Source organism: Armigeres subalbatus, chromosome 2, assembly GCF_024139115.2.
Source record: "Armigeres subalbatus isolate Guangzhou_Male chromosome 2, GZ_Asu_2, whole genome shotgun sequence".
Lineage (NCBI taxonomy): Eukaryota > Metazoa > Arthropoda > Insecta > Diptera > Culicidae > Armigeres > Armigeres subalbatus.
In genome coordinates, this window is record NC_085140.1 from 25,537,476 (window position 1) to 25,743,968 (window position 206,493).

The following is a 206,493-nucleotide window of genomic DNA, read 5'->3' on the forward strand; positions in this document are numbered from 1 at the left end:
AAATCCAACTCTTGATTAAAACGTTTTAATGTACATTCTATATATATAAAACAAAGTTGGCGTTTGCACGCAAAAAAAAAAGCGTTCCTGAATTCGTGAACCAGCAAAATACACCGGTGATTTATTCATGGATTCGAGACAGTCACGTTTTCCGCAGAACGTTCCGGAAAGAGACTTTATTCCCGAATCCGTGACTGTTGTTCACGGTAATACACCGTGAATTCTAATACGAATTCATAACTTTGTGTGTACGACCGCGCATCACTCAAGAATAGACAACCCATTTGTTGATTTTTATCCTTTTCTTATGTGAAAATGTTAAGATGAAATGGAATACTTTAAAGATCACGCCAATTTTCGTTGAAATGGTTTTCGTACAATTTGCATGATTTTTTTCAATTTTGATCGTCTATTTTATTATATAAAACAAAGTTGGCATTTGTACGACCGCGCATCACCAAGAAAAGACAACTCCAATTTTGCTAATTTATACCCTTTCTTTTTGAAAAAATTGTCAATCGAAATAAAATCTTCCGATGAAATGGTTTGTCGTGCATTTTGTATGATAATTTCAAATCATGTCATCTAAGTTGACATTATCATCAGATAACGGAAAGATCGATTTTTGTTAATTTTTGGTTTGGCTACTAAATTAATTTGAAAAGTGTCATGATAAAATAATGTCAAAAAAAGCAAAAAATTATTTTGAAAAACAGTTTGTTTTTTAGATAAATTGTGTACGCAAAAAAATTTATTAGCAAATTGATCAGTTTTGGGCGAGACAAAGTTCGCCGAGTCAGCTAGTAATTAAATAAAAGAAGGAAATTCCGCAATAAACACAAATAAGCATTACAGATATTCTCTGGAATCAATTATTTCAGCACTTGCCATTCTAATAAAGCATGCCGAAATCCGAAATCCACCAAAGCAGATGCCAATGAAACTCTTTATTATTCGGACTACATAGAGTTTTCTTTATTAAACGAGCAACTTTATCTCAATTCTCCAAACCTAACCCTTATTCCTGGTATCACACTAGAACAAAGACCCTTCGGAATTGGTCAATCGTTGGTAATGGATTAGTCCTTGAAGGAAACTACATGGAAATGTTAATCATTTTTCACTGCTGTTAAACATAATGATTCCAGAACTACTTCTAACGAGCGCGAGTCTTTGATAACCAAAACAAATGTTTTAGATTTTTCCGACGTTTCGACGTCTATTTCGAATTTGCTTTAGGAGAATTCTACAAACGATCTTGTAGAATTTCCCCCTTGAAGAAGTCGATTCGAGTCGCAATAGAGTCGCCTTCAAAAGGAAAAATCAAAAATATTCGTTTTGATTACCCAGTGCTTTCTTTACACTGTTGGGTTTTAGTCGCTTAAGACCTTAACGCTGAAATTGAAGAGTTCCCACGAAAAATTCAAAAAATCAAAGGAAATTCAGGTGGTATTCAAAAAGCTATGACAGTTTAGGCTGACCGAGAAATTAATGAATACCAACAGTGTAGAAAAATATTGGGTGTATCCAAGGCTGCAACGCCGTTAGAAGTATATAGCTCCGATATACCAACAACAGTCGAACATTTTTTATCATCATAACGATCCAGCGCAATACGTAACTGAACGAAGCAATTGATATCAATGAGAACAATAAAAACTTACTTACTTTTTATAAAAAAAACTTACGCGGATACATTCGTGCAGAAAATCGTTGTAACTAAATTTTCAAATGGCTATATCTCAGTGGGTTTTCAACCGATTTTCTCAGTTTTTTCACCAACCTCTTAGCCATCTCTTCTAGTTTCTGGACATTGCAAAATATTGTATCTAGGGGTGTTCAATTTTTCACTAGAGCTGTGGGAGTAAAGCAACGGATTTAGAAAAATGCGATTTTGGAGATATACTTATATTTCATTACCAAAAATGATATCTATTCATATAGTGATGATGGAAATGATAAAATAACAAATAAAAGACATCACCTGGAATATAAGAACACATTTTGAGCATCCCTACTATGCATACGATGATAATTCGGTACCTTTAGGAACCACGTGTAGTAACACGATGTATAAAGCTTCAGAAAATGTTTTCAAGCATGTTGTCTACTGTGAACTTGTTGAAATAAATGTAAACTATATACGAAACATGTGTGATAATAAATTATGATGTTCTAGGATCTCCGAACTGTACTGGAATTTGAATCAAATGGTCTACCGAATCAACCAAGGCTTCCATGATGTCCTCAGCCGCGGTGTCAACCCAATTATGTCCTCCGAGTATTTATCTTTCACTTGCGTCTCAAATCTAGGCATTTGAGATGTTGTAAGATCTTCAAATTGTCCTGAAGTTTGAGTAAAATGGTGTATTGAATCAACGAAGCCATCCATGATGTCCCCAGCCGCGGTATCAACCCAATTATGTCCTCCGAGTATTTATCTTTCACTTGCGTCTCAAATCCAGGCATTTGAGTTGTTGTAAGATCTCCAAATTGTCCTGGAGTTTGAGTAAATTGGTCCATCGAATCAACCAAGGCATCCATGATGTCGTCAGCCGCGGTATCAACCCAATTATGGCCTCCGAGTATTCATCTTTCACTTGCGTCTCAAATCCAGGCATTTGAGTTGTTGTAAGATCTCCAAATTGTCCTGGAGTTTGAGTAAATTGGTCCATCGAATCAACCAAAGCATCCATGATGTCCTCAGCCGCGGTGTCAACCCAATTATGTCCTCCGAGTATTTATCTTTCATTTGCGTCTCAAATCCAGGCATTTGAGATGTTGTAAGATCTCCAAATTGTCCTGGAGTTTGAGTAAAATGGTCTGTCGAATCAACCACGGCTTCAATGATGTCCTCTGCCGTAGTATGAACCCTTGTATGTCCTCCGAGTATTTGTCTTTCATTTGCATCTCAAATCCAGGCATTTGAGATGTTGTTAGATCTCCAAATTGCCCTGGAGTTTGAGTAAAATGGTCTATCGAATCAACCAAGGCATCCATGATGTCGTCAGCCGCGGTATCAACCCAATTATGGCCTCCGAGTATTTATCTTTCACTTGCGTCTCAAATCCAGGCATTTGAGTTGTTGTAAGATCTCCAAATTGTCCTGGAGTTTGAGTAAAATGGTCCATCGAATCAACCAAGGCATCCATGATGTCCTCAGCCGCGGTGTCAACCCAATTATGTCCTCCGAGTATTTATCTTTCATTTGCGTCTCAAATCCAGGCATTTGAGATGTTGTAAGATCTCCAAATTGTCCTGGAGTTTGAGTAAAATTGTCTGTCGAATCAACCACGGCTTCAATGATGTCCTCTGCCGTAGTATGAACCCTTGTATGTCCTCCGAGTATTTGTCTTTCATTTGCATCTCAAATCCAGGCATTTGAGATGTTGTTAGATCTCCAAATTGCCCTGGAGTTTTAGTAAAATGGTCTATCGAATCAACCAAGGCATCCATGATGTCCCCAGCCGCGGTATCAACCCAATTATGTCCTCCGAGTATTTGTCTTTCACTTGCGTCTCAAATCTAGCCATTTGACTTGTTGTAAGATCTCCAAATTGTCCTGGAGTTTGAGTAAAATGGTCTATCGAATCAACCAAGGCTTCCAGCATGTCCTCTGCCGCGGGATCACCCCAATTATGTACTTAGAGTATTTGTCTTTCAATTGCGTCTCAAATCCAGGCATATGAGATGTTGTAGGATCTCCAAGCTTTCTTGCAGTTTGAATCAAATGGTCTAACGAATCAACCAAGGCTTCCACGAAGTCCCCAGCCACGGCATCAACCCAATTATGTCCTTCGAATATTTGTCTTTCACTTGCGTTGCAGTTTCAGGCAATTGAGTTGTTGTAAGATCTCCAAATTGTCCCGGTATGAGTAAAATGGTCTATCGAATCAATCATGGCTTAAATGATGTCCCCAGACGCGGTTTCAACCCGGTTATGTCCTCCGAGTATTTATATTTTACTTGCGTCTCAAATCCAGGCAATTGAGATGTTGTAGGATCTCCAAGTTTTCCTGGAGTTTGAGTAAAATGGTCTACCGAATCAACCAAGGCTTCCATGATGTCCCAAGCCACGATATTAACTCTTTTATGTCCTTCGAGTATTTGTATTTCACTTGCGCCTCAAATTCAGGCAAATGAGATGTTGTAAGATCTTCAAATTGTTCTGGAGTTTGAGTAAAATGGTGTATCGAATCAACCAAGGCTCCAATGATGTCCCCTGCCGCAGTATTAACCCAATTATGTCCCTTCTTATTTATTTTTCACTTGCGTCCAAGGAATGTAATTGTCGCTGAAAAATGCAAAAAGCAAGCGACAAAAGAGAATAGCGATAACTCTTTGTCCCCATCTGCAGAGGATAAAGACATTGTTGCGTTCCATTTTATTTGCAACAAACATGGAGAGGTAATTGTTGTGAACTTTTCAAACTGCGATAACTTGTTAATGTCTTCAAGTTCCTCTTACGTCACAAATCCAGGCATATGAGATGTTGAAAGATCTCCAAATTATCCTGGCGTTTGAGTGAAATGGTCTATCGAATCAACCAAGGCTTCCATGAAGTCTCTAGCTTATTTTTCACTTGCGTCTCAAATCCAGGCAAATGAGATGTTGTAATATCTCCTAAATGTCCTGGAGTTTGTATCAAATAGTCTAGCAAATCAACCAAGGCTTCCATGCTGTTTCCAGCAGCGGTATCAACCCAATAATGTCTTCAAGTTCCTCTTACGTCACAAATCCAGGCATATGAGATGTTGAAAGATATCCAAATTGTCCTGGAGTTTGAAAAAAATGGCCTACCGAATCAATGAATGCTTCCATAATATCCCCAGCCGCAGTTTCAACACAATTATTTCCTCCGAGTATTTGTCTTTCACTTTCGTCACAAATCCAGACATATCATATGTTGGAAGATCTCCAAATTATTCTGGAGTTTAAATCAAATGGTCCACCGAATCATTCAAGGCTTCCATGAAGTCCCCAGCCACGGTATCAACTCAATTACGTCTCCCGAGTATTAGACTTTCTCGTTTGTCACAATAGGCATATGAGATGTTGTAAAATCTCCAAATTGTCCTGAATCAAATGGTCTACCGAATCAACCAAGACTGCCATGATGTCTTCAGCCACGATATCAACGCAATTTAGTGGACATAATTGTTTTTAAATTACTTTCCAAATGAACCACGACTTGCAAATCAACCCTACCTTGAAATATGTCTCCAGAAGATGTTTTTATCAAATCTTCCGAGCCCATGTTTGGTATATAAAAATGCGATGTTATTAGTCCCCCAAATCGCCCTGGATGTGGATCAAGTTGTCTGTCAACCAAATCAACCTCGCCTGGAACTATATCTCCAGCGATGGTATGTATCTAATCATGTCTTCCGAGCTCATGCACACATTTAGTCGAGTCAAGTACGAGACGCTAAAGAAGGCCTCACATATCTGGTAAGTTACAATTAAAAATTGTCCTATGACAAGTGATTACCCAAATCATGCAGCTAGGAATGACAGTGTACCGGAGTGTGAGATTTCTGCTGCCGTGACTGGTCCTACGTAGTACTTAACGTACTCCTCCCAAAACAACACGTTTTACGATGCCTCTCTGAAATGTTTTCGGTTCCCTCATTTTCTCGATTCAAAGGGAAAAAATCCGAAATAAACCAGGTAGTAAGTGATCTCTCCTTTCTTCCGTTTAACCAAAACACCAACATTTTTTGATTGTTTCCCCATTCTCTTCATAACTTTTGAAAGCAATGACCATCGACTAGAGTGTGCCAATTACAGAGGGATCACTTTTCCGAACTCGGCGTACACAATTCTTTAGCGTATTCTGTTTAACAGACTGACACCGCTAGAAGAGTCCTTCGTCAGCGAATACCAGGCAGGTTTTCGTGAGGGTCGATCAACGACGGATCAGATGTTCAGCCTGCGGATGATCATTGATAAATTCCAGGAGTACAACTTGCAGACTTACCAAAGTTCTCGTTGGTGTATCGGGTAACCACCCCCTCCCCCTATTTTTTGGCGATAATGGACATCAATATGCTTGCCTATACGTTCCATTCTAGTGTCTAGTGTCTTCTTCCGTTTACTTCGAGGACACCATTACTAGGACCTGATCGTACCAATTTGATCAATGATGATCGGATTTAACGTGACGTGCCCGAAATTAGACTTCGACTGACAAAGTGATGTTCCTAAAATTGAGGTTTTAGAGTAAAGTTTCATTAAGACAAACATACACTGTCGAATGATTATAATAATAATAATAAGCAATAAACATAATGAGTAAAATAATCAACTCATATGCCTGGATTTGTAATGCAAGTAAAATACCAAAAACTCGGAGTTCATAATTGGTTGGTAGCGCGGCTGGGGACATCATGAAAGCTTTGGTCGATTCGATAGACCATTTGATTCAAACTCATGGACAATTTGGAGATCTTACAACATCTCAATTGCCTAAAACTACGACGCAAGTGAAAGACAAATATTTAGAGGACATTATTGAGTTGATGCCGCGGCTGAGGACTTCATGGAAGCTTTGGTTGATTCGGTAGACCATTTGATTCAAACTTCAAGACAATTTGGAGATTTTACAACATCTCATATGCCTAGATTTAAGACGCAAGTAAAAGACAAATACCCGGAGTACATAATTGGGGTGATACCGCAGCAGAGGACATCATGGATGCCTTGGTTGATTCGATAGATCATTTTGCTCAAACTCCAAGGCAATTTGGAAATCTTACAATATCTCAAATGCCTGGATTTGAGACACAAGTGAAAGATAAATACTCGGAGGATATAATTGAGTTGATACCGTGGCTAGGAGAATCATGAAAGCTTGATTCGATAGACCATTTTACTCATACTCCAGGACCATTTGGAGATCTTTCAACAACTCAAATGCCTGGATTTGAGACGCAGGTGAAAGACAATTACTCGGAGGATATAATTGGGTTTATACTGCGACTGAGGACATCATGGAAGCCTTGGTTGATTCGATAGACCATTTTGCTCAAACTCCAGGGCAATTTGGAGATCTTACAACATCTTAAATACCTGGATTTGAGATGCAAGTGAAAGACAAATACTCGGAGAACATAGTAGGGTTTATACTACGGCAGAAGACATCATAGAAGCCTTAGTTGATTCGATAGACCATTTTACTCAAACTCCAGGACAATTTGGAGATCTTACAACAACTCAAATGCCTGGATTTGTGCCGTAAGTGAAAGATAAATACTCGGAGCACATAATTGGGTTGATACCGCGACTGAGGACATCATGGATGCCTTGGTTGATTCGATAGACCATTTTACTCAAACTCCAGGACAATTTGGAGATCTTACAACAACTCAAATGCCTGGATTTGAGACCCAAGTGAAAGATAAATACTCGGAGGACATAATTGGGTTGATACCGCGGCTGGGGACATCATGGAAGCCTTGGTTGATTCGGTAGACCATTTGATTCAAATTCCAGGACAATTTGGAGATCTTATAGCATCTCATATGTTTGGATTTGAGACGCAAGTGAAAGACAAATACTCGGAGGACATAATTGGGTTGATACTGCAACTGGGGGCATCATGGAAGCCTTGGTTGATTCGGTAGACCATTTGATTCAAATTCCAGTACAGTTCGGAGATCCTAGAACATCATAATTTATTATCACACATGTTTCGTATATAGTTTACATTTATTTCAACAAGTTCACAGTAGACAACATGCTTGAAAACATTTTCTGAAGCTTTATACATCGTGTTACTACACGTGGTTCCTAAAGGTACCGAATTATCATCGTATGCATAGTAGGGATGCTCAAAATGTGTTCTTATGTTCCAGGTGATGTCTTTTATTTGTTATTTTATTATTTCCATCATCACTATATGAATAGATATCATTTTTGGTAATGAAATATAAGCATATCTCCAAAATCGCATTTTTCTAAATCCGTTGTTTTACTCCCACAGCTCTAGTGAAAAATTGAACACCCCTAGAAACAATATTTTGCAATGTCCAGAAACTAGAAGAGATGGCTAAGAGGTTGGTGAAAAAACTGAGAAAATCGGTTGAAAAACCACTGAGATATAGCCATTTGAAAATTTAGTTACAACGATTTTCTGAACGAATGAATCCTAGTGTTTATAAAATATCCAATCAACTACATTTCGTCATAATGAGTTTCCTAATAATCTTTTCTTAAGCCTTTTCCTTAACCTTCCGGTACTCGCTTATAAGCGATTTCACAAAATAATTGTCTACATTTTTTGTAGACATTGGAAACAAAATAGGAGGTAATCACCTTCAGTATAACTTGAACCCGCTTGATATTAATACATAGCTGGAACAAAGTTAATTGCCTACATTATGGATGGAAATCCGTCGTGGTACCGTAACAGATTTCTACCCGTGATGTAGGCAATTACCTTGAAAGTAGATTTTTGTACAGACAAGTTATATCAACGTTTGGTATAATATTGATATGAAGGTATCAACCTCTGTTTTAATTGTGTTACATCTAGAGATATTTTCGATATAATTTTTTTTTTTCAACTAACCAGGCAAATTTATAACACATTTTGTTACAATATTTTTCTGAAATAAATAACTCCCCTTGTTATAATTTTGTTATGCATTATTGATCGGGTAGGCATCGAATAGCACACATGTTACAAAATGATTATAAGAACTTTTAAGTGAAGTTGCTGTATCAATATGTGACTGAATGGTGCTACTTTGCATTAATAAGTTCTGTCCCACTAATTTGCTGTGTGTTTTATTCAATGATATGTGTTGAGGGCTGGCCTGTAATGCAGGTGGATCATTTTCGACGGTTGATTTGCCTTTTTAAATAAAAAGATTTCTATGATTTCAAGTTTAACTTACGACACTGTTTTCTGCTCCGGAATGGATGTTGGAAATTGTCATACAAATGTTGCTAAAAATGTTTGCCAAGTGTCAAGAGAATCTCAACATCTCAAAACTCATGTACGCAACTTATACTCGAGGCAACATTTTGCATGATTCCAATCACCAAAATGACTCACCTTAGTATTTATTGCATTTAAACCTCGATTGATTTTTCGGTAAATGAGTAAAGCGTTGCGATTATGCATGAAAAACTAAAGAGTGGTCCGTTCCTTCAAAATTGCATGCACGTAAGAACTTGCTGAATAAGAGTTTGAATAATTTTACCACTAACAATTGTTGTTGTAGAAAAATTATACTTTTATATGGGATTAATAAGTAGGTTGTGAGTTACAACTTGTTACATAGAATTTATTTTTACTTTAAACAACTATTTTGCAGCAAACTCTACACCATTGTGGGTAACAATGTGTTGTATGCAGTGCAGTGGTAGTATCTTTACTTTAAATATTTTCAATATTCAGAGGTGTAAGTATATGAATGTCTCACAGATAAAATGTTGTAGTGATTTTAAATGTATTTTCCTGCACATATTTGGAGCATGCAAATAAACGCAACATTCTGTCGATCTTATTGTTTTTCATCATAAAAAATTAATTGAAACTGTGCCTGTTTGTAAAATTCAGTCAAATTTAAATGAATATTGTATGTTAATTCGTGTGTGGGGATTTGCTGCGTTGAAATTGAAATTCCAAAACTGTTTTCAGTGGTTGATTGCGGAGAACACTCTCAAAATTGCTAGATTTTGTGCTAGGTTTTGACGCAAATAATGTAATGAACTTTGCAGAGCCGCGTTGAAAGATCATTAAAATTACTGAAAGTTCTTTACGGTCATCTCTAAAGTATCGCTAAAGTATCGGCATCTCTATCGGACCTATTCGGAATAAGAAAAATCTTGCATTTAGAGTGGGTCCGACGATGATTTAGAACCACTACTGGATCTGATTGAATTATTAAAATCCCACCCTCCTAATCCCACATCGGACCTTGTCTAAGCACTTTGTTTTTTTGGTTGGTTGAAAGCCGGAATCGCCATAGGACCAAGGAAATTCAACTCTGGAGTAAGTATTTGGATGGTTTGAAGACACCACTGGACCTAGTTGGGTCAATGAAATTTGACCTTATTGGATCGAATGGATTTGTTGGTTCGTGGATAAAATCACCATCGTTTTTTTTCGGATCAAGGGAAAACTAATTCTGGATTGGGTCTTTTGATGGTTTGGTAGAACTTATGCACATAGTTGGGTCAACAAAATACATCTCTGATGTGGTTTGGTCGATGGTCGAGAACGACAAAGGGAGCAGAAGGGTAAAGAAAAACCCTGATTAATCCACCTAGCGGTGATGGTGCCTTTCTCGTGCATTATAAAAATAATATTTTGGCCATAACTTCCGAGCCCATAGTCCAATCTGGCCATTTTTTAATAGGAAACAATGAGACAGGATTCTGTGTCGAATGCAACCGGTTAAGGATAAGTACCTAAAAAATGAGTGACACTTTTTTGGGTGGGTGCGAACCGACATACGCGCATACACAATACACATACCCACAGACATCACCTCAATTCGTCGAGCTGAGTTGATTGGTATACAGTAATATCCCGATTTTATCACCCCCCGGGTGAATTTTGGGGTGATAAAACAGGGTATGTGACAAAATTGAAAAAAAAAAAAAATTTCCAATTTTTTAATTCATTCCACAACTATGAATCATTTTATGCCTTGGAAAGGCCAAATGCGTGAACGGTACCCGTTTTTTCTTGTCGAAATTGCTTACAGAATATTTCCCTGGTACTCGGAATTTGTTCGTAATAAACTACAGGCGGTGGAAGTTATTTCATGAAAATTAATGTTGTTTGTGGTATTATTTACGAAAATAAAAAGAATGACAATTTTTTTTGGGGTGACAAAATCGGGTCGAAAACGTGATAAAATCGGGGGTAGACAAAATCGGGGTAGACAAAATCGGGGAGTGACAAAATCGGGTCAACATTGTATAACACTTTGGGTCTCCCGGCCTTATATAAAAAAATATTTTTGGAGCGATCATATAGCCTTTACGTATACTTAGTTTACGAGAAAGGCAAAAAAATCCAACTCTTGATTTGGTTAAAACATAATTAAAGAAAAGAAGGAAATTACGCAATAAACACAAATAGGCATGACAGATATTCCCTGCTGGTCATAGGTTCGATTTCCAGCCCCTCCACCAAACCCTCGTCAGTCGCCGGATCCGCAGCCCATACGGTGGCGTTTGGGGTACGCGCCTTACCGTCACGGCTGCCTGATGACGACTGACAACTTGTTCTTCTCGGAGGCATTCCTCCAACGTTACCCGGATAAATGGCAACCAAACAATGCAACGATCATTGGATACACACGACATGGACAAACGGACACAATGGACTCACGATGAGATGGACTGGCAACGACAACAATAATGAATAATGTAAAATCTAAAAATAGATTCTGTGTGGATTCTGTACAGCAGAATACCACAGTAGATCTCGGCACAGTAGCGGTTAAGAAACACAGAGTGCCTACCAAATAAAGAAAGGAAAAAAAAGATATTCTCTGAAATCTATTATTTTCCCATGTACCATTCTAATAAAGCAAATACTTGAGCGTTACTGATATCCACCAAAGCAGATGCCAATGAAACTCTTTATTATTCGGACTACATAGAGTTTTCTTTATTAAACGAGCAACTTTATCTCAATTCTCCACAAACCCCTAACCCTTATTCCTGGTATCACTCATAGAAGCAAAAGACCCTTCGGAATGTGGTCAATCGGTTGGTAATGGATGTAGTCCTTGAAGGAAACTACATGGAAATGCTTAATCATTGTTTCACTGCTGTTAAACATAATGATCCCCAGAACTACTTCTAACGGCGTTGCAGTCTTTGATAACCAAAACAAATGTTTTAGATTTTTCCCGACGTTTCGACGGTATTTCGAGTTTGCTTTAAGCGGAGAATTCTACAAACGATCTTGTAGAATTTCCCCCTTGAAGAAGTCGATTCGAGTCGCAAAAAAAACGTCTTCAAGGGGAAAAATCTAAAACAATGTATCCCGCAAGCAGGCAGACCGAAAGAAATTTCGTTAACGACTCTACGCGAAAAGGTTCTCCTTCTTCTTATTATTAGCGTTACATCCGTGTGGACTGGGACAGAGTCGCCTCGCAGCTTAGTGTTCATTAAGCACTTCCACAGTTATTAACTGCGAGGTTTCTAAGTCAGGTTACCATTTTTGCATTCGTATATCATGAGGCTAACACGATGATACTTTTATGCCCAGGTAAGTCGAGACAATTTCCAATCCGAAAATTGTTCGCGAAAAGGTTATGGAACATTTTTCAGCTCATGCCGGGAAAATAAAGTTTTTATCAGTAAATGATTAATGGTGATTTATAAAGTGAATGCTGGACAATGCTAAGAAAAGGTTTCCGAAGAATACGAACAGTTTCGAACAGCGGTTCTTGTTTACTCGAACAGAGGTTCTTGTTTACAAGCTTTATCCGGAAGTTTCTTGGCGAATTTCGATTCCACAATAAAAAACACTGCCATCTCTGAGCTGAAAATAAGATTATGTTTTACCGAATTCCGTGAATACTTTGTAGAAGTAGGGTTATCCGGTACTTTGAAGAACCGCAACTTTAAAGAATATTAAATTTGAACGAAACAGTGATACGAAAAATTCCAAACAAACAGAGACATTGTTTTGGAAGGTTCAGGTCAGAATTAAAGGCCTAGTATCCAGGCTCTAGTCACAATTACGTTGAGGATAAGGTGGAAAACTCCGATAAGGAATCGTATCTGTCCTTTTCTGTGGTACCTAATGCAACTGGGCAGCTAGCATCAATGTTTGTGTTGAATATATCTCGAATGGTAAGTGAAACAAACGAAAAAATAGCCAACTTGGCTATACTAAGGAAATATCATTAATTGTATTTCAAATTAGGAAGAAAATAACATTTTAAGCTTTTTATTTGCAATAGTAATAAATGAAAAGATGGATTTGTGAGAAAAATGATGCCTGGTATTAGCATCTCCAAGAAATCAAATGTTTTTTGGGTGATTGGAATTAGGAACACGAATGAACGAAATAAGGAACAATGCCATTTCAGATGATTGGAATTCGGACCACATAATTGGTCAATTTTGTGTTCAGTATTGGAGGCTAAATCTATGAATGCAAACCAGTATATTATATTTTCAATTGTATGTAGAAAATGACATTATGTAGTGAAATTGCAGCTTCAATGTACTAAACGGCTATTTTTTAGAGCTTCTAGACATAACGCATTGTCTTAGGTAAACGAAATAAAGGCACAGCATGGAAACAAATCAAATTTCTTTTCATTGGTGGGGTTTTTGAACGGATGAAAATAGGAGCGATGAGATGAAGTGCTGGGCAGTTCCCCTAAAAAAAGAAGAAAAAAAAAAAAGAAAGAAAAAACCTGGTGATGTGTAAGATTCGCGTAAAACTGTCTCGCATCACCGGTTCTAGGCCTGAGCGAACCTTACAGCAGAACATACAGCGACTGTCGGTTTAGTTCGTTTGCTTACAAGCTCGACGAAAGGATCGAAGGACACTCTACTGGTGAAAATTTGAACACATTGTGGCAACAGCTGAGAAAAAAACTCCACCGGCATAAGAAACGGGGCTACGACGAAAAAGTAGGCGAGGTGGTTCGGTTGTGGGCACCGTTCGGTTGTGGGCACCCCCACGTATCTTTTGACGGAAAGCAATTACTGTCATTCTGACACCTGTTATTTATATTCTATCGAAACAAGATATTATGTGCAAAATATCAAACTAGATGACACCTCTACTTTGAAGTATGAACAAAAAATAGTAGTTTGTGCAACTAGTTGCAAAAAGATGAATTTTTCAGCACGAGTTGTACGTTTATCCAACGAGACTTGCCGAGTTGGATAATTACTACGAGTGATGAAAAAATCGAGTTTTACAACGAGTTGCACACGCTATTTTTTGCAATGACGAAAAATGGGCTTTAATATGATAAATCTATACCAAAATTGTACAATCGAATTTACTCCACATGATCATTCATGCCAATAAATTATGTTGCGGCAGAGAACAATAAGATTCCATCTTATCGTGCCAAATTGCATAGCTTGGAAAGCTATGAAGCGATGGATGCAATTGCCTTTGAAAAATTGTGATGTTATGTCTAACAAACCATTTAATTTATTACGAGACACTCAGAGTACACTATTTAAACACTCACCCAAACTAATTCAGCTAAATGTAGTCATGTAACTACTGTCCCAATGTAGGTTTTTCATTATAGCACCCAAATGAGTGCTATAATGAATATTATGCAACCCATTTGAGTTGCATAATGGTCATTAAAGCACCCATTCTGTTGGTATGGAAAAGTAGGCCGTTTTATCACTCAAATGACAACTGTAAACCAATTATTATGATCAGGAATTGCAAAAAAAAAAATTTCTACGTAAAAATCAACACGAAAATTTTGTTTGACCTTTTTCAAAGTGTCAGAAAATGGTGTGATTGAGTTGAAAAAGTGAATTCTAATGCGTATTAATACGGTAAGTCTATTTTGTGGTTCAATAACGATTGCCATCAAAATCTCAGCTCGAAAATCACGAAAAATCACTTTCCTGAAATGCTGCTAAATTCGATTGTGGGCACCTTTATTGGTTCGGTTAAGGGCACCCTTTTTTTATTGACAAATTATTCAATATCACTGAGTTTATCAACAAACATATCAATAAACTTATTTTCATGCTGTTTTTATGCATTTTATTCAAATTATTCAGTCATAATTTATTGTAATAATAAGTTTATTTTTTTAGGCGCGTCTAACCATTGTATATGCGCTTTTTGGAACTAAGCTTTGACCGATTTACACGCAACGAGTTGCATTCGTCGGGGAATTCAGTCTTATTGTTTGCCATTTTGAATTAGACCTTTTAGACATTGCCTTCCGAAGTTGTTGACAAATTATCATTTATTTTCATAGATCATAGATTGAAAAGAAAAACGCGAAATTAAAAAAAAAAGTTTTTCCTGCGAAGTATATAAATGCATGCGATATATGTAAATTGATGGGAAAAGCTAAATCCATCTTCCTAAAGTGCTATTTTTAACTTATCTTAAGTTTTATTATTAATATCTTTATTAATGAGCCGATATCTTTATTCAAAGCCGCATATGATACAATCGATCGGGACCAGCTATGGCAGCTAATGCACGAACACGGTTTTCCGGATAAACTGACACGATTGATCAAAGCGACGATGGATCGGGTGATGTGCGTAGTTCGAGTTTCAGGGGCATTCTCGAGTCCCTTCGAAACCCGCAGAGGGTTACGGCAAGGTGATGGTCTTTCGTGTTTGCTATTCAACATCGCTTTGGAAGGGGTAATACGAAGAGCAGGGATTAACACGAGTGGTACAATTTTCAATAAGTCCGTCCAGCTATTTGGTTTCGCCGACGACATAGATATTATGGCACGTAACTTTGAGAAGATGGAGGAAGCCTACATCAGACTGAAGAGGGAAGCTAAGCGGATCGGACTAGTCATCAACACGTCGAAGACGAAGTACATGGTAGGCAGAGGTTCAAGAGAAGACAATGTGAGCCACACACCGCGAGTTTGCATCGGTGGTGACGAAATCGAGGTGGTAGAAGAATTTGTGTACTTGGGCTCACTGGTGACAGCCGAAAATGACACCAGCAGAGAAATTCGGAGACGCATAGTGGCTGGAAATCGTACGTACTTTGGATTCCGCAAGACGCTCCGATCGAATAGAGTTCGCCGCCGTACCAAACTGACAATCTACAAAACGCTAATTAGACCGGTAGTCCTCTACGGACACGAGACCTGGACGATGCTCGTGGAGGACCAACGCGCACTGGGAGTTTTCGAAAGGAAAGTGCTGCGTACCATCTATGGTGGGGTGCAGATGGCGGACGGTACGTGGAGGAGGCGAATGAACCACGAATTGCATCAGCTGTTGGGAGAACCATCCATCGTTCACACCGCGAAAATCGGACGACTGCGATGGGCCGGGCACGTAGCTAGAATGTCGGACAGTAACCCGGTGAAAATGGTTCTCGACAACGATCCGACGGGCACAAGAAGGCGAGGTGCGCAGCGGGCAAGGTGGATCGATCAGGTGGAAGATGACTTGCGGACCCTCCGTAGACTGCGTGGTTGGCGACGTGTAGCCATGGACCGAGCCGAATGGAGAAGACTCTTATATACCGCACAGGCCACTTCGGCCTTAGTCTGAATAAATAAATAATAATATCTTTATTAATGAGGTTTTCGGCCCTGGACCGGTTCGTCTCGAGGACTTTTCTTAAGTGATTGTTTTCGTTAACCTCTTCAATGCATGAGAAAGGCATCATCACTGCTAGGTGGATTAATCTAGGTTTTTTATTGTTTCATGACAATAAAAACTAATAAAATACTCTTTTTCTTTGAAACTGGGTGGATTTCATTTGTTATTCTTCATTATTAGCCGGATTTTCAAGGGTGCCCACAACCGAACCACAAAACTGAAATGTCCAAAAATTCCAAATTTGCGAAATTGAGAACAAAATGTTTCAAATCGAATTAATCAAACCAATTTCTTTTTTAGCAGTAAGGCTGTACGTCTAGCTTTCCATTGGTATAAAAATGTAGACATAATACCAACTAGAAACAAAGTTATGGACAAAGTTCAAAAAGGTGCCCACAACCGAACCTCCTCCCCTACTCTCAGAGGCAGAGGGAAGCTTTGCCAGAAACGAAGCACGGCAGTTCTACAAAACGATCAACAACAGTCATGATCAATAACAGCTCCGGAATTCTGTAGACCGACTAGGGGTGGCTGCTAGGTGGAAGGAGAACTTTGGTTGAATGGACAATCGGACAGAGAGGACACACGCAAAGCAGGATTGGGGATGATGGACAAGCAGCGGAGCCACCAACTCTAGACGAAGTGAGAAAAGCTGTTCGAGAGCTAAAAAATGGTAAGGCCGCTAGGAAGGACGGAATCCCGGCCGAGGTTCTAAAAGTTGGGAGTGACCGGCTGAACGAAAAAATCCACCAAGTGATTGAAATGATTTGGGAGGGAGAAGAAATGCCTTCAAGCTGGCTTGATGGCCTCATATGTCCTATCTACGAGAAAGGACACATACTCGATTGTACTAAATATCGAGGTATAACACTCCTCAAGGTAATCTCCAGAATTCTGTTTATCAGACTGCGTTCGTTTGCGAAGACCTTTGTCGGCGGATATCAAAGCGGTTTTCGAGAAAGACGAATAACAGCGGACCAGATGTTTACTCTGTGACAAATTCTTGATAAAATCCGGTATAATAACTTGCGGGCTCATCATATGTTTCTAGCTTTCAAGGCAGCGTACGACTCAGTGAAGCGGAACGAACTGTGGCATATTATGCTAGAACATGGCTTTCCGGCAAAGCTTATTAGCCTGACCCGTGCGACGCAGGATGTATCTAAATCAAGCGTCAGAATTCTGACACATCCTATTCGTTCGTGATGTTTGAAAGATTGGAGCAGGCGATGCACTCTCTAATCAGCAACATAGCTCTGGAAGGTGCAATTTGAAGATCTGGTGTGCACATAAATGGAACCATCATCAACAAGTCTTACATGCTCCTCGGTTTTGCGAATGACATCGACATCATTGTTGTAGATGGCAGATCAGTGGTAGAGACTTTCATGCCATTTGAACGGGAGACTTAAAGAACCGGACTGATAATAAACTCTGTCAAAACTAAGTACTTGGTGGCCGGGAGAGAACGTGGCAGTTCAAACGGTGTTGGTCCCGAGATGGAGATGGATGTGATGCAATTTAAGGTTGTCGACGAATTCGTATATCTTGGAGCACTCGTTACAATCGTGACAATCATGTTAGCCGTGAGGTGAAAAGACGTGTTGCGTCTACAAGTAAAACCGTTTATACGGAAAATACTGGGCTCAATACTTGGCGTGGTGGAAAATGGTGAATAGCGCAGACGCATGAATCCAAGGGCCTCGTACCCCTGTCACTGGCAAACAAAGCTCGTGTACTCTGCATCGAAGCTTGAAACCGGTGTTAGGGCGCAATCGGTAATGCGAACATATATATAATTGATTAGTTACTGCAAATAAATTCTGTTTCGAGTCCATATAATCAAGCAGGTATCTCTAGCATACCACATCGTTATATTGCTGCATGATTGAGTGTTTATTTTTGATGAAATATCAAAAACAAAAGTGTGCATAAAAATTCCCTCGCCATAACAAAAAGGTGGTAGAGAATTAAGACTTTTGTTTACAGTTTAGAACCAAATCCAGATGTCGCACATTTTGGGGTAGGGATTCGGTGCTCCGCCTTCTCCCCCTGCATGAATCACGAGTTGCACCAAATGTACAAAAATGCAGACATTGGCAGGCTGATAAAATGCGACTAGACTACAGCGGGTTGGATATGGATATACAGCGGGTTGGATTCCCTTATTGGCCAGAAATAAAAAAAAATCTTGGGACAGCCTGCCTGCTTAAGTTGATCAAACATGGCTGCTAAAAAAACATGTCAAATGATTTTTCACGCAAGTTTATTGCGTTTATCAGTTGAAACAGTGCAGGAATCTAGCGTAGCACTTCTAAAACAGCGGTGATAAATGTTTCCCTACAAAACTATGTGTTATCGCTAAATGATTGTTTTATGTGCGTGATGAGCAAACATTTTATCTCATGCCAATATTACCTCCGGTAACCCTACGAAACATGAAAGACGACCTCATTGTGGAGATTGAAATCAAGTGAAAGAATTGAGTGGAGCCTTTAAACTCTGTTTTTCATTCTATACTAGATTCTATACATGATTTATGCAGTGCACAGATTTTGATGCTGTATTGTTGTTGAGAAATTTATAAAATCCTTAAAGTTCATTTTTCGCCGTCTCCAGTGCGTTTTTTGACACTTTTTCACTTATGTTCACAACCATCCCAAACATAAATGAGACTACAGAAATACATTTAAACGGACCAGACATAAAAGAAGCCTCGTTGGAATGCTCGAATTAACCCAGATTTCAGTTATACAAAGCTCCATATGCAATCCAATATCCGCATCGCGTCCAATCAAGGAAAAAACTTTCCATTCAATAAAATTATCAGTTATCTCCCAAAAGCCCCGAAAAACCAGTCGACATTTCCGCAAAAGTTTTATGACACTTTCATAATGCCCTGCCAGTTCGAAGAATCACAGCATTAAATACAAATTTTTATTGCACTGATACGGGCCGAATCGACCGGATTTCACTGATATCGGCAGACTTTAACTTCTTGCAACCCAGTAGAGGTACGTAACAACGCCACATGCTTCCCAGGCTCCCAATTGCAATCGTGTGTTGCATAATTCCCGAAAATTGTGTTTTGCGGCTTGTCTAACAAAACACCAACCATATTCCCATCGATGCAGCTGGCAGACTGAAGTGCGTTTACGTGACCAAACTGTCCCATCGAGCTGCTAACAGCTCTAACAAGAAGCACCCCGCCGCGGCCGTTGTTGCCGCGCTGGATCATGCTCCGCTTGCTTAACCGGCTGATTTCGATTTAATGGCTTTACGATCACCATTGGCCACCGTCAGGGCGGGCGGGCGCAAATCGACGACGGGTGCAGCTCACACACAACACAATAAATGGGTGGTGTGAAGAAAGATGAAAAAAGTTCCCAAAAAAAAACACAGCAATCACATACGCTGTGGGTCTACATCACTTTTTTTAAACTTATGCGAACGAAAAAAACATATTCCAAAGACTTTCATTTCTGCTGTGTTGGGGTCCCCAGCCGTTGTGAGGCTTGTGAGCCTTCCCGAAACAGCTTGGCGTACACGAAGCTTAAAATCCAATTGCATGCGATTGGTGGGCTCGGAGGTTCGTTAGGGCGTAATAAGTTTCCCCTTGGATAGGGGCGATCGCGAGTGCGCAGTGACCGATAGATGAATGTGCATGATTAATCTGTCGTTTTTAGATAGAAATAGCAAACCTAGATTAAATATTACATAGATAAGATTGAAGAAGTATTCATTAACAGAAATGTAAATGCTGAACTATTTTTTTCACACCTAAGCCAGGATATTTAGTTATAGGTCGCATAGTGCATTATTTCCGAAAAAAAACTAGCGTTTTACATTGAATATTATTAGATTTTCGGCAATTTTTTAATACAAAATTTGATCTTCAATGCCGATTTTGTCCAGTTAAGGTAGAATATCGATTCAATCAAGATATATGTTTTTAGATTTTTCCAAGCTTTTATTGCAAACCTTGTCACTGCATAACAACAGCATCCAAAAAACGAAGCCTAGAGAGCTTAAAGTGGGCTTATGGCACATTGTGGCAAGCGCCTGGGAAGGCAACTCCACACACAGGACCCATTATCTGAATACACACTTTCAGGCATCCGTGGTGCGCCATAGCGCGTTCAAAAATAACAATATATCGACTCGAGTCACACCACAATAGCACACAAACGTCTCGTGCTCTCAAGTGTCTCAACTAGCTGGGGAGCTTCGGAGACTGGGGAATGGCACCGCTCACCACCTCATCCATTCCGTTCGCTACGGTGATGGTGATGAGAGAGAGTGAAGTGGAGGAGAAAATCACCTTTTTACGGCCGCCCCGGACCATTCCACGAAATGCTTTCTGCTAGTTTGGTAAATTGGCCATGCATCGGCACCTTTTCCCCGTTTTGGCTCCCCCGACTCGCCTTGGCTGCCACATTCAATAACACATGAGAAGATGAGGTCCCACCAAGAAGCGATGCAAACGTTTTGTATTCCAATTAGTCGGATCGAAATTTGCGCTAATCAATTGGGTGCGTTCTTTTCTCAACCCAGCGCCTCTGTCTAAGCGATCACACACGTTCCCATCACAGTCAGTGGCTGACTGGCTGTGAACAAAATCCGGTAGTCATCGGTTGTCCATCAGCGATCGTTCTGGCCTGATGACCACCGACTGGTTTGATTTCGATCCCATCGTAAACGTTCGATTGGACTGACTTCCAAAACAACGGTGAAGCAAATGAGCGTTTTCCCACCGTTGTTGTTGCCCTCAATGAGATAAAACCTAAATGAATAAAATGTTTCTTCTTTCTGTAAGGTTAATGATGATGGTCATTTAGATCTAGCAGGGCTTAGCATTCAGTGTCACCCGCTCGGTAATGGTACCATCGGATGCGAGGTGACCACGCTGCCCTCGAAAATGCGCACCAAGAGTTTACCGCCAAAAGTGCGACAACGATGGAGGGCGGGTTGTTTTTGCGTCCTCACTACCAAATGGTCACTCAGGCCGCAGTTAGTTCGATGGCGTCATTGCGTAAAGATAAATGGGGTTTGCTGCCGCGATGAGGAGGCTTAGTAGTTGAACAAAAAACAAACGAAACATTGGAGATCTTGGCGCTAGTTTCGAGACTGTGGGATAAGTGTTTCTATGATGGAGGTTTTGCTCAAAGTGTGAACTCGTTACTTTGCATTTGCTGAATGACGAATGATGTAATAAAACAGAATTTTGACTGTATATTGTGAGTTTTGTACGAAGGTGAACATCCACAATTCAAACATTTTAATATTTCTAATTTACATTTATTTGTTAATATAAGGCCGAACTATTTAGACATCAGAGTATTAAGAAACCAAGCCATTTAATTTAGCTTGATCATATCAGATGATCCATCGAACGTTCTAGTCTGTTCGTTGAATAAGTTCGTATTATAATCAATTCCATTATTGCCAAATAAAAATGATAAAGCCTCAGAAGAGCAAAAAAATAAAACATGTTAAAACGTGCTTGCCAAAACGAACTATTATTAACTATTTGACTGATTACTGTGATTGTATTTTTCAAACGTATCTGTCTTTTAAAAAAGCCCCATCCCAGGACATTCTTAGCAAAGTAACTCCCAACTTATTAACAAAATGCATTTCGATATTACTTGCTTATAGTGATGATTCCCGAACAACATCCCTTCCAACCATCCAACTCCTTGGTATCTGTAAGGACGTCGGTGAGTCGCTGTCCTCTTGTTCAATAGATATCATATCTTCATTTCCTTCCCTTTCCTTGTAACGGAGAAGATGGGCGTGGCCAACAATGGTAGTATTCATGTTTTTTTTCTCGGCCCTCTATGTGGATTGCTATTAACTTCCATATAGCATTCCATAAGCATTTGGAGTAAGGAAGTTAAAGATATAGCGGAACTGTCCCGATCTCCATCTCACTGAACATATATTCACCTCATTGCGAAACGAAGAAGTACAGCACCAATTTTGTTGCTTCTTTTTGTCAATATGCTTTCTCACTGCTGAAAAATAAGAAATAAACCGAATGGCTTTCCATTGCTTTGTTTTTGATGGGATGAGTACCGGAGCCATGAGCTGAATTGCAGTTCCCCTACATGACAACTATCAGTATGCAATCTACGAAATACTCCGTTACTAACGCAACGCAATGCAACGTGAAGATGGCTATTAAGGTTTTGGCCAAAATGGCCGAAAATATCGACCTCTTCGTCGTATTTTTCCGCCAAACGATCATTTTGGCCAAATGATCTATTCAGTCAAACGACTTTTTCGACCGAATAACCAGTTTCCTTCGGTCGTATGTCCTTTTCGGCCAAATTATATTTTCAGCCTAATGGCTCTTTCTGCCAAACGAATCTATACCATTCCGTCGGAAGACATTTTAATCGACATTTAGTCGAAAGGACATTTAGCCGAAATCAAACTTTCAATCCACTGGAAACGTAAAACATTTGGTTGAATGACGTTTGGTCAAAAGGACACTACGTCGAATGGACATTTATTCGATTTAAAATAAAGAATCTCCGTACATTTGGTCGAAAGCGGATTTTTGAATCAATAATTTTTTTGTCGAGTTTCGTCCAACGACGTTCCATCTTCCATCGAATGGACATTTGAAAAAAATAAACTTTTGTCAATAATAGTTATAAACTAAATGGTTTATTGCGGTGTTCCAGAAATTCACATAGTTATGGCTCCAATATTGACCAAAGAATGATGGGTTCATAAAAAAGAATCTATACCATTTCGTCGAAAGACATTTCTTCCAATGACATTTAGTCGAAAGGACATTACGTCGAATGAACAGGTGGTCGAATGGACATTTTGTTGAAAATGAATTTTTATCCCACTAGAGAAGCAGGACATTTGGTCGAAAGGACACAACGTCGAATGGACATGTAGTCGAAAGGACATTTGGTCGAATGGACATTTAGTCGAAAGCGGATTTTCGAATGAATAATCTTGGTGCATGTAGAATGACGTTCCGTCGAATGGATATTTGAAAGGAAGAAACTTTCGTTAATAATAATCCAAAACTAGAAGATTTATTGTGGAGTTTCCGAAGGTCACATATAAATTATTGCTCCAATATTGTCCTAAGAATGATGAGTTCATAAAAAAATAGTAATAGGAAAACGGTAAATATTCCCGACAGGATTAGAATGAACCCCTTTAACCGACTATGATGAATCCAGGGCTGACAATCGTCATTGCACGAAATGCCGCAGTAGCGACGAGTTGCATTGTCTTCATTGCCACTCTACACATCGTCAATGACGCGCACGACGTTGGCTTTCGTCGTGTAACCAAATCGTCCTGACGACATCGAAGAACGAAGACTTCATACCGTTATTCTTCAAGCGGCAGCTGCCATGCAAAGATTTTTACTAATTCTTTGTAATAATGAATTTGAAGCAACGTATGAAAGCGTTATGAATGTTATCGATACATTTATGTTGCCAAATTTCCTACTATTTGATTATTTGAGACGGTATTATGTTTTTAACCAGTCCGTCTATAATGACGTGCAATCAATTGTGTGAAGAAGTGACGACGAAAATCGTCATAACTTTTGGCTGCGCGACTATCGTCGTGGTACGCATGCGGCGCGAAGAAAACGAATAGGTGTTGCGTCGTGCAATGTTATGACGAAGACTAATTTTTTTTCGTTTTCTTCATACGACGAGAATGACTATTGTCAGCCCTGGATGAATCTTTAGATTAAATGTCCATTCGATCGAATGTCCTTTCGACTAAACGTACTTTCGACGAAATGTTAATCAACGAAATGTCCCAAAACTGACCGCAATGAATGATTGGCAAAATAACATTGATATCATTGGTTTTTGAGCCATCGGTACCTAATATTTTGGCTTTTCTGTAGGTTTTAAATTTTTGTAGTCCACCAGGGTCTCCAGAAGGAATCTATACCATTTCGTCGAAAGACATTTCGTCGAATGACACTTGGTCGAATGACATTTGGTCGAAAGGACATTACGTCGAATGGACATTTGGTCGAAGCGACATTTAGTTGAAAATGAATTTTTAACCCAGCAGAGACGTAGGACATTTTGTCGAATGACGTTTGGTCGAAAGTACACTACGTCAAATGGACATTTGGTCGAATTAACATTTAGTCGAAATCAGATTTGAGAAAGAAGAATCTTCGTACATTTGGTCATATGACATTTGGTCGAAAATGGATTTTCGAATCAATAATCTTGGTATCTTGGTCTAATGACGTTCCGTCAAATGGTTATTTGAAAAGAAAAAAAAAGAACTTAAGCCAATAACAATTAAAAAATAAATGATTTATTGCGGTGTTCCTAAAAGTCATATAATTATTGTTCCAATATTGTTCAAAGAATGATGGGATGATAAAAATAATAAATAATACGAAAACGGTGAATATTCCGATATTATTCCCGACAGGATATTGACTTCCGCGAACCCCTTTAACCGACTATATTGAATCTATACCACCTGGTCAAAATAAATGAAGTCGAATGATGTTTCGTCATTAGATATGACGCCGAATAGACATTACTACCGTTACACGCATAACTGTCCCATGTACATCGGAAAATCCAGCAAATATGGGACGAATATGCGTGTGATGGCAGATTAGGTCATATGATCATTTGGTCGAAATTAAGTTTTCGGTCAATATCTAACGAATTATGGTTGAAAGACCATTTTATACTGAACTAATTATTGTATACATATTGAGTGGAAGAAAGAGTATCAATGAAGAGAATAAGAAAACCATTTCCATTCGACCAAATGTCAATCAACGAAATGTTTCAAAGCCGACTACGATGAAGAATTAGCAACAACATAAAATTGATATTATTGGTTTTTGACCATGTGCCGAAATATAGAATAGAGAGTATATATTTTGCTATTTCTGTAGGTTTTCAATTTTCCAATATTCCCCAGGGTCTCCAGAATTTTCTGTTAGCTCAGGTTAAAAATCCTCATTGGCTTCCTTATTTGTTTCTTCGGCTGCTGATTAAAATTTTTCATGATCACTGAATTCCTCCAACCAGTTTATTCATGTATCTTGTGGATTATTTATTAAAATTTAATCAAAAATGTCCTAATGTCCTTTCGACTAAATGTCCATTTGACTGAATTTCCATTCGACCAAATGTCCATTCGACTAAATGTCCCTTCGACCAAATGTCCTTTCGACTAAATAACATTCGACTAAACGTCATTCGACGAACTGTCCCAAAGCCCTCCAGAAGTTTCCATATGGTCAGGAAAAAAAATCCTCATTTGTTACAGTTCTCATCTCTTTCGCTGCTGATTGCTGATTGTTCATTGATTTCCTCCAATCAGTTCATTCATGTATCTGGTTGAATATTTAACAAAATTCAATCAAAAATCCATTGACTATATATTCGTTTTACTAAATTACCTATTACTGACTTATTATTCTGAAATTCTTTTGCAATATTTGACTAAATTTCCATATTACTAAATGCTCATTCGACTAAATGTCCATTCGACCAAATTTCCCTTCAACCAAATGTCATTTGACTGAACTTCATTCGACGAACTGTCCAAAAGCCCACAAAAAAAATGATAGGAAAAGGGTAAATATTTTGTTTCGTCGAAAGACACTTAGGCCGTTACGAATATTTAATTAACATTTTGTCTCCCAAAGGTCAAGAGGGGGGGGGGATAATAAAAAATAATTATTAAAATGAAAAAAATCAAAAAACTCCTCGGATTTGTTAAAGAATGTTTTGAAAATCCTCAAAATTATTCGAATTTTATTTTGTTGCCCCTTCAAAATATTATTTTTTAGCAAAAAAAAATCTGAGGGGGGGAGACAAAATAGTTTTTATATATTAGTATCGGCCTTATTATTATTAATATTGTCTTTATTTACGAGGTCTCCGGCTCTAGAACGGTTCACCTCGAGAACGACACTTGATCGGAAAGACAGTACGTCGAATAGACTTAAGGTCATTTGGCCATTTTCGAAATCAAGCGTTTGGCCAACCATTAACGAATTATGGTTAGAAGCAGTGTTGGTAAAAACTCAAAATCTCAAAACTCATGGATGATTCAAATCAAGCGTGAGTTGAAACGCACCCAACTCAACACCTAAAAACTCATGGATGAGTTGAATCATCCATTTGAATCATCGTAGGTTTTCTTTTGTTCTCCTTCGTTAAAAACAGTGAATTGACGTTTGTCGCATAAAATATTAGACACTCTTTTATGTATAAGCAATAAATTGCCCCCAAATTGATTTCAAATGCGTTTTTAAACCAAAATGATTTTTTGGCAAATGAGTGAAATGATGCGTTTTGGCATGAAAAAATCAAGCGTGATGCATTCCTTTAAAATCGCAGACGATTTCGATCGCACGAGAGCGCTCGTTGATTGAGTTTTATGAGTGATTTTACCAACACTGGTTGGAAGTGAATATTAAATTGAACTAAATACTGTTTGAATAATAATCGAGAAATGAAGTATCCACGAAAAGACTGAGAAAACCTATGCTACACTTTATTTTCGTTTAAATGTCCCTTGTATTCGGCCAAACGTTTTTTGTCTTTCTCGTATACTAAGTATACGTAAAGGATATATGATCAAACAAACTTTTTATAGAAGGCCCGGAGACCCATAGTGTTATATACCGATCGACTCAGCTCGACGAATTGAGGTGATGTCTGTGTGTGTCTGTGCGCACCCACCCAAAAAAGCTGTCACTCATTTTTTAGGTACTTATCCTTAACCGATTTACTCGCAACAAGTTGCATTCGACGCAGGATACTCTACCATTCCTATTGAAAATTGGCTGGATCGGACTATGGGCTCGGAAGTTATGGCCAAAATACCACTTGTTTTTTTATAGGAAAATTAAGTAAAAAAATGTCACTAATTTTCAGGCTTTTATCCTTAACCGATTTACTCGCAACAAGTTGCATTCGACGCAGAGTACTCTCCCATTGTTTCCTATACAAAATACTATTTTTATAATGCACGAGAAAGGCACCATCACCGCAAGGTGGATTAATCAGCGTTTTTTACCAAATTACCAGTTGTCTCTGTGGGATATGACATATTAGTCCTGTCCAATGAGAGCTCGAAATAGATTGCAATCGCTTTCGAGCTCATTTTTGGCGTTCATTCAGCTACTTCAACCAACTTGAAGTTGGTTGTGTTGGCGGCTATTCAGCCGACTCCAACCTACTTCGAGTCGCTTGAAACAGATTGGAAGCTGCAGTCCGAGCAAGTTTGAGCAACTCGAGATAGCTCGTAATTTTGACTCTTCGACTGTTGTCAAATGAATCAAAATTATCAAAACAGAAGCCGCAACTCCGCAAAGGAAGTAAAGTTAGTTTTTTCTTGCATTGATCCCAAGAAACAAAAAAATCCAAATTAATTTTTCTTGTGCTTGGTGAGCGACCATTGAGACCCTAACTTGAAGTAGCTTGACAGCTCTTTGTTGTCAAAAATTCTAGAGTAAGTCCAGGCTACTTCAAGCACGCTCATGCTGAGTCATTAGACAGAGCTATTCAGTGAATCATAATGTATGTATGTTGTTCTGGCAACATGGCAACTGCTTGATGATTCGCAGACTTGATTACTTGTAACCATAAATAACTTGCCTTGTCTAAAGACACTATATACAAAGACGCGAAATCTGATCCCTGAAGAAACAAATCAACCGGCAACTCCGAATGCGCAACACTGCTGATGCTGCATAAACTTTTCAAATTGGTCTATAAGATTTTCATTATACAACAATATTGAATTTGTAACGCGTTTACCAAACCAAATCGGGTTGTGAATTTACGATAAACAAGTGAACTTCATTTTCAATCATTTGTTGCGGTTGATTTGCTCCAAATGATCAAAATAATAATTAAAGCATGTGTATTTGTGATAATTGAAATAGCCCTTCCCAAATGTTACGCGCGATTTTTTGGAATGACAGGTCTCTCGCTCGATTGGAATGACACTGACAGTAAATTTGGAATTCCAATTGGAACATTTCCTGTCTTTGTTTATAGTGTCTTTAGCCTTGTCCTCTTTCGCAATCTAGTAGTCGGCGAGAAAGGCAGTGCAAGGCGATTCTTCCTCAGTGGAAAGCAAGTTCCACATTTTGGCGATCCAGTCATTTTTTCTGCAATCAAAGTGGAAAAATACAAACATCCTGGAGCTGTTAAAATGTATCTGCTGCAGAAAAATCGCCTCGATTGTTTGATAGGCAGTCTAAAATGTGTAAAAAGTGCATCCGCAGAAGGTGGTTTTTATTCTCAATCACGGGAGGTTTGTGCAAAGAGTGCAAGTTTGTTCGTGTTTTGTATTGGACGTAGAACGATCGGAGATCTCGTCCAGACATATTTTCTTCAGTAAGCAGAACGATAGGCCGGTCATCGAAATTTTGTTCTGCTTCGTGCGGTCTTTAATTAAAATTGTTAGTTTTGTTTTCTTCGATCAAACAACACGGCATACCGTTTACCAAACCGAACTCTGCCACCCTGCTCGCGGAAGTGCAGATGACTGGTATTGCTTAGTTTTTAGGTCACCAGTTCTTACACATTGAAGATGGTGTTAGTCTCAAACTTCATCTGTTGATTCTCTGTGTAATAACAGCTGATTTGACAATAACGGAGTAGCAATCGTGGGTGGTCAATCATGCTAATGCTCATGTTCTCACACGTGGAAGGCTAGTGCAAAGCTTTTCAGTTTTGCGGAAACAATGTTGGTTAAGATGAATTATTGGTAAGTGCCGTGGAAACATCAGGAAACCGCATTACAATACTCCTGAACGACACAAATTCAGTGAAACAATCTGACTTTTACTATGTTGCTTGTTTTGCAGTTGTGCCACGCAGATTCGCTACGCAAGTGCCACATCGATAAAAAGGGGTGCGAGCACAGAATGAGCGCAAATGGCATTTTGACAAATTTGCTTGACGATATTGTTTGTTTTTCCGTAGTGCGACGCAGATAGATTTGAGTAGCAGCAACCAAATCGGCCGAATACCATTCGTCCGAAACGGTAAAAAGTCGGTTTGGCAAATAATATCAAATGGCTGAAAGCAACGACGAACTGGTAATTTGGCCGAAAAAGTTATTTGCCTTAACAGATCATTTGGCCGAGGTGTTCATTTGAACGAAATTGTCATTTGGCCGAACCGGTCATATTGCCCAAAATGTCATTTGCTGTCTATGAATCTATGAAAAATGGGTCGATGAGTCCATTTCGGTCGAATGATTTCCGGCCAGGTGGGTTTTCGTTGGTGAGGATGTCCTGCATCCAGGGGTGTCTTGGGAGGAAGCGCCGCAATCGCACTGGCAGAGCCAACCAGGACGAGGATCGGTTTGGAGCAGGGCGTAGTGGTGGCGATGAAAAGGGCTGCAGCCCGTACCAAAAATATCCTACACTGCTTGGGTAGTTTAGATCTTGGGTAGTTCATTAAGGCGAGTTATTGCGTGTTCTCCGGATATGGTTGTTCGGAAGAATTTCCGTGGGAGGTCAAATGAATTTTTTGAGCAGAAATCTAACGAGATATTCTTCCAATTTCGAATTTTAATTCTTCCGAATTTCTACTGATTTTTTTTTTCGAAGGTTTCAAATTTCCACTGGAAGTTTTTGCGAATTACCACTGGAACATCTTTCCAATTGCGACGACGAATTGCTCCACGATTTTACGGGACAGTTTTACAAATATATAATGAAAAATTCTTTCGAATTTATATGGGCAATTCTTTAAAGCCATTTTTCTAAATTTGGTTGGAATCTTTTTCTTATTTCAACAGGATTTTTTTGTATTTGTAATTTCGATCAATACTAATAGGGCTGGTCATGAACTCTTTTAAATCCAAATATCCAGAGGCTGCATTCGAGGCTGCATTGTTACTACTTACATATGGTAATAATTGGAAGATAAGAAAACCCCCTTATGATGATGATGGTGTTCCTAATGATCTACATATATGCAAAGTAGAGTGCCAGTGGTATGAATGGGAAAAAACGGGTAGTGTTCAATAGTTCAATCGGACTTCGTTAAGTGTTTGACCAAAGCGGTGAAAGTTTAACTATTGTGAAACATGAAAAATTTCCAAAGAGGATATACGGGAAAATTTCGGAACAGATTTTTTTTATGCCGTGTGTCTTAGAAATGCATAAAACATCGAGATCGGGTGTTACGCAGATTTTTTTTTAATTACTTTTTGGTACTTAAACATTTTTGGGATTTGGGATTTTTTCTTCGAAATCGATTTTTTTTTGCCAAATGTCTTTCAAAAAATAAGTTTTAGAGATAACATCAGATCTCGACGTTTCATGCATTTCTAGGACAACCAGCATAAAAAATGGATTTCGAAAAAACTTCCCAAAAATTTTCTAACTCTCAAAAAGTCATTGTTGCGGTTAACGTAGATCTAGAGTATACCCGACTCTTACGGCTGATGAAAGATACATCGGTTGGCCTAGGATCAGCTCCATCAACTTTAAAATATATTTATTAGCTGAAGTTAAACTTAAAACTATGAACATTGCATTGACTTACAAATTCGGTAATTAATAGTAGGAAACATTTTGTCCCTATTTCCTATTTTTCCTATTGCACTCGCAGTTCAGTTTCGCTTTTGATCAACTTTAGCTTTTAATACAAAAACCAAAATGATCAAACTACGGCAGAGCTATTATTCGCAACAGCATTTTTGTTTTTCAAAAAGTCAATTTCACGACGTTTTATGGATTTCTAAGACATTTGGAATTAAACACGAAAATTTCTATTTCTAAATTTTCCCTCGCGGCCATTTATTATAATTTTTTTTTTTATTATTTTTTTTTTTTTTGGTTTTTTTTAAATTTTACATTAAGTTCAACACAAAGTCCCTCGCGGCCACCCACCCCCGGGTTTCGCCTTTGAGTGAGAAAACCATTCTTCGAAAGTTTATACCATATGGGGTTTTCAGCCGAAATATGTAAGAAAGTATACCCCGTCATTTTTTCCAGCAAATTGTTTTGAAAATCCCGATCGAGCAAAGTTAATAACGCTAAAATTATATAGCCGTTATCATCAATTTTGCATAGTCATTGTTACAGGACAAACATGGGTTTAAGTAAATCAAACATATATTGATGAAAAAATACGTCAATGGTGAAACAAAGATCACACTGCCAAAAGCGCTTCATACGAGCTCTTAACTGCAAATAGGATGCAAGTGTTTGTTGTATTGTTTAAGTTCAGTATCACTTTTAATAACGTAAGTTCTTCTTTGTCTTATTATTCTTTTAGCATTTCCTGTGGTATTAATTGGAAGCTTTTTTATGTAGATCATTGCGCTAGTATGTATCTTGTGTGGCAAGCATAAGCATACACTATGTCCAGGGAATCGAGAATGTTTCCCACCCGAAGACATCCTAGAACGGACCGAGAATCGAACTCACCATCTCCGAATCGACATCCCTGCCTTTTACTCACAAGGCTGAATTGAGGCTCCTAATGAAGTAAGTATTGTTGATTTTTTATTGTGATAAACAGATTAGCATATTGAGCATTAATTTATTACATAAAGCAATACTTCTTTTCAGCAAAAAATTAAATTGATAAAACCCAGACACGTTTTCAATAAGCATGTTTATTACTGAACACATTTTCTATCATGCAATCCATTTCTTAGTGCTTTCAAAACATCAATTCACTCAAATGAAAATGGCTTTTCAGAACGCCTGCATTAACCTTGGGCGTAAAAGCCGACAAACGATACCTCCCAGATTTGAATGAAATCCATGGGTAGTAAAAAATTAATTACTCACGCGACACAGTCACTTCGCGCAGGCAATAGATTTCATTTTTTTGTCATGAATCATTGCACCAGAGCAAACCAACAGCACCGTCGAGCCTCAATGGTTCAGTAGTTTTACCTTAAAAAAGCCTAAACACAGCTTTTAACTTTTCGCACGACCTGGCCCGGCTGCCCGCTGCTTGCTTTCACGCGACAAAACGCTTCATTTCCAATTCTACGACTGTTTCGTAACTTGGAAACATGCATACCACACCGACCGACCGCTCTGGGGCTAACAACTCATAAATGAGCACCATGTTAATTCCTTAATTGAGTGTATCATTAGATCTACGCCGGTGATAAATTACCTTCCTTGAGCGCTCCGCGGTCATGAGCATGAAATCGCGCAAAAGCCCCCAATGGGCAGGTTCACTTGGGTTTTCGATCAGACTTCACGGTCTGACGGGCGGGTCCCCTTCTATCTAAGTCTCGCTGCCTCCCGCCTCCCACATCGGGACCAGCAGCCACCAGAGCTGCTGGCCGCTCTAAATTAACTGTTATGTGCTCCATCACTCCACACCATACGGAATTTCATAAGCTACCCGATACCGGGAGAAGAACCCACAAATTAGGGTTATCGCTTTTGGGAACGAGCGCTCGTGAAACCTTCCATCATCGACTTTGACCACCACTGATCATTTGTTGAATGCTAATAGAAACCATTAATCGATTTCGGCAGGAACCGGTTTGTTGTCGCTGTTCGTTGATTTTTCGGTGCGCGCTTCGAGTCTAACTCCGAAACCGGCACATCACCATCGCCGACGAACCACGAACATGTCAACAACTAGACATCTAACACGGGTACAGAAACAACAACAAGCAAGGGCGTCTACGTGAGTTGGGGTTCCGCGTTCTCAGGCACCTATGGAATTCATAGGCGGCGTCACAGCAAGATTTCTCGCTTAACTTTTCAAAAGGTCCTAAGTAAATTTTTTTTCATGATTTAATTTGAGTATTGCAATCAACAGAATCACATGAAATACGTTGATTGCAATATTCAGATTAAATCATGAAAAAAATGTTACTTAGGACCTTTAGAAAAGTTAAGCGAGATTTGTTGACAGCCAGTTGAGCGAAATACGACGCTAAATGCAGTTCATGGAAAATAATGGTAAGCAATAATGGAGGCATCTTAATCATGTTCCGCGGAATAAGTTACTGTTGTATTATGCAACTCTGTTTGATATGGTAAGAACATCAACAACAATCATCACGTGAAATCTTTTGGGTGATAAATTCTCATTCAATAATCGTCACATAAATAATGCCAGCTATGTTTTTCCAGCGTATAAGAAGAGATTTCAAAGTAAAGTACGCTGTCTCTAAAATGTACAATACTGCAATATTCTGATCGTCTTAGTATGCAGAATAGATCTCTTGAAGGAGCATTCAAACAATATGCGCTGAAAAACTACACCGTACCTACGTACTAGACATCTAAAATCAACATAAAATTCTCGCTTAACTTTTCAAAAGGACCTAAGTAACATTTTTTTCATGAATTAATTTGAGTACTGCAATCGAAAGCTTTCATGTTTTTATGTTGATTCCACTATTCAAATTAATTCATGAAAAAAATGTTACTTAGGTCCTTTTGAAAAGTTAAGCGAGAATTTAAGATTCAGGTCTCAGAAGTCAATTTCACTTATAAGTGCCAAATACATATTTTCAAACGGTAAGGTTTTATCAATTTCTTGGTCTACTTAAATTTTCACAACATCTCAATTATTTTTCTTTGATTTTTGTGGATTTTTTCGTGGGGTCAATTTAGGTCTGAGGGAAAGGTTTTCCGTTAAAAAGCACGTGGTAGCACTCTCTGAGAGTGTCGCCAAATTTATTTCATCATTATACAGTTAACAATTGCTTCAGAATTTTCCGTAAACGGAGAACAGAAGGAATTGGCACCAATGGAGTGGAAATGTATCACTCATGAAGTGGTTCCGCGAGAGAATAGCAGCAGCACCGACCAATCATGAAATGAGGAGATCAAAATAAAATCTAAAAAGCTCGTTGCTATGAAAAATGATAACAAAACAAATGTTTTTTTTATTATCTTTATTGGGGAGACTTTCAGCCCGAGGCTGGCTCGCCTCCGAAAACAATTGTTATTTCTTATTGTTGATGTGTTTGTTATTGTTCAAAGATGGTCTAGTAGCCTAAAAATTTGAACATATCGATATAAGAAGAGATCCAGGATCCAGAACAAAATATGATCAGAACACATCGAGATAGGGAGGTTATCGAGATGTAGAAAGCCCAAATGTATGTAGATTGAAGGGACCGAAAAAACCATCAACATAGGGAGATATAGGGTCAGTGTACCAATTGTCGCCATACATAAGAACAACTATTTTCAAAAAAAAATAGTAAAAGGCATGTAGGTGGACTTTATATATCAAGCGAAAGGTTTTACTTCCTGCTCCTTAGAACAGCTGTGAAAACCACAATAAAAAATTTTGTTATCCTCAACATTGATTAATCCATAATAGGAACGCATGCACCAGTTGTGGCACTATTTTTAATTTTGGTTCCTTATTTGGCAAATCCCATTGTTTTCTTATGGGACTTGCCAAATTGGGACCACTAGTGCGACAACTGGTGCAAAGGACGTCAAAAATTAAGCAAAATAAATTTTTACAATTATGCTTTGATAAGAAAATTATTTTGAGCTTTTTAGTGGAATGTCTTCACATGTCATAAGACGAGTTAATACAATCCCATTGAATTCCACCACTTAATTGTATCTTGACAGATACGTATTTCGACCTCAACAGTAAGGCCGTCTTCAATGTCTCGTACTTGACTCGACTCGCTTTATCGACTTGCTTTATCGATATGAACTTGGTTTGCGGTGATTTGATTGGTCATGTGGCATATAAAGCACTAGTGCGACAACTGGTGCTATAGCCACAACTGGCACACCTAGCCTATCGAAATATAGAACATCGAGATGTAGAGAGTCGACTGTAGTTTTCGGCCCAGTAGGCAGAAAATATTCTAAGCTGTTTTTCCAAACGATAATATGTCGACCGATTCTATAATTTCGATCTTATGTTTCTCATGCTTGAGGTTTATTGTTCACTATAACTTGTCATACTTATTCAAAAGGACGTATGTGATTTTGTAAACAAAGATTTAAACGTCAATTTGTCCAATCTGAAGGCAATCCCACGCAAACCAACACCACCAACAGGTAGCCGAAGGCTTCCCCTACCTGCATGTGGTGATGGTTTGCGTGGGAGTGCTATCAGATTGGATAAATCGACGATTGAATCTTTGTTTAGAAAATCACATACGTCCTTTTGAATAAGTACCCGAGAAATAACGAAGGGGTTCTGAGGAAAACTCTATTGGGACTCTGAGCAGTATACGCTCGAGATACTGAGCTAAATTCGTTTGAGATTCTAAACAGAATTCTGAATTCTACTATTTTGAACAGAACCTTCATGGGATTCTAAACGGAAACCATTTGAGATTCTGAAAAAAATCTGTTCAGGACTCTGAACAGAATCTATTCTGAATTTTATGCAAAATCAGTTCTTGATCTAAACATTCGACCGGAATCGAGATTCGAAGCAGAACCCTTTCGGAAATCCTTTGAAATTTTGAATAGAGTCCTGGATTCTGTTTGAGATTCTGAACAGAATCCATTTGAAGTCTCAGAACAGAATTTGTTTGCGATTCTGAAAAGAATCCGAATGGTATTCTGAACAGAATTCATTGTTGATGGTGAACGTATTTTCTGGAGGTAGTAATCCAGCAAAATTTCAGTTCAATTTCGCCAAAACCTAACTTATTTTGAAAAATAAAAGTATTTTAATTACAAAGCAATTCAACCTTTAGTTCGTTTAAATCTGCGAATTAATACAAATTTATAACAATTTTTTAACAAATTTATAATGCGATAACATCGAAGTATATTTGCTGTAAGCCTACATAACATCTAAGTATGACGCGAATCTCATGAATCATGATGATAAAACCACAGATAACAGATATTTTGGCTAGAATAGATTTTATCGAACCTTGTTAGAACATTTGAATTGTATACGCTGACTCACTACTGCCAGCTATTCAATTGATTGCAGAAGTATAAACGAACGAAACTGATTACTGCCGTCGAGCGCAGCTAATACGTTTAATAGACGAGACAAATAACACAAATAACACAAATAAGACAAATAAGACAAATAAGACAAATAAGACAAATAAGACAAATAAGACAAATAAGACAAATAATACAAATAAATATTCCCCCGGATATTCCTACAGGAGTTCCTCCGAATATTCCATCAGAAACTCCTCCGTATATTCCTTCACGAACTCATCCGGAAATTCTTTCACGAACTCATCCGGAAGTTCCTTCAGGAAGTCTTCCGAATATTCCACCAGGAGTGCCTTTTGTTACTTCTCCAGGAATTCCTCCAAATATTCTCCAGATATTCGTTCAAATATTCCTATAGGAATTCCTCAAAATATTATCACGGATATTTCTCCAGGAATTCTTCCGGATATTCGTCCAAGCAAACCTACGAATATTCCTCCTTGATTCGACCCTCCTGATGTTCTCCTAGGAATTCCTCCGGATATTCCTCCAGGAATTCCTCTGAATATCCTTCCAGGAATTCCTCTAGATATTCCTTTAGATATTCTCCAGATATTTCTCCAGAAATTCCTTCGATTACTCTTCCAGATATTTATTCGGATATTCCTCCAGAAACTCTTCCGGATTCATCAGGAGGTCTATATTTCTCATGACATTCATCCAGGAATGCCTCCGAATATTCCTCCAGGAATTCCTGCGGATCTTCTTCTTCTTCTTCTTCAATGGCTCTACATTCCAACTGGAACTTGGCCTGCATTTTCAACTTTGTATTCTAACAGCATTTCCTCAGTTATTAATTGAAAACTTTTCTATGCCCACCATTCCATGGGTATGTATCTTGTGTGGCAAGTACAATGGATACACTCCAGGGAGTCGAGAATGTTTCTCACCCGGAAACATCCTAAACCGGAACGAGAATCGAACTCGCCATCTCCTGATTGGCCATCCTGCTCCTTTGCTCGCAAGGCTACTGGAGACCCCCCATATTCCTCCAGGAATTTCTCCGGATATTCCTCCAGGAGTTCTACCTGATTTTCTCTCAGGAATCTATTTGGATATTCCTCCAGAAATTCCTCCGGATAATCCTCCAGAAAAACTTCCGGATATCCTCCAGATATTCCTTCGGTTATTCTACCAGGAATTCCGACGGGTATTCCTCCATGAGAATCTCCTGATATTCTCTCAGAGATTTCTTTAGATATTCCACCAGGTATTCCTCCTAATATTCCTCCAATAATTCGTTTCGATATTCCTCCAGTAATTGCTACGAATATTCCGAATATTTCACAGTGAGAAGTGGGAAATAAGCAGTGAAAAGTGAAAAGTCTCACTTTTCATACCTCATTTCTCACTTTTCTAATGACCTATCCGACCAAATGTGCTATTCGGCCAAATGTCCTATTCGGTCAAATGTCCTATTTGGCCACATTTCCTATTTGGCCAAATGTCCTTTTCGGCAAAATGTCCTTTTCGTTCTAATGTCCTATTCGGTCTAATGTCCTATTCGGCCTAACGACCTATTCGACCAAATGTCCTAATTAGCCAAATGTCCTATTCGACCAAATGTCCTATTCGGCCAAATCTCCTTTCCGGCAAAATGTCCTTTTCGGTCAAATGTCCTATTCGGTGTTATGTCCTATTCGTCTTGACGACCTATTCAAGCAAATGTCCTGATTACCCAAATGACCTCTTCGGATAAATAATCTATTCGGCCAAATGAACTATTCGGAAAAATGTTCTATTTGGACAAATCTCCCTGTCAGCAAAATGTCCTAATTAGCCAAATGACCTCCTCGGCCAAATGTGCTATTCGACCAAATGTCTTATTCGGCCCAATGTCCTGTTCGGCCAAATGTCCTATTCGACCAAATGTCCTATTCGGCAAAAAGTCCAATTCGGACTAATGTTCTATTCGGCTTAATGACATATTCGACCAAATGTCTTAATTAGCCAAATGTCCTATTCGACCAAATGTCCTATTCGGCAAAATGTCCTTTTCGGCCTAATTTCCTATTCGGTGTTATGTCCTATTCGGCCTGACGAGCTATTCAACCAAATGTCCTGATTACCCAAATGACCTCTTCGGATAAATAATCCATTCGGCCAAATGAACTATTCGGAAAAATGTTCTATTTGGACAAATCTACCTGTCAGCAAAATGTCCTAATTAGCCAAATAACCTCCTCGGCCAAATGCCCTATTCGGCCAAATGTGCTATTCGACCAAATGTCCTATTCGGCCAAATGTCCTATTCGACCAAATGTCCAATTCGGTCTAATGTTCTATTCGGCCTAATGACCTATTCGACTAAATGTCTCTATTAGCCAAAAGACCTCTTCGGCTAAATGACCGATTCGGCCAAATCTCGCTTAACTTTTCAAAAGGACCTAAGTAACATTTTTTTCATGAATTAATTTGAATAGCGCAATCAACAGAACAACATGAGTGCTATTGATTGCAGTATTTAAATTAATTCATGATAAAAATGTTACTTAGGTCCCTTTGAAAAGTTAAGCGAGAAATGACCTATTCGGCCAAATGAACTATTCAGCCAAATGTTCTATTTGGTCAAATCTCCCTGTTAGCAAAATGTCCTTTTCGGTCTAATGTCCTATTCGGTCTAATGTCCTATTCGGCCTAATGACCTAATCGATATAATGTCCTAATTAGCCAAATGACCTATTCGGCCAAATGAGCTCTTCGGCCAAATGACTTCTTCTTCTTCTTCGTTAGCATTACATCCCCCACTGGGACATTGCCGCCTCGCAGCTTAGTGTTCATTAAGCACTTCCACAGTTATTAACCGCGAGGTTTCTAAGCCAAGTTACCATTTCTGCATTCGTATATCATGAGGCTAGCACGATCATACTTTTATGCCCAGGGAAGTCGAGACAATTTCCAAGCCGAAAATTATCTAGACCGGCACCGGGAATCGAACCCAGCCACCCTCAGCATGGTCTTGCTTTGTAGCCGCGCATCTTACCGTAGGGCTAAGGAGGGTCCCAAATGACGTATTCGCCAAATAACATATTCAATCAAATGACCTATTCGGCCAAATGACTTTCGACCAGATGGATTTCGGCCTAATGGTTTGTTCGGTCTAATGCCATTCGGCCAAACAACCAGTTTACGTAAAGGCTATATGATCACTCCAAACCAAAATTTTGATAGAAGGCTCGGATACCCATAGTGTTATAATTCAATCGACTCAGCTCGACGAATTGAGGTGATGTCTGTATGTGTGTGTGTGTACAAAATTTTGTAGACACTCTTTTTGCAACTTATCATTGACCGAATTACTCGCGACCACTTCCATTCGACGGGGAATCCTGTCCCATAGTTTGCTATTCAAAATTGTCCAGATCGGACCATGGGATTAGAAGTTATGGCCAAAATACTATTTTTTATGTGCAATACACGCTAAAAAACTCTCACTCATATTTTTTAGAACTTTTTTTTTGCACAAGAAAGGCACCAACACCGCTAGGTGGATTAATCATTCATTTCATTGCGTATTCACTTTACATTTTTTTTTATCTTATTGGTTATTTTGTTTCCTAACGATTTAAACCCTAATCACGTTCTCATATGTTGCAATAAGTAGCAGTTGATTAACCATCTCCTCGCCTAACCCCCCCTTATGTGTTACGTAATAAAATTTACTTTAAAAACATAACTAAATCAAAGCTTTTTCGATGAGTGGCAATGTGTTCTACCTTTTGGAAGTCAAATTGATGGGAACTCACGCCGTCATTATCCAGCTTTATTTATGAGTAGAGCTGTCAATTTTTTTTCATTCTACATGTTTCCGCCAATACAGGGTTGAATGCCAGAAGATCACATACACAAAGCCCTCGAATTAAAAAATTAAAAAACAAAAGTTTTCTTCCAAACAAGGTTTCTATGGAAAGCAATATATTAAACAAATTTGAAAAGACTGCTTGAAGCTTTTACAGAAGATAATGAGCGAGGCGGGCATTCATTAGTTGGGTTCATGTCTCAATATTCATGTATTTATTATAATTAAACAATCCACGTTGAATGAACATGAAGAAAACCTATAATTATTTTTCATAATTTTCCATAGTTTGAAATGCGTCCTAAAACCCAGTTTATTCCAAATTATTTCCAGCGCATACAAGATTTCCATCAAAGGTGAATTCGACACCGCTTACACAGGAAGACCATGACTGTCAGCTACAAATGAAAATGAATCCAGAGAATATTCTCTCTGGAAAATAGAGCCTGGCGTTCGTCAGTTTTGTCTTGCCGAATTTCTCGCTGCATCGTATGCAAGTTCCTTGGTTTCTGAAGTTCGGTTTTCTGTTAGAAAAAAATAATTCTCGTAATAATTGTTCGTGATGAAATTTATTGCTCTCTTTTTAGACGGTATATTTTGACAGCCCGTGATGAAATTTATTTCTCTCTTTTTAGACGGTATGAACGGTCAAAATGACAGCCCTACATATTGGAATATTATGTTATTAACGAAGTGATAAAACGCCAATTCATATATGAATAATGGTGTAATCTGAATAGACTTCAACTGTTTGTTTTTCTCATGAACTATTGGCAGTAAGCAACAGCGACAACTTGATTTTATACGGATTTCAAAATATTCAGCTTTTAATCATGGACCTTATATTCGGTAAGGAGCAGTACACTAAGAGATTTAATGCTATGCAAATTATTTTCTGTAGTTTGAAGCGTCTTCTTTTCATAAGTTTCAGACAAGTTATGAATATCTCAAGTTGTTCCTTCATTTTTTTTATGAATTCTCAAAATTGGCTTCAAGAATTCCTCCAGATATTTTTCCAAGAAATGGGATTTTTTTCTGGGCACACCAATAATTCTAAAAGAAATTTTGCATCAACTGAAATTTTGCATGAGTCCCATTCCTCGATTATTGATAGAATATGAGAACACAAAGTAAAACCATGCTGAAAGTAGCTGTGCTGTGTTCAATTTTTCGTTGGAGCTAGAAATTCATTGGGTTGGATTTTTTCCTGATAAGGCTTGTGCGCGATAAAATCTGGACACCCTTTACACTCATATAACTTTTGAAATACCTTATCAACGAGTGAAATAGTTTGTAGAGTGATGAATATATGTCCATACTTACTGAAAATATATTTCTTGTAACTGTTACAAGTACTTAGTGAATGATTGCGTCGAAGAAATTGGAGATTCGAAAAGCAATTGTGTGCAGCCGCAATAAAAATTTGGGACTCTCAATCCGGAAACTGGTTGAAAACTTTTTGTATTCATGTGAACACTGCTCATAGCGTTTTGAAATTTGTCGATGCTTGTTTGACAATATCTAACACGTCGGAGAGTGGAACAAAAACGGATTTTATGAACCACCAGCTGGAAGCGAAGGAGAAACGTATTCTATTGAGGATACACGATCTTTCGGCACGTATTATTTCTCGGGAAAATCAAATGTCACCAACTTTCATGCATACATCGAAGTATCGACAATAAATGAAGCCATTTGAAGTGAAAACTGTGCCGGATTAAACCAACAACCAACAACCAACCAACAACAGCCTTATTCCTGGACATAAAAAGAACATCGTTTTTATGATATGACATCGAAGCAAGAATGGTAGCTTGGAATAGATAGTTTGCTGTTAATAACTGTGAAAGTGCTAAATGAAAGCTAACCTGCGACTGCGGTCCTTAAGGGGAGTGTAATGCAAACAATGAAGAGAAGAAGACATAATACGTGCAGGACGTCCTTTGAAATGCTGTAGCGATTACCTAGAACTGACTCCAGAAAATATCCAAGGAAATACCCAGAATTCGCCGTCCAGAAAGTCTGGAAGATTTCTCATAGAGGAGTCCTAAGGAATTCATTCAAGAACCCCTGGGAATTTTAGGAATTTTTTTTCTCAGAATCCCTTGAGAACTTTTTATTACTTTTGGAGGAGAAAATTATCAGGATTATTGAGGCAGTAATTTTCCAGAGTTGTCGGAGAAGGAATTTCGTAATTAGAATTCCTTCATAAGGAATTTTCCATAAATGTTTTTATTCTTCGTTACAATGAGTTTTTTAAACGATGCCCAATTCTAGACTTTTTCTTATAATTCTTGCATAAGTGATTATTCTTAAGTTCTGCCTAAAGAATTCCAAAGATTCTATAGAGAAGAATTTATGCAGATTTATAAAAATCAACTAGGAGGAATTCCTCATATTTATGTAGTAATATACCAGAATTCCTGTAGAGATAATTCTGAAAGTTGAGTCTCTAGAATTTAAAAACAACTTTCAACGAATGCAATCATCACAAAAATGTGATTATCTTATTGGTCATCTTCGGAATTTCAAACGATTAGAAGGGAAATCCACGTTTTAAATAGTTTAGAAGAAATCGATAGAAAATTTAAATTTGATTGATTAACTGCTATAAACAACTTTTGCCCTTCCATTCCAACATTCGGACAACCGCCCACAAATATAAAACTCTCAGTTCAGAAAGCGTGCCCGCATTATTAGAAGGTGTCCGCCAAATAACGAAACTGGTAGGAAGGTACCTACCCAAGCACTGACTGGTATGGGGTAGAAGAAACCACTTATGACGCGGCGCGGAATAGATAGACAGCGCTTCGATTTGTATCAACAGCTCGTAAAAAAAACGGTTCGACCCCCGAGGCTAAAAACTGTTTGTCCGACAAACCACCCAACAGCGTCGACCTCGAGTCACGAGCGTTCTGCTGGCTCCGCTGGTTGACTGGCGTCCTAAAAGTAATCAACTTTGGGGCGAATGGGGCGTCGTCGTCGTTGCTTTTCTCTCTCCCATTCGATGATGACGACCACGACGAGGACGGGCGGACGTTCCGAGGCCACGGGCTGGCTTGGGAAAGAAAATAAAAAAAAACTACGAGACGGTTTCGGAATTCTTTTTGATACCGCGAAGAAGTCACAGGTGAATATCTCAACGCGGACATCGAAATGGAATGACGAGGCCACTTTGGCGAATGATGGCGGCGACGACGACGAAGACGGTCGAAGCACTGTTTGATTGACGTTGAATGGATGTTCAAGTCGAAATTATTGAAATCTCGACATCTGTGGCCAGGAGTGATGGTGGAAAGAGAATTTATGTTATAATCTGATAATCGATGGCTCCCGCGCTGTGGCCCGAGAGAAGGGTTCCTTATTATCGGAGCATTTAAATTTTCCGATGGAGCCGGTAGCATGGGGAACAAAATGACAGATCGAGATCGAGCGAACGAGGCACAAATCATGATAAGGAAGGGGAGTCGCTGCTAGCTGATGAGTGTTGAGATTCATAAAACCAGTCAATTCAATCAAAGTGACTGAGGTGACGGAGTGGTGTCACCCCTAATGGGTTGGCAACTTGGTAGTCGATAAGTTAGTGCCTTTAATCCGGTGTTTTGAGTTTGCGTGTCGTGTCACATTTGATTAGGAAATGTTGTAAAAACGTGTAAACCGTAACCAAATGAATCAAATTAGCGTTGTTTTTATGGGACTTTGTATTCGACTATTGGTTCTATTTCGTACCACGGGGGCCGAAATGCGCACAGCACCAAAATCCATCCGCCTCGTGAGATACCAATAATTTAAATAGGGTTTTATTAGGCCTACGGTAATTATTCTATGATAAATTTGTTTTAATTCTGTTCATATACTTGACCGTAAGCTTTTTGGCCATTGGAATGAATAGTAGGCTAAGCACGCTTGTCGTTCACAAGAGCGGCGGGACTGCAGGGGTGATCCGAGACAGGGATTAAACAGTGGTATTCCAGTCAGTTGGTCTGCTTCAATTCAAATATTTAGTTAAGAAATAGGATTTAGATTCTTTGATTCGAAATTGGTCCACGATTCAGTCCTGCTGGCCTCACAGTACATCTTCGTAATGCCAGTAGGGGTTGCATTCTCAATTCAAAGGCATAACATGTGTGCTAACGATTGCCTAAATCTGAGAAATAAAAGTTTCTGTAACAGATAACCGAGTAGAAAAAAAGCAATAACTAACGTCATTCATACCGTAGACAGATTTAAACACGGATTAATCGAGCTCAACTTATCTTCAACTGACCTTGTTCCCCAGAAAGCCCGATTGGAAAACGAATTAAATACATAATTCGACTACTTTCGCTTCTGCATGAAATGATACAAAATGCAATGCGCGGAAACTGCTTTCAATCATCACCTTCGGAGGCTACCTAATGAACCCATTCCGTCATCTTCGCCGTGTGGAACAAGTCTGCCACGGCGCTGATTAGAGAGCATTAGGGCATCATTCAGTGCGCTTAGTTAGACATCGGAGGTGCAGCAGCAAACTCGAATCGGTATCCAACCACTGATTAAACGCACGCTCGCAGACATCGGATTTGGCCTAAGTCGGTGAAGACGACAACGTCGACGTAATTTATTAACACATTGTGTTTTTTTTTCTCGGGGATCGTCTTCCACCATGTAACTTGAGCCCTAATTTGAAGGGGATGCGATCGTGCGCACAATGCATGTGGAGGGTGAAATAAAATGATACACTTTATTGTGCCCCTCTCTACGACACAACAACGCCAAACCAAACGACTGACGGTCGGTGCAGGCAGGACAAGCGCGCAGGTGCTTGATGCGTGTGGCATTTTTTGCCTTTCTATAAGATTGGGTCGCTTCCTTTCCGTTGGTGGTTTCTATTCATTACGCTTGGGCATGGTTCCATCTAAATCTGTACGCATTGACATCTGTCGTGAAAATAACAGGAACACACATTACTTTTAATAATTTTTGTACCTTTCCTTTAATGACAGCTCTCATGGAAATATGACATGAAATACACAATCTCTGTCATCAACTGGCTGACATTCAAACGAATTGAAAAGAAGTTATGACGTTATTTCTGCATTTCGTATTACTGAACTTCTGGTAAATTATTACGTTCAAACTTTATTCTGAACAATCTCAACCGACTATAGCTAAAATGCATCCATCGCAGTATCGCCGTGGTTGATCGTGCAATCGATCGCTTCTTTCTTCCCGCATTAATGAAAGCACTAACCTAGTAAATGAACCCACAGCTGCTCATCGGCGGCGCAGGTTGCGAGTAGGCAAGAAAATCATCCAATCCAGCGCTTTCCTCTTGACGTCGTATTCGTTATCCGTCGCTCGAGAGACCCCAGCCAGAAGACTGTTGCTGCGGGCTTCAGCCAGAGTCTTTGGGGGTAGCGTGCAATTTTTTCCCTCTTTCCATAGGTTATTTTTCGACAGCGCGTTGTTTTACCAATCGAACTTCTTCGAATCTATGTTAATTGCCCTCCGAAGCCATTGGTGGAGATTGTTGTGTAAAACTGTTCTCCCATTAAGCACGGCGTGTACGTTGGCTGAGGGGTTTGTGTAACCCCGAAAATAAAAGGCGCACGGAGAAAGGGAAAATGAGCGGAGAAAAGTGCGCCAACAAAACCGAAAAGATAAGCAAAAATAAGCAAAGACCCGAAGAGGTTGGTTGGGTCTTTGGATGAGCGGGAAACGGCGCGTGATACTCCACATCGTTGACTTCGTGGAAGCGTGTAATTGTTGCATAAATATCGTGTAATTTGAGCGAGGGAATTAGTTTTGGAAGATAAAATTTTCCTCAAATGGACTAATGTTTGCTTTTTGTGTTGTGGGAATTGTGATGTGGCGTGCGTCGGTCGGACCCGAATAATGACACTTTGGTTTTGTAAAAAACGGTTTAAAACTACAACGGGAATGCCTGCCAAACCGATTCTTTCAGTTATACCAATGAAAAAGAACGAACGCAAACAGAAAGGAAAACGATGATTATGCTTTTACTGCTTACAATCACAATCGCTTTCGAACTGAACCAGGGCACAACGAAAATCGAATAATAGCACATCATTCAAATTTGGGAACATAGAGTGGTTTCTCGATTGACAAGCACTTTAGACTGCTATTTTAAATAAGCAAATTAGCATGGATTAAGTAATCATATTTACTACAAGGCTACGTAAAAAAAAATTCAGCAGATTTCGAGGAAGTTGTCCGTTAGGTAAAAGCCCTACAGGATTCATGCGAGATATTTTTACACTTATTGGGTACGATCTTTTGTAGCATATAAATATGTGATAGCAATGTGAAGCTTTCGTCCTAATGCTATATGCTAAATATAATTACAATGCACTGTCATTACGATTACCATCGAATCGTAATGTTTTTGTATGTAAAAAGCATTCGAAATTCAATTTATATCAATATTTTAAAAGTTTGTTGCTTTCAAACATGAAGAATGAAATTTAGGAATTTTTAGTATTTGGTTTTAGTTTAGCTCAGTTTCAGTTTCAGTTCAGTTTCAGTTCAGTTTCAGTTCAGTTTCAGTTCAGTTTCAGTTCAGTTTCAGTTCAGTTTCAGTTCGGTTTCAGTTCGGTTTCAGTTCAGTTTCAGTTCAGTTTCAGTTCAGTTTCAGTTCAGTTTCAGTTCAGTTTCAGTTCAGTTTCAGTTCAGTTTCAGTTCAGTTTCAGTTCAGTTTCAGTTCAGTTTCAGTTCAGTTTCAGTTCAGTTTCAGTTCAGTTTCAGTTCAGTTTCAGTTCAGTTTCAATTCAGTTTCAGTTCAGTTTCAGTTCAGTTTCAGTTCAGTTTCAGTTCAGTTTCAGCTCAGTTTCAGTTCAGTTTCAGTTCAGTTTCAGTTCAGTTTCAGTTCAGTTTCAGTTCAGTTTCAATTCAGTTTCAGTTCAGTTTCAGTTCAGTTTCAGTTCAGTTTCAGTTCAGTTTCAGTTCAGTTTCAGTTCAGTTTCAGTTCAGTTTCAGTTCAGTTTCAGTTCAGTTTCAGTTCAGTTTCAGTTCAGTTTCAGTTCAGTTTCAGTTCAGTTTCAGTTCGGTTTCAGTTCAGTTTCAGTTCAGTTTCAGTTCAGTTTCAGTTCAGTTTCAGTTCAGTTTCAGTTCAGTTTCAGTTCAGTTTCAGTTCAGTTTCAGTTCAGTTTCAGTTCAGTTTCAGTTCAGTTTCAGTTCAGTTTCAGTTCAGTTTCAGTTCAATTTTAAAAAATTCCAAAATTTTAAAACCTTTAAAAATTTTAAAAATTTCAAAAATTTGAAATTTTTCAAAAGTTTGAAATAATTTAAAAATTTTAAAAATTTAAGAAGTATAAAATTTTTTAAAAATTTAAAATATTTAAGAAGTATAGAAAATAAAAAAAAAAACAAAATATTTAAAAAAATTTAAAAATTTAAAAAATTTAAAAAATTTAAAAAATTAAATTAAAAAATTTAAAAAAATTAAAAACCTAAAAAAAATTTAACTGTCAAATAAATTTTAAAAATTTTAAAAATTAATAAAATTTATAAAATTACTGGAATTTGTCAATTTTTTTCAAATTTTTCAGATTTATCAAATCCGTCTAATTTGATAAATTTAACAACTTTGACAAATTTGTCCAATTTGTCAATTTTATCAGAAATTGTCAAATTTGTCAATTTTATCACAAGTTGTCAAATTTGTCCAAATTGTCCTATTGTTTAAAATTTATCAAATTCCACGAGTCCAACAAGTTTTTTTTAATTTTAAAAATCTAAAATTTCTAAAATTTCTAAAATTTCTAAAATTTCTAAAATTTCAAAAATCTTAAAAATTTCAAAAATTTCAAAAGTTTCAAAAATTTAAAAAATTTCAAAAATTTTAAAAATTTCAAAAATTTCAAAAATTTCAAAAATTTCAAAAATTTCAAAAATTTCAAAAATTTCAAAAATTTCTAAAATTCTAAAATTTCTAAAATTTTCTAAAATTTCTAAAATTTCTAAAATTTCTAAAATTTCTTAAATTTAATCTAAAATTCCTAAAATTACTAAAATTTCTAAAATTTCTAAAATTTCTAAAATTTCTAAAATTTCTATAATTTCTATAATTTCTTAAATTTCTAAAATTTCTAAAACTTCTAAAATTTCTAAAATTTCTAAAATTTCTAAAATTTCTAAAATTTCTAAAATTTCTAAAATTTCTAAAATTTCTAAAATTTCTAAAATTTCTAAAATTTCTAAAATTTCTAAAATTTCTAAAATTTCTAAAATTTCTAAAATTTCTCAAATTTCTAAAATTTCTCAAATTTCACAAATTTCTAAAATTTCTTAAATTTCTATAATTTCTAAAATTTCTATAATTTCTTAAATTTCTATAATTTCTTAAATTTCTAAAATTTCTAACATTCTTAAAATTTCAAAAATTTCTAAAAATTTTAAAATTCCTAAAATTTTTAAAATTTCAAAATTTCTAAAATTTCTAAAATTTCTAAAATTTCAAAATTTCTAAAATTTCTAAAATTTCTTAAATTTCTAAAATTTTTAAAATTTAAAATTTCTAAAAATTTTTATTTTTTTTAAATTTTAAATTTTTTAAAAATTTTTAAAATTTCTAAAAATATCAAAATTTCAAAAATTTCTAAAATTTCAAAAATTTCTAAAATTTTTGAAATTTCTATAATTTGTGAAATTTCTAAAAATTTTAAAATTTCTAAAATTTTTATAATTTCTAAAATTTTTAAAATTTCTAAAATTTCTAAAATTTCTAAAATTTCTAAAATTTCTAAAATTTTAAAATTTCTAAAATTTCTAAAATTCTAAAATTTCTAAAATTTCTAAAATTTCTAAAATTTCTAAAATTTCTAAAATTTCTAAAATTTCTAAAATTTCTAAAATTTCTAAAATTTCTAAAATTTCTAAAATTTCTAAAATTTCTAAAATTTCTAAAATTTCTAAAATTTCTAAAATTTCTAAAATTTCTAAAATTTCTAAAATTTCAAAAAATTTATAAAATTTCTAAAATTTCTAAAATTTCTAAAATTTCTAAAATTTCTAAAATTTCTAAAATTTCTAAAATTTCTAAAATTTCTTAAATTTCTAAAATTTCTAAAATTTCTAAAATTTCTAAAATTTCTAAAATTTCTAAAATTTCTAAAATTTCTAAAATTTCTAAAATTTCTAAAATTTCTAAAATTTCTAAAATTTCTAAAATTTCTAAAATTTCTAAAATTTCTAAAATTTCTAAAATTTCTAAAATTTCTAAAATTTCTAGAATTTCTAAAATTTCTAAAATTTCTAAAAAAAATTCTAAAAAAAAATTTCGAAAATTTTTAAAATTTCTAAAATTTCTAAAATTTTTAAAATAGAGGTAATGACGGCTTTGGCAGGTTTTGTTCTATTATTGGCAGGGTTTTTTTTTATGACTGAATATGCTCAAATTTGGCCCAAACATTCTTTGCATATCAAAGAATATTGTGGCCAAATTTCATAAAATTCGGTCGACAAAAACCCCCCTGCCAATAATAGAACAAAACCTGCCAAAGCCGTCTGTTCCCCTATTTAAAATTTCTAGAATTTCTAAAATTTCTAAAATTTCTAAAATTTCTAAAATTTCTAAAATTTCTAAAATTTCTAAAATTTCTAAAATTTCTAAAATTTCTAAAATTTCTAAAATTTCTAAAATTTCTAAAATTTTTAAAATTTCTAAAATTTCTAAAATTTCTAAAATTTCTAAAATTTCTAAAATTTCTAAAATTTCTAAAATTTCTAAAATTTCTAAAATTTCTAAAATTTCTAAAATTTCTAAAATTTCTAAAATTTCTAAAATTTCTAAAATTTCTGAAATTTCCAAAATTTCTAAAATTTCTAAAATTTCTAAAATTTCCAAAATTTCTAAAATTTCCAAAATTTCTAAAATTTCTAAAATTTCTAAAATTTCTAAAATTTCTAAAATTTCTAAAATTTCTAAAATTTCTAAAATTTCTAAAATTTCTAAAATTTCTAAAATTTCTAAAATTTCTAAAATTTCTAAAACTTTTAAAATTTCTAAAATTTTTAAAATTACTAAAATTTCTAAGTCATAAAATTTATAACATTTTTGAATTTTTCAAATTTTTAAAAGTTCTAAAACTTTTAAAATTTCTAAAATACCTATAAATTTTAAATTTCTAAATTCTTAGAATTTTTAAAATTTTATTTTTTTTCTAATTTCCGAAACTTTGCAACTTCTTAAGCTTTCTCAAATTTCTCAAATTCCTCAAATTTCTAAAATTTCTTAAATTTTTGAAACTTTTCAAAATTTTCATTTTTTTTAGATTTATCAAATGTTTCAAATTTCCCCAACTTTTAAAATTTGTCTATTTTTTTAAATTTTTCAAATTCATCAAATTTCTCAGAATTCTCAAATTTATCAATTTTCTCAAATTTCTCAAAGTTATCAAATGTTACATAGTTCATAATATTTTTAAATTTATCATTTTTTTTGTGTTTTTTTCTCAATTATTCGAGAGTTTTAATTTTTCATCTCACAAAGTTTTTATTTTCAAAATTTTCTTTTTTTTTCAAACTTTTAAATAATTTTTGTTCCACTTTTCATACGTTTTTTTATTTGTTGTATTTGGCCAATTTGTTTAATTTGTTTTATTGGTTTACTTCGTTATATTATATTGGTCTGATTAGCCTATTTTGTCTAATTTGTCATATTTGTCTTATAGTCAAACCTCCAAACCAATTATTTTTTCAAATTTTTCAGATTTATCAAATCCGTCTAATTTGATTAATTTAACAACTTTGACAAATTTGTCCAATTTGTCAATTTTATCAGAAGTTGTCAAATTTGTCAATTTTATCACAAGTTGTCAAATTTGTCCAATTTGTCCTATTGTTTAAAATTTATCAAATTCCACGAGTCCAACAAGTTTTTTTTAATTTTAAAAATCAAAAATTTCAAAAATTTCAAAAATTTCAAAAATTTCAAAAATTTCAAAAATTTCAAAAATTTCAAAAATTTCAAAAATTTCAAAAATTTCAAAAATTTCAAAAATTTCAAAAATTTCAAAAATTTCAAAAATTTCAAAAATTTCAAAAATTTCTAAAATTTCTAAAATTTCTAAAATTTTTAAAATTTCTAAAATTTCTAAAATTTCTAAAATTTCTAAAATTTCTAAAATTTCTAAAATTTCTAAAATTTCTAAAATTTCTAAAATTTCTAAAATTTCTAAAATTTCTAAAATTTCTAAAATTTCTAAAATTTCTAAAATTTCTAAAATTTCTAAAATTTCTAAAATTTCTAAAATTTCTAAAATTTTTAAAAAATTTTAAATTTTTAAAATTTTTAAAATTTCTAAAATTTCTAAAATTTCTAAAATTTCTAAAATTTCTAAAATTTCTAAAATTTCTAAAATTTCTAAAATTTCTAAAATTTCTAAAATTTCTAAAATTTCTAAAATTTCTAAAATTTCTAAAATTTCTAAAATTTCTAAAATTTCTAAAATTTCTAAAATTTCTAAAATTTCTAAAATTTCTAATATTTCTAAAATTTCTAAAATTTCTCAAATTTCTAAAATTTCTAAAATTTCTCAAAATTTCTAAAATTTCTAAAATTTCTAAAATTTCTAAAATCTCCAAAATTTCTATAATTTCTAAAATTTCTAAAAAAAAATTTCGAAAATTTTTAAAATTTCTAAAATTTCTAAAATTTTTAAAATAGAGGTAATGACGGCTTTGGCAGGTTTTGTTCTATTATTGGCAGGGTTTTTTTTATGACTGATTATGCTCAAATTTGGCCCAAACATTCTTTGCGTATCAAAGAATATTGTGGCCAAATTTCATAAAATTCGGTCGACAAAAACCCCCCTGCCAATAATAGAACAAAACCTGCCAAAGCCGTCTGTTCCCCTATTTAAAATTTCTAAAATTTCTAAAATTTCTAAAATTTCTAAAATTTCTAAAATTTCTAAAATTTCTAAAATTTCTAAAATTTCTAAAATTTCTTAAATTTCTTAAATTTTTTAAATTTCTAAAATTTTTAAAATTTCTAAAATTTTTAAAATTTCTAAAATTTCTAAAATTTCAAAAATTTCAAAAATTTTAAAAATTTTTTAATTTTTAAAATTTTTAAATTTTTAAAATTTCCAAAATTTCTAAAATTTCTAAAATTTTAAAAATTTCTAAAATTTCTAAAATTTCTAAAATTTCTAAAATTTCTAAAATTTCTAAAATTTCTGAAATTTCCAAAATTTCTAAAATTTCTAAAATTTCTAAAATTTCCAAAATTTCTAAAATTTCCAAAATTTCTAAAATTTCTAAAATTTCTAAAATTTCTAAAATTTCTACAATTTCTAAAATTTCTAAAATTTCTAAAATTTCTAAAATTTCTAAAATTTCTAAAATTTCTAAAATTTCTAAAATTTCTAAAATTTCTAAAATTTCTAAAATTTTTAAAATTTCTAAAATTTCTAAAATTTCTAAAATTACTAAAATTTCTAAGTCATAAAATTTATAACATTTTTGAATTTTTCAAATTTTTAAAATTTCTAAAACTTTTAAAATTTCTAAAATTTTTAAAATTTCTAAAATTTCTAAAATTTCTAAAATTTCTAAAATTTCTAAAATTTCTAAAATTTCTAAAATTTTTAAAATTTCTAAAATTTTTAAAATTTCTAAAATTTCCAAAATTTCTAAAATTTGTTAAATTACTAAAATTTCTAAAAGTCATAAAATTTATAAAATTTTTCAAATTTTTAAAAGTTCTAAAACTTCTAAAATTTTTAAAATACCTAAAAATTTTAAATTTCTAAATTCTTAGAATTTATAATACTTTTTTTTTCTAATTTCCGAAACTTTGCAAACTTCTTAAGCTTTCTCAAATTTCTCAAATTCCTCAAATTTCTAAAATTTTCCTAATTTTTTGAAACTTTTCAAAATTCTCAATTTTTTTAGATTTATCAAATGTTTCAAATTTCTCCAGCTTTTAAAATTTGTCTATTTTTTTAAATTTTTCAAATTCATCAAATTTCTCAGAATTCTCAAATTTATCAATTTTCTCAGAGTTATCAAATGTTACATAGTTTATAATATTTTTAAATTTATCATTTTTTTTTTTTTTTTCCTCAATTATTCGAGAGTTTCAATTTTCCATCGCACAAAGTTTTTATTTTCAAAATTTTCTTTTTTTTTTCAATCTTTTAAATAATTTTTGTTCCACTTTTCATACGTTTTTTTATTTGTTGTATTTGGCCAATTTGTTTAATTTGTTTTATTGGTTTACTTCGTTATATTATATTGGTCTGATTAGCCTATTTTGTCTAATTTGTCATATTTGTCTTATAGTCAAACCTCCATGAGTGGATAAGGGACCATCTACTCGAGATGTGGAATACAAAATTCTTGAGAAGGAAACATCACAGAAGCTCAGAAAATATTATTTAATATGGCAATAATTTGTCTAATTTATCTCATTTCTTGGAACTTTTTTGAAAAGGGCGTAATTTATTCTGACCTGAAAGGTTTTCAAACTTGTTAAATTTGTCATATTTATTGAATTTTTAAACTTGTCTAATTCATCTAATTTGTCTAATTCGTTGAATCAATCTTATCAGTTTTTCTAGAATGATTAGTCTGATTTGTCTAACTTATCTGACTACTAAATTAGTTTTACTCGTATAATTTGTCAAATTCAGAGAAATTATGTTTTATATACTGTTGTTCTATTTATCTGACTTATCAAATAAGTTTTACTTGTCTAATTTGTTTAATATATCTAAATTGTTTAGGTCATCTAATTTGCCAAACTCATCTAATTCGTAAAATTAATCAAATTCGTTTTAATCGTATAATTTGTCCAATTTGACTGATTTGTTAAATTTTCGAAACCTGTCAAATATGCCAAATTATTCTAATTGTCAAACTGGTCATATTAGTCAAAGATTTTAAATTTTAATTTTTCAAATTTGTCAAATTTGTCTTTGGTCTAATTCGTCTATTTTATCAAAATTATCTAATTTCTCTGACTCGTCAAATAAGTTTCACTGGTCTAATTAGTCTATTTTGTTCAAACTATTTGAATTGTTTGTTTTTGATCCGTCAAATATCGTTTTATTCGTCTAATTAGTTCAATTTGTCAAATTTGTTTAATTTGGCAATTGGTCAATCTAATTCATCTGATTCGTGTGATTCGTTTTAATCGTGTTTTGCATCTTATAAGAAAATGTCTAATTTGTATATTTGTCCTATTTATCAAATTTTTTCTGATTTGTTCCATTTGTCTAAATTCTTTGTTGGTTTGTCTCACTTGTCCGATATGTCTTTTTCGTCTGATTTTGCTAATTGGTCTAATTTTTTTAATTTGAATCATTTCTTACGTGTCTGATTTATCTAATTTTACCAATTTGTTGAAATTGTCAATATTATTAAATTTGATGTGGCTAATTTCTTCAATTCGGTTTATTCTCCAGTTTTCGTAGTTTGTGTAAAATATTCGATTTTTCAAAATTTCACAATCGTTTAAAGGGGCATCAATCTTACTAAAAAAGCTGCTGAAGAAGAACAAGGACAACTGTCGACTTTTTTCAATTTTGTTGCATCGCAACAGACGTAATATATCAATATGAACATCGTTGACTGAATAATAATTAAATAAAGTGCCTTCGAAAAAGCGATGTGATGCTACACGCGGTCATGTATAGATTTTGCAAAGTTCGAAGTTCTTTAATTGATATTCTTATCATGGGAATGTGTTATAAGTAGTAAGGCATTCAGGCATTCGAGAATCTTCCGAAGACCATAAAAAACTGCAGACCATAACTTGGGATCCAGAATCGAACTCATCACTTATACAATTGCTCTCGAAGCTAAATCGATGCCCTAATTATTGTTTCTTATGCAATTTGTGTTTCGTTAGAAAATTAACTTACTTAAGGTGTTCAGCATTTGAATTAAAGTATGAGAGAATTAATTTAGTACTTTTTTTTAGAAACATTAGTCAAAACTTCAAGATTTAGGTAAATGTAGCGAAAGGAAATCAATGAAGATCAAAACCATTTTCTGTCATCTTTTTTACCCTAACATATGGGAACATTCTGAACTTTTCCATTGCGCAAGAGTAGAAATTGCATAAAATAGTGACACTTTGTGCAGTTAAGTGTAAACCATTTATTGCCAACTTAAGTTCAAACAATGCAATGCATAAGAAACCAGTTTTACAACGAAGCCTTCCGATCATCGTACCTTTCTTCGCATTTTCATCCAGATTGTTTAGCCATGCGGTGTTAAAGCCATGTCTAGTAGTTTTATGGTCAGGCCGTCGGTGAAACTACTCTCGGTTTCTCAAACCAACCGCCGCGAAAAGTATCACAATGAAGCCGACGATGCGACGCGGCGGCCATAGCACTGTTCGGTGCAATAAAAACATTATTGTCCGTCCATCCATCATTGCTTTTTGCGGTTGTGAAAGTACAAATATCAATCTTCATCAATTGCATCACTCACAAAAAGCATAACCTCCATCAGTATTGACGAACTGATAGTGATATGTTACTGAAAACTAAATATCACAAAAAAATCCCCAGTTCGCAACAACTTTGGAAGCCATTTAAATTTTGCCGCGAGGTGCCAGACATCACGTTTCCTTTTTTATTTTTTCTCACTGCTGTTGTGAGGTGATGCCCATTTTCGAGCTCTTAGGTTACGATTTGCAAATTTGCAAACGAACTACCTTTCAGGAAGCCACCGACCACACCATCTCATCACCAACGGCATCATCGAATGTGACTTTGGTTTGGTGCTGGTTCGGCTAAGAAAATGATCATCTTTACGGGCGGTGGCAGCGGTGGCGGTGGCTGAACAGCAGCCGGAATGTTTTGCCCTCGAGAGTTGGAACCAATAATTCTTTTGCCACTTTGGCATCAGCAGGAGCGAGTGGCTGTGCCTACCCGATCCAATGGGGCTGAACATCGCTCGCTCCATCTCTGTATCCCCTGGGCACACTTGGCGGGCTCGGACTGTTGGATATAGGATCGGATCGAGAACGGCAAACAGTGCGCAGAAGATCCAGGATGAATTATAACTTTTTAAAGTACCACTGAAGAAGTTGTTGCTGATTTTGTTTTGTTTTTCACGGATTCTCAAGAATCTCGCTCGCCTAGGGCAATCGAGTTGAGACTGACTGCCTGCTGTTCGATGGCGGCAAGGTGATTGCGGTTTGGTGAAACAGTGATTCTCAATACCATGTGTGTGTAAAAGTGGACTTATCATTTGGTAGGATCGTCCTCTTTGAAACTGGCTCCTTTCGGGTAAATAGTATTTTCGGGCGTTTGGTTTTTTGGATCGTCTGGTCTATTCAGGCGAATGAAATTCGGACATTTGTGATAGAACCTTAATGTCAGTTATGACATTATATTAACACAGACTAGACTTCAAACAATAGGAATCTTTTCCTATCCTACACATACAACTACTCAGGCATAAATTTTCACATTTTCCAGTTTTCGAAAATGTTAGAGAGAGGTTAACTAACGTAGGATCGAAAATAAGACATGAAGTTAATTCTTCTTCGTATGATTATTCCGTTACAAAGCGGCATGCAACACACTCAATAGACAACCTAAAAATAATAACATTAATAGTAATGATGCATCAAATAGATAATTAAAACCCTGGAATGTGAAAGCCACAAGATATCGACGAATCAATAATGAATATGATGAAAGTCTTAAGAGGAGAGGAAATCTGCAACCTGGGTGAAGCGATACCCAGATAGTGTAAGGCTGAATTCACTAGCCAATTCTCTCCGGTCCGCAATTCTAAAAAACCTAAAGTGCCCATGATCGCATGATCGATTTTTGTAACATTTGCATTTTGGTTGATTTTGTGAGTGCGTGTTGGCTCTTGTTTCCAGACGGCAGAACGATCGCGCAATTTGCCGAGATTTTGTGTTTTGCATTGCGCGGCCGTCAGTGCCTGTTTTTTCGTGTTTCTGTTCTGTAAGCAGATAGTTCACGCGGCCGAGTGAATAATCAATTGGTGCGTGATCGGGCGGACGTGTTTCAGGTAGGATTTAGAACATTCGTAAAATCCGAGGTTTTGGTTCTGATTTTAATGTTCAGTGAATAAGTGTGCGGTTGAACGTATTTTGTATATAATGCGAAACATTTGTAAAATCCAGGTTACTTTGTCCTCTTTTAGGCGGTTCGTAAGTAAATTGATGAATATATTTTATTATTTTTCCAGCATATACTGTTATTGACAAACGCTCCATATTGTCGAATAGAGCTCCCTATTATTCACCTTACCCACTAACACAATTTTTCCTTCCCGAGACATCTATGAAAGTAGTATGGGTTCCCTGCATCTTCACTAGTAGATGTTGAACTAACATTTCTTCCCTTCCTTCTGTGATTGTAAGGACGTGGCCAGGTATACAACTGTTATTGTATAGGAAATATAGGAAAAATTACTAATCCCAAGTACCAAATTACGACAATATACATTAGATTGCTCAATTGAGCATTGTATAGCCACCCACGATTTGTACAATCACATATGCTATGCTATGCTATGCTATTTGCATTTTGGTTGATTTTGTTAATCGTTTGTCAATCGTCCCCCACTAACTCAATCATTTCCAACTTACCACATATAAGCAAGCTAGTAAAGCCTTTTTTGCTGTTGTAGGGTTAGATGCAATAAATTGAGCTTTCAGAACGATTCATAGGCTTATTACAGAATGAACAAAAATGCGAGTGTTACAAATATGCGATCATGGGCAGTAAAGGTCTATATATATATAGATATATCTCAAACAGTATGAGTCGTCTTCTAGATAAGGCGGCATTTTAATAGCGAAACGCCTTCAGCCTTCAATGTCCAACCAAAAAGACAGTCCCTGGGCCGCCATTATCGAGCGCAAAATACTGGACTTTTTCGCTCAAATAAGACTGTTTTTTTTTAAAATCCCCTTTCGTGACGGTTTCAATTGAAACGATTGTAGTTTCACAAGAAATTATTATTATAATATTGAACTTACTTTCCAGAAAGGTTGAGCATTTTCGATATTTATTTAATCACTATCATGAATTCACTTTGAACAAAACGGGCTTGAGGTCGTGGGTTTAATCCCAGGCCCGTTCCATTCATCCTACTTTGTATCTTTCTATATATTCCACATGTTCTAGTAATCGCTAGAGGTTTTACGAATAAAACCTGCAGGAAAATTTTATAAATTATTCCTGGATGAAGATTCTCGGAAGATTTTCAGGAGGAAAAGAATGTTTGAAGAAATTCCTTGAGGTATCAATAATGTATTCCAGGAGGAATTTACGAAGAACAACCTGAAGAGTTTTTGGACAAGAATTCCTAAACGAATTTTTGATGAATTTTTTTAAGGGATTCCTTGAAGAATTATTGAAAAAAATGGACGTTGCAAACATATTCCAATTGGAATTTTCATATAATTTTTTAGATTTCTAAAAGAATTCCTTCACGAACATCTGAAAGAATTCTTTCGGAAATTCTGCCATGAATTTCTCCGAGAATTCCTTCGAAAATCCGGACAGCAGTAAAACAAAACCCTGTTTTGAATCTGGAATTAAAACTTGCCAAAAAATCCCAAAAATATCAGGATTGCAATCGATGTATCATCATACTTCCTCGGACATTCTCAAGAATTCCTTGGGAATTTACTTCAGGAGTTGCTTGGGAAATTACTTTCGTAATCATCTAGGTAATATTTTAAGAACTCATTAAAAAATTCGTTCAGAAAATCCTTCGCAAGGAATTTATTCGGTAAGTCACCCAGAAATTGTTTCAAGCACAAAAACTCCTATAGGAATTATTTTTCTCTCCTCAAGGAACTTCTTCAAAAATCCATCGCAAATGAATCTTGAAATACCTTCATAAATTCTTTAAATTCTTTAAATTCCTAAAAAAAATTTGTCTAAGAATTCTTTTAGAAACCCCTCCGGAATTTCCTTCAGGAATCCCTTTAGCAATACTTTCAGAAATTCTTCGTGGTATTCCATCGGAAAATCCATATCCTCGGCTTCCGTAACTCCGCTGGAATTTCTTTCATGAATTTCCAAACGAATTCCTAAAGGAATAGCCGAAAACCTTGAATTTCTCTGTGTATTCCTCGAAGAATTTCTTCTGAATTTCCTCTTGGGATTCTTTCGGCAAATTCTTTCGAAATTACTTTGGAGATAGATCTAGAATTTCTTCTGGAAATGCAACAAGATGTTCCTTCAAAAATTCCTACAAGAATTTAAAAAAATAAGGATTACTGCAGAATCTCTTCGAAAATTATTTATCGAATTCTTTTAGGAATAAATTCGGAAATTCATTTATAAATTCCATTGGAAATTGCTTTTAAAATTAGGTCGGAATTCCTAAGGAAAATTCTTCGGAAATAACTACGGAAATTGTTTAAAAAAAAACCCTTCTAAAATTCCCTTAGGATAATCCCTTAGGAAATTTCTTCATGATTTCTTTTGGAAATCCAGGAATTTCTGCGGAAATTGGTTTAGGATTTCCTTTCAATTTTTCTTAAGAGATTGGTTCAGTAATTATTCCCGAAATTTAACAATGAAATTCTTCCAGTATTCTTTATGAAATCCCTTCCGAAACTCTAGGAAGAAATTCTTGAAGTTTTTACGAAATTTCGTCTGAACTTCAACTATGAATATTAACGATTTTTTTTAATTCCAGACATTCCTCCGGAAATTTAATTAGAAACTCCATAAGACCTTAGGATACCATTGAGGACATTTTAAAAAAAATCGCTTCAGAAAATCATACAGAAATTATTTTAAGAGTTCTTTCGTAAATTTCATCTGGAAATTCCTTTAATTTTATTTTATAAAATCCTTCCGAAAATTCCTTTAGTTTTTCCTATTTCATATTTTATTAAATTATTGAAAAAAAAATCTTCCAACAAAATTTCCGGAATTGTTCCTGCAAGAATTTCGGAAAAAAAATCATGTGACTTTACTTAAAAAATTTCCAAAGGTTTTCCTGAAGTAAGTTTCTAAGGAATTGTCAGATAATTCCGCGAGAAGTTCTCAAAACAATTACCGAAGAATATCCAAGATATCCCGAAGAAATTTTCGAAAAAAATCGTAAAGGTATTTCCGAAGAAATTTCTAAAAAGAATTCTGAAGGTATCTCTCAAACAATTTCTGTAGATATCCCTGAAGAAAATTTTCAAATGAAAGTCTTCCAAGGTAATTTCTGGGTTAATCTCCGAAGTAATTTCCAGAGGATTTCCTGGAGAATTATCGAAAAAAAATATTAGGAAGAAAGGACAAAGAAATTCTTGGAGAAATTTAAGAATGTCAGAAATGCCTTCAGGAGTTCGTTTACAAATTGCGTTAGGAATTCGTTCGGGCTCCCAATCAAATTCCTGAAGTTATGTCCAGGATTTGTGGATAGGGTTTTAGCTGGAAATAGCGTAGGAATTACCGGAGAAATTCCCGAGGGGATGAATTTTCCGATGGTATCATAAGAAATACCTAGAATAATTTTTGAGTCCAAAGTTTTTGGAAAATTAAATCGGAGGATGCCATTGCATTTTATGGACGATGAAATGCAATGAAAATCTCGTTATATTTGTAACTGTTTGACATTGTTTTTATTCTTTTATCGCTTGACTGATTATCGCCTCCAATTATAGTTCTTACTACTGACGCCAAATTGGAAATGCTGGATTTGCCAATCAATTACGCCAAAAATGATGGATTTTTCATAGTTTTAGCTTAGCTTAGCTTTGACTGACTACACATATCTATGGTTGCTACTCCGTGATTGACCAGAATCAGTGTAAATTGCACAAAGAATCAACTGAATGATTGACTGGGATTGTTCAAGCATTCTCAGTGTGCAAGTTTCAATGACTCTAAAATTCAAATGATCAATAACGGCGCCGGCCACGTCCTTGTAGTCAGGAAGAAGGAAGGAATATTAGTAGGTGGTTTTTGCTATTTGAAGACCGTGTTTACCTCTGCGTCTCCACAAAAACCACAGGAAGGATTATCAGTTAATTGGTAGGCATCATTGGATCTGGATTCACTCTGATAAGCGATACGACCGTGCCATTCTTTATACACAGTGATTTTATCTAGCCATGAATCGGGCGCGAAAAGTAGAACAAACTAACTACCGGCATACCGAGCGCGCAATGCAGAACACAATATTTCGGCCGAACGCGCGATCGTTCTGCTACCCGAAACAAGAGAAATCTCGCACTCTGATGGATTTTTCATAGTTTTATTGCTAAAATAACCGTTATGTTCTTCATTTTTTCCTATTCGGGCGTGTCACTGCGATCAGTTATTAAATCTATTGTAGCATTCCCCGCATCCTTAGTATATAAGTGCATGTCGATTGTCGAATTACTCCATTACTGTGAAGAAGAAATGCAGGATCGGTTTCGATACAGTTTTTGTTTTGATTTCTCAAGAGTATCGTGATAAGGTCCCGGTATTTAGACTCTTCACAGAGAACAATCTCATCAAAGGTGCGCCCCTTATCAATCCTTTCTTAAGAAAACAGAACAGTAATGCTGTTATTTATATATGCATCGGAGCCCTGACCATATCCTTCCCTTACTTCTGTAATATCACCAGTAAAGCTACAAACCCGGGATTTATCTTTATCTACAAAACCATTTCTAGCTAAAGAATTTGTTCAGTAACAAGAATTTGTGTGTGTTCCTTCCACTAACATTGTTCACCAGTTCATGAAGAGTTAGTACGTATTTGAACTCCTAACTCGATTTTTTCTAGCAATCAGTTCAGCCTAGGACGATGGGCAACGAGGTTTTTTAAACTAATTGCTTGAAAAGTCGATTCCGCTGCAAACAGTTTAACCTCAAACGGAGGAAAATCTAGTCTTTCGACCATCTGCAGAGTAAAGATTATTAATTTAGCATCTGCAGAGTAAAGATTTAATTATAATTCAGAGACTGCAATTGTAACGATAGCGAGGACTAAATACTATGAATCCTTATAACCACAACTCATTGCCCTAGCTCAAAAAATGGATTTGGCTCAGGTTCGGTTTGGTAGATCTTATTCCGTAATACACTAGGTAAAAGTGATCTACCAGCGTAACGGATTATGTTAAATGATCCACCGATAAATTCTATAATTGAGAGATCTTTAAAGTTTCACAGAAACCTGCGACTATGAGTTGTGTAAATATTTGAACCATTATAAAAGTAATAAGAAAATATACAAATCATTCATCATTATGTTGAATTGTCACAGCTATCAAACGCATTATTACATATTGCATTCTTACACATTATTACAGGCAATGAAATATACATTATCGCACTTATAGAAGTAAAACACAACTAACATATTAAATTCTTTTTTTTCAAATTATCGTCCTTTCCTGACAAATTTTCCGATTATATCTGTTTACTTTTTGTTTTGCAGGACATGATATAGCAATTGGAAGAAAAAATAAAGGCAAAAATCTTGGAACTTTTTTGGAGTTGGAGTTTTTCCTTGTTTTTGCCAAGCTTAGCCAGCCTTGATCGAAACGATCAAGGATTCCATTACGTTGTAATGATTCCTCAATTTCAAAACGTTTTAATAAGTCCCTTAAGCGTTGCATACGACATTTAGATTCAAAAGGCATACGTATCGCAGATATCGAATACGATACATACTCGCCTGGTTTTCCGGCGAAACTGATTAGTCTGATACGTGCAACGCTGGATGGCTCTAAATCAAGTATTTGGATTGCAAACGAAGTGTCAACCTAGTTTGTGACCTTAGACGGACTGAAGCAGGGTGAAGCACTTTTGAATTAATTATTCAACATTGGACACGAGGGCGCTATTAGGAGATCAGGCGTGCAGAGGAACGGCACTACCATCACACGGTCGCATATGCTCCTAGGCTTTGCGGATAACATCGATTTCATTGGAATCGATCGCAGGGCAGTAGCGGAGGCTTTTGTCTCACTGAAGAGGGAGATGGTGTGGATAGGCTTAACCATTAACTCTACCAAGACAAATTACATGGTGGCAGGTAGAGATAGAGGAAAACCTAGTGCTGTTGGTGCCGAGGTAGTGCTTGATGGGAATGTGTTTGGAGTTGCTAAAGAATTTGTTTACCTTGAAACGCTTGTGACATGTGACAATGACGTCTCCCGTGAAATGAAGAGACGTATTGATGCTGCGAATAGGGCCTTTTACGGATTACGTTACCAGCTTAGGTCCCGCAACATGCAAACGGAAAAGAAATTTGCGCTATACAAAATTCTGATTCTACCAGTGGCCCTATGTGGACATGTAGTAGGGACGTTAAAAGAGGCGGACCGGAGTGCTTTCGGGGCTTTCGAGTGATAAGTGCTGCGTATAATACTCGGAGAGAAATTATAAAATTGTGTGTGGCGCAGAAGCATGAGTTATGGCCTGTATCAAGTATACAAAGAAGAAAATATTGTGAATCGTATAACATACGGCAGACTTCAGTGGTTGCGGCGAAAAAAATATTCAACTAAGAACCGGATAGAGGCCGGCGACTTCGTGGAAGATCATGAACACGCTGGATGCACGCGGTGGTATCGGACCTGGGGACCCTAAACGTTCGGGGAAACTGGAGGAACATCGCCCAAGACCAACGATTATGGAGCTCTACAATACTTCAGGTATAGATGAATCGACGCTGTAGCCAACCATGTATCCAGGTTGGTACATACTCGAATGAGCATAGTTCAAAAATGTATACAACTTTCTGTTTCACACGAGGAGCTACCTAGCCAAAATACGTTATCAATTTACCTCCATATTTTTGAGTTGAAGCAAACAACGCAGTGTATAAACTAAACATAGTTATAGCATTTCTAAAATTCAACAGGGGGTGTTTAACAGATAAACAATTTGATACCTTCATGTTTCATTTTTCCTTGTTCCGTGTTCTTATCACGGGTGCACGGGAGTTTTGATTTATGGATAAAGCAAATCAGATGTTAAAAGAAAATCTGCTGAAACAGCACATATTCTGCTCGTCTTTACAATTTATTGCTAAGCATTTTTTAACCAATGTACATCGCTAAAATTGTTAATATGGTACTGAAATAAAATAAAATGGATTGGTTGGAAATTAAATTTCTAAAGCAATTCAATTTCATTTGAATATTTTAAGATTTTTTAATTTAACTCTATGAAAATAGCTTACTTCCTGTTTGTGATTCAAATGAGCTCGACAGCTCAATTCTCGAAGATTTCGAATACACGCACTTTTTTTCCAGACAGAACGATGTCAATCTTGAAATGATTGGTTCTAGAAAATTGAGTTGTTTAAAGTATCCAACTATCACTTTAAAAATGTTAGTGTAGTTCTGCTTCTGTTAATGTTTTTTTATGATTTAAAACAAAAATTAAATGTAAACAAATGTCATAAAAATATGTAAAAGATAAGACAAAGGGTCTGTTCACAAATCACGTAACGCAAAAATCAGAGTTTTTTTTACCCCCTCCCTCCCCCTCGTAACAAAAAGTAACATTTTTTCGCACCCCCTCCCTCCCCATATAACGCGTAACTGAAAAAAAAATTGAAGCCATTTTTTTTCTCTGAAGCATGTGGGTTTTGGTATTTATTGAATACTGTTAGCATAGGAACGGCACATGATTAAAACAAAAGATATCAAGAATGCAGCTAGTAAAAACGAAAATAGACTTTGTACCCATGGCCATTTAAATTTTAGTTTAGCGGGACTGTTCTGTCGAGAAATACAATATTCGCTTGGTGTTTTTACGCTCTATGTGCTTGATTTTGGTAATGACTAAAACGATAATGATAGACAAATCATTTTTAAATTGGACTGTTGCTAAAATGCAATTGCTTAGAATGAAAACTCTCTAGGTTGCCTCTATTAACTTTGGCTTAGTTTGGAAAATCTAATGATGAAATACCTACCTTACTAATAAAAGCGTCGTTCCATAAAATAATACAATCTGTAGAAATCGTGAATATTCAACGTGAGACAAAAATGCCTCGAAACAACTATTCGAACAAAACTCGCTGTCTTTAAGGATTCCCAAAAAAAAATCAAAATAGCCTGCCCTGATAAAAAGTAAAAAACTACAAAGACTAGCATGGGACAATTATGCGTTGTTTGGTAGTGAAGAAGAAAGGTTGATACTTATTGATTAAGACATGTTATCAATTACTTCAATCGGTGATTTAAAAAAATCTTAAAATGAATTTTAATTCGCGTTATCCGTAACATTTGGTGATACCCACCCCTCCCCCATCTTTTAGTGTAACAAAGCAGTGGCGTAGCCAGAAAATTGGTCTGGGGGGGTTTTCTGAACATTTTTTAATTTCGAGAAGGTTCGAAAAGTTTTTTTCTTCTAAAAATTTTGTCCCTGGGGGGGGGGGGTTTATGTCCAAAACCACCCCCGTGGCTACGCCACTGTAACAAAGTATAACGCAAGTTGGACCTCCCCCTCCCCCCAAAAGCGTTACGTACTTTGTGAACAGACCCAGAACTTATAAAAACGTAGTATTTTTACATTTGTTTAACTGTCCCAACAAAATGTTCTATCTTTTCATATATATAAACACAGCTGATCCCAAAACGAATCGATTAGTGAGGAAATCTTGCAAATCGGTCCATCCGTTCGTGAGTTATATTGCCTCCAAGGAAATGTAAACTCATTTTTATATACAGAGAAGACTAGGCGAGCCTGCCTGATCTCACTCGGGTGTTATTTTTGAACTGTCAATCATTCAATTGATTACAGTGTCGCACTCTAGATCGATTTAAGTTCCTGCTTGATGGCTTTCTCCAGAACTCTAGGAGCCGTTGCATTATGACTACATTTCCCCTTTCCTCATCAAATTGATCAGCTCTTAGTATGTACAAACACAGCTGATCCCAAGAAGATTTCTTCACGGATCGATTCGTGAGGAAATCTTTTAAATTGGTCCAACAGTTCGTGAGTTATAATGCTTCAAAGGAAAAGCAAACTAATTTGCAGAAAATTGAAAATTTGTCTGCGTTAAGCCACCTACTACAAATTAAATTTTGCGGATGAATATTGGATTTCACCTGCATTTCGTTGTGCATTAGATGAAGTATGAAAAATGAATTTGATTCTAACACGCTCTTGAAAAACCCGACGTGGTTAATTCGAAACATCGTGCAAACTGCCATTTCCACCGAGGTTGAATCAAACAGAAGCCGGACATTTTCATAAATAGCAAACATTCTACGCAATATTGTGCGCATATTACATACATAGTTCAAAGATGAATACTATACTTAGTGATAGCAATGGCGATTTAAACGATGGGAATTTAAATGTGAGTAAACAGGCCCATTGTAAATCAGAAAGTGCTTAGGCGTCCGAAGTTTGAATTTGCACGGTATTTTAATACAGTATCTGCATAAAAATTCCAATATTTTATATATTATAAATTGTGAGATTTGTTTTTTGGGTGTATAATTTTAATTGGCATATAGAGGACAATGAAAAGTTCTTTATTTTCATTTTAATGTTTGTATCAGGCCAGAAAAAGAATTGTTTCCCTAACCATTGAATCATATGATTATCCTAAATAAATACAATTTTGTATTGTAACCATCAGATCGAATTGTTTTGGGAAATACTGAGTTAGATTACCATCGTTCATACGAATGTGTGCCCAGGGCGCTAGGCAGGGAGATGTTCTTGAGCACAAACAGCAACGCGTCTGGAATCCTCGACGCTTGAGCGACGAAGAGAAGCCTCCTCAAGGGTATGTGCATTTATAATCTCCGGTGGAGATGGCTTCTTGAACATCGAATAGACGACAATGACGATGATGCGCACCACACCACACAGTAAACAGTCTTCACATGAGGCGCAAAAAAGTACGGTCCGCCTGTTGTTGCGATGGCGTGCAGTCAAACACTTTTCTTCGGGGCACCACCACAGGACGGAGGAAGACACTAGTTTCCGCATAATTTCCCTCCACACGGTGATGTTTCTTTTCTTCTCATTTTGTAATAATAATTATTCGCCATACATAATGGCGCACTCGTTTCTTCGGCACGCACGTTGTCGTTCTTCTCGTCAATAATCATCCCAAATGGAACTGTTTTAACGATGCACAGTGGATTGGAGACCGAAGAAAACCTTGTTTTATTCTAATAATAAGAGATTTCATTATTTTTAAATGAAATGTTTGTAAAACACAGTAATTGAAAACCATTTTTTTTAAATAATATTATATTATTGGAGATTATTGTTAAATTATGTGTGTCAATATGGTGGATACATTTTAATTGTAAGAATTGAAACAATATTGTAATTACTTAAACAATCGATTTTTGAAATACAATATTGATTATATCGAGTTGAACATCGGGAAACCGATGTTTAACAAAAATACTATCTGAATCGTATTCAAACAAATTTTCAGATTTTTCTCGATTCCATAACACTGTGAAACTATTGAAACTTCCTTCTGGGTATTACTTCTTTGAAACATCCGTCAAGAGTAACTTAATTCACATCAGCTTCTTTCCACAACTGTCACACGCACATTTACGTCTGTCAAAGCCCGCCGATGGATCCAGCAACGATCGTACATGCCTTCTTCCGCTTCGAATTCACCCATTCAGCAATCCAAGATGCAACTATTAATCATAATCATCCAAACACCCAACACTCTCCGGCGGCGGTCCGGCCAAGGGAGATAATTTCCCTTCCTTTTTTCCAACTCTCCTCAGCGCGACTACAACACTATTATGAAAAGCAAAATGTGAGCATATATTTATCCGCATAAACAGAAAAGAAAACGCAAAACGAGTTTTCGATTGGAATTTTTCGAATTCATACACAAAAACGACACCGCATCCAAGGAGCATTCGAACGGAATCGAGCAGACACTGACTGCTGCTGCACATACAGCCCCGCTGATCACACTAAGGAACAGCGCGGTTCGCCGCCGCACAACCGAAGACGACGGCGACGACGTTCACAACAAGCGCGACGAGGAGGTTCATGCACTGTTTGGTCGTTGAGCTCACTAACTGCTGCTGCTGTTCACCTGAACAAAACACGGTTTTCCTGAATCGCTTCTATCGACGAGGGAAGCGCACGGACACCGAGCGCAACAGGTAGCGTGGAAACTGAACCGTTCACGATCGCGGTACCAATAGTACTGAAAAGTCGCCTATCGAAACAATCGAAGAGAGTCGCGCGCGGCATGCGTCGCGGCACCACATAAAGCGAATCGAGAGACTCAGGTGGGACCCAGGTGATGGCGATTAAAGCGACCGATGAGGAGGACGGTTTTGGGACCGGCAGCACCAGCCGCAGCGTATGAATGGAGAGATGCTGCTCAGAGTGCGTTCATTCACGATGGTCGGAAATGTTTTGTGAGGTTGAGCGAGAGGGATCACTTGATCGCTTCTCACAGACAAGGAACAAAATGCGCACCGGTTGTGAATCGGTTTTCAGGGCTGTACGCAATGGGTGGACACTCCAGTGCAATTTTTTGAATGTTCAAAAACATCTTCTGAAAACGTTCGACATTCACTGAAAATTAGAAAGCCAATATAAGAGGCCATCCTCTAACTAACGCTTGTTATTATGAAAATGCCGTAGAATGGACCGGGAATCGAACCCAGTATCCTTCATCGTCGTCTTACTTTGTTGTCACCGCCAGGTCTGATAATAGTTCTTTAGATCAAGACCCCATTGCATTCTACAAAACGCGAGTCATTCCCAAAAATCCGATAAATGTGTGCCAGTGCACAGTGTTCGATTTCATCGATTTCACGATCAAAATTGAATAACTTTCAAACTGTTGGTTTTGGATATTTGGTATCTTCTACAAAGTTTTTAGCATAGCATAGCATATGTGATTGTACAAATCGTGGGTGGCTATACAATACTCAATTCAAGCTCCATCCGGAATAAGGGCGAATGGCGCAAGAGAAGATTCTCCCCGTCGACCCCCTCTCCCTTAAACAAAAGTGACAAGCAGCAGATCTCTCTCTGGTTTATCACTTCAGAACGAAAGAAAACAATGCGAACTTGCATTCTGAGGTGATAAATTGCAAAGAAACTCCCTGCCTGTCACTTTCATTCAAATGAGGGGAAGTCGACGAAGAGAACCCTCTCCCGCGACACCCGCCCCCTTACCAGACAGAGCTTGAATTAAGCAATCTACTGTATATTGTCGCAAATTGGTACTTGGGATTAGTACCTTTTCCTATACAGTAGCAGTTGTATACCTGGCCACGTCCTTACAATCACGGAAGGAAGGGAAGGAATGTTAGTTCAACATCTACTAGTGAAGATGCAGGGAACCCATACTACCTTCATAGATGTCTCAGGAAGGAAAATTTGTGTTAGTGGGAAAGGTGAATAATAGGGAGCTCTATTCGACAATATAGAGCGTTTGTCAATAACAGTATATGCTGTAAAAGTAATAAAATATATTCATCAATTTACTTACGAACCGTCCTAAGGAAAAACAAAACACAAAATTTCGGCAAATCGCGCGATCGTTCTGCCGTCCGAAACAAGAGCCAACACGCACTGAACTAATTAACTTTATTACCGGCCGCGCAATGCAAAACACAAAATTTCGGCAAATCGCGCGGTCGTTCTGCCGTCCGAAACAAGAGCCAACACGCACTGAACTAATTAACTTTATTACCGGCCGCGCAATGCAAAACACAAAATTTCGGCAAATCGCGCGATTGTTCTGCCGTCCGAAACAAGAGCCAACACGCACTCGTATCTTCTACAAAGTTTTTAGACACAAAAAGACACATCTTTTGATGTAATGAGTTTGATGATTAATCCACCTAGAAGTGAGATGACAATTTTATTTTCACCAAAAACATAAATAGTGAATTAATTTCTTCAGAAAAAGTGTAGAGTTCGGTCTTATGAGAAACTTTGTAGAACATTCCGAAGCTCTATCTATTAAAGGTATCGAAATATGAGCGTTTTCTGTGGATGACCCCCTAAAAAACAGTTTTTACAATATAACTTTTCCACCCATTTTTTACCTGTTCGTGGTCTTCAACAAAGTCATTCGGGCCATTATTTTGACATTTTGATTACTATAGAGAGTTTCTACCTTTTAAACTAACAAAGTTAATCAAGTTTTTCTAGCTAGATTTCTTCTATAACTGACTTGTGAAGCTCCTTGTAGGCAAGAGTGGGTAGGGTATGTTGCATTCAGAAAAAAGTGTTCAATGTATTGGTGTTCAAAACACTCGATATCACGATCAAAATTAAATAACTTTTAAAAATTTTAAATTAAAGGTTCAGCATTCACTAAGAAGTTGTTAGGCATGAAGAGACGCATCTTTTAAAATGAAAAGTCTAGTTATCAATCCTCCTGGAAGTGAGTTGAAAATTTTCTATTCACCAAAAAATTAGGTACAATGTTAATGTTTTCATTAAAACTGTAAAAAAAATCGTTACGAAATCTTGTTTTTTTAAATTCCTGTCTTTATTTGGTAGGCACTCTGTGTTAATTCACCGCTACTATGCCGAGATCTACTGTGGTATTCTGCAGCCAGAATCTATTTTTATTTTTTCCCATTATTCATTGTTATTGTCGTTGCTTGTCCATCTCACCGTGAGTCTCCATTGTGTCTCTTTGTCCGTGTGGTGAGAAATCCAATGATCGTTGCATTGTTCGGTTGCCATTTATCCGGGTAGAACAGAAGAACAGTTTATCAGTCGTCATCAGGCAACCGTAACGGTAAGGGCGCCCACCAGTACGCCACTGCATAGGCTGCGCATCCGGCGACTCACAAGGGTTTGGTGGAGGGGCTGGGAATCGAACCCATGACCATTCGCTTGTAAGGCGAACGTGTAGCCAGTGAAGTGTATAGCAAAACTTTATCTGATCAAAGTGTTAAGATATGAAGCGTTTTTGCGGAGGACACCTTGAAAACAGTTGTTTGAATATAACTTTTTAAGAAGAAAGTTGTTTAATATGTTGAGATAACAAAAAACACAATTCCTACAGATAGTATCTTTGAAAATAAAAAAAGAAGCGACACATATGCATAGCTCACCGTTTGAATTGCCTTTTTGAGATTAGAAAACCATTATCACTGTACATGCTTTGTAGTTTCATTAACTCAAGACCAATAATGATGACGGCCACGACCTCACAGTCACAAGATCATAAAAATGTAGAAATTTATCTTAAAAAGTTATATTTAAAAACGGTTTTTAAGGTGTCGTCCCCAAAAACTATTCATATCATAACAATTTGATCAGAATCAGATTTGATCGAATCTTTAAACTAAGAAGATTAAAAGTTATTTAACCCGTTTCGGTCTGACCTAGAAATCAAAATTGAAATAACCCGTGTGGGATCATTTTTCGTCCGTTATCATGTCTTTTTGGTACATGATTTGACCATCCTGGGTCCTGGGTCAGGTGCAGTCAAAAACCGATTTATAACGGATTTTTTTTCATCGTATTTCAACATAACTTCTAGACAGACCGCCTCAAAAACGGATGCAAACCATAAAAAAGTAGAAATATGGGGAAAACATTTTTTGGGATCTTTTAGGGCTTCTAAACTACCCTTGAGTTCAGATCTTGATGATCTACATCAGCGGTTCTGAACCTTTTTCTTGAGAGGTACCCGTTGAAACTTTTGCATTAATTCCGAGCCTTTTGAATGGAGGCTTCCGTGCTTCTTGAAAGAAAGCTTCCGAGCCTCTCGAAAGGAGCCTTCCGAGCCTCTTGAAAGGAGGAGGCTTCCGAGCCGCTTCCGAGGATTTTGGGCCTCTTGAAAGGACATTTCAGAGCCTCTTAGCTTTTGAGCCTCTTAGCTCTTAGCTTTTGAGCCTCTTAGAGGGAGGTATTTGAGCCTCTTGAAAGGATGCTTTGGAGTCTCTCGAAAGGGATTTTTGAGCCTTTTGAAAGGAGGCTTCCGAGCCTCTTGAAAAGGAGGATTTTGAGCCTCTTGAAAGGAGTCTTCCGAGCGTCTTGAAATGACGCTTCTGAGCCTCTTAGAAGGAGGCTTTTGAGCCTCTTGAAAGGATGCTTTTGAGCCTCTTGAAATGAGGCTTCCGAGCCTCTTGAAAGGAGCCTTCCGAGCCTCTTGGAAGGAGGCTTCTGAGCCTGGAAGGAGGTTTTTGAGTAGGCTTCTGAGCCTCTTCTAAAGAGGCTTCCGAGCCTCTTGAAAAGATATTGAAAGGAGGCTTCCGAGCCTCTTGAAAGGAGGCTTTTGAGCTTCTAGAAAAGAACTCTTTTGACCTTCCTGAAAGGGAGGCTTCCGAGCCTCTAGAAAGGAGGCTTTTGGGCCCCTTAAAAATGATTTTGAGCTTTTTGAAAGGCGGCTTCCGATCCTCTTGAAAATAGGCCTCCGAGCGTCTTGGAAAGAGGCTTTTCAGCCACTTGAAAGGAGCCTGCCGAGCCTCTTGAAAAAGGCTTCCGAGTCTCCTGAAAGGTGTCTACTGCATCTCTTGAAAGGAGGCTTCTGAAGTGCCCAGGAGGCTTCCGAGCCTCTTGTAAGAAGGCCTTCAAGCTGCTTGGAAGAAGGCTTCCGAGATGCGTAGAAGGATGCTTCTAATCCTGCAACCGAGCATTAGTGAAAAAAAATCATTTTGTTCATTCAACGTTTTGCTCGTTCGATCTTTTGTTCCGCAGCCCTTTATACATTGTGCTGGTTGTGGAAGGCAGAATTCAATTAGGATTTATTGATCGAATTACATATTATTTACAATATAAATTTTTGAAATAAAAATACACAATTATCAAAACTATATCAATGAGTTTTGATTGGAATTGTAATACGTAAGCCATTACGCATTTTTGTCCGAGGTACCCCCTAGGGCCAGCGAAGGTACCCCCAGGTGTACATGTACCTCAGGTTGAGAACCGCTGATCTACATAAATAACAAAGCGTTTTACGGGGCCTCAATTCTAATATTAAGTTGGCAATGGTACTTGAGACATAATTAAACTATTTTTTATGAAATCGCAGTTTTACCAGAACATCAACGATACTCCAAACTATTCTTGAGTTCAGATCTTGGAGGTCTTCAAGACCAACAGAGTGATTGATTGGTTCCTGAGCTTGTGTGTTAAGTGTAGAAACCCCATGGAACATCATTACATCAGTATTTAAAAAAATCAACACTCCCAGAATAGCCATGATACTCCAAACCATTCTTGAGTTCAGATATTGAAGGTCTACAACACCAATAGAGTGATTCATATGGTCCTGAGCTTGTGTGTTAGTTGGAGCAACCCCATGGGACATCATTACACTAGTATATGCAAATCACAATATTCCCAGAGTTCCTGCGGTACTCCAAATCATTCTTGAGTTCAGATATTGGAGGTCTACAGGACCAACAGAGTGATTCATAGGTTTCCAAGCTTGTGTCTAAGTTGATGAAGTCCCATTTGATATCATTACACCAGTATATACATATAAAAACATACCCAGAATACCAACGATACTCCAAACAATTCTTGATTTAAGATATTGGAGGTCTACAGGGCCAACAGAGTGATTCATAGGTTTCCGACCTTGTGTGTCAGTTCATCATTACACCAGTATATACACAATACAATCTTTCCAGAATATTTACGGTACTTCAAGCTATTCCAACTCATAAAACAAGTGGGGACATCAAAGATCTTCTTGTTGATCCATTTGAATATTTGGATCTGAGCTCAAAGACAGTTTGAAGTATCGTCGAAATTCATCGAATTCTGTAATGTGTCTATAATGGTGTAACGAAGTCCTATGGAGCCATTCCAACTCATAAAAATAGTTGAGACATAGAAGATCTTGTTGATCGTTTTGAATATTAAGATCTGTATTCAAGGACAGCTTGGAGTGTCGTAGATATTGAACGAATTCTGTGGTGTGTCTGTAATAATGTTACGAGGTACCGTAGAGCTTTTCCAACTCATAAAACTAGTAGGGACATCGAAGATCTTCATGTTGATCGATTTGAATATTGAGATCTGTACTCAAGAATAGTTTGAAGTGTCGTAGATGTCGAGCGAAGTATGTAGTATGTCTGTAATTGTTTTACAAGGTACCGTGGGGCTATTTCATCTCATAAAAATAGTGGGGACATCGAGGATTTTCTTGTTGACCGATTTGAATATTAGGATCTGAGCTCAAAGACAGTTTGGAGTGTCGTAGAAGTAATGTGTCAATAATGGTGTAATGAAGTCCTATGGAGTTATTCCAACTCACAAAAATAGTTGAGACATAGAAGGTCTTGTTGATCATTTTGAATATCGTTTTGAATATTAGTATCTGTATTCAAGGACAGCTTGGAGTATCGTAGATATTGAACGAATTGTGTGGTGCGTTTGGAGTGTCGTAGATATTGATCGAATTATGTGATGTGTCTGCAATGGTGTTACGAGGTAACTCGGAGCTATTTCAACTCATACAACATCGACAGATCTTCATGTTGATCGATTTGAATATTAAGATCTGTACTCAAGGATAGTTTGGAGTGTCGTAGATGTCGAACGAATTCTGTAAATTGTCCGTAATTGTGTAATGAAGTCCCGTGGAGCTATTCCAACTCATAAAAAAAGTTGAGACATCGAAGATTTTCATGTTGATCGATTTTAATATTAGGATCTTTACTCAAGGACAGTTTGGAGTATCGTAGATATTGAATTAGATCTGTTATATCGCTAGGCAGGCGCAGAATTTTATCATTAAGCATTTCAATTTCAATTATTTAACAAGAATATGGTAAAGTATGGTGTTTATTCCTAAAAACATCAAAATTACAACTCAAGGATAGTTTGGATACTCTAGATCATCGTAGTGCCCGTAACCTGACCTGTGCAATATTTTTCCTAGATTGAGTAGTTAATTTTGAACATTTTTGATGAAGAAAGCAAGGCTCTATCTCTTAAAACTGATTTTTGACAGCTGATTTTCGTCTTGGGTCATATATGACCCACCCGTATTGAATCGGTTAAACCATTGACAAATGTACGAAAATGCCCAGAATGTTGATGCAACCGTAGTCAGCATCAGAAGATAGTTTTGATACAATTAGAGCACCAAACCATGGTTCCGGATGTTCTGGGAACCCGGTTTTCTCAGGGAAACGATCAAATTTCGATTAGCACCGCAACTCATCTTGCGATATATCAAACTTCATGATTTTGAAAGACAATCTCAACAGATGAAATTTTCAGAGATGTTGGACACATTGGCCACGTGCGGTAGAGATCACGGGTGCCTGGTTCCTCATGGAAGAAGAGTTTCGATTAGCTCCGAAAGCCATCTTGCGACAGATCAATCTTCATGACTTTGGAAGATAAGCACAATACATGAATTTTTTTAGAGGTTTTGGACACATTGGCCACGTCCGGGATTGTTCCCGGGAGCCTGGTTCTCTCAGGGAAACGATTAAATTTCGATAAGCGAATGTTGATCGATTTGAATATTAAGATTTTCACTGTCATAAGACGAGTTTAGTACAATCCCATTTAATTTCACCGCGTCGTAGTGGAATTAAATGGAATTGTACTAAACTCGTCTTATGACAGTGAAAACATTCCACTAAAAAGAGCTAAATAATTTTCTTGGTTCATGATTTTGAAAGACAAGCTTTTTAGATAAATTTTTGATAATTTTTGAACACGTTGACCAAGTGTCTGGAAGTGTTCCTTTTTTGACATTTTGATTAGCTCAGGAATCTATTTTGCTACAAATCAAACTTTATGATTTCGAATTATGTAATTTATTATTTCGTAAATATATAGATTTGTCCACTATACCCCACCCATTTTGGCCCTTCATACAGAAGTATGATGATATACAAACAGAAGTATAATTATGATCAAATCATTTTCCAGATATGGCCAGTGCTATCGGCAGGTGCCTTGCTACAATAGTTGGTAGTATCATCATCATCATCATCATCATCATCATCATCATCATCATCATCATCATCATCATCATCATCATCATCATCATCATCATCATCATCATCATCATCATCATCATCATCATCATCATCATCATCATCATCATCATCATCATCATCATCATCATCATCATCATCATCATCATCATCATCATCATCATCATCATCATCATCATCATCATCATCATCATCATCATCATCATCATCATCATCATCATCATCATCATCATCATCATCATCATCATCATCATCATCATCATCATCATCATCATCATCATCATCATCATCATCATCATCATCATCATCATCATCATCATCATCATCATCATCATCATCATCATCATCATCATCATCATCATCATCATCATCATCATCATCATCATCATCATCATCATCATCATCATCATCATCATCATCATCATCATCATCATCGGGTCTCCATTTACCCTTGGGAGAAAAGGCGTAGGATTGCCAATCCGGAGATGGCGAGTTCGATTCTTGGTCCGGTCACTTAGTTGAAAAGCCAGGCCAAGTTCCAGTTGGAATGAAGTGCCATAGAAGAAGACGAAGATACCGATGGATTCAGGTTCCCAGGAACGTTCTCGAACGTGGCAATGCGTCCAAATACTCTCAATAGCTCTGGGTTTGTCTTTCTAAATAATGAATTCTAATGTATAGTAAAATAGGTTCCGTGGTTAAAAAAATCCTCCGATTCCTTGAGAGAAGCAGGCTGCAGGGAACACTCCATATGGCCGATATGGTGTCAAGTTTCAAATTAATATATTTAGCTAGTCTTTCAAAGTCATGGTGTTCGATATGTCGCAAAATGGGTTACGGTGCTAATTGTTATTTGCCTACTTCCCTTAGCGAATCAGATCTCCTTGACTTCCGGATAGGTTCTCAGGGACGTTTTCGAGCGTAGCCAATGTGTCCGAAACCTCTTAAAAACTTATCTATTGAGCTTGTCTTTCAAAATCATGGAGTGATATGTCGCAAGATGGATTTCGGTGATAATCGAAATTTATCTGCTTCCCTGAAGGATCAAGGTTCTTAGGAACACCTCCTAAGCTAATCGACATTTGTCCAGGTGCCCGTGAACACTTCCGAACATGGCCAAAAACTCATCTATTAAGCTTGTCTTCTAAAATCATGGAGTTTGACATGTCGAAAGATAAGTTTCGGTGCTAATCGAAATTTTTCCACATCCGTGAGGAAACCAGGCTACCGGAAACACTTCAGGACGTGGCCAATGTGACCAAAACCTCTTCTATCGAGATTGTCTTCCAAAATCAAAAGGTTTGACATAGTGATGAATTCTTCAAAATGTTGAAAAATCACTCAAATAAAGAATTAAAAAAGGAAGTTTGCCATGTCACAAGATGACTAATCGAAGCTTGTCTGCTTCCCTAAGGAAACCAGACACCGCGTAATAACTTCCGGACGTAGCCAATGTGTCCAAAATCTCTAAAAAAAATCATGTATTGTCTTTCAAAATCATGGAGTTTGATATGTCGCAAGATGCGTTTCGCTGCTAATGTGCTAAACTTCCGGACGTGGCCAATGTGTCAAAAATTTCTTCAAAATCATGAAGTTTGATATGTTGCAAGACTGGTTTTTACACCACTTGAAAAGTGTCCACTACCCCAGAGGACCAGGTTCCCGGAACATCCGCAAGCATGTCCTGGTGATCCAATTGTATCAAAACTTACTTCTGATGCTGGTCAATGATGATTGACCACGTTTGCTTCAACATTCTGGACACTTTCGTTCATTTATCAATGGTTTTAAAAAAATGACCCGTTTTTTACTGCACCTGACCTAGGACCTCCCTTAATAAATCCGGCCGGATTGGCACCATGGTCAAATCAAGTCATGTACCATAAAATAGACATGATGACGCTTCTTTCCTGAAAATTTCATGGCAATCGGACATAAAATAAGCCATACGGATTATTTCAATTTTGATTTCTAGGTCAGAACGAAACAAAAAAAAATTATTGGCCACCACTTTGTATGGAGCCGCCCCATAGTGTATCGGTTGCTTGTTTCGCTACGATGGTGTCTGTGGCGGTCGTAACAGCAACGCGGTGTAGAAATGACTCCTGGGCGCGAGACATTGGTCTTTTTTTTACCCAGAGAAAATGAAACGGTAGGTCAAAAGGCCCGTAACATACATCATTTTGATATCCGTGTTGGGAATGCATGAACGGGATTGGTTGGTTCTGATATATTTACTGGGTAGGACAAGAATTGAAATTTTCAATAGTGTATCCTAAATAATCAAAAGTTTCAATGAAATTGACAAATGACTGGAGAGTTTCCGAGTCGAATGATAAATAAATCTCCAAAATCTATCGAAAGATAAGGGTTCCATTAACGTTCAAAATCTTACATGATTTCGTGACGATTCCCATTTTTTTATTCTGATTTGACACCCAATACCTTCGGGTAAGACCAACATCAACGTCAAACGTTCAATAGGGGATTTGAACTCGAGTACACAGAGTGAGAGTCCGGCATGCTACCTCTCAGCCGTTCTTACTTCTTGGGAAGGGAGTGTTCGAAGTATAACCGGTTAAGCATTTTGTCGACATGCGTATTGCGTAATACCATGAATAATGTTTCTGAAATCATGAATTATAATCACAATTTCATGAACTGACATGATACAAGATTTCATGATTTTTTATTCATGATTGTGAGTATGCATTTGTTTCCGTGTATGCTTCCTCTAAAGTCAATTTAAGTTCTTGTTGAAAGTCTGTAACTTTGAGTTCTGTTTCATGACCAACTGGCATAAAATTAAGAGAGTTTGTAAATCTAGGCGGCAGAACGTGGAATCCTAATTTTCAAAACAGAGTCAATAGGTAACTAAATCGTTATGATAGAATTATATTGTGATATTGGTAAAATAGATTGGAGTGTATAGAAATATATTCAAATAGAGTATGATAGAATTCTTGTAGATGAAATGTGGCACACAGATAATCAAATTTCTGTTCAAATATTTAGTTCCAATATGTATTTCTGTCTATGCAACGTAATTTATCTCTAAATTTCTACCTGCAGTATTTAATTACCATCAAGACTGAGAGGACATATCAATCAGTCTTTACTGTAGACCCAGGTTTTTTTACACGGTTGGATTTCATTAATTTTTCGGTTAACCTGAACTTTCACAGTTTTTTAAATACCCCCTGAATTTTCTTTGATTTTGTGTGATTTTTTTCGTGGGGTTAACCCATTGCTTCATTGACGTTAAAGGACTCAAACGACCAAAACCAAACCGTGTAAAAATAAACCTGGATGTAATTATACTGAAGATGTGAACAAGATGAACACTACACAGATAAAAAATTCAATGATATTTACGCTAAAAATCATGTACATAAATGGAATGTCATTACTAGCGTAATTCCACAAGGGATATAGCCTAAATGTATACAATATTTGACGTGAATCGTCTATATTGCATGCAAGTTGTAAGCAATCTTGTTAGGAAGAGGACCATTTCAACGAAGAATAGCGTACATTTCCGCATGGCAAGTTTTACGTGCTGTTTACTTTTCATTATTTTTTTCTGTGTAGTGTTCAAAAGTTCAATAAGACCAGTACAGGTCAGTTGAAGTGTTCCTGTTCAAAAATAGATGGGAGTATTTTGATTCGCCTAATTCTCGATTTGTGGAACAGTGGTCAATAATTAGCGAACCTCGGTCTTCACTCCTTATGTAGAATTGCTTCAAAGATATGTCTAACAGCCATGATCGCACCTTCTTCATGATTTTAAGATATCGAGAAGGATTTATTTTTTTTATTTACTCGATTACGTATTCATTTACAAAACAGATATCAACTTGCTTCAAGCTTCAACCCTTCCCCTGTGAACCGTTCCGTGTGACCAGATTGCCCGAATGCAATACATTAATCAAGTTTCCTCCAAACTATTCAGCAACACTTCCCCTAATCTCATTCTCACTTCACCATTAGCGAGTGAACCGGAGAACGTGGACATCTCTCTCGTTCCCATGAACTCCTGAATTCCACCGTTGTCCATCGGATCAACCAGATTGCTCTGCTGGCCGCCACCAAACAGCGCTTGGTCCCTCGTGCACATGTTTCTTCGTTCAACTCCATCTGAACACCTTTTAAACTGCCGTCGCTCTCCCTCGGTTTTTATTTTTCATCATTCCCTTTTATTCGAATCCAGTTTTCCCCCGCCGGCCGCTCAACTGACGACAGAGCCTTGTGCGTTCGATTTAAATTATAAACGGACCATAATTGCCTCTGTACGACAGGTACTTTCTTGTGTATGTGAGCAGTGTAGTGGCACCGACTGGCTTGCTGACTGGCTACCGACTGACCTTACTACAGACGAGTGTCGAACGGATGCGCCCGATGGTTCCGTGTTCAATAAAAGCACCCAAAAAACAAAAACAAGGAAATTCCCTGCACTGCTGCACTTGTTAGAAGATTCCGAAAAAAAGGGTGCATGTTTTTCGGCCCTCGCTAGGTATCGGTCGAATGACTCCTATCATGAATAAAATTTTGTAGTAGGGAATCTACAATTGAGTGTAATTAAAGGTTCTAGCTTTATGATTTCTGCCAGAGCGTGGATAACTGCCCACACGAATTCACGGTGGGGGATCGGAATAATTACCGGGCGTGAATAAATTGAATCATTTGGCATCACTGACGAAAACACTCTCTTTCTCACGCCATGCGTTGGTTTCTCTGTTCATCGACATTGGAGCTTGGAGGGGAGCCTGCTTGAATCGATGAAGTTGGGAGAAGGCCCCATCGGCCGAATAGTCATTTTTCGAGCTGTATTGCAACCCACAGCACGATCTACTCCCGATGGAGCGAGGTCGCTCCACTCACTCACCGTCGAGAGAAAGAAGTCTGAGTTTGGATGCACATCGCCGACTGGCTGCTGAAGAAACGAATAATGTTAATTCAATGTTTATCGTAACGGCTTTAATGGCCGAATTAGCCACTTGGACGAGACAGCGCGAGCGGTCGTTCGCCGGCGACTGTTATGAAATTCAAATCAGAACCAAATTGAAACGGCCGGTGCATTATCATATTTTGATAATGCTTTCGCTTCGTTCGAACCGAAGAAGCTCGCCGTTGAAGATTGAATCACAGGCGGGCGAGCAGCGGGGTTGACAGAAGAATAGCCAAATGACTCAAGCGGAGGAACATTCTTGTCGGCAGGTTGTAAATCTTGTCGAATGGCTTCCCATTGTTGGATGCTTGGACTTGGTTGGCTTAAGACCGAGATTGTGCTGCTCCGTGATTCCCGAAGAGGTCATAAAACGATTTGTGCGCCAGTCGATTCCGATGGTGGGTGCTTAACAGATGGAGAATAACCAATTTGGGGAGCGACAAAGTGTGCCCGGAGAATGCTACCGCTGAAAGTGATAAATTGGGTGGGATGGGGTGATGAAATATGGATAACTTCGAGATGTTGTACAGACTTCCGGAAGCAAAATTTTTCGAACTAATGTATTCAGTTTTGAGATGCTCATCTTAATTTAATGGCTCATGATGAACAATGATCACCAACCAACAATAAATCATTTTATATTTGTTATACCATAGAGATGCATGAGAAATGCAATAATGTTCGATCTAACAATGATTTTATTGAAGATTCAGAAATACTTACTTTAATATGCAATTTGTCGAATATTGGCTTTTAGCACGGTGTTGGCATTATCTGTAAAGAAGAAATGATATTTGATTAATATTATTATAATACTAGCTTCATGTATATTTGGTTTTGCACGGTAAATTATGCAATTCAAATGTTCAATGCTGAAGCTTATCGCAGCACGGATAACAAACACACTTATTTTGTTTCCCGCGATCTCAGCAATTTGACAAATTTTACGAAGATTTTTTTATTATTTTTATTGGTCATAGTTTCGTAATTCAAAGTATTCCATAGTCTAGTTAACACATTACGTTTAGTTTAAAATTAAGGTCTCCTACATCAATTCTACTATTATTTTCGTTAATATGACAGATTTACTCACAAAAGGCATTTAAAATTTTAACAGATTGGCACAACCAGATTTCTGTCAAAGTTGCTAAAAGTTAGCAAACAATTTTCCGAAAATCAGCTAAAACAGACGAGTTTTTTTTTCGAAAATCCTTCCAGAAAATCCTTTATAAATTCTTTAGGAAATTCTTCTAGAAATAATTAAGAAAATTCCGCTAGAAATGAAGTTCCTCCTGGAAATGCGTCAAACATACTGGGAAGAAATTCTACGGAATTTCCGAAAGAATTCCTTTAATAACTGCAGAAACTATCCCGGGAAATTTTGTTCGTAGAGTTTCCGTTGGATTTTTCAAAGAGTTTTCAGAGGATTTTCTAATGGAAATTCCAAATAATTTCCTAGATCTTTTTTTGAAGGAATTCTCAATGGAATTTTCAAAACAAAATATCCAAATGAATTCCTGGGGAAAATTCTGAACGAATTCCTGGGATATTACTATGTCTGAAACTCGATTTGTGCAATTGCACAACATGTGAAAGATTTAGTTCCAAAAATGTATTGGAGGGTAACCACTTCCTTCGGTGGGGTATGATCCCACGAAACCAGTGCTTTCTCTGCTAAGCTACGAAGGACCTCTATCATCCTCCGCAGCTCAGAATGCTACTGATGAGATCAAATTTCCAACACCAGGCACAAAGCTGAACTCTCGCAATCTATTTTTAAAACCAACTCTTTCAAACGCATTGTTTTAGTGCAATGTCAACTGAGTAGGATGAAGCATCCACACACAGCTTCATCAGCAATTGCGCTCAACGAAGTAGTACCAGTTTGGTCGTCAGATCCTATCCTGGGAAATGTTCTGGAAGAAGTTCTGAAGAAATCCATGAGGAAAATTTCGAAGGATGAAGAATTACTGGAAGAAACTCCTGAAATAATTGCTGATGAAATTCCTAAAAAAACTGAAGGAATACATAAATTGAATCCCGAAGAAATTCTTGAAAGATTTTCCTAATGAATTTCTGAACTAATTTCGGCAGCAAGAAAAATATTTTTCCATGCACATATTTTGAGCATGCAAATAAACGTAACATTACTGTTCGTTTAAATCTAAATAAATTTAAACCCGAGGCGAGCCAGTCTCGGGCTGAAAGTCTCGATAATAAAGACAAAAAATTAAACTATGCCTGCTTGTAAAATTCATTCAAATTTAATTGAATATAGAATGTTTATCCTTTTGTTTGGGTCAGCTACTATTTTACACGTCGTTAAATATTCAAATTATTTGCAGTGTACTAAACAATTTCTAGACGATAAAATCCAATTAAAATTTCGTAATATTTGAAACAGCCTTACAAATGTTTGGGCGATTTATCGCTTAACTCTGAGGTTCCCAAACTTTTGGATATGCGACCCATCTAGCAGAATCCCATATTGCTTGCGACCCACCAGGCACCAAATGCATTGATCTTGTGAAATTAGATAAAAATGAGCTCGCGTTAGATTGGACAAATTATAATACAGTCAAACCTCCATGAGTCAATGTTCTATGACTCAATATCGACTCATAGAAGCAAAATATGCCGAGAATATGTCATATTAAAAAATATTTTCTGGGTTTCTGTGATGGTCCCTTCAAACAGATATCCAAAGATTTTCTATTCCACATCTCGATATTTCAATATCGACTCACGGAGGTTTGACTGTAAATTGCTTTATATCCCATCGTTGTATTTGTCAAAAATTCGTCATTTTTTTGGATTGAATGTGGATTGCATTTGGATGGAATTTGAATTGAATTTGGGTTGGGTTTGGATTGGATTTGAAATTTATTCAGATTGAATTTGAATTGGATTTCGATTTGATTAGGATTGGATTTGGTTTGGATTTGAATAAGATTTGGATTGGATTTTAAATAGATTTGGATTGGTTTTTGAATAGATTTGGATTTAATTTAGATCGGATTCGAATTGGATTAGGATTGGTTTTGGATTGGATTCGGGGCTTACATTTGGATTGTATAGGACTTTTTTCTACATGCCCAAATATCGTATAACACAAAAAGGACGTTAACCTCGTCAAGTTTGTTGTTCTTTAATCATCCAATCATTAGTTAGATCCTAATTAAAAATATGGAAAAATTTGTGGGACAAAATAGTAACAAAATTATGAATTAAGATTTGTCTTTCGCGACCCACCACTGAACAGCTCACGACCCCCCTGGGGGTCGCGACCCACAGTTTGGGAACCTCTGGCTTAACTGATTAAACCCTCCAATTATAATTCCTACTGTGGATACTAAATAATCAATTAACCGATCATGCCAAAATTACTGATGCCCCACCATTAATTAAAACTAAAAATATGTATAAAACGGACAATTCTCGGACTATATATATTAGATAGGCCTTTTTATTCATCTTTCCCTTTTCCATATTTTTCTTTCTTCCTTGCTGCATTTTCTATATTTCTTCTCCCTTTCTTCCTTTGTTTTTATTCCTACTTTTTTCCCTTCTTACATGTTCTTACTTCCTTTATCTTCTTTGTTCCTTGTTTCTACATTTATCTCCCTTTTTCTGATGACACTTCCACCTATCATCTTCTTAGGATAAAGAATAGGTATACAAAATTTGAATTAAATCGGTTCAGGGATTCAGCAGCTACACTGAACTTTTCATTTTACAAACAATTTCCTAAAAACTAAGAAAAAAATTTGAAAAAAAAATCGCTTGGAAATTCCGAAGAATTTTCCGCAAAATTGAGAAGGATTCCGCAGCAAAATTCAGAAGAAGTTTTAGTGGAAACTCAAACTGCTGCTACATTTTGAAAACTGCTTTTTCAGTTTGAGGCAATGCTAAAGTAAAAATACTTTGAACTGTTTCCTTCATTCTGTTCGCCAAAAAGTATTGTAAATTTTATAACATGTGAAACACTCTACCTCACTCACTTTCACTAGATTTGGATGTTCACAACCAATACGTGCGAAAATTCAACTAAAAAAATAGCTGTAGGGTGCTCGACCATGCGTTCGACGTGCAGGTCAACTTAGAGAACGTGTCAGTATGCTCGTACTGAGGGTCGTGCGTTTGAACCCCACCGATAGAAAGAGACATCGAATTTCCAAAAACATTGTAGGGCGATATACCGACCGATGATCAACGTGCAGACACAAAATTCACGAACCCAGCTACATATGACAAAGCTCAAGTACCCAAAAACGCTAACATTTTTTGACCTTAAAATGTGTCTAGGAAAAACGCACTAAAAAATGACCCACATGCATAAGAAATAAACGGTTTACGCATGGTTGTTTGTTAACCTTATTTGATTTAGCGAAAATCTTACGGTTAGTCTAATATTGAAATTGTGTTAATATTAATTTTTCAGGATCGTACTTGCAAACGATTATACGACTGATTATATGATGGGCCATTTTGCATCATTCTCCCCTAATTGATTTTGCGAGTCGAAACTTCCCATGATGTACCATGCGCCTCCATATACACTCTACCACTCGAGAGTACTCCCACCTTCTCCAAGAGGCCACGATAGCGCTATGATACCGGTGACTGAGTTATGGTGGTTCAAAAAATCAATTTTGCTCCACAACGCTCATTTGATTCTGTATCATGTTCGGAGTGTCCTCCGAAAACTTGTGCTTATTTGAATTAAAACAGATTGAAACAAGCCATTTCAAGTTTGCATGCAAATTAGTATGGGGATATTTATTTTTTCACTAGTTGACCCGGCAGACGTTGTCCTGCATAGTAGGCGAGAATGTGCGTTCCGAACTGTCCATGCAAAGTTCGCATAGGAATCACAATTTTAGTTTTTCACGATTTGCTCAACTTTACTCGTAATTTTCGCATTAGGAAATATCATATAAACCCGTCGGAAACTATAACGAATGTTTCTGCTGAAGAAATGAAAAAAATCCATCCAGCCGTTTTCGAGTTATGCGGATACGAACACAGACCATTTCATTTTTATATATAAGATTATACTGATTGTGGCGCTTCCTCATTCAGCGCAGGTTAATGGAAAACCTACATAGCTAAAAGGAATATTCAAGTGCTTTCACTCAGCCTAAACCGCATCTTAATTAATCGTTCCAATAATTAGTAATCGATTTTAATACAAGTTGCGAATTTTTAGTCATGATCGTCAATTTTCTTTTAGGGCATCACTGAAACGTGCAGTGCAACATAGTAGCCTGAATTTGTTGTGCTATATTTCGCGCCACGAGCAGCAATTCGAAATTCATGTCCTTCTAGTAAATGTTCCGGAAATAAGTTGGGACAAACTTCGAGCTTTTCTCCTCCGGTTGTCCGATGCGTCAAAATCAACTCACAGCTTTGCTGGACTTGTAGATCAGCCGCCAGTCGAAACTCTTCTTATTGTTTTTGATAGTTTAGGGATCCTATTACATTGTGTAGAAATCATTTGCAAAACAAATAAAAGCGGACTGTACTATTTATCTTTGAATAAAAAAGTCAAATCCTGGTGATACGCCACACCTCAGGGGGAGACGAAGCACGTAGAAAATGTTGGAGAAATGAGATTATAATTTGTTTTTGGCGTTGGCGTTGGGCTGCCTTCTTTCAAGAGACTCGGAAGCCTCCTTTCAAGAGGTTCGGAAGCCTCCTTTCAAAAGGTTCGGAAGCCTCCTTTCAAGAGGTTCGGAAGCCTCCTTTCAAGAGGTTCGGAAGCCTCCTTTCAAGAGGTTCGGAAGCCTCCTCTCAAGAGGTTCGGAAGCCTCCTCTCAAGAGGCTCGGAAGCCTCCTCTCAAGAGGCTCGGAAGTCTCTTCTCAAGAGGCTCGGAATCCTCCTCTCAAGAGGCTCGGACGCCTCCTCTCAAGAGGCTCGGAAGCCTCCTCTCAAGAGGCTCAGGCCTCCTCTCAAGAGGCTCGGAAGCCTCCTCTCAAGAGGCTCGGACGCCTCCTCTCAAGAGGCTCGGACGCCTCCTCTCAAGAGGCTCGGACGCCTCCTCTCAAGAGGCTCGGACGCCTCCTCTCAAGAGGCTCGGACGCCTCCTCTCAAGAGGCTCGGACGCCTCCTCTCAAGAGGCTCGGACGCCTCCTCTCAAGAGGCTCGGACGCCTCCTCTCAAGAGGCTCGGATGCCTCCTCTCAAGAGGCTCGGACGCCTCCTCTCAAGAGGCTCGGAAGCCTCCTTTCAAGTGGTTTGGTTGCCTTCTTTCAAGAGGCTCGTAAGCCTGCTTTCAAGAGGCTCGGAAGTCTACTTTCAAGTGGTTCGGAAGTCTACTTTCAAGTGGTTCGGAAGCCTTCTTTCAAGAGGCTCGGCAGCCTCCTTTCAAAAGGGTCGGAAACCTCGCTTCAAGAAGCTCAGAATTCTTCTTTCAATAGGCTTGGAAGCATACTATCAAGAGGCTCAGGAGCGTTCTTTCAAGATGCAATGGAATCTTCCTTTTAAGTAGCTCGAAAACCGCCTTCAAGAGGTTTGGAAGCCTCTCTACAAGCGGCTCAGAAGCCTCTAATAAAGAGGCGCGGAAGCCTACTCTAAAGGGACTCAAAAGCTTCCCTTCAAAGGGCTCGGAATTATGTTTTCAAGAGTGGGTACCTCAAATCATGCAAAAGTTCGAAGGGGTACCTCTCAAGAAAAAGGTTGAGAACCACTGTTTTAGAAGATTCAAATAATGAAATAAACATGTGGATATTAGACAGGCCCAGCTTAGTATGAGGATGAAAAAATGTTGTCGAATTCCACAGGGCACCCCAGAATTGTGTTTTAAGGTGAGAAAATCAATCTGTCAAAATTTCAGCTCAATCGCTTGTTGCATAAGCTGGCGCAATTGATTTGAAGTTTGTATGGGAATTTCAGTCAAAATGTATAGGAAAATACACCTCCGTCACTTATTCGTTCTGGAAATTGGTTCTGATTGCTCGATTGACCTCAGAATTGCAAAAACGGCAGTTGGTATGCTACAGAAAAAATTCACAGTACATTGTGTAATGATTAAATGAGCTTTTATATAGTTTTCGACTGATTTATTAGGAGCTAAATTGTGTATTTTTGAAATTATTTGTCGAATCGCATCAGCCGAAACCTGTATAAAAGTTCATTTAATCATCATACAATGTTCTGTGGAATTGTTCTGTAGCATACCAACTGCCGTTTTTGCAATTCTGAGGTCAATCGAACAATCAGAACCAATTTCCAGATCGAATAAGTGACGGAGGTGTATTTTCCTATACATTTTGGCTGAAATCCCCATACAAACTTCAAATCAAATGCGCCAGCTTATGCAACAAGCGATTGAGCTGAAATTTTCAGAGATTGATTTTCTCACCCAAAGACACAATCCTGGGGGGTGCCCCGTGGAATTAGACAACTTTTTGTTTCCTGGGCCAGTCTAGTGGATATGTAAGAATTTTCCCAATACTGTACAAAAAATCTTTATTGAAATTAGCGTTAGAAATTTTACGGCTTATGCACCGTAAATAAAAATGTTCAACCATCATACTACTTTTTCAGCTGATAAGAATGAGCAGTACTACTTACGTTTTTGTTTTCGCTACAAAAGACATCCTCCACAGATAGAAAAATCCAATGAAATTTACGCCAAAGATCATGCACATAAATGGAACGCCATTATAAGCTTAATTCCACGCGTGATATAGCCTAAATGTATATAATATTTGATGTGAATCGTCAATATTGCTTGCAAGTTGTAAGCAAACTTGTTAGGAAGATGTCCATTTCCGCGTAGAATAGTGTAAATTTTTGCATCTCAAGTTTTACGCGCTGTTTACTTTTCATATTTTTTTTTCTGTGTCTCACATACATTTGTGCCAATAAATCAAGTCTGTTCTATCAGATCTCTGAAGATACCGACGCGGCATATCAACCGGATTTACGGATTATTTAATTCCACCAATTATTTCGATATCTTTGCAGATACGTATTTCGACCACAACTGTGTGGTCGTCTTCAGTGTCTCGTACTTGACTCGACTTGAAGAAAACAATCGCAACTTACACTATTTATACTACGCTAGGTACCTATCCTAATCTTATTCGCCTACTTTATTTACCTACACAGTTAATTACCTTATTGCTTAGGTAGAAACTTGAAGAGCCAAGAACTGCCGTTTCCCTGATCCTTATTCAATAGCGCTGTTTGTTCCTGTCGGTAGATTTCCAAACTCTCAGCTGCATCAAGTTTCCATGGGGAAGAGACATTTCTTAAGATTTTAATATTTGATGCCGTAATTGGGTGATTTTCCTTATACACATGCTCTGCTACCTTAGATCTAAATTCGTAATGTAATCCCTTATCATTTACTCTTTTCGCCTTACTCACTTTCGCCATATGTTCCTTGAACCTTATATCTAATGTTTTTTTTTGTTGTTTGGCTTACGTAGATTTTTTCACATTGCCTGCTTTATTTAACATTTCTACTTTATCCTTCGTTGAACCCAATATAGTTGGTTGCTTCTACTGGAGAATACTAGATCGATGCCGAATTTCCTAAGTCGAGGGCGTAGCTGGTTGGTGATGTATTTATCATATGGGACCGAAACTCTTTTTAGCGGCGCATCAATCGGTGTCAGCGTTGTAAGTCCATTTCGTATAGTCCTCTCCTGGTATCCGTTGATCTTCGCTGCTTCCAAGATGTATTGTAGTTCCTTCGTTTTTCCTTCTTCGTTCAGGGGTATCGTCTGCATCCTGTGGATCATGTGATGAAATGCTGCCATTTTATGTTGGTACGAATGGTTCGATGTATATGGGATGACTCTCATGGTGTTCGTGGGCTTCCTGTAGATTTCGAGGCTCAATGTTGTATTTGCTTCCCTGATGACCAGTAGATCCAAGAAAGGTAGTTTACCTTATTTTTCCTCCTCGAAGGTGAATTTGATGTCCGTATGCACGTTGTTTGTCGCTTCAAAAATCCTGGGTGGATCCTTTCGGTTGATGATGCTGAAAATGTATTCCTCGTCCCGTGCCGTGATACTTTGATGGCGTCTGCCACGATGTTCCTCGCTGTATTTTGATCCTGTTGCTCGATGTTTCGGGAAATCGCTGTCTCTATGTCCACGATGATCTGTTCCACGTCTGATTTCTGTGTGATTGAATACCCCAGTGCTGCTGTGTCGAACGGTTCACGACGAATCCTTCGATGATCTGTACGGTGGGTTTGTCAGTACGCCCTTCTTCTGCTGATTTTGCTCGCAAGCTGTTCAGTTTTTTCCCGTACATTCTTCTGACCTCTTTACCTTCTTTAAAAACAGGTCGAATGATTCCGGGTTATCCTTAGATAACTTGAAATGCATATTGTAGCACTCCAAAGTTACACGTTCTAATTTAGCGTAACGCCTCGTCATCACTTCTTCACACATTGATTGCACGTCATTATAGATGGACTGGTTTAATACATAATGGCGTCTAAAATAAACAAATAGTAAAAACTTTGTTAACATAAATCTATCGATAACATTTATAACGCTTTCATACGTTACCTCAAACTCATTATTACAAAGGATTAATAAAAATCTTCGCATGACAGCTGCCGTTTGAAGAATAACGTTATGAAGTCTTCGTTCTTCGATGTCGTCATGACGATTTGGTCACACGACGAAAGCTAACGTCGTGCGCGTCATTGACGATGTGTGGAGTAGCAATGAAGACACTGCAACTCGTCGCTACTGTGGCATTTCGTGCAATGACGATGACTATTGTCAGCCCTGCCTATTGGCCCTGACGAAAGCGAGAAAACAAAATGGGGACCGGCTGATGATTTTTTATTTCACACAGCACTATGGTCCAGGATTCAGATTTACGCGGAAAGATGCATTTTACGCTAAAACTATATTTTTTAGAAAAAACTGTTGTTCTACAAAATTGTTCGAAATAGTAAGGCCATCGTTATGGTTCTACCAAAAAATAGGGTGGCCCAACATATAAAAATTAGAAAATATTTTTTTTATTTCTCAGAATATTGACATGTTATGTTCTACAAAGTTGTAGCGCAGCTTATTCCAATCAATTTTGCTGAAAAAACTTTTTCTGTAGCTCTTAAGTTGGCTGATTTAGAGCAATTTTACCTAATTGGATTAGGGTGTACCTCAAAAAAACTGTATTTTTGATCTACTTTTTTTGTTTTACATTTCTCAAAAAAGTCGTCTTTAGGTGACTTTTAGAGCTCAAAAAAATGCAACTTTTGATGGGTAAATACGCTCAATATCTTTTTCCGATCAAAAGTTTTAATCGTTTTGCTGTCAAAATTACATTTTTTTCATAAGTTGATATCTCCGGTTAGGGCAAACCAATATGAATATATTACACGGCATCTGAAAGAGAAATTAATATTCTTTATTATGTCAAAAAATTAAGGATATGTTATTTTTTTATCTCAAGTTTCACCAATTTTACTAAAATCATGTTTTTTCAAATAAATTGATATAACTCGACAACGGAAGAAGATACAGACGATATTCTTATAGCAAAACCCCCCTTTTTTCATAAGCCTCAAAATTTTTCAGAAGGTGACATCCGTGAAAAATGAAAAATGAAATGAGCAGATCATAAATATTCTTTTTCGAGGGACACCCTAATCCTGGTAAGTAAAATTACTCTAAACAAGTGAGTTTATATAGCAAAGTTGATGGGAAAAAGCTGCGCTACAACTTTGTAGAACATTTTATGTCAATTTTCCGTAAAATAAAAAAATAAAATTTCACATTTTTATAAAATGGCCCACCCTATTTTCAGTAACTTTATAGTAAAGGCCTAAGTATCCAGAACAACTTTGTAGAACAAATTTTGTTTTCTTAAAAGTATGCTTCAGACCGAAAATGCATCTTTTCTCGTAAATCTTGCAATACGATGATAATGATAAAATTTATAAAAAGTGTTTAAGCTGTAGATTTTTACTTTCCATTTCTAACGAATGTCAACTTCTGAAGACAATTGGGGCTTTTCAACACGCGTGTTTTGTCATAAGAATATCGTCTGTATCTTCTTCCGTTGTCGAGTTATATTAATTTATTTGAAAAAACATGATTTTAGTAAAATTGATAAAACTTGAAATAAAAAAATAACATATCCCCAATTTTTTGACATAATGAAGAATATTAATTTCTCTTTCAAATGCCGTGTAAATATATTTTTTTGGTCTGCCCTAACCGGAGATATCAACTTATGAAAAAAATGTAATTTTGACAGAAAAACGATTATAACTTTTGATCGGAAAAAGATATTGAGCATATTCACCCATCAAAAGTTGCATTTTTTTGAGCTCTAAAAGTCACCTGAAGACGACTTTTTCGAGAAATGTAAAACAAAAAAAGTAGATCAAAAATACAGTTTTTTAAGGTACACCCTAATCCAATTAGGTAAAATTGCTTTAAATCAGCCAACTTAAGAGCTACAGAAAAAGTTTTTTTAGCAAAATTGATTGGAATAAGCTAAGCTACAACATTGTAGAACATAACATGTCAATATTCTGAGAAATAAAAAAAATATTTTCTAATTTTTTTTATATGATGGGCCACCCTATTTTTTGGTAAAACCATAATGATGGCCTTACTATTTCGAACAATTTTGTAGAACAACAGTTTTTTCTGAAAAATATAGTTTTGGCGTAAAATGCATCTTTCCGCGTAAATCTGAATCCTGGACCATAGTGCACAGCAAGGTACATAGGACGTCAATTTTAAAATGCTTATTAAAGCGTTAAAACACATTTTAGCCCAAAATTGTTCACTTTTTACACGAAACGAAAGTTGAATTATTTTGATTAAAAAAACATGTGTAGATGAGGAGCCTAACATGTAGTTTTTCAAAATTCTAACCCTACGTATTTAAAAGTTTTCAACATATCACTGTTAATAACATTTTAAAAGCATTTTAAAATATAGTTCCTATACTTCACCATGTGGAAAAACAGTGATTTCACGCACACGTCCGTCGCCGCTAGATGGCAACAGCGCGGCTGCGTCAAAGCGAATTAGTGTTTCCGCACAAGGCCAACTGAAGACCCCAGAATTACATTTGAGGCCTAGTAATGTTGGAACTGGTTCGCAATCACAGATTGTTACATATTCATCTGGTTTATCAATTATGAGTTTGATGGAACGATTTCGAACTCTTTAATGTTTTTGTTGCGCTTGGTACCTACTCACAAATTAAGCTCTAATTTGATAGGAAACATTCTTTTAAATTGTGTGAAAGCTTCGAGTATAACAGTCTTGACTGTAAAAAAAAACTCTAACTAGTCCACCTAGTCGTGATGAGAGGCACTCGTAAATAAAAGGCGTATTATAAAAGGTTGAAAAGCATATAACTTTAGAGTGATTCAAATTTTGACTTTTTTGCCCCCCTCTGCTTAAACGATTGCATTTGCCAATTATGAGCTAATTTGGAGGTATTATGCAAAATTGTACCCCAGCGCTTCCCATCAAGCTCTAAAAGCATATGAGTACATCGACAACAAACACACTTAACTCATTTCACAGTATTCGGTAAATTTTACCGAAATCTCAACAGCAGAACTGTTCGGTAAATATTTTACAGTTTTTTTTGTAATTTTTTCCATTGTCCACCTGTCAAAATCACCGAAAATCAGTAAATTTATTTACTGAACAGTTCTTCTGTTGAGATTTCGGTAAAATTTTACCGAATTCGGCGATTTATTTTAAGTGTGTAGAAAATTTTACCAGGAAACAGGTCGTCTTTATTGCGAAACGATTTAATGCTTGCAAGAAACATTATTAAGGGAATACTGAATCGTGCGAAATCCAATTTAGCACGTAAAAGAATAACATTAATATAATGATCATTTCTGTTTCCTTTATAATTTTGCTCACAAAAGTCAGATTGCCTCGCAACAGCAACTGACTATCAGCTTAGGATCTATTCTGTAATGGTGATACATTAAATAGATTCAAATAGATTCTGGACTGCTTCACGAAACGATCCTTTACATAAGCACAGGGGAGCGAAAAAGTCAATATTTGAATCACTCTAATATAGCTTCCTCTTTTTATTGGTGTTACGCTCCCCACTGGGACGCCTAGCAGCTTTCCTAAGCACTTCCACACTTATTAACTGCAAGGTTTCTAAGCCTAGTTAACATTTTTGCATTCGTATCATGATTCATGATACTAACACGATTATACTTTTATTGCCCAAGGATGTCGAGAAAATTTCCAACCCGAAAATTTCCTAGACTAAACCGGGAATCGAACCCAGCCACCTTCAGCATGGTTTTGCTTTGTAGCCGCGCATCTTACCACACGGCTAGGGAAGGCCCCTAAAAAGCATATAAGAGAAGTCTAAAATATTATTGATAGCTAGATAGGTCCTAATTTTCAGATTCGTTCATACTCATTGTAAAATTCCACGTCAAACTCAACTTGTTTCGAGCCAATCGAATGAGTAGGGTAGGGACTTAACGTTGGCTCATCACGTAAATAAATAAATAATTCCGCAGAATATTTTATTCACATTATCATGCACTTCTTCAACTGATAAACGCAATAATCCCGCGTGAAATATTACTTTGAATTGGTTTTTAGCAGCCACTTATGGAGGCAGTCTTTTCTAAATGTGCTATTAGTTTTTTCTTCTTATATATAGCATATCTTGATATTTTAATTATATTTCGGTGCAAGTTTTTGGTATTGTTGCCTGTTTCCATATCTTGATTTGTTATTTTTTTCATGTTCATGGCTTCTGCCCGGGTACGAGCTGAATCGGATTCTATTTGAACTTTTACGCTATAGAAATTTGTTCAAAAACTAGATTACAAGTGGAATAATTACCTTTCGGTAAACTTTAATGTACGACAAAGGTAATCGACAAAGATTAAAAAAATCTAGTGCACGAACTTCTCGTTTGGATCAAGTTCATTGTTCCCTTAAGTACCTATACAAATATCTTCTTATCCTAATTCCATCAGACCTTAATTGAATCCACCTCGGGTGAAACCTTTCAACTTAATTGGAACAAAACGTGTTAAATCGAAACCCCAGAACGAAAACAAAACGTGATTCACATGGTTCCGCGCCCGGTGTTGGTTTATTGCCCGCTGCTGCAACGAACATGAAAACCAAGAACAATACGGAATACGGAAGTGAAACGTTAACAACATCAAAACAAATTGGGCGCCGCACCGGTAAACTGCTCCCAGAATAAACTCCCTCGTCGATGGTCACTCTCGTACATAATATATAACACGATTGTTGAAGGTGTGCAAGTGCATGGAACCGACTTAATGTGTCTAAAAATGGTACAAAATTGCAGTTTGAACTTCAAATCATGTGATAACCATTTCACAAAAAAAAAACATTGTATGGGAGATTCGGATGATAAAAATAAAAATAGACTTTTAAAAATTCATTTGTATTCTGCATATTTCTAAAAATAAAAAAGGTACCAAAGTATTTGAACGTTCATTTGTTCGGGATGCTATCCCCATAAAAAAAACTAAAACAAAAAACTTGATAAAAAAGAAAGAAGGTGAACCCAAACCCATCCATCTAGATTTCCGATTAAACGTTGTCCACTGTTCTGTTGGGGTTGTTGTTGATTTTGATGCTTGTATGTAAATAATACCCAGCTGCCCCCTCAGCGGAATTGAATAATTCAGCTCCGTCGCCATAAAACAGTCCGGCCAACAAGCCGGAGTTATGACAAGCTGTCGGCTAAATAAGCACGTTCGCTCAAGTGCCGGTCTTTTCCGTCCGGACTGGGCTATCTTCTTCCTTCCAGGGTGATTTGTATCTGTGGGGGAAGTCGACGGGAGGGATGGTTCGTACATATGTTTAAACACAACATGGAATCATTAAAAACGAGCATGCTTCACGCTTTGGAATGCCAATACCCCCCACACATACACTTCACTGGCCCCACACACCGTCCGGCAAAGTCGCTAGCCGGTATTTACATTTTACAACCACATGGGGTTGTTTTATTGAGGATGATGGTAAACCATTCATTTAGTGACCCTTTCTTCGGTATGAAGGATTCAGGTATGTTTTGAAACTTGTGCCAATTTGCTCGACTCGTTGGCAAACTCTGTTAAGCACAGATGTCACAGGAGTGTGCTCTTTCATAAATAGATAAGACCGTAACAAAAATAGATTGTAATAAATAGAGCAGATAAAACGTTGGTTCTATTTGAGGTGTATTCAATTGTATCATAAACATTATAAATTCTATTCTGAATCGGTATGATATGGTTTTGCCTCAGAATTGAGTAAACTATAGTTTTTTTTTTCAATTGTGTACAACTACATTCTCAACATCGATTAATTCTTTTGATACTCGCGCAGAAAAATAGAGAAAAGGGAGTCAAATCCAACCAAGCTGTTTCTATAACGGAATACACTCGACATCTTATTACTTCCAACTAAATTTAATCCTTCCAATCTCACCATCTCCTTCCGCCGCTCCTTTTCGCCGTATCCCAACTTCCACTGTTTTGGGGTGTCAATTGTGACCTATCAATGTAGCCGTCTCCCCCGCCCACTCTAGCCTTAGCCATGTATTTCTCTTTATCACCTCTCAGCCATCTGCATTCGATTTAAATCCCCCTCCCACGCTGGCAAGCGCTCCCCATTTCGCTAAAGCCCCATTAACCGTGATGACTCAACCGATTCGAGGGTCTTTCTTCTCGTTTTTTTTTGTCTGGTTTATGTTCGATTCAACGCTTCATTCACATTTTGCATGCCCCACTGGTCCATTGGAAATTATTTCGTAATTCCAAGAGCAACATTTCAAAAGGTTTTCAGTCAAAATATGTGTAACAGAAATGGTTTGATATTGATTAAATGTGTATACGTTTTAATTTCACTTCTTTTGAAATCTAGATACTATTTTCTACATTATTAGAAGAAATTCCGCTTAAGCCTTCTTCAAGTCTTGGTCTAGAATGTTTATCTCGATTGTCTCAACCAGCCAAACTCCGTTACTATTTCGTCACGGACCTCAGAGAGATCTTTCCAGTTTTGTGAATGAATCACTATTTTCTTCTATTCTATCGACGAAAGCTCTTCTCAGTTGAAGTCTGGCCGAAACGGCCGCACAACGGCAGAAAGTCTGGTGGGACCGTACGGAAAACCAAAACGGGGGCGGTGGGTGCACATATCTGCTTGATACTGCTTTTGTTTACGCTCCCGTTCGGGAACGGATCTAGATGAGTAACACAAAGTTTGCGGTTTTTGGTTTTACGGTACACATCCGCCGCCGCTGCCGTGCGGTTGTAGGAAATCATCCTCTATTGGAATAATGGCAGAATAGCAACAAAAGTGACTTTTTTAATCCAGTGGTTTGGGGGTGAGCACATCCATTCAGAGCGGAGTTCTCGGGAAGAATTATCGCGATTGAAAACAGTAAAGGAAGAATGGTTATTCATGGGGCCTATGTCACCACTCCAATCCTGCTCACTGCTGGAGCTAGTAGTGTGTGAGTGACGACAACGGCGATGGGTTGGTCGACGAGAGAGGGAGCATAAAACTCGTGGTTTTGCGAAAAGTGTGGATAGCATAGTAGGAAAAACATTCCATGCGACTTTGGTGATAAATTGAAAAGAGGTGAGGGTGCGGCGGAGAACCGTGTTCCCTTTTATTCGGAACAGAGGCTCCCCTATTCTAGAACTGCGAGCATAATAGAAGAAACATGTTTGAAAATTATTCACATTGAATGTAAAACAATTTGTGACATGATGCGCATAGTCAGAAAACGAAATAACATTGATACAAAATCAAGTTTTAGATAAGTTAAGGATACAATAGTCAATAATTATTAGTCATTGCCTATTTACCTTATTACCAATATATTTTTAATATGTTGACATCGTTTTTTGTTAAGTATTAGTGTAACTAATATGTTCGTTATGTGTCGCAATGCAACGATTTATTCGACCTGCTACTAGGGGAGAAAGGCTAATACATTAAGCCAGCTCGGCAAATTTACTTAACTTTCTCATGTCGACAAAAAAAAATCACAGTCACGAGCAATCTTGCACCAAGCCAAACTTCACTGCTACCTATCCCAAATCATTCGTCCAACCGTGTTGATCCCAACATAGCGGCGACAACGTCGTTTCTTGCACCAAGACAGCCGGTGCCACCGACCGACCTACCGACGGGAATCGCAACAAGAACAAAGAACCGAACCTACATAATACTTGATACGATACGAATTTCACCTTCCCGGTCCCGGTCCCTTTCTTGGCCGGCGTATTTACACCCTCTATCGTCATTCTACAACAGAGCGCACATGGGTACCGGTTTTTCGATTCTGCGCGCATTTTTTTTTTCTTCTAATCGTTCTGGCCATAAAAGTTGCCTCATCAGCAGCGCTCTCCTTTAGTTTGGTTTCTTGCAAGATGCCTTCCCCACTGCTCGCTCACCTTGTGCCAGCGCAGCGTTCGGCTGCAGTCGGGGCCGTTCTATCATCGCCGTCATCTGGCTCTGTTGAATATGATGAGGAATTGGGCTTTCCTCCCGCTATTGGGAATGTTCCGTATCTGGGTGCAGCCGATACGGTAGGGTGGGACAGTAAAAGCCGATGTTGAATAATTGCGGTGGGAATAATTTTGATCATGTTTATTTATTTAATCAGTTAAAAAATAAGTAGCCGACTGATACTCTCGGTAGGCTATTTCACTTTGACAAAGGATTTCTCTAAAACAAATAGATTAAGATTGAGTTTGTATTTTTGGCCAAGTTTTCAAATATTTGAATATTTTTTACCACTCTAATACACTAATACGAAAAGTATGGGGAACATGTTCTGTTCATCAACAGAACAAATTCGCTCATTTCAATTCATAACGCGTTTTCGAGTGAGCTGTTCCAACATAGCGTTCTCGAACAGAAGATGTTGTGTGCTCGTTCATGGTGGCTGGAGTGAGTGTGCGGCTACAGAGTTTTGACGAGAGCGAAAGGGAACCGAAGAACCGGCTCTTGTGCTATTTATCCATCCATGCATTTGACTTAGCATCGTTATTGTCGTTAGTTCTAGAAAAATGCAACCCGCTCCAACGACTCGGGTTCTCAGCTTGTTGCTGTGTCATAGACTTAGTGATGTGATATGCTTCTTAACCTTACGGAACTCGAATGGTCCTGGATCACTCACGCAGTCCCGCTTCTGTTGTGAATTGCAAGCGGACTTTTTCGAAGGTGTTACATATTTTTCAACGGAGCAAGCCCCTATAGTTTTAAGCATGACTTTACTTATTGTAGTATTATAGAACAATTAGAAATGTGTTAATTACTGAAATGACTAATAAAAGAAAATCATATTTTCCTTTTATTGTACATTCAGTGTAAAATGGACGACTCTGTCAATGTAATTTAAAAAATATGGCCAAGAAACTTTTTTTTAAGCTTTATTGGCGCGATTTTTTTATCTTAATAAGTTTATCACCTGGCCAAGATACTTATTTTGATACTTATTTATGTTTTTGAAATTCATACCATTTGCTTGCAACAAGTTGCATTCGACGAACAATGAACAATGGCATTGTTCACCAATTAAGTTCACCAATCAGTGAATACTTCAATAGAAAGAAAATACACAGTGTAGTGTTTATCGGGTATGCAGTCCATTGAAAAAGGACAATTAAAAGTATCGAAACGACGGATCAGAATTAAAATAGCGAATTAGCTTCATCTGACTGCATATCCGATACAAACTACACCAATTCAATTACAGCCGATAACACCTCCCCTAAAAGAAAATACAGTTTATTTTATTTTTTTGAATTCAATCCTTGGAACATATTTCACAGTCATTCCTCTTGGCATCCATGAATATTCCAAATTATGAATAGAATAAATCTTATCCGGTAATAGTTTTGCTCAAAAAATATTAAAATTAGCTTATTGATTTTGAAATTCGCATTCGTCAGCACTTTTGAACAAGATAGATTCCATTACCGATTGTTCATTTTGAAGGTAGAGCGAAAAAAATGACACAAAATAGATTTGAGTTTCAAGATTATTTGCAAATTGGCCACTACCCCAAAGGAACCAGGTCTTAGTAGTTCCCGGTGCGTGGCCAATCTGACTATCATCAAATATATTATATTAACAATATGGTTCTCTGTGATATGGTTCACTTCGAGTTTTCCCATACAACGAAATGGCGAACAATTTGCCGGTGATAACAACATCATCTAGCGAGCAAAGAGGAATCTAAACATGTTTTTTTCTAGCTTGTGCTGGAAAACCCTCCTGCCATCTTCCGGTGAGTAGTTATACAGTTGTTCGATGACATTTTACAGTGTGGGGATGTCCATACATTTTTCAATAAATCGATTACCGGAATATCGACTTTGTTAAATGCAAACACTACTGTAAATATTTCGATGAAGCAGTGCAAAGCAGACAAACTACACCTTTGCTTCAAACGTTCAAACTGTGAAAGCCGTTCCGCAAACATTAAAATGATTGTTCCACTGTAAACATTTCTATAATTTCCTCAGCAAGAAATTTGGTTAATGAATCGCCTGCTTTGAGCGTAATTACAGCGGCACACTAGGAGTTAACTTTCTGAAATCAGTATGGCGAAAGGCATCTAAGGTTCGATTTCTCAAAATTAAGCACCTTCATCGAAAAAATATTTGGTAGGCGTAGTAGCGGACACCTTCCTACATAACCGGTACCAAATAGTTTTTCATGAAAAGTTCCTAATATTGAGAAAACCCGCGTCAGATGTCTTTCGCCATACAAATTTCTGGCGGCTAACTCATGCTGGCTATTTGCGCATATACGATAGCGCCTGGATGTGGAAGCGGCGAGTAGAAAATCAGCCACTGCCTATAATTCATTCTTTCTGAATATTATCGATATTATTCCAATGCATCATTCTTCTTCCTCTTCGGTGTCCTACATTCCTACTGGAACTTAACACCTGCGTTTCAACTTATTATGAATTGGAAACTTTTCGCTGTCCACCATTGATTGAATGAATATGTATCTTGAGTGGAAAGCCATGAAGATGACACTCATCCGATTGCGTTTTGTTATGTTGCGCTTATCATAATGAGTATGATTATTTTGTTACATTTAGACATGGAAAGTGAATTGAACAAGTCGCTTGGATTAAACGCGTCCAAACACCTTCGCTCAACTCACTTGAACGGACAGTAAGTTGAACATGTTCAACTCTTGGCAAGTAAATTGCATTCAACTAAGTTGTTCAATTCACTTGCCCTTTCAAAACGTAGCATTACGGGGAGATATTTCGGCTAAACTTAATTACGCCCATTTTTTGTGCTTTCTCGATTTCGTATCCAATATCAGACATTTGTTGGGATTTAACAGATTATTTTTCGATACTTTCGCAAGAAAAACTAATTGAACGTACCCGACCTTGCTCGGGATTAAACTACAATCGCTCTCCACATCGAAGGGACCATCGAGATAGGGAGAGATCGAGGAATGGAAGGAAAATTTAAATTGGTACTAGATCCAACAGCTTGTTGCTATGAAAAACGACAACAAAACAAATATCATTACTTATTGTTGATCTGTATTGTTATCGTCCAAATATGGTCTAGTAGCCTAAAAATTTGAACATATCGACATAAGGAGAGGGAATCCAGAACAAGATACGATTACAACTCATCGGGATAGAAAGATTTAGAAATAGGGAAGTTATCGAGATGTAGAAAGCCAAAATGTATGTAGATTGAAGGGACTACATATAGAATATCGAGATTTACAAAGTCGACTATATTTTGGATTCTTACTGTCAAGTGTTGAGTTCATTCAGCGCCGCACTCTAGATCATTTTTAGCACGATCGTATTGGGTTTCCTTACAACTCGCATCAAAATTGTATTTTCACAATTTCTCAACTTTCTCCTCAAAATTTAGTGATATTTTATAACACAGCTGTCCTCAAGACGAATCGATTAATGAGAAACCCGTACAAATCGGTCAACCCGTTCGTGAGTTATATTGCCTCAAAGGAGATGCAAACTCATTTTTATATAGAGAGATTGTACCACAAACGTAATTATGTTTGAATTGTATTTATATCAGACTCTCATATCGGGCAGTTTGTTCACAAAAGTTCGTTTCTCTCTGTCAAATCAAAAATTTTGCTCTTATTAAACACTTTAATGAACTCTTTGCAATGTAAATATTCTTATTGGGGTAACTAATTTGACCACATTACGACCAAACATTCTGGTTTGATCGAGCTATGAAAGTTGGAGTTGGATCTCCACAACAACTGTAAAGCCGCTTATAAGGTCAATATGCGGTTGACGTTTATAAGCGGCTTTATTACGTTTATAAGCAGCATATTTATGAGAGGCTTAATGATAGCAATAAGATCGACAATAAAACTGAGCAACTAGCTATGGTGATTGCTATTATAAATCCGCTATAAGAATTAAATAAATCCAAGAAGTATGGAAATTGTTACTTGGGATATGCGTCTACAAAGCAACATCATGCTGAAGGTGGCTAGAAATGGATTTACTTCCAGCTAGCGTATGAAAATCTTGAAAAATGATTGCTTTGTTTTGTCTTAGAAATCATATCGCTCCGATGCGTAGTTAAAGATTAGATCAATTGTTTCGTAGATTCAATCAAAAAGCAAATTCATTTTACTACAAATCATGTGGCTCTTTCAAACAGCAGCTTAGTTTTCACCATATTTTTATAACCAATATTAGAACGCCGTTTTCTATGATAGTAAGAGAGAAATTTGGAGAAATAACCATTAGAAACTCTTATTTTCACCAGAATTCATTACCGATGGAGCAATCAATGAGCAAAAACCGCCGCTTTGAAATGAACAGATCGCGCCACCGTAGACATGTTCTGTCAAAAGCACACAAATAGAAATATGCATATACAGTGCCGCCGTTGTTTTGATGCGGTGAGTGCTAAATGAGTTACCTTGATTGATACATTCAAAATTTAGTTCACTTTTCATTTTATAGTCGCATTATTGCAATCACTTTCAATAACATTTAATTATTAGGTCACGCCCGAGGCCAAGCCAAATACCACCAACAGAAAACGCAATTACAAAATCTGGATGATTGGAACCAGGGTAGTTTTGTAAAAGATTTTCAAAAGTTTTGATGTTAAGTCAGAAAAGGGATGAATGTTATGAAAACAAAATTGTCCCACACTTCAGAATAGTGAACCAATAAACGAAAATTATACTCCAAATGCTTTTTCTTCTAAACGACTCTTATTTGCATGATTCTTGGTACAACCATCAGACTTTGAAGTGATCGATGAGCTTCACTTTCATTCATCAATCTAAAGGAAAAAAATATAGATCAACAATGATCAGAACCGTAATTTCAAAAAGCTTTACCAATGATTAAGCTCCGCAGTGGCTTAGCCAGAAAATTGGTCTGGTGGGGGTTTTCTGAACATTTTTTTTTTATTCGAAAAACAAATTTCTTCTAAAAATGTTGTCTCTACGCCACTGATCTCCGCTGATATTGGTAAAACTCAATAAAACAAATGTGTTCCTTACTTTCAAAACTATTCCAAGAAAATAATATAACCTAAAAATTTCCTACACCAACCCGAACATGCTCATCTCACAAGTAGGTGAAATATTTTGATCATATCATCCTTGAAAATGTGATAAAAATCGTCAGGTTTTCAAAAATCCTTAAGTCTTGAATGTCGGAATTCCATCGTTTTTCGAGCTCAAACAATCATTTTGTAAACTCTTATGCATCTACACTGCCAAAAATATCTATATAAGATATATGTGTCGCCGTTATAAATTTTTGCAATAGTTTCACCCTAATATAATCGATATAGAACCACACATAAATTAAATAATTGCTAATTCGAGACCACACATAAAGTTTATTTGGATATATATTTTATTAGTAGTTCGCGTGGAGAATAGTTATGGGTGCGCTGATATACATCATAAGTTAAATCTATGGATTTTTGCCAATAAATATGTGTGGATTTTTAGTAGTGTACACACTTATTCTCGACTCTCTTGTTCGGTAATTTTTTTTTTACGGTTTTGCACCGTAAACCAGAAAAATTAGCGAGAAAATCAGCAATTCCACTGTAAATTAATGATTTTCTGTAATTGTTTTCATAAACTACAGTATAACAGTAATTTTCAGTACTGAGTTTTCGGTAATGCTCGATGTTTACCGGCGCTGCACCATAAGTCAGTAAAAATAATTACTGATTTTTCTTCAAAAAATTATGACAATCAAATCACTTTCCGCGCATTTTCAAGTTTATCGCGACGACTTCATGGCTCTTATTTAATAATAATAATTTGCTCTTCATTGCTTGCGACAAAGACGGAAAAGTTAAATGTGCCAGTGGAACCTGCCAAAATAGCTTACTGCAAAATTTACTCGAAGATGTTTTTGGGAGAAGTTTTTCGTTATTCCAGGACTGCAAATTGGGGCTCAGAACTTAGAACTAATTTGTCCATAACGTGAATGGCTCAGTGATAAAGATGATAACTGCCGAGAACAACACTTGTAAACATAATAGAAAAAGCATTTCTTTACAAAATGTACGTAAAAACCGAGGAATCACAAATTGAAATTTTTGAAAACTATTATAAAAAAATTATAACGCAACTGTTCAATGTCATACATAAAAAAAACATTCATTTCATTGCGATGCGTAGCCCATTTCGCATCGGCAGAAAGGTGCAATGAATTTTTTGAATCGACTTTTGCAAAAAAAAATTCTATCATTTTGGATCATAATTTTAAAAAAACATTTTTTACTGGAAAACTCAGCAAATAAAAAGTAAACAAAAAGTTTACCGAACAACTCAGTAATAACAAGTACTGATTCGATCGGTATTTTTTGACAATTAAGGAGCATTTCGTATTACTGAGTTAGTTACTGAACTAATTACCGACTTTAGTCAGCTGTTCAGTAAAATTTTACCGAGCTCGGCAATCGAAAGTTACTGTGTATATATCTATAAATCTATAAATTGTTAATTTACATTTAAATTCAAAAAGTGTAACAAAACATAAGTAAATTGATCAGGGTCCCTTCCTTGCTGTTAAAAAATACCAGTGAGTTTAACCATTGCCAAGCGGTAATGTTTGCTAGCCAAATGATGAATTCAATAAATTCAACTCCGTAAGTGTGTGTGTATAACGATCGTCATATGTTGGGTAGTTTAATTATAACGTGTATCGAACTTTTTGGACGCGAGTTGGCGCCACATGTGGGGTCGCCAGAATTTTGCGAGAGTGAATCATATTGTTAATATAAATAGTATATTTGATAAAAGTGTTGCAGTCATATGAGCAAACAGCAACATGGTGTGCGAAACAGAGAGCGAGTAGGTACAATGCGAGAAGAATGTAAACTTCCACAGCAACCTCGTATAGCTCTACAACTGCTTCAGCGTGCGTCAATTTCGGCGCACCGGCATGGTCCCGCCGGATACAGTTCAACGAGCTATATCAAATTCATTATACATTTCCACAAAAATATGCCTACCACACTTCTGCTACAACATTTGATTTTCCGTTTGCATTCGATTAAACATAATCGATTAAGTTTGCAAAAAAAAAAACATCAAGCATCCCTATTTTTTTCATGATGACGTTTTGAAGCGTGTGTAAAACGATCGTCATATTTTGGGTAGTTCGATTTACGTGTGTATCGATCCTTTTGGACGCGAGTTGGCGCCACATGTGGTGTCGCCAAAATTTCGTGAGAGTGAATCATATTGTTAATATAGTATATTTGCTATCATCCTTCGAAATGTGCTTATTTTTTTTAAATCATAAAGTTTGTCTTGTTGCAAGATGAGCTTCAAAATCGAACAAAAAATCGAACAACTTCCTCAAAAGAACCAGATCAAAAAGTCATCATTAGTGTGGTCAATTCGAGCAAAATTTTTCGAACTGGACTCAGTGTGCTTATTTTGTAAAATCACAAATCACAATCACAAGTTTAACATGTCGCAAGATTGGTTCAAGATTAAACTTTATTGATTTATTGTACTCCAGTATACTTGTTTAGTAAAATCATGAAGCTTCACATGTCACACGACGGGTGTCATGATTGAACGAAAAGTGGCCACTTCCCTAAGGGAACCAGGGCCTGGAAGAGTCCTGAAGGTGGCCAAGTCGACTGAAAACCGTCAAAACGTCCTCCAGTGTACTTGTTTTGCAAAATCATGAAGCTTGACACGTCGCAAGATGGGTTCCAATATTAAACGAAAAGTGGCCACTTCCCCAAGGGAACCAGGCCCGGCAGTTCCCGCAGGGTGAAGTGAAGTTTGACATGTCGCAAGATGGGTTTTAAAACGAAAAGTTGCCACTTCCCCAAGGGAACCAGAACGGTAGGAGCCCGGAGGTAGGCCAAGTCGGCGAAATGTACACCAGTGTACTTGTTTTGCAAAACCATGAAGCTAGACATGTCGCAAGATGGTTTTCGAACCCGATCTGCAAGTGGCCACTTTTCCGGGATTGAAGTAACCCCAGTACTCCTCCGAATATATCCAAAACCATGGTTATTTCACAAAAATTGACCTCGGCTTGCTAAAACAATAGGAATGTTGTGATTGATTTCAGAAGATTTCTTTAAAATCCGTTTAAAACCAGCTGATCTACATGGTGGTTGAACGTACGTGTAAACCACATTTTTTTTAAATTTTCAAACTATTAAATTTTGATCTTTTTTGTGCTCATAAAATTAGTTACTAGACCAAGTGGTGCTAGTAAAACCCGGAATGGTTACAATAAATCTTCTTCTTTTTATTGACATTGCATCCCCACTGGGACATTGCCGCCTCGCTGCTTAGTGTTCATTAAGCACTTCCACAGTTATTAATCGCGAGGTTTTTAAGCCAAGTTACCATTTTTGCATTCGTGATTCGTATATAATAAGGCTAACACGAAGATACTTTTATGCCCAGGGAAGTCGAGACAATTTCCAAGCCGAAAATTGCCTAAACTGGCACCGGGAATCGAACCCAGCCACCCTCAGCATAGTCTTGCTATATAACACGTTACCGCTAGACTAGGGAGGGCCCCTGAATAAAATAGCTAGATAATAATATTTCCTTTATTTCCTTTCGTAGAAAGATACCATGAATCCAATGGATACCATGGTTTGCCCAGTGAAAGCAAAGATTAATGTGTTTTCTTTTTCAAAATAAAGCATATATCGGGATACGTTTGTTCGGGTTGAGGCAATGGTCGATGCGATCCCTACTTTAAAAATAAGCGCTTGCAAGGACTTAGGAAATGGTGGATGCAATCTCTTCTTTTAAAGTAGCCGCTTGTTCAGGTTAAGGTATGTGGTTGATGTAATATTTTCTTCAAAAGAAGGTGTTTGTCCGGCATAAAGCGATAGTGGATATGATCTTTCCTTTAAAAATAGGCGCTCGCCTGGATTAAGGCAATGGTGAATGTGATCCTTTCTTCAAAAGTATGGTGGATGTGATTTCTTCTTTAAAAATAGGCGCTTTCTTTAATCTTCATTGAAGTGATTTTTCTTATTGGCTAGAGTTTATCACTAATATGCGCTTGCTTAGATTACAGAAATGGTGGATGTGATGCCTTCTTGAAAACCAGACGTTTGCCCGGATTAAGGCAATGGTGGATGTGATTCCTTCTTTCAAAATAGGCGCTTGCTCAATTTACGGCAATATTTGCTATGACGACTTGTGTGCCTAACAGATTCCATTTGATTTTTCTGTGAGACGGTTTTAAACGCAATTTTAGTTACCAAGCGTTTCCCAGCAAAATCAAAGGAGGCAAACAAACTTACCAGCAAGCGCCCTATTGTGGATTAGATCTCTTCATTAAATGAAGGCTTTGGTGGACGTGATCCCTTCTTTAGACGTAGGTGCTTTCCCGGATTAAGGCAATGGTGGATGTGGTTCCTCCTTTAAGCCGTTTCAGCCCGGGCTAAGATTTCAATTTATAGCTGGGTTTCAGAATCAATCAAAAAGTGATCACTTTCCTAAGGCCACCAGGTTCCCAGGGAACCTCCGGAAGTGGCTCATATACACAGATGCTCTGCAAATGTCTTATTATATTTGTGTTGCAAAATCATGAAGTTTGATGTGTCGCAAGCTGGGTTTCAGAACAACTCAAAAGGTGACCACTTCCCCGAGGGCACCAGGTTCCCAGGGAACCCCCGGAAGTGGCCAATGCGCTCATATGTTCTGCAAATGTCTTCTATTGTATCTGCGTTGCAAAATAATGAAGTTTGATGTGTCGCAAGCTGGGTTTTAGAATCAATCAAAAGGTGACCACTTCCCTGGGGGAACCAGGTTCCCGGAACATCTGTAAACGAATTTTGGAGGTCCAAACGTGCAGTTTCCTTTCCCACTATTGTAGAATGATGAATAAAAACGATTGCATCATTATTGAGGGCATTTACTACTAGTTATCTACGATTAAAAGGAAGTTGACCCATTTGACCCAGGGGACCCCCTCGGTAAAACCGTCCCTAAGGACCCAATCTCCAAATCAATACATCTACACAAAAGTATAGGGTTTAATGCATCTTTCCTCCAAATTTGATGCAAATCGGTCGAAAAACACGAAAACGAATAATTTGAAATCGTAGCCCGGGCCGAAACGGGTTAACCGGTAAACCGAAACGTTAATTGAAGCAGACTGATTGAACAAACTGCCACTGAAAATAATTCAATACGCACCTTGAGAAGCGTTCCCTTCGATTTGTATTCCGCTTATGTTATGTAATGTTTTGCAATAAGCAATTAAAACACAGTTACTTCTTGTGCAATTTTGCTGTACCCGAAAAAAAATGGCGGCAGAAACTTCGCGTTTAGTGGGTGGCGATTTGTTTTTGATTTTTGTTGTTTTAATTTCAAAGCCAACTTTCCATTTCAATGCCATAAAAGCTGACTGTCAAGTATCTGAACAGGATAAGATAAATTATTTCTAAATTAATAACCTTCAAACCCTTTAATTTATTGATATCTCATGAGCTGGACGGATTTCGGTGCTGTACGGATTTCGGTCCCACACGGTAGTTCCACAGCAGTTTGAACAGGTTCGAGGACTTACTCACTCACCAACCACCAAACAATCATCACTGAAGGTGAAATTATATTAAAGCTTCAATTCATGGATGCGTTTGAGCTTAAATAACATGTTATTCCAGCGTGCCTTGGCATCAGCCACTAATTCAAATTCATTTCCGAATTCAGAACGGACATAATTTTCCAGAAAATTGTTTTTCACAGGTGATCTTCGGAAAAGAACTATTACGGCTGGTATCATTTTCTTAACCTTCTGTCTGTGCTCAAAAAACCTTACGTTGACCGTGCTCTGGGGTCAAATCGACCCCAAATTGAAATTGTCATAAATTTTTTAATGTTTGGCGGGTACATCGCAGAGAGGAGTTTTAGTGAACAAGGGTACAAAAACAGTAATTTTTCATGAATATTTTAGTTATATCCGAAAATCCTACCCATTTTGAACTGCACCTTTTTAAAAAGGTTATGCAGGAAGGCGTGTGCTTTGTTATGAGGCGTTGATAAGTTCAAAACTTGGCCTCCAGGTGGTGGTATATTTGAATTCATTATTTTAGACTACTCAAGTAATTCCGATATATAGAAATCTCCTCAGTGTAAATATTCTTAAAATGGCGTCTTGATCAAAGGTCGTCTAGTGGGAATGGACTGTCTTGTGACGGAAGTAATAATTGGGAATTTTACTAATTGGCGGATAATTGGCTGATCTTTGGTTGCGCATGTAGACCCAAAAGCCTTAATTCCCGGGTTTTCTTGGATTACCTAAAACATATTCTGTTAACACATTCTATTATTTGCAGCATCACTGGAGCAGGTTGAACAAAAAAAAACTTTTGATGAACTCTACGACAACATTCATGTTTGTCAAAAATGCAACAAACCAAAATACATCAGATCTCACATGGAACAATATTCTCAAATATAACAGCTCACTAGCGCTGCATTTTGGAAGAAGTGCTCATTATATTGAGCTTCGCTTTGTAGTCCTGGACATCCTGAACAATGTTGCCGAATACAGCTTGGGTGTAGGTATGAGGGATCTCAAGCTAAAGCAATATTTCAAACATGCAAGAATATTGCAAGTACACTAGCGCCAACTATTTGTAAATGTCCTAATTATTTATTCCGTCCCATGACAGTCCATTCCTACCAGACGAACTTTGTCACAGACGTCATCTTTAAAAATTTCAAATTTGTGCGATAAGAATATTTACAATGAGGAAAATTCCATATATCGGAATTACTTGAGTAATTTAAAATAATGAATTCAAATATATCACCACCTAGCGATCAAGCTCTAAACTAATCAATGCCTTATGTCAAAGCACACGCCTTCCTGCACAACCTTTTTGAAAAGGTGCAGTTCAAAATGGGTAGGATGTTCAGATATAAGTAAAATAGGCATGAAAAATCACTGCTTTTGTACCCTTTTTACAAAAACCCCTCCCCGCGATGTACCACCCACCTATAGTCAATATTTGGTAACGACCTGAAAGATGATTAAATAATCTTTCGAAACAGCCCCAAAAATTCAAAATTGGTCAAACATTAAGAAATTTATATCAAATTCAATTTGGGGTCAATTTGACCCCAGAGCACAGACAACGTAAGTTTTTTGAAAAAAGTGCACTGTAGCGCATATTTTAAAGATTTTTCAAGAATTTGCACATAGGATACAGATCTTGGCGAGTCTTATCAAACTAAAAAAATTATTAGAATCGATAAGAAAATTATTTTGAGCTTTTTAGTGGAATGTTTTCACCTGTCATAAGACGAGTTTATACAATCCCCTTGAATTCCACCACTTAATTGTATCTTGACAGATACGTATTTCGACCTCAAAAGTAAGGCCGTCTTCAGTCTCTCGTACTTGACTCGACTTGAAGAAGATGATCGCAGCTTACACTATTTATACTATGCGTAGGTATAATAATTTATCTAGGTACTTATCTTACTACGGTGCTTATTTCTACTCGCTTGATGCGCTTAATGCTTAGGTATAAACTTGAAGAGCCAGGAGCTACCATTTCCTTGATCTTTATTCAACAACCGCGTTTGTACCTGTCGGTAGATTTCCAAGCTCTCAGCAACATCAAGTTTCCACGGAGAAGAGACATTTCTTAAAATTTTAATGTTTGATGTCGTAATTGAATGATTTTCCTGATATACATGTTCAGCTACCTTAGACCTAAACTCATAATTTAATCCCTTATCAGTTTCCTTCTTAGCCTTACTTACTTCTGCAATATGTTCTTTGAACCTTACATCTAACGATCTTTTTGTTTGACCTACATATACTTTATCACACTGTGAACAATTAATTTGATAAACCCCGGCCTTATTTAACATTTCTACTCTATCCTTTGTGGAGCCCAACAGTGTCTTCAGTTGATTGCTTCTGCTGGAGAATACTAAATCGATGCCGAATTTCCTCAGTCGATGGCGTAGCTGGTGGGTGATGTGTTGATCATAGGGGACCGATACCCTCTTCAGCGGTTCATCGATCGGTGTCAGTGTTGTCAGTTCGTTTTTCCGTAGGTTCCTCTGCTTCTTGTTGATGATTGCTTGTATTGTTCTTTCCTTGTATCCGTTTATCCTCGCTGTTTCCAAGATGTGTTGTAGCTCCTTCGTTTTTCCTTCTTCGCTCAGGGGAATCGTCTGCATCCTGTGGATCATGTGATGAAAAGCTGCCATTTTGTGCTGATACGAATGATTTGATGTGTATGGGATGACTCTCATGGTGTTGGTGGGCATCCTGTAGATTTCAAAGTCTAATGTTGCATTTGTTCCCTTGATAACCAGTAGATCCAAGAAAGGTAATTTACCTTCCTTTTCCTCCTCGTGGGTGAATTTGATGTCTTTATGCACGTTGTTTATTGCTTCCAAAATCCTGGGTAGATCTTTCCGGTTGATAATGCTGAAAATGTAAATAACGCTTCCTAAAGAAGGTACAGCGGGTCGAAGAGTGTGAAGCAGACAGGAAGAGGAGACTACACAAGAATAAATTGACCATTCTACGAGGGAAATCAGCGACGGAAGGTAGAACGACTAACCCCACAGTACAAATGCTCGAGGGATTCGTTGTTAACCGTTCGACACAGCAGTTTACGGAAGAACAATTAGCACACCTCAACAAGGGGTTAGGATATGCGACAACCCAGAAAGCGGATCTAGAGCAGATAATCGTGGACACTGAGACAGCGATTTCACGAAATGTGGATCAACGGGACCAGAATAGTGTGAGAAACATCGTAGCAGACGCCATCAAAGCAGGACATCATGGGACATCGAACAAAGACGAAAGGAGGATTTTAAAGGAGTTAAAGGAGAAACCAGTTTACTACATGAAGGCGGATAAAGGAAACGCAGTGGTGGTAATGGACAAAGAGGACTACGATGAACAGATGACGACAAAAATCAACGGAGGACCATACAGGCATTTGAGAGTGGACCCACTACCCGGACTAATCCGACTTACGGATAAAACGATAAAGGAATGCAAGACGATCATCGGAGAAGCCCGGGTTAAAATGACGAACCCTGTGTTACCAAGGATCAAAGGACTACCAAAGATGTCAGAAATAGTTTCATCAGTGGGATCCCCTACACAAAACTTGGCCAAGTGGTTAGTCAAGGAGTTCCAGAGTATGCCGAAGCCGTTCCCCAGCAGATCAGTTGTAAACACCCAGGAGTTCACCAAGAGGATATTGGAATCTGGAAACATCGGAGAAGAGGACATTTATTATGATTAGATTATGTATGAACGAGAACTACTTTACATTCCGTGGAAGCTTCTACAAACAAACGAAGGGTGCACCTATGGGAAATCCGCTATCACCGTTTTTGTGCGAAGTATTCATGGCGAATTGGGAGAACAACCTAGAGGAACCCGAGAAATGGTGGAGATACGTGGACGGCATTCTCAGCATTATCAACCGGAAAGATCTACCCAGGATTTCGGAAGCGATAAACAACGTGCATAAAGACATCAAATTCACACACGAGGAGGAAAAGGAAGGTAAATTACCTTACTTGGATCTACTGGTTATCAAGGGAACAAATGCAAATGCATTAGACTTTGGAATCTACAGGAAGCCCACCAACACCATGAGAGTCATCCCATACACATCAAATCATTCGTATCAGCACAAAATGGCAGCTTTTCATCACATGATCCACAGGATGCAGACGATTCCCCTGAGCGAAGAAGGAAAAACGAAGGAGCTACAACACATCTTGGAAACAGCGAGGATAAACGGATACAATGAAAGAACAATACAAGCAATCATCAACAAGAAGCAGAGGAACCTTCGGAAAAACGAACTGACAACACTGACACCGATCGATGAACCGCTGAAGAGGGTATCGGTCCCCTATGATCGACACATCACCCATCAGCTACGCCATCGACTTAGGAAATTCGGCATCGATTTAGTATTCTCCAGCAGAAGCAATCAACTGAAGACACTGTTGGGCTCCACAAAGGATAGAGTAGAAATGTTAAATAAGGCCGGGGTTTATCAAATTAATTGTTCACAGTGTGATAAAGTATATGTAGGTCAAACAAAAAGATCGTTAGATGTAAGGTTCAAAGAACATATTGCAGAAGTAAGTAGGGGGAATTGATAAGGGATTAAATTATGAATTTAGATCTAAGGTAGCTGAACATGTATATCAGGGAAATAATTCAATTACGACATCAAAAATTAAAATTTTAAGTAATATTACTTCCCCGGAAACTTGATGTTGCCGAGAGCTTGGAAATCTACAGACAGGTACAACGAGGTTGTTGAATGAAGATCAAGGAAATGGTAGCTCCTGGCTCTTCAAGTTTATACCTAAGCATTAAGCGCATCAAGCGAGTAGAAATAAGCACCGTAGTAAGATAAGTACCTAGATAAATTATTATACCTACGCATAGTATAAATAGTGTAAGCTGCGATCATCTTCTTCAAGTCGAGTCAAGTACGAGACACTGAAGACGGCCTTCCTTTTGAGGTCGAAATACGTATCTGTCAAGATACAATTAAGTGGTGGAATTCAATGGGATTGTATATATTAGAATCGGTTGAAAACTAAAAAAAATGGCAGCCACTCAAAGTGGCCTGGGGTCATATTGTCCCCAGAGCACAGACAAAAGGTTAATTTCACACATTTCGGGAAAATTCTCGACGAAGTCAACCATGTTCATTGAAGAAAAAAAGTCATTCGCAGTTTGACAAATGGCTTAGAGAATGAAGCAACATGTATGATTAATGACGATGTTGGTCGATTTTTATTGTAGCGTGAACGTCGTCAATGATGCTTACTTGGGCAAAGTTACTCATGCGCGCATTTAATTGTTTTTTTTTTTGACGATAATCTTTACTGCTTGTAATCGAATATTTGTCCTATCTATGCTGGATTTCTTATTTATATGGGACAGATATGCGAATGCAGATATGAATCACGAGTTGCATGAGCTGCTGGGAGAACCATCCATCGTTCATACCGCGAAAATCGGACGACTGCGGTGGGCCGGGCACGTGGTCAGAATGTCGGACAGTAACCCGGTGAAAATGCTTCTCGACAACGATCCGACGGGTACAAGAAGGCGAGATGCGCAGCGGGCAAGGTGGACCGATCAGGTGGAAGATGACTTGCGGACCCTCCACAGACTGCGTGGTTGGCGACGCGACGTGTAGCCATGGACCGAGCCGAATGGATACGATTCTTATATACCACACAGGCCACTTTGGCCTTAGTCTGAATAATTAAATAATAAGATGTGCGATTACAGGCAGTTGAGCTGATACATGTAAGTGAAAATTATTCAAAATTTTTCATACTGACAGCAAAATTTGAAATACCGAAAATACCGGTATTTTCCGTCTCTAATACCGGTATATTCGGTACCCAAAATTGACCGGTAATACCGGTATTACCGGTTAGACCACCCTATGTGTGTTGCACTGCTGAAGGGTGATCTATTTCAAGCGATCTTCAAATGCTCGTTTTCCAAGATCAGCTTTAACATCAGTTTTCTTTTGTACTTACTGACACTCAGAGGTGACATTTGGAGGAAAGTAAATAACCTGACTCAGCTCGTCATCGCTTTGCAGAGGATCGTCTAGATTGTAATGACTGGTACAGGTGTCAAGCACGAGAAATGCCTTTGGTTTCAAGCCTGGCTCGAGAGAAAATGTCCGCAGAGGGAGGGAGAGCTTCACTCCGCTACCAATAAAAACATTTCGCTACTGCCAGAGAGATGGCGATCAGTAGCACCTACTTCGCACGAAAGAATATCCGGAAGCACACTTGGAGTCATCCAAATGGTAAAACTTGCAACCAGATAGACCATGTTCTGTTGAATGGGCGCCATTTCTCGGATGTTATCGATGTGCGGACATTCAGAGATACGAACATTGACTCTGATCACTACCTCGTTGTCAGTAAAATTCGATTACGGTTGTCAACTGTATCGAACGAAAGATAACAACGAACGATGCGTTACAATATCCAGCGATTGTCGGCGGAAGGAGTATCGGCTGAGTACCACCAGAAGCTCGACGAACGGATAAGTGCATCCAAGTCGATCCATGGAGCGGTGAGCTCAACAGCACGAGAAGTGGTAGGAACTGCACAGAATGCGACCCAGGACGAGTTGGTTCGATATTGAGTGTTAGAGAGAGAGACAGACGAGAAGAACGTTGCCAGAAGCCGGATGTTGGTGTTGGTTACTCGATCGAATAGAGAACGGTACAAGAGCAGCCGAAAAACGAACCCACCGCAGGAACAAAAAAGAGTATGAAGAACAAGTGATTAGCGAGGTGCAGAAAAAAATGGAGCAGAATGATAAGCGGAGGTTTTATGAGACTGTCAATGACGTGCGGAGAAAGACAGCGCCATCTCCCGTCATGTCCAACGACCAAGAAGGGAATTTGCTGACAGATAAAACCAAAGTTGCTACCATGTGGAAGCAACACTTAGATACTTTGTTGAATAGTGGAAGTGATGGTGCACTGGTGAACAGAATAAATATTAGTGACGATAGACAAGCTGTGGGTCGCCTACATTAGATGAGGTTAGAAAAGCTATTAAATAGCTGAAAAACAGTAAGACTGCGGGGAAGGATCAACTCCTGGCTGAACTTCTCAAATATGGCAGTGAGCAGCTTTACGAAGTTCCGCATCATATCATTTCGAAAATATGGGAAGACAAGGAATTGCTTGCTAGCTGTTTGGACGATCTTATTTGCCCTCCCTTTAAGAAAGGGCACAGACTAGAGTGCGCCAATAACCGAAGAATAACCCTCCCTAATTCGGCGTACAAAATTATGTCCCGTATTCTGTTCAACAGATTGAGACCGCTTGGAGAGTCCTTCGTCGGCGAATACCAAGCAGGCTTTCGTGAGGGCCGTTAAACGAGAGATCAAATGTTTACCCTGAGACAAATCCTTGATAAATTCCGGGAATACAACTTGCAAACACATCAACTGTTTATTGATTTCAAGGCGGCGTACGATACAGTGAAAAGGAATGAATTATAGCAAATTATGCTTGAACATGTTTTTTCCGGAAAAACTGATACGGCTGATTGGTATAACGTTAGACAGATTGAAATCAAGTGTAAGGGTTGAGGATGAAATATCGACATCATTTGTTACCATAGATGGATAGAAGCAGGGTGATGCACTCTCGAATCTACTGTTTAATAAAGCGCTAGAGGGAGCAATTATGAGAGCTGCACGCAAAAAAAAAGCGTTCATGAATTCGTGAACTAACGTGTTCACGGTGTATTTTTTCATGAACAACAGTCACGGATTCGGGAATACAGTCACTTTTCTGGAACGTTCTGGAAAACGTGACTGGTGTTCCCGAATCCGTGACTGTTGTTCATGAAAAAATACACCGTGAACTCGTTAGTTCACGAATTCATGAACGCTTTTTTTTGCGTGTGGTGTGCAAAGAAGCGGTACCAAGATGAATACACCACTAGGTGTTCCAATCTGCCAAATTCACGATTCAGCCATCTTGGATTTTAGTATGGAAGAGCCAGCCGGTTTGCTTATGTTTTGCACCGAAAATGAATTTTTCACCCCCGCCTTCTTCTCGTCCATAAACTGGGCAGATTGAAACACCTAGCTGTGTATTCATCTTGAGCGGTACCATTATCACAAGATCGCATATGCTCCTGGCATTTGCGGACGATATCGATACTATCGGGATTGATCGCCGTGCAGTGGAAAAAGCTTTTGTACCTTTTAAGAAGAGACAGTGAGGATTGGACTCACGATCAATACCAGCAAAACGAAGTACGTAGTCGCTGGCAATCAACATGGGTTCATTATAATGGTGGTGGTGGTAGTGAAATTGTGCTGGATGGTGAAACATTTGAAGTGGTAGGAGAACATATCTTGGAATATTAGTGACGTGCGATAATGATGTTACCCGCGAGGTGAAAAGGCTTATTGCAGCTGCAAATAGGGCTTATTACGGACTTCGTACCCAGGTTAAGTCCCGTATTTTGCAAAAGGAGGCTGATCGGAGAGCTTTCGGAGTGTTTGAGCGTAAGGTGCTGCGGACAATACTCGGCGGTAAACAGGAGAACGGTATCTGGCAGCGTCGCATGAATCACGAGTTGTACCAGGTGAATAAAGGGCTGGATATTATTAAGCTTATACAACACGGCAGACTACGGTGGGCTGGACACGTTGTTCGTATACCGGAAGAACGTTAAGCGAAGATAATATTTAGTAGAGAACCCGGAAGAGGCCGCAGGCTTCGTGAAGGCCTCGTACACGATGGCTTTTTGCAGTTGAAGAGGACCTGAGGGCGCTATATGTTCAGGACGACTGGAAGCGATTGGCCCATGATCGAGTCCAGTGGAGAAAAATGCTCCATTCGGCGTAGGTTCATCGAAGAGCTGTAGCCCATGAAGTATCAAGTAATTTGAGTTGTGAGTTCCTTAAAAAAGAAGCGATCCTTTATGCTTGTATTAGGATAATCAATATTATTAACATGACTGGCTCAGTTCGCACTGGATAGTACAAACCCGTCTTATGACAGGTGACTAATTACTAAATTGAACTTGAAATATGGTGTTTGCGGGGTTACGTACGTTTTTGTTTTTTTTTTTTTTTCATTTGAAGTTCAAGGGCTACTTCCAATTTCTGAACCAGAAAAATTTTGCACCAAACATGTACACATGACAAGGTAACAACTCATTTCTAAACTCTTTGAATTTAATCATAAATCGTAAAGGTCCCTCACGGTACCTAATACCCATAATATCTATCATAACATTTTAACCACATTTGTTTATTAGAGTATTAACAGTAGAAAATAAAATTTTAAATCTGATTCTATAGTCCAACAATGACAAAGTTTCAAATACTCGTGGCTTGCAATGCCTTTCAGTAATATAATTAATTAGTGCTTTAAGGAAACTTATAATTAAAGCAATATACATACGTGTCTATTAGAACGATGCTCTTTTCGTGTAATTCATAACAGCATTATTCCGCATTTTGGTGAAAACTTTTGTAAGTATGAAATTTAATTTACAACACTGTAGGGAAATATGTATCATACCCTTCTTCCAGCAACGATAAATTCCATTCCGAATTTGCCACCGTGATTACACTTTGCACTGCTGCCACTGTTACTGCTGAAGTGGGCTCTCCTTATTGCTTTGGAAAGGTATCAGCTCTTCGCACAACCCTCCTGCTTTCCCCCAGGGAATAACCAAACAAAGGTCGTCTCAAACGCACCCCAACCGAAATTACAGAGAGCGTCGTCCTCGTTTTCCAAGTCGACGTTTTTGTTATTATTTTTGTTTTCCTAACTTCCTCCTTAAACGGTTCTCACTTTCTTCACCAATATCGACTGCTCCTCAACATGATTTCGTGATGCTGTCTACATAGCCTATATAGCAGCATCATCATCGCCAGCACTAGATCAAACGAATGCGATGAGTAAACAAAACACTGCACTTGATTGGAATTCAAACCGGGCCTTTCGCGGAAGCAGAACACTCGGAGAAACAAATAAACAGAAGCCGATCGTTGCAACAATGAAAACACAGACAAAAATCGAGGTGCAACATGCACTCTAACTTTCACTTACTCAGAGACTGAGTAAAATTGTATTGCCATCTCTTTTTTCCCACAGAAATTTTACTCAGTTTCCGTCAAAAGCGGGACTACTCATAGCTATGAGTAGTCCCGCTTTTGGCGGAAACTGAGTAAAATTTTCGTGAGAAGAAAAGAGAGGGCAATACAATTTTACTCAGTCACTGAGTAAGTGAAAGTTAGCGTGTGTGCGGTCGTCGTATTTTCGAATCACAGGACAGTGCGCTTCCGTCGGAACGCGTTGCTAAGGCTACTGAACTTCATTCCTGCTGTGCTGCACGACGGCTCCATTTCCATTCATCACATCCTTCTTCTCCTGCTTCGCAGTCACCACCAGCATCGTTATCCTCACCGTCATCGTCGTCGACGAGCAAAGGATATCAACCCACGACCTTTCGGAAACACGCGCGCGAGCCGGGCACAAAACGGTAAACCACGTCGATGACTGAAACTGAACTGATTCCCGGCTCGACTATGCTCCTACGAAAGAGCTTCCTATAGCGAGCGATTGCCTGCCGGCTTGCCGATGTGTGTTTACAACAATGAATTCGTTCGGCCGCGGCACTTGCCCTTTAGGCCACTACACACCGCTGAAGAAGGCGGACGGGACGACGGAGTCGTAATACCAGACATGCGCATTATGGTCTCAGGCAGCAGCAGCGGTTGAACCACGCGGTGCCATATTTACCAGAGGGTCACCATCACCTGGGTTTCGGCTTTCTGCCGGTCAGAGTGGGACTGAGAAACGCTGCAAATCACTCATCGGGAACCCCCTCGTTTGCGGACGGAAATGCACTGTGGGAATTTTCTGGACGTCCCGCGTGACTTGCTGATGGCGGAAACATTTATTTCTTTCTTTCTTTGGGAGCAGGTAATATTTACGCTAGTTTTTTTTTCTTATTTCTGTCCATCGTTTTGCTTTTGGATGCGCTCCACATAACACCTCGGCGAAAAAGAAATGTAAATGGTTCATTCAATTGAAGAAATAAAAGGCATAAACTTTCTGCTTTAGAATACCCTTGTTTTAAATACCCTTGGGAAATTCTGCTGAAGTTGCACAACTTTCATGGCTTAATTGTTCAATTCACACAAACTTCATGACCATTTTGACCAATTTGACCAATTTTCCGTATTTGACCAATTTTCAGGATTTTCACAATTTGTTGAAATTTTATATTTTCTTATTCCACGAAATTTATCCGATTTGGCAATTTCCCCGAGTTTTAAATTTTATAAAATTGTTAATTTCTTTGTACCCATTTTTCTGCTTGGGGTGGCCAAAAGTCATATGACCGAAGCCATTTGACCGAATGTCACAGGCCGGACAATACGTTAATCTAGTCAAATTCCATACGGCTGAACTGAGCATTTACCCGAAACGTTTATTACACCGAAAATGTTTTGACTGAAAGTGACACACAGCCGAAAAGCATATCTTGAAATGGTCATTTAGCTTTTGGCTTAGCTCTAGCTTTTACTGACCATACATATCTATCTATGGCTGCTACTCCGTGATTGACCAGAATCAGTGAAATTCCACAAAAAATCAACAGAATGATTGACTGGGATTGTTCAAGCATTCTCAGTGCGCAAGTATCAGTAACTCAAATGACCAATAACGGCGCCGGCCACGTCCTTGTAGTTAGTTAGGAAGATGAAAGGAAAATTAGTAGGTAGTTTTTGATATTTGAAGATTGTGTTTACCTCTGGGTCTCCACAAAACCGGCGGGAAGGATTATCAGTTAGTCGGTAGGCATCGTTGGAATTGGATTCACTCTGATGAGGGATTCGTGACAATTTTTTTTATACGACTATTTTAACTAACTATCACTTGATCATACAAAACAGAACAAAATAGCTACCTGCATACCGAGCAGGAACACTATCAAACGCACATCAATTGATTTACTTCTCGACCGCACAAAGCAAAACGATACCGGATCGTGCGAAGCGTCAAAGAACCGAGCATAAACACTCCTCCCCATGCATGTCCGGTAGCATAATCAAACTGTAGAGGATTGCGCTTTGGACGACCGAAACGACGCGCAGCACTAAAACACGATCCTCTAAATACTAATCCCATACGTCGAACTAGTCATTTGGCCGAAAATACTGTATGACCGAAATAAACAGTTTGCCGATAAAGTCGTTTGGCGGAAATGGTCGTTTGGTGATCGAAAATGCTTTTCGCCCGAACAGGTCATGTTGCAAAAAATCGCTTAGGATAGGTCATTTGGCCGTTTAGCAGAAAGAACCATTTGGCAGAAAACGTCGTTTGTCTGTCAGAAATGTCGATTGGCCGGATTGGTCATATGGCCGAAAAAGTTGTTTGGTAGAACAATAGTGAGAAAGCTGTGAAACTGTTTAAGTGGATAGTCTTCGCGTGTCATAAGTCGAGTTTAATACGATTCTATTTATTTTGATGATGATGATGATGATACTACCATCTATTGTAGCAAGGCACCTGCCGATAGCACTGGCCATATCTGACAAACGATTTGATCATGATTATGCTATTGTTTGTATTTCATCAGACTCCTGTATGAAGGGCCAAAAATGGGTGGGATGGTTCCATAAGCAAAGACGCTTATGCGAATCCACGGGAAGTATAGAGAATCTCCTTCCGGAAGAAAGTTCGTACATGCAATATTATAATCTAGCCTTCGTTTCCCAGATTGACCCAATAGATGGGGAGAAGAGCCCGCCCTTTATCCACGAAATGTTAACAATAGAAAGTTGGCGATTCCACTCTCTCTATCCAAATCGCTTCAATCGGGTGCCCTGATGTTTTTTTTTTATATAATCATATGCGTTTAATATAATTTATCAATATAAACAATGGAATTTTCTCACCAAATTTCTGTCCGCAAAAACTGCACCTCCCTCGTTTGACTTGAATGGGCGAGGTCCTTTCTTGAATATCAGTATGTTTTGAAATGAAATTACTTTCAACGGTATAATTCTTGAATCCTTAAAAGAGGTGATGGGAAAAAAGAAAAGGCAGTATCAAACATAACAAATATGGTATTAGTTTTTAAATACCGAAATGGACCATCATTTCGTACATTGTGAAACATAGCAAATTCACAAATATCGAAGCATCGAATAAAAAACTAAAAACTAATTGAACCATGTTAAAATGTTATCATAGGAGACCATTTAAATGACTCATAAAGCATAGTGCACCTAGAAAAAAATAAGATAAATTCGATAGCAGGTCGATGACACCAAATACAAATAAATGTTTAGATTTTAAAGTCTGTTTAGAGGTCGAGCTTCATGACATAAAAGAGGGGTATGTTGAGAGGTAAAGCATATTCCTACTTGTTGGATTCCATATCTATATCACCTATGTCGAAAAGAATGCAAAAAATAATATTTTTCCGAAAGTCAAATATTCCAAAATAAAAAAAAAACTGCTGATCACTATTGTCTCCAACATCGTTTGGAAAGCCAAAAATGTTTGAACGAGGAAATAAAAAAAAAAAGAAACATGTTAGCAAAGTCATCTTGCAGGAGGATCAGCATTATAGATGAATTTTTAAGATGAATAATAAATAATACAAGCCAATTTTACTCCATTTAATTTACATAATAACCTTTCAATAAGACAGCTGATGCTTATTTTTGGCTAATTCTTAATTTTAAATCTTTTAAAGAAACATATTTCTGCAATAAGTACAATCATATGAATGTTTATTACAGTCAGTTAAAACGACCACCGTTCATCAATTTTGTATATTGAAGTCAACATTTTTATTACACATAAAACATGACATAATGGCAGTTTATTGTTTAATGAAGAATTCCGTTCAAATCGCACTTTAGTTTTTATATCGATTTTAATTTTTGATGTTGTTTGCCTCGTTTTCATGACGGAATAATATTCAAAGTGTACAATAAATCTTAAGTCTATAAATTGGGATTCAATATACATACAGTCAAACCTCCATGAGTCGATGTTCTATGACTCGATATCGACTCATGGAAGCAAATTATGCCATATTAAAACATATTTTCTGGGTTACTGTGATGGTCCCTTCAAACGGCTTTCCAAAGATTTGCTATTCCTCATCTCGATATTTCCATGAGTCGATGGTCCCTTCAATATCGACTCATGGAGGTTTGACTGTATTGACAGATGCCAATCAATACTCATCAGTGTGGAATAGCTCCATCTTTTCATAAATATTGGAACTATAGTTTTGTTTCAACTATTCTCAATCGCATAAAAAAGCAAGATATTCATGCCTTAAAATTATTGACCTTTTCAAGGTTTCATACGAAACTTTCCATTTTTTGAAAATACACTAAGCTACTACTAAACTAGAGTACGAGAAAGGCAAAACAAATATTCAATCTCTTTAAATTTCCCGAATTCCAACAACCAAAATCAATAAATTAAATTTTTATCTGCCCATTAAAACTTCGCTCTCAACAAAAATCCTATTAAACAATTGGTGTGCAAGTAAAGATTGAAATCGGTGGAATAAGAGACCATGAGGAATAAATGTCATTCGTGATTTGTGGAACCTCTGAACCAATAAATGACACAGTTACCGAGAGGTGATAAAGAATATGATAAAAAGTTAATTCTAATGGATACAGAGTATTTGCCGGCAGCAAGGGCTCAATTCCGAACAAACCCCTTAAAATGCAGTAATAGCAATATTTGTATACTCTTCGATGAAAATTATCCATTCTGAATAACGTTCCGTAATAGTAAATTATGGTTTAAGTTTAGTAACTGTATGACCGGATATTTGAAAGATGCTTTCTAAGGAAAGAGAAAAAAATAAATTAAATTATACTTAATAATTTCCATCTCAAGATGTCCAAATTTTGAAGCGGTTGATCTGAATATTTCCTCTGCTCGAGTGTACTGGTTGAAGACGGAACTATCCGCGAAGCCTTCGGTGTCTCCTGTGCAACAAACCCTGATGACTTATTTTGATTACTTCCACTGCATTACTGGTCCGGCTATTGTTGGGGCACGATGGAAGGAGCGAGAGTAAGAACTGGAGGGCTGTGGCAACATACAATGTCGCAGTTGACGACAATGCATCAATCATAGAATTGGTGAATCATATTATATGTTGACGAGGCAGCTTATGGTCTTTCTGCTTTCTTTTTAGAACTGGAGCATTTCGGATATCGGGGTATGGGTTTGTATTTCAATTTAGTATTTTCTTCAGCTCAATAATACGATTCTATTTATTTTGGGCTAAAAGTCTGAAGGCTGAAAAGAGATAATAATAATAATAATAATATTCCATTTAATTCCACCACGTTGTAATCTTTGCATATACGTATTAATTCCGTCTTTAGTGTCTCGTACTTGACTCGATTTGAGTCTTTTTTGTTCCGTTTGCAACATTTGACACGGCACAACATTTGAACGGCACTGAAAAAAAAAAGTTTTTTAGAATAAAATTCATGCCGTTGGAAAAAGGAAGCAGTAAATTAACGTTTTGTGACACACAGGTGAGAACACAATTATCTGATGAATCCATTATGATACATGTTCCTGGACAAAACCCAAAAGAAATTAACATTTCATTAGATATTTATGGATTAAGCGGTTGTACAAGTTGGCGCTTTTATAACTTTATCATGCCGATGAAAAATGTCAAATTAATATTTTTTTTGTTAAATATCTTGGCTGTGCATATGCACAGCATATGTTTCGAAATGGACAAATTGATATGAAATTTGCGAAAAAGAATCCACGTGTCTTGGAGGGACTCGAACCCTCAACCTCCTACTCTCTAGATAGGCGTGATAACCCCTACACAACAAGACCACTTAAAGGTCACGTTTGCGGAAAAGCCATCAGAATCCGAGTACCAACCTCCACCGCGGTTAGCTCTCTTTTTTGCAAATTGAATATCTTTCGGATGCTTGATTTGCCCAATCTCCACATTTGCTTTACTGTTGTATATCCACAGCCAAGCGAGTGCACATTGTTTTATTAAACGAGAGGATCGCACTCCATGCCCCCCAGCAACGGACTGGGCGGGACGGTATAGAATGCGAATTCAATCGCACTCTGCTGTGCCAAAGGCTTGCTTGGCTAAAGCATTTGATGAGTTTGATTGCCTTTACGTAAACGGTCGCGTGTACTCAGACGACTAATGACGGTGAATTAATATATTTGTTCATACACCAAACAAATAATTTATTTATTAAAGATGAGCGTTTGATGCATGACAGATCAAAAATATTCTCGATGATACTGCAATTTTTTATACAAATAAAAAGTTTTTTTTTTAATTATACCAAAATAAAGCGCATCCCTGATAGGGTAAACAATCATTCCCCTGAGAGGCCAAATAGGGTCATGAGAGGGTATCTGAGACAATCATTCCTCTGGGAAGTTTAACAATCATCCCCCTGAGAGAGTATCTGTGAACAAATATTCTCCTGAGAGCGAATCCGAATCCCTGACAGGGTAAACAATCAATCCTCTGAGAGCGAATCCCTGATTGGGTAAATAATCATTTCTCTGAAAAGGAGTCTCTTTCAGGTTGAACAATCCATTTGGCGGAGTGCCACTAGGCCAGACAAACCATTAGGCCAAAACCCATCTGCCCGAAAGTCATTTGGCCGAACGGGTCATACGGCCGAATAGGTTATTTATCCAAACAGATCATTTGGCCGAATAAGTTATTTGGCCGAAGAGGTCATTTGGCTGAACAAGTCAAATAGGTAATTTGACGGCTCACTTCTCACTACTCAATAACCATTTCTCACTACTCACTGCAAAAGTGAGAAATAGAGTGTTAGAAATGATGAATGAAAAGAAAGGCGTATCTCTTCTTACTTCGTCCTTCCCACTTTTCACAGTGAGAATAAAGAAAAGATTAGTGAAAATGATTAGTGAGAAGCCATACGGCCGAATGCCACTAGGCCAAACAAACCATTAGGGCGAAAACCATCTGGCCGAAAGTCATTTGGCCTAACAAATCATGTGGCCAAACCGATTATTTGGCCGAATTTTAGCTGAATAAGCTGAATGTATCTGCAAGTAAGCCCCACCAAAGCGACCGTGTGCCGCTCAAAGCGCACAAGCCCAAATCCAACAGGACGGTCCTCCGACGAGACAGGAAGCGCAGGCCCAATAAGCCGCATGGAAAACCAATAATTACGAACAATATAAGAGATAATGCGAATGGATTTAATCGGCAAAGACCTAGACGACAAATAAAGGATCACGATTGGAAGTTTGGAACATGCAACTGCAATTCACTAGGTTTCGCAGGTTGCGACAGGATGATCTACGATGAATTACATCCCCGCAACTTCTACGTCGTGGCGCTGCAGGAGATTTGCTGGACAGGACAGAAAGTGCGGAAAAGCGGCCATGGAGCGGCTACCTTCTACCAAAGTTGTGGCATCACCAACGAGCTGGGAACCGGCTTCATAGTGCTGGGCAGGGCCGGATTTAGCCGGAAGGGGGCCCCGGGGCCGACAGTATATGGGGTCCCAAAATGTACAAAAAAGGTTGGTTTTGGTACATAAGATTTGGAAGGGCCAGGCCACGGCCCCCAGCCCCCATAAATCTGGCCCTGGTGCTGGGTAGGATGCACCATCGTGTGATTGGGTGGCAGCCAATCAACGCAAGGATGTGTAAGCTGAGGATTAAAGGCCGTTTCTTCAACTATAGCATCATCAACGTGCACTGTCCACACGAAGGGAGACCCGACGACGAGAAAGAAGCGTTCTACTCACAGCTGGAGCAGACATACGATGGATGCCCACTGCGGGATGTCAAAATCGTCATCGGTGACATGGACGCACAGGTAGGAAGGGAGGGAATGTATAGACCGGTCATCGGACCGGATAGTCTGCACACCGTATCGAATGACAACGGCCAACGATGCATAAACTTTGCAACCTCCCGCGGAATGGTAGTCCGAAGCACCTTCTTTCCCCGCAAAAATATCCACAAGGCCACATGGAGATCACCTAACCAAGAAACGGAAAACCAAATCGACCACGTTCTATTCGACGGTAAATTCTTCTCCGTCATCACGAACGTCCGCACTTACGCAGTGCGAATATTGAATCCGACCACTACCTCGTTGCAGTATGCCTGCGCTCAAAACTCTCGACGGTGTACAACACGGATCGAAGTCGGACGCCGCGGCTTAACATTGGGCGGCTACAAGACGGTAGACTAGCCCAAGAATAGGCGCAGCAGCTGGAAGTGCGCACTTCCGGATCAGAGAAACGACTGGTATGAAGGCGAATGTGAGCAGTTAGTAGAAGAGAAGAATGCAGCATAGACGAGATTGCTGCAACACCGCACGAGGGCTAACGAGGCACGATATAAACGGGCACGGAACAGACAAAACTCGATTTTCCGGAGGAAAAAGCGCCAGCAGGAAGATCGAGACCGTGACAAGACGGAGCAACTGTACCGCGCTAATAACACACGAAAATTCTATGAGAAGTTAAACCGTTCACGTAAGGGCCACGTGCCACAGCCTGATATGTGTAGAAACATAAACGGGAACCTTCTTACGAACGAGCGTGAGGTGATCCAAAGGTGGCGGCAGCACTACGAAGAACATCTGAATGGCGATGTGGCAGAGAACGATGGCGGTATGGTGATGGACCTGGAAAAACGCGCGCAGTACATAATTTTACCGGCTCCGGATTTCCAGGAAATCCAGGAGGAGATTGGCCGGCTGAGGAACAACAAAGCCCTGATGTTGACCAACTACCAGGAGAGCTATTTAAAAACGGTGTAGAGGCACTGGCTAGAGCGCTGCACTTGGTCATTACCAAGATTTGGAAGGAAGAAGTTCTGCCGCAGGAGTGGATGGAAGGTGTCGTGTGTTCCATCTACAAAAGGGCAATAAGCTGTATTGTGAACGCCACCTACAAGGTACTCTCCCAAATTTTATGCCGTCGACTTGCACCGATTGCAAGAGAGTTCGTGGGGCAGTACCAGGCGGGAGTTATGGGCGAACGCTCCACCACGGACCATGTGTTCGACATTCGCCAAGTAAGAAATGCCGCGAATACAACGTGCCAACACATCATCGACTTCAAAGCCGCATATGATACAATCGATCGGGACCAGCTAAGGCAGCTAATGCACGAACACGGATTTCCGGATAAACTGACATGGTTGATCAAAGCGACGATGGATCTTATGATGTGCGTAGCTCGAGTTTCAGGGGCATTCTCGAGTCCCTTTGAAACCAGCAGAGGGTTACGGCAAGGTGATGGTCTTTCGTGTCTGTTATTCAACATCACTTTGGAAGGGGTAATACGAAGAGCAGGAATTAGCACAAGTGGTACAATTTTCAATAAGTCCGTCCAGCTATGTGGCTTCGCTGACGACATAGATATTATGACACGTAACTTTGAGAAGATGGAGGAAGCCTACATCAGACTTAAAAGGGAAGCCAAGCGGATCGGACTAGTCATCAACACGTCGAAGACGAAGTACATGATAGGAAGAGGTTCAAGAGAAGACAATGTGAGCCACCCACCGCGAGTTTGCATCGGTGGTGACGAAATCGAAGTGGAAGAAGAATTGGTGTACTTGGACTCACTGGTGACTGCCGAAAATAATACCAGCAGAGAAATTCAGAGACGCATAGTGGCTGGAAATCGTACTTACTTTGGACTCCGCAAGACGCTCCGATCGAATAGAGTTCGCCGCAGTACCAAACTGACAATCTACAAAACGCTCATTAGACCGGTACTCCTCTAAGGACACGAGACCTGGACGATGCTCGTGGAGGACCAACGCGCACTTGGAGTTTTCGAAAGGAAAGTTCTGCGTACAATCTATGGTGGGGTGCTGATGGCGGACGGCTCGTGGAGGAGGCGAATGAACCACGAGTTGCATCAGCTGCAGGGAGAACCATCCATCGTTCACACCGCGAAAATCGAACGACTGCGGTGGGCCGGGCACGTAGCCAGAATGTCGGACAGTAACCCAGTGAAAATGGTTCTCGACAACGATCCGACGGGCACAAGAAGGCGAGGTGCGCAGCGGGCAAGGTGGATCGATCAGGTGGAAGATGACTTTCGGACCCTCCGTAGACTGCATGGTTGGCTACGTGTAGTCATGGGCCGAGCCGAATGGAGAAGAGTTATATATATCGTACAGGCCACTTCGGCCTCACTTGTCACCTCTCACTGTTAAAATTGAGAAAAGCGAAGAAAGAAGAGAGTTGCCTTTCTTCTCAGTGAAAAGTTAGAAATGATGATTGAGAAGTGAGAAGTGAGACGTCAAATGCCCCATTCAGCCAAATGACCCATTAGGCCAAATGACCTATTCGGTCAAATGGCTCATTCGGCCAAATAATCCATTTGGTCTAATGGCCTTTTCAGCCAAACGGAATATTTGGCCAAACAACTTCGCAACTCCTGAGAGTGAATCCCTGATAGGGTTAACAATCATTCCCATTAGAGGCTATCTGAAACATTCATTCCTCTGACAGGGAAATGATTGTTTACTCTATCAAGGAATCACCCTTACGAGAATGATTGTTTCACAGATACCCTCTCAGAGGAATGATTATTTACCCTATAATAATCATTCCCCTGAGAGGGTATCTGTGGAGCAATAATTCTCGTGAGAGTTTACCCTGATAGGGTAAATGATCATTCTCCAGAGAGAAAATCCTTGATAAGGTAAACAATCATTTCCCTGAGAGAGTATCTGTGAAACATTAATTCTTCTGAAAATGATTCCCCTGAGAGAGTATATGAAACTATCATTTGTCTGAGAAGATAAACAAGCATTATCCTGAAAGAGTATTCAATAATTCTCCCGAGGGTGTAAATAAAGAGCAAAAATATGTGAGCAAAGAGTTGCGTAGAGTTTTGCTGATAATTTGTTTTCTATTTTTCATGCAAGATTGATGTTTAAGAGCCTGATAAACTCTATCCATCTATATATCGGGGTCCCCAGTAGGGTTGCCGTTCCGGAGAAAACGTTTTCGATTTTCGGTCCTGTTTAGGATGTTTTTGGGCGGGAAACATTCTAGATTCCCAGGGATTAATGATTTGGACACTTTCTAAGGAGATCGGTTTGAACTTATGTAAAAATTATGTACATATTTTTACTTAAAAACTCTTAGATAAACTGAAAAAAAACTTGATGAGAATATTTGTTTGCCTTTTTTAAATTTGTTGTAAATCTCATAAATGTCATAGTTCCTCATTGAACCGAAACATCAGTACTTCGTGTTAAAAAAACTCACTATAAAACAGTAAAGTGGATTTTATAGTAGAGATCTTAATCACTTTATCAATAGGAATTTTGTGATAATTGAGCTATGCAGTCCAGATAATTGGAAATTGATCATAATGAACACGTTGAACGAACTATTCATTTTTATCACTTTTTCAAGCACCAACCGCGCCCCAACCAACTACAAAGTGCGCTTATTATTTTCGTTTATGTTGTTTCAAATCTTGTATGGAATTGTTCCACCGCTCCGCGATGACTTGCTGTTGGTGTTGCTATTTTTTCACTATTCTACCAATCTTCAAGCAGAAAGGAAACGCAGGCACATATTGGAACACTGCGGAGTTAGGTCAAAGGCGTAGACCGTCGTCGATGCATTTAACATTCCTTCGGAAAAACAACCACAGTCCAGAAATTAAGTTTCATCGAAAGAAGTAAAAAGCGAGGGAATGCTGAGTCCGAAGGCAGCCCTTTTCCATGTGGTAGGTGCTGCGCTGCAAAACGCCCTGCACTCGATCCCTAGTTTCTGTGTTTGTCTGTGCGCGGGGTGGTGATCTGTTCATTCACTTGTGCGGTCATTTTTGCACTTTCCGCGCCGACTTCCATCATTCGAACGCAGGGCTTGGGCCAGCAAGCACGGTGGGAACTTGTAATGGAATGGTTTCTCGGTCGTGCTCAACGGATCAGTTCCAGAATTACCTATTAAGAGCGCGGTGCAGTTCGGAGGTTCGCTGATGGTGAACGGCCGAGGTCTTGGGTGGCATGGGCGACTCACTGTGGAGCTGCCAAGTGGTTTGATATTTGCAGTGAGCTCTTGAATGATTTCCAAGAAGTTGATGATCGTCGAGACCCGGAGTACGTTCTGAGCGCTAACTGGATATCATCAGTCTTTATCTTCTCATACCTATCAATTTGAAGCGGCAGATAAGTGAAAAGGCATATTTACAGTTTACACTAGTTATTCCATGATTGAGCATTTATAGTTGCTCATAGCAATCTAAAATAGTATTTATTATCAAGGATTTAACGATTCTTTGAGTATGAGTCGATTTTACGATTATTTTAGTATGAGTCCAACTCGTTTATTTTTATACTTCTTAAAAGAAAATTTCTTTCTATGAAGGATTTTAGCTTCGAACAGTTTATACGATCGTTCTTATGATAATCGAAAACAAATGCTATACCATGGGCGTGAGGAGCAACAAAAAAGTTTTGCCGGTCATCTAGTTGTGTAATTTGACTAGTTCATGAATTGATGAGTCATGGCGATTATCAACAGTGAGCGAGTCTCCGATGATTTTTTCCTAATCGACACATAATTTTACATTTATATTTATCTTCCTCCATCTCCACGCATCACGGAATTCCCCATCATGCAAACGGAAATAAGTTGTCACGTCCATCAAACAATCATCTTCTTTCATGCGGCCATAATTCCACAGGAGGAGCAAAAAGCGAAGATTTAAACGCACCCCTCGATATGATTACGTATCGTCGGACGCCCCTCGATCTGATAATCGGCGGACAATTTTCGACCACGCAACTGCAATAATGATCCGCACCAAACTATTTAGCCATTTTCCTGTCCGAAATCGACGAGTTCTGAAGAAAATCTCTCCTCTCGGGGCTGGGCTGCCCGAATTTCGGTGGTTACAAAACCCACGCGCTTGTTTTGGGGCCCCTTTCGATCGTGGGACTGGAAACAATTCCATCCACAGAACCGAAATGTGGCCGGTGCGAGTGGAAAGAGAAGAAAAATCCAGGGGTCAAAGCAATTACACTCATTATTATTTTCTCTTACGTGATGGAGAAACGCTACGCAACCCGTCGAATTGGATTGCTGCTGAGCTCCTTTTATCGCGCATGGACGATGACGAAGACGACGCCCGCCGCCACCACGCAGCAGACACGGGGCGGTACCGTTGCAGTGCGCGAAGTGCAATCTTTTCGAGACGGCAGGGCTGGTTCCGACTGAAACTTGAATTATTATGATAAGAAAATTATTTGGAGCTTCTTGATGGAATGTCTTAACTTGTAATAACGCATTACAACTATCCCATTGGAACCCAGCACTTGTTTGTAACTTTACAAATACGTATTTCGACCTGGTGGACAGAAAACTAGCTAGTGAATCAGAACCGTGAAGTGATTGAAAACCAAATACATTATCAAAACAGGGAAATCGGAGTTTATTCTCAATTATCGTTCCTTGGATATGATTGGCAACCCAAGTAACTATTAGCACTATATTACGTCAAACCGGCATATAGGGCAACTATACGGCTATTTAAAAGCCTATAAGCATTAAAATAGCACTATATGACCGATTTGGCGAAATATAGTGCTTATTGTTTACTTGGGAAGTTTAGGTGAGTTTTTGTGAGGACATTATGGAAAAGCTTAATGGATTCTTTCGCCTTATTCGATCAGCGAACGAAAGGTTGTACGCATCCAGTTTACTCTGCGAGAGCAAAGGCACGTGAGCTTGGTCCAACTCAACGTTATCAGTGGAAGGCTCACAGCAGCGTACACTGAATTCAGCTAATTCCACAGCTAGATTTTGGCCTTGATTCACAAGATGAAATTTACACCGATTTCGAGGATCGCTACGACAGTGTTTAAGCCACAGTTCAAGAGATCATTCTTGTTCTCAATCGCCTCGCAACTCACAGTCTGCCAAAGCCAAGCCTGAAGTAATAATCCTGCAGCAACCTTTTAAAGGTCCAATTCCCACGTTCGACGGGAAGTACCCCAAAACTGACCCAAGACCTAATGGAGAATTCATTCCGACAAGGATCCAATCGAACCAGCTACAACTTTATTCGATGCCAAAATGATGATTGAGGGAAATTACCAACAAGCTTGGTAGGGGGATTGAGGGTCGTGGGTTCGAGTCCCATCGAAGGGAAAGTGGTTACCTCCAATACATTTTTCAAATCAATATTTTCCACATTAGGTAGGGGAACTGTTCCGTTTTCCATCTCACTGAACATATATTCATCTCATCGCGAAACAAAGAAATATGGCACCAATTTCGTCGCTTCTTTTTGCTAACATGCGTGCTCACTGCTAAAAAAAATCACAAAAATAATAAACAAACCAAATACCTTTTCATTGCTTTGTTTTTCGTGAGACCAATATCGGAGCTATGAGATGAAGTCCAGGAGCAGTAACCCTACATATTCACATATGAGTTTTCAGAACATTGTAAAGGTTTTGAGTAAACACTACCAGAACCAATGAATTATACTTCACTTGTCATAAGACGAGTTAATACAATCCCATTGAATTCCACCACTTAATTGTATCTTGACAGATACGTATTTCGAAATAATAGTGTAAGCTGCGATCATTTTCTTCAAGTCGAGTCAAGTACGAAACACTGAAGACGGCCTTACTGTTGAGATCGAAATACGTATCTGTCAAGATACAATTAAGTGGTGGAATTCAATGGGATTGTATTAACTCGTCTTATGACAAGTGAAGACATTCCACTAAAAAGCTCAAAATAATTTTCTTATTATAATGAATTATAGTTGAGACTAGCCTACGAGGCCTGCTCAATCTGAGGAAGATGACCATTGAATCATTAAAGGAATTACGTTTCTTGCTGGAAGAAGCAACGGGACATGTGGAGAGCCTATTTTATCTGAAGCTGGAGCTGTAACCTACCGGCGTATCCGAATACATGGTGGTATACCTAATCACCGTTGCTCTCAATAAGGTCACCCGGAAGGCATGGTAATCAACCCTGAAAAGAGGTGATTTACCAAGGTATGACTCGACAATACACTCCCTGAAGTCATGCTGTCAAATTGTGCAGAGTTTCGATTTGTCACAGCTTTCAATTTTGCCGGCATCTAAGATGTAGCCCAGTCCATTACTCAAACTTCTACCAGTTAGCTGCCATAAGTTCAAACCAGGTTTTCGACTTTTCGTTTCGTTGAGCCCAGAGCAAGCGTTTTTCGGGTTCTGGGAGAATCTTTCTCTGAACTTAGTCTTGAAAGATAAACAAAAATCGTGCCTATTACATGACATTTCTATTTCGTTTCAGCACTTTCAGCTCTCATTCATTTTTAACAAGAATTATCGCAGAACAATTATGAAAAATATATGGCCACGGTGGGATTTGAACTCAGAATATTAACAATAATAGCCGTAGGGATGCGCGCACTATATCCACATCACCACGCTATCATCATGTAGGTATTAGGATTTTTTCCACGTAAGCTACTATCGTTTGCATTGGTGGTGACATAAAAAGGCTAGAATATGAAAGAAAAGGAGCAAACCAACTTTTCCCGGCACTCAAAGTGAGCAAAAAATGATTATTGCCCTCCTGTTTTTCTTTCCCGAAAAGCGATTTCTCCCCGAAAATTATCGTGAGGGAACATACTGTGCTCCAGAGATTGAGTGAGCATTAAGAACCATGGTTCCAATCATTACATAGATTTCTGTGAGATTTGTTCTGGTGAACATTTCAACTACCAGTGTTAGATATTGAAACAACTCACGACAGCGCAGCACATCGAGCCAGTTTTTTTTTCCTCGTTTGTCGGGTGAAGATCACTGCGTCCAGATTTTAGGACTATTGTGATACACCCTTTTGCTGTGAAATACGCAAGTTATCTCAGTAACATGTTTGTCACTGAGATACCTTGGTATCGACTGAACTCAAGACCATCTATTATTGATGAATAGAGATCCTGAGTTACAGTATGTGACTCCCCCATTCTGGCGAGACTAGCTTAATGAAGCCAACCACGTCCTTGGGGGATAAGATTCATATGTCAGCAGGCCCTAAAAAGGGCTTTCTGAGAACTTTGAACCTACGTTGAGTGAGTGCACTGCAATAGCAGAGGATGTGTTCTGATGTTTCTCTCTCCTCGTCACAGAAGCGGCAATTTGAGGTTTGGATTGCTCCGATCTTTTGCAGATGGTATCTGCAGGGGCAGTGTCCAGTTATTAGACCGGTGTAGATGTTGAGATCCCTTTTGTTGAGACCTAATAGTTGTTGGGTTTTCTTGGGGTTAATCGTTACGAGCCTTTTGGATTGGCTCGTATGGGGAAGTGCATTCCAGTTTGATGTGATTTGACTGACCATATATTTGTTCAGTTCCATTTCTACAGAGCAGTCTGAGATCCCGCAGAAGGGCTCAGGGCCAATGAATCTTTCATTAGATCCATTCCTGGCTAACTCATCAGCAATCTCGTTTCCTTCTAGACCCGTATGTCCTGGGATCCAATATAGGTAGACTCGATTGCGTATGGATAAGTTTTTCAAAGCCAGAATGCATTCCCACACTAGCTTTGAGTTACAAGTGTAGTTATTAAGCGACTTAAGTGCCGCTTGGCTGTCAGAGAAAATACATATTTTTGTAAATCTATACTTTCTCCTCAGGCATAATAACACGCATTCTAATATTGCATATATTTCCGCCTGAAATACTGTGGGCCACTGTCCTAAGTGGACAGAAATTTTTGTTGTAGGGCCATAGATTCCGGATCCTGTCAGATTATTCATTTTCGAACCATCTGCGAAGAAATTTATAGAGCCTGTTGGAACGCTGGGTCCCCCTCTTTCCCACTCCTGGCGGGAAGGAATGAACACATCGTAAGGTAAGTCATAATTGACTACCGTTTCCATCCAGTCAGAGCCACTTGCAGATACACTCCAGCGGACTCTGACTCAATTTTCTAGGTAAAGGCCACCATTCCAAACAATGCTCATCCAAAAGAACCTGCCAAAAGTATAACAAGAAACATCATTCATCGCTGCATGATAAACTGAAGCCAGACAACACCGAAGTCATTCGACCCTACGACGTTTCTACGCCAATCTGAACGAACACTTCTTCCCTTGTCTCGCCGCCCTCGATTGTGATTCAATCAACCTGTAACCACGACCTGTTCATGCAGCAGAACACCGGAGCAACCATACTGTTGCTAACCGCCGTAGTTCACGCTTTCGATAAACAAAGTTAACCGCATCCCTGTCAAATCCCGAGCAGCACACATATGTCACAAGTCAGTTGCCGTAACTTATATGTAACCAAATTCAGTCACACTTAAGTTGATGCAACCAAGTCAGTTCAAAAGGAGAGTTTGGTCATAGTAGCCGATCGGTTATGTTTCGTGTTTCGTGACGTTTTTTTTATTTCATTTTCAGCTGGTATTTGGCTTATGATTTTCGATTGGATTAAGTGAAAGCGATCATCGGAATACTTTGTTCTGCCTTGTGCGGGTTAATCATTTGGCAAGTTAATCATTTGGCAAATAAAAATCAGGACGCCTATCCTATCGTGTTTAGTTGAACGCAGAACGATCTCGTGATCATCAAAATATTTGATTTTGCTTTGTGCGATCGGTGGTTCAATTAATTAGTGCGCGTTCGATTGTGTTCTTGTTAAACGTTGATTAAACTACACGCTACACACCACATTCCGTTTACCAAAACGAACCCTGCTACACTGCATATCGGATATATCCAACATCCCTGTGATTTCTCGTGGAAGGGCAGATGACTCGTTGGCTTCCATCAAAGCGAGTATCATGTCAACACCTTCCTACCCATTCCTTAATTGACCTGCATTCGGATACGGCCGGCACTCGTATTGCTTAATTTTTGGTCATCAGTTCTTACACTTTGAAGATAATGCTAGTCCCAAACATTATCTATTGGTTCTGTGTAATTACAGCTGACCTGGCAATAACGGAGGAGCAACCGTGGGCGGTCAATCATGTTCATGCTCATGCAACCAAGTCAGTTCAAAACGTGCTATGCTGGGTCATTAGGCCGAATTAGGCCGAATGGCCATTAGGCCGAATGACAAGTAAGAAGTGAGAAGTGAGAAGCGAGAAGCGAGAACTGAGAAATGAGTAAGAAGTTAGAAATGAGATGTAAAATGTGAGAAGCGAGAAATGAGAAGTGAGAAGTGAGAAAGGTTAAGCGAGAAGTGAAAAGTTAATATGAGAAGTAAGAAGTGAAAAGTGAGAAGTGAGAAGTTAGAAATGAGGAATGAAAAGTGAAGATGAGTAAATGAAGAAGGAATAAAGAAAACGAAGCAGGAAAAACGGAAATGATAGAAACTCTAGTAGCACATATGTTCCACATAGGTTACTGCAACGCATATGTGACCAGATTTAATAACAATCAAGTTGCTGTAACCCTTTTTGGCCATTGTGTGCTGCTCAGGAAGAAGGAATAAAGAACAAGGAAAAAGGAAGAAAAAGTAAAGAAGAACGAAGAGAAAGTGTAAAACCCAGATTAATCCACCTAGCGTTGGTGGCGCCTTTCTCGCATTTAGTTAGGACATAAACCTTATATGGGGTTTATATGGTCCTATGTACCATTTTCTTCATAACTTTTAAACGCAATGACCAATCGTTATCAAATTCAATAGTGATCAACAAGGCTTTGTCCCCTGTCGAATAAAACTTGCGAGAAAATCGGTGAAGGATTACTATACGAAAAGTTGTCTAATGTTTTTTATAGCTTTTGTGCACACACATACACACACACATACACACATACATACACACGGACAGACAGACATGTGCTCAGTATATCGAGCTGAGTCGATTGGTATATAACACTATGTGTCTCAGAGGCTTCTATCAAAAATTCGTTATTGAAGTGAAATGATAGCCTTTCGATACAACTTTGTTGTACGAGAAAGGCAAAAAAGGATAAACGATGGTAAAATAAAAAGTAATGAAGAAGTAAAAAGGGAAAAATGTAGAGAGAAAGGAAAAAAAAATATAATGAAGGAAGAAGAAAGGAGAATGAAGAAAAAATTAAAAATGAAAGTGGATTAGAAACCCAGATTAATCCACCTAGCGGCGACGATACCTTTCTCGATTTAAGGCTCCCCCAGACCTAAGCGATTCCATCGCCGCGACTGCGACAACTGGTTGACACGATTCTATCGTTGGATCGCTGCAGGGAATGTTCCATTCACGTTTCCATACCATCGATGACAGAATCGCAGTCGCCAAGCGATAAAATCGCGTCGCTATTGTCTTGTCGCATGTGTTTGGGGGAACCTTCAATCGTTTGATTTAGCCTCAATGTGATACACATAATAAATTGGGTTTTTGTTTTGTAAAAAAAAAGTTCAATTTTGATACACGTAGCTGAGGTGTTTTTATGAAATATTGCGAAAAAAGGTTAGGCTGCCGGTGGCACTTGAACCCACACTATTGCATTAAGTACACTGACGTATTACCAATTATACAACAGCTGCCCTTGCGAGAAGTTGTTTCATTTATTTAGTTTACATCTAAACAGATAACACTGAATCAACAATTTGACGCCACAATACACGGTTCGAGGCCGTAACTCTCCATCCTCGAATGCGCCCCACGCTCACCAAGTCGTTTTGCATCTGGTCTGCCCACCTCGCTCACTGCGCTCAAAGCCGTCTCGTACCTACCGGATCGGAAGCGAACACCATCTTTGCAGAGTTGCTGTCCGGCATTCTTGTAACATGCCCTGCCCATCGTTCCCTTTCGGCTTTAGCTACCTTCTGGACACTGGGCGAGCTCGTGGATCATTCTTCGCCGCCACACACCGTCTTCTTGCACACCGCCTAAGATGGTCCTAAGCACCCGTCTCTCGAATACTCCGAGTGCTTGCAAGTCCTCCTCGAGCATTGTCCATGTTTCATGTCCGTAGAGGATTAAAGGCCTTATCAGCGTCTTGCACATGACGATGCGGTTTTTTCTCGAGTCCGTAGTAGGCCCGACTTCCACAGATGATGCGCCTTCGTATTTCACGACTAACATTGTTATCAGCAAGGATCCGAAGTAGACGAATTCCTCGACCACCTCGAAGGTATCCCCGTCTATCGTAACACTGCTTCCCAGGCGGGCCCTGTCGCGCTCGGTTCCGCCCACAAGCATGTACTTTGTCTTTGACGCATTCACCACCAGCCCAACATTTGTTGCTTTACGTTTCAGGCGGGTGTACAGTTTTGCCACCTTTGCAAATGTTCATTTCATCCGCGAAACAAATAAATTGACTGGATCTGTTGAAAATCGTACCCCGGCTGTTACACCCGGCTCTCCGCATGACACCTTCGCAATGTTGAACAACAGGCACGAAAGTCCATCACCTTGTCTTAGTCCCCGGCGCGATTCGAACGAACTGGAGTGTTCGCCCGAAATCTTCACACAGTTTTGCACACCATCCAGCGTTGCTTTGATCAGTCTGGTAAGCTTCTCAGGGAAGCTGTTCTCGTCCATAATTTTCCTTAGTTTTACCTTGAAATCAACGAACACATGGTGCGTTGGGACTTGGCATTCACGGCATTTTTGAAGGATTTGCCGTACAGTAAAGATCTTTACGAGCGGCCGTCAACGAAGCCGGCTTGATAACTTCCCACGAACTCATTCACTAATAGTGACAGACGTCGGAATATGATCTGGGATATCACTTTGTAGGCGGCATTAAGGATGGTGATCGCTCGAAAGTTCTCACACTCCAGCTTGTCGCCTTTCTTGTAGATGGAGCATACAACCCCTTCCTTCCACTCCTCCGGTAGCTGTTCAGTTTCCCAGATTCTGACTATCAATTTGTACAGGCAAGTGGCTAGCTTTTCTGGGCCCATCTTGATGAGCTCAGCTCTGATACCATCCTTACCAGCTGCTTTATTGGTCTTCAGCTGTTGAATGGCATCCTTAACTTCCCTCAAGATGGGGGCTGGTTGGCTTAAATCGTCCGCTGACCCGACATAGTCATCTCCTCCGCTGCCTTGACTTTCACTGCCTGTACTTTCAGCGCCATTCAAATGTTCCTCGTAGTGCTGCTTCCACCTTTCGATCACCACACGTTCGTCCGTCAAGATGCTCCCATCCTTATCCCGGCACATTTCAGCTCGCGGCACGAAGTCTTTGCGGGATGCGATGAGCTTCTGATAGAACTTGCGTGTATCTTGAGAACGGCACAGCTGTTCCATCCTCGCACTCCGCTTCTTCCAGGCGGCGTTTCTTCTCCTGAAAAAGGCGGGTCTGCTGTCTCCGCTTCCGTCTATAACGTTCCACGTTCTGCCGGGTACCTTGCTGCAGCGCGACCGCCCGCGCTGCGTCCTTCTCCTTCAGAATCTGTCTGCACTCTTCGTCGAACCAATCGTTCCGTCGATTTCGACCCATATACCCGACGTTGTTCTCCGCTGCGTCGTTAATGGCTGCTTTAATTGTACTCCAGCAGTCCTCAAGAGGGGCCCCATAGAGCTCACCCTCTTCCGGCAACGCTGCCTCGAGATGCTGCGCGTATGCAGTGGCGACATCAGGTTGCTTCAGTCGCTCTAGGTCGTACCGCGGCGGTCGTCGGTACCGAACATTGTTGATGACGGATAGTTTTGGGCGCAGTTTAACCATCACCAGATAGTAGTCAGAGTCGATGTTAGCGCCACGATATATCCTGACGTCAATAATGTTGAAGAAATGCCGTCCTTCAATCAGAACGTGGTCGATTTGTGATTCTGTCTGCAGTGGTGATCTCCGGGTGTAGTACCGTTATGGAAGGCTGTGAACGTAGGTGCTGCGAATGGCCATATTCTTGGAGGCAGCGAAATCAATTAGTCGTAGGCCGTTTTCGTTCGTCAGACGGTGAGCGCTGACCATTCCAATATTCGGTTTAAACTCCTCCTTTTTGCCAACCTAACCGTTTAAATCTCATATGATGATTTTGACGTCGTTGCTTGGGCAGGTGTCGTACTCACGTTCCAGCTGCGTGTAGAATGCGTCCTTATCATAATCAGTGCTTCCGGTTGATCTTCAACCTGCACATTCTCTCGTTGATCGGCCACCACCCCATCACGCGCTTTTGCATGTCGCCCATCACTATGAAAGCTGTTCCCAGCTCGTGTTGCCGCAGCTCTGGTAGATTGTATGATTACCTCTAAACGTTCGCACCATTGATCCCTTCCAAAAACCTCCTGCAGCGCTACGATGCCGAATCCACGGCCCTTGAGCACATCGGCGAGTATGCTTGTGCCTCCGATGTAGTTGAGAAATTTGCGGTTCCACGAACCGAGTTTGCAATCGCTAGTCCTTTTTCGTCGTAGTGGTCTTCATCGATTGATCTGGTCCGTACTCTCTTTTTGATTACACGTTGCGTAAGTTTTTTAAAGGCTGGCTTGAAGGGCCTGACGCCAAACCCCCTAAATTTCCATAAGACCATTCCTCCTTATTCCCGGTGGACCATGGTGCACAGTTTCACTTAGAGTCCCTCGCTGGCACTCGGACGATGATCAGTCGCCCCTAACGTGGAGAACAGACGTTGTTGTCAGCCGATCCTGACATGGAGAACAGACGCTCAGTAAGATTTGCACCCCCGGAGAGGAGCAAACCGCCCCCCCCCCCCTTCCCTGTCAGCATACGACCATAGTTCCCACCGCGTAAAGGTAAGATCGGGTAACCACGATCTTCCCTAAGGTTGCTCGTATCCCGGCCAGCACAACGGGGAGGTAGGGATAGGAGTTGCTGGGTAAGAGGCTAAGGACCGCAAGATGGGGTCTAATTTATTCCTTCAGGTACGCGAAGTACCAATGGTACGATTTAAGCAGCATTTGCCGTGCCTAGGTTATGTCGTACAAAGTTATTCATACTCGATCATGATACGCTTCCGTAAATAGTCTCATGCTATTTTCTGGTGATATGAAAAAGCCAGATTAATCCACCTAGCGGTGATGATGCCTTTCTCGTGCATTATAAAATGTATCGATAAAATCCCATTAGAAAGTTCAAAAATCACTTTAGGATAGATCTCATTATTTCCATCAATTTACATGTTTTTGCATTCATTTATATTCGGGTGTCAATGAAAATGAAATTTTGGATTTCAAAAAACGACATTGCCCACAATTTTCATTACCCCAAAATATGACCCCATGAAAAATTTGAATCGGACATGATTTATGGATGCCTGAAATTTATCAAAGCTTTGAAATTTTCACCCATGAAAATTATTCCAAGGGGGTGCCAAAGGAAATGTCGAAAATCGAATTTTTGTTTGTGATGCCAAATGACTTAAAAATGCATGAAACGTCGAGATCTGATGTAATTAAAAAAAAAATTAAAGAAAATCGATTTTTTCTCTTAGAACATTTTTGGGACTAAGAAATGTTTTCAGATGATGAAAATTAAAAAAAAATTCATCATCTGAAAAAAATTCTTGGTCCCAAAAATTTTAATAGCGGACAGCAAACGTTTTTGTAGCTAAAAATATCCCCCTATACAAAATTTTATTCGGACATGATTTAGGTGTGCTCAAAATAAATCAAAATTTAATTTTTATTCTCATAAGGGTGAAATATTTGTTTTTGTTTTTTGATGCCAAAGGACTCAAAATGCATGAAACATTGATAATTATTTTTTTGAAAAAATTCAACTGGTTTGGGACTTCGAAAAAATGTCTAATGGCGAAAACATTTTTTCATCGAATATAGAAACCAAACGTTACGCAAACATTTCCTTAGCCCTAAAATATGGCTCTATGCAAAATTTGAGCTCCATCGGACATGATTTAGGGAAGCTCAAAATCTTGCTATCAAAATTTTGATTTTTTTGTAACTTTGAAAACTTTTGAGATTTACGGAGGTTTATTTTTACTGTACGGGCTTTAAGACATCTAGGAGTGATGATCGACGACCGTTTGAATATCAACACCCATGACGACAATTCCTGAGAGAAGGCGGCTAAGATGTTCACTGCGATTGCAAGTATCAAGCCGAACGTCGGCGGACCGAAAGCCAGCAGTAGGCGTCTTTTGGCGACCGTATCATCCTCAATACTTAGGTGCGGCGTTTCAGCCTGGGGAGCTGCGCTCAAGACGAAACGTAATCGCAGGAAGTTGAATACCATGTTTCGTCTAATGGCCATTCGAGTGGCGAGTGCGTACATAACCATTTCGTCAGAAGCAGTTTGCGTTATCGCTGGGATGATTCCAATCTGCATAACCTTAGCAGAGGATCTCGAGTGCTACCAACGGAGAGGTACCAGAAATGTGAGGGAGACCGTGAGACTGGACTCTATGGTGAAGTGGCAGCAGGAGTGGAACAATGCTGATAGTGGAAGGTGGACCCACCGGCTCATCACCAATGTGTCGATGTGGGTGAACAGGGAGCATGTAGAGGTGAACTTCCACCTCGCTCAGTTCCTAACCGGACACGGTTGTTTCCGCCAATATCTGCACCGGTGTGGTCATGCGTCATCGCCATTCTGCCCGGCGTGTATCAATGTAGAGGAGACTCCAGAGCAAGTGTTATTCGATTGTCCGTGGTTTGCGGAAGCGTGTAGAGGAATGCCTGCCCTCAGGGTGGACAACATCGCAGAGCGAATGTGTCACGATGAAGATACGTGAAATGCGGTAAGCAGAGTCATGCGGCAAATACTGTCAGAGCTGCAGCGTAGAAGGAGAAGGGACCAGCAAATACGCGTCGGCTCGGAGGAAAATCTAGCATACTGAGCAGTCTGAGAAGCCTTCTGCCACCCGGAATCGTCGGACGGACTTCGGCACTCGATCAGCCAACCTGCTGAAGAAAGAAGAAAGAAGAAGGAATTGCTTCGAGTATGTAGGGCACCGCCAGTGTGGACGTCATCCACTACCGGAGCTGTCGGACCACCTCTGCAACCCGAAAACGTAGTCGGCGCAATGCGCGAAAGCGTCCCATGTGATAGCCGCCGGTAATCGGGGTACCATCAGTGCGGAAGTTTCCTTCCCTGGAACTGGTGGACCACCCTCGACGCCGGGGAAGTCAGGAGGATTCGAGTGCGGAAGTTTGTGGCACGACCGCCGAGGGATCGAGGCAACGCAGCAAGTGGATCTCAGCAAGCCAGTCGGCGAACTAGCCTAAGCTAGGGTCCGGAATTTTAGAAGAAGTGCATGAGCGAAGGAATAAAACAACCGAAGGACAACCGAAGGAATAGAAGAATTTTGCCAGCTTCGTGAAATGGAAAAGCTTAATATCACGTCCGATACCCCAGAGATCAATAGTTTTTGGGAAGCGGTAGTAAATTCCGCAAAAACATCTAAAACGTATCGTCGGAAATGTTACTCTCAAATTTGAGAGACTTGTGGCTATCTTAGCAAAGATTGAAGCAGTACTCAATTCAAGAACGATGTTTGTTATTTCCAACAATCTATCCGATCCTCAAGTCATCCGGTACATTACTTGACAGGGCCTCGTTAAAAAAACGTTAATCCAGTCGCCTCGAACGTTGGCAATATTTGCAGCTTATGCGTAAGTAATTCTGGCGAATTTGGATAAAGAACTATCTCACCTTCAAGAAAGCACTGCTTGAAAATTATTCCAAATGTGCAACCCGGTATGATTGTTCTGAACCACGAGGAGAATGAATGAACCGCCTCATTGTTGGAAATTAGGAAGAATTGACGCTGTTTATCCAGGAAAATATACATTAGTGACAGCAGTGGATGTTTTCATTAATGGTGTAGTTTACCGTCGACGGATCACCAAGATATCCATCCCCCTTACTGAAAACTTGAGCCGATAACGTCTGAATCGGAGAGAGTATGTTCCGTCTAGAACGAAAGAGCAAGAACGTTCTAGAATTCCGACGCCGAACTGCCCTAGAGGTCTCTAGAATCCTTTGAAACTATTTGGACGCGACAACTGTATCGACGTGACATCAATGCAACAATCACGCGAATATAATTGACAACAACGTATAGTGAACAAAGTGTAGGTAAGTGAAAGTGAAAGGTGTATAAAGTTATATGGATTCAGTAGTGCAAAGTGGTGTTTTCCTAATTATTCTCAGTGTTACAGTTAACTGACCAACGAAGAAGGGAGGTTCAGAGCTATCCTAGGACGTCTGGATTTTTTGGGCAGGGTTTTCCTCGCATTCATTTGTAATAATCTTGGTCTTTATTTTACATGATGTTTCGCTTATCATTAACACTTATTCTCAAGTTTTGAAGTAGAAAACGAAATACGTAGTCAATGGAAGAATTGTAAAGTCTAACGTTTTCCATAAGACGCTCTAAAATAAGACGCTCTGAATTGTACCAGAAATGAAATAACAGTGGACAAATAATAAGTAAAGGTAATCTACTAAACGAAGCTCTAAACTTGAATTTCTTCCAAAAGGTTTTCTGTGCACATCTACTCCCTTTTCATTTAATTCCCAATTTGTCGTATTAAATTTGTTGAACCGAATATTGGAACGATTCTATCACCATTTGAAATACTTACACACATGGCATAAACGATTCACAATTACCATCTGCTGTTGCTACAAAAACAGTTTCGTGCTTCCAGCCCTGTAGACATAAAAACAAAACGATGCATCGCGATGGCAGGATCGACCGAGGATGGATGGATAAGTGCATTTTTCGACTGCATCTAGTGTAGAAGGAGCTCGGTAATGATGGACGGGGCTTGGCGGTCGATCACGACCTGCGTGCACGCGGGTTGACTGACTGCTTGGTTATGAGCCGATCTGGAAGCTGAGATTTTCTTACTATGGCAGTATGGTGCAGACAACGAAGACGATGACGACGATGATGATGAAGGCAACCGATGATGAAAGATCGTTTTTATCGTGTTTCGCTTGGATCAGTTGGAGGATCTGCAAGTGGGGACATGACGTTGTGTGGTGCAATTATTTGAAGTATTTCGCTACGATTTTATTGCCAACAGTTACCGAGCCTGCCTTTTTTAAGGGCTTCGGGAGTTGAAGATGAGGATCAGTGAAACATAGGTTTTATGGTTTGCCACTGCTAATGAAAGACGGTGAATACAATCGTCATTAGAAGCGGGTCATGTAATAGAGATGCGCTTTTAATTTAACTAGGAATGGGGTGTGACGCGTTACGGCTTGTTACGCATTATGGGGCTATTCAATCAGTTTAATGATGATAGGTAATTTACATAACTGCTTTTTTTTTCATAATTTAATTATTGTCAGAGAAATCTAGGAAAGTTTATTATGTCCGTATTGTATGTAAAAATTGGCTATATTCCAAAACTTCTTCAGAAATCCATTATTCAATATTAATCGGTTGACGCTTAGTAATTAAATGCTATAGAAGTTCTGCAAAAATTTGCAATCTTTTAAGACCAATAATTCTGAAGATCGAGAGGTATTAAATGAAAACGAGATAAGGCAATCTGAGAGTCCTTGAAACTCTAAAAATAGTTGAAACTGAAGTTGAAAAATCTAAAGCTCAAGAGGCCCGCGGTCATATAAACATTATTACTGCTGGAAAACTTAGTTTTTTTTACCACAAATTACCAATATTTGTCCATTTTGAAACAATAAATATTGCTTTTCACAAACTCAGTAAACAATTTGTCGAAAACGTACGACTCTGTAGGAGCTCACGCGAGCTGGAGGCTGAACACACAACCCAACAAAGTTTGGATCCATTCTCATCGTCAAACGGTCCCCTCAAGAAAAGGAAGAACATTATTCCGAAACAGTTACTACCGGACCATCGCCGGCCAAGCCAAAGGCTGTTGTTGTTGTGGTTGGCGGCTGCTATTTTGAATTTTCCAACTCATTGACTGGCGGCGCAGAAGTTGCGTAATGGAATCGGGCCGAAGGCTGTGCAGAGTGCGCATTAATTGCTATTAATTCGACGGCCGGGCATTTGTGCTGCTCGCTTCCCGCTTCTTTGGCTTCGCGGAAGGCCGAACCAAATCAGCGCAGCCAGTGCCCGAAGCGCACATTTGCAATAGAGCGCTAATCCAGCGCACAGCCGAACTTTATTCCGAGACGAGCATCACACCACAATCGATGTTCGATCGCACAATCATCATCGGACGAGGCATTTGTTTTATTTTCCCATCGATGATGATCGACCACCGATTAGATCGAATCTGAAAAACTTCTCGTTAAAAGCCTTCTATTACGAAGTAGATGCCGAAGACGATGATGTTGTTGCTGTTAGACGTTGAGCAATCGCGATCTCGCGATTTAGGGTTGAATTCATTGGCGTTAGTAGGAAAGGGGGCACAGGAGAACAATCAAAAGGATGTAGTACACAAGTACAAAATGTTTGATTACATTAATTGAGGGGCTTAGAAGCAGAGGGGTGTAAGTGAGATTTTGGTCAAAATTGAGGTGACTACAGCAAAAAATGCATTGCTTCTAAACCTTTGCGCCAATATGTCGATATAGTTTGTACGTTGTTCAGAAAAAAATGTGAAAATTCACAGAAAATTAGTAATTTCCATACGATTAGTATTATGTACTCTAATACAATTAGTACGGAGAAGAACTAACTTTTTGTCACTTACACCCCTTTGCGTTTGACCTCCTCAATTGTATTCCAAGGAAAGATAATCATTTTCATTATTCATTTATCTGGCCTAAACTCAGGATGGACCTCGAATTCAATTGACAAGACAAGACTAATTCCCTAACTTCGACGATGTGAGTGTTTTATGAGCGATCCCAATGAATTCCGATTAACTCACATGCGTGTGGGATTCGAGGTCTGGGGTGATTGATGCCGCTGTCGTGATGGGAAAAGTTGTTGGTTCCAATTCACTTTCAATAGGACGACGATTCAATCGCGCGTGATCGCATCTGATTGGATTTATGTGGGTCTATAAAATTCCGAAACAATGAATACTTAAGTGTGAACTCCGATTGAAATGTGGAGAGAATCATCAACAATGTGGACCTGCGCGTTGATCTCACACGTAAACATAAAATCGTCAAAGACAGTGAGTTGACTTGAGGCAAATGTCACAGTGCGAGACGGCAAACAGCGCACACGGATTTCACACAGCAAAAGTTTGACCATGGTGGCCTTCAACTGCTGAAGAAGCTGCTTTAACTGGCAATTGATTGTCTACGTCAAGACCTTTCATATATAACGAGAGTTAGGTGGAATACTCGTTTCATATACTTGAAGGTAACTTCTATTTCAAGTGGTTGAGTCATTATTTGTTACCTTGCTTTGACATGAAGTAAACAATTCGATATTTATGGGCGAGGAATAGTTGCGGTAGTGTAAATTACACATTACTGAAAAAAAACACTAATTAATCCACCTAGCGGTGTGTGCATTATATACATATGATTAAGTTTTTAAAAGATCATCTTGGCTGCGCATATGTACATCACTTGTTTCGAAATGGACAAATTGATATGAAATTTGCGAAAAAACTGAGGGTTCAAGTCCAAAACACGTGAATTCTTTTTCGCAAATTTCACAGGGTCACTGTTCCGATAGTTGTGGGTGCACCTATAGTTGCAGAGTGTTGTAAAATGTCATTTGCATTCGTTTGTATAATTTTCCCAGAACTTTTTCCAAAAGGTAGCTATCAATTCATGTTGTATGACGAACTTATAGCGGTAAAATGGGCCTACAACTTTGTCTAACGAGACTTTGCTGTAAATGTGTAATCTGGGGCGTGGGAGGCAAAATGTCATTCAAATGACATTATGTCAAATGACACGTGACATTTTGGAGAGTTTTCACTCTCCAGCCTTTGATGTTATACTTAGAGCAATGTACCCTTGGACAAAAATATAACCCTACTCAAGCGTTATGAGTACATTCAAAATTATGGAAGAAATTTTGCTTCTAAAGAAAGTTATGAACAAATTAGTCAAATGGCATGCAGATGACATTTTACAAGCCTGGTTGCAGTAGTGTGGTATACGCATAATCTACGAATTTAACGCAGCAACCCGCACTTCATATCGATTTCGTGACACGTCATAACATTGTGCACGAAAAATAGTGCGGGAATTAGGTGAAAATCGGTAAAGTATCTGCAAATTTATTATTTCAAGCTCTTTGCTCTTATAGTTGCGGTAGTGTTCCTAAAGTTGCGAGTTCCGTATGAAAACAATGGGACCCGCAACTATAGGTACACAAGTTAAAAAAAAGCGCAACTATTGGAACAGAGTACCAGTAATTTGAGGATCAATTTTAGAGTATGGTGACGCATTTTGAGGCGGTGCAAGCAGTTTCCATGCAAAGATGATGAGGAAATCTTTCAAATACATGCTACAGGTGAGCGAAATTCCGTATCAATTGAGACTAAGCGTATAAATAGTGTGAGAGTGTGCTTAGTTCCTCCACTATTGGGTCTTTTACCCTACCTATCATACAAATACTATTTAACAAAAAAAAAAAATGATTTTCGTACGGCCGAGTTTCCGAAAAATATGCAATTAATTGCTTTTAACGGATCTTTTTACACAACCGTGTAAAAAACAAATCTAATACAAAATTTTTATATTGTTACTCCGTTTTACATCATTTGACGAGTTATCATATTTTTTTTTACACAGAAAGCAGTGTTTTGGCTGGAATCTCTACGCTCGTAATTCAATCTGGCAAATTGCAATCAATGGGACCATCTCCGTCAAATGTAACTTGTTGCGAGCAAATCGGATAATTCAAAGTTTCAAAAATTGTGTATACGAAATTTTGAACACTTACACACATACATACATACAGACATCGGGGCAGCAGGAACTATGTCCGAAGGCTTGATGACCCCAACCCCTGGTCACTGTGAGTTAGGGAGCCTGTCTTGGATGTGGTCAGGCTGACAATGAGCACTGTTAAACCTTGATAAACCTCTTCAAAATCCACAAGCAGGTCCCATCAAAGCAACCGTGCACCGCTAAAAGCTTCGACAACGGTAACCACGGTGCCCCGGTAGATCGTTATTATAAAATAAAAATATCCATCAAAATCAAGTACACCCGATTCTGTTTATACACGGATTTTTTTTTACAAGGCCTTGTAAAAAATTCCCATACAAATTTTTTGCTAAGTTGCTCCATTTTGCATAATTCGTCAAGAAATCATAAAACTTTTTTTACACGTATTTTCAAATTTTGAACTGAAAACTTTTTTTACACGGAACGCATCCCCCGTGTAAAAAAAAGCTTGATTCTTGTGCTAATTATGCACCTCTGGACAAATTTTGAATGAGCCGCTTGAAGTGTTAGGCGTCAATAAGAAGCAGAGCTTGATGCAATAGATGGTGGTAGGTCATTTAGCTTAAAGTCGTTTGAAATAACGCCGTTAGGCAAAACGGCCGATTGGCATAATGGTAATTTGGCATAATAGTTGTGTAATTCAATTAATCATAATTATTATCGCTTGAACATTATAAGAGAGATATTTTGGATTGTTTTGTTTTGAATTAAAGATTGCATCAAATCACTGCTCGAAGAAACATCTTGGTAGACTGTATAAAATTTTATCTTTTTCAAAGCACATTTTGTCGTGCATAAGTCTAAACAGTCAGATTCCACGTCGACCATCCGAGCGAGACGGTTGTCCGCGTACGGTCTGCTTCTCTTCTGGTTTTTTTTCCTGAAGTACAGGTAGAAGTTTTTTTTTCCGAAAGTGTTTTGAAGCATAGTGCTTGAGTGAAAGTGGTGCTTAGCTGAAGCAGTTAAGTAGCCATTTCGTTGCTTTTGCAAGACAACGCAAAGTTTTGCAGTTTCTTCGGCGTCCATCGCAGGCGCAGGCATCATCGCCCCACGCCGACAGTCATCATCCATCATGCGTCTCCACCAACACAGACGCTGCCGTCCTGCCACCATCCATCCACCCAGTTGCAGTGTTGTCTGCGGCGAGAACACCAACAACAGCGTGGTTCGCTTCGACCGCACCACCGGCGAGTGTCCATCCAGCCATTGTGTGCTGCCAGAAGCGTTAGCCGGCGACACAGCAGTGTGAACGCAAGTATTTACTTGAGCTCCCTCTCATTGTTCCCCTCTCTTCTCCATCTTATTGGAATAGTTTTTTTTCCTTTTTTCTTTAACTCGTCTTCCCCTCTCATTAATTTGTGTGTGTGTGTTTTTTCTGTCCTTGTGATAATTGTTTAGTTTTAAAATTGATTGTGCCTCGCTGCAGCAGCGCATTTCATGTCCGCAATGCGCGAAGGCGAAGTTGGCGGGGATACTTCGTACTCCATGTCAGATGTTTCGTTGCATTCGGGTGTTTCAAACCAAAACGAAATGGACACCAGCAACGCTAAAATTTCCTCTACTAGCCCCCGTCCCAAGTTTTACCCTCACGACTCTAGTGGGCCGTATGTTGTTTGGCAAACGTTTGAATATCAGCCAGATCAGCAAAGATCTGGAAAAGCGATTTTCGTCTGTCACGACCATTGACATGGTTGAGTCCAGTAAGTTTCGCGTCACGGTCAGTGATCGCAAACAGGCCAACGAAATTGCCACCTGCGAGCTTTTCACTCTCGAATATAAAGTCTATTTACCGTCAGCAGTGTGTAAGATCGCGGGGGTGTTGACTGCGACGATTTGAAAAAAGGTTTCGGTCGTTTCAAGAGCGTTTATTTGCCTCCTGTTGCGTAACTGAATTGCAAACAATGGTATTCGTTGTCGCAGAAGGGAGAGAAGCGGATTTATTCCCCGTCTGACTCTTTCTGCGTCACCTTTTCCGGGTCCGCACTGCCTGACTACGTAGTGATTGGCAAACTTTGTCTACCTCTTCGGCTGTATGTACCGAAGGTGATGAACTGTGTTAATTGCAAGCAGCTGGGCCACACCACTCAGTACCGCTGCAAGACGACACCGAAATGTGTCTATTGTAACGAAGGCCCTCCACATGCTCTTGAAGCTTGCCCAACGTACATACAGCAGCGAATCCACCAGAAACGGTCTCTTCAGCAGCGTTCTCGGCGAAGTTACGCCGAAATGTTGAGGAAGGCCGCTTCTCCAGTCGTTTCTGTTACCATCTACCGTCTCTTCCTTTGGACGATCAAGATAGCTCTGACTCCGAGGTTGGAAATGGGGTTCCCTTTGTTTTCAATAGCTCAACGAGGAAGAGAATAAAACAGAGCCAGCGACCCTCGAAAAAGCCTAGAGAACAGCCTCAAAGTGTGCCCCAATCCAACATGGTCAAATTCAAAGCGGGTGAAAATACTCAAAAAACGATCAACTTTTGTGCTTCCACATCAGTATGATCGAGAGTTTCCACCGCTTCCGGGAACATCTAAAATCCCAGATGCCCCAATTTTTGCGATTTCTCAGTCGGAAAGAGAACATAGAGAGCGAGCAGAAGAACCCCCGAGCGCTCCAAAGTTCACACTTTCTGGCATCGTGGAGCTCATCCTCAACTTCTTTGATGCTTCCGACCCCGTGAAGAACATGGTGAAAACTGTTCTTCCTATTCTGACTCCTCTCCTGAAGCAGCTGGCTTCGAAAATGCCCCTCCTCGAGTCATTTGTATACTTCGATGGCTAACTTAGTCAATAAGGGTAACATGATTTCGATTCTACAGTGGAACTAACGAAGTATTCTTCCAAAATTAGATATTTTAAAATTTTTAGTTAACAAATCACAATGCGATGCTTTTGCTTTATGTGAAACTTGGCTAACACCAGATGTGAACCTTCATTTTCCTGATTTCAACATAATCCGCCGCGATCGGGCAATTCGATATGGAGGGGTGCTATTAGGGATCAAAAAACAGCACTCGTTCTATAGAGTCGATCTTGTGCCGATGTCAGGCATCGAAGCTGTCGCATGTCAGGTGACTATTCGAGGAAAAGACCTCTGTATCATCTCGATATATCTTCCTCAAAACACCGCGATATCACGTAGCGATCTCTCGCACATCTGATCGGTTATGCCCGAGCCACGGTTGATCTTAGGAGGCTGGTGGGAACTGTACGACGACAACCGTTCAACAATGATATACGACCTCTGCGACGACTTTAATATGTCAATTTTGAATACAGGAGAAGTTACACGAGTGGCTCCTCCAGCAAGAGATAGCCCTCTAGATCCTTCCATTTGTTCGAGCTCATTATCGTTGGACTGTACTTGGAAGGTGGTCCAAGATCCCCATGGTAGTGATCATTAGCCGATCGAAGTCTCGATTTCCAATGGACGTAATCAATCTGTTTCTATCGAACTCTCATATGACCTCTCGAAGCACATCGTTTGGGGCACATATGCGGAGGCCATCATTGATGGCGTGATGTCGATAGAAGCACTTCCACCGCGATAAGAGTACGAGTTTCTATCCCAGTTGATCCTTGACAGTGCTCTTCAGGCACAAAGCCCGCCAGACAAGAGCTACGTGATGCTTTTGCTGACAATATTTGAATTCTCGCTTGCTCTCCTTTCATGTAACAATTCCGCTCCAGGGATGGAGAGAATCAGGTTCCATTTATTTATTTATCAGATTCACTTTGCTTAAAAACCTCCCAGACGTCGCGAAGCGGCGCTTATTGAGCCTGTTCAACCAGTTACTGGAGTGCAACATTGTTCCGGTTGATTGTAGGCAAGTGAGGGTGATAGCCATCCAGAAGACCGGAAAACCCGCGTCGGATTATAATTCGTATCGCCCCATCGCGATGCTGTCCTGTCTTCGGAAGTTGTTGGAGAAGATGATTTTCTTCCGGCTAGACAAATGGGTTGAATCGAATAGTTTGTTGTCAGATTCACAATTTGGTTTCCGCAGGGGCAAGGGAACGAACGACTGTCGTGCGTTGCTTTCTTCAGAAAGACAGATTACTTTGGCTAAAAAAGAGCAAATGGGCTCCGTTTTTTTTTGGACATTAAGGGGGCTTTTGATTCAGTTTGCGTTGATGTCTTATCCGACAAACTCCACTCGTGTGGACTTTCACCAATTTTAAACAATTATTTGTACAATTTGTTATCAGAGAAGCGTATGAGTTTTTCTCATGGCGACACGGCAACTTCACGAATTAGCAACATGGGTCTCCCCAGGGCTAGTGTTTAATCCCCTTCTTTACAATTTTTACGTCAGAGACATTGATGAATGTCTCATGCCAAATTGCTTGTTACGGCAGCTTGCAAATGATTGTGATATATCCGTTTCGGGGCCAACCGCAGTTGATCTGCAAGGACTGTTCCAAGATACTCTGGACAATTTGTCCACTAGGGCTACGAAGCTGGGAATCGAATGCTCTCCGGAGAAAACTAAGATGGTTGTCTTTTCAAAAAACATAAGCAGGCAAAGTTCCCGCTCCAACTGATGGGTAAGTCAATCACTCATAACACACACTCATAGCAAAAATGCCAAAAACGGATCAACTTCATGCGATCAAGCAGGGACTATGTCCAAGGGCTTGACGATCCCTCCCCAGGCCATCTGCGAGTTGTGGGGCACCAAAGCGACCGTGTGCCGCTCAAAGCACACAAGCCCAAGTCCTGGTGTTAGGTGGGACGCTAAACAGCCCTGACACGACGGCCCTCCGACGAGACAGGAGGTTTGCGCAGGCCCAATAAGTCGCCTGGAAAACCAATAATTACGAACAATATAAGAGATAATGCGACTCGACATAATCGGCAAAGACCTAGGCGACGAATAAAGGATCACGATTGGAAGCTTGGAACATGGAACTGCAAGTCGCTAGGTTTCGCAGGATGCGACAGGATGAGCTACGATGAATTACATCCCCGCAACTTCGACGTCGTGGCGCTGCAGGAGATTTGCTGGACAGGACAGAAAGTGTGGAAAAGCGGGCATCGAGCGGCTACCTTCTACCAAAGCTGTGGCACCACCAACGAGCTGGGAACCGGCTTCATAGTGCTGGGTAAGATGCGTCAACGCGTTATTGGGTGGCAGCCAATCAACGCGAGGATGTGCAAGCTGAGGATTAAAGGCCGTTTCTTCAACTATAGCATCATCAACGTACACTGCCCACACGAAGGGAGACCCGACGACGAGAAAGAAGCGTTTTACGCATAGCTGGAGCAGACATACGATGGATGCCCACTGCGGGACGTTAAAATCGTCATCGGTGACATGAACGCACAGGTAGGAAGGAGGAAATGTATAGACCGGTCATCGGACCGGATAGTCTGCACACCGTATCGAATGACAGTGGTCAACGATGCATAAACTTCGCAGCCTCCCGCGGAATGGTAGTCCGAAGCACCTTCTTTCCCCGCAAAAATATCCACAAGGCCTGGAGATCACCTAACCAAGAAACGGAAAACCAAATCGACCACGTTCTAATCAACGTTAAATTCTTCTCCGACATCACGAACGTCCGCACTTACCGCAGTGCGAATATTGAATCCGACCACTACCTCGTCGCAGTATGCCTGCGCTCAAAACTCTCGACGGTGTACAACACGCGTCGAAGTCGGCTACAAGACGGTAGACTAGCTCAAGAATACGCGCAGCAGCTGGAAGTGGCACTCCCAACGGAAGAGCAGCTATGCGCAGCGTCTCTTGAAGATAGCTGGAGAGATATTCGATCCGCCATTGGTAGCACCGCTACACTTGGCACGTTGCCCCGGATCAGTGAAACGACTGGTATGACGGCGAATGTGAGCAGTTAGTAGAAGAGAAGAATGCAGCATGGGCGAGATTGTTGCAACACCGCACGAGGGCGAACAAGGCACGATATAAACAGGCGCGGAACAGACAAAACTCTATTTTCCGGAGGAAAAGCGTCAGCAGAAAGATCGAGACCGTGAAGAGATGGAGCAACTGTACCGTGTTAATAACACACGAAAGTTTTATGAGAAGTTGAACCGTTCACGTAAGGGGCACGTGCTACATCCTGATATGTGTAAGGACATAAACGGGAACCTTCTAACGAAAGAGCGTGAGGTGATCCAAAAGTGGCGGCAGCACTACGAAGAGCACCTGAATGGCGATGTGGCAGACAAAGATAGCGGTATAGTGATGGACCTGGGAGAACGCCCGCAGGACATAATTTTACCGGCCTCGGATCTCCAGAAAATCCAAGAGGAGATTGGCCGGCTGAAGAACAACAAAGCCCTGGGGTTGGCCAACTACCAGGAGAGCTATATAAACACGGTGGCGAGGCACTGGCTAGAGAGCTGCAGTGGGTCATTACCAAGATTGGGGAGGAGGAAGTTATGCCGCAGGAGTGGATGGAAGGTGTCGTGTCCCATCTACAAAAGGGCAATCACATTGCTGAACGCCGCCTACAAGGTACTCTCCGAAATTTTATGCCGTCGACTAGCACCAATTGTAAGGGAGTTCGTGAGGCAGTACCAGGCGGGTTTTATGGGCGAACGCTCCACCACAGACCAGGTGTTCGCCATTCACCAGGTACTGCAGAAATGCCGCGAATACAACGTGCCCACACATCATCTATTCATCGACTTCAAAGCCGCATATGATACAATCGATCGGGACCAGCTATGGCAGCTAATGCCAATCACGGTTTCCCGGATAAACTGACACGGTTGATCAAGACGACGATGGATCGGGTGATGTGCGTAGTTCGAGTTTCAGGGGCATTCTTGAGTCCCTTCAAAACCCGCAGAGGGTTACGGCAAGGTCTTTCGTGCCTGCTATTCAATATCGCTTTGGAAGGGGTTATACGAAGAGCAGGGATTAACACGAGTGGCACAATTTTCAATAAGTTCGCCCAGCTATTTGGCTTCACCGACGACATAGATATTATGGCACGTAACTTTGAGAAGATGGAGGAAGCCTACATCAGACTGCAGAGGGGAGCCAAGCGGATCGGACTTGTCATTAACACATCGAAGACAAAGTATATGATAGGAAGAGGTTCAAGAGAAGACAATGTGAGCCACCCACCACGAGTTTGCATCGGTGGTGACGAAATCGAGGTGGTAGAAGAATTCGTGTACTTGAGCTCACTGGTGCCCGCCGAAAATGATACCAGCAGAGAAATTCGGAGACGCATAGTGGCTAGAAATCGTACATACTTTGGACTCCGCAAGACGCTCCGATCGAATAGAGTTCGCCGCCGTACCAAACTGACAATCTACAAAACGCCCATAAGACCGGTAGTCCTCTACGGACACGAGACCTGGACGATGCTCGTGGGGGACCAACGCGCACTTGAGTTTTCAAAGGAAAGTGCTGCGTACCATCTATGATGGGGTGCAGATGGCGGACGGTACGTGGAGAGGGCGAATGAACCACGAGTTGCATCAGCTGTTGGGAGAACCATCCATCGTTCACACCGCGAAAATCGGACGACTGCGGTGGGCTGGGCACGTAGCCAGAATGTCGGAAAGTAACCCGGTGAAAATGGTTCTCGACAACGATCCGACGGGCACAAGAAGGCGAGGTGCGCAGCGGGCAAGGTGGATCGATCAAGTGGATGATGACTTGCGAACCCTCCGTAGACTGCGTGGTTGGTGACGTGTAGTCATGGACCGAGCCGAATCTAAGCCGACAGTCTAAGATCCTTGGAGGCTGTTCGTTCAATGAAACCGGTTAAACACTCAGCGTATCTTCTGAATAGGATACGGAAAGCTTTGAGTGCCTTATCACAACGGTCTTACACAATCACCATGGCTTGGGTCCCTTCTCATTGCTTGATCCCGGGAAATGAGAAAGCGGACTCTTTGGCTAAGGTGTGCGCTACGGAAGATGATATTTACGATCGGAAAATCACCTTCGATGAATTTTTCACATTAGTTCATCAGGAAACCTTGAACAGCTGGCAACAGAAATGGACAAATGGGGATTTGGGTAGATGGCTGTATTCAATTCGCCCGCAGGTGTCGAAGCATCCACGGTTCACCGGCCCACCGCAGTCTTCCGATTTTCGCGGTGTAATGGATGGTTCTCCCAACAGCTGATGCAACTCGTGGTTCATTCGCTTCCTCCACGTACCGTCCACCATCTGTACCCCACCATAGATGGCACTGCACGGGCATCGTCCAGGTCTCGTGTCCGTAGAGAACTACCGGTCTAATAAGCGTTTTGTAGATAGTCAGTTTGATACGGCGGCGAACTCTATTCGATCGGAGTGTTTTGCGGAGTCAAAAGTACGCACGACTTCCTGCCATGTTGCGTTTCCGAATTTCACTGCTGGTATCATTTTCGGCAGTCACCAGTGAGCCCAAGTACATGAATTCGTCAATCACTTCGATTTCGTCACATATGCGGCTGTGAAGTCGATAAAAAGATGATTTGTGGGCACGTTGTATTCACGGCATTTCTGCAATACCTGGCGTTACCTGGTCTGTGGTAGAGCGTTCACCCATAAATCCTGCCAGGTACTGCCCCACGAACTCTCTTGCAATCGGCGGCATAAAATTTGGGAGAGTACCTTGTAGGCGGCGTTCAGCAATGTGATTGCGCGGTAGTTGCTACAATCCAGCTTATTGCCCTTTTTGTAGATGGGACACACGACACCTTCCATCCACTCCTCCTCATCTTCCCAAACCTTGGTAATCACCTAGTGCTCTAGCCAGTGCCTCACCACCGTGTTTAAACAGTTCTCCTGGTAGTTGGTCAACTCCTGAGATTCCTGGATTTCCTGGAGACAATAAATTACCTGGACTCCATCATGATCAGACCAGCTGTTCTTGCACAGAGAACCAACAGATGTTTGTTTGGGACTAACACTCATCTTCAATGTACAAGTACTGGTGATCTCATTTGTTAGGTATTACTGGTGCCTGCCACGTCAGAATGCAAGTCAATGTAGGGAAGGGGCAGGAAATGATGATGCAATCACTCGCCCACTGCAAGCCGAATATACCTCTGCACTTGCTACGAGTTCACGAGGAATTTGTTGGAATTTTTGGGTTAGGTTCGAGGGGCAAAGGCTCGTCTTGGTTAACGAGCTGCTACTAATGTGATTGATAGGAGAAAGCAACTGATAGAATTTCTTATTCGATGTAGAAAACGAACTTTTCTTTCATTTCCAATTCTAGCAATTACTACTAGAATGGAAAAAAGCATAGAAATAGAAATGGTATGGAAGTCCATTTTCCAGTTCCAGCGATTGCTATAACAGGAGAAATATATTTACAATGTTATGAAAACTCATATGTGAATATGTACGTTATGTGGAAGATATTGATTTGAAAAATGTATTGAGGTAACCACTTTCCCTTCGATGGGACTCGAACCCATGACCCTACAGTACGCTAGACTGGTGCTTTAACCAACTAAGCTACGAAGGACCTCCGTCGGCCTTCGCAACCTAGCGGCTACTGAACGAGCTCGAGATTCCCAAATTGGACGCATAGTCAAATCACTCGCAATCCATTTATCAAGCCAATACCTCCACATGTGTATTGTACACGTCCACATTAGAGGAGCGTGAGTATTTAGAATGTCTGGCGGCTATACACATTCTTCATCAGCAACGGTACTGATCAAGTGAGGTTGTGTAAGCTATTTGCCAGTCGGTCGTCAAGCTCAGACCCGACCGCATTGCGTAGGCAAGAGCACGCAACTCAAGTTCAGTTCAATCAAAGGTAATTGCCTATTGTTAAAGCACCAGTCTAGCGTACTGTAGGGTCATGGGTTCGAGTCCCATCGAAGGGAAAGTGGTTACTTCCAATACATTTTTCAAATCAATATCTTCCACATAACGTACATATTCACATATGAGTTTTCATAACATTGTAAATTAACGTCCAAGTCGGGTGGTTTAATCCCCGGAAATAGGCAATTACCTTTGATTGAAATGAGAAATATAGATAAAGATACAAAGTAGGAGAATGGAACGGCCCTGGGATTAAACCCACGACTTCCTGCGTATGAGGCAGAAGTAGTAGCCATATGACTACCAAGCCCATTACACTGGTCTTCCTTAAATCGTGCAGATTAAGTACATCCAACATCCATTCGATAATTGAAACGTTATACGGGTATAATGTATTTGAATCATTTGTTTGAGAAACTGCATAAGTCCATTTTACAAAATTTCGAGAAAACAACAAAAAACTGCTTTTGAACAAATTGGCACCAATTCTTTCGATTTCTTCGATATATATCAATAGTTTTTGGCAAAACTGAACACTGTGGGACACTTCCAGTGCGAAAACTGTAAGCAGTACTCCATAATTGCTTTTCAAAGTGCGTTCACATGTGTAGTTTCTCAAACAAACGAAAAAAATTTCCTGCATTCCTAAACAAAGATTTTTTTTCGTGTTTTATGCCACGATACGTATTTTTGGACGAGGATTCAGAATATATAAAAAATCTCATTTTGGCCAAAAATGTTACATATGCAGTTTCTCAAACAAACGGTTCATTTGGATTCACATGCACTGCTCACTTCTTATACACTCATATGCAAGAAAAATATTATCATTTAGACAATTTTGGCAACATTAAATTTTGGCAAAACATTTTATTTTTTATTTTTCAATTTTTAAGATTGCTTCTAAATTGGGTATATCTTGTAATCCTCGTAAGAACTGGTCCAATCCCTAAACGACGTAAAAAAATCGTAAAAAATTCGCGTAAAAAATGCCTGAAAAACACCTCAATTCCCAAATTTGCGTAAAAGAGTGTGTCTAGTGTCACAATGAGTGAAGAAATGTGATGTATCAAGAAAACAAAAAGATGTTAAGGCTCAAGAAACAATTGGACAATGGAAAAAGGTTTCCGATCGAACCACCATCGGCAGTGTGTCATTCTAGTGCAACACCGAACGGCAGCACAAACACTCACTTGAAACACATAGTTGTTGATTGCCAATTTTACTTCCTCCTTAAGATTTTTTTTTAATTGACAGGTCTCATGTTCGATTAAAAAGAATGTAATGATGAGACGCCGAAATCCATAGTGTGTGGCAAACCTGTTTTATTGCACCTTGCGTGTGGCCTCCGCGCAAAGCTGATGTAGGTCAACAAAGTGTCCATGGAGAATGTTTAAATGTTCAAAATATTTATTAAAGTCATCCTACACTCCAGAAACTAATGGTTGAATCGTTTCTATCGAATTCGTTGGAATAGTTCACACTGCGATGATGATGCTATTATACACATCAAAACCCCACTTCCCAAGTCATCAGCCATCAACAGTGCAACACAAAATAAACCGTAAAATGATTTCCTCTCAGCGGGAGTCCTCGCCGTCCCGGAAACAACTGCGTGAATTTTGGAAACGATCTCCCTCCCTCATTAGGGTTACGAAATGATGTTGCCTCAAATTGAAATTGACACCGTTGAAGTCTTAATCGATTAGAAGCACGCCCCGTGAGCCCACCGAAACATACCTGACGCCGAAATTCCAATGGAACTCGTAGCTCCTAACCGCAGGCTTCGATAAGTCCCAGATCAGAAACGGCTGGCTGGTTTCCTCCAATTCGATCGGTTTTTTTTCTCTGCTGTTTCTCTGCCTTTGACTTGCGACTCTCCCTCTGATGATGCCGCTCTAATCCACTGTCAATGACCCGTTCATTAGGCAAAACATCGCCCAACCAATCAACGGATCGCTCCACCGAATGTAATCTATCGGCTCTGCTTTCGCGCGAAGGTTTTTGTTTATAAAATATCGTTTCCCCAATCCCCTCGGGGGGTCACCACTCTCGCTGCCTTTTCACCACCAATCCACTCGGATCCAAACCTTCACTTGCTTGGTAACCCCTCGGAATACCCGAACACAGACAAATACGCCGTAATAACACAAATCAAAGGCCATACATCTCATTCCTATAGCTCTTCCTGTTGTAAAGCTTCGTTGCACTTTTCCACTCTTTCCAGTTGACTTTTCACGCTTATTGGCGATGCACCTTTCTTCCCATAGTTAGCCCCCACAAAGCACAGTCGATCGCCGTTGCTGGAACTCGCGAAACCAAAACCAGAGCACCAACACACATAGCCCGAACGCGTAAGAAATGCACCGCGAAGCAAACACGCTCCCATGCAGTTGCACTGCACTCCCAGAAGTACGCTCTTGGGAACGAGAATGCGGCTCAACACCGACTGCCAGAAAACTCCGCGCGCTTCGATCGTATTTCGATCACTACCAGAGTCCACCGGCGCGCGCGGTACGGCGAGTCTCCTCACTTGATCACCCACTCTGCAAAAAAAAATCCGAAAATAAAAGGGTATCAATAAGCATCAACGTGGAGAGCAAAAGAGAAGAAATGGTTGAGAATCTTGAGCTGTGTGAGTATTTCATATGTTTTCCGTCCGTACACAAGCAGAAACGGGTCGCCTGAGTTCTGCCATCAGACAGTTTCAGCTGGATCAGACCCAGCAGAGCAACATGAGCGAACTCCTTCGCACGTCCTCAACGCCGCCGCTGCTGTTGTTTCGTTGCTCCGCCAACAAGCAGCTTGATTCTCTTCTATGCTTTGCCCGTCAGGTCTGCTGGCTACCGAAGGAAAAGGTTACCACAATTACAATTTTGATATGTCTGGAGTGGAGAGACGTTTGAACGGCAGCAGCAGCAGCACACATTCAAGCGGGTCACCGTACATTCAAGAATTTCTACTCGATTCAACTCAATAACGCCGACCGGGCCGAACCGGACGGTTGTGGTTGATCTTGTGCGGTTTTTCTGCGGTTTGGATATAGGCTTCCTATTGATGAAAATTGGGCAGTGATGCTAGTGGGCATTTTATTTGTTTGTATTGAAGCAAGCAGATCTGATCTTATGTTGTGTCAGCCGCAGGATATGATCCTGAATTGCAAAATAAAATTAAAGGGAAAGTCAAAATTTTCATAAAATAAATAAATTTACTTAAAATACATAGTTGCAAAATTTTCAGTTCACAAAAAAAACAATATAAAAGGCTTTTTAATTGATCGATTTTGGTAGAACTTTCTGTTTAAATCTTGAGCGAAATCTCGCATGGTTTGCCCGGTGAAAATTTTAAGTTATTTTGAGTTTACAGAAATGTAAAATAGAATGCGTGTCATTGAATAATTAAATTAATTAAATAATACTTCAGAATTCTCGAATGGCTACAAAATTTTTCATTCATCCATTAGGAACATTCAAATCCTAAATGAATATTAAAGCATGGATCTAGAATTGTTTTGTGATACGAAATTATACTTTCACGGTAAACCAGTTTTTTTTATCAATTTTCAATAAATATAGCATATTCAACAAATATGCTATAAACCTGGTTTTATTCTCAAAAAGAAAAAAAAACATTTTTTCCGTTTTACACTTACAATATGTAGCTGATTTGCTTTAAGATCACCATGAGGGAGGGGAAGGGGTGGATATAATCCGCAACGAGGTAAAACGCCTTTTAGGTTTTAAATTATATTCATTGTTATTGACATAAACGTAACCTACCTAGGCCTAAGAAATATAAAAGTTTGGTGAAAAATTTCTCAAAATGATAGATAGAAAAGCAGGAAAACCCTAAATTCTTCACATTTGGATGAAACATCAAATATTTTGGCGTGTCACCGCATTGGGTCTAATCTACTGTGTACCTCGCGCCTCCATTAAAATGCTGGTTAGCCTATGACAAGTGTGCTAATATAAGCTGTGCCAATTAGGCATTACACCAATATTTTTTTACACGATTGGTTTTTTTTAATTTCCCGGTAAACCTGATTTTTCACAGTTTTTAAATACCACCTGAATTTTTCCCACCCCGGTAAGGAGAAAACTATTCGTAACACGAAACACACGGTGCATTGAGTGTTCTATACATGTCTTGTTCGTTGTCCCATGCTAGGTATTAAAAGTGTTCAGCCTGTACGAAGTCTGGTCGAAGACGGTGATACTTTTTGTTTTTTTTTCTGTCTGTTTACAGGCTGTGGATTGGGTGCAGATTACAATCGATTATTTCGACCAGCGGAGGCACACTTTCAGTAGGGCAGCGTGTCGTTAGTTTGGTCGTGTTTCTGATTTGACAAGTCAGTAAGATTAATGCTCGATTGAAAAGGTGTGTTAAACTTAATCTTGAATTAAAAAAAAAAACACATCGGGTTGTACGCAAAAGTGAAGTAGGACTACGAGCTATACGAAATGGATGGTATTTGTCATCATAGTTTGTGTCTCTCTATCTGCCTCTCTCTCTATCAACATTGATATTTCACTCTTCCTAAAATCTCAGTATAAGCTCTTTTTTTTCTCATCAAAGATTGGTGGCCCTGATAAGAGCCGTTTGTATAAGTGGGTGCCACCAAAACAGTCCATTTTCGCAATTAACTCTTTCTTTCCATAAAATGTTGGTCCTGAGAAGAACCAATTTTCTTTTCCCAATGTGCCTTTCCAATGACTAACTGCATCGAATCGCTTGTTGGCACCTTGCGTTTAAACTGTCCGACTGCCACTCGATGATTTTTCGCTAATCCTCCACCATATGGAATGAATTTTCAGCATTGCCACTGCTACCCACGCCTTCGTACTGCTGTGTCCGCTCCGCTGCATCAACTTTTGTCGAACCGCTCTTTGCGGAATTCCGATCAAAATAGCTTGCGCGCGCTTGAAAGCAGCTTCCTTATATCTAATGAAGTGGAGAGCACGTTCGGAGAATAACAAATTCTAACAATCTTATAGAATTTTCTCGCAAGAAACTGAATTTAGTTATTAGCTGTTGGTTATCTAAAATGCGTTTTGCTGTGAAGAATAACAACAATTTGATTCAAGACGAAGTTTCTTCATATTTCAAAACATTATCTCTTGGCATCTGCCTGTCCGAGCGACGTTCGCCGATGGGTGGTTGCTGAAGATAGTTTTCACTGAGTTGGCGTCTTCATTGATTTTATACAAAAGCCACCATTTTATACAAAAGAAGGTTGATCCGACTATCCGAAATAATCTTTCTTCAAAGTGCAAAACTCAATCGTGAATAGCAAATTTGATAGCGCGTCGAAGGGAGATGATGCAGTCAATTTGAATGGATGGAATCACTAACAGCTACCAAGCTACCACGCCAAACCCGATGCCACCAAAGCAGTTCATTTTCGCAATTAAACCTTTCTGTTCAGAAAATGCTAGTCCAGAAAAGAACCAATTTTCTTTCCCCAATGCGCCATTCCAACAACTAACTGACACCACAATTTGTGATAAATGTAATGTAATAAAAGCATCGCCACTGGCGGCACGGGATCGCAACAGTGCTATTTTTGTAGTCAACCCTTTCTTCATATAAAATACAGGTTGAAAGATCTGCAGCAACACACCGAGGACCACCACCAATGCGATGGATTTTCGTTGAAATTGTTACCAGCGCTGTGTCCGCTCCGCTGCGATCGCTTTGATGTGTCTGCTCTACGTGAAACCTTGTTCAAACTGAGGATTAGATCCCAACCCGCAAGTGATTGATTTTTGATGTCTGTGCTAGTGATGCATAAACATGATTGGTTGCTTTACCTATTCCCAAACTTTTAATCAATTATCAACAATAAATAGTTAAAAATCAGTATTTTAACGGTCCCCGATTTTTGCAATCGTAAAGTGTACCCCAATATAGAAAATACAGACGTAGTCCTTCGTCAAAAAACTTCATTGCAAATGTTATATACATGATTCTCAAGAGTTGTATTGATTTAATACATTTGATCCAAACCTTATTAATCATCCATTTACAATTTTCACTATGCAACTAATTTCATTTTATGGGTAAACTTTTCTCTATTAGTGAGTAGCATTCTATACATAATATTTAGAGCACGGTATGCAAACACAAGGGACTTGGACATGTACGACACAGAAATTTTCACTGTAAACAATTGACGGCACTGCAATCGCTGCTTGGGACGAAGCAAGCCAACGCTCTACGATTTTGTTTGGCCTTATTTTGCTGCGATAACTGCGATAACGATCTCGTCATTTTTGAACTGACATTAACATCTTTACGAGCTTACCTTGATTCTGTATAGGTACATGATTTAGAGGATCTAACAAAGAAAAATTATTCGCAAGCACTAGTGAATTTCTCGTTCAAGCAACTAATCGAAGGAACAATAAGACAGTCACAATTTAATTATCACATTCTGTCCTAGCAAGTGCGCTGCTTTGCTGTACCTACAAAGCAAAACACGATTCAATAAATTGGATCGTGTTTTGTTACATTATTGAATCGTGTTTACAATAAAGATATTTTTCAGAAAAGAATACAAGATTTGAACACCCAACCGGTGATTGTTAGATTCTTTAACAATTCTGTTTAAGAACCTTCGTTTCTTTGTCAGACGTTTTTTGTAGATATCAACTTTAAGAAGCCTTATGAATACCCCATCCTTGTACTTGTAGGGAGAACTGAAACCTAGACTTCATATACCTTGCAATTTACATTGAATATGGTCTCGAGTCGGCCGATGGTGATAAGTGTGATCAACCAAGACAGAGTGTCGAATCATCACCATTTTTGCCTTTCGCGTATACTAAGTATACGTAAAGGCTATAGGATCACTTCAAAACCGAATTTTTGATAGAAGGCTCGGAGACCCATAGTGTTATATACCAATCGACTCAGCTCGACCAATCGACTCAGGTAATGTCTGTATGTGTGTGTGTGTGTGTGTGTTTTTTTCTTCCTAAGCAATGGAGGGGGAATCTGCTCAACAGACATCCTGGGTTGACCAGGAAGTGCGGGGTTAGGGATCACCGAGGGAGGCAGGACTACATCCCCAACCCACTAAACCGTTTCCATTGCCGCCAAGCCCATAGTCCCTTCGGTACAACCAGAAAGTAGTGCAGTAGTAGTTGTGCTAGTGCACAACGCAGCCTCGAGGTTAGCTGCGTGTCCTTGCAGCACCGAACATCGTAACTGACTTTTTAGAAGAACACCATGGTATCGTGCCAGCGCGTTGCCGGTTTTCCAGGTGGCCTTACCACGCCCTATGTCCTCGGAAGGTGGAAAGGGTCGACTTCGCGCCTGCTTCCCTCTGCACGACTGGTATCAAGAATGATGATGCCGCGTGCTCCCTAAATTGACCTTTCTGCGATAGGGCCTATTCGCCAGCACACAGAGGGACTTGCCGACGCGGTGCCTACGCCTACCCCAGCCTTGACGAGGACCCCTTTCCGTCCTCGCGCCCGGTTGACCGCAACCCGCCCGGTTGACCGACGCCGCGAAAGCGACGATACCATGTTGTTCTTCGCGCGGCCACTTGTTCGATAAAGTTCGATAGTTCGCCTGAACTAGCCATCCTTGAGTCCACGCGCCACCCTCTGTGTAGCTCCGAGACGATTTAGGCGATAGCCGATAAAACGGCGTTCCAGCCAACTTCATCTTTACACATCCTCCGAACTAGGTTGTCCGGGGTAGTGTCCAGACCACATGTGGCAAGCGTTACCTGCACTGTGATTTTGCAGCACGCTTAAACGCCGGGCACATCGAACCCCCCATGGGGTGCTTGCTGTTCACAGCTTTGCTGGAACAAATCAAACAATTGGGAGGGTTCGTGCATCATTGTGCATTATGTTCCTCCAATCCGCAGCATCGGCAGAGATTGCTCCTGTCAGGGCCTTTGCAGTCCCATTGCTTGTGCCCCGGTTCCAGGCACTTGAAGCACACTTCGGGTTGCTCGTATACGCCCACAGGGCATACCGACCATCCCACCTTGACGCTCCCTAACTTAACTACCTTGGAGGTGTCCGCTGCAGATTGCCGAACCAATGCTACCTGCGTCCCTGCCGGACCTTTCCGTAGCCGAACGGCTGCGGTGGGCGTCTCCACTTCACACTGTCGCCGCAGTGCCGTGACGAGCTCTTCGACTTCGGCGATCTCGTCCAGGTCTTTAACCCTTAGATTCACCTCCGTAGTGAGTGCCCTCACCTTGACTGTCTCGCCTAGAACTTCCTCCGCCAACTTCTTGTAGGCGGTGCCCTTTTGCGAGACGCCCCGCTTCAGCTCGAGGATCATCTCGCTCATCCGGGTACGTCTTATTCGACGTACGTCGGCGCCGAGTTCACCGAGCTTGACGTCACTCCTCATCGCCTTCAAAACGTCCGAGTACTTAGCTTCAAACGACGTGATGACTAAGGCATCGCCCCTGGAGCGATTGGCGCCTACCCTAGACTTCTTGCTACTCTCATTCGCCTGGGCCTTCTTTTCGGCCCTTGACGTCTTCGGTTTCCTCTTGTTCTTGACCAGGGTCCAGGAGGCGTCACCCCCCTCTATTTCCCTGGTCTGGTGCGGCTGAGAACTTTCAGCCTGCTGTATCCCCTTACCACCGTCTTTCCTGAGTGGACGGACCTTTCCAGGTCCTTCCTCCCCCGGTTTTGGAGGTACCTGGCCGGGGTTCAGTTTCCCAGCCCCACTACCCTTGTTCGGGGTAGTAACCCTCCGCGTTTTGGAGCGGCCCCCAGGGAGCTCATCCCCTGGAGACTGTTTCCCCCGTTTTTGTGTCTGCTCCGTCCCAAAAAGTCAATTTCCTTGAAATTTTTGTTTTGTTTTAGATAACACCAGATCTCGACGTTTTATGCATTTAAAGCTGTGTATTCAAATGCAAATCCTAATACAAATCATCATTTAAAGCCTTATGTAAATCCCAAACTAAATTTTTATCCAAATCCTAGCGCTAATCCAAATCCTAAACCTACTTCAAATCCTAGCTAAACCTAAGCTAAAGCTAAGCTAAAGCTAAGCTAAAGCTAAGCTAAGCTGTTAAGCTTGTGCTGTTAAAGCTGTTGCTTGAAGCTAAAGCTGTTAAAGCTAAGCTAAAGCTGTTAAAGCTGTTAGCTGTTGGTTAAGCTAAAGTTAAGCTGTGTTCCCAGCCTGGCTAAAGCCCCGGTGTTAAGCTAAAGCTAACCGCCTGTTAAGCTAAAGCTAAGCCCCAGCTAAGCTAAAGGCCCCAGCCTGTTGTGCTCAGCCTAGCTACAAGCTAAAAGCCCCAGCTAAAGCCCCACCAGTCTAAGCTAAACCTGGGCCCCCAGCCCGCCCCAGCCATGGCCCCGGCCCCGGGGCCTGGCCCCCGCCTCCCAGCCCACCAGCCCGGGCCTCAGCTCAGCCACCAGCCTGGGCTCCAGCCCCTGCCCGCCCAGCCCTGGGCTCAGCCTGGGCTCCCAGCGCTCCGCCCAGCCTGCTCCGCCCAGGCTCAGCTGCCTGGGCCTCAGTCCTGGCCCAGCCCTCGGTGCCAGCTCCCAGCCTCCGCCTCAGCCTGGCCCGTCTCAGCCTGCTCAGCCTGCCTCCGTGCGCTCAGCCTGCCCGCCCAGCCCGTCAGCCCGCCTGCCTGCCCGCTCCAGCCTGGGCTCCATGCGCCTGGGCTCACAGCCTGGCCTCAGCCTGCCTGGCTCAGCCACCAGCCTCCAGCCTGCCCAGCCTCCCAGCCTGCCTCAGCCTGGCTCGTGCCTGGCCCTGTCAGCCTGGCTCAGCCTGGGCCTCAGCCTGCCTCGCCTGGCTCCTGCTCAGCTGGCTCAGCCTGGCTCAGCCTGCTCAGCCTGCCTCAAAGCCTGCTCAGCCTGCCTGCAGCCTGCCTGCACCGCCTGGCTCTGCTCAGCCAGCCTGCTCAGCCCTCAGCTCAGCCCAGCTGCTTCAGTGCCGTCAGCTCGGCCACCAGCCCCCAGCCCCAGCCCCCCAGCCCCAGCCTGCCAGCCCCGCCCAGCCCGCCCAAGCCCTGGGCCCAGCCCCAGCTCCTGCCCGCCCAGTCTGCCCCGCCCGCAGCCCGTCCAGCCCCAGCCTCACCTGGCCCTGGCCAGCCCTGCCCAGCCCCGCCCCCAGCTCAGCCCCAAAAGCCCGCCCAGCCCCCAGCCCACCGGCTCAGCCCAGCCCCGGCCTGCCTGCCTGCCGTGCCACCAGCCCTGCCAGGGTCCCCAGCCCGGCCCAGCCCGCTCCCAGCCCAGCCTCAGCCCAGCCCCCAGCCCGTCTCCAAAGCCTGGGCTCCAGCCCGCCCCGCCTGCTCCGCCTGCGCTCTGCCCGTGCCTGGGCTCAGCTGCCGCCAGCCCGTTCAGCCCGGGCCTCCTCAGCCCGCCTCCAGCCCGCTCCAGCCTGCCTGCCAGCCTGGGTCTCAGTGCTCCGTCTCCAGCTCAGTGCCCGCCTGCGCCTGCCTCAGCCTGCCTGCTCCGCCTGCCTCAGCCTCCAGCCTGCCTGCCTGCTCCAGCTGCCCCGGGCCTGGGGCTCAAAGCCTGGCCTCAGCTCACAGCCTGCTCAAACGCTCCAGCCTGCCTCAGCCTCAGCTCCCACTCAGCCCTGCGCCTGCTCCAGCCCGCTCAGCCAGCCTCCAAGCCCGGCCTGCCCAGGTCCGCGCCCCTAGCTCAGCCCAGCCTTGCTTGCCAGCCAGCCCAGCTGGGTCCCAGCCCCGGCTCAGTTGCTTGTGCCTGCCAGCTGCCTTGCCCCCAGCCCCAGCCAGTCTGCCCCAGCTAAAGCCCCGTTTAAAGTTGTTCAGTCTAGCCCCAGTCCTGCTTAAAGCCCGGGTTAAAGTTAAGCCAAAGCCTCAGTTGCCTGAAGCTGTTAAAGCCTGTTGTGCCCCAGCTTCAGCCCCGCTCAGCCAGTTGGGCTCCCAGCCCTGTTGGGGCCCCAGCCTAGCCAGCTGGCCAGCTCCTGCCTTGTGCAAAGCAGCCCTGCCTGGGCTCCGCCTCAGCTAAAGCTGCCTGAAAGCCTAAGCCCAGCTCTGCCTGGGCTCAGCCTGGGCTCAAAGCCGGGGTCAAAGCTGGCCTAGCTGTCAGTTGCAGCTCAAAGCTCTGCCTGCCTGCACCAGCTTCGCTTCAGCTCACCAGCTCCAAAGCTCAAAGCCCTGGCCTGTCTCAGCCTGCTTAAAGCCTGCTCAGCCTGCCTGGGGTCAAAGCTGGCTCAAAGCCTGTTTTCGTCGCTCACCCAGCCAGCCACCAAAGCTTTCAGTGTTGTGCCTTGCTTGTGCTGCTTCAAGCTGGTTAAAGCCTGCTACCAGCTACAGCTGCCTCAAGCTAAAGCTGTTGTGTTGTTAAAGTTAAAGTTGCTTAAAGCTTAAGCCGTTGCTTAAAGCTGTTTAAAATAAGCTAGTTTTGTTAAAGTTTAAGCTAAAGCTATTTAAAGTTTAAAGCTAAGCTAGTTGGCTTAAAGTTGCTTTAAAGCTAAGCTTAAAGCTGTTGCTGGCTAAAGCTAAGTCTAAAGCTGGGTTTAAAGCTAAGTTTTTAAAGTTGCTTGTGTTTCGTTTAAAGCCATAAGTTGTTAAGTTTTCGTTAAAGTTGGTTAAAGCTAAGCCATGTTGCTTTAAAGCTAAGCTAAGTTAAGTTGTTTCAAAGCTGCTTAAAGTTGCTTAAAGCTGTTAAAGCTTAAAGCTAAGCTTGAAAGTTTTGCTGTTAAAGCTAAGCTAAAGCGTTGTCAGCTAAAGCAGTTTAAACTAAAGCTGTTTCAAAAGCTTTTTGCTTAAAGCTAAACCAGTTTTCAAGCTTGTTATGCTAAGCTGGCTTGCGTTTCAGGCTAATCCAGTTGCTATGCCAAAGCTAAGAACAACAGACCCCCCTCTTCCCAAAAGTGCTTACGTAATATGTGTACGGCCCCTTACGAGGGGATCGTACGAGTCTGGCAAACTTATGAACAGCTTGGACACGAGATATCCATCCTCCAGCTTCGCACCGGCCGTTTTGAGTTGCCTTACCAAATCGTTGAACGTCAAAAGGTGGGACCACATCGGTGCTCCCTCGACCTAGTTGTTTTCGCAGAAGCGTTTGACTGGCCACAGACATCTTCGCGAAAACGTGGCTCAAGCTTGACCGCATCTCATTCGCGCTGCCTTTGTCCCGGACGACTTCCAGAACCTTATCCACCAGGAATCCAACGATTAGACTTTTCGCTTTCCGATCTTCATCGCCGAACTTGACCTTGTCCGCTTCCGCTTCTGGCAAATCTTCCGTCAAGGTCCACAGCCTCCCGAGCAAAAATGAATAACTTATTGATAATAAATTCTATTATCCGGTTATCGGACATTTTGATAACTGAATTTGTTGTCATTTTGGCTGAATTAACAGCCAACATAACAAAAATGATACCAGAATTTTGCTCCTCATATAACTAAATGAAAACAAATTAAGTTATCACTGATACCAAGTTGATAACACATTTTGTTATACATATTATTGACTCAAATAACTAACTTAGTTATCAATTAGTTATCACTCATCACTGTTTTATCGACCAAAATAGTTAAATCTTCTTTGCCGACTTCGTTACGCATTGAAAAAAATGTTGGCATTCACTGGGGTTCGAACTCGAATCACGTGATTGTACGGCGACGTCTCTGGGCACTCACCCAATTACGCTTTCTTGTGGAGCAAAAGAAAAGAGCACTACGCTTCCTACAATCTTGTATTTACTGAAGACTATTTATAATCAAATCATGATGCCGTATGACTGGACATAGTGCAAGGCAGAATAACTTATTAATAACAAACTTTATTATCAAATTATATTGATAACTAGAATTGTTATCATTTTGATTGAATTACCACTTAACATAACAAAAATGAAAACCGAATTTAATTCAAAATAGCAAGTCGACAATCAATTAGGATACAGTTCATCGTCCTTTTATTGAACACTTTTTTTCAGTTGTGACCAATTAAATAAATATATAAATACTAGGCAATCATTCCCGATCTTCCTCAGGTTAGTTTTTCTCACTTATTGTCAATCATTAGGTTGCTAGCTGTGCAACACTGTAAATCGATTTAAGTGCTAGGATTTATTCAAACAAAACCAAAATCTTGTATGTCGCAGTGAGTTACATGTTTTCTCAAGGGGCAAGTAACTCTAAACTTTGCGATAGTATTAATCATTGTCCAGCAATAGTATTCGTGGTATTTCTAGTATCCATGATATTCCTCAAACAAAGATACGTGCTAGTTTGGTTGTTATGGCATTTGTCTGTTAGTTTTTGAAACGCAGTGCTCCCCCGTTTTGGGAACATCTGATTTGTAATTTTTACAGATTCTAGAACGACGTAGTTTTTCGCTAATATTTTTAAGTATTTATGCATACTGTCGAAAGTTTGTGTTTTCATATGCATGTTTAAACTCTGATATTTGTAGACAACAGAAATCTCAACTCATTCTTATTTATATGCAGTGAAAGATCAGGAGTCGATTTTCTATGACTCAATATCGACTCAAAAAGCAAATTTTTCAACACTGAAAATTGTTTTATGGATTACTATGATGACAGTACACCTTCTTAATAATCTTCCATTCTACATCTCGATATTTCCATGAGTCGACCGACCCTTAACTATCGTGGAGGTTTGACTGCATATAACGATTTTGCCTGGATTCGTATTTTACGTTCAAACTTAAGTTCAAAACTGTCAATAGTTGAGCATATTGCAGCGCTGCACTTAGATCGACGTCAGTGCGATCATGATTGTTTTCTCCAAATCACACCAGATCGTTGCAATTTCTTGATTATTCGACAGTTAAATTCTTCGCTTCCCCATATATTTGAACACTGCGGATTTCAAGATGAGTTATATTGCCGTAAGTGAATTATATTGCCTCAAACAAACGCATACTCATTTTATATATAGACGTTGTCCTGCAAAGTAGGCGGTTAGTCAAGAGTATGCACCATTCCTGAATGAGCACATACGCCCTTGGATCATATGTTTCGGGAGTTGCAAGTACACGTTAAGTTTTAATTCAACTCCTACATCGTATGGTTCTCAGATACATATATACTTCATTATTCAACGACACCTGAAATGAAAGTAAAGTCAATAAGCATAGTATAAAATAAATAAGAAAACTTGAACTCTTGCGCAAATTCCAGAAAAAAAACGAATCTATAGATATCGTTGGTAACAGGGAAAATCATCGTCTGCTTAGACGAACATTTCAGCTCAGTGTTAAGAAACAGTTCTTGTCACACTTTTATAGTAGCCGCCATTATGGTGAAAATGGGGAGCTGGATCAAGCTTTATCCTAATGTGTGTGGTAAATCTTATAAAAGAAAGATTCGCATTTTTATATGGTAGAGTTTTTACCTCGTGTTAAACAAGTTGGGATGACCATTCACCATAAAATATGTCCATAGGGAAGTTGCTCCCACAAGTTAGTTTATTTGAAAGAATAGAATATTTAGTACGATATTTGAACGACGCGAAAATTTAAAGAAAATGGCAAATTTGTATTGATAATAAAATTTGTTATTATTCAGTTATCAGTTAATCACATGATTGATAACTGAATATCAAAATGATAATAAGGATAACTTAGCATGTTATCAGTTTGATATCATTTCAGTTATCTGCCTTTGCTCGGGATGCCAGCCGAATCCAGGAACATCTTTACGTGAAAACTCCAGTTTTCGAAACCAGGCCCACCGGAACACTGGGGGATTCCTTGCGCATTTTCCTTCGGGGTGCCCATAACCTCTTGTAGGTATCGCTTGATGTAGCAGAGGAACACGGATTTAATGCGGTTAGAACTAGGAATATTGAGAATAACTTAACTTGGTTGGCAACGAACTCGTTTACTAGGTAAATCAACCTACCATACAAATTGCACACTTGTTCATTAATTGAATAAAAAGGATGAGATGAAATTTGCGTGAAAAATTTTAGTCACATCACACACAAATGTGCCTTGCGTCTCCATATGCTTTTATGCTTATACGCTGTTGAGCAGTTTTCAAAATCCCTGCCTATCTTTTTCCTTGGCCTCCTCCCATTTTTGCCTGAAAAATACTCATGGGGACATTCAGATATCGTAATAACTTAGAATTTTAACTTACCTGAACATGACTTAAACGCCGTTAAAGCGATGATCCCCTTCATACTTTGTCCAAATAATCTCGGAATTTTCCTAATCAAACACCAAACGCCAGTAACCAATCAATTTTAGAGGTCGAGAACTACAAATACAGCACATGAGCGAATACAAACTTCAGAATTTGTCGTCCATTGAATTATCACCGTACAATAAAGAACGGATGCGAGAAATGGTTTGTGACGTAGGAACATATGAAACAATAATTTCGCGTCTGTCGGAATTCAAGGCTCTTCCTAAGCAGTTTCATCGCCGCGTTTAGGACAACTAGTCGCAGCGATTCTATAGTTGGGTAGCTGCATTCAATGTTTCATTTATTCTTCCATACCAACGGCGACAGAATCGCAGTCGCCAAGCGATAGAATCGCGTAGCGTGTGTTGGAGGGAACCTTTATGCACAGATAAAATATCAAATATCCCGAAACTTCGGTTATTGGAATACATTTAGTTTCTGAATTCCCATTAAACTTTTCATAAACTCAAGTGCACAATAGGTTCAAGTTGTAACCAGAATACCGTTACCTCCTCGACTAAAAAATAAAATTTGATCAACGCAAGCTTCCCAGCAACACATCCAAGTATCAAACACAACTACCAACACTGTCACTATCACCTTCGTCCAAGGCACATGGGCACTGAGTGCAGATCCGTGATCGATCACACAAGAGCATACTCTTCATAACCTGCATATCCATATCGTACTCCTGCGCTTTTTCGAAACCTTTTTTTTTGCTTTCTCATTATAATCGCCAATACCGTCGTTACTTTGGAACGCTTGATATCATGTTTCTTTTTCTTGAAGGGGGTAGATCATATAATATGGATTAGTTAGATAAGATGTCAAGGAAGTAAATTTAAGTGAAGTTGTTCAACAAGTATAGTTTTATCGTTCAAATTCATTTAAGTTTGTACACTGGTATGTCCGTGATTTCATATCCTTTCGATAAAATAAAGGTTAAAAAATACCAACAAGCCCCCCGTTATATATATGTTATCCCCTTTCCCCTTTTCTCATTACATTTGATGTACTGCCTTTGGATTCTCATGGGCATCCAAGAAATCGGTAGGGGAGTTTTTTTTTGGTTCTGCCAGGCATCAATCATCAACGAACGGTGGCGCGGAACCAATACGCCAAGCGGCGGCAATATGGCCAACGTTCTCTCCTGCAGCTGAACCGTGCCATGATGCCGTTGAATGATTGACCGCCGTTACGATTGTGCACCGATCAAAATGGATAACGGTGCATCGAACAGTCGCCGTCGGTAAGAACATTCCTAAATGCTCGGGTGGGGGAGGTCAAACGGACGGAAGGGGCCTATGTTTGTTTGGATCAGAAGGCAGGAGCTATTTTTGAAGTTTGGTTATACAAACCTCTGCGTCTGGTTCGATAGACTGCTACTGTTGAGAATGCAGTGCTCATGTTCGCTTCAAGTGAAGGTACCTCCAGTACAAGGTGAGGAACTGCATCAGCAGTGAAAGCGTATATAAGTCATGATTTAGAAATAACACTGGAATCAAATGTCTGTCATAAGCATATGTTGCACTGAGATTGAAATCGTTCACAATCAGGTCAGAAAATAACTTATTTAAAAATTTCACGGGTGTTACTTTTTGTATACAGCAAACTTGTTCCCGAAAATACACATTTTGTATCATCTTTATCAGTAAGAAAGCTTTACAAAAAGTCTAACTCCCACAAAAATTCTATAAAATCAGAGGTGAATAGGAAAAAACAAGTTTATGCCGTAAACGGACTTCAAATTCGATTTTTTTTCTGGTCAGACACATTGCAGCATTATTCCACCGTGGTAGCCTCAATTCGATTCGAGTGGTGTTTGTGTTTGTGTGGAGCAATTTCTTGAAAATAAATCATGCGGTTGTGTATGGTGGTGGTATGTTGACTTTATAAACTATAATTAGATTATTAACATGTACACAATCGAACTGGCAGCAACCGAACGGAGCAGAAATTGTTCTTTAATGGCAAACCGGTCAGGTTTCTTGCCAAGGCAAGGATGGATGCTGGTTGACGCGGCGGCACGGTGGTCGGAGGCGCGTTCGGAGCAGCATGAAGTGAGCGAGCCTTGCATCGGTCGACGATCGAGTGAGTGATGTTCAAAGGGGGCAAAACCAACCTCTCGTCGACAAGTATTGCAATTATTCACTCAATGGTCGCGCTTACTCCGCTCGACACTTTTTACCTCACGAACGATCAACGGTGGATCGTTTAGCCAAGCGCGTTATTAAGTGATTTGCCACACTACCGGCAAGCACGCGAACGAACAACAACGGCTGGAATAAGTCGAAGATATTTGTTAATTATTGATTTCATTTGTTTTGGTGGGTTTGTTGAAGCTGTGACTACTGGCCTCTTGACGGAAATGTGTCCGCTTCGTTAACAGCTTTTTATGACACTTAGTGCCGTACCTTCAAGTCGGTGGTGTTTAGCTTTCATAGCAACACAAAAAATAAGAGAAAGTTTCAATTATTTCTCTACCTTTCTGTACTCTATCAGTTGCATTACAATTTAAAATAGTTTTCAAAAGTTTACCTGTCATAAGACGAGTTTAGTACTTATCCATTCAATTCCAATACTTTCGTACTTGAATCGACGAGAAATTCTATAAAAAATGGCAAAAATATAATTCAGAAATAGATCTCGTTAGAGGTCAGTGTCTGATTGGGTGCAGGTTTGAATTCTTTTCCTTGTAACGTTCCATCGATGACTGTTAATGCAGTAAAACGTCCACTAACTCAATTATTTCGTGAGCAATTTCACAGCAGGACAGAGAAACACCGTAGAAAAAGGTCAAATGTATCAGCTGCAATTTCCACCTCAAGTAAATGCCTGCGGGGAAAAAATACCTTCACTACATTGTATCTAGGGATGGACCTCGCGGGGCACTCGGAACGCAATGGAACATGGCTGGGCAACTTTTCACTTTGTTCCAATCGATGCAATCATCATGGCACGTTTTCCAGGTTGCATTCACTAACCAATGCACCGTCACCCAAATGGGCCAAAACTTTGTTTTTGTTTCGCATGTGGCCTTGTACCTTATTTTTGCGAGGAAATGTTCATAGCTTATAGGTGAATGTATAATTTTTACATACTATTTGTATCTTCGTTAGTTTTGTACAGTCAAATATTTGTTAAAGACATCTAAATATGATAAATATGTCTCAACTTCAACTTCAAATATAACTCAATTTCATCTGTTCTGAACAATAGTGCATAAGGGGAACCATGATTTGGGGCTGAAGAAAGACACGGCCCGGTACAGGCAATAACAGGCTCATTATCACACACGCTGTCAACGTCGAAGTCGATTGGGGTTGACCATGAAAAAAGTGGACGGACACGCAATGTCAACCTCGTTTGGCACCAGCAGCCAGCAGTCAGTGGTTGCATTGCATTGCAAACAAGGGCCTGCTGATAATAAGCACCAACGAAGGGAAGCAGCCTGTCGATAGTGTGTGCGCGCGCACAGCAGGAAAAACGCGCAATTTCTGGTCCTGGAATGCAACGCTTCGTTCGGAAGATGCTGGACGATGAAGCGCGCGATGGAGGAAGAGATGTGCGGCGGATCAGGTCGTTATGAACGATGGATGTATGTTCATCGATGGATCACAGCTTGTGCAGCTGCACAAGTAATGGGTGTGTGCGGACTGATAACAGTTATGAGGATTCAATTTAGGACACGTGCGCTTGAACGCAAATTATTGAGCAGTTGGTATGAGAGCAGGAAGTTTCGCGAAATTTTTTGACATGCTTCAATATGATGAAATGAGTGTCGGCGCGTTTCGATATGTGAAAATGTAACAACGTGATGCCGCGACAAATGGACAAGAATTTTATTTAAGAATTTAATTTTAAACATCTTGTATATAGCATTGTACATATGATTTCTGGTTAAAACACAATGAACTAAGTAAGAAACCTGATCAATCCACCTATCGGTAATAGTGCCTATTTTTATTTAGCCAATTTGTAATAAGAAGATCAACCAAAAGGGCCGGAATAGCAGTTTAGATATATAGAATGAGATGCATTTCCATCAACTGACATACATATGTTAGCATTTGATCTATTAAGGCTATTCCTGTTTTTTTTTCCTCGTACCGTACTGTAGGAATGCATTGCGACTGCACGGATGCAGACGACTTCGTGGGCAGAAATCCTATCGACCACAAGGACATCAATGAATTTGCTCTTAAGCTGCGCGGAATTCTCACAGAAGTCGTTAGAGACCCGGTGAAACAGATTCAGCGGGTCGAGCAAATCGAGCGCGAACGAGTGCGAACTAAAGTGGCGACCACTGATAGTTCAATTCCAGAAAGGCCCACATTTCCACCAGAAGACCAGGAGGATAAAAACATAAGAACCCTGTAGGTACTGGCGCAGAAACACTTCATGGTAGTTGATTCGCTATATAAAAAGAACAATAAAAAATCGAACAGACAGGAATCAGTTAATTCAAGAGAAGAATAAAGGCGAAGTTGTTGTTGTTAAGACAAAAAACTACGAGTATGTTGAGGTCTCGAAGACCTAGGGCAGACCTAAAACTCAAGGAGTTAGGATTGGAAGTGCAGAACGTATGTGCATCCTTAATGGGTGAATCATGTTCGTGCTCTAAAAGGGCTCGAAAATCAAGAGCTCTTGCTACAAGAAGCTCAGTGAAGAAGTCTTGGGAAATGAAGTAAAGGTGAAAGTTTCGAGTATGGAAGCATTCGTTCAACGTAAAGATTTGGAACAAATCATAATAGAGGATAATCTATTAGCAGCTCTAACAGAGCAATGCAGACATCGACTGGATGGTTCGGTTTGGAGAACAAATAGCAATGATGAAGCTTTCAGTAGACCAATGAATGTTGGTCGATGAAGCTTCCAACAAGCCAACAAGGTTGAGTACGTATTAGTAATTGACAGTGTGCTTCAGATGTTTCGAGTTAGATCATTTGTCATGGAATTGTGAAGAATCTGATCGAAGCAGTATATGTAGGAGGACCACAAAATGCGAGAATATAAGAACCCAGCAAAATGTCTATTAGTGCAAGTGAGGCTAGCAGCAATCACGTAGCTGGAGGCTCAAAATTTCTGGTTGGCGTCTGCTGTGAAATCGAGGTTTTTTTTATTGAACAAGGGTAAACGGAAATCTGCGTCCAGGCAACTGAAGAGGCAGTGTGGGGATGGGTATGTCATGTAATTCTTACCCGATCCAATAAAAGCAAAACCCTTTCACTAGTCCATATCACCGGCCCGCAATACATCAGGGGGGAACTATCGAGATCGCTCATGATTATGCTAACACACATCATCGACTTCAAGAGTGGTAATCTCACCACTCGTCGATCTCAAGCTATGACAGTAACCTAGCGGTCTCCATCAGTAGCTCACGTAGTAGACGAGCACTCCGACAACAACCACCGCGCATGAACTGCAATGACCTCTACACTTACATACAGAGGTCCCCACAGCTCATCCGCGATGTTTTTTGTCAGTGTGAGCATGGTGGAAGTTAACCTGACCATGCTTCCAATCAACAAAAGTTATAACGCACTTCGCCTCATATGATATGGTGCGATATGCGCTTGCGAATCGTAGATACATCAGCAGTAGACCTGTTCACCATTTTAAAAAGTATTCCAAATTCAAAGTGCCACCCCTCTATTTCAATGAGTATCTTAAATGGAGTCTCCTGGCCAATTTTCAACCAAATCCATGGAGATTAAGAGGTGCATCAAACGAGATTTGTGAGTTTTTAGACTTTTTCATAGAAATGTCGTCTGAATGCATCAATTTAAGGTGGTTATAGAATGAAGCCCGTGGTGAATTTCAAATTCACCACACGTTTATCTACATACATTCCAAAAGCCCAAATCTGGCGTGATAGTTTTCGTACAGTGCCGAAACTCAAATTATGATTGTTCAGCATAACTAAGCAAACGATCTTCCATTATTTCAGCCCCATACGCGTTATGGTTCTTTTATCTCGTGCCCTTGAAACAAATATTGGAAAAGCACGTGGTATACAAAATGGCCGATTTGTGGCTTCATTCTATAATCACCTTAACACCACATATTAGAAGCATTAGTCGTGAATAGATTCTTTAGACTATAATCTACCACTTTGTTATTGATATCAGGATGTTTAGAGGCCTATTCTATGACTTTTTACTAGATTTGGCCTTTGTTTTAGGCTTGTTTTAGCATCCATGGGGGAATGGTCTTGCTTGACTACCCTATTCAAATGTTGAGTATTTCATGAAAACTGTATTATTACATCCCGAAGATTATTTTTCAGTGAAGTATGGACGAAACTTTCGCAACACTCGAAGGAAATAAACGCAATAATTTAATTGAACACATATTGAATATTTATTCTACCACCAGAAACATCTAAAATTATTTTTCTGGTTTTTAGGCATTTTTTCCAGCCAAATCTAGTAAAAAGTCACAGAAGAGGCCCTCTAAACATCCTGATATCAATGACAAAGTGGTAGATTATAGTCTAAAGAATCTATTCACGACTAATGCTTCTAATATGTGGAGTTAAATCGATGCATTCAGACGACATTTCTATGAAAAAGTCTAAAAAATCACAAATCTCGTTTGATGTACCTCTTAATTTTCATGGATTTGTCTGAAAATTGGTCAGGAGACTCCATTTAACATACTCATTAAAATAGAGGGTGGCACTTTAATTCTGAAATACTTTTGAAAATGGTGAACAGATCTAATAAGCAGGTATACTCTGATCAGTTTCGTTACGTAGTATGTACTAGGCTTTTAGTGTTACGGCTCATGCTGGTACGCCATAAAGGATTATAGAGAGTGCTACACCCACTATACACGAGCAGCAGGGACTATGTCTAAGGGCTTAACGACCCCTCCCCACGGCCTCTGCGAGTTAGGGGGCCTGTCTAGGACGTGGTGGGTGAATGGTGAAAACATCAAAGCACGAAAAAGATGTCAAAAACGTTCGAGTTGTGATCAATGTTTCATTAACATTGCAATTCAGTACGTGTTTGACATTTGGAAACAAACAACCAAAGAATACTGCACTTTATGTTTCAAACACTAAACAAAATCATCAAGTTGCATATTTTTTACCATGTAACTTCAATGCGTCTTTCAAAATTGGTTTGTTTGTTCAAATTAAGTTGCAGATAAGTTGAGTGTGTCGTCATGTTTAATTTAGCATAGTTCAACGTTTTGACAACTCACAATTTTTTTTTCCGGTGATGGTGCAATCAAGTAACAGAAACCCCGAGCACAAAACTTCATAATCGTATGGTTTTTATGGTGAGTCAACGTGCAGTCCCTTCGAAGTGTTGAATGGTGCTGTGGTAGAGTGAAGGACTATCAATCACAAGATCCATAAATCGAATCCAGTTTTATATTTTTATTTTATTTTTTTCCGCTGTAGTATTTTGCAACATTATTGAAATTTTACTGCAATCGAAGGATGTTTCCGTAGGCTCCACCTCTTGCGCTTTTTAGATTGCAAGAGAGTTATATTTGATGGCACATACGCAAAGATTGTTTCTTTCCGAATAGTTGCAACACAGTGAAATGTTCAGTAGTGAAACAAGTTGTGCTGCTTGGGGTGTGTTCTATTGTAGCTGCTATGCCTCAAAGGCCATTAGAACGGTTCAACCAGATGATAAGTTGGCTATCGTCTGACCTAGTGGGTTGTAAGCCGGTCGTCATAGCAGGAGATTTTAACGCTTGGGCAGTGGAAAGTGGCAGCCGCTGTACCAATCGAAGGGGTCAAATGTTACTAGAGGCACTAGCGAAGCTCGACGCAGTGCTAGTCAATGATGGGTCCGCTAGCACGTTCAGAAGGAACGGAGTCGAGTCATGGAGTCATGGACGTAACGTTTGTCAGTCCTGGTCTGGCACCAAACCTAGACTGGAGGGTGGACGAGAGTTACACCCATAGTGATCATCTAGCAATTCGCTTTAAGATTAACTATGGCGGGGATCCCTGTCAGGTCAGGGGTGGAGAACCAATCACTTCGACAGCGAAGTTTTCATTGCGGTCCTGGGACTGGAAGCCAACACAGAAGGTCTAAGCGGGGATGCATTGGTAGCTGTCATATCATGCGCGTGTGACGCCACCATGCCGAAGAAAGCCCGGCCGAGAAATGGCAGACGCCCGGTATACTGGTGGAGTCCCGAGATTGCGGCCCTACGATCAACCTGCCTCAAGGCTAGACGAAGGATGCAACGTGCCCGCACAATGGCGGAAACCCGGACATAACCTCAACAAATTTTTCCTTCGTTTAGCGAAACTCATATTTTTTTTATTTTAACTACATACATATATGAACTGATTCCAAAATTTGATGATTGTAGCTTGTAAATTTTATTTTTGGTGAGTTGTTGAATTTAATGCTGTAAAGCATCTCCCGAACAAAGTTGTATGGAAAAAGAAAATTTGGCTAAAGTTTTTTCGGGAACGATTCGGAATGATCTGGTATCATGTATTGAAACCTATTTTTGGTCTACTTTCCGCTGTTGTAATTTGCTCATAGCTGCTCCAAAGCTGAAAATTGACTGTTTAAATGCTAAAATGAGGACACTGTTAATGCTTTAGACCTTAAGGTTTGCGCCTCCAGAAATAGTCGAGTAGCATAGTATACGTTGGCGCCGTGAAGTGTTTCGAGCTACGAAACTGGCCTTTCACAAGGCCATTAAAAGCAGTAAAAGAGCGTGTTTCAACAACCTATGCGAAGGAGATAACGCGAATCCGTGGGGTAACGCCTACAGGATAGTGATGGCCAAGACCAAAGTGATGGTCAAGACCACCCCCGAACAGTCCCCAGATAGGTTGGCGAGAATTATCGAGGCACTTTTCCCGTCCTGAGCCACAAGTCCCTGTCCTCCTGCACCGCAAAGGCAACATGGGTACGGCCAAAATGGCGGCTCCAGAAACAAACGAAGAGTTACTCGCGGTGGCCAAATCCCTGGTAACGCTAACACCAAAGCTCCAGGGCCTGATGGAGTTCCAAACACCGCTCTCAAGGCAGCAATCATAGCGAACCCAAATATGTTCAGGCAAGCTATGCATAAATGCCTAGATGTATGTGGATTTCCCGAAAGATGGGTAAGACAGAAACTGGTGTTGTTGCCGAAGGCCGAAGCCGCCGGGCAACCCTCAAGCAGCACACTTGTCATAAACGAGTTACTATGACCTTCGTACAACCAAATCCAGTCATATATGAGTTGCTGCAACCTAATCGGTCTAAATTGTGCTACTCAGGCCATCGCTACGCGGACCAATTGCAAGTTGCTCGAGAGGATCATCCTCAATAGGCTGACCCCGTTCTCAGAGGGTACGAACGGCCTGTCAAGCAATCAGTTCGGTTTTCGCAAGGGTAAGTCAACGTTGGAGACCGTACAGAGAAGCGTACCTATTACCGCAGGAGTACCGCAAGGTTCAATACTGGGCCCGGTACTATGGAACCGGCGCGCCGAGTAGCAGTCGACAAGCATGACTCACTTGTGATTGGTTAGTTAGAGCGAAAACAGGCTGAGCGCGGGGAAGTGTGCTAGAGCGTGAATCAGATGGTAGGGTGAGCATCCAAGTAAGACTCATTTTGCGTCAGAAAGAGTGTCAGGGTGTGTCAGAGAGAGCACCCAAGTACGCCTCATACGGGATGAGTGCCTGTGGGAGCATGAATGAGCGAGTACATTAAGTACTGCCTATCCCCCAGAAGTAATGCTGGGAGGCAGTTCTTGGGAAAACCAGGATATTAGCAGAGAGAGTATTTCAAGTAACCTTCCGCTACTTGGGTGGGTTTAGGGGGTCGGCCATCTGTCAACCCCACTCCCGGAGTGATAATTATCGAATAACCCTGCTCGCAGAGCAAAATTACTTTTGACAGATATTGAATCATTTTTCATCGATGTCTTATTGGATTTGCTGGGTAGCACCAGCCGTTATTATGAAAGGGTGATTTTTTAATTTTTGAACTGTCACTCACAAAATTTATTCTCCAAATGAGACAGACCTTAAGCCTATATGTATGACTTATTCTTCAAATTTGTCCAAGGCAGATGTTCTAGATTCTCTAAACCAGCGGTTCTTAACCTTTTTCTTGAAAGGTGCCCCCTCTTTGCTGTAAATAAAAATAAGCGTAACTCTTAAGATACATGAAAAATGGCCCTCAAAACTAATGGGGTATATGGCTCTTCACAAAGTTGGATCAAATTTTTATAGTTTCGCGAAACTTTTCAATTTAAATTAAATTATTTTAAATTTAATGTATTCATCGTACAGCTTTGTGCAGAACTTGTATTGGATTGGTCTATTGGAGGCTATTCCTATTGAAAGAAAACTTACAAGCCTTTTGAAAGGGAGCTTCCAACCTACTTGACAGGAGGCTTCCGAGAAGCGTAGAAAGAGGCTCTCAATCCTTTAGCAACGAAGCAACTTCTTCTTCTTCTTATTGGCATTACATCCCCACACTGGGACAAAGCCGCCTCGCCGCTTAGTGTTCATTAAGCACTTCCACAGTTATTAACTGCGAGGTTTCTAAGCCAGGTTACCATTTTTGCATTCGTATATCATGAGGCTAGCACGATGATACTTTTATGCCCAGGGAAGTCGAGATAATTTAAAATCCGAAAATTGCCTAGACCGGCACCGGGAATCGAACCCAGCCACCCTCAGCATGGTCTTGCTTTGTAGTCACGCGTCTTACCGCACGGCTAAGGAGGACCACAGGACCCCGAAGCAACTAAGCTTTTCGAATAAAAAGCCTTTATGTCTCTTAAATGGAACCTTTAGACCTTTAGATTTCAGTGCAGCATCATATTCTTAACACATTATTACATTTTTAGAATTTGAACCATTTGTTTGAGAAACTGCATATGTGACATATTTTGGCCAAATGAGATTTTTATATATTCTGAATCCTTGTCCAAAAATACGTATTCTGGCAAAAAATACGAAAAAAAAATTATTCTTCGGAAGTTGATTAATATGTTTCCATTTGTTTGAGAAACTACATATGTACACGCACTTTGAAGACCAACTACGGAGTACAGCTTGCAGTTTACGAACTAGAAGTGCCCCATGGTGTTAAGTTTTGCCAAAAAAGCTATTGATCTGTATCGTAGAAATCGAGAGACTTGATGCAAATTAGTTCAAAAACAGTTTTCTGTAGTTTTCTCGGATTTGTGTAAAATGGATATATGCAGTTTCTCAAACAAATGATTCATTTTCCATTTTCAACGTTTTATCCTTTTTATTACTTGTCACGCACTGCCCCTATTCGCATAAGAGTCCCATGTCAGTTTTCTTCAACTTGAGAAATATTTCGTTGAATTTTTCAAACTCGTTTTACATGGAGAAATACAAAAAAATCTAATAAATTAATAAAACCTGCAATTTTTCAGAAAATTTGGCATAATATTCTTTATCTGTATGGAACTATTAAATGGACCATAATTATATTTATTTTTTGTGCAAAAGTGTATCAAAATCTGGAATGTGACTGTTATGCGAATAAATAGCAAGATGGGACAACACAAATGGGTTTTGATCTTCAAATTTCTAGAACAAAGCCTATTATTTTATCAGTTTTTCTTAAAGATGGGGTTATTTTAAACTTATTTTGGGCAGAAAATCAAAATCGTCAAAAATCGACATGGGACTCTTATGCGAATCGCGGCAGCGCCACAGCCCTTCGTACACTGTGCTTGTTATGGATGGTATCATTCAGTTGACTTAGATTTCCATTTCCATGACATCGCCATGCATATTAAGTACCAGACAAAGTTTACAAACTTTATCAATAAGTTTTGATAGGAATTGTAAAACATTCGCCATTACATATTTTTGTCCGAGGTACCCCAGGGGTTGGTTGAGGTTGAGAACCGCTGCTCTAGACTGATCAGATCAATTGGACTACCAGGTAAATTACGCCAGGAAACAAACCGAAAGCAACCCAACATGTCCAGGCAAGTCCACAAAGCCGCATAATTTTCGATTCCTATTAGTTTAATGCAGATGTTCTTGGTACAACATGGTCGGGGTTCTGCTAAAGCGCACCAAGCGGCTTATCGACTATCTTGCGATTCTTTTCTCATAAGAAAAACACAAAGCAACATTCTTATCTATTTATCCGCTTATTTGATGAAGAATATCCTTGATTACTGAGTCGAGAAATATTCAATACGGGTTTTTAATGAATTATTGGCAGTTTCGCCGCTGCCAGCTCCCAGGCGCTATCGTATATGCGCAAATAGCCAGTATGAGTTAACCGCCACAAATTTGTTTGGCTAAAGACATCTAACGCGGGTTTTCGCAAAATTAGGAACTTTTTATGGTATAGTATATATTATACGTGATCTATATTATGCGTGATCTCTCTTGTTTCGGACAGCAGAACGATCGCGCGATCGGCCGAATATTGTGTTCTGCATTGCGCGGCCGGTAACAAGAGTAGCCATCGAACAAGTAAGTGCAGTGCGTTTTTTAGCCGTCGGGAAAGAAAAAAAAAACTATCTCTTGCGCATGTCGCACGCGGTCGAAAAAAGCGCGTCCTTCAATAGTAGCCATCGAGCAAGTGAGTACAGAGTGCAGCGCTTCCGTGCGGTCGTGCAAAACGCGAATCTCCTCAGTTTTCATATGCCACCGGGCGTGCATGTTTTAACTTTTAACTCGTATTAGTGTTATTTCCCATCCCATAGATCGCGACGCTTACCAAAGTGAATCCAGATAAATTATCCTTTGTAACTAAAACTATATCTTATCCCAAGACAATCGTGGAGATGCAGAGGTATACTCGGTCTCTAGTAGCAACGAGAGTCGGACTAACAATCCTTCCCTTCCTATATGACCGTAAGGACGTGGCCAGCGCCGTTATTGACTTTAAATATTTGAGCTCCCGAAACGTGTACATTGAGAATGGGTAGCTAATCCCAAGCCCCATTTATTGTGTTCTCTGTACAATTTCAGTTCAGTCAATCACGGATAGCAACTATGAATTGTGCGGTCATAATGCTCATGCTTATGCTCATGCTCATACAGTATATATTATACCAAATATTTTTTCGATGAAGGTGTTTAATTTTGCGGAATCGAACCTAAGATGCCTTTCGCCATACTGATTTCATTAAGTTGACTCCTAGTGTACCGCTGTAAGCACGCTCAAAGTTAATTGCCTATTTCCGGATATTGGACCACCCGACTTAGACATTAATTTACAATGCATTATTAATTAATGCATTACATTACCAATGTTCTGAAACTCAGATGTACATTATGTGGAAGATTTTGATTTGATAAATGTATTGGAGGTAACCACTTTCCTTCGATGGGACTAGAACCCACGACCCTTAGTACGCTATACTGGTGCTTTTAATCAACTAACTACGAAGGACTTCCGGCTAACGAATGAGCCCGAGATTCCCAAATCGGACGCATAGTCAAACTTTGATTGAACTGAACTTGCTCTTGCCTACGCAATGCGGCCGGGTCTGACCTTGACGACTGACTGGCAATTACTTGATCAATGAACCATGAACCTCTACTTGATCAATGCATTTGCTGATGAAGAATGTGTGTAGCCGCCAGATATTAAAAACACGCACACTCACTCGAATGTGAATGTGTACTACACACATGTGGAAGCGTTAGTTTGGGAAATGAATTGGGTTGTTTAGGGGTATACATGTTTTACATATTCTAAATCTGCATAAAAAACTAAGCCTAACCCCAATTTTTCAGAATTTTTGGAGCCCCGGAACTATTTTTAATTTCCATTTTTAATTTATATGGGACTAAAAATTTGTTCTTATGCTGCATGGGCCTACTGTTATTCTATGAATGTTAGTGTCATTCTATCGATTAAAATAGGTTTTTGTTTGCTATACAAAAATGAAAATAAAAGGTCTACAAACAAAATAAAAATATGTTGGAGATCAGAAAAGCATGCTCTTTATGTTAAACTATAAGAAACCTCATATTTTTTTCTGCTAAACAACCCAATTGTGAGTGATTCGACAATGCGTCTGATTCGGGAACCTCAGGCTCATTCAGTAGCCGATGAGTTGCGAAGGCCGACGGAGGTCCCTTGTAGCTTAGTTGGTCAAAAGCAGCAGTCTCGAGTACTGAGGGGTTCGAGTCTCATCGAAGGAAAGTGGTTACCTCCAATATATCAAAATCTTCCACTCAATGTACATATTTACAGCTGAGTTTCAGAACATTGTAAATCAAATCACGTTGTGTTTTGCGTAAAATTGGATGATTTTTCATCGGCGTTTGGTGCTGATTGACAGTACCCCGACCACATATTGCTCAGGAGCTCATAACAATTTATTTACCAGACCAAATATGCCTTGAACCGAAAAAAAAAATCAACTATAAGGACTCGCATGGGTATGCTGGGATGCTTTCAATTATATAGAAGGGAAGATCAATTGATCTCACATCCTAAACAATTTAGAAAATCTAGGAAATCTGAATAAAGCTAATTAAAATTGCAAATCACACGCAAAGCCTTTAGGGACTTGCATTGACATGTTGGTTTACCAGTTGTAGTAGAATTTTCCCTGCAGCTGAAGAATTTTTCCATAAATTTAAACTTTCAAAATGCAGGAGATTGTGTTTTAAAAATCCAGTATTTCAGAAGCGTCAATGTTCCAGTTGGGGGTAGAATGTCAGCATAGAAGAAACCCGTTAGATCTGTTTACCTACATGATGCACAGGAACGACCAAAACGGGATCAAATTCTGTGATCGAAAAAAGCGCAAACCAATTACACAAAAAGTTATTGCGCTAAGTCATGCAGTTTCAAACGATGGACAACTGTAGTCATCGCCAACATCATCGTCTTTCGGCTAATAATGCTCTTCGGCGTTTTTTGAGCCAGCCAAGATGGGCACAGCCTTCCGTAAGACTCGATAGAGCGGGGCTTCTTCATTACGAAGAAAAAAGGGTAAAAAAAAAGTTGGCGCGTCAAATTGTGCTGAGAGGTTCGACGAAAATTGCTGGTGTTATCCATCAATCCCGCACTCCCATTGTGTAAAGTGGAGAAATATACATTACGATGGTTATTAGATACGAATGCCCGTGATTGGGTTTGTGTAATCCCGCGGTAGTGATAGATCGATGGAAAACACAGAAAGCAATGGATCGGTTGAAGACGGTCTCGATGTTGAACCGGTGTGAGGACTATTAGACAAGATGAAAACGTGTAGTGAAGCTATCAGGAACACTAGCTACCGATGTGATGTAAGACCGAAAACTAAAAAATTACGAAATGAACATAATCAATATTTGAACGAGTTGCAATTTTAACAGGTCAAATGATACAGGACATTTTCTTTTACGTAAATTGTTCAGGATCATAATATCTACTGTCTGTCTGTCCATGTTAAACATGGTAATAAAAAAAATTCAAATATTTTTTCAATTTTTCAACATATTGGAGAATGCATTTTTAAGTGGGAATTGGATCATAAATAGAACTTATTTTTTCGTTTAATTCAATCACGCTTCAATGGAAGGATTTATTATAATAGGACTCGCAACGCTCATTTGTATCTATTATTACAACTTACCATGGTTATTTTATTACAAGGTTGATTTTTTATAATCTTCCAATTTCACGCAGTTCTTGAACGTTTGCACTTTTATTTATCACCCTCACGTACATTGGTCACTCCCCTTGCTTCGTTTACGGACAACTTGGTCCCACTTCACCACTTAGCACCATTTATTGAGCACGTCCCGTGTCGTTCCGACACAGAAAAGCCAAAGCTTCGGACCTCAAAAGCAACAACGTTAGGGGCTCCGTCGTCGTTGTCTTCATTGAAATCTCCATCCATGCGTTAAATCATCTCACTGAAGGGAAGCTGCAACCGTGTTTTTACTGGCAAACTGACTGCTGATGTTGCTATTCTTGCGCCCATAAGGAAGAAGGCTCCAACCACTTCTCAAGCGCATGACCAAAGCCAAAGAAGAGCGGAAGGACAGGCTAATTTAAAAGTTGGAAAACGACCGAAAAAAATGTCACGTACATCCATAAACCTGTTACGCCGATTGTCGTTGATGTTCGCTGATCGTTGACCGTTGACAATTTTTCTTAAATGCCTTAAACAGTCGGAGTGTACGCACGGTTGGAACGCACGTACTCGAAAACGCCTCGGAAACACAACTAAGGACGACGACTACCGCGACGAATGCGACGACGACGACGACCGACGATCTCACATGTGCTACTACACAAATCGCGTCAACGACTTGAACTGATCGGGCTGCTCAACCCGAACGGCTCCAAGACCCCAAACAGCAGCCAGCGCAGCGCGCAGCCCAGTCGTCAGGCAGCATGATGAAGTGTTTGTATACATACTCGACGAGCGAACGAGACACACGAGGTGGAGGAAAATGATGCGTCAGGGCGGGAGACACGAGGAACCCCTGTGCTCCTATAAGGTAGGCCAAGTCTTGAGACAAACCAGCAGTCAGTCGATGGAGCGGAGTGGCTTATGAAAAATGTTCGGCGAACGTCTTACCAACACCAGTCCATTGGCCGGTAATTAGAACATCGACGGCTTTGCCGGGGTGCCAGTAGTGGATGTGGTATTCCACCAAAAAAATATGCAATTAATTAACTAATTTCTTGGTACTTTTAAATAAAAGTGCTTTTTCCATGTCAAAGAAATGCATGGACTGCATTATTTACATTCAATTGACTCATTATCATAATCATCGTCAATCGCAACTTTTTACGACTAAATCAGATGAGTACCGTTTTGACTCAAATCCCAAACATGACTCATAATCCGAATACGAATACTAATGCCCTTAAACTAAACCCGTACTGAGCATCAATAATACAAACGAATTCAAAATCCTATGGGAAGAATTACATGAATACATCCAAAATGGATATTTAAAAACGAGTATTCGGAATTTGGGTCAAACGGGATAAATGTGATGTGCGACACACCATTCGCGTTCAACTAACATGAATTGTAAAGCCTGTCTGCATTATTTTTTTCTTCATTATTGAGGTGTTTTGCCCTGGACTGGTTCACCTTAGCGCATTAAATTTGGACACTTAGATGATGTCCAATTTAATTGAAGCTATTTAATCAATTTGAGCGAGTGTTGAAATAAGTCGAACGAACCATTTGTCGAACCTAATGATTCATATTGAGAGATACATGTGAGTTTCAGAGTGTGATCCTGGTTTGTGATTTAGAACACGATTTGGGGAAGAATCTGTGCGAGAGGTTTCACAAGTTGAGCCTTCGTTAGCTCCATGTATCATTATTGATGATTTCGAAAATTCAAAATTTATCGATATTTTTTGATTATCTTAAAGATAACTCGTTCAGTTCAAACCTTTGAAGAGCTGTGTGGCAGGATGGTTAGGGATAAAAGGTCGAAAGACAAAAAGTCGAAAGGACAAAAGGTCGAAATACAAAAGGTCGAAAAACAGGTCGATGGGACAATTAGCCGAAAAGAACAAAGGGACAAATAGTCGAAAGAAGAAAACGTTAGAGGTGAGCCAACCTAGGGCTAAAAACTTTTCAAATAAAGACAAAACAAAACAAAACGTTGAACGAGCCAAAAGGTCGAAAGGACAAAATGTCAAGCGGTAAAAAATGTCGAAAAAGACAAAAGACAAAATAGACAAGAAACTGAAAAGGAGAGAAACATTCTCGCATAATACAAGTTTTCTTCATTTCTTAAATCAACAACATTTTTTATCTCTAATAGAACTATTCAGATATTCATGATTTGTTTCATAGTAATTACTCCTTCTTTGAAAATTGCTCATTGTCAAACTTTGATTGATGAGATGAATGTATTCCTTCTGCTTAAAGTTGAATGCATTGACCTTTGGTTCTTCATGAGCGTTTGTCCTTTCCACCTTCTGCCGCTTTCGACGTTATGGATTTTCGACCTTTTGTCCTTTCGACCTTTTGTCCTTTCGACTTTTTGTCCTTTCGACCTTAAATGTTTCGACCTTAAGTCATAGATTCGTGGCAAGACCACCATTATCATCATATACAGTAAAGATACTAATACTGTCCGCGATTTAATGTGAATAGGCTTTATAACATGCATCAATTCAACTTATAATAAAAGCAATAGAAGAATAAAGGCGATTCGAATTGCGTGAGGAGATGGCAATGAATTTCCTTAGAAAATTCAAAAACTTTCCTATAATAAAATCGTGAATATTTCCAAGAATTCTGCGTAGATGAATGATGTTTTTATCCAAATTGTAAACCAATACCCCAAATACATTTCGATTCTGTAGTTTTCAAACATTTGTATGGGATCACTTTGCGGGACGAATGATTTGACACGGCGTTGACTAGGTTTAAGCAATAACTAATTTATTTAGTCCAAAGGGGTTTCTTAAATAAAAAAATAATTCGAACAATGTGAGTTTCATTTCTATAGTTGCAAAATGTACAAAAGGGTAGGAAACAATTAGATTTGAATTCAAAAGGCTTTTTTGTGTACGATGCGACGACTTAGCAAAAAATGTAGCGTTGCATATACATGTTGCATGGAGATGGCCACAGTACTCCCCTCCAGAGCAGGCGATGATCAATGAAAACGATGTGGAATCCTTACTTGTCGCCCTGATAGAGTGACCGTCGTTGGCTGTTGAAACATAGTAGTTGTAGCTGAACGATCACATGAAGCTTGTTGCTGGTCATCATATATATACGCTGGTTTTAACCTATAGATTGAAACGTTTACGATTCTTCCAATGATCTTGATACGGTAGTGCTTGCACGTACGCCCAAGCACAGGATAGGGGCCGTCGTAGGGTGGAGATAGCGAAGGCCTAATCGAATCGTTACGAACAAAACACAGTGAACAAACACAGTAGCTTTACCGTGCCAAGCTGTAGATGATGGATGAAGCATTCGCATTGCAGTTTGCTCGCAAATTCAGATGTAGTAGTATTGCGAGTGTTCTCTCCAAAAAACTCACAAGGAATCCGAAGTGTTATCCCATAAACCAATACTGCCGGCGAAGCCTTTATGTCTTCTTTATGGACGGTTCTCAATCCGAGTAGTATTATCGGAAGATGATCGGTCCAGCGATCGGGATTGCAGCAAAGAATAGCAGTTTTCAACGTTCCGTCCCATCTCTCAATAATATCATTGGATTGAGGATGGTATGGTGTTATTCGTAAATGAGTGATCCCAAACGTACGAACTAATTCCGAGAACAGCGTCGATTAGAATTGGTGTCCTTGATCGGATGTAATCAACTTAAGTACGCCAAAGCGAGCAATCTATCCTTCAATTAATGCATTAGCTATAGTAGGTGCTGTCATGTCCGGTATAGCGATAGCTTCTGGCCAACGAGAAAATCTGTCGATTATTGTGAGACAATATCGGTTTCCATTACTCGGGGGAAAGGGATCAACAATGTCAATATTAATGTGGCAAAATCTATCATCTGGCCTAGCATAGTGCCCCAAAGGCGACCTGGTGTGGCGGTTGACCTTGGAACGCTGACATTGTTCACATCGTTTAGTGTAGTCGATGCTGTCTTTCCGTATGCCCGGCCACACGAATCGTTGGGTCATTAATTTGACAGTTGCACGGGTCCCTGGATGGGAAAGATTGTGGGTTGCTTGAAGAAATTGATTACGAAATCGTTTAGTAATAAAAGGTCGTATGCGAATCCCAGAGCAATCGCAATACAATTGCTTCGAAGTTCCAGGTACAGTGAACTTTTTGAGTTTTAATGATGTTTCCAATTTACCTTCCAGTATCGTTGCTAATTCCTCATCGATTTCGTGATCTGATGCGAGAGCATCAACATTCACTGACCGCTAACTGCATTAATGCGGGAGAGTAAGTCCGCAGCGAAATTGTCTTTTCCAGCCACATGACGAATTTCGGTAGTAATTTGACCGATGAAGTCCAATTGTCGTGCTTGACGATCCGATGCTTTTTCGAGGTTTTGGTAGAATGCGTAGACAATAGGTTTATGTTCGGTGTATATGTGACAAGCATGTATTTGAAGTGTCGTACGGCCAGATAGATTGCTGTTAGCTCTCGGTCATACGTACTATACTTCATTTGTGTCTTGTCAAATCGTTTGGAGAAGAATCCAAGGGGCTGCACAGACCCGTCAATAACTTGATGTAGGACTGCTCCAGCTGCACTGTATTCGATGCATCTACCCATAAAGATAATTCAGCATCAATTGCAGGATGGGCGAGTAAAGCTGCATTTGCGAGTTGTTGCTTGCACAGCTCAAACGCCTTCGTCGATTCATCCGTCCATTTAATCGGGGATCGATCGTTGCGCTTGTTTCCAGGAGTCATGTAGAGTAGTGGTATTTGTGCTTCTATAGCTTCGGGATTAACCCTAGTAGCACAGTTCAGATTGATTTGGTTGCAGCAACTCCAATGTGACAGGATTTGGTCGCATATGAGTCACAGTGACTGATATGTGACAAGTGTGCTACTCGGGAACCGTCGATAGAAGTTAATTACAGCAAGAAAACTTTTGAGCTCTTTCACTGTGTCGGGTCGTTTATAATTGCGAACTACTTCTACTCGCTCTGGTAAGGGACGTATTCCGGCAGGAGAGACTGAGTGACCAACAAAAACCAGTTCGCTTTTTCCGAATTCACATTTGGCTACGTTGATGGCTAGGTGATGCTCTTCCAATCTGGTGAACAGTTGTCGTAGATGATCACGATGCTCCTCGGGTGACGATGATGCGATGAAGATGTCATCGATGTATGGGTATACGAAATTCAACCCTCGTAGCACTTCATGGATGAGCCGCTGGAAGGTTTGAGCAGCGTTTCGAAGCCCGAACGTCATATGGGTGAACTCGAACAATCCAAACGGAGTGGTGATTGCAGTCTTCGATATGTCGTCGGGATGAATAGGCACTTGATGGTACGCTTTTTGCAGGTCAACTTTAGAAAAAATAGTTTTACCGTGCAGAATAGTAGTGAAATCCTGCAGATAGGGAATAGGATATCTATCGGGTATTGTTTGAGAATTTAGTGCACGATAATCTCCACAAGGCCGCCATGTTCCGTCTGCTTTTTTCACCATGTGAAGTGGACTGGCCCAACTGCTAGATGATGGTCGACAGATTCCCAGCTTCATCAAGTTCTCGAACTCTGTACGCGCTGCTAAAAGTTTATCCGGAGCTAGTCGTCTCGGTCGGGCGAACGTCGGTTGACCAGTTGTTTCGATACGATGGACAAGAGATGATTTAGTTACCGTACCGGGTGGATGGAAATTCAGCCAACAGTTCGGCATACGGTGATTTGCTACTAAACGTCTTAATGGAATACTCGTTTGTTGGCGCTTGCGTTGTGTTGCCAATCAAGCGATGGCGTTTGAGATCGATTAGCAGATCGTAGTGGCAGATAAAATCTGCACCGATAATTCCTGTCGTCACATCTGCTATGAGGAAAGTCCATAAAAACTCTCTTCGAAGGCCAAGACTTACTTTCAGTAGCGCTTCTCCGTATACCTGGATTTGAGTTCCGTTTGCAGCAAAAAGTTTTAACGTGGTTGGTTTTACTCGACCTAAAGCCGAGTTTCTTGGAATTACTGATACATCGGCACCAGTGTCGATGAGGAAACTTCTGTTCGTAATAGTGTCTGCTATTTTCAGGCGAAAAATTGTAGCTGCGTCGGAAGGTTTCCCAATTGCTGACGCAGAACCGTACGAATGGCGCCATTGTTGTTTAGTTTTCGCAGTCTCTCCAAAGGTACACGGTTTCCGGCATCGAAGTGCATCAGTTCCAAAAGTACGATGGTACCAACACATATCATACGTTGATTCCGAGTTGTAGTGTTGACTTCTTCTGCTTTGACTGCGAGAGCGGGACCGGTCTCGTGAACTCCTTTGAGGTCGAAACATTTGGTCGAACCTCCTGGTTAATTGAGCGATTTCTCGTTGAAGTTCCTCTATACTACCCGAAGCTGGAGTCTCTGAAATATTTGCTGGAACGGTTGATGCAGTGTTACTTATTGAGTTCACGTTACGAAAGCCCATGGCGTCGACGATAGCATCAGCGATTGTTGCCTTTTCTGAAGGATCTCCTTTTGAAGCAATCACTGCAGCTTGTGCGTGCGGAGGAAGCCGGGATGCCCATAGATCAAGCAGTACGGGTACACCCAACGAATTACCGGCTACTCGTGTCATTTCGTTGTACAGCTGACTTGGCTTCATGTCACCAAGTGGCATGTCAGACAGAACTTGTTGCAATCGTTTCTGCTGACTATCAGCGAAGTAATCGATCAATTTTCGTTTGATGTAGGAATATTTTTCGGAAGCAGGAGTGGCATCTATGATAGCGCGTAGCTCTGTTAGCTTCTCTGGCTGCACCTGTGCCATGACAATGTTGTATTTCTTCGAATCGTGTTGATTTCCGAGTCCCGAAGCAGCAAACCAGAATTCGATGTTCGATGCTGTCATCACCGGTGGGTTGAGTCGAGGCAGATTCACGTCCACGTTTACTGGTTCCTGCCCACCTGATACACTTGCACTGACCGAAGGTACGTGTTTATTGTCTTCCATTTCGCAAACACCAACTATGGGATCACTTTGCGGGACGAATGATTTGACACGGCGTTGATTAGGTTTAAGTAATAACTAATTTATTTAGTCCAAAGGGGGTTTCTTAAATATTAATTCGAAAAATGTGAGTTTCATTTCTATAGTTGCAAAATGTGCAAAAGGGTAGGAAACAATTAAGTTTGAATTCAAAAGGGTTTTGTGTGTACGATGCGACGACTTAGCAAAAAATGTAGCGTTGCATATACATGTTGCATGGAGATAGCAGATGGCGTGACGCCACATTTGTTTCAACACCCACAGATACCGATTAATCGTAAAATGACAATCTTTGAAAATAATTTATTTAGAATAAAAGTATATACTACTTAGAGTTACTTAGAGAAACGCAATAAAGGTTCTGTTTAACCAACATTTTTTTAATTTCCGTCTAATTAACTTATACTATCATTCTACGCCATTATTACCTGGGAAAGTGCCATCCTAAGAAACTAGAGTAAGTGAGGATAGAGGTGTGCGCCGGTCCGATATTCGTCGGCGGTGACGTTTGTCAACATTTTGTTCGGCGGCGGCGATGTTTTCGGCGTGACGCCAAAAGCCATTTTGGCCGGCGTGACGATTATTTTTTATTACTTTTCTTTAAGATTTTTTTTTTGCTTTTTTTCGGGATATTTTCAAGATAATAAAGGAAGAATCTATTGAATGAATGAACAAGTTCATGAACTTCTCCAGAAAATTACATTACAATACATTTTTCCAAAATTTGGAAATTATTTTCGGATTTCCCACTACTGCTTTGAAGTTTCGAGAAATCTTTGGAATAACCAAACAAAATTGTTTGGATTTCAGTAGAAAATTAGTTGCAATTTACATAAGAAACTTCAGAATTTTCAAGAAAAATTGTTCTTAACTTCTGCTGGTAAATCTTCGTAAATCAACGGAAAATTCCTGATAAGTTTTTTTTGAGTATTCTTCGAAATTTTCACAGAAAATTCTTCATGATTGTATGAGAGTGCGGCTGGTAGAATGGATTTTTTCTCAGTCTAGTATAATTAAGACGGCTAGTTTGGCACGGCCAATGATAAAACAGTAAATTCTTAAGAATTTCCGCGGGAATTTTCACGAGAAATTTTCCGGAAGTATAACGAAAACTTCTTTAGAATTTCCGCGGAGGATTGCTTAAAATGTTGTTTTCAATAAAAAAAAAAAAAAAACATTGGATTTCAACGTAAAAATATTCGAAACAATTTTCAAATCTTTAGATTCTTGAGAAATTCTGATAGTACCATATCCTACACGTCAACAGATTGCTCGGTTGCATTGACGAAACATTTATTTCAGGACAGCAAGATTGCTAAAAACTTAAGGTGAATCGGAACAAAATTCGCCAGAATGTTACAGAGTTTATTATTTCTATTGTTTTTTTTTCGTTTTGATGAGTTGAAAAATGAAATAAAACGACAATCCGCGGAGTTCTGAAATAAATTTTAGCCATTACTCCAATTGGTCGTCTGAATGGTTTCAAGTTTGCAATTGTACGTACATAAGTTGGACTATTTCAAAATCGGTCTCTGCAGCATTGTAATTGCAAAACCAGTACAGCACCATGCTTTGACTCATTTTTTCACTTATAAAAGCTTTTTAATTCGTCATTGCGACTTACGACTTTATCCAGGTTATTTACATCTTTCGGAGGGACACTTGGTGACCTTCTGGAGCTAATTCTAGTCACTTCACAGGCTCTGATCTAGCTCTTAGATTTCTTTACCAATGGTTAGGAAAAGGTAGCTTTCAAGGACAAATGAAAAAACACTTTTATGCATGTTCAGGAGCTTCCGGAGGATCAATTACTGTTATCTCCGAAACTGTTATTAGGTCGATAATGGTTTGACCTAAATCGACATGCAACTGAAATGGACATTCAACTGAACTGGTTATTAGGCTGAATTAAATGGTTCGACCGAAAATGCCGTTCGGTGGGAATAGTCATTTGGCCCGGAATGTCTCAAAGCAACCCTTTCGGCCAAACGGCATTTTTTGTCAAATGACCTATTCTGCTAAACGTCTTTTTGTCAAAATGATCGAATCAGCCGAACGACAATTTTCAAAGGGCCGAATGGCTTTTTCTGACAAATGACAATTCTTACCATACGGCATTTTTGGTAAAAAGACTTTTTCGGTCTAACGCCATTTTCACCCAAATGACCTTTTAGGGCAAACAACTTTTTACAAGTCCGGTCAAACGTTCCTTTTGTCCCGATAACAGTTTCAGTCAAACGTTTAGTTTTGCTTAGTTTTGGCAAAATGTATTTTGGCCTAAAGGCCACCCGAGTAGCACACTTGTTACACATCAGTCACTATGACTCATTTGCGACCAAATCCAGCCATATTGCAGCTGCTGCAACCAAATCGATATGAACTGTGCTACTAGGGCAGTGTCGGCTTAAAAGTAGAGAGGCACAAATGACATTTTCGGCCAAATGGTCCATTCTGTCAAAAAAATATTTCTGTTAAACGGCATTTCCGGCCAACCAACAACGGCCAGACAACCTGTTAGGGGTCATCCACAAAGTACGTCACGCTTTTAGGGGGGGGGGGGGGGCCGAGTAGCGTGACGGTCCACAAATACACAAATTTTTGAGGTGTCACACAAAAAGTGTGACGAATTGGGGAAGGCGGGTTGAAAATCGCCAATTTTTGCGTGACGTACTTTATGGATCTTCCCTCAGGGAAAACGGCTTTTCGACCAAATTACTATTTCGGCCGTCTGTCACTTTCGGCCAATGGAATTTCCCAAGAATTTCGTATCGAAAATAAAAAAAGACTTGGTAGGGTTTGGGTCCCCGTGAACTTTTATATCTCCAGTTTATTGATATTTTTCGGTGAAAACCAAACGCACACTTCAGATTTTGTATGACGTTTCGGCCTACTGCCTTTCAGCCATCATCAGATTTGCAATAATGTGGTGAGCAATTGATTTATTGCATTTCTGATGTTGGCTGAAAAGCAGTATGTAAGGTCATGCAAGGTCTGAAGTGTGCGTTTAGTTTTCACCGAAAAATATCAATAAACTGAAGAAATAAAATAGAAAGAATTTTCTGCAGAAATCCAAAATAGTAGCTTAAAAATTCCGAGTATATTTCGAATTTTTTTTAAGTTGACCTATGCCATCTAGTGTTGAATTTCTCCCTGCGAAAATATCACTCTAATAATGGATAAAAAACTAGTTGTCTTAAATAATCTAAATAGATTGAGGAAGTCGACGTTAAAGCATCCCTTTACCAGTCACAATTCTGTGTAAATTTCAAAGAATTCTCAACAGAAACTCAATAAGAACTTTCCGTGGATCATATGGGTGGTCCCGTAGCGTGGTTGGCTACACGTTCGCCTTACAAGCGAATGGTCATGGGATCGATTCCCAGCCCCTCCACCAAACCCTCGTCAATCGTCGGATCCGCAGCCCATACGGTGGCGTTTGGGGTTCGCGCCTTACCGTCACGGCTGCCTGATGACGACTGACAACTTGTTCTTCTCGGAGGCATTCCTCCAACGTTACCCGGATAAATGGCAACAGAACAATACAACGATCTAATGGATACACAACATGGACAAACGGACAAAATGGATTCACGACGAGATGGACTGGCACCGACAACAATAATGGTAATGGAAATCTAAAAATAGATTCTGTGTGGATTCTGTACAGCAGAATACCACAGTAGATCTCGGCACAGTACCGGTTAAGTAACACAGAGTGCCTAACAAATAAAGAAAGGAATAAAAAAAAACTTTCCGTGGATATTTCGAGTATTTTCCTATAGAAATTTGAAACAACCTCCCCGTAACAGCTCTGAAGAGATTCTCATGTCAAACAATTTTCCTTGGTAAATCCAAAGAGCTCCTCTTGGTTCCCTCAAATAGTTCTCAAAACTCTAAAGTTATTCCCGTGGAAAATCTGAGAATAATTTCCTAATAAATATTCAGTTTAACGAATTTCTGAGGCGAAATTCAAAAGATTCTCCCGTTAATGTCTTGAAAATATCCAAAATGACCAATTCAGCTGAACGACACTTTCAACCGAATGTCCGAATGCAAACTATTGACGATCGCGCTTGTTTCGACTGGAGCATGCGCATGAGCCATCGAACACAAGATAGATTCTTTTTGCGACGACTAAAACATGCACTGCCCTTAATGGCTCTGTGGCTACTCAATTTTCCTAAAAATAGAGAGAAACCTAAAAAAAGCCTTGCACGTTAGGAAGATTCGCGCTTACTTGAGTATATTTGTTCTAATAACAATTAAGCCAATCGACCATTCTGCTAAACGACCGTTTCGCCAAGAGACCTAATAACAAACGTATAATGTCCTAAGGAGTTTATGCTAAACATGGTACAATCGAATGGAGTCATGATAACGGTGATGGAATTAATTGTAGTTTTGAAAGACATTTATATTGGTTTCAAAATAGATATCCCGGGATATTTATCGCTGGCCACGATATTTTCTGGGTGTCCAGGTTATTGTTAAATGTGGAAACAATGAAGATTACCTTATTTTTGGTACTATTTTATTTGGAACTATTCTTGAATATTTTTTATTTTTTGGTATTTGGAACTATTTTTGGTACTATTATTCTGTCAGCCACGAAGAGAGATCCACCTAAGAAAACGGTGGTTGTCGCAACATGGTCACTGTCTTTCGTGACTCCGCTTTACCTTTTTCTCTCCACACAATTAAATGTTTTCGGGGAATATTCATTTCATTACTCATTGCTCATTTTAGAGAAACTAACAAATCAGTACTTATGGCTAGCACTCTTTCCGGGCTGTGCGACACAGGTAGGGTAAGACGGTATAATGTGCCCCCTGGCCAAAACGCCCTCCTTTGATTTCTAGCAAACTATAACTAACTAAAGTTAAATATCAGTTTGTACTTTTTTTTAATATTTGTAAGGCCATCATACTATGTGAATATGGAAGTATTTTTGTATTAAAAAATAACAAAATTCAAAAAGTTAAAAATTTGATTTTTTTTTTTAAACTCATATATTTATTTGGTGGCACTCTGAGTTCAACAGAATCCACGCAGAATCTATTTTTAGTTATCCATAATTTGTTATTGTTGTCGTTGCTTGCCCATCTCATCGTGAGTCCATTGTGTCCGTTTGTCCATGTCGTGTATCCAATGATGTTGCATTGTTCGGTTGCCATTTTATCCGGGTAACGTTGGAGGAATGCCTACGAGAAGAACAAGTTGTCAGTCGTCATCAAACAGCCGTGACAGTAAGGCGCGTACCCCAAAACGCCACCAAATGAGCTACGAATCCGGCACCTGTAACGTTTTTTAAAATGTAACGTTTTTAGAAAATATATTTCACTGGTAAAAAAGACTGCAGTACAGACAGGACAATATGCTCTTACCTACTGGACACAAGCGTAGAGAGCTCAGCAGCAGTTGTTTTAAATTATATGGAATCAATCGAAATGTAATACAATCCTGCTTAAATGGACTTATGCTAGTTTTTTAATGTCAAGTATATAAAGGTTTGTAACCTTTTTATTATGGGAAAGATAAAATACTGATGAATGGCTATGAAACGTTTTTGGTTAAGGTGGGGCGTTTTGCCCAGGCAATGCATTTGCGACTTTTTGGACTACCAAATAACACAAATTAAGCCAACAAATTGCGTTGAAAAGTAGAAAGTTTTTATAGGTAATAAACTGCGTTATAAACTGCCAAAAATAAAAGTGATTTCACATCACAAAAAAATTAATGAAATCCCTGTTTGCTTGAAATAATAATTTAACTACCTAAACAACTGGCCCCACTGCTTGCACAAGTCAGAGCCACATTGTTCGATCAATCGGTAAGTAAAAAGCACTGCGCGCGTGTTGTGAGCTCTATGAACTGCTCCTACAACCAACCGACAGCCAAATCTCCGCCGTCAACCAATCGAGCTCGGTGCCATTGATTTCGTGGGGTCCACTCCGCTTGATTGCACAACACACAAGGATAAGTGTCCACGTCACTTGCAATGACACTCGACAACCGTAGCCATTTGAGAGCGAGCACATTTTGATAGATACCCGCATTTGCAATAATTCTCCTCATCGTCACTCGGGCTGGTCCTAGTTAATGCCGCCCCGTTGTCGTCATCGTCGTTGCTCATTGCAATGAAGCAATGAGCAATACGGGTTTTGTTTGACCGGTTGACTGCGCGGACGGACGACGCTGCACAATGGGAGCATTCTGGAGAAAAAATGTCTTCATCTTAAGGCTTCATGTTTGATTTTAAGCTGTGCTAATTGTGCAATATGTTCTGTGATGATTTCAATATTTTTTTCATTATTGTTTTCGGACTTGTCAACAACACGTTTAACCCATGGTTCGTCGAAGCGGCAGCCTTGTTGCTCTTTTAATTAATGTCGTTGCCAACTTTGCGCTGCTAGGAAGATAAATTAGACTGAGACTGTGGCGGCACCTTCCCTCGCCAATTCGCCACCATCCCAAACGCTCCTCAAGAACTTCTGGATTGGATGGATTTAAAACACAAACAGCATAGCATCTATCTAACCAACCAACATGCAAGGGCAGTTCTGTATCATGTGCAAACCGGAAAGTGGGGTTTATGAGCATGAGCTGGTCGACTGGACGGACATGTTTGGGGACGGAAAGCCATTAAGTAATAACGCACAGCACATATCATCATAGTTCTGGAGTTAAACGATAATCACTAACGAGCGGAAAACGAGTATGAAGGTAATAATGTACATATGTGTGAAAAATGAAGAACTTTGGTTGCAAAAGCGGAAGCGAAGACGGTGGGAATGCCAAATATGCAATGCATGATGTGGATCAACGAATCTTTGATTTTCTCGTTTGTTTTTCTGTCTAATAAATAATGAGTTATTTAATTTTTAAATATTGCTAGTACTATTGAGGGAATATAGTAGTTAAAAAACAATTACATAGTACTTTTTTGTCTCATTGCAGTAAAAATATTCTACTAAACAGTACATATATACAATACAATAATTTTCGCTAAAAATAATTATCTTGATACAAATAGCCATTCGCAATGCGCAATGTGTACACAGAATAAAATAATGAAAAGTAAGCAGCGCGTAAAACTTGAGATGCGGAAATTTACAGTATTCTACGCGGAAATGGACCTCTTCCTAACAAGTTTGCTTACAACTTGCAAGCAATATTGACGATTCACGTCAAATATTGTATACATTTAGGCTATATCACGCGTGGAATTAAGCTAATAATGGCGTTCCATTTATGTGCATCATCTTTAGCGTAAGTTTCAGTGGATTTTTCTATCTGTGTAAGAAATAGGGCGAGAAAATACGAGGATAGTAAAGATAAATCACTGATGCACTTTTAAAATAGTTCTACCCGTATGGAAGGAGGTCCAACGTTTAGAAGGGTGTATCATATGTTATGTTGGAGACCGAAGTAAACATAATTGTTAGGAGGAGGATCAAGTACCAAGGAATGGAACTTAGTTTAAATATTGACACAAAATTTATTATTATTTGAATTATGCATAAACAATATATAAGAAACACTAGAGTCCTAAGTTGAATTTTGAAAAAAATATTTGGTTCATTTAAATAAATAATCGGCCTCTACAAAACATTTCCTTGTGATTAAATATCTGAAAAACACAGCAGTTCAGCAATTCAGGACATTCCTACGCCCGACCAGCGAATGGCAGATTGTCAAAATTTCATACAGTTTCTGTACTGAATCTGCATAATGCAACGTACACACCAGTCAAGCAGTTTGACGAACATTGACTCCGCCCCCAAGAAAACGCTTCGGTTGCTGCTTTGTTTGAACGTGTGTGAAGTTGTTCGAACAACCATTTGACAGTTGGCGGCTCGGTTGGAAAAAATTAAAACGGTTTGATTTTGGTTTGAGTTGTCGGGGGTGGAGTCAAGATTCGCCGAACATGTTTGAGCATTTGTAGTGAAGTTGCACAAACCCCCATATATTTTTTGATGGTTGGTGCTCAAGTTGGCGCTTCGGTCGTTCGTGTGTGATATTGTTAGTCGAATAAATTGATTGTTCGTGCCGCTGTTGGTAAATCTTGATGAATGTTTGAATAAACGAGAGGTGGAGTCAATGTTGGTCGAACTGTGTGTACGTTCCATAAGAACCTTACAGAAACAGTATGAAATTTTGGCATATAAAATTTTGGAAGATTGTAATACAACCACTGTATTGAAATCTGACGTTTTAACGATTTTCATATAATGTTAAAGATTAAAACTATACTATCTGTGAAGTAAAAGCACGTAAAAGTGCGAGTGGAAAGTGAACGCGATGGACTAAAAATATTCAGTGTTCAAAGTATTTTTTTTATGCTTGAGGGAACTGCATAAGCTGCTTTTTCTCTTTATCGCTGCAAATAAATTAGAAAACAACAAGGCCAGTAAATGTCGAAATGTATGACGAACGAAGAGAAAAAAAATTTTCCTTGCAGTGCCCTAGTGGATAACTGTTCCAAGGAAAGCTTCAATAAGTTATCGGGATTTATATTTTCATTTTTATCAAGTATTTCTGATATGATTAAAGTTTATGCCATACGCAGGGCCTGATTTAAGGGGAGGGGGGTCCACACAAAATTTTATGTACAAAAATCAAAGTTTTGCGTACATTTAGGGGCCCACGAAAACTGTCGGCAGCGCCCCCTCCCGGCAAAGCCTGGCCCTGGCCTTACGTAATACGTTCAACCAACCAACGCAAAAAAAAATAAGCGCCATCAATTTATAACGTCAGCGACGTGCAGCACCGGTCATTCGGGACAACGGCCAGTAGGAGATCCGTTCAAGTGCTCCTCATGCCTGCAGGGGAAATGCGACAGATATTCTCATCGAACTTGAAGTGTCTGGTCTTTGGATATGGAATAATTTCGTGAGATTGCTTCTAAATGTTTTTTTTCTACATGAATATAAGTAAATACGCGCTGGTTTGTTAAATCCCTTAGTTTGCTTATGAGTCCATTATCCAATTGTTAATGGTAGTGAATAGGACTTATTATAAGCAAAGGTGATCTCGGACTGGTCATGAAATACCTGGCAGTCTGAAATGGGTCACTGGAGCTGCAGTAGAGCTAGTAGTTTTTTACTTCCAGGCTAAATCTGTCTGCAAAAATATGTAAAACAGACAGCTTTCATCCAGACAAAATTGTACAGAATTGATTTTCTCCGTGTCTGTAAGCTGCGAGATTTTAGCTGGGTGTGTAAGCCGTAGAGGATCTCACAGCCATAACCTCGCCGTTAACATCATAATCACATGTCAGTGTTCCAAGATATATGAACTCGTCGACAACCACAATGCATGCGAACTATTTCAACATCGCGATCAATTTCATTTGGA

The 206,493-nt window shown here is 39.6% G+C and overlaps 2 protein-coding genes and 1 long non-coding RNA gene across 3 annotated transcripts in view; all 3 read right to left on the bottom strand.

Annotated features, from left to right (window-relative positions):
• LOC134218287 (protein prickle-like) overlaps nucleotides 1–68,135 on the bottom strand; it is a 149,464-nt gene extending 81,329 nt beyond the window's left edge. Inside the window, 1 exon segment of the mRNA XM_062697221.1 lies at nucleotides 67,831–68,135. The gene's annotated coding sequence lies outside the window, so the exon portion shown is untranslated.
• Nucleotides 68,136–81,567: 13,432 nt separating this feature from the next.
• LOC134214162 (uncharacterized) lies at nucleotides 81,568–190,787 on the bottom strand. Its single transcript, XR_009979685.1, has 3 exons — nucleotides 190,120–190,787; nucleotides 161,158–161,963; nucleotides 81,568–81,627 (listed from the first exon to the last, which is right to left on the bottom strand). It is a non-coding gene; the product is annotated as an uncharacterized LOC134214162 (long non-coding RNA).
• A 4,996-nt stretch (nucleotides 190,788–195,783) lies between these two features.
• On the bottom strand, nucleotides 195,784–197,100 carry LOC134208874 (uncharacterized). Its single transcript, XM_062684823.1, has one exon. The coding sequence runs from the start codon at nucleotides 197,098–197,100 to the stop codon at nucleotides 195,784–195,786; it is 1,317 nt and encodes a 438-aa protein (XP_062540807.1).
• Between the last annotated feature and the right edge of the window lie 9,393 nt (nucleotides 197,101–206,493).

Coding starts and splice junctions, on each gene's coding strand:
- LOC134208874 (XM_062684823.1), bottom strand. CDS start 197,100: ATGGAAGACAATAAACACGTACCTTCGGTCAGTGCAAGTGTATCAGGT.